General features: G+C 40.5%; 2 protein-coding genes across 12 annotated transcripts; both read right to left on the minus strand.

Annotated features, from left to right (window-relative positions):
- Window positions 1–11,152: 11,152 nt before the first annotated feature.
- LOC142141590 (interleukin-1 receptor type 2-like) lies at window positions 11,153–45,125 on the minus strand. 2 transcript variants are annotated; one of them, XM_075200214.1, is made up of 10 exons: window positions 44,800–45,125; window positions 43,583–43,677; window positions 37,784–38,045; window positions 33,281–33,461; window positions 30,318–30,489; window positions 30,012–30,077; window positions 29,331–29,457; window positions 19,549–19,694; window positions 18,748–18,878; window positions 11,153–11,461 (listed from the first exon to the last, which is right to left on the minus strand). In XM_075200214.1, exons 2-9 carry the CDS (start codon window positions 43,659–43,661, stop codon window positions 18,751–18,753), a joined length of 1,161 nt encoding a protein of 386 aa, XP_075056315.1. In that variant the 5' UTR covers window positions 43,662–43,677; window positions 44,800–45,125; the 3' UTR covers window positions 11,153–11,461; window positions 18,748–18,750. The 2 variants fall into 2 exon arrangements, with proteins under 2 accessions (XP_075056315.1, XP_075056316.1); XM_075200215.1 differs by lacking the exon at window positions 18,748–18,878 and having other exon boundaries at window positions 44,800–45,123.
- A 27,645-nt stretch (window positions 45,126–72,770) lies between these two features.
- MAP4K4 (mitogen-activated protein kinase kinase kinase kinase 4) lies at window positions 72,771–193,924 on the minus strand. 10 transcript variants are annotated; one of them, XM_075200216.1, is made up of 32 exons: window positions 193,447–193,924; window positions 192,849–192,914; window positions 143,662–143,718; window positions 126,256–126,381; window positions 125,745–125,855; window positions 124,174–124,264; window positions 119,587–119,717; window positions 118,642–118,696; window positions 118,393–118,471; window positions 114,162–114,337; window positions 112,451–112,523; window positions 111,698–111,908; window positions 110,113–110,274; window positions 108,252–108,338; window positions 106,323–106,550; window positions 105,266–105,427; window positions 99,766–99,996; window positions 98,491–98,597; window positions 95,587–95,738; window positions 94,552–94,655; window positions 91,822–92,000; window positions 91,595–91,715; window positions 90,605–90,787; window positions 87,866–87,983; window positions 86,480–86,704; window positions 80,649–80,792; window positions 80,247–80,381; window positions 79,335–79,435; window positions 79,019–79,168; window positions 77,765–77,924; window positions 77,450–77,589; window positions 72,771–75,830 (listed from the first exon to the last, which is right to left on the minus strand). In XM_075200216.1, exons 1-32 carry the CDS (start codon window positions 193,501–193,503, stop codon window positions 75,747–75,749), a joined length of 4,206 nt encoding a protein of 1,401 aa, XP_075056317.1. In that variant the 5' UTR covers window positions 193,504–193,924; the 3' UTR covers window positions 72,771–75,746. The 10 variants fall into 10 exon arrangements, with proteins under 10 accessions (XP_075056317.1, XP_075056319.1, XP_075056325.1 ...); XM_075200218.1 differs by having other exon boundaries at window positions 86,480–86,650; window positions 193,447–193,923; XM_075200224.1 differs by lacking the exon at window positions 108,252–108,338 and having other exon boundaries at window positions 86,480–86,650.
- Between the last annotated feature and the right edge of the window lie 94,434 nt (window positions 193,925–288,358).

Raw genomic sequence — 288,358 nt, forward strand, 5'->3', positions numbered from 1 at the left:
CAAAAGAAATCCATGTGTTAGGACCCATACTGGGAACTAGGACTAGAGCATATCAGATATAAGAACATTTGCGTTCCATTGCCTCCTTCTGCCCACTGAACTGTTTTCTTCAGGCTGTGTTAGTTTATTGTACTTTTTGTTCACATGCGTGTGCTAAAATGTGTGAATATATTTCCTGCGTATTATAGGTATTGATTGTGTCACCAGTTAGTCGAAGGGAGAAGACTCTGGGTTAGCTGGTCATATTATCACCAATCGCCAGAGAGTTACCACCCTAATACACTCGCCACTAGCTTCATGACTGTGGGAATAATCTGTGTTATAGAAACTGTGGTCTGACAGTATCTTGTGTTGTGACTAGGAACTGCGCTTCCATCTCGTGCCTATGCTGTGCTTTTAAGGAATTACTCTGCCTGTTTTGTCATCTGATTAATAAACCACTGTATGATTGCAGCAATTCGCTTAGCTGATTTTTGAACGAACCCACCTGGATGTTCAATGACAATAAGGTTTGGTATTTCGGCGTAAATACGTTTTTTTTATGATTGGAGCAAGTTTTGCATATATGCTACAGATTCAATGCTACACCCAATTTGCATCCAGCTCTGAATCAGGCCCATAATGTAATTCACAAGGTTACTGTAGTGAAGTGGGCAAACAAAATAGCCTGCCAGCAGGTCAGCTACATATTACACCACCTATTAACCGCATGCCAACAAAAACCCTCCCCCTCCTACGAAAAGGTGGTCCATTGTTATAAGCCAGACATCTTCTAACTGCCCTACTAGCAGGGGGAATGGGGCAGAGCTATATGCAAATTATAGGTTATTTTCACATTATTCTTCTCACTTTTTTCAATTATTGAGCTGTTATTATTATCTATATCATCACCCCCTACAGAAGAACATTTCACATTCAGATAGCTAGTTGTGAGAATGCCATTAGTGTAATTAAGACTTAGGGGCTGATTCATTAAGAAAAGTAAGGCAAAAAAATTAGTAATTGTTCCACTGAACAAAACAATGTTACAATGCAATGGGTGCAAATTAGTTTTTTATTTTGCACATAAGATGTATACTGGCTGTTATTTCATGTAGCACACAAACACTTGAAAGCTTATTTGTGCACGGCAATTTAAAGTTGATGTAGGACATTGCTCTACCCCAATTATAAATCTGTCCTCACATTTTAAATTTACCCCCCCCCCCCCCCCCAAACAACATAGTTTTGCCAAGGTTCAAAGTTACTCAAAGTTACTCAATAGTTTGGCTTTCCTGTCCTCAATGAAACAGGCCCTTATACTGCTGATGTAGTTTTTCAGGGAATTGTCTAAAATCCTAAACACAGGGTGAACTAAAAACAGGAAACCAATAAAAGCTTAATATTTTATAGGTTAATATATTCCAGTAAAGGTTAATATTTTTACATACACAACCAGTTTATAACTAATTAGCAGTTGTGGGGGGGAAAGGGGGGTTGTTTTATTTTTAGGTATGCAACTGGTGCACTTTCAGTTACTGGATTTCTTTTTTTCTATCCATCTAATATTATTGAGACTATTGAAAAGAATATAGCAATCAAGTACTCAGGAACAAAAACCAGTCATCCACTGCATCATTGTAAACGATGGATGTCACCAATCTTGATAATCTGCCTACTGCTTACCTATATTGGATTCATGGTTAATGTACTGTATATACAGGAAAAAAAAAAGCAAATAGCACTTGTACGGTGTTCTAATGATTGAGACAGACAGACATGACAACAATATTAGAATGTCTCACTTGCTCAGTCACATGACTTCCGTAGTTAATGACCACAACATCTTGTGTAACTTATGCCACAACTATGCTTCTCACATGCTGTCTGTTCTAGAAGTGTGAAGAGGAAGTGTTGCTTGTTATCTGATACTGAAGTGGTCTAATTCTAAACAGCACCTAATCTCCACCTACAGACACAAAATGACAATGAAAAATTAGATGAATTTGCTGGCTAACTGGATTTCATGGGAAATGTTAGGATGTCCTGGTCTATATCATAATTGATATGAGCTGGACTGGCTCTAAATAGCAGACTTGGCATATAAAGCACACCAACCCACATTTGTATAGGTATCTAAAGTAGAAATACATGACAAAATGACATAACATACATGTAAGGTCTCCATTATTCCATGGGTTAATCATTACTCTCTACTGGCATAGCCGATAACCCACTACAGTAGAAGTGCCCAAGTACAGAGGCTAGTGTAGAGACTTGAAGCCATGTCTATTATGTTAAAGGTAGTAGTGGGAGGCTGACTGAAGTGGACAAGTCCATTTTAACAGTACTTTGTAGCTCTTTACCGCACAGTACCTATATTGGTGCACACTACCGTTCCTCATTTTTTATGGCTGTTTGACTTGCTTTAGAGGGAAGGTTAGATATAATGACAGTGTTCAGAGCCTCTTAGCTTGAAAATTTAGTTAAGACAAATGTAATCATAGGCAGGTCTTTAAAGTATGTATAATTTTACTTTTGCAGACATGAAAAAAATCCAATCTCAAGCTAAACAGTTGCAAAATGTTTCTTAATGCAACAAATGAACTATGAAAATATAGAATTGAAGTGTACTCTCATGTATGAGCTTGATGGAAAAATCTAAATTCTGAATAATTAAAAGTGTTGGGTGTCAGAAATGGTCGCTCATCCATGAAAGAATCTCAAGGTCATCTATTAACATAGCTATCCGCGAAAACTCCTACAAGGTCTACACTAGATGGTACATGGTCCCTGAGAAACTTCATTCTATCTATCCCCAAACCTCAGATCTATGTTGGCGTGAATGTGGAGCGGTGGGCTCTTTCCTTCATATTTGGTGGGATTGCCCTTTGGTAGATAAATTCTGGGACGAAGTTATATCATTGGTTCGACAGGTTACTTCAATTACTGTGCCCAAGAATCCACTCTCGGTGCTTCTATACCAACCTATCAAGGGCATTACTAAAACATCAGACAAGCTGATCCGACACATCTATAATGCAGCTAAGTTACAAATAGCTAGTGAATGGAAGAAGGCCTCACAACCTTCTAGAGAGGGTGTTATGAAAAGAACTTGGCACACGGCATCCATGGAGTATGTGACTAGTCTCCTCCATGATAAAGTTTCCACGTTTCACAAAGTATGGGATCCTTGGTATAGCTTCAGCAACAGTTCTATGCCGGGCCTCTCATAAGCCTTAGTTACTCTTTCCTCCTTCTCTTTTCTCAATTTCTTTAACTTTCTACCTCCTATTCTCTCTGTGTCCCCCCCCCCCCTTCCCTCCCCCAAAAAATAAAAAATTATCGCAGTTTTGTTATATTCACTAGATAGGTACAAGGGTACAAGGTGCACAATTGGAATTGGGGGGAAAGAAAAAAAAAAAAATTTCTATCTCAATAATACTCTGCAGATCTTTAACTCCCTCTTAAGATGTACTTGGATATGAAAAATATGTTTATGCCTTTTATGTGGATTTTCTAAGTTTTTTATTTTTCGCACCAGTAATTTTTACATTTTGCAATCCTGGTACTTGGATACTATGCGTGACCTGTACTGTTGTGCTGTATATACATCTGCTGTTATAAATAAAAAGTTTTAATAAAAAAAAAAAAGTCTACAAAAGTGTTGGGTGTCTGTATTTTCCTACATTATAAGTGATCTCCCGCTAGGTATATACAGAGCTGCTTATAGATCAGCAGGCAATTGGAGCTCACTTAATTCCAGTAAACTTTGATTTGAAATTCAATGAAAAAACAAAACAATGGTTCTGAACTTGTTAGCTTTTCAGAGTGGCACAGGGTGAGAGAAGGAAAAGCTGCTGGGAGTTGAAGCTGCAGTAAATAATAGCTTTTTCAGATTGAATTGTACAAAGCAATGGAGCTGTGTATTAGATAATGTTAATCAGAAACCTCAGACAGTGGCCAGTGTGTAATAATCTTATAACAATTTTTGTTATAAATGCATAGCTCCCATCAGTCCAGATTTTGGTGGGACAGTCGCAATTTGAGGGGACTGTGCCCCCTTTTTGCATGCACACTGCCAGTTTGCCAATGGGCGGTGGTAGTCAATATCGATGATCAAAATGCCGACAACATTTAAGCTTGATGTCCAACTGATGTCCAACAATTGTAACCAATCAACATCCCGGCACCAGTAAATGATGTCACTGTGAAACGCAACACTATTATTCCTGCTGTAAAGGGGGTAATGGAAGGAGGCGGTGGTTGTACAATGTAGAAGCCTTTATTAAAAACATTGTACAGCCGCCGCCTCCTTCCATTCCAGACATCTGTCCTCTCCGGACTGCTCACTGTCTGTGTTGCCCCATGTTACTGAGTGTCTTTCTGTCTTTTCATCTTGGATGTCCACTCATCACCTTAAACTCAATCTTTCAAAAACCAGGCCAATAATATTCCCACCAACCATCAGAATTTGCCTACAGGACATCTCTATTTCTCTTAATGCAATAATAATCCCTTGATTTTTCTGTATGCTGTAAAAGATATGTTTTTGAAAAGAGAAGCAGAAATAGAACATAACTGATAAAAGATAGTTCAGGAATTTGTATACAGGTACATGTAACCACAAGGGAAACCCTCAGATCAAGGTACACATTTTACAGGTAAAGCACTTAAAATAATGTGTGATTTGACAGGTATAAAGTAACAGTTACACAGCATGAGGATCGCACCTAGAGGACCATTGCATTTTTCACCTTATGAAACTCTTTGTGGTAAATGCCCTAATGTTGCAATGGGCATTTTACCAGACTGACCTACAGGACATGATTTGAATGTTAAATACTTGGCTCAAGTGAGCAGACAAATAAGGCAGATCCATGATGCACTGCTTTCTACTCATCCGCCTGATTTTCATAAATGTCACAAACTGAATCCAGATGATCCTGTGATGATAAAGGTGTTCGTAACAAAAGGAGGACTGTCTGATCGGTGGGATGGTTCTTTCAAAGTTCTCCTGACATCTTCAACTTTAGTCATGGTGGGAAAGAAGTCAACGTGGATACACACCTCACACTGCAAGAAGGTAACTGCTGCCCTTATACTACTGGAAAAAGAAGACATCCTTGCAGACACTTCCCTCAATCTTTTTGTGACAACACCTCCCGGTAAACCAGTTTAGATCGGCATAATAAACTCCAGCCTTGAGCTGCATCAGTAAGCACCAGGTAGCTTTAGGGGAACCATTAAAGGCCACTCTGTGAAGAAAAAGAGCGATAAGGAACCTGTCAATGAATTTGCTAGGACACAATTCAGATAAATAACTTTGGGCATTCACAGTAGCCACAACAGTCTTTGCTGGAGGAATCATCTTTATGCCGAATGCATATTGTCTGTTTCCTGACTCTTGCAAAACAAGCAATTTGACTGACCTACATTTATTTTCCACCCGCAGTAGGAAAGACACCTTTTATATGCAGTACCAGTGTCTTTGAGAAGTAACAGAGCAGTGGGACACTAGAAACAAAACCTGCCATTTCAGAGCCCAGTGGGTAAGAAAATTTATTGCACGGACTCAGAGAAAAGGGTCATTTAATTTCAGGTTAAAAAAATAAGGATGTAGAGGAGGAGTTTCTGATCGCAGCTATGCTAATGTATCAGTGATTTTATCAAAACAAAGTGACACAATGAAAGACATGTAAAAATGCAGATATGGCATGTTCCGAACCCCAGTGTAATACCTCTTACAAAATTGATTATTTTAATTGATACAAAGCGGACCAGGCCATAAGTTATGAGGTCTCCTTTATGTTGCCTAGGGGGCTGTATTTTGTGTGTTGGCAAAAGGGCTTACTCGTGGTTACTGGCTGGGGCTAATGGAACTTGTTTCCTTGGCCCAGTTATCCCTGCAATAGTGATAAGATATAGTTTACCAGAAGTACCTAAGATACAGAAGTGAGGGGTAGAATACAAAAACAAACGGTTCCGATATTCACTCTTCCCTCAAGTAGGGTTTGGGATATTGTCAGATAAACTGCAACAATATTTAGAAGTTTTAGATAAGGTGATAAATGAAGCTAAAGTATCTCTTTCCATCATAAATGAAGAATTGGCTCAAATAAGAAAAGTGTCCTTACAAAACAGAGAAGCACTTGATATGTTGTTAGCAGAGAGAGGAGTATGCAAATTAATAGGCCAAGAGTGTTGTACTTTTATTTCAGAACAGCATGATGTTGTTGAAGGGCATATAACAAAATTAGCAAATTACAGAAAGAGTCAAGGAAAAACAGCAGACAGACATTGGATCCTTTCTTGTGGCTAGGTGCAGGTTTATCCCAATGGATGTCAGGTATCTATAATATAAAAGCCTAGTGACGTGTCTTAGTCTGTGTGTGGGGAAAAAAACAACAAGCTGCAGCGCCACCTGCTGGGCGGAGTTATACACTGACCTACTAAATTCTTAGCATTATCTAATATATAAAAGTAAAAGCCTAGCAGTGTGTGTGGAAAAAAACTATTTTCTCAGAAAGGGCTCATCCAATTGACCTGAAATTTGGTATACTGACATTATTTGACAAAAAATCTAGAATAGTGAAGTCAGTTAACTTCCATCATCCCCCCTGCCCCCCGTGGGAGGGGTAGTAAAGGCTAAATTTACGAGTTGAGGGGTCAAACTCATTTTCGTGAGGTAATTTTACCTCATGAACACACATTAAAAAGGGCGCTTGCGTCAGGAAGTAACACTCTTCCCCTGAGGAGGCCTGGGCTAGGCCCAAATGCATAACAAGAACCTTTTTAAGACCTTAAGTAGCTTCATTTGACTAGAATGCATGAGTATCATGCACGGATTAACTTGTAATACTATATGTTGTAATAGGTCTTATGTTCTTATTGATCACTTATATAATTATGAGTTGCTTTACTATACTCCATACTGCCTTATGCAAGCAAGGTAGGAGAATAGTAAAATCCAAGTAAGAAAAAATAGCCTTGAATATCAAGCATTTAATAAGAATTTTGGAAGAGGTGTGTGACGAAACTAATTTGTTAACACTGTAACCAGCCTGTTTCTCATTTCTCACAAAATGTGGATTATAGTATGCACTTTTTATAGCCCTTGCTTTTGTTCCCCAGCTCAACAAAATACCACTGCAGTGTCTAATTACATGTGGATAAGGGGACATTGTAGCTCATTGTAAATATGTATTTTGTGTATTTGTATATTGATGATGTGGCAGTGAGGTTGTTATTCATTGTCCTTAAAGTGAAGCCGGGTGGGTTATGGGTAAAGATCAGGTGGTGTCCACGATACAGGTAAGGGGGCTGGAGTTGCATTCATTCCCGCCCCCTCCTTCCTCTACAGGAAGCATGGAACAGCTGGGGACCCTGTAACTGTAGTGTAAGGGGTTAATTTTAGGAGGGGCTGACTGCTACCTTATCTTTGGAGGTGGGGGAAGCCAATTAGTATTCATTGTTCTCCATAGGACTAGTGGAGACGTTTTGCCTGCGTCCCAGCAGAGAGCTTCTGAGGAGGCACAGCTCATCTTCACTCCCCCCCTACAACCTCCTGATCCAGGACCTACCAATGTTTAAAGAGAGAGACCCAGGGGTTTGCCGAGGAAGGGGAAAGCACTGTGGAAATTTGACCCTAGATATAAGGAGCCACGCCAGGGGGTAAGGTGGTGTTCATTTTGGAATTTCATTCATGTAAGATGGAAGATCTGGTTTTGAGTTGTCGTTCTCTACCAGAGTCTACATATGCAGCTGAGAGAGATCCATGGGTCATCAAGTCTGGACAGCTAATTGACTAACTCCTTAAGCTAGTGGGGTAAGGGACAGATGATGTGGTAAACCTACCTGGCATTAATTTACTGTGTGTACATAATAATCTAGTGATTGTTTTTATTACAATAAATGTATTGCTTTACTTTCTAACTGCTTTTACCTGAGTGATTATACGAATCTTAGAAGGTATGGGTAGACTTCCCTGGCATAGGAAGGCATCCGTGGGTGGCCAGCCAGATTGAAGTGGATAGAATTGGGCCAGAAAACCTGGTATCTTCACAAGGTGACAGAGTAGGGCAAATAAATTAGATGATACCAGAGCTAACAGAGGGCGGATTGATGTAGAATACCACAACTTCATAAACTTGACTATTAAAAAAATATTAGATCCTCTGACTGCTTCATTTTAACAGCTACCACACTTGTGTTTGCACTCAGGCCAAAAGTTGCCACTAACCACAGCACCTCAAAGTGGAGAGACAGTAAGGCACTATGACAGGAGTGAATGGTGAATGTATAACACATAAAGGAATAAGACAAAGTAAGACAGTCCAAAGTCAGGGCAGGCATCATAGGATCAGAACTGGTTAGCATACCAGGGTGGTTACAGACAGAAAACCTGAGAATCTGAAACCCCTAGAAGACATAAACACACCAAATGATAGGGTGCTGAGTACCAAGATAACTATGGCAGCTGTTACAGGTGTCTGTAGTTCCTGAAATAAAAATACAAGAAAATAACAGCGCTAAATAGTTACCTGTAAATAGATCATTAATAACGTTTCATAAAACACTAAGGGCTAGATTTACTAAACGGTGGGTTTGAAGAAGCGGAGATGTTGCCTATAGCAACCAATCAGATTCTAGCTTTCATTTTGTAGAATGCACTAAATAAATGATAGCTAGAATATGATTGGTTGCTATAGGCAACATCTCCACTTTTTCAAACCCGCCGTTTAGTAAATATACATTTGCACTAAAAGGTACATAACACTAAATGAAAATAAGCAACAAAACTTGGTGAACAAACATCATCAGCTGGCTTTCAATCTTAAGATATACCGTATTGCTTTGATTCTAAACCGCACCTTTATTCCCCATATAAACATCTCTAAAACCAGGGTGCTTGTTAGAATCGTGGGTGTTACTTAGAATAGCAAGCGGAAGTTTGACCATTGATGCTTTACCCCGCCCTACACATACAGTACCGCTCTTTGCAAGTGTGGATCCATTATTTCATTATAGTAGAGCTGCATTTCATTCATTTTGATCTTTTAATGCACTACGAAGCCACATTGAAACAAAAAGTTATTGTGCATGCAGAAGAACACGGAAATAGAGCTGAAAGTCGACGTTTTGATTTTAGTGAAGCAAATGTTCGACGTTGGAGAAACGATCGCAATTCCATATAATCAAAGCTTTTTTTCTGTTGGTAGTACTGAAATTAGTGTGTGCCTTACAATCAACGCCATCTTAGAATCAACGAAATACGGTATATCGCTTGGAGAAATTGCTACCAAATGATGGTGAAAGCCAATTTATGTAGCCATCATATGTTCCACAGTCTTATTATAATTTTAAAGCTGACTGCATACCTTGATTAGAGGGTTAAAACATCTATGTTTGAACAGATATTTACCAAGTCATAAGAATTTATGTTTAGCAAACTTTATACTTTCACAATCCTGTGGCTTCAGAGACTTTCTTCCTTCAGCTATTATAGATGCTTGATTAAGTAAGATCTTTTCCACTGAAACATCAGCAATGTCCTCTCATTAGACTTATCCATTTTTCTTTCAATGAGCACAATCTTGTCAGCATGATGATCTATCACCATTAAAATGCTTGAGCCGTCTTGCAAATATAGCAAAGCTGTCAGCAATAGATGAATGGCTCTTCGTAAAATATATCTCAATAATAATCCTTCTTTGCCCACGGTGATTTCATTAGAGGAATCTACTGATATTTGTTGCAAACCAAGAGTTGACTACGCTAAAATCAGACATGGATGAAGTTAAAGACAAGCTAGAAGACCTCAACAGGGCGAGGTGCAACAATATTGAAATAAGCTGATCCTAGAGTCTGTTGAGACAGCAGTACTTCCTACATAACTCACTCTTTGTTCCAGCAACTTCTTCCATGTGCCAAGCCTGGAAATTTGTTGTTAAAATGAGCACATAGGGCACTCCATCCTAAGGGTGATCCAAGTCAGCCACCAAGTGATTTCATTCTCAGACTACATTAATGCACAGTAAAGGAATGTATCATTGTGACTGTCTGCAACTGCCACTCAAACCCATTGAATTGTGAGAACCCACAGCTTTTCACCAACTCGGCTGCAAAGAATGTGAAGAAGTGGCATGTCATGGCTAATGTAACAAAAACATTAAGAAATAACACAATTAAATACAAATGGGGTTTTCCATATCATTCTCATGTATCCAGTCTTGTGCGTATATTGATTATGCCACACCTGTGCCACCATTCATTTCAGCTCTATGCCCCCAATGACTGTGCAGCACTGTGCCCATAATGATTATATCAGTCCTATGCACCTAGGGAGCCCTAAGCTGAATGAGGCCATACAGCGAACACACTTAAAAGCATCTGTTTGTGCCAAGTGATTTTACTTACCTCTTAGGGGTTAAGTTCACTGCATACTCCAGCCAACAGTGTGCAAGTAGGAGTGGCCTATGATTGTCCTATATATTCTTCCCCCAGTGGCTGCTAGGCCTCTTTCGCTGAACAATTTCCCTCACACCCTCCCATATGCTGCTGCAAAATTTCTGTGATCTTTCAATTTAGGTTATTGCTGGTTCAGGTATTATTTGGCAGCTGACCTGCAGAAGCTTTTGCCGCCAACATAATTTATGTCAATCAATAAACTGTGACCTTTTTGCCAAAACCCAATTTGTGGCGGTGGCTTTATTTATTGTTGTGAGTATTAAGGTTATCAGGTAGAATAGTTTGTGCAATGATGAGAGGCATCAACAGTATGCAGTTTATGTCACTGTCTGTGCAGTGCGGCCTGGTACTATGACTGATATGCAATCTAATTCATGCCCTCCCTCTTTGCAAACTTTGAAAACATTGAATAGTTTATCACCACATTAACAAGGCTCCTCAGACATGTTGTAAACAATTATGTCTTAGAGGGGCATTACTTTATGTGGGTCTATGACATTACAGTGTAATTGTAGTTCATACAGTAGTAAACAGTTAAATGCATTGTAAATTAATGGTGACCTTAAGACAGTTTCATAAACAGACACCAGACTTTCTACCTGCATTGTCAATATAATTATTATATACTATTAGAGTAATATCACACATCATCCAAAACTATGGACATAAAAAGATAAAATAATTCCCAGTGATTTAACAATGATTATTTATTATGTTACATTACAGAGTAAAGTCAATACTAGATGGAGAAACAAAGAATTGTCATTAACACGTTTTACATATACTGTATACTTCTGACAAAAATGATAATAGCTTTAACTGTTCCTTAATAAACCAGTTTATACTGACTACATAGAAATAGAAATTCACAACAGGTATACAATTGCACATTTTATTTGCTAACCTAAAATGTAATTGCAGACAAGTTAATACATCCATTGGTTAAAGATGCAATCCACTATGTATTAGGATCTTCTAATAGATTTCTTTATCAATGTCCAGAACATAATACCTAGAAAGAGGAAGTTAGAATAAGAGATTAGATCATGTAAACTGACATTTTCTACAGTATACCTTAAATTACAAAAAATGTATTTACATGTACTACACTCTGAAAAAGAAAACTTTCCATTTCAAAATAGTTTTTTATTTAAGTTTCACTTAAGGTCGGTCCATTTGCTGTTTTTTGACCTTCATATTTGCACATAGTATTTGTAACTAAGACCGTAATGAGTATGTGATGCAGAGAGCCCAGACATTACCATAGTATTCAATAACAGTGTTGGTGATAGACACATCTTCTCTTTTGTACATACAACAGCTAGACATCTGGGACATGATTTACAGTTTGACACATTTTGCACCCCAAATATATATTTGTAAAGATAATGTTGTAAAAATTGCAACTTACATGTGTAAGATGACTCTCATACCCAACCCAAAACACGGCAGTTTATCTATATCAGGCATACAAATGTAGACATTCTAGTCTCCTCAATGTATCCACAAGCACCCTTGGCTTCCTACCCTCTCATCTCCTCCATGCCATGTCTTTGAGGCCTGCCAATGTGCCCATCTCCTCAAACTATCCCTCTTCTCCAGTAACTTCCCCTCTTCCTTCAAACATGCTCTTGTCTCCTCCATACTCCAAAAAATGTTTCCTGACCCTGCCTCTCTCCCGTTACCACACTATCTCCCTCCTTCCTTTTGTGCCAAACTTGTTATCTATTTTTCTCTCCTCTCACTCCTTCCTTGACCCAATTCATTCTGGATTTTGCTCCCTCCACTTCGACGAAACCACCTTCACTATAGTCACTAACGACCTTCTCTCCGCTAAATCTAAGAGACACTTCTCCCTTCTCATCCTTCTTGACATGTCTGCTTACTTCAGTACTGTTGACCATCCCCCTTTTGGTAGCTTCCATGGAAGCTATTAAAATTCTCTTAATCTCTCACCTTGATAACTGTAACCTCCTCGCTGGCCTAGCCAAATCCTGTGCCCTATCAGATTAGCCTTTTCACTCGAATATTTCAAGCATTACCTTAAAGCTGTTTTCTTTATTCAAGCCTATCTGCCCTCTTCCTAATTTATTTGCGATCATCTTCACTACCACACGGTGCCACCCTCAATGGGTCATGGGTCTGATTAAGGCTGCACTAGGCTAATATGCTCGTAGCACCCCCTCGCCTTTCACACCAGGCTAATAGGCGGTAGGCAAAAGACTAAATGTTTAACTGTATTTTGTCTGAGGCTTGTTACAGTAAAGAATGCGTTTGGACAAATTAATCATGCAGTGTTAAAAGGTTCACAGTAATAAGGTATTGCAAATCATCACTATATGTTATTTTACTAATAGCTCCGTTTGATTAGCCTGCGGAGATTATAGTTTATTTATTATCAATGATCATGTGAAAATGTATATATGGACAATTTGCTCACCTCTAAATGAATCGTTAGTTAGCTCAGGGGGCAGGCTTGAGTACTCGATAATGCAGAAATATGGTTGTTGTTACTATAATTCAAAATTATAGCCTATGACTGTCACTATATTATTGTCACCTCAATGAGATATTTGGCAATGATACAAACATAGTATAGTCATATGGTTAATTAATATAAGTCTATTCTGTCTAGATTTCCATGAATCTTCATAGTTCTAACTAGGTTGGTTTGCTACATTATTCGATTTGTTAAATAGCAGTCTATGGTAAGACAACTAGAATTAATGTCAGCACCAATAGATTTAAATGATTCAGCACTATATAAGAATGCCGGCTGCATTTTCAGTGACAGAAATTTACTATCAATATTGGCCAAAATATAATGATGATATATCCCAGCTTGGGTAATCTAGAGGTAATTATGACTCTAATCCCAATCTGTCATCATTCAAATCGAATTCCTGCTGTTTCTTATATATGTGTTATCGGCCAGTACGGAAAGCATAATCGGCATAGAAGTATTGCATTGGAAATATAGTTAAGATTGTAAGTCTCTGATGCTACATTATATTAATTGCAGTTTTAAAACGGATTAAAATCTTTTAGGGATTTTGTTGTAATGATTGTGTCCTAATATTTTAATTTGATAGGTTATCAAACACTAATTTAATCCATGCTCTATTAGCTCTAGAGTTCATAGCCACATTTTGATAAACCGCACTGCCGTCTTGCTAAATTAATAGTCTATAGTACCACTACTATATTTGTAGAATAACAATATATGTTAAAATTACATAAGGATAACGCATATTGTGAAATGCAAATGCTGGTTTTGCTGTCAAAGCTCTCTCAAGGCAAGCCATTTCAGTGGGTGAGTGGAGCTTTCAAACCTTCTGTAGCCAATCATTTTGTATTTTGGCAATTACATATAAGTATAGGACTCATTGTCAAATGGATATGTGGTTGATCTAAGCAATGACAGCTATGGATGTCTATTTTATTGTGATCGATATATCTTGTGATGTGTAGAATAATTACATATGATTTGATCTAAGTTAGTGATATTTAATAAAAATGTCAAATAATTGTGATCTTATTCGTTCCTCTACACGAGTCTTTCCTTATTGGTACTATTTTAAATAATTATTATTGGATCATTTGTGTTTTTTCCATTGTATGATAATATTAGATTTTATAATTTTAGATTAATCGTAACCCACATAACCTTATCTCTAATAACTTTAATTTTATTATTTTTGTTATATCTGTCACTTGCGAACAAAATTCTTACTTTATATTTCATTTTTTAAATCATAGTTTTCGTTGGAACTAAGTCACAGATAACATTAAATAATACAAATAATTTGTATAACTATCTCAGAATTTATATTAGTTCCATTATTTTATGCTTAGAATTTTTTTTATATTTTATCTTGTCTTATATCTGTGACTTTCTTTTTCATTGTGTTATGTTCTAGATCATACAGGAACAAGGCATGTAGATCGAAATCATGGCCATATTCGTTTTTCCACTCTTAAGGCAATTGTACATTTGTAAGTCATTGTGTTTTTCTTCAAAACCATCACATGTTTATTATGTTCTTTATAAAATAATCTTTGTAAGAATATCCAATATCCTTCTGGTATTTTTTAATATTTTGTTTTATGCCTTATGTCTGTGACTTTCTTTTTTATGAACAAAGCGCGTGGATCAAAATCATGAACACATTGCCTTTTTCTCTTTCAAGGCAAGTGGAGAATTAATCATTGTATTTCTCTTCAAAGCTGTCACATATTCATTTTAATCTTTATTATCTCTGTAAGAATATCTAGTATTTTTCTAATGTTTTCTAATGAGAGTAGGAAAAATGAATGTCTAAAAAAAATATGATAATATCTTTATTGTTGGTAATACTTTCAGTATTTCTAGTGATTCCTTCCAGGGGATATATTTAGATTTGAAATGGCTGAAATAGCATGGAAATTACTTAATAGGCTCTGAAAAAATATACCCCCAGGAATCATATCAAAGTTTATATCAAAACGGGTTATTTTTTATTCTGAAACTAAAATTCCTCCATATCCAAAATGTGCAGTATTATTGTATCAAGGTTTAAATAATATCTTCTCTACTTGTCCCTACTAAAAAAGGTAAACGAAAAATATAAACTTCAAAACCATCAGAACTGTTATCTAGAATATTTGTCTTGACTTTATCACCCGATAACATGTCCTTAATGTAGTTGGGACACACTATATTTAGTTCAGAACTTAAGACTGAAAATTGAGACTGAAGGTAATAATATTGTGTTATTGATTAGGAATCAAAGTAATTTTCCTAATGTTTGGTCAATATCAGAAAAAAATAAACGTGATGAGGAGATCAGGAGAGGACCTTATACATAATTATCTCTATAATACATTAAAATTTGTAACTAAAATATTATCACTTTTTTAGTGTGTTACTTATCAGGGAAAACATTACACAGATCTCTTCAGCTTAAAAAATATTTCCTGCACTTTTCAGCCACCTAAATTCAGCTGCCTAATGTAACTCCTTTCATCTCCCTGGCCAGAATGGACTAAAGAATTAAAATAAGTAAAATTTCTGCTTTGCTTGATATTTATCAGATTATTTTCAATGCCTTATGTTTTTTACTCTTCAATCCTACATGGCAGCCATAATTTTGGGTAGCCTTCCTTTCTCCTTTAGGTAGACACGGGTTAGAAAACACACCACAGATGGTATATTAAGTAGCTCATTCTCTTCCACTATTTCTTTTTCTATCTCTAAAATTGGTAGGGCAGGTAGTGGTGGTTGTTTTGTTAGTGTAGGGGCAGGCCTGGTCAACCTGTGGCTCTCCAGATGTTGTGAATCTACAAGTTCCAGCATACATTGCCAGGTGTATTCTACCTATCTGCTGGCAAAGGGACTTGTAGATTTCGAACACCTGGAGAGCTACAGGTTGGCCAGGCCTGGTGTAGGGGCAGGGCCTGATTAAGGGTTTAGACCACCCTAAGCGAATATACTCATAGCGCCCCTCACCTTCTACACCAGGCTATTACGCAGTAGGTAAAAACAAGGTCTTCCTTAATTTAAAATCCAGCTTCCACAATGTTACTATGTTTTCAAAATTCAGCTCCACTTGGCTTTTTAAAAGAGTTGCAGCAATCTTTGTCACTCATTTTGTTTTCATTAAATTCAGGACCTATAGCAGAATGGAGGCATGAACGAGCGCTACTGAAGGTGAAGATATTAAGGGGGCTGTCAATTTTGCACCTCCAAAGCTATGGCTGCCATGGAATCTTTCGTGGAAAATGAATTATCCGTAAGTATTACCCGCTGTTTTAATGCTGTTTTTTCAAAGAAACAGTGTGTTTTGTGACTCAACCCAAGAAAATAGGCTGTCTAGGTGCAAGATTTTATAATTTTCATTTTCTATAATGTAGAGCCTATTTAGTAATTTCCATGCTATTTCAGCCATTTCAAATCTAATACAGTTTTGACTCCTTTCTTATTAGGACAGTACAAAATGCCAAAGACCAAGATACAAGTGTTTGAATTTGCACAAAGTCCACATGGGCCTGGGCATAGGGCAGCGGTTTAGATGGGTAATAGTTGGTCTACTTTGTACATTGATATTTATATATATCTTTTTTAGACATGGTTTATATTAATACATTCATCCTCCCTTCGTGCACTGCCTGCATTTAAATTACTATACACCCCCTTTCCACCAATGAGAAGGAAGGGTGTGTATCATTCTGATATGCTGCAGACGCTCAGTGAGGAGATGAAAGCATTGAGAGACTATCATATCTGCTGTGAGTTTGTGTTAACTCTTGCAGAGAATATCTATATTATCTTCATTGTCAGCAGTAACAACTTGTTGAAAAGTGACAACTACAGTATATTAAAGTCATTTTTCCTATTGCAATAATTCTGACAATAGTTATACCGAACTGAAAGAAAGATAAATTTTGTCGCACAGATTGGGGAATAACCCTCTATTTCCTTATATCTAAAATAGTTATCTAACATAGGGTGCTAACGATAACTTGGGTTCAATATAATTCAAAAGAAAAGGACTAGAAGTTATTTCAACGGTGCACTTGTTGAAATAACTTCTAGTCCTTTTCTTTTGAATTATAATAGTTATACCGAGCAAAAAATGCCACGACCCGCCGCCTGTATAATGTAATATAACGGTTAGGTTTAGGGTTAAGATTAGGGGTTCCAAATAAGACAGGTGGTGGGTCCAGCCATTGCCGCCTTAAAACCGTCAATATCATTTTAAGTGATAAGAATCCCACTGGCAGCGTTTTGAGAGTCGCAATTTATATCAGACGTGTATCAGGCGTGTTGGACATGGTGTCTGTCTGTTTCATGGTAAGTCTGTATTTCCTCCATGTCGCCCTTATAGTAGTCAGCATTTTTAGGTCGTGATAACTATTGCCAGAATTATTGCAATCAGGAAAAAATGTACCCTGCCCTAATAAACTATATATCGAAATATTAAAAAAAAGCTGCATTACAAGAAGGCATCTAATGAGACCCTGTATGCATTTTCTAGGGACATAAATTGTACAACTAAATTATATTTAATATTAAACAACATCTTAAAATACTATTTATAGTTTGCCCAGTTAGGCGTTCGTAAACCACAGTTTGTTGTCTAGGGAAATGAAATAATGTGAGAAAGGAAATGCATAATATCAGCAGCCGATATATCAAGATGAACTTCAGCAGTTCAAGTTTAAAGAAAGCTTATAATAGCAATATAATTCAAACAAATGTTACAAACATTTATCACAATGTAAAGCAGAGTGCAATTTCCCTTATGTCCCAATCAATGCAAATGTTCTCATAGCACATGGTGACATAGTGGCAACTTTTACAGACACAGAAAATAAATTGTGTAATTTATTATCTATTCATGAAATTATACATAGTAACACAGACAGCCTAAAAGCTGAATGTTATTTTATTACGTACCCACTTATAAGTATACATTCGCATTGTCAACCTAACAATACTGTCGACCATGTGAATTGTTGACCTAACAATACTGTGAATATCATTATAGTCAGCTTTTCAACCCTATCTACATTATGGTGTTGACCATATAAATTTCGCTCGTGTAACTGTCGTACATATATATTACACCCAGCATTTGAAAATGGTTTGTACAGCTCATGGGACCATGAAACAAACTACTTACACCATACCGCCCAACATTTATTAGGGACTTCTAAGGTATTAAACAATGTCCATGTTCACAGAAAATCAATTCATAGTTTTTATTTGCATTGTTTTTCATGGCACATCTTTAGAATGGCTTGAACATATGCAGTTTAGATAAAGTACTGGCTAGCACTGTTGTAAGAAATGTGATAGATATCATTGCTGCATGCCACACTAATTTTCATTTGATAAATTGTGGGGAGGGGCAGGGGCGACCGCAGGGGGGGTTTCTGGGTTTCCAGAAACCCCTCCTCTCCGCTAACGAAGTGTCCCACATAGCGGCACTGTACTATATAGCACCCACTGCGCTGTCAAAGAAGCGTCCGCGGCAGTCCTGTATTGTATACAGCACCGCCGCGGATGCTTCTTTGACAGTGCCGTGGCTGCTGTACAATAACAGTGCTGCCGAAACTGAGCTGCGGCGCATGAGCATGCGCCGCAGCTCTCTCGCATATTTTTTTTTTATTTTTTTTTTGGGTGGTGGGAAACCCCTAAAAATCCTGCATGCGCCCCTTGGGGGGGGGAAGGGTACCCCCGATGTACAAGTAGTTGTATATACTGCACAGAAGTGAATAATCTGCTTTAATAGGCTAAGAACAAGAAACTTTTACCATTTATAACTTGACCAGAGAATAATCTTTCTTATTTCCAGATTTCCTGTGTTTGTTTATGAAAATAATCGCTATAATCAGGAAAACCACAAGGGCAGGAACTGCTGCAATGTACCAGGCAAAAGAGGAGGCTGTAGAAATGTAGAAAATAACAAATATGCTTACTAATATGTGCAGCAACATAAATTAAACAACAATGTACAGTGACAGGCCAAATAAAGAGTGACTAAAATAGAGTTTAAGTAAAATATAGGGGCATATTCCATTGTGGGCTAAAATGCCAAGAATCTTGCGGCGCGCGCACTATTACCGTCATTACGGTAATAGAGCGTAATAACGGTAATAGTTTTAATGCCGCGGGGATTCAATACAATTGAATATGCCCCCATAGAATCTAATTAATAATAAGTATATTTTGTATGTCATAAGAACAAAGTTTAGCATTGCAGCTGTTCCTGAAACGCATCTCCCATGAAGCTCAATAATTGGCTTTCCCTACCAATGCATTGTTGGTGGTAAAACATGGCAAAATGCAAACCATTGCTTAAAGATCAGGGGCTCACAAATTTCCCTGCAGGCTAAAATACATTTTCATATTCACCAAACTTAAGAATTCTGAAACGTCGTCTTCTGATTTTATGTGCGAATGGCTTGCATTTTGCAATGTTTTGCCCACCACTATCAATTTAAAATGTTCTAAGGATTAAAAACAATAATTAAACTAAATGTGTATGCATTGTACCCATTCCTCTTCATATAAAAATAGCATATACATTTTGTAAGTCACAGTATTTATATTACCTGCTGGCTTTATCTGTGTTGGCAGAACTTGTTGACCGTAGTCATTTTTGGCTACACACGTAAAATCAGTGCTAAAATCTTCTTCTTTAATCCTTTCAAAAATCAGTGGTACTTCAAAGTAATGACCATCAGTCTCCGTGGTTGTTCTGATTAAAAAAATAAGATTTTATTTTTTTATAACATTTATGTGCATGAAACAAATAGTCTTGGTTACATTTTAAGGAATTATTATTCTTTGTGTCTTCTTCAGTGTATATGTGGCCACAGTTGCTCATTACCAATCTTGGCATCTTCTATCTTACTATAACCTGGGTGCAATTCTTGATTGTTCTTCCCTTATACCAACTTTTGTTTGTTTCTGACCCTATTTGTTTGTTGTCTGTCATCAATGTTTGCCTTAAATCTAACAAGCAAACAACTTCTTCAGGATTGTGATTTGGAACTTAGAAGGTCAAAATCAGTTGGGTAGCTAACACTATATTGTGATGATAAACATTGTGTCTCAGCCCCTTGTGGACTCCTGCATTCTGGCTTTTGTTGCCATGTCCTTCCTTACTGCTATAGCTAACAAGCACTTCTCCTTACTATTTCTATTTGGTCTGTATTCTGTCTTCAAGACTGTTAACCATGCCATAACTTTACCATCTCTCAAGTTTTGTGTTCTGCATAATAAAGAACTCAAATTGTTTTGCTCTAACTTTTTATTTGGTGGATAAAGTCACCTTTCCTGGCAGCCACAGTCTAGTATTGGGATATCCAGTCCCTAAAAGCTAGCTTCAGTATTGTGCGAGCCAAGGATGAAATGATGCCAAAATGAAACGGATGCCCAATAATAATTAAATATCATCACCAAACATGTTATAAATGTGATTGGAAAATAAGTGCTATAAGCCTGTATGTGCGGTCACGTTCCGGTTCTGGGGGGAATGATCCTCCGGTACCATGTGGCCAGCTTTACAGACACATAAAAGGAATAATATTATCCTGTTCTAATGAAAGTAGTAGCAGTGGGAGACTACCACTTTTGTACTGAGTGGTATCCTAATGAAGGCAATGTTGGTCATTTGAGCCACCCAAGTGGTGGAGTAGCGTAGTGTCTATAAGTAGTTCAATAAGCCCTAGGATTCACATGCAGAGATTGTATCCTTCAGTTTGGCAGGACTCTGAAATAGAGGCTCCTCTCAAAACTAGATCTTTGTGTCATTTGCTTTGACAGGAACCCAGACACTTCTATTCATCACTTTCACAAATTCACTGGTATGTTTAGGGTGCTGCATGAGCTTGGCATTCATCCAAGTAAAAGAAACATTAATGTCCAATGGATGTTAATAAAGTTATTAAAAGGAAGAAGCAGAACCACTTATAACCACTAGATTGTAATTCAGATCCGTACAATACAAAACAACTTACTGTAGACCAGCGGTTCCCAAAGTGTGCACAAGGGTGCCGCCGAGGCCAGGAAATAAAAAAAAAAAATACTTAATCCGGCGGCGCCGGGACCCAGCATCCTCCTCCCTCCTCGCTGAATGTGGAGCATGACATCATCACGCTCGACATATTCAGTGAGAAGCGACAGGACACAGGTGGATGCTGGGTCCTGGGCGCCGCCAGATTGGTAATAAAAGATAGAAGACAGAAAGCCAAGTATGGTAAGTAAAGAAAGGGGAGGGGAAATGGTGATCGGAAACAGCAACGGAGGAGCAAAAGGATAAAGAGGGGCAGGCAGTGTGTGGATGGAGGGGGGCAAAACAGTGTGTGGATAAAGGAGGGCACAGTGTGATCGTGAATGGCCACAGTGTGATGATTTTTGTACATGTTTTTTGTTTATTGTGTTTGATCTTATTCATCTTAATATTAGCTGTAAATTATTCTTTGACAGAAATATAATTGAAAAAAATATATAAAAATATTCTTTTGCCTTGGATTTATGTGTTATTTTTGCAAACAGCTTACTAAGTATTTCTGTCCTGACCTAAATACTTATTACGTTATTTTGACCCAACTACTTATAAAACAGGACAATTATTTTGGAGGGGTGCCTTGAAAAAGTTATGGAGACTCTAAGGGTGCCACGAACAGAAAAAGTTTGAGAACCACTGCTGTAGACTATTCTGGGGCAGGAACCATTTATTTAATATCTATGGGAAAATTTTATTATATTTACAAATATAAAATATAACATGGCATTTCACATAAAAAGTGGGATACTGCCCAAGAAAATCCTGTGTCTTAGGACAAGCACAGAAAAGTTTGGCTATGATTTTTGTCAATAATTTAAGGGCCCTCAAACATTAAGGTTTCCAGTGCTTGAAAGAAAAATCTTTACATTATATTTATGAAAGTAACTCTTACCATACAACCTTTTTGACTAGCTGCCTTATAAAATTGTGTGGTAAACTATTCTGGCCTTTCATTTATTCAGTACGTAGATTGGCAAAAAAAAATGGCATGCGGATGAAAGTTAGAGTAAGTATTTGGATATTTCTGAATACTGTTGGCAAACATTACAGCAGCGCTGAATATCAACTTCATACCAAAAACACAGCTGTTTTAGGTTCTACAAAACTACCATCTCTGTTCAGCTGTGGGACCCACGGAGCACAACTATCATTGCTGTTTCAACATCTGTTCAGCTGCCCACAGAGCTCAATTGTGATTGTTGTTGCCATCTCTGTTTGGCTGCTGGACCCTCTGCACCCAACTGTCATCATCCTGGATCTCGTCATTTCAGAGCTGCAGAAAATGCCTACTCCATTAACCCCAGCCAGGGGGCGGTAAAGTATCTTTCACCTCTTCCATTGCTCTGTACAATTTGGATCAATTGTTCCTTTCGACTCTCTCATTACCTACCCTAGCTAATACACATTCATTCACATCTCTCCATCATGCACCTACTCAATTTACACTCTTTCACCGTCACCACACTTCTCTCCAAACTTCTTTGCTTTCTCCATCATCCTATATCTCCCTCCCCTGCTATTACTTCCCCATCACTACTTCCCTCCTCGCTAGTCTGTACACATGAACTGTTTTGTCTCCTGCACCCACCACACTCACCAACCCACAAAAAGAGCAATAAACCTCACACTCACAAATCCTCCTCGCATTTCCTCTTTCTCACCCTCTGCTTCTCATAACTGCTGGCATTTTCTCATCTAATCCTGTGACCTGCACAATCACTATCTGCTCACACTCCTCGTACCACCCCAGATCTTTCCATCCACCCCGTGCTTGCAATCCTGCAAACCTTATCCAAATATCTTCATTACTCTCTCTTCTCCAGTGCACTATGGAATGCCAGATCTGTTTAGAACAAACTTGCATCCATTCATGATCTATTTCTAAATCCTTCAAATTCCTTGCCATTAATGAAACTTAACTTACCGTTCGTACAGTTTCCCAATTCCTTGACAACTTTGCAGCCTGGCTCACTTAATTCCTATCCTTTGAACTACCTACTCTCATACTAGGTGATTTCAACATTTCCATTGATAATCCCACTGTCTCTTTTGCCACTAAATGTCTTTCACTAACTTCCTCCTTTGATCTCTCCCAGTGAGCTTCATCTTCCACCTATTGTGATGGACACTCTCTTGACCTTGTCTTCTCCCATTACTGTTCCATCTCTAGTTTCTCCAACTTAGTCTTCCCACTCTCTGACCACAACCTCCTTTCCTTCAGCCTCACCTTACATCATGCCCTTCCACCTGCACCCAAATCAACACGTGCACAACGACACCTAAGTACTGTTAAACCAGTCCACTTCTTATTTTCACTAAAACAACTATTCTCTCCTAAGACAGCATTGTCCTGCCCTAATCAGGCTGCCTCTTCCTACAACAAAAACATTCACTTCAGCCCTAGACAGCGCAGCTCCTGCTACCCCATAAAATCTCTGATGATTCAAACAACAACCATGGCACACCAAACAGACCTGCCAACTGCAAAAGTGCTTCTGCACTATAGAGTGCCACTGTAGGAAATCTCGTTCATAATCTGTTTTGCTCCACTATAAATCCATCCTTTCTAGAGATGCTCAGGCTCGGTTCCCCGAGAACCGAACACACTCGAAATTAGCAGATCCGAGTACCAACCCGACGTGCCCTCGTAATTGAAAACGAGGGAAAATGTCATTGTTACATCGTCGGATCTCGCGAGTTTTGGATTCTATAAGTACCGCCCTCTACGGTGATCCAGCGCCATTTCACAGAGGGACACAGAATGGGTAGCACGTTTCTTGGCAGTCTCTAGGGCAGTTGGGCAGCGTCATAGCTAGAAAAGAAAGAGGAAGGGTAGCAGTGTTCTTCAAAGTCCCCAGTGACATTCAGGAGAGCTCCATTACCAGTTGTCATTGCTAAAATAGAAATAATAGGGCTTGCAGTCTTGGTCTAAATCTGCAGTCACATTGTACGGTGTTATATAGCTCACACACCAACAGGACAGCTCCATTTCTAATTGTCATTGCTGAAATAGAAATAATAGGGTTGGCAGTCTTCTTCAAAATCTGCAGTTACATTGTACTGTGCTATAGCTCACCCAGAGATAGGAGAGGAGGCAGAGTTTAGTGCTGAAACAGAAATTCAAATACTAGGGCTGGCAGTGTTATTACAAGTCTCCAGTAGCTCATACAGAAACAGGAGGGGTGGCAGTGTCCTTGTCACTCTCCAGTCTTCAGTCACATTGTTCTTGTTACTCTCCAGTCTCATTCATGATGATACTAATCCCTCTACCTCATGTGCTAAAGCCTATGTTCAAGTGCATAGTGGTTTTAAGTCAGGGAAACAAAAATGTACATAAAAAGCTTGTACCTTTTTAAAGAAACAAAACACCTCTCTAATAAAGGTGAAAGTTTACTGTAGAAATTGCCAACATGCCATTCTACCCAAAATATTTCCGAGCATACCAGCATCAGCTAGCTCCCGTCTCTCAGCTAGATCTCAGCACCTGTCATCATATTCAACCTCATCAGTGTGTACATCATCCATAAACAATACTAATTCACCCCCACTGGAATCCACCAGTACAGAAGTCTGTGTACTTTGATGTAATTGCCTTCCTCATGGAATTTGTAGTTTATTTTACGGAAGAGCTAACACGATTTTTGGGCAATTCTTTTAGACCAGACCAAATGTCAAAATGTTGTGCAGACTCATCTGCATCACCACTGGGTGTCTTGGGAAAGCTAAGTGTTTTCCTAACAGGAATTTACAGAGAAACTGAAGGAGACGTCATTGTCTCATGTACCACTTGAACGGTCAGTTTGCTGACCAGGAGCTCATTGCATCTCTTGAGATCTGGGTCAGTTGGAAAGAAAGAGAAGACATAGCTCTTAAACCTAGGATCAAGCATAGTTGCCAAAACGTATTGATCCGGTTTTAAGATGTTGATAACTCTAGGATCCTGGCGAAGCGAATAAAGTACTTAACCTACAAGTCCAACATAATTAGCGGAATTGCTTTGTTTCATTTCTTCCTTCAATTTCTCTTGCTGCTTTTCAAAAAGTCTAATTAGGGGAATCACTTGACTCAAGTTAACAGTGTTTGCACTCTCTTCACAGGTGACTACTTCGAGTGGTTTCAGCACCTTGCACAACACGGAAATAATTCTCCACTGTGCTGGACTAAAGTACATTCCCCCTAAATTATATTCTTCTTGCAGCTGCTGCATTCTCCTACATGATGTTGCAAAATCCCGAAAATGACCCTAAATATTTCGGGACACAGACAGCATCTCCTGCATGTCATTGTCAATATTTAAAAAGTTCTGTACCACCAAGTTGATTGTGTAAGCAAAACAGGGAATGTGATGGAATTCCCCCTGCTGTAATGCTCTAACAATATAGGTGGCGTTATCAGAAATCACATATCCTCAGGAGAGTCCAAGCAGGATAAGCCATGTTGCAATGATATCCCTTAGTTTTTCAAAAAGGTTGTCAGCGGTATTACCTCTGACCTGCGCCTTGTCTCCTCTCTGATAGCCACCTCTCACTCCCACCTTCAAGACTTCTCCCGTGCTGCTCCCCACTTATGGACGTCCTACCATGCTCAATCAGACTTTTTCCCAGCCTTCAAATCTTTAGATGATCTTTGAAAACCCATCTCTTTTTTAGAGGTGACCTTATCCTCGATAACACTATTCACACTAATGCACCCTCACAGCTATCCCAATCTCCACTCTGAGCCACACTCGCTCCTCGTATCAGCTGTGCCCTCTTCCCTTTAGAATGTAAGCTCTGTAATGAGCAGGGTCCTCCATACCCTTTGTTTTCATGTCTCCATTCATTTTGTCTGCCTTGTCTGTTCTTGTTTTATGTATGTCCTTGTCTTCCCTACTGTACGGCGCACTGTGGTGCCTTACAAATCTACAATAATAATAATAATAATATGCCTCTTAGTGAAGCAGATGTACACAGAGTAGCCTGCCTCAGAAAAATGTGATGTTCTTGGGTACATGCTGCTGCTGCCCCTGCTGGTGAAGGCGAATCACCAACCCAGTGGGCTGTCACAATCATATAATCTTTAGTTTGCCCAGTTCCGCTTGTCCACATATCTGTGGTTAAGTGTACAGTGGGTAGAATGGCATTTTGTAGCACAATAATTACATTTTTACGAACCTTCTGGTAGAGATGAGGAATAGCTTTTCTAGTAAAATGGTTTCGTGATTGAATTTGGTAACGGGGACAGAAGTAACTGTCTAAAACAGTGGATTCCAAACTTTCTCAGTTCGAGGTACCCTTAGGGTCTCCATAATTTTTTCAAGGCTCCCCTAAGCCACAATAATTACTAAGTAGTCCCCCGCCTTTCTTACCACCAGCCCTGTCCGTGGCACCCCTGTGAGATCGCTGAGGCACCCCAGGGAGCCACGGCACACAGTTTGGGAACCACTGGTCTAAAACCAGCTGCATTAATAGTGGATATTGGACACAGAGCTAATACTAGCATAGTCGTCGGGGCGTCTGTAATCCTCTTTGCGACTGGGTTACAGCTTTCATAATTGCTTCCTCTTGCAAAGGATTGTTTAACAGTCAATGGTTGTAAACTACTAGTAGTCTTCTTCTTGGTCTGCTTCTGGGTTGAAGATCCACTCCCAGCAGCAGGAGCAGCAGCAGTGGGCTTTGAAGGGGGTATTACCCCCTTCACAGCACCGATGACTGTGTCGCGGTTATCAGTGACGTCATCAGCTGTCGCCGGCTTCTTCAGGGATTGCCATGACTTCCAGTCAGTTTACACAGAAGCCGCCCTGCACGCTGGTCGGGGAAGGAGCCCTTCGGTCTCTCCACGTCGGGGTAAATTGTGTCGGGGTAGTCAGCATCGATATGCTAACTACCACCGAAAAAATAGGGATTTTAGAAAAAAAATAGGGATTCAAAACCAAAAACAAAACACGCAAGGGCGGTTTTGCCAAAACCAAAACATGAAGTTATTTCAGATCCAAAGCCAAAACCAAAACCAGGACACGGGGGTCAGTGAACATCTCTAATCATTTCATCTTATAGAACCGTTCTTTCAACTGCCAAACATTCTATAAATCTCTATCATTCACCCAGTCTTCTAACCCACATTGCCTCTTTGCCACCTTTAACTCACTTCTCTGCCCACTTGCATCTCTGTGATGAAATGAGTTTGACATCACCTTAACTAGTCTGTCCTTTGTTTCTCACAAAATGTGACGAACATGTGCTTTTTACAGCCCTGTTAATGTTCCCAAGCAAATGCAGTGTCCAATTACATGTGGATAAATGGACAGTGTAGCTATGCCTATATAGAATACTTTTTCATTCTATTTTACCCATTGTAAAAATGTGTTTGTTATTGCGGTCATGCTGTTATGCATTATTCTTAAACTGAAACCAGGTGGGTTATGAGTAAGGATCGGGTGGAGTACAGTTACAAGATACAGGTGTGGCGGCTGTAGCTGCACTCATCATCCCCCTTCTTTTCTCTACAGGAAGTCCAGATCAGCTGGAAGCTAGTTCTGCCTGAAAAAGTTTGTAAGGAGTTAACACTTGAAGTGTCATTTAATCATATTGGCATTGCCCCTTAAATAACCTGAGTATGTACCCATTGTCTCAGGTTGTATTCCACCAGACTCCTTGGAGTCATCCCAATAGGGGACCAAGGGATGTATTAAAATGAGAAGGGACAGCCCAGTAACAGTCCCTTTGGACAGACATCTACTATCAGAGGATCCCCCTGGAGTGTGGGAAATCTTCAGGGTATAGACCAGAGGCGTCCAAACTCAGTCCTTAAGGGCTGCCAACAGTTCATATTTTCTGGATTTCTGTCTGTAGAAACAGGTGGGATAATTACTGTTCTGGCCAAAAATATTAACTCTCCTGTGCATGATTAAAGAAATCCTGAAAAGATGAACTGTTGGCAGCCCTTTGAGACTGAGTCTTGACACCTCTGATATAGAGAAAAGAGTGAGACCAAAGGCTGCTCGTTGTTTTCTTTTTGATTTGATCCTGGAAAGAAATCCAGCATTGAAGTCTAGGCTTCTGTTGGACTGAGCATCCTGCTGGTACATATGAAGCTAAAAAGAACTCCATGGAACTTGTTACTTGGTAGGCCTGATCGAACAGGGAATCCACGGGCTTGACTCCTACCACACTGGTAGAGGAGAGATTGTCAGGCCAAGCGTTTGGGATACAGCAAGTCAGGACATCCAGGTGGCTGAAGCTCCTTAAGCTAGTGGCTAGTGGGTAAGGGATATATAATGTGGTAAATCTGCCTGGCATTTATTAACTGTTTGTATATAGTATTCTAGTGATTGTTTTTATTACAATAAATGTAATGTTGTACTTTTCTAACTGCATTTGCCTGAGTGACTATAAGAACCCTAGAAGGTACTGAGTAGGCTTCCCTGCATAGTAAGGCACCAATGGGTGGCCATCCAGTATGAACTGGTTATAATTCAGCCATATGAATCTGCTATCTTCACAAACCTCCTCCACCTGCCTCCTTTACAGCCCATAATTTTGACACCTACTTAAAAGACAAAATCAACACCATTCGACAAGATATTTTCTCATGCCAAAATCCACAAACTCCAATCATCACCATCACCCTCAACTACACCACCCCTTCATACATCTCAAATCAAAATACTCTCCCTCCCTGTCCCCTTAGATGTACCTTTGATCTGCACCTTGTCTCATTTCTGGTAACCACCTCTCACTCCCTCCTACAAGACTTCTCCTGTGTTGCCCCCCACTTATGGAATTCCCTACCATGCTCAATCAGACTTTCTCACAGCCTTCAAATCTTTAGACACTCTCTGAAACCCAATCTCTTATTTAGAGCTTCCTTATCCCCGATAATACTATTCACACTAATGCACCCTCACAACTGTCCCAATCTCCACTCTGAGACACATTTGTTCCTCTTGTTTCAACTGTGCCCTCTTCCACTTAGAATCTAAGCTCTCTCATGAGCAGGATCCTCCATACACTTTGTTCTCATGTCTGCATTTATTTTGCTTATCTTGCATGTCCCTGTTTTATGTATGTCTTGTTTCTCCTACTGTACGGTGCTGCAGAGCTCTGTGGCGCCTTACAAATCTACGATAATAATAATATATTCATGTTTAGTCACCATTATTCTTTGATTAATTTCCCTTTGTTTTCTTTCCACTAAAAAACACTTGCATTTTGCAATTGTAAGCTGCAAAGTGAAATTGTAAGTTACATTGCTTATTAAATACCAATACACACTACAAAGTATTTCTCACTAATACAGTGCATTGGGCTCTTTTTCAATTTTCATATGAAATAAAACACTTACTGTAACATCCCTTCTGTTACACGACCATCTTCAAAGAGATCTTCAACAAAAGAGTTATTTGCCAACCACCACACATTACTTTCACCATGGCCTGTGAAGACCTTGCATGGAATCACTAACTTGGAACCTTTTGGAGAAACAAGCATATTTAGGCAACGATAAGAAATCTGATTCAATAGAATGTGGCATAATGAATTATTCTATTTTAGTGGACCAAAATTTTGGAGTACCGAGTGGGACTAGATCAGTAGAATACATGACAGATGTCCATGGGCCTGCATGTGGCCCCCCTAGCATCCTTCCTGATCGTAAGTGGATTTTTGCCCAATGACCAGTAGTGCCATTAACCTGTTGCTTAGTTTGTGTAAAAACATGTGCACTGATGCTGTGATGCCAAAATGAATTTACGTACATACTAATTGTAGGTGAATTGGTACCTTCAAAATCCAAACGCTTGCTTGCAGATGTAATTTTGTGTGAGGTCCTTATAAACTATATAACTATCTCTGCAATAAACAGTAGCTTATTGAACTTGGCAGTAAATATATCTACAGCAAAAGCTGTTTATAAAAAAAGAAAAAGGTCAGGAGAATGACATTAAGTACTGAAAAGTGGGGCGCTGTGCACCACCCAAAAGCTGGCATTGAGTGCATCATTAAATCAACCTCCCCTTTATCATACCTATGGCAGCTACAATTGTCTTTCGACTTGAATTCACAATGACAGGATGCTGTTTCTTCTCTTGACCTATATATGGGAAAGTAATAAAAAGCTGTTATATAACAAACTAATGAGTATCTAAAAAAATGGAGCACAACATTTTTACAACCATGTGAAAAAGAATGTCATACTTAGAGGTTCCAGTTTCCTATTTTTTCATTTTCATGGACAGTTTACAAATAATATTTCCTGTGTATTATGACCAACATTTAGTGAGAGGAAGTCACACTATGATATTGTAGTTTGTGTCCTTAGACTAGAAATTACCTATAGTCCGTAGATGGATAATCCTTGAAATGGTGAAATCTATGTTTTCATGGGTAAATGCTAACTGACATTTGTAAAACCCTTCATCATTATCGCGCACATCATTTATGAAAGCATGTGTGTTGCCGTCCAAGTATTTAAATTTGGAGTTATTTAGCAAAGGTTCTCCATCCTAATGAAAGAAGAAAAAATGTTCATATATCAGCATTATCATCACATAGTGCAACATACATGCATGTTATCCTGACGCCTATACAGGGTGATTCAAAAGTCGCAGTACACCCTTTTATTTCAAAAACTCTACAGGAATTGGGCCGATTGGCCGATTTCAAGATGGCGCCCATGTTTGGTACATACCGTAAAAGATAGACCACGTCACCCATACCTTACTGGAGTATTCAGGTTTCCCAATTTCCTGTAGAGTTTTTGAAATAAAAGGGTGTACTGCGACCTTTGAATCACCCTGTACAATATTTTTTTCTATGCACAAACAATACACTAAGAGATGAGCTAACTCGGCTCATACTGCAGCGATAAATAAGAAAACCGTCCATTAAGGGGCTCATTTAGAGTAGAATCTACATCTGGTTTTTTGTGTACGATAGGCATTCTGTAATGTGGATGCAGACCAAAAATACACAACCATACATCCATAAGCAAACTTTTGCATATTATTAACTTGTGACTCCTTACGCCTGGAGAGTCAGAACTGGACAGTAAGGACATGGTCAAGTAATTGCCACACAATTAGGTATATACACTTCCGCAGATGTATATCTTGCGGATGCTGGACGGCTGGTGCGATATGATACACAATGACGTTGATCATGATTTCTGATGGCTGAATGTGCATTGACCTCTCCTGTACATAATTCATTAGTGTAGCGGCTAAATTATATGAAGTTTCAGCTGTTGATTCGTATTCCATAACAGACAATACAGGAGAGACGATTCCCATTTTACGGTGTAAAGAGGAATTCAACAGAGGTTCTCATTTAATTTGTATTTGTTTTTAATTACACTTTATATAGAATATGCGACTGTTAATATTCTCTAATGTGTATATAACACTTCATTATATGCCTTGAAAAAGACCCACGACGGACAGGGTTGAAACGCGTTGGCGGCTTTTCCCAGAGACCGAGTGACCAGTGTGACACGTGCTTGTGTTTTGGATCCCAAGCTGCAGCGATACCATCTATAAGTGGATCCCTTCACAGGCTGTATACACATTGCCATCCGGTACGGGACTTTTATATCATTATGTGGATACGTTTGCACAAGTGTGCTTTTTAGTTTTATCATTGTTTTTATTGTTCCATTGATATTAAATGTGTATTTTGGGGTAATGCACGAAGTTGTCTTCGTATGCTTTTTTTATATATTCCATGCCCCATCGCTCTTCTGGAGACATTATCCATATTTGTTTGTATGAGGAAGAGGATTTTGGATTTGAAAAGCGCAAATTATTCTATGGAGATGTAAGCATATACCCGAGAGGGGCTTTGAGGAGAAGATATCACGAGTGTGGTGTTGTGAGGAAAAACGACATATCTTAGGACTCTGACACATACTATCATTTTGGTGGTGGACTTGAAAGGATTAGATCATATGTTTACATAATACGCTATGTGGTCTTGTATGTTTTTTTTGTGTTTTTCCATACATGTACACATTTCATATGATGACATCTTTGAGTCCTAAGCGAGGAATACCATCCAATGATGAATAGCACATTTGGTTTATGAACATCTATGGGCATGAACGGAAGCGCAAGTGTATGTACTCAATTGTTGTATATAACTTCATTATATTAGTATACTGGGCAATAAGACCTTAGTGTTTGGCAGTGTTGATTGTAAATGCTGTCTCCATGCTTTCTCTAAACCATCTCTACACTCTTGTGGGGTGTAAGTATGCATATTTCTTACGCCTTGTGTACCCCTTACGCAAATGCTACCGTTTTTGAGGTGGATGACTCTTCAGATAAGGCCGATTCAACATATGTGTGTAAATATACTGTTTTTTTCTTCGTGTGAAGGGGGGGGGGTACATGCATTTTTTTTTCCTATATACACCCTTTTAGCAGAATTTTTTTTAATAATGGCCAGTCACCTCTGTGACAACAGCAAGAATGGACAAAGTTTGTGTCACACCGACTTCAGTCATTATTTCTAGCACAATAAACCTTAAAAGGTGCTAACTTATTTTGTACCTGAATTTTTTTCCCTTTAAAATGTACCTAATAGGCTGGTGAGCTGAATCTTGCCTCCCAGGCTAAAATTGCCAGCCAGCCCCTGATATTTGCAGACCTGACACCTGTGGCTGACATCCGGCTTCTCAAATATATTGGTCTCTAGCACCCTTAACCGTGGCTTGAATTTTGGATATTCTGTCTTCTGAATTCCTTACCCCTGCTTTGTCGCTGGTTATCTTGGCTGCTTGGCCCCCTGGCTCTTCACATGTACTACAGCTACCACAGCACCCTGCTGCATCTCCATCTTCCCCTGCATTCTCAGGCTGTACTAAAGCGTCCGCAGAAACCAGCTGCTCGTCGTGCCTGTGACCAGCCTCCATTGTACCCTGTACCTATTCTGCCTAGCTACCAGTCAGCTAAATGTACTTGGTCAGTGGTGGACCTAATGTATATAGGCACAATCATCAATTTTCCAAAAATCTCTTATCCCTCTGTGATATCACTAGACTAAGCAAAATGTTTTAGCTTTGGTGAATACACATCTGTAGGGTAGCAAGCTTTATATAGTAGGACTGTTTTCTAGTGACAATCTGGCACTACATCCAACCATTGTCCAGCCAACTAAATATGTGCCCAAAGTCAGCATTGCCACACACAATGTTTGCACCGTGTAAAGTTACTCCTTGCACTATATTTAGATATTGAGCAGTAATCACACTGCTGACACTTTTCTAAATAATTGGTTACATACATTAAAAATTCATACCTTATACCATTTTAGCTGCACATTCATTGAATCTTTCGTAAAGTCCTTTATATGTGGGCAATTCATGCGAAAGTCTGAGTGTTCAAAAGCAATTTGTTGGTATTCAATATCTGGCAATGATGTTTCTATATCCCTCACAACATTCAAAGACATTGATATTTCAATGCAGTAGGAAGAATTTCTGAAAATAAATATATTATAAGCAACAACTGTCAATTCACTTCAAGAAACTGAAGAAGTTATTGTTTGCTAAAAATCCCTTTATCTGTCATTTATTTACTGCATTATAGTAATGAGTGTGAGAGTTAGGCTTACTTATTTTTGAAAACAATGGTGTGCAGTTTGAATCTTCTGACATTGATTATTTAAGTAAAAAAGAGATGCAGAGAGCCCTCTTTTTAAATGTGAGACCACATTCAAGATAGATTACTTGTGTTGAGTGTTGTTTTAGATGGAGCACAGGTCAAACTACAGATGTAGCAAGCGTTAAATTGACACCTGGTTTGTCAAGCTGCCATTCGTTTTAGATGCCATGGCACTTAAGGAAACATCAAATTGTATGAAGTTTATATTCCAATGTCTTAAATGTCAAGTTCTTTTGTTTTTTAAATGGAGTACCCCTTTTTTACCACCAGATGTCATAAAACATTGAAAAAACAATTCTAATGAATGGGAAAACTTGGTAATAGAAAAACCCATAACTAGCTCCAGCACTAGACAGCCTGGGCTGGTTTCCTCTAAAACAGCAGGACAAAGAGTATGAGACCCCCCTGCTGCAGTGATTGGAGCCTCCATGGATGTGGCTAAAAATTAAGCAGCACTTCAAAGACTACTAACCATGCTCAACAGTGCTGGGGCTCCAGTCAACACCACTGGGCTGCGAGTGCTGGGATAATGTCAAAATAAATTGGGACTCTGGAATGGCAACTTTGCCACCCAGTATAATGGAAAAAATGTCACTAAGGTGCTTGCCCCATTAAAGTAATGTATAATAAATGAGCAAATGAAACACATAAAAAAGGGCTAAAATTTTATTTTTTAAATTAAAATAAATACTCCCCTAAACCTCTCCTACCCCTTTAGTAAAAAGAAAACACTTATTTGACAACATAAATAAGTGAGAATATTCTTACTCACCAATCCAGATGAATTGCTAAATGCCAGTGAAGTGAATTAACCTGGATAAGCTTTTATTCTTCAGCCAATCAAAAGCTGTTTTTGCATATGTCAACCAATCACAAGCCGCAAAATGGGAAAACTGATTGAGATGGCTGACCGGAAAAACCTGTCCAGGATAATTCAGTTTATAATCATTGGGTGCCAGGTGCTCGTAGCAAGCAGTTTGCATAGGTTAATTTTTTCTTTTCTTTTATTCCGTCTGGATTACCAAGCAAGAAGATACCAATTGGACTACATAGCTGAAGATTTTTTATTTTTTTTTAAGTGGCAAAAGAGTTTTCAGGGAGACTTTATTTAAATAAGAAAAAAATAAATAAATAATATATAATATAATATAATATAAATATATATATATATATATACACACAATATAATTAATATAATTAATATATATATATATATATATATATATATATATATATATATATATATATATATATATATATATATATATATATATATATATATATATATATATATATATATATATATATATATATATATATATAAATTGGGAGCGGTCCCATTATACTAGGTGCACTGAGGGGTGCCAGAAAGAGAAGAGGACTGTAAGTCTTTGAGAGTAGGGACACCACATGCTTTGTGACCCACCATAGAGGCTTCAGTCCTACTCTGACCAGAGTGAGTCTAGTTTACATTATGGTGTGACCAGCCCTTCCTGCCTCTGACTTTAGAAGGACTCCATGCTCTTCGTCCCCCTGCTTTATTTGAAACCCGCCTAGGCTTTATAGTGCTGGTTATTCATTTTAGGATGTTGCATTTTGTTGATCAGATTATTTATCTCTAAACATTCAAAGATACACATACACAAGTCATCATGATCAACTTCTTCTCCAAGCCATTGAAAAAACTCGCCCCGGAGAAGTTTTTCACTGAGAGAGCTAAATTTGCTTACATCATTTCCCTTCTTATCGGACAGGAACTAGCCTGGGCTTTCCCTTTATGGGAACTCTTAAATTTTTATTGAGAACTACTGCCAAGTATTTGACGAGCCTGGTCGGGTGTCTTCAGCTGCCTCAAGTCTTCTTGCCCTCCGGCAGGGGTCACTCTCAGCGGGACAATATACTGTTAAATTTCAAACATTAGCTTCCAAATTAAAATGGAACGAGGCTTTGGTTGACACCTTCTGGCAAGGACTTTCAGACCAGATTAAGGATGGCTCTTTGAGACCCTGTATTGAATACAGTCGCCTGAATGCCATATCATGAATTGCTACCAGCTCCCTCTCGTTCCAGAGCTATTTGACCACATTCACGGAGCTCAGGTCTTCACCAAACTAGACCTTAGAGGAGCTTACAAACTGGTATGCATTCGTAGAGGAGACAAGTGGAAGACGGCTTTTAATACTTGTGACGGGCACTACGAATACCTGGTAATGCCCTTCGGCCTTTGCAATGCCACTGCTGTGTTTTAAGAATTCATCAACAAGAGATTCAGAGACCTCCTATATCAGTCAGTGATTGTCTATCTCGATGACATCCTTGTATTTTCTCCAGATTTGCTCTCTCATCGCAGTCATGTCAAAGTGGTTCTCTCCCGGCCCATTCCCTGAATTGCAAACTTGACAAATGTCTTTTCAAAAGTTCTCAAGTTCCCTTCCTTGGCTACCTCATCTCGGGGACAGGTCTCCAAATTGACCCTTAGAAGGCAGACTCCATCCTCATTTGGCCACAACCCTGTGGTCTTAGAGTCACAAAGCGGTTTACCGGATATGTAAACTACCATCAATTAATCAGAGGGTTCTCTTCTCATATTGCTCCTATCACAGCCTTGACACTTAAAGGAGCCTGTTGCAAAGTCTGGCCGCAGGATGCCGTCTCTTAAGGAGGCCTTTATTTCTGCCCCAGTACTCAAGCAACCTGACCAAGAGAGACCCTTTTTTATGGAGGTAGATGCCTTGTCTGTCGAAATAGGGGCTGTCTTATCTCAAAAGTCCTCTTCTGAATCTTTGAACCCTGTGGATTCCTCTCTAAAAAATTATCTGCCTGTGAGAGAAATTATGGTATAGGCAATAAAGAGCTCCTAGCCATTAAGATCACTCTGGAGGAGTGGAGTTACCTTTTTGGAGGGGGCTCAACATCCTGTGATGGTGATGACTGACCACAAGAGTTTAACTTATGTACATGAAGCACAATGTCTCAATTTCCGCCAGGCTCGCTGGTCACTTTTTTTTCCAGACTTCAGTTCATTCTCACTTACCGTCCTGGTTCCAAAAATTTCAGAGAGGATGCCTTAACAAGATTCTTTGATAATTCCCATTCCCTAGTGCATCTGAATTGTAAGCCCATCCTCAGTCCCGTTCAAGTTGTAGTTCTAACCAACTCTTCTGTGAAGTCTCCTCCTCCTGGACGTTCTTTTGTGAGACCTCATCTCCACTCCAAGTTATGTTGGGCCCACGATTGCAAATTCGCTGGTCACCCAGGCTACAAGAAGACGGTGTCTTTCCTCTCCAAATGCTATTGGTGGTCTTCTATGGGTTCAGATGTCCGCAAGTATGTACAGGCCAGCAGTGCCCCTGGCCATCTTGCACCGTCACGCACATGCGCATTGACGCTTCACTGTGCGGCGGTCAACTTAGTTGACCACCCCTCTCCTCCGTCTATCCCAGAGTGGCAGCCTCTATTTAGACCTGCCTCTTGCACCATTAGTGTGCCAGAGTATCAGGTCTTCTGTTCTACAACTATTTGTGTTCCTGCTCCTGTGTATTGGTTCTGACCCGGCTTCTCTGACTTCTCTTCTGGATTGAGATTACGTTTCTGTTGTGACCCCGGCTAGTTTTGACTATTCTTCTGAATTCCGCTACTTATTCTTCCGGTGTGACCCTGGCTTGTCTGGCTTCTCTGTGGATCTCCCGTTGGTACCGCATGTCTCCGCTTGACTTCTGACCCGGATCGTTCTGACCATTCTCTATCACTACACTGGTAACTGTCCAGGAGGACTGCGACCTGTGTACCCTTTGCAGTGAAGCCCAAAACTCCTTGAGGGGTACGTTAGACTCTGCACCTCCTGGTTCAGCTACGCTAACAGCAGTTAATGGTTTCTCTACAATCTAGTCTACGCTCCTCGAAGCCTGACATATACATTGCAACTCAGAATTGTAGAAATAAAAGTGTGTTGCACAATGACTAAATAAAAAAGTACTCTGCAAAAAGTACAGCCTTACAGTCACCCTTTCACCTGGTATTCATTGAATAGATGTGCCTCATTAGATGTAAGTAAATGGTTCAGTGCAGAGAAAGGTGAAATGTACCAAAATGAAAATTATATGGTAACTTAGCATATTAAAATGATAGTGGAACAAACCTCAGAACACAAGTATAGGACCCACTGTCTTCTGTTAAAGCTGGCAGGAACCACAAGGCTTCTTCATTTGTCTGTATTCTAGAGTCATCACCAACATTGAAATGTTCAGAACCATTTTGGGTCCATTCCAAATGAAATGGTTGGCCATGAGCATTAGAAAGGTCCAGCTGAAAATAATGGAATACTGGGCACTTGATGATTGCTGGTTCTTCATTTAGCACAAAATAGCTCACATCATGTGTGATCTGCACTTGACAGTTTTCTATATAAAGAACAAAAATAAATCAATGATGTGCTAGTTTTTTTTTTTAAATCCTTATCAACTATATTTATATCTGCAAAGTCTTCTAAAAATGAGGTATTAAATAAATCACTCCAGTTATTTGTAAGTAGATGAATGCAGTTCCCTTACAGTTTTGATTCAAGTTCCTACTTATGATTTATTGTTTCCTAAGTAGGGATGTGCACCGGCCACTTTTGGTGTCTCCTGTTTTGTGTTTTGGATTCGGATTTGCTTGAGGTTTTGGGTTTGGATTTGTTTTGCAAAACACCTGACGAAAGGTTTTGGATTCGGATTTATTTTGAAAAAAACATAAAAAGTGCTAAAATCAAGTTTTTTGGTTTATTTTCACTCCTACGCTATTATTAACCTCAATAACATTCAATAACATTCATTTCCACTAATTCCCAGTCTATTCTGCAGAATCAGTGAACTTTGTAATATTGCAGTACCAATGGACTTATACGGCAGGATTGTTTTTGGATATTTTTTTTTATATTCTTTTTTTTATAATTATTTTATTTTTTTTATAACTTTTTTTAAAAATTTTCATGCTGTGCTGTGTCCTTCTAAGGGCATTGTTATTTCCCCAGCACAGCACGAGATATAGCAGGACAGAGGACCACCTAACACAACCTCCCTCTACCCTGATCAATGCCCGAGTGAAGATGGCGGCGGCTAGCGGGGAATTTATAGGATCCGAGTATCGCGAGATCCGACAGTGGGATTATGACTCAGAGCCTCGGTTTCAGTTTTGCATTTGGCGGGAATACCCGGATCTGTCTCGGATCAGCAACGTTCGGGTGGGCTCGGATTTCAGATATCCGAGCCCGCTCATCTCTATTCCTAAGTATCAAACAATTACTATAGCAACCACTGTCACATGACATATAAAGTAGTCAGTAGAGGCAATTGAAGGTTCATAGCATAAAACCCTGCCATCATGTGGCCACCAAGTACATTCCTGACTGACTGACTCAGGAAACATGCATTTTATTTTTGTCTTTATTGTTTGCAGTGGAAGCCATAACTCCCCCAACAGTGTTGCATTTGCAAGATCACAAAGGGAGCACTGCATTTTAGGAGAACATCATAGAAAAACAAAGCTTCTGCTTCATGTTGAAGAAGTATAAACCTTGCTAATTAAGAGAAAAGTCTACGTGTGATTGCACCTTTATTAATATATCATTCTAATCACTCACAACAATATTATGTAAAAGTGTGTACATTTCTGCAATACTATGTATTGCTCCAACATTTAAATACAATGCCTAGATAAACTGTTAGTGTACAACAATAGTACATAACCCATCATCATCTAACTACTGAACAGGATTATAAAAAAATTGTATTTTAAATGCTCACTTTAATAAACATCAAGTAATAAAGCATAAAGAAAACAGACGATGTATAATCTATACATCAGTATAGAAAGAGAAAATTGTAGAAGAATGTCTATTTCTTAAAGGTTATTTATGCTGTGTACACTGTATCAATGAGAAACAGTGTACACAGCATCATACTTGGCACATTTCAAACTCTGATGAATCCTTAGATTTTAGGACTGTTTCTTTGGGCCAACGGACAACCATTTTTTTTCCAAGCAGTAGTGGATACAAGGGGACCCTCATGTACAAGTAACCCCACTATAGAGCATTTACATAGATCTGTGGGGCCTATTTATTAAGGTCCGTTTAGCCTTAAATCCCCTGAAAAATGTATTTTTATATATGCTAGTTATTTATAACTATAGGACCGATATCTACTGCGGTCCCACTGTCTTTGTACGCAAAAGCAGTCCCCATAGATTTCTATGGGGCTATTTAGCGTGAGTTAACAAGTTCCCAAAAAAAATTCAGAACTTCTCCACAATAGCTAACACCATCTGAAGATGCCATTAGCTATTGAATGGAGAGAGAATTGCGGTAGATGGATCTTCGGATCCCTCACTACAGCTTACCTGGTCTCCCCTTCGGTCACAGTTGTAAATCAATCTCTGCGCAGGCGCAAAGCAATTTTGCCATAGTGACTGGAGAGAAGAGACAGACAGCAGGACTTTTAAGGTAAGTTAAATAATTGCCGGGACAGTCTCCTATCGGATGCTCTGTCATGGGATGATTTTATAATAAATGCTTACTAAAAATGAATCTGTCATCACCCTGTTTTATGTTTCCCCCGATTTCCCCCATGGCAAATGCACTTAGCACCTAACAAATATTAAAAAAATTGGATTAATAACAACAACTCATAATATAATCTCTTATTGTCATCTCACCCACTGTGACCCCTCTATGAGTCCCAGGTAACTATGTCAACCCATTGGGTTTAACATAACATGTATGTGATTTCATTGGACCGGGTGATCGTTCGGACTAGGATTCCTGAGTTCTCCCCTCTGTGACTCGCATAAGTATTTCATAGTGTGCACCCACACTCTCAGATTCTAGCTCCCATTTAATTAAGGTCTAGCTGCTCTCTAAATTATCTCTCACAAAGTCGGCAAATGCTCCTTGAAAACACTTCTCTCCTACATCTCTCTGTCCAGTCTCTCTCGAAACCCTCTACATAAGGTTATTCTCTCAATCTCAGCTCCCTCAGAAAGGTATATTAATAATATATATATGTTCCTAATAGGAAACAAAACAAGCACTGTAAAGAGCTCCACTAACTGAGATACAAAACTATGTGCAAAGCAGCACAAGAAGTCTGTAAGGGCAAGTGTGACATGACAAGATTTGGGGGTCATGCACCAATTGTTTTTATTAAGAAGCAAGTCTACACACATTTCAGAAAACAATCAAATATAGTCAATATATTAACAGATAGAAGAATGCAACTGGTGTCATTAAATACAGACTGGGACACAATAAATCCTGATACTTCCAGTTACAGGTGACACTAGTACACAAATATACAACCCTGCAGCAACAAGTGAACTCCAACCCTCCCAGAAATCTAAATCTGCTACATTCTTTACTTAATGTATGTATTGTTGGTGTTTATGCCTACTGCACTGTTTGCTCTCTCCTCTCATGTATTCTATTAACTGGGTTGAATCCTGGAAAAATTTGTGGATCTTTAGGAGTAGCAGCACAAATGTATGTTTGTCCGATTATTTGTGCATCTCTGAATTGTAACTGTTGTAAATGGAGGGACATTTAATATTACATATAGTCAACACTGGAAATAAAGTCATGACTGTAAACACAAGCGCCTCACTTTCATTAAAACAAAGCGCTATTGAGAAAGAAATAAGAGTACAGAGAGGAGATATATGGAGTAGGAAAGGGAAGGGCAAAGAGGGGTGATGGGATGCCCTAGTTGTCAGTTCCTTTTCCACTTGTCAAATCAATAAGTTATTGACATTTTGTATTACGCAATGTTTTGAAATTCAAGGCGAACCCCGTATGCGGTCTGCCTTGGCCGTGTGTCTCAAATCATGCATCTGCTTTGTCTTATTCATGTTTTAGATCAAAGAACCCACCTTTGAAAAGACTTTATTTAAAAAAAAAAATGTTTTTTATAGCAAAGGGAATTCCATGTATTAAGCAAGTGTTGTAGTAGGGATATTACAACAACACTCATTTTTTAGTATTTTTACCAGTACAAAGCCAGAGTCATGGAAGGACCTGATAACCTGTGATGTCTGAAAAGGGAGATCAGTTTCCAGTATGCTGTGTGTCTATATTAATGGAAAAGCACATGGATTTGCACTAAAAAAGGACTGTTTGGACTGTGTTTATGTGAAGGCTTTCCAGGGTTGTGGAGGCTTTCAGGTACTTTAAGATTTTAGGCTTTTATACAAATGTACAACTTACACTGTCAAGGGAGGACATAATTACTTTTCCATTCAATTCACCTTAGTACCTTGCTCAATAAAGGCTCAAATATGTCACAAATATGGTACAATGTGCATAAATAAATACAATTCCAGATTGGCTGAAAAAAAAAAAAAAAAGATAAAAATAGAATAAAAAAGGAAAACTAACATTACCCCCAGCTGTCGCCATCTTGAGATGGGGAAGCTATCAGAGTACAACCTGTTAAGTATCATCTGTCACTGCAACAATGACAGATGACTTTTCGGGACAATTTATTATATAGAAGTAATTTCGAGACAGCACATCCGATAGGAAGCTGTCCAAGCGATGACTTTTTTTCAAATAAAGACTGCGGGTTCTGAACCGCAGCCATTCTTGCACTTGCACAACCTAGAATCTCCCATGTAAAGATGCTTTTTGCCTTAAACAGAACAGGGGAGAGCAGCAAGGCCGCCGCAGAGGTGATCCGATGATCTCCTTTGTAGCAACTGCAGCATTTCCCGATGGTCTAGTGAAGAGGAAATGCGGCAGGACTCTAAAGTCCTTTTAGCGCTACTGCGCATGCGCCAAAGTGCCGTGAACCAGAAGTGCAGCTTAATGCCGAGACTTCCATCTAGACACTGCACTGAACGGACGCAGTCTATACTAACTGCATACCTGTATCTGAAAAAGCTCTCAATGTGTTTCTAACAGTAACTAGAGGCTCCTAATATATATTAGGAGAGTCTGCCTACAAGCACAATATAACCTGCATGGACGTGCAGTGTATCAGAGAGTGCATTACAACAACATGTGCATAATACTGTTACTGCGCTCTTACCTCTCTGTCTGTATGTATTACCCAGTATTGTCTTATGAATGTTTGTTCCCAATTGTAAAATGCTACGGAATTTGCTGGCGCTATATAAATAAATGATGATGATGATACTGCCTGATAGCCTGCTGTACTACCAAGTCTACAACTACTGTGACTACCTGCATATATCAATCTGTTGTTGCAATGCTCTCCCCATAAGACTGAATGACTAACGCCATCTTCAGATGACGTAAGTCATCGGGGTCAAGCTTGAAAATCTACCCTTTTCGAAGCTTGATAAAATTGCCCATACCGCAGCCCCCATCGAGTATTACTTTTTTATTTATTTTCTTATTTTGAAATGACAACAAGTACAAACAAAAAAGAAATGTCCAGCAACACAGTATTAGAGAAAAAGAACACAACGAAGAACAATAAATCGGCAATGTCTTTTTACGAAATTTTGATTTTAAAAATGTAAGATGTAAAAATAGGGAGGAAGGGAGAGGGAGGGATGGGGGGGGGGGGGGAGACAGTAAGAGAGCAGAGTGCCTGGTAGGGGGAATCAAAGCAACCGCTTACTTTTGATTACAACAAAAATAGACACAGTAAATATATGTTGGTTAGAGACCCTACATTTAATTTGCATTAATAAAGTAATGTTTGCTTTCAGAACTACTTGTGAAGAAAAGGAAAGGTCAAGGAACAAGTTAATCTAACCTAATTCAATTAGACACAATACATCAAGATGTACAATTGGCAAATAAAAGATAAATAAAGAAATATTAACAACAACAAGGATACAGCATTAATACACAATTCCATCACACTGCTGATTTACAAATGAGTGTCTCAAGTGAAATACAACTACATAAACATACACCATATAATATTTGCTTTACCTTCATTGTTCATATGGTAAATGCTTAACCCAGATGTCTCCAACAACCCGGTCCCGAACACAATCAATGGAAACCACATATTTTTTTGAAACAATCTGTTGGATAAAATGTTGACATGTTTTAAAGACACCAGTGGGCAATTCATGCTAATGAGTATAATTGACCGACAGAATAAGTACCTTACTAAGATGATCCTATTTGTGCAATTTGCTCATTTCAAACAGAACACAATGCATGTAAAACATAGTGAAAATACTACAGGCACAAGGATCATTGATCTCAGTGCCTGCACTTTCCTGCTGTTCACACAAACACTAGTGGAATACGCTAGTCAGAGAAAAACAATGAAAACTCACCAATTATGCTGCCTACGTGAACAACAGAGGTGTATGTAGGCACCGCAATTAATTATTTTGATGCCATATTTATAAAGTTGTATCCTCCTGTTGTGTTGCATGTGCAATGCTGCCGTGTGAGCAAGTTCACACACAAGCCCTTAGCTAAAACAAGTGGTGAAAAAAAACTGTATAATTGTTTATTTTAAACTATAACTGAATGCTTCTGCTTCACTAGAAGCACATCTAGGGGAGATACAGCAAATGTATCAAGCTGCGGGTTTGAAAAAGTGAAGATGTTTCCTATAGTGACGAATCAGATTATAGTTGTCATTTTGTAGAATGTACTAAATAAAAAAAACAGAATCTGATTGGTTGCTATAGGCAACATCTCCACTTTTTCAAACCCGCAACTTGATAAATTTACCTCCTATAATTATCATTCAACCACATCTCAATTGTGGTACAAAATGCAGCAATTTACAGACATTTCCAACATAGAGAATAAAACTTATCTGAAGCCGTAGTTATAATAGCAAACAGACAATTTAAGGATAGTGCTATACACATTTGACAGTTCTCTTTGTAGAAATGGGCAACTTTGATCCCCTTTCATTATATATGTACACTGAGGCTGCTGTATGTGTAGGATAAAATGGGAATAAGGAATTAGACACTACATTATTGAGTGTTCTGTGCAATTATGTGTAAACATGTAAATTCTAGAAATTAAATAAATCTTCAATTTGATATTCATAGAAATCACAATTCAAATAAAATAAAGATTTTCAGTGAAATGATAAAATATCACTATTAATAACAATATATTTGTTATACAAATACTGATGCAAATAATAAAGGCAAAAATGAAATGGGTCTTACCTCTCTTGAGTGGTCTCCGGTTACTAAGCTATCCGTTATATATATAATTTCTGTTTAGCCAGTAAATGCCTTGAACTTTGTGAACTATTTTGTATATAAATAACAGTGTTTGCAGTAATGGTCAACTGCATTTATCTGTGTAGTGCAAAAATGTGTGACCATTGGACACAAGTATAGTGTGTATGTTTATATACCTCCTGCGTGTGTATGGTGGAACTTCCTCAGTCATTTCTCAATCAAAATGATGTCTAAAATAGTTCAGACATTTTCCAGGTCCCCCTCAATATCCTGATTGTGCAAGTGAGGAAATGTGAAGGGAAAGCACAGAACAGGTTCCTTATTTCTTATATAAAATAATACTTAAGTATTAAGGGTGAACTCTCTGCTCACCAATGAGAGTACTTTATTTAACTCACTGATGTTGGTCAGTAAAGGTTAAATACAGGTAAAACTTAGTGGCCAGCTGATTGGGTTGTGAAGGTTGAACTAAAACAAATGGAATTGGGAATGTAAGCTCTCACCTACAGTGCCCTCTATCACTAGTGCTTTCCATAAGTAATTACGTAATTTGGAAGGTTTTAATGTCATTTTGTTGTTTGTGTTTAATTAATTTAGTCACTTTTGTACTTTTTGTCATTTTCCTGTACGCGCCAGACCTCTATGGGTAGTGCTGTGGAACCTTTATTTTTTTACTATACATTCTATAAAAATGGCAAGTGGGGGCTTCTTTATTACTCTTAGACTGCATCCCTAATACCCAAATCCCAATAAGAATAAGAATCCATAATTGCACCTTCTTGCTGGATTTGCTAGAACTATTGGCCCAATACCAAGAACCTCCCCAGAAACAGAACCACAGAAGCCATCATCTCTACTCAGAGTAAAATAGGTAAATAGTTAATCAAGAAGATCTACAACTACCGTAATTGTTAAATATAAATTTGTGTTTTAATACTCTAAAAAGGACCCATCACCAAGTATATTTTAATGAATACCAGCGCTACTTTACAATTTTTGTTTCCTGTGCTTTTATCGGAGCTACAGCCTTTAGCCTCCATATATAACACTCCTGCTATATATATATATATTTCATTGAGGTCACCAATAAATGCATTAAATTGAACTAAACTATTCGTTCAAAACTGAACAGCTGTTTTCTAATATCCCATAGACAGGCAGATTTGAAAATGCTGAATCAAGCGGTGCAGCTGAGCTACAGTGGAGCTTTTACAATTAACAAGTGCCTTTCTTTTATATAGATAAACTTATTTAAATAGTACTGTTTTAAATGAAATGCTGTCTTAGAATAAAGCTTTAAAATAATGCTTCTATTGTGGAGTCATGTGAAAATGGTGTTCCAAAGAAAAGGAAGTACTGCCTCAATGCTTGGTAAATAGACTCCCCCCCCCCCAACAGAGGTTACCACCAGCGGTAATCCTAATAATATATAGGATGAGATAAAAACATCATCAGTTTTCTCCAGCAAAAAGGCTTTTCTCCCTTCGACAAATCAGCACCTGACTTTTAAACCTAAAGGCACCTTTTAATGATGGGCTGCTGCTCATTGGCCACTGCTGTGTACTTGCCACCATGCTAAAATTTGCTAGTGGACACTGAGCTGTCTCGGGTGGCAGAAATTCATTTAAGGGTTCATAGACTTTTTTCTCTGGCCATTAAGCATATGTAATGGGACTAATGTATCATCCACTGTAAAATCTAAGGACATTAGAAGCCACCGAGCTCTGTTTCCATATAAAGGCACTGAGTTTTTAAACAGATCATGAAATGATGAGGTGACTTGTAGAAGCTTTAGATTTCACAGTAAGGGGTACTTTATTCCTTATAATACACACAATTCAATTTGAAATAAAGCAAGTTTCCTGTATGAGTTGATTTTTATACCCATGCGAATTTTGAAGTCATTAACAAAGCGCAAATCTCCCACTGTGCAGGGCAATCAGCAGTTTTGGACCTGCCATGTATCTTACTTTGCGCAACTGTGCCTTGATTTCGATCAAGGTATATGGGTTTAAAGATCAAGCTCATACCTCCCAACATTTACCATATAAGAATCGGGACAGAGTGCGGGAGTGGCCTTGTGACAATGGGGATGTGCAGTAACTCCATAGATGTGTCCAGCACATAGGCCGCCACTTCGCCCCCTCCTTAAAATCATCCCCTTCAATGTCTCGTGCAGCTGGGACTGGTACTGGAGGCATTGAAGGGGCATCTCTTAGTAGGACATATCTCTCAACCGCTCCCGAATGGGATAAAAGTCCAAATATGTGGGACAGCAGTAGATTGGCCTCCAATCAGGACAACTGGTATGTATAGCAACATAGTTGAGAAGTTAGATAGAGCAAGGGCATTCCTAGCAAAGTATGGATGAGCAGTGCAAAATGAGATTATTAGGTTAAAGAGGTGGAGAAGACTCCTAGCCAAGCAATGAGGGCCCACAGTCATTTCCACACAACAACATGACTTCAGTTTTGGTTTCATCCTGTATTTTTAATAGATCCATTTTGTACTTCCATGCTGCGCTTCACTGGCAAAGTACATTCCAGACAAACTTCAAGCAATGTAATAAACCAAACAACATAAACAAAATAACACATATAACAAAAGATTGTCCTAAAGTCCCCTCACTCATAATTAATTTAAGCTATAACTGAGCAGTACTTAAACAAAAAAAACAAAAAGTTATTTTACTGAAAGAGTTAATACTAAAGTGCTAGGAAGTTGGGCTTTTATGCTTTTGCACAGTGCAACTCGAGATTTTTCTACTTCTCTGCAAGTTGTACTGATAGGATGTGGAGGCATCTTTGAGAGTGGAGGTTAGGCGTGCATCTTAGGCGAAAAGAATCTTAACAATATGCAAAACAGAGTCCAACATTGGATTGCCACAAAAATGGAGAGAAACTGTTATTTTTGCGCAATTCAGAGAATTGAAGTTATTTATAGTCAGCCCCATTTGGAGAATATAAATAGTGGTGATGGGGGAAGAGCAGGGGTGGACTACTAGTTGGCAAACCCAAGATAATGTGCTTGATAAAAAAATAAATTGCATGGTTTTAAAGATGGGGTGAAGTAAGAGGTGATTTCCAGGATTGTAGCCTTTGACGGTTCTTTTTCTGGCAACAAATCCCTCTATTTTCCAACCAATTTGTAACAATGGATTGTGGCCTAGAAAACCATGCCCATCCTCAAATTACAGAACTCTGGTCATGCATGTAGCCATTGGCAATGAAGTAATATATGACATAACTGGGACAGATTCCAATGGTTCAGCTGCAGTAATAAATGCTGCAACTGGGCAGTTGTGAGCATGCTGGGCAACATTACATTCTTATGCACGATAAAGTTTTGCTCTGGTGCCTAGGCCAGTCATCCCCTGCTTAATCAATAAGGCAGAAATGAATTCATTCAGATCTTAAAAACTCCTCTTTCCGCCGGTATCATTCCCATTCTAGTGTATAGTAAAGACAGATAAGCAGCGTGCTATTTGTGCAGGATAGGCATCAAAAGACTCCCAAAAAATCAAATACTAGGAAAACTAGGGTGCAGGGACAAGTACAGAGATAAAGACCAACCTATTCACCTGCAGACACCCCTAGTGAGATCCTCACTTTACTAGTCCCCATCAGTCACCTTCATCAGTTATTTTTTTTTTCATCCTTTTTCCCATAGGCTTGCAAATCCATTTTTCCCCACAAGAAGGGATTGGATTGCTCATACTGAAATCTTAAATGATCCAATATGCCTGTGCTTTCAGAACTAGATTGCAGAATGAGAGCCTACCTACATAAATGGGATATCTATATCTTCTGATCAGGGAACAGAACCATACTAGTTACCAATCTGAAAGGTACTTGATAATAATTACTGTGCTTTATAGCAGTTCAAAAGTGATTTCATCAAGATATTCTTTAGCAAATATACAAAAGGATAGAATGTGTGAAAGGATATGGTTTTATTACATAGAATGGTGATGACAATTTAGTTATAATAAGTCTTATAATCCACAGTGAAAGGGAAGTTGAATCTTGAAACCACAGAGTTCCATTAAACTTTTACTGACTAGTTTTACTTTTCTTTCAAAAAAGCTGTAGCATCACCATCAATTATATTTATAGACTAGTAAAGCAGAAGACAAAGTATTGTTACACATTAACACATGTTCATCTCACTGATATTTTCAGCATATGCCTCAGCACTTCCTGCTCTGTAATCCCTAAATTTAATATATATTTCCATGTACATTTTAGATCACCAGTCTTGATTCAAATATAGCCTAAATCCTAGTGATTATAACATCACCGTATGTGAACCTCAAAGCATATACACTATATGGACAAAAGTATTTGGCCACAACTGTTAATTATTGAATTGAGGCGTTTCAATCAGACCCATTGCCAGATGTGTATAAAATCAAGCACCTAGCCATGCAGTCTCCATTTGCAAACATTTGTGATACATAATGGGTCATTCAGAAGAGCTCAGTGACCAAGCATGGTATTGTGATAGGATGTCACCATTGCAATAAGAGGGTTTGTGAAATTCCATCTCTGCTGGATTATCCACGGTCAACTGTAAGTGATATTATTAGAAAGTGGAAGCGTTTAGGAACAACAGACTACGTAAAATCAACAAATGCTAAGGCGCATGGTGCGTAAAAGTCGCCAAAGCTCTGCTGATTCCATAGCTGAAGAGTTCCGAACTTCCACTGGCATTAATGTAAGCACAAAGACTGTGCGGTGGGAGCTTAATGGAATGGGTTTCCATGGCTGAGCAGCTGCATGCAAGCCTCACATCACCAAAACCAACAGAAAAAACAACAGCGCAAATGGAATCTGATCAACAATTAAAACTGTTGGGACAACCCTTTGATTTCATTCATATATTTGCAGTTTTAATTGGTTTGTGAGACCTGTCTAGTGATATATGGTTCATTATTGAGAATATATTTTTTGTACAATTGTCTGATTTTCTGTTATAGCTGTTGTTTTTATGCATTATTAAAACTTGTATATGTTATTGATTCCTTGGATATATATGGTATTTTATTGAAGATATTTTATGACCTTTTGATCAGATTCCGTTTGCGCAGCTCTATGATTTTTCTTATGGTTATACTTAAAGAGGAGGATTGACACTCTCTCCCATGAGCAGCTGCATTTGGTATATTTTTTTTATTGAATTACTGTCTTTTTTCAACACATTCAGTGCCCCAGACCTTTTCTTTTCCATTTTAAGATCACTTAGACCAATGCCAAGCGTCGGATGGAGTGGTTTAAGTCACACCTACACTGGGCTGTGGTGCAGTAGAAACATGTTCTATGAAGTGACAAATCACACTTCTCTGTTTGGTAGTCAGATAGGCGCGTCTGAGTTTGGTGGATGCCAGGAGAACGTTACCTGCCTGACTGCATTATGTCAACTGTGAGGTTTGGTTAAGGAGGGATAATGGTATGGGGCTGTTTTTCAGGGTTTGGGCTATCTTAATGCTTCAGCATACCAAGTCATTTTGGACAATGCTATGCTTCCAACTTTGTGGCAACAGTTTGGGGAAGGCCCTTTTCTATTCCAACATGACTGTGCCCCAGTGTACAGAGCAAGGACTACAAAGGCATGGTTTGAAAAGTTCGATGTAGAAGAACTCGACTGGCCCGCACTCAGCCCGGACCTCAACCCCATCGAACACTTTTGGGATGTACTGGAACGGATATTGCGAGCCAGGACTTCTCGTCCAACATCAGTGCCTGACCTCATAAATGCTCTACAGAATGAATGGGCACAAACTCCCACAGAAACACTTCACATCTTGTGGAAAGCCTTCCAAGAAGAGTGGAAGCTGTTATCGCTGCAAAAGGGGGACCAACTTCATATTAAAGTATATGTATTTAAATACAAAGTCATTACAGTCCCTGTTGGTGTAATGGTCAAGCGTCCAAATACTTTTGTCCATACAGTGTAAATTGCTCAGATTCAAAATACCTAATTGTTTCAAAGAAAATAGCTCATATCCATTTTGACAGTTGGGTTGCATGTTATAGGATGTCATAATTTGAGACCATGTTTTAAAATGTTATTATAAAATGTTGCACATAAATCATGCAGCAATGGCAGTTCACTGTAATTCATTGTAATTACATTTATAGCCAAACTTTCAAGGAAGATCGTATAATAAGAATGGAATAAATCAAGAGTACTGCCCTATTAGAGAGGAATGCCCAAAACACAGATATTTAAAAATGCCAGATCTGATGACCACTTGTGTCCCAAGTGTACTTTCATGGAAGAAAACATACGATGTCCACTGATAACTCTTGGGTTGATCTTCAAGTCCCAATGAATTTGCTGGTAGGGAATCTTGACCATTGTCATAAGATTTTATCACACATTTCTCTTTGATTAGGGAACTCATGTTGGGGGCTCATTTCGATAAAAGGAAGGAGATTTCTGCTTTGATTTCCTTGCATAGGACAGGAGAGAAAACAACACTTCCCCTGACCCTGAAATAGGCCTCAAAATGGAAAATTGATTCAGAATGGGTTTAGCTACATCCGCAATCCAGATAAGATAATTCCCATTCACAAAATATGCAAATAATAAATCCTATTTTGACTAGACAAAACAATAGGGCTGGAAATTACGCTGCCATCAAGAATCACCAGCAAAAAAAAATATATGGTAATCTGACTCCAATAGATAACAGATATTTTGACAAGAATTTATTTAGAGTTCATTGCAGTAAAAATAACTTCTTTATGAAAGACAGATCACATCAAAATTTGTAGTGGATAAAAGTATTTACCAAATACAAATTCAATCCGTTGAAGAAGGGATTCTGAGGCGCCGATATAGGTGCAGAAGAAAATGGACATAGAGGATACTGCCTGTGCCTTCTTTGACCAACGTGAGTCATGGGGCTTTCCAATAAAATCCTTTAAATCTCTTAGCAGGTGCAGAGAGTGAATAATCTCTTCTTGAGGAGTTTCAAAGAAAGTAGGAAGGACCAGCTCCTGACTGAAGAGAAATGAAGTATCCACTTTAGGAATCAAGTCCTCAAATGGGTTTAACACCATTGTCATGACAAAAAAAAGGAAACAACTAATTTACAGTAAAATCAGTGGTCAAAGTGGGTTGGTATACAATGGTATGCTATACCGCCACTTCTCCTACTGCATTTATTATAAAGCTATCTATTCCATTGACTTAGAATTTTCATATATCCACTTCTAAATTTCTATTTCGGCCACTGGGTAAAATCATAGAGAGACCTCAAAATATGGTTTAAAAGGAAATACTGTTAGGACTTCCAAGACAATACGTAAATCCATTTAGAGAAATGAGGTATAATAGGCAGTCTTAATTAGATTCTCATTAGAAATCTGAGGGAGATTTGAAATTTAACTGAACTGAAGCTGAGACCCTTTTCCACTCCAGTCTGGAGAAATCTCAGTACATGCTCTATCTGATTATTTAATGTACCCGAGAGGGTTGGGAATAATAGGCAACAATGAAAATGTCGATGTTCAGAATGGCAACACTTTACTACAGACAATCAGATTATCGATACAGTTAAAATGCCGACATTCAGAAGGGCAACATGTGCCACAGTTGCGCACAGCCTAGGCATATATTCCTTAATCACCAATGGCTGCATGCATGTCTGTGATAAAAGCGGACCCCCCCAAGGGGTACCCAGCCCCGTGCTGAAAGCACTAGGACTCTTGCTAAACCCCTGGGCAGAGGATATGGGGTAATAAAAAAGATTTTGCAATATAAACACCATTTTGCCCCTGGTTCACTAGAGGCTGCCATGAACCCAGGCTGCCATGAACTGTGTGAGCATGCCCATGCTTGTAGTAAAACAAGCACCAGCAAGCCCTTGGCTGCCAGGGCAAGCTGGCACTTAGGGAACAATAATGTCTACCTCTTAACTAGGGGTGAGCGGGTTCGGATTTTTGAAATCCGAACACCCCCGAACAGTGCCGATCCGAGCACGGATCCGAGCACGGATCCGAGCACGGATCCGAGCACGGATCCGAGCACGGATCAGAGCACGGATCAGAGCACGGATCAGAGCACGGATCAGAGCACGGATCAGAGCACTGTTCGGGGATTCGCCCGACGCAAAACGAGGCAAAACGTCGTCCCGCCGTCGGATCTTGCGAGATCCGGATTCATATTATTCCCCGCTTCCCGCCGCCATCTTCACTCGGGCATTGGAGAGGGAAGAGGGAGGGTGTGTGGTGGTGTCCTCTGTCCTGCTCAGTCCAGTGGTGCTGTCCTGTGCTCTGTCCTGCTCAGTCCAGTGGTGGTGCTGCCATAATTCCAGTGGTGCTGTCCTGTGCTGCTTAAGTCCAGTCCAGTGGCACTGCCATATAAGTCCAGTCCAGTGGTGCTGTCCTGTGCTGCTTAAGTCCAGTCCAGTGGTACTGCCATATAAGTCCAGTAGTACTGCTGTATAAGTCCACTGATCCTGCCGTATAAGTCCAGTGGTACAGCCGTATAAGTCCAGTCCAGTGGTACTCTCATGTGCCGCATATAATTTTTAAAGGCTTTGCCGAGTGTGTGTGGTTTAGGGGTATGCTCTCTTGTGCTGCATATAATGGAGAACAAAAATGTGGAAGATAAAGTAGGGAAAGATCAAGAACCACTTCCTCCTTATGCTGAAGCTGCTGCCAGTGGTCATGACATAGACGATGAAATGCCATCAACGTCGTCTGCCAAGGCCGATGCCCAATGTCATAGTAGTGGGCATGTAAAATCCAAAAAGCCAAAGTTCACTAAAATGATCAAAAAAAAGAAATTAAAATCATCTGAGGAGAAACGTAAACTTGCCAATATGCCATTTACGACACGGAGTGGCAAGGAACGGCTTAGGCCCTGGCCCGCGTTCATGACTAGTGGTTCAGCTTCACACAACGATCTAAGCCCTCCTCCTCCCCCCCTCTAGAAAATTTAAGAGAGTTAAGCTGTCATCAAAAACACAGCAGACAACTCTGCCTTCTAAAGACATGGCAACACAAATCCCCAAGAAGAGTCCAAGGGTGTTGGTGGTTGCGATGCCTGACCTTCCCATCACTGTACGGGAAGAGGTGGCTCCTTCCACCATTTGCAGCACGCCCTCTGCATATGCTGAAGGATCACCCATAGTGCAGTTCCAGATTTTGATAATGAAGGTGTCAATGTTGTACACCAGGAGGAGGATATTGATGTAGCTGGCGCTGAGGAGGAAGTTGACGAGGAGGATGCTGATGTGGTTTGCTTAAATGAGGCACCGGGGGGGAAAACAGTTGTTGTCCATGGGATGAAAAAGCCCATCGTCATGCCTGGGCAGAAGACCAATAAATCCACCTCTTCGGTCTGGAATTATTTCTATCCCAATCCGGACAACAAATGTATGGCCATATGTAGCTTATGTGAAGCTGCAATAAGCAAGGGTAAGGATCTTGGCCACCTAGGGACATCCTCCCTTATACGTCACCTGAAGAACCTTCATAATTCTGTGTTTAGTTCAGGAACTGTGGCTAGGACCATCAGCAGTCCAGGGACACCTAAATCCCTTGGTCCTGTTGTATCCACACCAGCAACACCCTCCTCGTCAATTTCCTCCTTGATCCAGATCGGAGGTAGTCCTGCAGGCCATGTCACCGGCATGACTGAGTTCTCTTCAATCCGGGATTCTTCCAGAGGATCCTGCAGCGCTATGCCTACTACTGCTGGGAGTCGGTCATCTTCCCAGAGGGGAAGTCGTAAGACCGCTACGTCTTTCACTAAGCAATTGACCGTACAACAGTCGTTTGCCATGAGGACAAAGTACGACAGCAGTCATCCTATGGCAAAGCGGATAACTGCGGCCTTGACAGCTATGTTGGTGTTAGACGTGTGTCCGGTGTCCGCCATCAGTGGAGTGGGATTTAGACGGTTGATGGAGGTATTGTGTCCCTGGTACCAAAACCCATCTAGATTCCACTTCACTAGGCAGGCGATACCCGGGATGTGTGAGGATGAGGAAGTACACAATGAAGGGGGCGAGGAATCAGAGGATGAGGATGACATCTTGCCTCAGTAGAGCCAGTTTACTTTGTACAGGGAGAGATGAATTGCTTTTTTTGTGTGGGGGGCCAAACAAACTAATCATTTCAGCCACAGTAGTTTGGTAGGCCCTGTCGCTGAAATGATTGGTTTGTTAAAGTGTGCATGTCCTTTTTCCGCAACATAATCCCAAGGACAATTACATCTTGCACCTCTTTTTTGGCATTATGTGCTCTTTGGGGCCTAGTTTTTCAAACTGCCATCCTGTCTGCCACTGCAGTGCCACGTGTTTGTGCCGCCCACTGTTGTCGCTTAGCTTAGTCATCCAGCTACCTCGGTGCAACCTTTTGGCCTAAAAACAATATTGTGAGGTGTGAGGTGTTCAGAATAGACTGGAAATGAATGTTATTGAGGTTAATAATAGCGTAGGAGTGAAAAAAAAAATATCTGGATTTTAGCAGTTTTTATGCTTTTTTTTAAAAAAAAAAATCAGAACCCAAAACCTTGAGGGGGTGTTTTGGCAAAACCCATTAGAACCCAAAACCTGAAGGTAATCAGAACCCAAAACGCGAAAAGTGGCCGGTGCACATCCCTAATCAGAACCCAAAATGCGAAAAGTGGCCAGTGCACATCCCTAATCAGAACCCAAAATGCGAAAAGTGGCCAGTGCACATCCCTAATCAGAACCCAAAATGCGAAAAGTGGCCAGTGCACATCCCTAATCAGAACCCAAAATGCGAAAAGTGGCCAGTGCACATCCCTAATCAGAACCCAAAATGCGAAAAGTGGCCAGTGCACATCCCTACTCTTAACTGTGGCGAGGTAATGAACATGTCGCCTTTCTGAATAACGACATTTTTCATTGTCACTATTTCAAATACATCCCATCTGAGAATGCAATGGGTAAACACCTAGTTTGTGTGTGTAAAGAGACCCATGACCCCAAAAAATATAGAACTAGACAGCTTTTTTGGCTATCAGCAAGTGTTAATTATTTCTTATGTCAAAGCTAAAGCTTCCTGTTTTTGCCTCTCAACTTCCAAGTCATTAGTTTGAAACTTTTAAGTTCAGGTAATAAACTGCTTATTACTTCAACATACACCGGCACTGGTGTTGGCATACACACCACTTCCCTCCCCAGCACCGCTTCTCCATGCGCAAAGAGGTGCAAGCCAGGTATACACAATACATTTTAAAACAGAAGCAGAGATACATATTTTTGCTGTATGAAAAAGCGTATATTAGGCTAAAAATGGGACTTGCTTCCAACTCTAAATGAGACCCATTATGTGAACACAGTTGCCCCAACTGCTATAATGGCTCCACTGGATAAAGCCACATGCAGCTGCATTTCAGGGACTGTTTTAGAATCATGGACAAGGAGGCTGAACCTTCTTTGGAATTTTACAGCCAGGTAAGAGTAGAATAAAACCTCTCCTGAATGAATGGGAACATGCTGATCGTAGAACAGAAAGACCACCACCTTAGAACATTTTTTTTATAGTCTAAGAGAAGAAACTGTCATATAGAGGGTGGAACCTAACCCATTAGTATGCTATTAAGCCACATTTACAGTTGTGTTGTCCTAAAGATGCTTTAATCAGTAAATTGATCTTGCCTCTTATTATATAAGTATCTGCTACATTCACAGTCTGTCCCTTCAGTATATCTGTCTGTCTTGCAACATCACAGATAATTTGGTACTACTGAAATCAGAAAAAGGATATATTTAGTTTATGACAGGAAGTGTTCTTATCTCCACATCAGTGAATTTGTGGTATAGCGAAGATTTTTTTTTTGAGGCAAATCACAACTGAACAGAGTTGACAATTGCAGTGAAACTCATCAGACACTGTTGCATACCTTGCAATGTAAGACACATTTTGCTACATGCATCAAATATATAATATGTAGAGCAATGGTTTGTGAATATATCACTAAAGTATATAATTTTACCTTAAAGTGGTCTAAAACACAAGCAGCCAACACATTTGTAAATGTGTGTAACTGCATACCTGTAACGGTTCTAATTTTCCAGAAAGTCCCGCTTTGAGGGCTCTGTACTACGTTCCTGATTGGGACAGCTTTGTCCTGCGGATAAGTAAGTTGGATGAGGTCTCCTGTTCACCACTGCTGTGCAGAGCAGGCCATGAATGAGTGTTAGCTGTGAAGAGGAAGGGGTTAAGGAGCAGTCTAGTGGTTCAAAAGTGCTAGGCACTCCCTGGGATATGGACACAACTCCTCACGACATGGCTACACCCTCATTACAATGTGACAATTCCCCGTCTCGATTCCTGGCGATCCAACGTTGAAAGGGACTTAATTGCGTCAGTAAGCATTTCTACAGGAAGTTAGCAGCCAGGGATTAGGTATTACATTGTTTGAGTACTAAGAAATAGCTAGATTAGCTGGTCAATATATAGATTATAGTGCACTAAAGTTAGTATAAAGTGTCCTGTGTTCTGCCATCAGTTGTGGTACTACATATCTACGAGCCTGATAATTGCATATTCTGCCTAAATTTCTTCCATGTGTACTGCTTCACTTGTAATCATTCTCTCAGAAGTGACTCAACCAGCACCAATCAGAAGCAGAGTAGCGTACTACCCTGCAAATCACAGATATAACACTGCATGAAATCATTCATTCCAAAAACTACCCTGACTGCCTCTGGGAGGTTCAATGGAAATCGTGGCAACCATTTTGTGGTGGACAAACTGCAAACTACAGTCACAGGCTGCACTAGAGGCATGCAGAGACAGTTAGACACTGCAATAGGTTACTAAAAGCCCACCAAAAACATGCGTTTCGGCACCAGAATGTACTATAAGGCTTCAGGAAATTCTTGGGGGGAAAGGGGGAAGAGTCAAAATGGGCTGCTAAATGCCAGTGGATGTTTTGCTGTGAAGTGTGCTGTGACGTAGGCAGACTAGGGTCAATTTGTTAGCAATCAATTAACCTACCAGTATGTTTTTGGAGTGTGAGAGGAAACTGGAGCACCCGGAGGAAACACACGCAAACACGGAGAGAACATACAAACTCCTCATAGATAAGGCCATGGTCGGGAAATTAACTCACAACCCCAGTTCTGTAAGGGCAGTGTTGGTGGTAGATGCTAAACTACAAGAAGCTTTTAGACTTAACCAATTTGTTGGTTTTATTTCAGAATTTGTTGTAACAGATGATATGTACATATATAATCAGTTGCTTACAGTTGATACTCACTGCAACAGGCAGTATGACAAGCTTATGCAGTTAATGTATTTAACACTATTATAGTACATTAATATATGCAAGTGGTATTAAGCTTATATTGTGGTCAATGTCAAAGAACAGTTTGCTCATATATAAAGTCACTGGAGACACAAAAATTTATATATATATAGATGAGAACACAAAAAGGATGAAACTCCAGTTATCACCTCTTTACAGTTCAACTTCACTGGAAAAACCAGCTGAGAGCCTAGCTACCTGTTTGTGCATGTTTAGTAGAGCAATGCAGATGGCTGAAGGGTACCCCACTTCACTAGATCACAGGGAACACCACTACTAAGATGGGAGACAGAGCACAGTGCTCCATATTAACAATATTTGCAGCCAAAATTTCCATATATAAAAGCCAGCCCATAAGGAAGCATCTTTGCAGAAACAGGAAAAGACCCAGCTTGCCACTGCCTATCAGATGTCAGCAGGACTCATAATACAGATAAGTTCATGGTTTATTTTGCTTTACTATATTCAAGTTATTAAAAAAGGAGACATCAAGCTGGGTTATTAAAACCTCTGAACGGGACTGTAATATTGCTATTGTGAGGTGTTCTAGTGCGGTCTGAAGGAAGACTTTATTCCAGCAATATACTGTACTTAAAGTTTATCTGCAAGCTGACACTGTGCGCAAGGGACATAGAGCAAAATCATTTGTCACAAGAGTGTCTATATTGCATCAGAAATTGGATTCTATTGTGAAACTGCCAAAAATGGTTGCCGAGGAGAGAATTGCAAGTTATTTAACCCTACAGTTGCTGGGAGAAATCTGCTTAGTCTTTTAGACAGATACTGTTGTTTACACTAAGTTAAGGAATCACACATGCGTCAAGTTAATTACTGATTTAATCTTGTCAGCTGAAACTTCACTTAAACCGGTGGAATACGATTTTACCCTCTTGGGTTCTGTCTTTCGTAAATGTCTAAGTGACCCTAGTCTATAGTCATCTCTTTTAAAGCATCTAACCTGAACAAGCTGGATTAATCCTTGTTGCGTCTCCATTGATTTTGCGTGATAAGTGTTGTATAATTGCACTAAGTGTCTATCGTGATTGATTTGTCTAGATAATCTGCTGCAGCAGCATTTAGTGTGATTATCTAGTTAACCTGCTAGCAACCTGTTTTCTCGCAAAAGTATTTTTCTAGTGGTTAAAGCCTACACCACAAGCAAAGATCTTAAAATCCACAAGTTTATGCAGTTATAGCCCTGTTTTCCTTGTTTCATTCCAACACTACTGGGGGGACCAATGCCTCTTTATCATAGCACGGGCCTGTTGAATCATTCCTTACACTCCTTCTGGGGTGCCAATAATTTGCATTACAGTAGAGTGTGCATCACAAAGCCTGTGTCAAGAAGCTGCACTGCGCGAGAGTCTATAGTGAGCTGAATAACTCTGGTATGTTCTGTGCTTTTGCTAGGTATAACCCAATGCCACATTGGACAGGTGTCCTTAGTGGGTTGAACCTGTATTTTTATTCATGTAATGGGTGCATTGTTATGTTTTACTGTGGATCTTATTCTTAGAGCTATGATTTAACTACATATACTGTATATGCTTGAGTGGTAATTTGATTGCATGTATTACTGACTCATTAAGGAAGGGTATATTGCATCCCTGTATTGCGTGGATAAACTTAATCTGACCCAATCACCTTCACTTTGAAACTACCGAAAGAGCCAAGAGAAACAAAGGGTAAGTCACACGTAGAAAAAGGGAAATTCTATATCTAGAAGTGCTATTGCATTGTCACAGGAAATCGCTGTGAAGTTACCATGTAATGTAACTAAAGTTTTTCCTCCAGGTTGATAGGCCTGTGTACTTGGTAGGGATAGCTGAACCAACTATCTCATGCAATGCATTACTATTTGAGTCACACTAAAACATATATAACAACTACTACTTTTATAATTGGAAAGGAGAAAAGTAGAGGAAGCACAGTGTACTCTCAGATCCAATATAATATTATTTTAAAAATATATAACTTGCGTTTCCAAGAAACTGTTTAGAAAACAGACTTCTTGTTAATTTACTTCACATATATAATACTAAATTAGTTTAAAACTGGTTTAAAAACAAAAAAATCAGCATAAAATTACCTTTATAGTCTAAGGACTGCATGTATCTAAACAAAGCTTATAAAACACACACAATCAGGAATCTTATCAGAAAAAAAGGTCCCATTGCATTCAGGGGCAGGCTGAGCTGGGGGGCATCTGCCCCCCGTGCCGGTTGCATAGTAGGCTAGGTTACTGGGCTACCTGCACCTTTTTCCCTTTAAAATGTTCCCAATAGGCTGCTGAGTCAAGTCGTGCCCCATTGGCTAAAATTTGCCAGCCCTCCCCTGATTGCACTGCTGTTTGAGATGGAACATCGGAGAAGCAAAATGTTCTATGCCGAACATTCTCATAGAAGGGACCAGTGGAAATGCACTGTGCGCTAAACCTCAGGTGGTAAGCAGTATCCCACAAGGAACTAATCTTCATATAGAGTATATACACACTTCTCAATCTCAAAATATTAACATCAGTCTAGGAAAAAATCAGAACCTTACACTTGTAAGATCTAAGACGGATAAGATCTGGATATATAACGGATGGACTATTGCCATCAGTGACAGATTAAGGCAGTGATGGCTAACCTGTGACACGCCAGGTGTTGTGAAACTACAAGTTCCAGCATGCTCTGCCAGCTATCAGTTAGTTATCTACTGGCAAAGCATGCTGGGGCTTGTAGTTTCACAACACCTGGAGTGTCACAGGTTAGCCATCACTGGGTTAATGGGTAATTTACTAAACTGCAGGTTTGAAAAAGTGGAGATATTGCCTATGGCAACCAGATTCTAGCTCTCATTTTGTAGAATGTATTAAGTAAATAACTAGAGTCTGATTGGTTGTTATAGGCAATATCTCCACTTTTTAAAACCCGCAGTTTAATAAATATACCCCTAAATCTTTCTTTGGAAAGCCACCATTACTTTTAGCCACTGACCACCACCCCATCCGGCAGAGTGGTGCTGCTTACAATAGGTTTATGTGAATGTTAATCTATGGATGCTCTGACAAAGCTGGACAGTATAAACTGCAGGTAGGCAGAGCACATTATGGCCACCCTGTGCAGGTTGAATGGGGTCAAAAATGCCTCGATCAAGTGGTGCTATATTTGATTTAGAGCGCAACCTTTGTAATGAATGAATGCATCGCAATGATATTCAACTGCAGACGTGAATGGTCCCTTTTCAAGATAATAAAGAACAGACTAAGAACAACATGGAATCAAAGTCATACTTCACGGCTCATATTAATGAGTACTGAACATAATATATGATAAATGCAGAATTTCAAAGAGGTCATTGAAATATAGGCCTCTCAGAGTTCAGAAATACACTTTGTTTTAGTATTAAAACAAGCTATGTAAAATTACTTATTTTGGTACATGCTGTGATATGTTAACTTAAATGTATCTGTTGGATTGTTTTTTTGTACTATAAAAACGTACTTATGTTTCAACTTGGTAAGCCATTGTTATTGTTTTACATTGCAAATATGTTGTCTGTTTGTAGGGATTGGGAAAACAATCACAATGCTGATTGACAATTCTGTAAAAACACCAGCATATCACTTTGACAAAGAAGCTTTAGTGGGAGGGGCCCCAACAAATCATAATCTGGCCCTGCAAACCCAAGTATTACTCCAGCCCAATATTAGGAGACAAGAGGCATCGCTAAATCTTCAAACATGCAGATCCAGCCAGCTCATCAAATCAGAAAGCACAAGATTAGTAACCCCTGAAGGCACTATCCAATAGTGCAAAAATAGGTTACGGAAATCATAAAGAGCTATATGGGCCCGATTCATTAAGGAACAAAAATTCCGATACGTGCCATATTTCGCGTTAACTCGCTCTGTGAATGCCCAAAACTGGACCATGTACCATTGAACACTAACTTCCAATTCATCTTTGAGCGCGCAAGGGACCCTTACAACAGTCTACAATTTAAGAGCAAGGAAATGGGCGTATCCATGTAGTCAATGTACAGTAAGGCTGTGCATGTTCGAGCACATGCAGCAATGTCCGATTTAAGCATTGGGCATCTCAAAAGGTATATTTTTTCTGTTGTATCACTTGCACCACCTACAGGTCAGGTGTAAGTGTCGAGTGATAGTCAAGACAGCTGCGCATACATGTTGAAACATGTGTTGGCAATCAGAAGAAACTGTAAAAATGCATTTTATGTACAGTAGACATTAATAACATCCTAATATATAAGGGTCAGGAAAAAGTTTTTTTTATGTTTTGTCCTTAATGACCTATTAACAAGTGACATTAATTAAATCCAAGAAAATAATCACAGTGCGCAATAGATATTTGTCAAATGCCTCTCGAACACCAATCAGTTAACCATTGGACTAACCATAAAACACATCCTAATGTTTTTCAATTACAGATGAATGCACCATAAACTAAATACTACATTTGTCCCATCCAATTTACTCCTCTATATAGGAATAACCCCAAGTAGTTAGTAAATACCTACTATCTAGTGTTTAAGTGTTAAACACTCTAGACATAATTCACATTATATAAATTCAACATATAATCAGACTGCACAGAAATGTAAACAATGACATCCCACCATTTAATTTTTGGTACGCGTTGAATCTTTGAATTCTTGTTTTAATGATATTACACTATGGGAGTGCCCACTTATTGTTGATTATTTTGACACATTAATTGAATACTATTGTTTTCCTGTGCGTTTAGCTTGGACTTTATATTCCACATATGTATTGGACATATCTGCAGTGAATTGTATGTCAGAGCAGAGTATATCATCATCAGCTATTTATATAGCGCCACTAATTCCGCAGCACTGTACAGAGAACTCACTCACATCAGTTCCTGCTCCAATCTAAATTCTATAACATACACACAGACAGACTGACTAGGGTCAATTTAATAATAGCAGTCAATTAACCTACTGGTATGTTTTTGAAGTGTGGAAGCAAACCGGAGTGCCCGGAGAAAACCCACCCAAGCACAGGGAGAACATACAAACTTCGCACAGATAAGGCCATGGTCGGGGATTGAACCCATGACCCCAGTGCTGTGAGGCAGAAATGCTTGCCGCTAGGAGATAGTGCTGCATATCTAGACCTGTATTCAACAAGAGATGTTTCTTTTGATCTGCTCCTTTTTGAATATGTAAATGTGCATGCCCAAATTATGTGCATTTAAAAAAGCAAAACAAAAAAACCCCCATAATTTACCATAAATGAATCAGGCCCGCACAACTGTATAACTTGGTAGGATACAAAGAATACCATTGTGAAATGCACAAATGTAAGCCTGCAAGAGTCCACAAAAGAGCAATTGGTCTTGGATGTATTACAGCAGTGAAATGTAATTTAAATAAAAACACATAGTGAAATTAAAACTAAATGGGTATTATGCAGCTTAAAAGTGTTGCCCAAAATAAGCAGGGGTGCCGCAAAATTAGAAACAAATAGAGTTTTGCGACAGAACAGGCCGTTTTGCTTCCGCTTCATCATCCAGCGCTGTATTTGTAAAAGTGCATCTTGCGGAAATGATAGTCTATGAATAGCGCTGGGGCAACTACAGTCCGTTAACTCTGCGTGGTGTGTTTGGGGTAGAACTGGGAACAGTTAAGGCCAACTTCAATAAATGAAACATGCAAATTTCATGGTCAAATGCAGAATGAGATGAATATTTCACAGAACAATTTTGAATTTTTTTCTCTGGACATTTGCAGTGATACACAAAGGAACCACTAAAGTGTAGGTGTCAGGATTGGGGAGATATGGCACTTTTATATTTTTTTTTCTGTAATGCAGTGGCCTAGCTCCACCCCTTCAGTGATGCAATTGTGCACTGGCGCAATGATGCCACAAAGATAACAAGACTATTTTAAAGGTGTTTTATACATTTTTTGATATCTGCAAAGTGCTTGTAAAATGGTCTGGACACTAGAAACCATTGCTGCAAGTACTAACATAGCAATTGGTATGTTTACTTGCTTCCACTTGGTCATGAGACTTTGCTGTACTCCATAACTTATGTGTCAGTGGTGACGTCTGTGAATAAACAGTAAGGAAGTGGTTGTGTAACAGTAGCTGCGGTTATAAATTACACATAAGAGAAGTAAATGTATGACTAAATGCAAGTGTATAGGTGTTTTAAGTAAACTGTTCATTTTCCAACATTTGTTTTATTTACTCTTACTTTATTTAGTTAACCCATCACATAATGGTGGGGAACAAAGCCAAAATCATAACTGCAGTGTAAATATGGTATTTAAAATGAATCCACTGATAAATTGAACACTAAAATGTAAAACGTGAAGTCAGGGAGTCTGTGTTGTGTGTGTGTGTGTGTGTGTGGTGGCTCTGCACATCCCAGTGTTAGAAGATAGCAGTGTCACCTGTGGCAGCTTCAAAGGCCCCTGCGGTGAGCTATATCCTGGCCTAGGATGGAGTTCTGACACCCGAATAGACTTTTAGGAACCATACAACATGGTGTCTGGCTCAAGGAGACTATGTGCTGACTTGGCAATATTTTATATAGACAAACAAAATTCAATATGCCACTTAAAATCAATAAAGATAGACTTCAAACACATATTCCTCAATAGCAATAGCATTCATAGGAATTCTGCCACACCAAGAAGTTGAGGAAATGAGTATAAGCTCAACTGATACCTTGTACCTAGGCCTGTTTGGTATCAATAGATGGGTAAATTCATAGGGGATCTATTAGGTCTGCGTGACACTTCCCAGAAAAGTTAGGTCACATAGTAGAATTGGGTAGTAAATCAGGCAACATGCAAATACTGATTGGACCACAATCCCCCCTGGAGGTGGGAAAAGGTGTCTTTTAAAAGCTAAGAGCAGCGACAACAAATTGTCAGTCTTTTGGGAAATCAATTATTATTGATAAGCTGTCCATCTTCAAGCCAATTTCCCTTGGCCAGAATATACCACTTATCTGTAAGTTATACTCTGATTTGAATTACTTTATTTTAAACTGTTTTGCTCGCTATGTATGTCATGTCATCTTAATAATCTGTAAGCATTGTACTTTTTGTATATTAAATCTAAAATGTAATAGTTCATGTCCTTATTGCTCTAAATAAATTCATTGCCTGTGTAGGAGATAAGATTGCTTGACCATGCTAAAACCTTTCATTGCTGAGGTGTGAATTGTGAATACATTTGTATACCAAGCCTAGTGTGTGTCTTCCTGCACATTTGTGTCAGAGCCTTGAAGGGTTAAGGGTTAACCCTTTGATTGCCGGTGTCTGCCTTGCTAGCTGTGTGTAACAAGGAGTACTCATTGCGTGCCAGTGTGGGACAGGATAGTGGGGTCCTATTGCCCTATTCAATGAGTGGTGGCAAGACTGAAGTGGGTGCAGTTGTGTGAGCGCTGTTTGCGAATCTGTAACCTGTGCGATAGGCGAGAAGATTGAGTGCTGGGATTGTGTTTAACACCATACCATAAACACTTCCAAGTCACACGTGCGCAAAGTGCAGTTTGTGACTAGTAAAGGTAGTTAAGATAGGTTTTCCTTATGGTTTGATACACAATGTTATGTCCGTCCCCCATTCCCCCCCCTTATTTTTTTTTCTGTACCCCTCCACCCCTTACATTTAAAACTTCAATAAATATTAACGTTAAATAAAAAAAAAAACCATAGAGGCAATATATTTTCTGACTGTGTGAATATAGGATAAGATATTAATTCAGGGAGTAGACAGAGGGGCTTATCCCTGACATCCATGTTAACATTGTCATTCAAATTTATCCCAGGATTGGATGCAATCATCACGTGTCTGACAATCTACACTGGGAATCGGACAGCCCTACTCCTTCCGTGTCGCTTAGCCATTTGCAATAAAAATTGAGATGTGGCAGATTCTGATATAACATCATCTGCTGGTAAATAAAATACGATGTTCTAAAACAGTGTTTTTTAAACCTGGTTCTCAGGACCCCTAACAGTGTATGTTTTCCATATCTCCTTGCTTTAGCATAGGTGTATTCATTACAGACATATTGTAACAGATCCACAGGTGGTATAATTATTTCCCTTGTCATCTGGAAAATATGCACGGTTAGGTTTGAGACATTGTTCTAAAACAGCATTTCCCAAATCCAGACCTCACAGAGCCCCAACAGTGCATGGTTTCCATGTCACACCTGAGTCCGTAATGAAACAAGGAGCTATAGATGAGTTTACAGTTATCTCTGCATTTCAAATGTTTACTCCCCCCATGCAATCTATCTTAAACATATATGGTTGAACAGAGTTAACATTTTTATTATCTGCATGCTGGCATTATGAAGTAGGAATAGAAGCGAATATTGATTGCAGAGCCAAGGTGCAAATGAATAACATCCAGAGGAAAGAATTGAAGCCTAGCCAGTGGTAGAGCATTACCAACTAACTGCGAGGCAGTACCATTGCTTTATTCAATGAGAAAACACACAACATATGCACTGTTTTATTTAAATTAAAATTCTGAGATCTTAATTTAACCACTTTGAGACCAGAGCGATTTCCAGTTTGATATATATCTTCGCTGCACAAAAGACCACAGTGCAAAGATTATAGGAGATACAACAGGGTCACTGTAATGACTAGGTCTTGTTAAAACACAGTGGATCCTAACTTGATATTTATTTATTTTTTTTGCATTCGTGCAATGCCTAAGTAGCAGTTGGTAATGTGACTTACAAGCACTAAATATAGATAACACTTGTTTTATTAAAGTGCATATTAAATATAAATCTAAGGGGCATATTCAACTTTTGGCGTTCTAGCCAAAATTCTCGCGGTGCACGCACTTCCAGTCAATACGGTAATAGTGCGCATAAATAGCGTTATTACGGTACTTTTCTCGCTGGATTTTAGCTCGCGGCTCAGGGAGCCGCGAGCTGAAATCCAGCTTATTATTACCATAATACTGGTAATATTTTTTCCGCGGCAGAAACCGCGGACAATTGAATATGCCCCTAAGACTAAAAATAAAATTGCATACGGCTCCTCTATGTATAGGTGCAGCTTGATTTATAGAAAATACTATTATATATTTAGCAGAACAGTGTACATATGTACCCTAGTACTTTTGTCCTAAGTGTTGTCTTGGATAAATCCACCTTTCAAAAAAAAAATAAAAATAAAAATATATAGTATCTGTAATGATACTAATACTTGCCCAATAAATGTGTTATGGTTTTATTATTGTGACCCCAAAATATATTATCCTGTGAATACCATTAACAGTTTTCTGGCTTTGCAGCTTTTCAAAATGTAGTACATGTGGAGGGAGGGCAGAGAATTCAGAGCACTGAATGTGAGCATGCGGTTAGGGAAACACATAGGCACGCATTTGTGCAAAAATGAAAAGCTAGGCTTTCCCCTGCATGTTGTGCGGGGTCAGAAGTTACCTCTAATAAACATTGCTAATATGCATTCTGGAAACAAAACACATGCTCTCAATAAACCAAAGGGTGATGTTGTATTTAAACTATATCAGTTTAGGGTTCACATATCTAGGAACTTCATGGAAAGGAGACATTTGTCACTGAATTATTAAAGCAAAAAAGTACTGAATTGTGAGCTTCAAGAAACAAAAGCAGTATGATTTTAGTGCTGTGTGAGTTTATGGGAGCAGTAAATTTCTTCCAACATCATATTACTCTGATGAGGTACAATTATCAGGTTATATAATCTAAAAGGTAATTTGCCAATGGTGGTGGAGGGAAATCGTTGGTTGGCAGCGACAGCAGTATTTGATTTAAAAAAAAAAAAAAAAAAAAAAAATACATTCCCCCATTGTTACACTTCGCAAATAGCAGTAAACGTTTTATTAAAGTACAGGAGATTAAATCTAATGTGCCTCATTTAGAGTTAGGAGTAATGGAGAATTTAAAAAAAATGTGTGAACAGATTTACAATTAGGAGAGGTGCATCCTAGGTAAACAAAAACAGTGGTGTTTAGAACATTTAATAAATGTGAATTGGCACCAAACACATAGGGAGGTATTCAATTTCTGAGCGTGTTAAGTAATTTTAACGTTTTTTTTATCATTTTCGAGCAGGTTAACTTTACCCGCAATTCAATTCCATTTGTAACGCTACTTTTTTTTTTTTCATGAAACTGTCCTCTCGCGCTCCAGTAGAAGGTCTATTGAAAGTATAGGGTGTGCGAGAGGCAGCCGCGTTAAAAGCCATTTAATTGTTTTTTAACACGGCGGGTAAAACAGGCAAATACGCCATTTTATCTCGCACCTCCTTGGGGTGTGTTAATAAAAAAAAAACTATGAAAAAGTATTTGAAATCATGTAAAAATGTGACTTATGTTCATCACTAATGCCTAACTTGTGTAAGTTGATTTTCTTGTGAAAAAATATTGAAACAAAAAAAATATAAAATAAAATCACTAATTAGATTTATAAATGTTTTTGGAACAGATATGAATGTAGTAATGTGTTTTGACATGGTATAGTTGAATGTATGGTAAAAAATAGTTCAATAAAAAAATATGCTAAAAGAAAGTACTGTAATGTAGATATTATCAATGTGTAATGCAATCTAATGTATGGAAATGTATGCAAAACCTTTTTTTTGTGTTATACATGACCGCGTTAAAACTCCCCTTCACTCCCATAAAATCTTGCAAACACAAATTTTAATGCGCGGGGCAATTGAACTCCACGAGTTGTCCCGCTGTGCTAACTCAAAATGGTCGCTATTGCTGGCAAAAACCTGCGGAAAATTTTTATTTATTTTTTTCCTTACCACGGCGGGGGAAAAAAATAAAAAAATCTTCGCTAACAATTGAATACCCCCTTAAGAGCAAATAAAAATCATCAAATGGCATTAAAATCAGATCATGTGCATTACTCAGAAAAAGAACATATCAGAAACTACTAAAAACATTTATATACATTTATTCAGCATGCTATGCGCTCTAACCCTTTGTGGGAAAGAAAACATTTTTCATTATCTATTTTAAAACATCGTGCTTCTGTATATTTCATTACTTTAAAATGAAGGTGATGTGGGACAGCAAGGCAGTCTCAGCAATTGTATTGAAGTTCCTCCAAAGCAAATGCTCTGTACATATTATGGATGTACAGTGTTTAATGTCAGCCAGCAAAACTGTCCTCATGCTATGCTATATAGTCTGATCTTTTAGTCCTATATAAACACCATAGTCATGTATCTCTCTCTCTCTCTGTGTCTTAGAGTTGTTTTGTCCTATAACAACCTCCCATATCTCTTAAAGATCATGACATGACAGAGGCAAAAGAGAAACACTACATACTATATTGTGGTGAAATGAGGAGTTAACCGTGACCTACCCTTAATGTACTTTATCCACAGCTGATAAGATGTAAGGTTAAGTCCACCAAGGACCAGCTTTCTCAACGGTAGCTAAAGACATGGCATATATAAATGTAAATGTGCTATTGTCACAACGTATATGTGCACTAAAGTGCAGCAGCCACCCTAGGTGAACTTAATACTACATGGATTGGCTCAAGCGTATCCCTTTCCACGGATGCTCTAAATATTGACTTTTTCACGGAACAATTATTATTATTATTATCTTTAATTTATAAGGCGCCACAAAGGGTCCGCAGGGCCATACATGACATACAGAAAACAGTGAGCCATGACACAACATGATATAGAAAGAACAAAAAAATGAACAAAAATATATACAGACACAGGTAACATGGTAGTGCAAGTAAAATTATTACTGGGACAATGAGTGAATGTGATGGTAGAAATCAGCGCAAAAGTAGGACAAAGCTTAAAAAATAGGGCTAGGGAAGCAGGCCAAGAGGTACAGAGGGTGATGGAAAAATAGAAGGAGCACACAAGGAAAGAGGGTTCTGCTCCTGAGAGCTTACATCCTAAATGAAAGGGGGACACACATAAAGGGTGGTACTAACTGGGGGAGAGAGCCGGGACAAGGGAGTTAGGAGGAGGACTGATCGACTTAAAGGCTTCAAGCGTGCCCTTAGACTCATTTCTTTATTTGAGAGTAGATGCTAACCTGATGAAACGTGGAAGATCATTCCACAGCTGGGAAGAAGCCCGGACAAAGTGCTGGAGACGGGAGTGAGAAGAGGTGATCAGTGAAGCGGCGGTCACAGGCAGAGCGGAAATAGAGAGGGGAGGGGTGGGAGAGTTCTGGAAGGGGGAGGGAAGATAAGTTCAGTCTTGCAAATATTGAGTTTAAGGAAGCGTTGGGACATCCAAGATGAGACAGCAGGACACATGAGACAGAAGGGAAGGGGAGTGGTCAGGAGATGAAAGATAGATTTGTGTATCATCAGCATAGAGGAGGTAGTGGATGCCAATGGAGCAGATTAGGACACCTAGGGAGGAGGTGTAGAGGGAGAAAAGAAGGGGGCCAAGAACGGAACCTTGGGGAACGCCAACAGGTAATGGAAGAGGGGGGGGGGGGGGGGGGGGGAGATGCGGAGTCATGTGTAGAGACTGAGAAGGCGCGGTTGGTGAGGTAAGAGGAAAATCAGGAGAGGAGAGTGTTAATGAGGCCTATAGAATTGAGAGTTTCCAAAAGGAGTGCATGGTCAACGGTATCGAAGGCAGCAGAGAGGTCAAGGATAAGATGGGAGTAGTGTCTTTTGGATTTAGCGACCTTAGTGAGGGCAGTTTCAGTGGAGTGCAGGGGGCGAAAACCGGATTGGAGCGGGTCAAGGAGTGAGTGAGAAGAGAGAGGAGGTGAGACGGTTGTAGACAACCCGTTCAAGGAGTTTGGAGGCAAGAGAAAGAAGCGAAATAGGGTGGTAATTAGAGAGAGGCGGGATCAAGGGACGGTTTCTTGAGTATGGGGGAGACAAGAGCATGTTTAAAAGAGGTGGAGGAGCCCCTTCAGCAATACATGCTGATGGCTGGCAAACACTGACCAGACTCTGGGTCTTTAAAAAATTTCTACACAAATTTTATTAATGATTTTTGGATATTTTTGAAGTATGGTATTCGTAGTGGAAAGGTCTGGAATAAGTAAGTCTGGAATAGGTAAAGTCATTATGGAATAATGTTAATTTTTACTACTACTTTACTTCCCTTACCCAGGTCAGCCTGTAGTTTTAAAAAAAAAGTGGGGGGAAGTTCCATGAAATTCTATTGAGAGCTTTTTGGAGTCTACGATAGGAACACAACAGGAAATTTATTCAAGTTTATATTATGGAGCAAATCTATAGCGTGCTATCCCTGGCCTGTTGCCCTGGGATGAACCCCTCCTGGTCATAGTGAATTAAAGATAAGATGGTAAAAGTTAATATTTAAAAGCATATATTTTAACATCATTGTTGAGAAGGTGATGCATCTTTAACGATCACAATTATTTATGTCTTTTCCCACTTTAGGAAGAATATGGGCCTCCAGCATCTTCTAGGGGAAAGAAACTGTAGATTGTTATTAACATTACAAACTTAATGTATCACCACATGTGTGGCTCAAGATTTGTGGATTACATTGCTCTACTTGCACATAAAGTGGGCTTAGAAACACTAATAAATTGTGTGTCCTGTTTGTCTTTGCCTTTAAATGTATCTTCTAAAATCAGAGAAAATGCTCAAATGCATTAGATATACTACTGATAAAAAAAAAAAAAGTGTACCAACTGGGCTTACATGTGTGACATTACAAATATTACATGGACAGCACACTGACAAAGGGTCTGGGTTTATGACCCCAGTGCTGTGACGCAGAAGTTTGATTCCAGACCATGGCCTTATCTGTGTGGAGTTTGTATGTTCTCCCCATGTTTGCGTTTGGTTTCCACCGGGTGCTCCGGGTTACTCCCACACTCCAAAAGTATACTGGTAGGTTAATTGGCCGCTATTAAATTGCCCTTAGTCTGTCTCGGTCTGTGTGTGTGTGTATATGTTAGGTGATATCGATTGTAAGCTCTAATGGGGCAGTGACTGGTGTGAATGAGTTCTCTGTACAGCGCTGCGGAATTAGTGGCGCTTTATAAAAAGATGATAATAATGACGACTTAGTCATGAACAGTTGTTTATTTAAGATGCATTAAGACATGACTAAGTCTTCACAATAATCAAAAAGGAACCATTTTAGCCAAATTATTTAGTTTGCACTCCCATTCTAAAATGCAAAATTATTACTATGGACTTGATGAAAAAAACTTAACTGACCAACAAAATTTCTGCTGGAAAATTAAAATATTTACAGTTTTAAGTGTTGATAATGCTGACTATATACACCCCCACATGGGGAGGACTAAATAATGTAACATAATTCAGGAACCAGTAGGGGTGTTTTTTTAAAGCCAGGGAAGATGAAAAAGCTCAAGGTCATTCAAGGTCATTAATAGAAATGACTCCCAAAATTTAGGCACAAACAGCAATTTCTTTTTAGGCACATTGGCTACTTGGCTTGTGGAATTTGTCAAGACCTAATATAAGTATTGTTTAAACATACATTTTGAATGAGACTTGTCTGAACAACATATACTTAACACTCCTATCAAGAAATATGCCACCCTTCTTCATTTATCGTACTATAATTCTCATACCTGGGCAAGGACACTATTTTGTCACCACTGTTGCGATCAGACAAATGAATGCAGTCCACAGAACTGTAGGTGTAATTTTTACTTTATTTAAGGAAAAAAATGGGGAAAATAGGAATATCCATGTAACACAGTAGACATAAGTTAGATAGCACTGCAAAATGTCTGTGAATGTTTACTTGACACAAGTCTGCTTTGCAGTTCAACAATTAGTAATTTTATGCAGTTTGTCACTGTTATCTTTTCGCACTGTTATTAATCAGAAAAGTTTGAGGTTATAGGTCACAAAATGTGTATTACTAAAATTATGCAAAAAATTCACTTAAACTAATGTGCATCACATATTTATGTTTTTTTAACAAAAAAACGTAAACATTTTCTCCAACGTAACATGTGCATAAAACGAAAAACGGAAGCAACACTGCAGTCAGTTTCAGTAATTCAAACATACAAGAATATTATTTCTTACGCATTAACTAAATCAAGGAGCAACTGTATTCTGTTTTCTTGTATAGGATATTAAAGGTATCGTCCATGTCCATATTTATCATGTAGTGGTTTTTGCTAATACTGGTTTAAATTGAAAAATTACACTAGGATAGTTTGGAATTACTCTTTGATAGGAAGCAGATCCCACATAATCAAACAGTAAAATTATCTTTCTAACTTTTGAACCATATGTTAAAAATATTACAGATACAGTAGTTTTAACCATGGACATTTGCCAAGCGTAATCTTCTCCAGGTAATCTATTCTTGCTCAGTTTGTTTAGATATATTAAGCAAGGGACAAAATAAAGCCAGCAATAAAAATGTCAAGAATGTATTACATATGACAATTCCTGATATATTGGGCTCCCTGGAGAGAAAGAAAACTCCACACAAGACCTGGTGAGAGCAGAATTAGAGATTAGGACTTGCTGTATTCGGCTACTTTCAGAAAGTATAGGACTCTGGTTCTTTATTATGTCTACTGCCCTTTACAACATAAATGGAACAAAAACGTACACATCAGTGTTGCTTTTCAGTGCTATTGGAAAGAATATCCAACAAAAATCCAAACTTCTGTTTCTGCCATTAATAAGGCTTTCATACAATTGAATGAATGCATGTGTAAGGGTGGCTGCGGAGAAGACTAGTTGACAATAAAGGGCCTCTTCCCAGCTTTAACATTAAACCTATCAACTTTTGCCGATTGTTTATCTAGAAGAAAACTAAAATCAGCAGTAACATAACCCAGTCCACTCACTCACTGTGTATTACATGGCAATAAAAGAAACAAAACGCTTTAATACAATGGCAGAAACAACGGAAGAGTAGTCTATTTCTATATTAAAAAGAGAAACTGTTCACAAATGAACAGCTTAAGGCAGCTGTCAACAATGTACCCCACACCAGAAAGGAAAGAGTCCTCTAAAAAAGGATTGACGAATAATGACACTGTGCATTGCTACATCAACCACAATTGTACACTCCAGAAACCTCAAGTAAAGAATGGGTAGCCATTAAACAGGTTATCCCTGTTCAGACATTTATTACAAATGTCAAAACTTTCAGAAAATAAAGCAGACTATTTCATATTTTCATTAAAAAAGTCAGAACTGGGAATATTACATCTAAACACAGGTACAGTATGTCAGTTATGAATAAGCAATATTAACTACATTCTTAGAATTGTTTTAGTGCATTGCATTTTTAGAAAAGGAATACATCACCCACCCCCCCGTGAACAAGCCTGACCCTCCCATATCCCTCTTAAGACTCCTACATTATACAATTTAGTGAACTAGCCTAAAACATTGATCTCCCCTGATGCTACATCTGCATTTCACAAGTGAAATCCCTACTGATTCAGTTTAGAAATATACATGTGAAACAGATTAACTTAAAATTATAAAACACAAAGGACCTAGGAAAGCCAATGAACCTAATCAGTGTTTTTCACCACCATGTAGCTATTTTGTGCCGTAAATTAATGCCAACTTCTGCCAGCTTGGACAAACTCAGCCAAAGAGATCAATCGGACATAAATTTGGTATTAAAATTACACATTCATGTTGTAATCAATTAACATAAAATAGGAAGAGAAAAAAAAAAAGACAACCTCTATGTTAAGCCCTTGAGTGTCCAGGATGTCTGCAAATGAGCTGCAGGTCTCTTGGCACCAAAGGGGTTTTGTGCATCGCCCAGAATGAGGTAGGAGAAAAAGATAAGTTGATTGGAAACTGCCTGTAATGTCCAACTCCGCAACCCTGTTTTGTTCCCTTTCTACAGTACAGATTTAGGTCAATTCACTGCGTGCACACTTATTGTGGATTTCTAGGAGACCCCCACCCCAAGAAAAAATAACAAACAAAAAAGATGGATGAGGCAGCGCTAATACTGTGACACATTCTGTAGGGATGCAGAAATAAAGAAAGTAGAAGAAAATATTTTGCATGTACTTAGGCAAAGTTCTGCAATGCACAACATTGGACCAAACCTTTGTGTAGACAAAAAAAACAAAAAAAAACAAAAAACACATTAGCTGCTGCCTTTCACATTTTATAAATACAGTTTATTATATGAACGTTTCCTATCAGATTCAACATAAAAAAAACAGAACCCACTAAGTTAAATAACTGAAATATTAGTAAGCCTGGCCGTGCATCGTCAAGGCTTAATAAGTTCTCCTGGTCTGCCCTCTTGTGTTAAGTTCCATTTTTTCATGGAGAAGGGATGCTTTTAGTGTTATTTCTGCACTTCTCGCTCATCACTTATTTTAAGCAACAGGAAGTGTCTAAGTTAGTATGGCCCTGCTGCTTATTCCAAATCTCAGATGTTTATAGCACCCAACAAAGGCATTAAAGCCTCAGCTGCCTTGCAAGCTACATAAATTTTATGTACTCTTCTCTCCTAAGTTAAAAACACAAAATCCACTAAATGAATGCAAACTCCATCTTGAACAAACAGAACATCAGTGCGCAGGTTGTACTCCAGTTGTAAATGGTTTCAAGTTACGGAGATTATGGAGACCGTAGGGGAGATATCAGCAGTTCCACTTTTTACCAGCTCAAAAGAGAACTTCTGCCAAGGGTCATGAAATACACTTGACTGCTTCCACCAGATCGTACAGACGCAAAGAAAACCTGAGCAGAGATAAAATGGTTAGGGTCACTTCAATACAAGTGCATATCCCCCCCACACACAAATAAAGATGAATCTCTTTCTGGACTTTTTAAAGAATGAGAACATATTTTTGAATCCCTCCAGAGAGAAAAATAGTAAACAATGGAAGATGAACAAAAACTATTAAAATAACAATCTGAATAAATATTTATCCAAGAGCAGCTATCAAAGCTGAAGTCGTGTATTAAAAAAATTGCTCAAGCTGGGTCAGGTTAGCTGCAGAGCAGTAATGGACATCAAGTTTGAGGTCTTGTTACAGATTTTCAATGGGATGTAGGTTCAGGTCTCTAACTGTAACGAGCACCGGTCATATTTCCATTCATCTTGACAAGATTGTCAATGACTACCACTAAAAGATCATCTCTAACATGTGTCATAGTTCCCAGCGGAAGCATTTGTAGAAAAGAACACCTTGCTAACAGTTAAGTATATGGGTGCATATACTTTGTTTTTTCGGTTGTGTGGCAGTCGTTAGCACAATATTGTCAAGGTGGACGGAAGAATGACTTGGACTAAACATTAACATTCTAGAAGCTGATATCAGAGCCAATGAAACAGAAAATTTAGGCTGAATATTTCAGCAAGACATTGAAACAAAACATACAGAATCTTGCAATTCTCTTTTTACTGAACAAAACAGACACTCAAATTTTGTTCTATGTGATATCTTTATTTCAAAGCACCGAAACTCAAAATAGATTTCTATTAATGTGACACTGTTTATGGGACATATAGGGGAGGAGAGTGGAGATCAAAGAAGTTGATAAGTGCCTAGACTCCTACAGCCACTACTATACCCCAATGTATCGCAGTGCCCCCCCCCCCCCCCCCCCCCCATGGCAGGAAAGACACAATAAATAAAAAGAGAACAAAAATAAACAAAAAGACACCACAAAACCCTGAAATATTCTGTATACATATGTATCGAATCCTCACACTAATATTTTGTCGTAAAAAGAGTTTCAAGTCTTTAGGGGTAAGCATGTAACAGTTTTGCACACTGTTCAGGAGTAATTTGGGATGAGAGTTTGCACAACACAGAGATTCAACACTTATGCATATAGTACATTTCAATTCTTTTTTCCTTAAGATGATTTTTGTAACATGAAACAATGTCACGTTAAAAAAAAAACTCTTGAGTTTCAGTGCACTGAAATAAAAATATTACCGAACAAAATTACAGTGTAGGATTTGTCAATGGACTGAATAAACCACGGTGTACTTGGAAGTTGCGATTTCTGTCAAAGTACTGGTGGAGAGGGTGTCCAAACTGCTGCACATGTCAAATGGACTATTCTTTAATTGTTTAATTTAGCACAATAAATAGTAACTGTGCCTTAAAGTGTGAAGAAATAGACCATGCTTAACTCTGTACCCTGCACACTTTGTTTCAACTTATTTTCATTTGGAGATTTGGTGAAATATGCAATTTAAACCAGTTTTATACATAAATGCACATACAAGATGGCATTTTCCCTTTTTACAAGAGAATAAACAGTAGATGCTTAAGAAAAAAAATATATAAAAGATATATATATTATATAACACCATTATGCTAATTGTCCCCATCAAGCTTTACCTTATCATTTCGTTCACACAAGAACTTTAGTCTTTGTGCCCTTTTGTGCATAAATACCCCATCAAGGTGACCAGTTTCTACAGATCGAATTTCGATGGCTTTTTCACCCCATCCCATTATCTGGTTAGATCGGATATACGCTACAAAATAATTCAAGAAATAGTAATTCACATGGAAGCAATAAAGATAATACATTTTGCAAATATCACAGTAAGTACATAAACACATTATAAAAACACTTAAAACACTGAATATTTAATAAAACAAAAAAACAAAGCTTCCTGGCATTATACTTTACTACCATCTGAAACGTACCGACTGATGTCGGCATTTCTCCCCATTGTAGAACCACATCTTTGGTGATCCTGCCGTAAGTATTAACATAAACTCCTTCATCTTCATAACAAACCAGCAACTCCATGCCGTCAGTGTTTGGGAGAATAATAATTGCATGTGGCTGGATACTGCTCTGGATCTGTAAGAAGAGACATTAGTCATACATTGCACTTTATATGCGGCTATATGCCTTCTTTATTTAAATAAGCATTTTATTGGTTTCAAATGGTTATCAAACATTGTATATTGTGGGTTGTGTACTCTATATGTCACTCCCCTGGGCCATTAACCAATTGCTTCATGTCGTCAACAAAAATCACTGCAAAGTTCATTTTGAAAAAGTCTCTCAGACTTGCACGTATGTACAAATTACATGCCCTATATAGGAGACACTAAACGTGTAAAATATTTTCCAACAATGAAAGTTAAAGGTGCAGAAGAAGAGCAATACCAAAACATTTTGGAAATGTACCAGCAATTTGTATTTTGGTGTATCATCATCATCTATTTATATAGCGCCACTAATTCCGCAGCGCTGTACAGAGAACTCACTCACATCAGTCCCTGCCCCATTGGAGCTTACAATCTAAATTCCCTAATATAGACACACACTCACAGACAGACAAGGAGACAGACAAGGAGACAGACAGACAGAGACTAGGGTCAATTTTTTGATAGCAGCCAATTAACCTAGTATCCTCTATTTGGGAAAACAGGATATGGTCAAACTAGACTTTTTTTCTATGCAGGACACAAAGGTATTCTGCAATGGTATACTGTAATTATTTCAGAGGCAGACTGTATGCAAACATGTAACAGGTCCTTATATTAACAACAATAAAGTCCCTATATCTGACAAGTCTAATATAGTGGGAGAAGACTGTGCCATTTAATAAATAAACCAATGCTACAAATTTAGTTTCAAGTATTGGACAGTATTACTGTATATATTCCTGACAGGAGACACTGACAAAAATTAAAAGGGGGATGGAGAGGCACATAAACAAATCAAGTCCATTGCATGCAGACCCAATATACATGTCTACACATATAAGGAACAGTTCATTTCAAATGGTTTAACTTATTGAGATGGTCACAATTGAGTAGGTCTATATTATTCAACGATATAAAAATCATGTCTTAAAAGGGCAAATAAGCAATATAAGATATTAATCAGAAAATGTACTTTAACAAATGGATTTAATTTCTTATCAAAGTATTAAGAATCCTTACATGTGTTGGTAGATAAATGTCATAGACAGCTCCAGAGTCCACATCAACAGCATGGAATCCAGCACAGGAGCCGTAGATCACTTTTAGCCTCTGTCCTTCTTCTACAGTAAGGTCTACTAACAGTGGCCTGTGTACCAAGTCCCCAAACGACTGTAAAAAAAAAAAATATCAACCAACATAAGTCAATTTGGAATGCGGCGGCAGTGGTGGGGGGGGACAAAAACCCACAAATTCTCTATATTTTTATAGAAGAAAGTTTTAAATAAAGCTTGATACACAGTAGGCAAGCAAATGAAAACCATTTGAGTCAACCTACCTTAAAGGCCATGAACTTGTGATATGGCTTTGGCGCCCACGCGTACACTTCCACTGAGCTCTTTAAAGCAATTACCAAAAACTTGATGCGCTCATATTTTACTAAGAACAAAAAAAAAACATTAAATATTATTAGCAATTCTTAGCATTATTTGACAGTAGTTTAGATAGACATATTTCATGAACAGTATAAGGGACTCTAAACTCATTTTTTTTTTCTCTTTCTGTTCTATGCAGAAAAACCAAATGTGAAAAATACTGTCGGTATTTGTGTAAAAACATTTGCTCGGAAAAAGTGAGCTTGTTTACACAAAAGGCAGCCATGAGTGGTCCTTGGGACTTCTTCTGCTCTTCCACTCCTTTCCTCAATGTCTGATAAAGTAACGTACTTCTATCTGCAGTATGGAAGTGGAGAGGTGCAGATTGAGGAAGGGGCACAAATGTATAGCACACACATATAGCAGAAGTTCCAAGTAGACACCAAGAACTGGCTGTGCTTCAAATAGGCTGTTTTAACTGCTGTTTGTAGTAAGCACAGAATACACCTTTCTGTATAAAGTTTTATAGAAATAAGATTTCTCTATAACTCTTTAGAAAATGGGATCAATGTCGGGTAAAATAAATTATGCAAAAAATACTACATTTTATTAGGACATAGGACTTGCAAATGAGATCAAAGTTTTTTTACTTTTTTATTTACTGACGGAGAAGACATTAATCCCATTTCACCAATTATATTTATATAAATGCAAGAAATTATTTATGCTCTAGTGTTTTATTTTATAGAATGCAAGTTCTCAGATCCTACTGTAATGTGTGTTTAGCTGGGAGTTGCCAAAGCTTCTGAATGCAATAACTCACACTAGTATATTTAGTCAAAATAAAGAGCATAGTTGGAGAGCTAAACACATACCAACTTTATAGTGCACGCAGCCTTCCAAATCCCCCACAGTTGTCCAACCCTGCTTCTTCTCAACCTCTGGGTCATTGTGGAGAATTTTATTTCTCAACCAGGACAAGTAGTACACTCGCAGCTTGTTCTTTTTTCCTGAAAGAAAGAAAAAAAATATCACATTACTTTTTTTTTTCTATTTCATGCCACCCATGGCTATTACATTACTCTCACATATACATTCTTATAGCTCATTCCATGTCAAAAGAACAACTGCAAGCACCACTCAACCAATAAAATAATGTAAAATTGGCAAACTTCACAGAGCCAATCCCATCTAAGCACCCACTTTTAGCCTCCAGTATTCCCAAATATAAAGTCAGATATTCAGAAATCTAGTATAGATAACTGCATCATATATACCTGATATAGTAACCAATACATTTAGTCCTTCAAGGACATCCATCTGCTGAAATCTCCTTCTGTTGATGAGGGAGTACACTTTTCCCTGACCACTTCTGTCTAGCAGCATTAATCCACTTTCTGTGCCCACCAACAAATTAACACCTATATGAAAAAATGGAGAATAAATTGTTATTAGTACTAATAATTATGGCTAGTCACTAGGATAAAAATAAAGAAATCTGCTTTCTGTAACATCCGAGCACTGCAAAGCAACAAATATTTAAAATCAATAGAATAATTAAAAAAATGAACGAAGATGCTATATGTACTGTTATGGGCTCTCTTATCCGGAAACTCAGAAAGAAGAAACAGGACGTTTTTGCTACTGTTCCGGGATTGTGTCCAACACAAATATTACCACCTCGTTTCTCAGTCACTTTTAACAGTATTGCTATTGTGCTCCACATTAAAGCAGAACCACTTGTCCAGAAGTCTTTAAATCCCAAGCATTCCATATAATCAATCCCCTACCTCAACTTATACACATAGGTTAATATTAGAGATGCTCAGGCTCGGTTCCTCGAGAACCGAACACACCCAAACTTAGGGGATCCGAGTACTGAGCCTGGCTCGGTACTGTCGCATGCCCTCGGAATTGAAAATAAGGCAAAACGACATTGTTACATCGCCGGATCTCGTAAGTTTTGAATTCATTTTTAAGATCCAACATAACGAGGAGTGGGAGGGGGGGCGGACCCCCCATTTTTCTTTTCTGCCACTGCTGTGTGTCAATGTTTCCTAGATGTGCTAGGAACTGCCGTGTGTTTGTGCCATTGCTCTATCACTTAGCAACCAGCCAGGTCGCTGCAGTCTTTGTTTGAAAGTGTATGAAAATAATATTGTGACCTGTGAGGTGATCTAAATTGACTGCAATTACTTGAAATTAGTGTAATTGAGGTTAATAATGTAGGGACAAAAAAAATAAAAAAATAAATAATTATGTGATTTTAGCATGTTTTAGGATTTTTCTAAAAAAGTAAAAACAAAACACACACGAGGGCGGTTTTGTCCTTTACCACATTCTGTATTATGTAATCCTTGCAGTCTGTTCTACTCTCCACTGTACAGCGGAACTATGTGGCGCCTTATAAACGATAACAAAAAACAACAACAATGTGAAGCAAGTATATTGGGTACTGAGCAGAACCGTGGGAAGCAATTATTTGGTCCAACCAGTCAGATCAGAGAATGAGCTTTAAAAAAAATAAAAATAATAATTTTCCTCTTTGAAACACAAATCAATGATCTGATATGGGTTGTATAATTCAAATTGTATTTTCTATTAAAATTGTATAATTTAACTTTGGCATTTAATTATAAAATTCGTAAGTGTATTATATGTATTGTTTTGCTCTTCTACACTAAGACCTATATTGGAGGCACACCAGAATCTACAAGATAGAGGAAGAACTACACCCACTGTAGATATTACACCCGTTTATAAAAAGGTATATTGACAGACTGCTAGATCTTTCTGAAGACATAATGGCGGCTTAAGGAAAGCATTGACTAAAACAAAAGTACTCCCACACCAATGTCAATTAGAGGAAATTAAACAGATACATCCGAAAGTGCATATAACATTCCAAATCACAATATAAAATATATGGAGAAAATGCAGCGTCTAATCTAAATATGTATTCCTTTTATAATCTGCTAGAAGAAAGGTAACTGCCGTTACAATGAATTACTCTATTCCTAAGAAGTTTACTTGTTGTTATCTGCACAGAGTGAAGGCAAATATTTTTTGGATGAATCTGTATGTCAGGGCATCATCATTTCTTTAGGAACTAATGTCAGCACTTAGAGACAAAATGTAATTAGCTTCTAGTTAATTCAAAGGGTACATTCTCAAAAGTTGGTTCATGTCACATAAAGGCTGCTTAGCCCCCAGAAAAGGAGTCTAGTTGTCCAGGTAGAAGGAATCAAAAACAAGTGGAGATCAGGGCAAGCCAAAATCAGAATGCATGGGTAAATAAGCAGATATGTAGTTAAGCACAAGTTTGTTCGATTCACAGGTAAAAAATATTAGAAGCAGTAAGGCAAGATCACAGGTACAAAAAACAATAACCAGGCAATGGAAACTGGTGGGTTTAAATAGGCAAGTATATCTTCTGATTAGGAACCGATAAAGCTCATTGTGCAATTAGAAATCACTAGGAGTATATCCAGGGAGAGTACAGTTCCGGATATATCCCTCTTCTTGAAGGTACAACCTTTTTCCAAGTTAGTTTGGGTAATGTTGATGGAATGGAGTTGCTCTACAAGACTTCTTCCATGCTGCTCCCCACTTCCCTACCATGCCCAAGCAGACTTTCCCACAGCCTTCAAATCTTTAGACGTTCTTTAAAAACCCATCTCTCTTTTTAAAGCTTACCTTATCCCTGATGGTATTATTCACACTAACACACCCTCACAACGTTTCCAATCTCCACTCTAAGCCACACTTAATTTCAGCTGTCCCCTCTTCCTTAGAATGTGAGCTCTCTAATGAGCAGGGTTCTCTACCCTTTGTTTTCATGTCTGTATTTAGGTTGTCTGCCTTGTATGTCCTTGTTTTATGCATGTCCTGTCTTCCCTACTTTACAGGGCAACAGAACACTGTGGCTCCTTCCAAATGTACGATAATTCTTGGTGCAGACATTTTCTTCAGGCTCCAAAGATCTCTCTTCTGATCTATAATCCACCAATTGCACAAGGTACTATAATATCTTGAAACATTCTTGAATGAATAATTCTTTCTGCCACATACCCATCTTCCTCATCGACCCAAAATGGAGCAGATGCAGGATTTGAGCACAGTGAAAATGGATTCTCCCATCACAGTTTCAATAGAGCCAAGATTTAAATAAAATTTCACCTGGGTTATTTGCACAGAGATCTTGAAGACCCGAAAATCATTTATCCAATTCTGGAGAGGCAATCTAAATTTCATATTCACTGTGAACAGCCAAAGCTCATCTCCCACACGGTAATCAGATTCTGCAAGTCCATCAGCCACCATTTTTTAGCATGCCTGAACGTTTTGGAATTATGTAAGAAGGAGCTCCTAGTTTTCTTGTAAGGTTCTAAGTTTGTCACCAACAGCTGGAATAGAAGTGGCAATAAAGTGACAAGGAATCAAAGCTGGGTGCTATAATTTGTTAGTAAAGAGAGCTTTTTTTAAGTAGAACTATGTCTAGTATTCTTAAAAGCAAGCTCTGCTGTAGGCAAGATGTTCAAGTCATTCTGTAGATAGCTAATAATACATCAGCAGTATTGTTCAAAGGTTTGATTGGTGAATCCAGTTTTCTTACTAACTTTATTTGAGTTTATTCCCAGTGTTGAGTATAAACTCCTCCAGAACTTTGAAGTAGATCGAATGCCTTGTTCAGCTAACACGTTATCTAGGATGCCATGAAGACAAAAAAAATAAAAAAATCTACCTAAATCAGTTGGTTGGGAGACTGCATAGTGGTAAACAAATGAGAAAATTTAGAACAATGCACAACCACTAGCCTTGCTTGCCTGCTGGGTATCTAATGGCTGATTTGATTAACTCCAAAAATCTGTAAAGAAAGTACTAGTTCTAGAGAAGTTTTTAATAAATAAATAATCTATAGGCAATAACTACACTTATCTATAATTCTCTCTTCTTTTTTGGGATGAGCAATCCCAGTAAATATTGAATTTGCTTGTTTCTATACTTAGACCTTCTTTGGAATTGATGTATCTGGGAAATTGGATGCGTCTTCTTAAATGCACACTTGTCAAATGTAATAAATAATTGACGGAGGAGAGAGTCTAAAATAAGTTTGCTTGCTTCTGGTATACTTTAAAGATTGTCAGAAAACATCAGGTTGTCATCAATTTAGGTCACCATAAATGGACCAAAACATAGTATTACAACGATAATAAAGTGCTGGAATGAAGAGCATCACTAGATATTCTTAGTGCCCATAACGAGTCAAGAAAAAGGTCTTCCATTCATACCCTGATCTAAAGAACCATCAGAGGTTGTCTCAGGATGACCAATAAGTTGGCAGCAACATTCAGAAGAAAAAGTCAAAGCCCTTGATTTTCAGTGGAGGGATTGAGAGTCAAAAAATGACAGGTGTACCAGGAAATTGAAAAAATATCTGTTTTCAGCTGATCTCTTTTCCCAAGTGTGCTCTATTAACAACTTCAGCTTTTTTTGTTATTTCAGATCTGCATTTCTGAAGTAAACCATCAACAGTTTCCATTATTATAGCGAATGATTTAAACCTGGACATGATGAGGTTCTCTTGAAAACTTTATAAAATATATATAAAATATATATACACACAACTTTATAAAATAGCCTCCAGCAAATCAATGATGTAGTAGAAATTGCATGTCTACTGTCCTTAATCAGAAAGCAGAGGTTGTATGATAGGAAAATTCGCAATGTAATTCACTCTTGGAAGGGCATAATCGTCGGTGATCTGTAAACATTGTCCTCTTGACACTGTTTAGACTATTAACTACATAAATACAGAGAACTACAGAGATGTTTGAAGTATCATTGATGTCTCTTCAACAGTGGAGTAGTTTTCACAAGAGACTCTTAGAGTAGTGTTCAGTGGTAAAATATGCATAACTTTTATAAACATGTGGTGTAGATGCCTTTTGTCTCTCCATTCTTCGCTCAGAAAGTTTTAGAGCAACACAAAAAGTTACCTTAATATATGCATCAACTGTATTTGGGGTTACAAACACTTTAGCAAGCCCATCTATTATTACTAATGACCCATCTGCGGAATTCTGCAACTGTACATCTTACTTTTGCACAGTCATTAAGATGTGGCAGAATTTGAAAACTAAATTTGTTCCATCAATGAAATCCTCCAGTTTCCCCTAATGTAGTGCCGTCTTGATTATGTAAGGTGGATGTCAAAGCTACAGCTTCATCTGTGTACAACAAAATTACCCAATCCACTATCGCTTTTGGAGCAGAATCAGAAAGTTTGTAGTTGGATATGTAGCCTTCACTGGTTCAGGAATCCCCAGTAATGGAATTGGTCTCCACTTGGCTTTAGAGATATATGCACTATATGGACAAAAGAATTTGGCCACACCTGTTACTTATTGAATTGAGGTGTTTCAATTGGACCTAGCCATGCAGTCTCCATTTGCAAACATTTGTGATACAAAAAGGGTTGTTCTGAAGAGCTCAGTGACTTCAAACATGGTACTGTGATAGGATGCCACCTTTGTACTAAGACAGTTCATGAAATTTCATCCCTGCTGGATGAAATGGATGGATATGATTCCCGACCATGGTCTTATCTGTGTGGAGTTTGTATGTTCTCTCCGAGTTTGCGTGGGTTTCCTCCCACATTCCAAAAACATACTAGTGGGTTAATTGGCTGCTATCGAATTGACCCTAGTCTCTGTCTGGATGCGTGTATGTTAGAGAATTTAGACTGTAAGCTCCAATGGGGCAGAGACTGATGTGAGTAAGTTCTCTGTACAGCCCTGTGGAATTAGTAGCGCTATATAAATAGCTGATGAAGATATACACACACACACTAGTAGAGCTTTAGATGAACTACCACACACATACCTATTTCTTAATTCACCTCAACTTTTGCATTTGTATTTAAATTAAATCATAATATATGTTTTGTAGAGCTCTTCTGATACAGGGTACTAGAAATCCACGCACGTATTTTCCAATTGTAAGGCATCTGCCACTTATTTTATGAAATGCAAAATGTTGATTATGCTGAATAACCATTGCAAATATGTTTTTTTCTACACATTTACAGGGTGGTAGAACAACTCACCCCACAGTGCTGCACATAATATCTCAGAATTAAATCTCTTCTTGTATTTGCGAATCTCAGGTGTATCACTCTGTGGTCTTGTGTTTGTGGGATTAACATTAACAACTGATCCTTTCCTTGTAGGATCCTGCCTCATAGCATCTGGCCTCAGTGCTTCACTGGAAAATCCCACTAAAATAAAATTAGTATTTTTAAGGTTAGCTTCCAGTGTGCGCATGTAAGTACCTGAAAGATATAAGCAATCACATGTTTAATGACACATCATAATTTCAGTTTCATTTATTTTGTTACACTGCACGCAGCAAGCAGGATGGGGAAGCAGACAACACTACTGGGTTTGGGTAACACCGTAACATCATTAAACACAACAACTTAATCTTTAACATTAAGGAATACTGAAATCTGGACAATGGGGGTGGGAAATGGGTATATATTTTATTTATTGGCTATGGCCATAAAGCAGTCCAAAGATATGTGACCCACACGGTTAGCATGCTGGATATCCTATCTGTGTGCCTGGGTCACGTGGGCTAAGCTCTGCATGCAGTGAGGAATCAAACCTTTACTGAATAAAGTGGCCAGCAATGCACAAAATGTAGAAACGAAGGTTAAATTCATGTTTAACATTTCATTTTCAACAGAACCACAATTGCAATACATGTCTAATCATATAACATTGACCACTTGCAACTCAATATGACTAGTTAAAGGCTGTAGCAAATGTTGTACACAATGATCATTCACTGATGGGTCCTGCCAATGGACAGCAGTAATGAGACTATGGTTCTTTCACAGTACTGCTAGTTTACACAGATGTTGAAGCAGTTCTTCCATCAGTTAGTAATACTAATGGTTTGCTCCTGCCTAAGTTTGATAAATTAAACAATGCAAAAGCGAGTTAGAAGCAGGGTAGCAGTTAGCCTGGAGCACAAGAAACACATACTATGTTCACACTAAAACAATGCCCATAGATTGTAAGCTTGCGAGCAGGGCCTTCTCACCTCTTTGTAAGTTTTACCCAGTTTGTTTATTGGTTTATTATGTTTGTCCCCATTTGTAAAGCGCTACGGAATATGTTGGCGCTATATAAATAAATGATGATGAATGCCCAAACACCTATTATATATCCATTTATTTAACTTTTTTTTTATTTATTTATTTGTTTTTGAGAAAACATACATATTAAAACACAACTACACCATTTCCTTTTATGATGCAAAACAGGGTAGTTTATATTTTGAGACAATATGAATAATTTGACTAAATTCAAACTGGGGAAAGGAAGATCTAAACGACTTAACTCTTCAAAAATTGCTAGTTAATGCACAGCAAGCCATTTCAAGGCTGACAGATTTGGATCTTCACTATTTATATGACAATACCTACCCACTGATGTTACAGTTGTCCCACTGGATGGAGAAATCTGCAGTAAACGAGGATCAATGAAAGGTGTAAATGAAGAGGAAGATTTGTGTTTCTGGAGAGTGTTACTTGCCGACTGGGTCTACAAGGAAACATAAAAGGAATCACAAAAACAAAATTCAACAGCAGAATATCGCTTGACATACATCAAATATAGTGGAACAAAGATGAAGGCATTTTGGTTATATTTCTGTGTTAAAACAGCAGCAGGGTGAAAAACAAAAACTAATGTTACTGGCATATTGCGATGGTAAGGGGGTGGATATACGGTAATTTTTATTTTAGTCAGATGCCGAAAGGACTAAGAACATTGTTACCTCGCCTCCCCCTACCCAAGTTTCTAATGTTTGGTTTTTAACACAATACCTGTTATATTTTGGTCTGTGGCATTGACACATGCTAACACACTGTTACAATTGGATGGTGTCCAATGGGAGCACTCTCTAATTATAATTAGCCCATTATGCTGCAGGGGGGCTTTGTCCTCGCTTTTATCATGAACATTCAGTGTTTTCTCAAACTACAAGATTTTGCCTACAGCCAACAAGTGTTTTTCAATGTCTGTGTACAAGCCCTAAAAGTGGTAATTTGAAACCACTACCATGTTTGCTAACTTACATGTGATATGAGTTTGTGATAGTAATGACGACAATATAAAAATCTTATTGAGAAAGCAGTATGAATTTTAACAAAGATTAAAATACAGTACGTGGAATTCACCTTTAAAGCTTTAATAAGTCTGTAAATTGTTCTGCTCTGTAAATTTTAGGCATGGTAACATTATGCACGCAAATTCATATAAACAGATTATAAATTGTTCTTAATTTTTTTTGGGGGTTTTAAGTTTGCAAATGGTGTGTGGTTTATACAAAGTGCAACATATATATTTTATGGGCCATGTCAATTATGGGTGCCTACAGTGACACCGTGAATATGTTGTGCGAAGACTTTGAAATGACAATATGTTGGAACACTGTTTTGTTTGTGTCAATCAGAAGACAACACCATGGCACCATACAGCCAACATAAGCAGTTAGAAGTATGCTTACAGCATTAAACTGGGTACACACATATGCAATTTCTGTAACTATTTCACAAACTATTGAAAGACCCGATGAGCATGTCAATTCACCCAAACAATTTACCTTCCAATCAATGAACTTCATCTCATAACCATCTGCTGAAAAGATTGTGACTCTGTACACATTTCTAGAGATATTGTCTATGCCGCTGGCCGTGAGTGCATAATCAGTTCCATATTTGACAGATATTGCTCCATTGTTGACCATGAATTTTAGGAAGTTTAGAAAACCAATTCAACAGATACGATGTGTTTTGGTACAATAAAACATGATGGTGGGAGCATACACACTCTTGCAATACCTGAACAAACGGTTGTGAATTGTGTGATCTGCAGGATAATTTCATAGGTGTGTACCCAGCTTTAGTTACACAAGACACAGTGGGTGAAGCTCACTCATTGCTATGTCTAATCTGTTCCTGCAGGTGAAGCTTACATCACAAACAAAAGGAAAAGAAAGTGTGCATAATGCAAACCAAATGTTAAAATGAAACATTGAAGCAAAATGGTAAAGAAGTTAGATGCTTAACAGAACCTGAAGCAGTATGAATGGTACACTTACACAAAGATAGCAGCTCCATACAAAATATGTACACATACAGGACACAGGAGTATCTAATCAACATATATTTAGATGAATGTGTAGAGGACAGTTTTCTGTCTGTTCAGCCTTGAAGAATGCAATGGCTGAAGAAAAAGTATATTTGCATTTGAGAAAAGAACAGGTAATGTAAATAGGTCCAAACCAAGCTAAAGGCTATTAAGAGCTGCTACTTGCTTTGCTTCGGCTTTTTTAAACAATCTATATAATCTATATATTCTGCATTCTAGTGCAGTACAATATTGACCTATGATCAACAATGTTGCAAATGACAATGCCCCTTAAGGATTAAATAAATCAGTACATTGTTACTACAGAAAGTGGATATCTCCTGACAATGGCTGCAACTGTTAACACTACTAAAGGTAAGCAAACTCACTATGTTCTGAATACAGCAGGGTAACAACTTAGATGAATAGCTTGCAAGAAGCATTGACCACGGTCCTTTGCCTTAGAGATCCGCATAGCTTGCAGCATTAACGGGACTAGCGTATCCACAGCACTTATTAGAATTTAAATAGGGATTAAATGATTGGGCAGATTTAGCAGGTATTCTAGCAGCTTAAAATATGGCCCCTAATACTCTCAATTTACAGATGAAAGTCATGGTAATTATATAGGCTGCATTTGGTTGTTTCACCAACTCAGCAAATGCTTCATTGATATTTTGAAGATACCAATGTGAACAACATACAAATCAATGTGCAAGCCGAGAGCAAAAGGAAACCCTGAGAATAGGCATTAAACAATAGAGTATGAATAACACTTTCACCATTGTTTAATTTCTTATGAACCTTTAATGTACCAATGTATACTTAATGGACAACAGAATCAATTTAAAAAAATAAAAAAATATACATGCAGATGACGGTGCAACACAAATAGAGTGGTGATGTTTAGTTCTGTATGGGCTAACAATCAAGAGTAGTGTTATTCGGGAAGCATGTGACCAGATTTTGTGTTACCATTCCCTATGGGAATTATGTTTCCTGATTAATAAGCCAGCTTGTGTCAGACATACCTCATTAGCAGTTAACTTGTCCTGGGGTGTCTGTGGGGACATGGTGGGTGTCGGTTGACTTGAGGATGGGGAAGAAGTGGTGGAGGAGGAATGGCTTTGCTGTAAGAGATCTGGCAAGAGGTGAATACGCCCGGCAAAGCCATTGCTCTCAAGTTGGATGGCACGCTTTTTGTCAACTGTACTCTGTAGAAAAAACAGGCACACTTGTCTCGTTCAAGTGCTGCTTTAGTACATACTATCCCTGGCAAATTCTAAACGTTGGACTACAATTCAATTACTGATAGGGGGAGGGCAGTCATAGCTGCCAAGTAACTTCATGTCTTGAGGAGGCAGTATAAAGGTGAAGGGTTTTGGAAGCCAAAGTCTTTTCTGTCTTTCAAATTTTGGCTCAAAAATGTCAGGGTATAAAATAAATACATTTAATCTTTCATTGGCAATGGCAACAGCCATTTAAAACCTATTACATTGTGATGTCTGACATTCAAACGCATTGGGCGACTACCCTTGACCAAGACTCTGAACCACCAAGCATGAAGTTATGAATTTAGTTTACAAACTTTGCATTTTCTGAAGCAAAAGCTAAAAATTGTGTCACACAGTTTAGGCACCAATTAAAATGTTAGTGTCATAAAGAAACACTTTAGAAAACTGGATTAAGATTGTTTGCTTTGAATTAGTTAAAAAGGGACAAATCACTAAGGTCTTATCTATTCCTAATGTCATCTTAATTGATTGAGCACTGCACAATCTTCTGGTTCAGAAAACCATTGGTTTATTAGAAGGTTAGTAGAAAGTGTCTGCGCAAAACATGCAGGAAGCAGGAAATGAATGGACTCCATCTATATATTGCACATGCAGAGAAACAAAAAGCACTTGCCATAAGGAATGGATGCTAACTGCTACAACATAACAAACGTGATGTGATGTAGGAGAATGAAAAGCATGAATGGATGAGTTGGTTAGGTAGTATTTACTCAATGAAAGCCATACCTGTCGGACGATTAAAGTGCCTTCTTTGGAAGGAGTCATGGCAGGTTCACTTTCAACGTCATCATGGACAATCATTGTTTTTACAGACTCCGTTTCTCCATTACTCAAATTAAGAGAGGACCTAAACATTAAGCAAGGGCACAAAGAACACAGCAATCTTTTAAACACACAGTTTTAAGGAGAATGACCTGAAACCACTGTTACGCAGAGGATTACAACAATCATACATAGCTCTAGCATCCTCAGGGCCCGAGGTGGATTCATCTCCTCCTTCTTGTTCAATATCATCATCCTCCTCATCCGTAGTCCCAGACTCGTCACTAGATGAAGAGTAGTCTGTTACTTTATGCAGAGGTCGCACATCTTCCACAGCACGAAGTTCCTTTGCCAAAGCAGTAAGGTCCTTGTAAGAAAATAGAGCCAAAATTAATGTAAAAAAAACCAGAAACACTGAAAATATGTGAATTACGTACATCTAGGTTTTGAAATTACATATTTATAAGCACTAAAAAGGTCAATTCCACCAAACACGAAAAGTTTCGTTTTGGGCTGAAATCAGTGATCTGCAATTTGATAAAATAAAATAAGTTTTACTTGCTAATGCTCAGCGAATCTAGCATTTTGATAGGTCACATGACGTATCTTAGCTGGTTGAGCAGGAGATCCTCTTTCTGCTCGGGTGGGCTTTGTTCAAGGCTGATAAAGCCCATTCCCTTGTGAACTTCACATTGGTGGATATATGAAGTCCACAGAGGGTAAAGGCTGTGACAATACAAGAAAGGCCAGCTGGAACACTAGAGAAGACCTCCTGTTCAGACAGACATTTATGTGCATGAGGAGAATTGTTAAATTGCTGGATCCACCAGGCACAAGTAAAAAATGTATTATTTCAGGTCCTGCAGTTCTCCCAACAGTCTCCATCATCACCTCCAAAAAAAACATTTCTTTAATGCTGGGCAGAATTAGTCTTTAAGCTTCCACAGGAAAAATAATTTTTTATTTAGTTTTGCCAATTTCACAGCAGATTGAATTGCATGCTACTTACCACTTCTCCCTGGATAAGTTCCATTTGAGAGCAATGTGCAGCCATATCCATGGAAGGTGAAGTCAAAAAGCAAAAAGGGGAAAACAAGTTATTGAGAAAACAGAAAAAAAAATCGTTAACCCTACTCATGTAAACAGCAAAAAAGCACAATACAATGCCATCTACAATGTTTAAATTCAAATCTAGACCGAGATTGTCTATGTTAAAATCTTTTTCTTAAAAGGTTTCAAAAGGGGAAAAAAAAAGGAATGAAAACTTTAGTTATGGAGGGATTAGGATGGCTACAAAAATAATAGGTCATTATGAAGGTGTGGATGCATAATTAAGAGACAGAAGAAATAATCTTTATCTTATAAAGAGCAGTGACTCAATAAGCTATGTCATTTGAAGAATTCATGCAGGTTGTCAACTCAAATGTATTGTCCTTTTGATAGAAACCTCATGGTAAAAAATAAAAAAAAAATAAAAAATATATAGAAAACCTTCCTTTGTTTTGTTTTAGACACATTCTTGCCTCCTAAAAACATTTAAAGGTCTGTAAAGAACTGCATTAACTCATCAGCCAGCTTGGGAGACAATGAAAAAGTATGGTGGAAAACAGGGCAGCCATCAGGGTGGTACAGGGGGTACTCTTTTACCGGGCCCGGGCTCACCAGGGGGTCCAGCGGCACACACTTACCAGGGGGCCCGCTGTCCTCTAGTCTCGGCGTCTCCGCTGCTGTCTTCAGCCTGGCTGTCACGGTGACAGCCAGGCTGAAGACAGCAGCGGAGACACCGAGACTAGAGGACAGCGGGCCCCCTGGTAAGAAAGAATGCAATCGCAGGGGCAGAGCAATCATTCCCCCTTTTTTTTTTTCATTGCCTTGGGCCCCCTTTCATCCTGGGCCCCCGGGCACCTGCCCATCATGCCCAGTCGGAAAGACGGTCCTGGTTCATGGAGGGGTTGGGGTCATCAGGGGGCCCTGCCTGTTTCATTTGTACTCTCTTTACAGCAATTTAATTTTAAAAAAAGTCTGTCGAAAAAAACTTCTATCAAGAAGGCATTTACATACTCTGATCAAGAACAATATCACCATCCCCACACAGAACCAGCAGAAACGGATTTAAAAATCTGCAGCTAAAAAAAATTAAATTGTGAGAAACATGCAAATACACATTTTCGCATAAATAAATTCAGAGACGTAAAGATTTTTAAAGTCTCTATTCACAGCTAGTAAAAGGTCTTAATACTGCATCTGCATACAGTGCTGCCTTGCACTAGACAAGAGCATGTGAATGCCCTGTTGACTTAAGACACCTGATGTATTGGGTAAAAGTGGAAGCGGATTAATCCATTTCCATAACATCAGATTGTAACCTGCTAGTGAGTGCATGTACGAGACTACACTCATACTACTAACAGTGAGTCTGTGTGGGAGACAGATTGGTCAGAGAAGAAGCTCAAGTAATTTGCCTATTTGACACAAATATTACAGTTTAAATATTAACAGGCAAAGCTAAATAGGATGGACATTGCCCAAGACATGTGGTGTGAATAAAACTAGACTTCAGGCTGACTGCATTAAAGAACATTTCAAGTTTAGTATTGTGGGCAATATGCTAAGTGACTAGTGTGGAAAATTTCCCTTCATGTTAAATAGTGGGAACATGTGGAACACAGGACACTAACTTGTCACAAATGTGCAAAGAGAAACATAAAATAAAGATAATTGAAACCTAGATGCATGTAGAAAAATGCACAAGCATTATTAATAATATATTTCATATATTGTAAGTCAGTGACCGGCCAAATACAATACACACTGGATGCAAAAAAGAGTAGAGGCCGAGTAAAATCTGTATTATATAAAACAAAGGCCAAGTGGCCACCCCAGGTAAAAGTATAATCTGGGCAAGGAAAATGTAAGAGTAGGCTTACAGAAGGCTTGCTAGGTCTTCCAGTCTCTTTCTTCTCCTCAGGTTTTTTCGCTGTATTGTCAGGACGTTGAGATGGCGATCCTTCTGATTTTGAGGATGCTAATATGTAAGAAAATCTAAATAAGTTATACGGACACAAATACACAAAATGGGAAGTTAAAAGAGGAGAGGTATTGACAACCTCTTAAGCATGTTTTAAAACAGTTGAGCAGTAGGAGAATATAGTAGAGCACCTTGTACCCGATAAAGACATTGGAGACTCCAGTGGATCCAGCGAATACGCAAATCGGGTAAAATAAATCTATTTTACCTTGGTACTGTTTTTTTATTTATTTTTTTTAAACAAAGAGAACACAATCCGGTACAAGATTTTAAGCTTTGGGGGTGCGTAATATATCAAATACGAGATCATCGGTCTAGTTCAAAATAAAAAATATATATTTCACTTATTCACCTATAACTGCTTCCATCCTATATTTGGTATGTTAAAATCTTCCCTCAGGAAATGTATGCAGGCAATCACCCCAGTCAGCTATCTACTGAATAATATAACTCAATGAGAAAGAGAGAGAGAGAGAAAAAGAATCAGGATTCAGCATGCCAGCCTGCAATAGACTGGAATATTGAAGTACTTTTGCACTGCATTTACACAAGAGAAGCCTTGATTCTAACCTTGGAGTGACTGTTCTTTTGAGAGTAGAAACTCTAATATATAAATGTACCACACTGCTTGTCATTTGTGTATAAAGGTTGACATAAAATATACACAGAACATATTAGTTGTAGCAATTGAAAGTCCTGCTATGGTGTAGGTTTACACAGGCAAATATGTAAGAAAGCTACAAAATACACATAAATAAATGGACAATTATTGTTGTTTATTGTATAAGTAGGTAATCATTGTTCTCAACAAAGGAAAAAATAAAATAAAACCGCTTGCTCCATGATCCATTATGACAAATCGTTTAGCAAAAATCACTTGTTACCCATATCTAGCAATTCAAAACACAAACATGGAGACTATACTTACATCTCATGCGGAAGCGTTCTCCAGATCCACTCTGAGATCCTGGATGAGATCCTGCCTGGGAACCGGAGTTACTTGATCCTGAAGAGCTGCCACTGCCTGGCCTGGGTACAAGCTTCTCTACCCTCTCCCAAAGCAGTCGGGGCTCAATATTGCTAATGAGAAACAAAGAGAATGCAATACATTATACAGGCTGAATATGACAGATCAGGTGATTCAATTCAGCACAAGCGCCCAATGTGCGGTTGCGTCTATATCAAGGTATTACAGTACCTAAAACATTGCCGATTTTATTTCTCTCTCTCTGAGATGCGAGCAATAATCAGCAATATTTTAGGTAACAAACATTCAGCCGAATCTCATCATGTACAGCTCTGAATGGACTTTGCTTGGAATTGAATTCCCATCTTGAATAGTTGTTGCAAGTGAACCACTTTGACATGATTAAAAAACAAACAAAAAAAACCAAAAACAACCTGTTAAAACTTGTACTGAAAAGAGAAAGCTGAACCATCAGACCAACTTCAGTTTCTCATTAAACAATTAATTCTTGCATCCAATTTTTTATTTACAGTTACATTTAGAGTGGCTACAAAAATAACTAGGATCCTTTAAAACTTCATTTTCTTAAAAAAAACCCTACTAAGGCTTCTTCTTAAGTACAAACAACCAAACATGACAAGATTTGATTGTGTAAGTATTGACCTTTACTGCCAAGATACAAAATGAAAAAATGTTTTGCAATCAGTTGTCTCTAGGGATGACAACTGATTGGAGTGTACAATTAAGGTGTATCAAAAGGTTTACATATAGCAAATATCCCCAAGTATCTATGAGAAATCCCAGAGTTGGTTTGTGCATTTTCAAACAAGCTTCATCGTGAAGATAATAGAACATTAAAGCAAATCCAAGAAAAGGGTATTGAAAAGTACCAATAAGAAGGACAGAAAAAAATTTCAAAGACTCAACATTCCATATTAAGTATATCAAAGAATTGGAGATCTGTCAAACCAACTGTTCTCAAAACCGAGCAGCCATGCAAGAAACGACCTATCACAAATCTGAAAGAGGCAAAATCTTCAATAGTAGATTGAGGAAAATGCCCAGAGGTCAACAATAGAGCAGATATTGTCATTATTTAAATTCCAGCTATTTTTGAAGGAAACTCCATGAAATCTCACCTAGAGTTTTCCCAGACAGAATGAGGGAGACCCACATACCACATGGAGAAAGAGAATATGGTTCCACGAAACAAAGGTTTACATTTTTTAGACTAAAAGCTAGGCACCATAATTTGTGCAAGGGTAACACTGTGCATCACCTTAAAAAAAAAAAAAAATCGAAATAAAAAAAAGTCATGCGGGGTAAATACATTAAACTGCAGATTTTGCAAAGTCGTTAATATTCTGCGACTTTGCTCGGGTAATTTAAAACGGCAATGTCTTAAAGGCAAAACTTGGCTATAATGATATTGACATTAAATGATGTAAGAAAATAGAATGTGAAATATGAAAGAAGGTGAATACTTTTTTTTTATATTGGGCGTTTTTCCCCAACAATAAGGGAATGCAACCTGCTGATCAGATATATTACTTGTAATCCAGTTCCTGTACAAGTCAATATTTAGTTCACTGGTGGGTTAATTCATGAACATAACAAGGCTCATTTAGAGTATGGAAGCAATCCAGCTATAAGGTGTAATTTTGCAACTTGGCAAAAACCATGTGGAATTGCAGGGAGACAAAATTAAACAGTCTGGACAAATTTAGATTTGGGAGGGGAGAGCGTCCAAAATAAGTCAGTGTTATGTTGTCCAGTCATTGTATGCTGTATTCAAAAGGCAGGAATTTGCAAAATTTACCCTAACCGCAAATTAGACCCATTATCTGCCTGTAGCACCCAATACTGGCAATATCATCTTTGGGATAATCTATTAAAGCCATGATACTTGACATAAGTAATGCTCATTTTCCCACTGCAGGAAAACTAAGTTCAACTGTGTGTATGTTTCATATTCCAGAACAACTAGATCACTTATTATTAGAGATGTTCACGGACATCCGTGTTTTAGTTTTGCATCTGGATTAACTTCATGTTTTGGTAAAACCACCCTCGCTTTTTTGGTTTTGGATCCCGATTTGTTTCTAAAATCCCTATTTGTTTTGCTAAAATCACATCATTTGGCTCTTTTTTTATCCCTACATTATTAGTAACCTCAATAACATTAATTTCCAATCATTTCCAGTCTGTTTCTGTATGAGCAATGGCACTGAGCAATAGCACTGGAGACTGGAGAGTGACAAGAACACTGTTGACCCTGTTTTTGTGTGAGCAATGACGCTGGATCTCCTGGGGAGGAAGGTACTTATGGAATCCAAAACCTGCGAGATCCGACAATGCACCAATGAGGTTTTGCCTCGATTCAGATCGAAGGACACGTGAAAGTAACCAGCCGACTCACGAGCCTACTCGGATCCCGTACGGTCGGGTGGGCTCGGTTTTCAGAAAACCGAGCTTGAGCATCTCTACTTATTATAGGTAGTTGAAATGTACAGCCTCATCTAACACAAGCTGTCAGACAATATGCTTAAAACCTTTTTCTCCTATAAACTTTATGTCACGATGCAAAAAGCATGCCCACTTTTTAACTACAGCAGAATAGATCTTGTTTACAGCCCCCAATTTAGGAGCGCTTTTCCAAATGTATGAAGAACTTTGCCTAGAGGGACATACTGACAGAGGGCAACTCTTTGAGACAAGTGGTATCTGGTGTAAATGTTTACAGGTCTATTCAATCTTCTTTTAGGTAACAAGCATCAGAGTGCGCTACTTGTCAAAAGACAAAAACAAACAAACCCTGCACTATCTTTAAAGCATAATATACCAGCTTGTTAGTATATGGCACACCTTGTGGAGTTCCTCTGTCCAGACTGGTTATTCTGTTGCACACTGCCCTGCAGTGGGGAATCTCTTCGTGACAACACAGGGGATCTTGATGTTGTCCTTACAGGCACCTTTGTATGAAAAGTAAAACATAAATTAAGTTCTCTTAATAAGGTATCCTGATGGATAAACGCATCCCTTGTATACTACACATAAAAATATAGATAGCCACTTACAACTAAATTAGCAGTAATTAACACTTAAAAGTTCCAGATTATGCTAATTTGGGGTAGCAGTAAAAACAATAACAATTGATTCAGATTGTGTTATATTGTTGACATTTACATGAACATTTAGTTTGACACAGTGCTGCTCCAGCCTCTCAGAATAGCACTGATGACGTCTGTTAGAGTGACCAATAAACCAACATAATGTAGTTACATGGATAAAAGCGGCAAAGCTAAAATAGGATGCGGAGACACATACATTTAACTGAATACAAGGTGTACAAAATGGCACAGAGCTGACAAAACGGGGAAGAAAAATAATTTCTACGTAATATACCCTTTGTGATACTTAAATGGCCACAAAATAGACTTCTCCAATTTTTTTTAATGTACATAAAACTGTTGGGGGATGGATATGGTTCTGTTAGAGACCTATTCTAAACTGTACATATTTTATCAATTCACAAGGATAAACAGGTATGTACAGGTAGGTACTTCTTCCATCAACTACTGTATTGTTATCAGAGTGGTAAACTTCACTTACATTTTAAAGAATTGTGTACCTCCCACAATAAAAAATAAAATGTCCCATGCAGCAGGTCAGACGTAGGAAACGTGTACAATTCATTGAACTACTAGAGCCAGCACATCCGAGCAGGTCAACAAGACATGCTGGGACTTGTAGTTCCCCAATACAAGAATCCTCAAGTTGCCTCAACCTGCTGCAGCTATGAGAACCTACATTGCTGTTTGATGCCCCGTAATGAAGCACTTAAATCTGATGCCTCACTTTTCTATAGAAGGTAAAGTATTATTCCAATTTATTTTTGGCTGGAAACCTTTCTAGTAGTACTTAAATTCCAGTTTTTGTTGTTTTTTTTTAAAGCAAAAGTTGTTTGCAACCACTAAATGCAAAATTCCCATCAGTGCTAGAAGTTGCACAAGAATAATATCCATTATGCAACTGTAACAACTACTATATTGTGCAAACATATTTTTTCGAGTGCCGGTTGCGGACACACTATAATCTAGCGCTGCACACACAAGAATTGCTCGTCTTACTACTTCTTACCCTTGGAGGCACCTCTTCACTGTCTGATCGAGCCCAAGCCCTTTGGTTGGGCTCAGCTGTCTCAGACTTGGGGTCAGAACTTTGACTTAGAACTTCACTGCGTGGGGGTGGGTGAGAGTCCTGAGAACGTAGATGGTGAGGAGCGAATTTGGGAGAAGGGTCACTGAAGGAATGGGATCGCGAGACAGGGGAAACATTGTTCTTGAGGGATGCCAGATGAGACCATTGTACCTTACAAGAAAACAAGACATAAAACATTTACATGGTGCACTGGCAACACTGACTTTTTTGCATTCTTATGGAAAAGAATCTAAAAAGTCAGACGAGCACTAAAACAAAAAACGAAAGGCAAGAACACCGCAGACAACTGTGGGGATGAAAGGTGACATGGTAACAAAACGGTAAGGGAATGGATTGTACTGCTGTTAGTGAGACATGTAGCACAAGGTTTAAGCAGTCTGCTTAATGGTGCAGCATGCACAAATGGGGTGGACAATAAAAATGATTTACCTTGAAATAAATTTGTATATGTATATATACATATATACACATATACATATATATAACACACACACACACACACACACACACACACACACACACACGCCCAACTGTTGATTTCTTATTGAAAAGTGACAAATTTACGTCAACCTAAAGTAGAGTTGTTATTTTACTTAAACACACAAGAAAATCCACACCGGCACGATCTGGGATCTCCACTTCAGGTAATAGAGGCCAGGAATGGATTTGCCAATTGCTTTACAGAGGCGTCATGTTTTTTGTTTTTTTTTTGTTTTTTTTAAAGGGCTCTTCAGGAAAAACATGACACATAAAAAAATATAGATGTTTCCAGTCTGTTCAAAATGTGCATGTCTCTATTAGCCTGGAGACTGAAGTATCTTTCTCAACAAGAGAAATAATGGGCCCTGGCAATGGACAAATCTCACAGGTTATATAGTCAAGTCCATAAATATTGGGACATCGAAACAATTCTCATATTTTGGGCTCTATACACCACCACAATGGATTTGAAATGAAACTAACAAGATGTGCTTTAACTGCAGACTTTCAGCTTTCATTTGAGGGTATTTACATCCAAATCAGGTGAACAGTGTAGGAAGTACAACGGTTTCTATATGTGCCTCCCACTTTTTAAGGGACCAAAAGTAATGGGACAATCAACTCAAAACCTATTTCATGGACATGTGTGAGCTATTCCCTTGTTATTTCATCATCAATTAAGCAAGTAAAAGGTCTGGAGTTTATTCTAGGTGTGACATTTGCATTTGGAATCTGTTGCTGTCGACTCTCAATATGAGATCCAAAGAGCTGTCACCATCAGTGAAGCAAACCATCATTAGGCTGAAAAATCAAAACAAACCCATCAGAAAGATAGCAAAAACATTAGGTGTGGCCAAATCAACTGTTTGGAACATTCTTAAAAAGAAAGAACGCACCAGAGAGCTCAACAACACCAAAAGACACGGAAAACCACAGAAAACAACTGTGGTGGATGACAGAAGAATTATTTCCCTGGTGAAGAAAAACCCCTTCACAAGAGTTGGCCAAATCAAGAACACTCTCCAGTAGGTAGTTGTATATTTGTCAAAGTCAACAATCAAGAGAAGACTTCACAAGAGTGAATATAGAGAGTTCACCACAAGATGTAAACCATTTGTGAGCCACAAAAACAGGAAGACCAGAGTAGAGTTTGGCAAATAACATCTAAAAAAGCCATTACAGTTCTGGAACAACATCCTATGGACAGATGAGACAAAGATCAACTTGTACCAGAGTGAAGAGAAGAGTATGGAGAAGGAAAGAAACTGCTCATGATCCAAAACATACCACCTCATCAGTGAAGCATGGTGGTGGTAGTGTCATGGTGTGGGCATGTATGGCTGCCAATGGAACTAGTTCCCTTGTATTTATTGACGTGACTGCTGACAAAAGCAGCAGGATGAATTCTGAAGTGTTTCGGGCAATATTATCTGCTCATATTCAGTCAAATGCTTCAGAACTCATTAGACGGTGCTTCACAGTGCAGATGGACAATGACCTGAAGCATACTGCAAAAGCAACCAAAGAGTTTTTTAAGGCTAACAAGTGGATGTTATGCAATGGCCAAGTCAATCACCTGACCTGAATCCGATTGAGCATGCATTTCACTTGATGAAGACAAAACTGAAGGGAAAATGCCCCAAGAACAAGCAGGAACTGAAGACATTTGCAGTAGAGGACTGGCAGAGCATCACCAGGGATGAAATCCAGCATCTGGTAATGTCTATGGCTTCCAGACTTCAGGCTGTAATTGACTGCAAAGGATTTGCAACAAAGTATTAAAAAGTGAAAGTTTGATGTAGGATTGTTTAGTTTGTCCCATTAATTTTGGTCCCCTAAAAAGTGGGAGGCACATATAGAAACCGTTGTAATTTCTACACTGTTCACCTGATTTGGATGTAAATTGCCTCAAATGAAAGCTGAAAGTCTGCAGTTAAAGCACATCTTGTTAGTTTCATTTCAAATCCATTGTGGTGGTGTATAGAGCCCAAGATATGAGAATTGTGTTGATATCCCAATATTTATGGACTTGACTGTATGTCAATTATAAGAGGTGTACTGTATAGTACTTTAAGGTATAGCTGCAACTTAATGGCAAATATATAGCAGCCTTGAAAACCCCAAACCTTGACATGCCCATAAGATAACATGCCATCCACTGAAGACATTCTCATTACTTATAAAACTAAGAACATTACTTTCTAGAACTACCAGTGGAATACAGAAGGCAATGGACTATTAAGAACAGCAAATTACAGAAACACTGCTGAGATCATATGTAGCATGAAGAAGTTCTACTACTAAAAGTCTAGAAGCAGATTTATAAGAGATGCTTCATGCCAGCAGACCATTCAGGACACAGCTGTCATTTTCGTGTGAATATCCTGCACTCTGCTAGTGAGAGAAAAGGATACTTCTATGGTGCAGGAGCCCTATAACGTAGCCAAACAACTATGAGTTTATGTTATAAAGTTATATCGCACATTACATTGCTAATGATCTTTACAGCAAACTTTTTTCTGATAAAGGAACCCACTTCTCAAAGATTTGCATCACACTACACAGCTCTAAAGAAGCATGTTATCAAACATGGCTGGTTACAGTATGTCAGGAGGAGCAGGTGTATACTGGCAGTCAATATACATTACTTTCATGCATCTATATTTTATTTATATATTATAATATGTATAAACATGCCGCACCAATACAAAAATATCTTTCTTCGGGGGTGGGGGGGTTTGGGGCGTTATATAGCTTTATAAAACAAATATAAACCACAGAAGTCTGACATGTATTCAAATTTTATAGTAGTGTTATCAGAAAGACTAAACACTTTTCTGAATTTTAGTGGGTATTTTCTGATTTCCCAACAAGATTCATTTTACAGCACATTGGGAAAGGACACAGCTTACACCTCCAAGAAGTGTGCATGATGGAATGCTGGCTGCCTGAGCTCACAGCTACAGCTGTCCCACTGCATTGTTCCATGTTCTATTGTCACTGCAACTAAGGACTGCACTTGCTATTGGCCTATGTGTAAGACAAACTGTTTCTTCTTCCCTATAAATGAGAGCATGGCATTGGCTGAAACTACCAATGATTTCATAGGACTGAAACACCAAATGCAAGTCCATGGACACAATTGAGTCTACAGTTGGACTAGCTAGTATAGTAGACTCTCCTGAAAAGATCTTAGCGATTGGAGAGGTGTCTCATTTAGCTCTGTAGAGTGAACATTCTTCAAGGGAAAAAAAAGAAGCACAATATATTCAATAGGGATATGTGGAGTATATTGAAAATAACAATTAGCAATGTACCATGTATTCTATTTTTACATGAAACAAAACTACATAAAAGTATTTTTACACACATACTTTACAAAATGAGTCAAGGGTGCCGACAGTTGTGTCACATCATTAAAAGCAAGGGGAAACACTGTATGAGACATTGGGCTGAATAAACAACAAATAGGGCTAAGGAAATGGTCAGTGTCATTGGATTTTTATAAAGAATTTACTTTATTGTAACTCCATATGAGCCATACCATGCATATTTACTTTTTTTTTTTTTATAAAAAACAGTGGTAGTCTCTGCATTTGTATGTAGGCAATAAAAAAAAAAAAATGTTTTACCCTCCACATTAAAAGCTAGACAGCAATGTCTCATACCTGTAAACTTACTATTTGAATGTATAATAGAACCTGAATATCTATGGATTTTGGAGCAAAAAAGTTAACTTTATATGCACAAAACGAAAAAAATAAATAAAAACAAATCCTGCAGCATTAGCAAAAAAGGTATAAAAGAAACAATCAGGGACTGTGGGAATGTTCCAATAAGACAGCAGCAGCTAGTGCTGGTCTCACACTGGTCCCTGCTGGGTATAAAAGGTTTGTAATTTCTAGGAATAATTAAATCTTGAATACATCAAAAGGTATTGGTTACTGGTGGTTAGGAAATGCCAGCAATTGCTAGGTGCAGAGTGTTATAGTAACTGGACTGTGAAAAACAATGCACAGTGGTGATGAGATGGCCTTATTGGTCATGCAGGGGGACATGGGAAGAACTCTAATGAAAAAACATAAATCTCGCTCAATACTGCAGTCAGACAGACTTCATTATCTCTGGATACACCAGTGGAGGACAAAACACCCAGCTCTGTGACAGTCCATGGAAATGAAGGAGTGGTCTGTTGTACTCATCATCTCTGTTCTGTTTGATTTTTAACATAAAAAACGGAATGTGTTAGCTTTCATAAGTGTGGAGGTGTTTTTCATATGGTGTTAACAAGATTTCTGAAGGCAACTTGAGACTGGGTGCATAATGTGGAAATTGACAATGTGCAGAAATGCTTACATGTATATTAATGTGTTCGTGTGTGTGTGTGTGTGTGTGTGTGTGTGTGTGTGTGTGTGTGTGTGTGTGTGTGTGTGTGATAATGTTTGACTATGTGTATGACAACATATACAATGTTTGTTATGTCTCCTGTTCCACAAAATAAGTTACAATCAATTAAGACTCTCTAAAATGTCTTCTGACATTGTGACTTAAAAGCATTCAGATTTAACTGCACATTTGTCTAGCACTGAGCCTACAGAACAATGAACATTTGTAGTGAACTGGAAAGATTTGCTACAGTGAATAATAAATTTATGGACACGGATTATACTAGTTTTTAAATTCCAGTCAAGAGAAAACCACAAACTCTAGTTCACAGTCATGACATCTTTTTGTGTCTATGTTCGTAAATCAAGTGAATATTTAAGAGATCTGGGGTAATCTATTTAAATGTACAGCTGAAAAACAAAGAACTTTTATTTTTATACAATGCTGCATGACAAGCATATATAAAATACTTAAAATGTAAAAATTTATACAAAAACTATATTTAAACAAGAGAGCCAGCAGTGGTATTATGCAATACTAAGTACCATCATACCTGAGGTTCCACTGGCCTATGCATGGCAGGCTGAGCAGGCTCAGAATGCCCATTGGAAAAAGACTCCGATCTTGAAGGCACTAACGGTTCCAACACTCTCCCTGTTTGCTTTGACTGTGCTTCAGGAGAGCCTTGATTAGTTTTCCTAAGGCGTTCTTCTGCCTGTATCATAATAAAAACACACACATAAGCCATATCCTCACTGAATGAGCCCATAATTTTGGTTAAAAAAAAAACCCCAAAAAAACGTAAACTTGCTGGTATTCTCCTACTTGTAGAGTTCTGTTTAAGACAAAAGGTCTATTATACAGATATATCGGTTTGTGTATATGCAGTACACATGACGTGTCCACCTGAAACTACTCAGTTTTAAAAATGTCCTACTATATATTTTGCACGTTTGTCTAGCTTAGTAACAAGCACTGTCTGAAGTGGAAATTTAGAAGTGGTAGTATGGAATATGATGGTATACTCCTACTGCTTTCATTGTAAACTGCCATATACACCACCACTTCCACCACTGGTAATAAAACAATGGGAACAGTCAAAAAGAAACAATAATTTCAGATTGATGAAGAAAACTACTTTAAATTCCAGGCAACAGAAAACCATAAGCACTTATCTATAGTCACGATGTCATTTCGCATGTCTAAGATCCGTAGAAAATATATTTAGATTTACAACTACCAGTCCAAAAGACCTTTTAGTTTGATATGAGCAAAATCATAGTAGTGCAATGAGCACTACTATCCCAGAGTTTATTATATAGGACATACAACAGTTGCAAAACACAACTAGAGCATGAAAATATATTTTCTGTCATATGTAAATTCACTTTTAAAGCCTTTTCTCAAAACATATTGTGATCACATATTACATTTACTGATAACACTCAAATCCCACCCGACACCCATAACAGATACAGATAGTATGAACCCAGAATCAAATCAACAGCAAGTATTAAAATTTTCTGAGAGCTCATAATTTGTTCCACCTTCAATTTACACCTTTATTTACTTTAGAACTAATATTTAGAACTGCAAGGAGATAAGCTTACCTCTCGCACACGTTCAGCCTGCTCATAGTGGGGTTTAGGTTCTGGGGTATGGAAACTTTGCTTGTTCCTTTCTTGCAGTGGCATTGGGGGCTGCTGAGGCTGTGGTTGCTGGGGCGGCTGCTGTCGGTGATCATGTTGTAAGGACATAAGATATGCCTGTTCTTGTTGCAATTGACGTTGAAGTCTTTCTGCTTGTCTGTGTTCCTCCATCTCTCGCCACCTGTATTCCTGAAATGTAACAACTCAGTTTATGGAAAGGTGTATTGTATACAATTGCCAAAACTTACATGCATGCCACAGCTCACATTTACTCATCCGACTGTTAAGATAGGACAAGACATATAAAAGAAAGTATTTTGAATAAATCATTTGTGTTCTTCAATCAAGTAAACTGCAAGTGTAGCAAGATTGCATTACATGCACAGAACACAAAGTTATTACAGAGTAAAATAGAAGCCTATTTTGTTATTGTGATAGTAATTATACAGGTAAAATCAGATGCAAACAAGAAAAGCAGTCATTTAGTGGACTGCACCAATATTAGGCCTGCAACCTATCATTCCTTGTGAAATAATGTCACTGAGGTATGCATAGAAGACGAACACACTAAGGGACGATTCACTTAGCCGCAAAATTCCGTGGTAACCTTACAGCTACGTTTCTGCATGCATTACCAGTACCTACAGTAACAAAAACTTTGCTCTTTTATTGCTTGCTCTTCTATGAGGGGTGAACAAAAAAGAACAAAAGGTTATTACCTAAAATTGTGTGTGGTAACATACTACAGAAACATTCGGCTAAATGAATCTCCCCTTAAGTCTGTTAGGCCAATCGAGTTATGCAAATGTAAAAAAATATGGCATGGAACCTAAAGACGACTGTAGCTTAACCGGAATCCTAGCACACAAAAAAAACTAGCTAAAACATTTGGGACAACCATCTTCTTTAGTATGAAATGCCACTGGAAAAGATGCTGAAGATTATTTTTCAGGTCATGGAATGCAGAGAAGAAATGAATGCGCATTACAATGCATAGTTTGATGGCAGGTACATGCCACACATACAACATCTCAGAACAACACCTTGCAATCCAAATGAAGCCAAATATGCCAGAAAACATGAGACATGGCTTGGTGCTGAAAACTTGTTCAACGCAACAAAAAATTCATTTTGGTAGGAGAAATGAATTGAAAGAAATATTTAATTAACACTAGCTTGCTATAATACATAGCATCTCCATACTGTCACAGAACTTGATATTTCCTATTGTATTAACATTTAATGTTCTTCTATGTGACCAGCCATTACATGTTGGCTGTAGCTTTCTTCAATGGGATTACTGACAGGATCTCAGCTCAGCAGAACTATGTAGTCTACCTTTGTCTTACCGAAACTACACAAATCTAATTCCAATGTTTCCCAAAGTGCATCAGGTCATGATGCGAACTTGGCTGCGTCACAGGAATTTCTAACTAACAGGGACTATGAAATCAGCTTTTATGTGAAGTATTTTGAATAGTATTATTAAAAGAAATTAACAGCAATTCACTGCAGCTTTCACATCTAAGCATGCTGTTGGTTTTACTTATTACACTTTATTAATATTGGTGCATGTTGAACAAATGACTAGAGCAGCGTCGGTTTCGGTGGGTGCATTACTAATCCAAAAAAGAAAAGGTTGGTTGGGAACCACTGACGTCATGTTTTATAGACATCCCCGGCTTCACCTAGCCTGCATAAAAGTTATTTCACGTGATCCTAAGTACAACACATACAAGCAATGTCTACATTTAGCTGTGCCTGTCACTCTCGTCCTCAGACAAAGCACCTCCTAAAGCAGCTAATTGTTTGTACAGCTTGAGCAGCTGTGCCTAAACAAAGCTGACCTGAAAACTTGTTAGCTAGAGCATCAGATCACTAAACTCTCACCAGTAACATGGCCTGCTCCTGAAGCAGCTGCTGTTGAAGGATTTCCAAGTGCCTCTGCTCCTCCTCCAGCTGTCGTCTGATGTACTCCTGTCACACAAATACCATGAGCACTTTGTAAAAATGCACATGCACCTATGGGTTGTCCAGATGTCAAGAGCCACAATTTAAAAGTACACAAACTTGTAGTTGAATACAATAAAGCTGTTAATAACTTTATATGGTTGATTAAAAATATAGTAAAAACTTAGTTGCTAGCAGGATCCGCTATACCATGGTTTCCCGCAATGCTACACGAGAGAAAGGGTTCTGCAGCTATCGTGCACATGATTTTCTTATAAAAACGAGGCACATGTAAAAACATACTAGACTGAAAAACAATGTATGCTATTGGCTTTCTTCAAGTTACTCTACGATACCCAAACACTGGAGATGCTTAAGTTACTGTCATGCAATTATTCATAAAATGGGCATTAAGTCACATTTCTCACTTTGTATCTATGGCAAGCAATTCATTGTTACCTCTGCAGAGTAAACACAGCAGCTCATATTAATAAAAATTGCAGCTCATAGTAATTATGCAGAGAAGATTGTGAATGTAGAGTACATCTAACAATATATAGGAAAAAGGCCAATATAAAAGATTTATTTTCCCTTAAATTGAAAACTAAAAATTCTAATTATTTACCTAGTTGGGTAAGCAGATTTAGAGGTGTATTTTAGGTTACATTATCCTAATTTAGACAGACAAATCATGCAGATATCGTAACAGTGTCACAAAATATCCTTTGCTCCAAGCTTTACAATAATCACTGTACCCACCCATACTGATCTGCTAGATTCAAATGGAATTATTCCAGGCATTTCGTAGTAATGAATATCAAAATTCCTCCAATAGCTGCCTGCACTGCAGGGTATCAAATAGCATCTTTCACACGTCTCTTGAATGAGCCAGCCCATGTGATAGAAGGCATTTCATTGCCAAAGTGACCGTGTGAATTGGTTATAAATACTCATGGGCATAAGGATTAAATACACAATCCAGGATATATGGTTTAATGTGAAATTTAGAATTGCAACAGCAGATAAGACCACATGTCCCATACAGTCTGCCAACAATCTGTCTGATCCACAATGTACACTCAGTGGGTAAACGGTTTTAAATTACTTACATTTGCATTTATGATACCAACCTAAATTACACGATCTGCACTAGTTTAAGATATCCGTAACCAATTCTTGATTCACAGACAAGACATCATTTTAGTCACTTAACCTCCTTTATTTTAGTTTGGAAGTAGCAATATTGCAAATATTTAATTAGTGAACGCCTCTGCAAAGGATTACAAAATATTTATTTACACTGTCCTTCAAGAGATTCTGACATCAAATATATTTTAAATTCCTACACCCCCCCCCCCCCCTCCCCTTCTCAACCCCCCAAACCTTTGGTTGAGGTCCCCTCTCCTGTAAAACTCACCAAATGGGCAAATTATCAGAGCATCTAGTCACTTGCTAAATCTCTGGCTCGTGAAAGATTAGTCTGAAGGGGGCAGCAGAGGTCACCATTAAGAAGTAATGGAACTCTGCTGAATTGGAAAAATAGAGGGAGAGTCCAGGAGGGAACCTCCAAAAGTACAAGTAGGAAAAAATGGGAGGTTTAAAAATAGCCTCATTTAATTTTGATAAACCCTTTAAGTAATTAAGTAATCTGTCAGCCTGAATGAGTAAGTCATGCTCAAATACTCCCAACCTTTCAAAAAGTGCATGTTCAAAAAAAACAAAAACCACCACATCTTATCTCTTAGCTACAAAGAAAAAAATAAAAAAGTATAACAATGCACAAACTACTACTAATACTGACCTGTTCTCTTTCCACTCGTCTTTTCTCTTCCTCGGCTCTTCTACGCTCTTCTTCTTCTTTACGTCTTCGTTCCATTTCCTCCATTCTTTTTTTCTCTTCCTGCTCTCTTCTCCTCTGCTCTCGCTCTTGCTGCCGTCGAGCTTCACGCTCTCTTCTTTGTTGCTGTTTGGAGAACGGAATACTTTTAACAGCAGTAGAGAAAATACCAGGTTACACGTTCTATACCAACGCTATACTAATTATATGTACATACATACATATATATATACATAAATACACACACAAACAATGGCAGAAAACAGCCATCTATAGAGCACAACAAATAAAGCCATATGTGACTTTAGCATTTCTACATAATGGGCCCGATTCATTAAGGAAAGTAAGGCAAAATAATCGGCACGCTTTCTCCTGGACAAAACCATGTCACAATGCAAGGGGTGCAAATGGGTTTATTATTGTGCACATAAGTTAAATACTGGCTGTTTTTTCATGTAGCACACAAATACTTTATAGCTTTATTTTTGCACTGACATTAAAAGTTGATCTAGAACATGCCTTACCCCAACTATACATCTGCCATCAAATTTTACATTTTCCTTCAACTCCAATGCAACATGGTTTTGCCAAGGTGCAACTTACTCTTTTTTGTTTTACTTTCCTTAATGAATCAGGCCCAGTAACTCAAATAAAGTTCCACTTGGAGCACAACAGTCCGCTTTTCTTAAAAACGTACATTATTTTAAATCTACTATTGTCTGCATTCCAAATACAACAAATGAGAGGCAGTTTCTAAAGTATTAAATCACTAATTCTACTGTTTCAACATTCTAATGGGATTGTTTGCCAAATGAACTCCTAAAATGTGTCCAGTACGTATATTTCTTTTTAATCTGTATTATCCAGGCAAGACTGATTTACACAATGTTGCAATCCGGGCTACTCAGGGGCACACTGAAAGGTACAGTACAACAATGTTAAAAGACAGGCTTCTCATCCTATGTATATGGTTGTCTGATGTGACTAAATTGCACAGTAGTAGTATCGCTTTATCAACTTCTGCGTGTAGAGTAAAAACAAAATTATACTCCCACACCACAAATTCCTAGTAACAGAGTAACCCTACAAAACTTCTATCAGACTCCGCAGTGTGCTAGGAAATTTCAAAGCTATTAAGCAAGTTGCTTAACTAAGGTAATCCTAAAAGCTCAATGGTTATAAAAAAAACATGTAAAAGTCGTGTTTTGAAAAAGTGCATCGCGGTCCACGAATGTGATCTTGAGCCTGTTTTTGACTCACTAACTCAATTATCAAAACACCCTCATAGCAAGTCTTATTTATCTTTCAAGTCATTTTTTTTTATCTTGCAACAAATTTCTCTCTCAAATAAAAGGTATCAATACTAAATTTTAGTGTCCCCATATACAAAGATGTATTTTCTTTCCACAACATAGGCGATTCCCAAGTAAAAATTGTGCTAATGATAAATTTGTGCATAAAAATAATGTAATGCATTCCCCAGGCAATGAAGCAAGGCCACAATTCTGGTTGACAGTGTTGTTGACTTCAACCTGGACTGATTTTGTACCTCTTCAAGTCGCCTCCTTTGCTCTTTCTGCTGCTCTATGCGCTTCTGTCTCTCTGCCAGTAGCTGTCTCTTGTACTCCTCCTGCTCTCTGAGCTGTTGCTCCTGCAGAAGCTGTTGCCTTCGCAAGGCCTCAGAGCGCTCCTTGTTTTCCTGCTGCAGTCGCAGAAAATCACGTCGAAGGGTGGATTCCCCAGGCACGTTAACAATGGAGCTAAAAGAGCAATACGGATATATTTAGAGAAGGTAAATGGACAGTAGCTGCACAATGCAATTGGGAAACTCTTTGCTATGCATACTAAATAATGACAGGTCATTAGATTGTGTCGAACACAAGTGCAAGATCTGATGGGGGCACAAAGGCGACAAAAAGCTACAATGCCAGCGTTTCCAGCCATCACACACTTTAACCAGCTACACTAGAGCAACTAGAGGAAGTCCAGTGGAAACCTTTAAGTGCCATTATAGCATACTTGGCACCAGCTCTGATTTTCAATGGTCAAAATTAGCATGACTTTAAAAGGAATTGATGGATCAAGTGTGTAGCCTATTTGTCCCATTTGTTTACAATGGTAATGTTGGGAGATAGGATAAATGTGGCAGAGATGATACAATGACTTAAAAATATAACATTCTATACAGTGTTTCACCATAACCTCACATTTGTCACATAGCATGTTATGGAGGGTGAGTGCAACAGGTCAGGTATTATGATACAATTCCTAGGACAGTACAATGTATGAGGATGTGAGCTACCTTGGCTCTCCTTCCTGCTCAGGCACTTCCTCTTCTTCCTCTTCACTTCCACTGTATTCATACTCTGTTTCATCTAAATAAAAACAGACAGGTGAGTGGCTAACCACCCCAGAGTACAATTCACTGGGTTCAAATTACAGATTTAGAGAAGCTGCATTTCAGATTAATCGTATCATCCTACAGTATTGTTCATCAGCATTAAATAAATTAAAACGACAATGACAAATTGTTGACTAAATCTATAAAAGTCTCATAGGTGTCAGAATGGATATCAAATAATATATATAATTATACCAATTACTTATTACTGCATTCAGTAAAGTAGTTGCCAAAAAGAATATTCGAATATACAGATTATTATTATTATTTTTTTTTACACAAATATATTTGCGAATTACATTACAAAACAGGATGCCCCTATGGTTGGAAATCGTGCCTGAAACAAATATATGGCATTAGCTGTATTACTTCATTATTGCCACTGATTAACCGATAAGAGTTTTTCATAGCCTTGGTAGCCTGAGTCAAGTTCATGTAAGCGAATGGAGCAAGAGTTGATGTACAAAGCTGATAAAACAAAGACGACAAACACACCAACTTATGTATTATTTTTGCTAATAATGCACACATTTTTTAATTACACATTTTCTCAGGGTTCCTTAAAGGACGAGAGATATTGTGACACCAGGCACTTTTAAAAGATGTATCATTCAATTAACTTTCTACTCCTCCAAAGCCAAGTTCCAATAATATCAAGAGCTGCATAATAGGGTCAATTTTTGAGTGCTTTCCCAAGTTCAATTTCAGCCCCAATGAGGCCTCACTAAAACCTATGGGTTTGTAGATGATTAATTTCAGTAATATAAATAATAATAATACACAAAGGCTGTGGTGTATATAGTTAGACTGGGCCAAGGATTAAAAAGTACATTAAACCGTGAGAAACGGGTGATGAATAAAAAGTTCAGTCCAGTAGCACCCCGTTTCTTGACAACTGATAACAGAAGACCTTACTGATTGCCTTAACGCAAAAAACCTTATATACACCTTACAATAAGACTCCCTTCTATACAAACTTCTGTGGACAAACTGTGGTTTAGAGCCTTATATTTTATCATAGATTTTTTTTAGCACTCTGTCCCTGCAAGGGGCCAATCATCATCTATGCATAAAATGTGTTGGAGTATCTCAAGCAAAGATGCCCCTCCCCCCCCCATAACAATGTCTAAGGGGACAATTTATTCAAATGTGTTTACTTAACTTTTTTTGCTTTGTTTAGATGATTCACTAAGCTGAAACTTGTAATGAACTAATGCAGGTACTTGATTGGAAATATCATTGCATATATTTGCTAGCACGCAGCAAAAGTATCTAAATATGTTTGTTCTATGGAGAGAAACAATTTCTGGAGCTATTGTCACCTCCTGTGTTTGTCTGTTACGTCAAACTAAGCAAACACCTACTTTACCCCAATGTTTTGCAGTGTCCTCCAATAGGGCGAAAGAGAACTATAATAATTAAAGACGAGAAAGTGGTGCATTGAAAGCACTTTCAGCTAAGCAAATCCCCAAACATTGGAAGGCCACAGCTACAATGTTATGCAGCAAGAATGGAATGGTGCCGCTCATACACAAGATGTGCATGCTTGTTAACGTGTGAGAAGCCAAACGCCTACAAACTATGACAATGATACAAAGCCTGAAGCACCTACCTTTCTCTCCTCTTTTCTTCCTGGTCCTATCTATGTGGTCCTTCAGCTGGATCCTGACTTGCCGCTCATTGGGCTGGTCTCTTATGAATGGGTGCTTTAAAAGCTGTTCTGTTGGAGGGCGTTGCATGTAATTTTTTACAAGGCAGCCTTCTATAAAACTAAAAAACTTTTTTGACCTGTGGAAAATGTTACAATGGATTAACAAAATATATGTAAATGTAAAAGTCAATTATAATGAATACATCTATTGCATGCAAAACAATTCATGCAGGAAAAAGTGAGGTATTTAGAATTAAAATACACTGATTAAAAAGAAACTTAAAGATAACTAGGACTGTAGAATTTATTTGTGAATACATGACAAATCATCCTTTATACAGTGCAAGCTTATTATACAGTGCTTTACAGAGAATGTCCAAAGCTTATTATACAGTGCTTTACAGAGAATGTCCAATCATTCACATCTGTCTTTGACCCAGTGGAGCTTACAATCTAAATTTTGTAACAAAAAAAACACACAAGTCATCCACATTTACAAATAATTAAAATACAGTTTAATGCAGCTAAAAGCAAAGCATAGATAGGCAGCTTGGTGGTCGGTCTGTTCATCTGGATCACTGTGTTGCTTATAGCAGCATTAAAATTCAATTATTCATAAATATGCACAATTTAAAAGTGCTCTTTTTCTTTTCAGATGATGATGGCATACAAGGCGATTCATGTGTACACCTCATACACGTTTTACAAGATCTGTACTCTTCATAAGAGAGTCAGACTGCATTTACTGTCTGTCTCAAATCACTTGTGATGGATCCCGATCAGCTTGGGCCTATATATCCACTCATAAGTTATTAATATTATCCAAGTTATATAACACAAGGAACCAAAAAATTAGCCAAAATCATGTGGACCATTTGGATGGCTGTTGCCAGGTGCTCATTGTTTATACAAATGATATTACTATTGATAAATTTATAAAACAAGTCGTTATTTAAAAGGCAATTCTAATGTGAACCAAATGCAAAATGAGAAACAGTAAAGTCATTCATATACAATACATTCCATGTATGCAAATATTCATGGTATTATTTGAAAGTACAAACTGCACAATGTGCATAAAATAGTGATGTTAGGATGCTTAAATGAAAATACATTTATATAAGAACGCAAACACGCCTGACAGGTCATACACTAGCATACATACAAAGCAACTAAGATTATGATACTTAAGCTTGGTACACACTACAGCGTTTTCAGGATTACAGGATTTGTGTGTGCCAATCACACTATAAACAACTGTTAGGTCCTATATTGCACTAGTGTGTATGATCCCACGATCATGTTTTATGTTACCAAAGCACATTGCATCATTTGATTTTGATAACGGGACTCAAAAATCACTATAAAAACGATTTAACGATGTTGGGTAAACTCTGAAGTGTGCACGCACTCACGACCAGCAGCGCAGACAGATCTCCATAGAGTTTACAGAGTCACCATCGTTTCAGCCGATGGTTATAACTTATGAAGAGCACAGATCTTGTAAAACGTGTACGAGGTGTACACATGAATCACCTTCCTGATCGGGAGTGTCAGTCATTGGTAAAATCAATAAAGATATTGCATCGGGAGAAATTTTCTGTAGTGTGTACATAGCTTTAGCATTGTGACTGCTGTGAGGTATACCTGCCAGGATTTTATTGTTAATAAATCACTTTAATTAACAAAAACATAAACCATCATAATATAACCTTTTATTACTATGCTTTTTATAACTTCAGGGCATTCTGCTGGAAATAATGAAAACGTTTTGTCAACTTATGTAGCAATTAGAACATGTACACCGCTATTGTTTTAACTCAAATTTACTACCTCATTTATAAGAATTTTCTAAATTAGCATGAAAGTATTATTAACTCATGACTTTCTATTTATTTCTGATTATTAAACATTGTTTCAAGCTCTTTAGTGCCCCGATAGGCCAACACTATGGACAACGTTTTACACTGAATGCAAGCTCCCACTAGGACACAGTCGTCTTCCTGCAGTTTGATAGGATCTCAATATAATTGCTCTACACTGCTATGGATCCTGTCCCTTCCACTAAGTCTGTGTTTTCTGGCTTGCCCCCATCTTCCCACCTCACACTGGAACACTGGCCATGTTGTATTCGGATCGGTTCTTACATAATGAAACAGGTAGACCGGTCACTGTCTCACAAGATCAGCACACTCCTCTCCTGAAACAGTCTGTGCTGTTGTGAGGAGTCTGATCATCTAATTGGTTACAGGTTGTTCTACTCTCACATATTTCAAGACTAGAGATATAAAATGATGCATGAAATGATGACAGAATACAAGACCCTAGTCAAGTACACATCTAACAGATCCCCAACCAACCATTTATAGCGTAACAATCTGTTCTTACAGAAAATAGATAAAACAGTTTAGTAAATTAGAATTAAACTATAATAAAATTATAAATTGTAGAGGAAGATGATTTATACTTGTGTCTCTGAATAATAAAAAATAAATAAATAATCGATCACCAGAAGCGGCAAAATTTACATGCCTGTTCCACATTCTCTCTACCGTGAATAGAAAGGGTATTAGAAATCACCAAAGAAAGGGTCAGTCCCGATCTGAAGACAGTAAAGATTGAAGGTTCGTTCTGTTTACTGCTGCTTTGCATAGCTGAGCAATAGTGAATTGGTGCCTTGTGTGCAGAAGTTAATAGGTGTTTGGAGGTAAGAAGTGAGGGGCAGCCTAGTGCTGAAGAGCTAGATATGTCCCACACTCCCACCATGGCATGACCACACTTCACTTCAAAGGAGCTTAAAAGTTGGAAGGTATGAAAGCATAACCTAATGAGCCACGTCATGATGGCAGCTCACTGTCCAATTACTATGCAGTGCAACGTCCTATGCCCAGAATAAATGGAAAATCTTACAGCTAAGGACAAGGAATATTAACGACTTGAGATATATGAGAAAGTATGAACACCATAAAATACTCTGGGAATTCTGGGAGCTATATTGTAGGAGGATGTATAGAAGTAAGAATCGGTCACATCTATTGCACTGTGATACCTGCCGATTTGTTTTCTCTTTGTTTGGTTCATTCATCTTTTACCTTAACTTTAAGACGTTATGTGATGATTACATGATATTTTATATGACTGTGGTCACAGAGGTCATAAAACCACAAGGCCAAAGCCCAAGAGGTTTTATATATAGAGACTTTTATTATCCTTCTATTCCACAGTAGAGGATGCATTGTCCCATATATTGTATATGAAAGTTGTATATCTATTTTTATGGCGATCACACTTGTTAACAAAGCTTCTGAGTAAATTGTGGGAGATGTATGTTGCTAATAAAGGAGGGGGAATGAAGCAGAAAATTTGTAAATTTTCTTCCAAAAGCAGTGATAAAACATAACTAGTCAGCAAATAAAATAATAAATCTCACAATTTTTTATACAAGTATGTACACTATTCAAGTATTGTGGTTACCTCTAGCAATCAGTTATAAGCAAAGGTTTTTTTTTTTTCATGTGTGTATTTTATTTTCATTTTAACTAAATCATTGACAACACCACATGCTCAAACTTCACAGACAAATCCTTTCTTGAGTAGAAGCTGCATTACTCCTTATAGTAAACAAGTTTTATCTCGGGACAAAACTTTTTGCTTGTGTCATACGCACATTGTTTTGCCTTTAGTGACAGTTCGTAATTGCCGCAATAAAGTTTTATGAACATGGGGTATTTAAAGTATTCAAAAAACGTAGTGATTTAGAGATATTTATAAACCATGATTTTCATTCAACACTAGAGGAGTTTGGAGCACTTAGTTGGGAGAGCTAGGTGTGCTCCTACCGTAAGGAAAGGCTAGTAACCTCGCATCGGGCAGCAGAAACTTTGGGGATGCACTGAATACACCAATTGTTATTTTCAGAATTAAGTTAAATAACAAGAACTACAACAACAATTTGTCACATCCATGGAACACATCTTTTAACTAGTCTCCAGCATTCCTTCCCACAGTCAACAACACCATTCCTGCCGGCCAATAACCAACTCCCCTCAGGCAATGACAGGAGGAAGAGGATGGTGGTTAGACAGTGAATGACCAGATTGCCAATCATTTTTATCTGGTTAGGGTTATTATAGTGTAGTTACTGTTTTACTGTACCGAAAAACGTTGCTTTGTAGGTAGTTAATAAACTTACCATTTCTTAGATTTTAGCCGGGGAGGAGGATTTCTGGGAATAAGGAACAAAGCTCTCATAGGATGCATATCACATAGTGCTAAAAGAAATAAAAATAAATTCCTATTAAGTAAGCATTGGGTTTGGTGTTTCTAAAAAAAAAAAAAAGAAATTACTTTTGCTCATAGATCTATGCCTGGGTTCAAAACATTACAGTTAAATTTGAAAACTTAAGCAAAATATTTCTAATATAATACATAAAACACTTACGGGGAGCACCCTCTGCCATCTCAATAGCGGTAATACCACAGGACCAAAGATCACTCTGAAAAAAAAAAAAAAAAAATACATACAGCAAATTCAGAAGTCACTATAGTAAGCGGTGTAATATTTGCACTATAAGTAGACTGATCTATTAACAGATCTTCTAAAATATCAGGTGTTAAAATGTTACAGCCTTTGTTGTGGAAAGTAAATAGGAACAGGGCTCAGTCAGTCACTGGATGGCATACAAGTACGATTTTTACAATAATATTTGTTTGCCCTTTGAATGCACCAACATACATTAAAAAAAATATCAGTCAAAAGAAGCCACTCCTAGTGCTGTACATGTGACATGTTAGCCTAGAAATAGACTTTGTAGGGTGATGGAAAAGTTAGTCACAATTTGTTAATTGAAACCAAAAACTTGTTATTTACAATATGTTTGTACAGTAAGTATGTTTAATAATGTCTGATGCCATTAAGCTGACTTACCCACTGGTGTTAAAACGCATATTAGCATTTTTAGTGCCAATGCAAATAGGTATAAACATAGAACCTATTGGTTCCACAGACACCATGTTCACCTTCGCTGGTGCCTGTGGTTGGAAGCAGCGGTGGCACATAATGTTCTATTTACGCATATTCACGGAAGTGAACACAAGCGGGTTTAATGGAGTGTTTGGGTTTTGTGTTATGTTGTTAACACATTTTTTTTCATGGGTAACTGACTTGCAAAGGGATCTACCTTATACTGGGGGGAGGGGGGGGGGGGGGGTAATGTGCAGCAATTGTCTGATTGTGACATTTATAACCACTTCTTGTGGAAAATAATAATGGTCAGTTAATCCAGTCATAAAAATGCATGCAGCTGACCAAAAAGGAGTGCATGTCATACCTGCATTGTAAAGTCAGTTTACCATTGTTTTGTCATGCTAAAAACAATCCACTCACTCTGTAATCATAGGTAGCATCTGGGTTCTCATCACAGGCTATAACTTCTGGAGCCATCCAGTATGGTGTACCAATAAATGTATTTCTCCGGCCCACGGTCCTGTCCAACTGAGCACTAACGCCAAAATCCACTGCAAGGAAAACATAAGCACAATAAACAGACAACTTCAAAAATACATTTAATTAAAAGGCTGCATAGCCAGCTGATCGTTGAACTGTAAAGTCTTCAGATAGCTCCCATCAGGGATTCATAGGATGACATTAAATCAATATAATTTTGCACCAGTCCACTTGTCATTCTGTATATAAATTTTCCAGAATCTTTTCGATTACCTAAGGGCTTGTAACAGTGCTGCTGAAAAGTAATGCTAGTTAAAAGCATAGACAAAATCTTGCACTTTCCCCATGCCCTACAGAGTGCCAGAAGCCTGTTCATTATTCGGGCTTAAAGCTTCCTTGTAGCATTGTGTACTAGAATGAGTGTTCCGTTAGAACTCCATTGTTTTTCACAAAGATAACTTCTGAAATAACAGATTCAAACAAAGCAAACGCTTGTCGGAAGTGTGGGTTCACAGGTCTATTTGCTTACATTAATTTTAGGACCATCAGTGTCAAAAACATATTCAATAGCCTTTAAACTACACAGTTAAATTAACAGGCTTAAAAGAAAGAAAAACAACATACAAAATGGAAACTAATGGGTGATGCACCCAAATCACAGCGATTGTTTTTCAAAACAGGCCTGGGCTTTTAAATACTAATTCAATTCACATTAACAATTTTTTTTATTTGGTCTTTGTATGTGAGAACTAAGAGACAAATATATTGCAGGACTTTTTTTTTATAAAGGTGTTAATAAATCTACCTATAAGCTTTTCTTATTGCCTGAATGCCATTATTCTCAGTTCTTTTCCAAACATTTAAAAAAAAAAAAAAAAAAAAGCTTCTCCCTAAAAAAGCAAAAGAAAGTTATACCCTTCAACCAACAAATGTCAGGCTAACTCTACTTGGCCTTATTTAAGTTCTCTAATCACCTTTGTGTACATGACCTATTATTATTATCATTTATTTGTTAGGCGCCACAAGGTTTCCGCAGCGCCGCACATAGTACAAACAGTAGACTATACAGGGTATAACAGTACAGAACAATAAAAAAAAAAAAAAAAGAGACCTATTTGCGTTAAACAATTTAAATTGCGGATACTGCTAACACCTCTTCTCCATACAATGCTCTCCCACCATAGCACTCAAGCAAGAGGAATTTTACCCAATTGAGGAAATGTTAAAACACTCCTCTCGAGAGAGAGACTGTATCTAACCAGCTACTGTAAAAATGTAAGAAGTTTGAGTGAAAAAAAAAATTAAAACTATTTCACCACGATTCTATGTGTACAAATGTGCGGTAACTCAGAGCAACCAATCACATTCTACCAACCTTCTAGTGGTGCCTAGATGAAACCAAACATGCCCTTGGTTGCTATGCATTACTTTGCACATTGCACCAAATGAATCCAGAAAATGTTAAATTGTCTGCATAATATATCTGAAATAAAAAAGGTCTATTTTTGTTTTTAATTTCATCTAGATTATGTGAAGAAACACGATAACACACAGAAATATTTGGCTAAATCCTATGGTGACCGATTACTGTGGTCAGACAATGACAGCATACACTATCAGGATTTTGGGTATTTTTATTGCCACCGAATGGATCCAGATTAGATGTTAGACAGGTTGGAACTTTCTTTTTATCCCACACATACAGAACATTGCGGCTAATTTAAACGGATTGCTGGAATCGCATACTGGACGGCATGCTTTAGTCATGAATGAATGTAGACAGCTGTTTATCAGCAAGAACAAGTAATGCGCCAGTATATTGTCTCTTTAATATACTATTTTTGCAGCATATCAGGACTTATTGCAGACACGATATAGGTGTCTTTCCCCGCTGCATAAAGTTTAGCAGCTGCTAGATATACAAAGTAATGTAGGCTGTAGTCCCAAAAATCCAAACCGTTGGTACAAGAGAATTACAGTAATTGTTAAATGTGCTACTTGCTTGTATGTACTGGCAGCAACAAGCAACATTAGGCCACAGAGCCAATATTTGCACATGTAAGCTTGTAACGAGTGACACCCAGGTGATGAAATGAAATTCAAACTGTTCTACGAGATTATCACGTAGTAACTCCGGATTTTCAGGGTCGCTTGGATTCTATTTTGACTTCAAACCTTCTGAATATATTACATTACAAGACATGGTGGGGCCTGTGTCTGTCTGCCTGCAGGATAAGACTATTTATAATCAAGACATATGAATGTCTGTGGTATGCTGCATAAATTCATGTTACTATCTTGTGGTCTAACTGTACTATAAAAACAAAAATAAACAAAATCGAACTGCACATTCTTCCTGGCCGGGTTTGAAAGTGTGTACAAGTAGTAACAATATGGTAAGCCAGATCTAACCTAAATGGAACTCAAGCCACACATGCACTATATATAAAAAAAAAAAAAAAAAAAGTGTATAGCCAGCTTTAGCCCTAAAAACGTGACCTATTCGCAGGGTCACCGAGAGGGGGGAGGGGGCTGGGCCCCTCACTGACGATGTTTTTTTTATTGTTTTATTTTATTTTTTTCAACCTGATGTTTTTTTATTTGTTCCTTTCTTTTTTTTGTGCAGAGAGGGGGGGGGGGGGGGGGGGGGGGGAGGGGGGCCGCCGAGTTCATGTGATTATACAAATACTCAGATGATCACGTCACACCAGACATTCAGTGTGGAGTGGCGCAGAGGTGTCCTCAAAAAGACGACAATACAAAGGTAAGTAAAAGACGGAGGAATGCAAAGCAGAAAGGCACAGGGAGATGAGGGTGAGGGGAGAGAGGCAAAGGGTGATGAAGATGAGGGTGAGGGGAGAGAGGCACAGGGTGATGATGAAGAGGGGGAGGGGGGAGAGAGGCACAGGGTGATGAAGGAGAAGAGGCAGCGGCATGGCTCAGTGCGATGAAGGGGGGCCAGGTAAAGGGGGAAAGCAGCATGGAGGGCGCAGTGCGATCATAAAAGGGCATAGTGGTTGTGATGAAGGGGCACAGTATGATCATAAGGAGGGACAGTGTGGTGATGAAGGGGTACAGTAATGTGTGTGTGATGGCACAGGGGTCTTTTGGCAATATAGTGAGTGTGAGGTAGGTGGAGGCTAATTAATGGGTGCTATTTTGTTTGTGGGGCGATGGAGGGGCAATGTAATAGTGGGGACTTATTTACGATGGGGTGGTTTGGGGGCTATTGAATGTGGGGTTGAGTTTGGGGAGAATGAGATCTCTTTATTAAATGGGACTATGAATTATTTAATTGCAGTGATGGTTGCAGGAAATAGGTATAAAATGTAAATATTATTAATTTATTGCTGGGGCTGTTTGGAGGGAGGGAAATAGGTTTATTTATTAAATGTGAATACTATTATTTTAATGTTGGGCTGGAGGAAGGCCTAATTATTAATCATGGTTGCTATTGATTTAACGACGGAGCTGGTTGGAATTTACTAAATGTAGCCATTTTTTTTTTCCAAATAGGGCCCCCATTCCAGGACCCAGACAAGCCGCAACTAAAAAAAAAAAAAAAAAAAAAAACAGCTGCCACAGGTGGTGAAAGTGACAACAGGTAGGAAAGAGCAGGAGAGCCTATGAAATATTGTGATTCTAGCGGGACAATCCCAATTTTTGGTGACTGTTTTGCCCAATGTAAGGTGGAGGCCAAGACCGTGAACTCTTTGGGGGGTATTCAATTGTTAGCGAGACGGGTGAAAATCCTGCACTAGAAAAATATTACTGTTAATACAGTAATATCTCGCTGAAATCCAGCGAGTAAATTACCGTATTAACGGTATTTACGTGCAAATTACCGTATTAACGGTAATATTTTTTCGAGCGCGGGATTTTCACCCGTCTCGCTAACAATTGAATACCCCCCTTTATGTACACACTGCATTCTTTATATACTACACTGTGGTGCTAGATGTCCTGAAAGTCAGGAGTGCTGGGACATATGCCACGCTCCGGCGAGCGAGCTCTGCACCCTTGTGGCAATGGTGTACACAACAATGCAGATTTTTGTTTCTGTAGGAGAGTGGCCTAGTGCTTTTCACGTGATAAGCACGCTCCAATGATGCATAGCCACATCCCCAACTGAAAAAACCCACAATGCAAAATTGTTTACCTCTCTCAACTATAAGGGGGACCCCATGAAGTTGTTGTACCGGGGCCCTGAATTCCTCTCGGCAGTCCTGTCTATTTATGCCAACCAGGGGAATGAATCAATCAATGTACCCCGGAGGTTCCATGTGACCCAGTTTTTCTAGGGCATTAGCCTTTCCTATTTGTAATATAACGCAGAGGGGTTTGGTAGCACATCTATGAGTATCCAATTCGCTTACTACACCAGTTACCCATTTCATGTGTTTGATCCAAATATTATATATAACAGAACTAGAGTGGTCCTCATACACTGTGGTATGAGGAGCATCTTCTACAATCCCCCTCTTCAGTCAGTTCATGTTCAGTAAACACCTGTATTATGTCACCTACCCAGCTTCACCTCTGCATTTTCCGTTAGCAGCACGTTCTGTCCTTTGATATCCCTGTGAATCACGTGGTGAGCATGGAGATGAGCCAAGCCCTAAAGAAAACAAGTGTGATACAACCAAGAGTGAGTTTACAGCTTGCTAGATGAGAAGATACATTGACTTGCTGAGACACTGTAATAAAACGGTCTGCTAAAATAACGAAAGAAACGATGACTCATATGCCTTTGTCTTAAGCAAATGGAACCTGATCCCAGCTTATTCATAACGGGATACATTTGGCAGTCCATGAGAAGAACAAGGAGACTAAAACCACATTGGTTACGCAGGTTTAGACAAAGAAAGGTCAGAATTACCTTTGATTTTTTAAACAAATAACGGAGGAGTGTTAATTGTAGATCACAATTTCCCAACCTGTGATAAAATGTAACCACAGTGGTAGAACTAATGTTTTCTAGGAGTACTTCTGTCTATTAAACTTGACACAAAACATATCCTATATAATGTTTACACACACACACACTATTACCCCTAATGTTTTATAGTCATCTCATTTTTATGTGTAACCTGATGCAAGTATAAAGGGCACAAAGAAAGCAATATTCTTTTAAACATATGGCACAACCTGGCAATTGTCAGGCCACAATTTTGTGTACATGAACGGCCAGCACTAAAGCAGTGTGATCCAATGCATTCACATGAGCCTATCCATGTCATGTGTCTAAAAGAATATATAGGTTATAAGATAAAGGTTGTGAATCTCTGTTGTAAAGCTGTAGGCACATGTGACTTGTCCGCAGAGGTAGTGGGGAGGGGTTTGTTACCAAAGTAAGAGGGATTATCTAAAACAAAGTCTTATCTAAAACAAATCTTAGTCCACTGCAGGGTTCAATACAGACAGCACATCAGTCAGGGCCACTTTGGGACCCAATGCCTATATTCTGCAGAATTGCTGTCACCCCTCCAGCACGTCACTGCTCCCGGCTCTCTAGTAAAGAGCATAGAGTGTTATGGCATGCATGAGTGGTGGTGCTGGTCAGCACACTTCAAAGCAAAATTAGAAAACAAGATATATTCTGGTTAGAGCAGAGGCTCCGAGGCAACCCCTCTTCTCCCACATCTCAGGATTTCTGTTGCTGGCTCCCCTTAAAGTACACGGGCACTTTAGCAACAGACTGAGGATGCTCCCGTTTGGGACCATTTTTTGTAAAATCAATAATATAGCCAATTGTATAATAAAGAACAAATTTAAAAAATAAAAGTATAAAATAAAATAAAAATAAAAAGTCAATCCAGCTAAAAGCTCCTCTTTAAAATGTTCAAATTGTTGTTTGACAATCTGTATAAGTCAATCAGGAATGGTGCCACGTGCTTGTGCAGTTTAGCCTGGCATCTGTGCTTTCAAGAGTGAAATTGTACTTTAATGGAATTAGTACCCCAGTATGTAGTTAACTGAAAACCCAATGACGTCAAAGCTCTGTAGAGAAAGGATTCCCTCGCAGAAGTAGCGGATTAATATTTCATGACATAACTCTTCAACAGCACTACTCTGAGATAAGAGCACTTCATCCTCACCCTTAGGATTTCACGAGAGATATAAGCAATCCAGTCTTCTTTCAAAGTATTCCCTTTAGTATTCTTCACCAGGTCAGTGATTGAGCCAGCACCGCAAAACTCCATTACAAGCTGTGGAACAAAAGAACTATTAGCACTGAGTAGCATAAATGATAAAAACAATATTTTAATAACACTAACTGAACGTCCATTGCGCTGTCCAGTTCATAGAAATGCAGACATGCATAGATTTATAGAAAAAGCTGTGTATTCTGGAGCCAAATATGAAATTAAAGAACAGATTAGATTTTTTTTAAATGAGTCTATCATGCAATCTTTCACTTCTATGCCACAATGCTGCCATGTTAGGGGGGAGGCGGTTATACAACAGTGACAATAAGTACTTTACAGCACAGCATCGCATACTAGACTAACAGACTTCATATGGGTATTAAAATATTCTCTCCTTTTTGGTGTAAACTTGCTGGTACAAAATAAAAAAAGTCCTTGACATTTTTGACATGCAGCTTACCCAGAGCTGGTCATCGTGCCCAGGAGGGCTCTTTTTGATGAAAGCACCATAATAAGTGGCAATATTTCTGTGGTGGGAATATTTCTTCAGCATATTGATTTCCAGTTTGATTTCCTCTTCTTCATCCTTTATTGAGATAAATAATTACATCAATAAAATCATGTATAACTATACAATAAAATTACATTTTTCACAGGCAGTACACAGTAAATACAGATGCCTCATCATTTTATTTAAATATAAAAGGGGGGGGGGGTTCCCCATTTTAGTCAAATGTGCCACGTAAGAATATAAACCACTTCTTAGTGTTCAATGGTATGACCATCACACTCCAGCAGTCTCCTGGAAAACGCAGGAATGGTTTAGAACAGGGTAGACAAACGCATTAGGGAGATTTTAGTTGGTAAACGTGGCACATAATGCCAGTGCCAGTCTATAAAGCTGGCAGAAATCAGTCACATTAAATAGAAAAGCTAGACAAGGCCCTTCTTGTCACAACACTGCAAGAAGCAAAAACAAATTATCTGTTTTCTTAATTTAGTTTACTAAGCATTACATAAAATAGGAAGGTGGTTTTAAGTTCCATATAAACTCCTTCCTCTCCTTAGCGTTTCCCAAAGGACCACAATCATTACATTTTTATTAACCTTGGACACAATATTCTAAGTTTTTGCCTGGAATTTCTTTGTGAACAGTGCTGTGTCAGGGTGTTGAAGACTGTTGATTATATACACAGCTTCTGTGGCTTAAGCAACCAGTAACATTTGAAAACCTGACAGTAGAAACGCAGCCAAAAAAAAACACAAAAAAAAACCAATGGAAAAATGATTAACTTATTGTGCAGCCAGCGCCGATGCTAGAGTCCTTGGCGCCCTAGGCACAGTGTGAAAATCGGCGCCCCCCCCCCCCCCACGCCGTGGGTACCCTGTCAAAATTGGCGCTGCGCTTCCCTCCCCATGTCTTTCTTTATCTTACCTGCATGAAGCTGCTCCTCTCTGCTCTGTCTTCTCCCCTCCCAGACACTGTCGGGCCGTGACAATGTCATCATCACGGCCTGTCATTGTCAGTGAGTGGAGGGGAGGAGACAGAGCAGAGAGGAGCAGCTTCATGCAGGTAAGATTCATAGCCCCTTCCCCCCTCTCCTCCCCGTGGATTTCAGCACAGTTTTAAATGACCATAGTCATTTTTTTTTTTATTTTGAGACGCCCTGCAGAGCCCGGCGCCCTAGGCAATTGCTTAACCTTGCCTAATGGGAGCGCCGGGCCTGTGTGCAGGCTGGAGGGACTGCCTACCATTATGATAGTTATACAGTCTAGGGGTACATTAATTCCTCCCCTAAAGAAGTACCACTTTAACTGTGATATTAATGGTTAACATGTATTAAATACTGATAAAACATTTAATATGACCATTTTCCTGCACAAAGATCCTCATGCTTCAGCATAATCCTATTTTAAGTTGCAATGAGCGGCAATATAGTTTTCTCAAAGTAGGAATAACTGGTAGCCCATAGCCACATGGCAGTATTTCATGTGGAGCCCTAGAGGGATTGAGCACAGCTCTGGTAGAGCCAAAGATATAAGGAGTCACAGCTATGATGTGAGACAGAAAACACCAGCACCTTCCAATGGGATCGCTCAGACCGTATTTATAGGTTCTTCAGGGTCAGAATAGCAGATTATTAAAACTACAATGTAAATTGCATTAAATGTTATTAATAGTGTTTATTTAAGTACAATTCAAGAAAACAAAAGTTGATCATTTCAACAATAAACATTATTGATTGTAATTGTTATTATGAAATGCTCCATGAGACTGCCCTATGGTTGCTCTGGTTTCAGGACAATTGACCCATGATAAAACGCATTGTGGACGTATGTGAATTTTGCACCCTAAATTGTGCTTCACTTTGGAGGGGTCAGTGGCAGCGTAATAACTCCTCAAAATGTATTAAACACACCACTGCTCTACATATGAAATACTAGGTCTCTCCCCACAAGTCATGTGTAAAGCATGTGTAAATAGCAAACCGATTACAAACAGTTTTGATTTATATAGAAGAGTCCTTCGGTTATTACCAATTACACAAGATCTCACAGACTAAGACATCTAACATGAGCATTAAAGTAAAAATAAATAAAGTAAACTGGAAGACAACAGTACAGAAGCACAATAAAGCTCAGTAACTCTTGTGAACGGATTCCACCTGATTGTAAAAGGAGAGCTGGTGTCAGAGGAAAGGATTATAAACACCATATGCTCATATTTTTCAATGTCTAAATGTTCCCTGAAATATGATACTCTTGTCAAATCCTCTCTTCATTGTTGCCTCCTGTCTCTACTTGGCACATGTTCAAAAGGTAATCTGGTGCTGCAGCTAAATTCTGTATTCCCAAGTTTAATGAAAGACAAAACCACGGGAGTGACTTGAAGGTTTACTGTGCCGATATATTCTGCCAATGGTTAATAAGCTGTCCTTACAAGCACTCACTAAGTTTCTGCAAAAAAATAAATAAAAAACAAAACAAATATTCATAATAGTACAGTGCCAGTATTGTTGTGTGTAAAGACGATACAGCCTAAAAGGTTTCTTTTTTTTTTCTTTCCATAATTTTAAAGAGATATGGGAAAAACTCCTCTCTAAACTGAAAAGATAATCACAGAATGAATGCAATACAGGACTGTTTGCCCCCCAGCACATTACAATTACTCAAAAATGCTGACCATGGAATGCTGAATGATATATATGTCATTCCTATCATGACCAATATTAAGAGTGTGTAGCTCATGAAGTAGTGAATGATTCTGTGATATTACATGCAGAAATAGCTTGCACATATGGTTATCTAGCAGCCAGAAGTTTAATTTTACAAAAGGAAAAAAAAATATTTGCATAAATTTAGCAGACAAACAAAAAGTGTATAAATACAAGTTTTCAAAATGAGAAAAGATAAGTTTCCATTATTTTGTGAGCATTGACGTTCAATAGAGAAAATCCTAAAGTTAATACAATCAGGTGCTAAACTGGTTACACAATTGATAACAATACCGTTTGTGACCTCATCAGCATGTTGACACTCCACAGAACCACCTAATAAGCTGTAGTACCACCTAGTAAAAGGTGGCAGTATAAGAAAAACTGGTCCACCTCCCCCACCACTACCTGGGGTCCATCAGGCTACAACATAGAGTTGTTTTCTTGGAGCTCTTCTGGTACCGTAATACAGAACTGACCATTTAATTTTGTAAACCACCTTTAAATGGTGCTGCAGGTTGGGAGTGTGAGCGCAATAACCAAGGAAGGATAGAGAATGTATGTTATTGGTGGAGATATATCCTTTTTAATGTAATGGAGTGGGAGATATTACGTGACCGGAGCAAGACTGACAGTTTTGCAATGGATCCGATCAATAGGCATTTCTATGGAGCGTCAGCATGCTAGTGAGGTTGCAGACAGGAAGATTATGAAAGATCAAGTGAGCACACATATTCCTGAAGAGGGGAGGTGGAACAGTATTTTTTTTTTTACATTTCCAAAGTGTTGGAAAAGCATATAACTCCCAAAAAACATGCTGTATGGAGATCGCTTAAGGAACATGCTGTATTAAGATATTGCTTACGCAAAATGTTTCAGCGTATTTGTAAACAACTGACAAAATACAGGGCAACTAAACAAAATGTTAAAATATAGGTATTTTTCGAAGGAACAACAGAAAAATATTATATATATATATATATATATATATATATATATATATATATATATATATATATATATATATATATATACACACACATATATATACATACATATATATATATATACACACACACACACATATTCACACACAATTTAATGACAAAATGGAAGACTTTTTGCTTTTGTTTTAGAGAATGCATATTAATGGAGTACAGCTTTCGGCTTTAAGACACAGAACATTTACAGTCAGTGTAAGGAATAGACACAATGCACAATGTCAATTGCACAGAGACAAACATTTTTTCTCAATATTTGTAAGGCACCCAACAGGACCTCTAACATACAGAGCATTCTGCCATATGGCAGAGAAAAGCTGCTGTCACCTGGGAGGTGGCCTCTGTGTAAATCCTCCAACACAAAGCACTACCGGAGATGGACAGTACTGATGCCTACTCAACATAGCTTGCAGGCTACACCGCCATCCCAGGTGTGAGCAGATTACTGTGAGGATTGACCTACTGACTAAATCAACGCTGCACATTTAGATTACAGCAGCTCGGCTGAGGTCATGCTGGGATAAAAGGAAGCAGACATACAACAGAGCTACAGTTAACTTTTTTTTTTTTTCTCTTTTGCTAAAAGAGCCAGACAAAAATTATTTGCTGCTTCTCTGGGAGTTGGCAGGCTTCAGCCAACTACTGTTAATCTTTCTTTTTTTTGTGCAACAGTTCACAACCTCAGCTAATCTGAGATACCAGAAAATATTGATATGCTTAAGTGGCAGAATGTCTTCCATAGATTAATAGGGCTACTGGACCTCCCACATCTGCAGCATTAGTCTCCACTGCCAGAAAATGAATTCAGTGGTCACATACTCTGGCACCTTTACAAATGTAATTTCCAGAGACAAGCAGTGCATGTGTACGCGGACACACAGGTCGGAGATCTCCAGAACGTTAGTCTAAATTACCGTTCTCTTTTCATTTATTTACAGGTCGTGCTGCACCGGTGAATAGATATAGCCCTATGTGATAACTTTATCTGGCATAAACATGGTTTTCCTGGTGGCACACCCCAGCCTACTTCAACAGAAGAAAAGTAGTATAAAATTAAATTACAGGGTCATAATCCAATTTTGAAAACACTGTCACTCGGCCATTGGATCTGCAATTCTGTACTCCGTGTGCTAGTAATAGAATCCCAGGATAGAGGTTACATATTGGCTTTATCACTAAGGTACTAGCACCATTGTTCTGTAATGTACCATTCAAAAGTTGTGACAATATCATATATGCTGCTTCAAGTGCTGTAAAATATCATTAGTATCAACAGGTCATCATAAAATATTAGAAATATAGCAACAGATCATATGCAGTGCTTTACAAAGGAAGGGTAATCATTCACATCAGGCACCAGTGGTCGCTTATAATCAACACTCTCTGACATACAAACACACACTTCGTCAAGCCAATTAAATTCACAATTATTTTTTTTTTAGACTGCTCACAATTGTTTTACCAAGATTTTCTCCCACAAAGGGAGAACATAAAAATTCCAAACAAATAGGGCCCTGGTCAGAATTCAATCCATTGCACCAGTGCTGTGTGTGAGGCAGTGATGCTCATCAATGTGTCATCTCTACTGCTGTAAATGGAGAATATATATATATATATATATATATATATATATATATATATATATATATATATATATATATATATATATATATATATATATATATATATATATATATATATATATATATTTATTACAGGCTATTACAAAAACTAAATACTGGTTACTGTCATTATCGCATAATATTCTTTTTACTGACCATGTTTTGAAAAGTCAGACTTGCTCAGGCATCCAAAGCAAACTGGATGGTTCTCACAGTCTGTGGAATATATGATGCAACTGCACAAAGAGCTCATGTCTCAAAATTTACTATACACATCATAAAACTTAAGGGGGGCAAGCAATGGTCTTTCTTATTCACAGGATTTTTTACATATCTGCCCATTAGCAGGGAATATAGTTTAAAGCATTCCTCAACCTGATCACCTTAGTGGTCCTTTAATCTCTCTAGGAAATATGCAAATACGCCTTGAGCAATCTCAAGGGTATAAAAAAGGCAAAGGTTAATAAGAAAGCACATTTTAACAAGCGCATTGTGCAGAAAAGGTATTTTAACCATTACATATGGTAGCTGCATAAGTCTTCGATACATTTTATAAACCTATTTTCATATGTGCAATGACACCTGGGTACATTTTTGTAATTAAAATATCATAAGAAATATCAGTATTTGTACGGGTCTGTATTCTACTCTGCAAGTCGGGCCTTCTATGTGGGAAGACCAAAATTGTATGGATCTGAATGTGTGTACACCACCACTACCAGCCGACACAAGGCAGGATGGATCCATGGATTCTGACCCTGCAACTACAAGCTGCAGCAGAAATCAAGATTTGTCAGACCAGCCAATATTTTCCCAATCTTTAACTGTCCAGTTTTGGCGAGTGTATGTCCACTGTAGCCTCCTGTATTTTCCTGTTCTTATCGGACTAGAGTGAAACTCTGTGTGGTCTACAGCATAACACTATAGTAACACATGGCTATTTGAGTTACGGTTGCCTTCCTGTCAGCTTAACCAGTCTGGCCATTACCCTCTGACCTCTCTCAACAACTTGTTTTCGCACACAGAACTGGCGCTCACTGGATGTTTCCAATTTACAGATAATGGTGTTAACGTGGAGCGCTACACTCCATCTCCTACATTAGTAATGTTATCCCTGGTGGTCTAGTGAGGACAGGAAGTGGGGCAGCCTCTGTACGCCTGCATCGCGTTACTGCGCATGCCTGGACTAGAAGTTCTGGCACTGATGTTGGGTGATATTGTTTGGCTGCCAGTCATCCTTCCAATACTTACCAAAAGTGTTCAGTGGGGTTGAGGTCAAGGCTCTTTGCAGACCACTCATGTTCTTCCACAACAACCTCAGGAAAAAAAATTGTGATGAATCCACACTTAGGGGAAGGCCCTTTCCTGTTTCAGCATGACAATGCCACCATACACAAACAGTTGCCACAACGTTGGAAGCACACAATTCTCAAGAATGATACTGCACCCCCAGGCCAAACTATGAGAGATAATCCCAGATCATTACGTCTCCTACACCAAACTTTACAGCTGGCATCAGGGTAGGAAGGGTTCTCCTGGCTTTCACCAAACTTAGATTTCTACATCAAACTGCGAAATGGTGGTGCTCCATTCTTTGCCAATGTTTGCTATTGCACATGACCATCTGAAACACAGTGTGCAGCTTCTCAGTCTAGAGCTTCATGGATTGAGTTTCCATGGCCAACCGTTCTTGTGCAGATGTTGATTCCAAAAGCAGTTTGGAACTCTGTAGTGAGGATTATGCAATGCGCTTCAGCACTCCTGTTCTGTGAGCTTGTGTGGCCTACCACTTCGCAGCTGAGCTCTTGTTGCTCAGACATTTCCACTTCAGAATAACAGCACTTACTGTTGACCTGGCACCTTTATTAGGGCAGAAATATTACAAACAGACTTGTTGGAAAGGCGGCATCCTATGACAGTGCCACATGAAAGTCCCTGAGCTCTTCCGTACAATCCATGGTACTGATAATGTTTGATTATGGATATTGCATGTCTGCAGGCTTGATTTTATGCCTGTCAGCAACTGGTATTGCTGCCCCTGACCAAACACACTAATTAGAACGATCATCAACATAGTTTTGCCCATTCAGTGTATATACACCGAGCAGAAAATGGATTGATAAATTATGGTAGTTGAATCTGTCAACAAAAATAGTAATGCAAATATTTTCAATCGAAAGCAATGGTTAATCATGAACAGCTGTATCTCTTATATTTTAAACAATGCAGTAGAATTGAAAAGATTCAAACTATAGGATCAAATGTATGATGTAGGGGTGGGAAAAAACAAAATGTGTGAGTGGATGCATGGCAAGGTTTGCAAAACAATATCTACATATTTCTTCACAACACCTTTAGAGAAGTCCCATGGGAAAGCTTACAAAATAGTGTTACAGTGCCTCAGATTTGCGTTTTCAAAGCATTAGGTGTCAAGAAAAAAAATGTTTACATATTACCTATGTTTATGATGGTCACAAACTTTACAATCGGATTGTGTCTTATCAAAGTTATAAAGGAACATTACATTCAAAATAGAGGGACTATCTAATCAAATATCTAGTTTTTTGGGTGGAGGATTTTCAGACAAAACAATTACGTTGAAGACAAGAGGTGTACGTTACTATAAAATTAAAGACTAATTATCCTACAACATTTTGTAGGCACTGACATTGTTCCGCTTTGTATGCCCTTTAACTGTATATATAGATGTACGACAGAAACGCAATCATTCATTCGACAACCGAGAAAAACAAATTGCACGTGTGGCCGGCTTTCTTCGAACACTGTTAAATGGCTCCTAAAATTCCCACTACTACATAATTATGAATTAAAGTATGAAAGGTGCACTCATTTCTAATGTATGGATAACAGCATTAAATGCCATTTAACAAGTGGTCAACAGACAAGATTAACCAACTCTGAAATTCAATGCTGCAGAAACTCTCAAAAGAGACAGGAAAACTGGGTACACACTACAGAATTTTCCAACAACATTTTATGCCGAGCGATTTTACATGCGATCGATGGTCCGATCGCTTGGTCCATGGACTGCATACACACTAGCCTTGTTTAGGATGATAAAGGGAAGAGCGGACGTCCCTTTAGCGACTTTTTACAGCCATGTTGTCGTGAACAATGATTTTAATTTCGTACACACTGCAGCGACATTTGTGGGAAATGTAACGAGATACCAAAGAAATTAGCATAAAGGGGCAGAGCTTTCGCTACAGTTAACACCCAAAGCTGCATAAAAAGAGAAGAGTACACTGTTGCGGGTGAGGAGAAGGTGTCAGTGGGGGTTGCAGCTATGGAGACAGAGACGGAGATAAGAGTCAGAGATGTTGCTGGAAGGGCCAAAAGATGTTGGAAAAGTTAAGGTGGGGGATGGAGATACTCAAGAAGAGCCAAGAGCAAATCCAATGAGCCCAAGAGAGGTGGAGATGATGGTCAAAGTACTGGACCAGGACAACAAAGACATTAAAAAAGGTCAGTACTAATTTGTAACCTAGGCCTGTTTAGATACCACTGATACCACTAATGTTACACCTGTTAGCAAACAAGAAAAAATTGAAAAAGAATATACTAAAGAAGTTCTACACGAAGGTATTTCAGTTAACATGTGTAAACAACTAAATGCTTTGGGCACATACCTATACCGTTATAACCAAAATGGCGCCTGTTTTCTAGAATGCTCGGAGGTTAAGCCCGCTATTATTGCGATTTCACCACAGGGACCAAAATATAAACTGATCTCGAGCAGTGCGAAAGGTGAGAAAATGAGAGTATTTATGCCGTTGTACAGAAATAGAAGTTAAATTGTAAACATTTTTTTTATTTCCTTGTATCGTAGATAAGGAAATCAAAAGGGAATAGAAACCCAAGCCACATCAAGACCTGTTCTGCCACAAACCAGTAGCACCTTTAAAAATACTAAATACTAAAAATACTCTGCAGTACTCAGCTCTGATTGGTATGGGCGCGCTCACGTCTCATGCGGATCTTTGAGTGTGTTAACATTTTTGAACCTCTTTCCTGCAATAAAAACACTTGAACACTGTGTGGTTTATTCTGGGTTCTTCACAATTATAAGTTAATCAAGGTTAATATAAAACTTTAATAGGTTATAAAGAGTAAATATGAATAACACACGTGCTTTACACAAGTGTAATGGTCTGCAGCCAGACAGGTTCAATATACATCGATACAAAACACTGGTCAGTGATGTGCGGATTCTGCACCACGTGGGACTGGGACAGACATCCATTAACTAACATACACGCCCCCCCAGGTCGAGGAAGTATCGGAGGATTGTCGTGGATCGGTCGGAAGTTTATACACACTACACAGCGGAAACAAGATTGGAACGAAAATATTAAACGGTACGACCAACCAAATGAGGCGACAATCGTCCATTTGGGAAGACTTTCGACCATCGTATCACTACACACACTGACCCGACTTTTGAACGAGCGGTCGTATGTCGGCTGTTTGAGCCGATTATTGGACGAAAACAGTGTAGTGTGTACCCAGCTTTAGTCCTCCCCTCTTGTGCAAATTGGCAGGAATGTTCCGGTTGTCAGCTGTTTCAGAGTTGTGGTGTTCAAGAAACAAACACCACAAACTTTACAGTAACTCATTTTGTACAATCTGTTGACATAGCTGATGTGAGAACAGATAAGGAGAAAGCCCATGAAATAAACTAATTTGCGATAGAGATAGTGAGATAAAGTGATAATTAGTATCCTTACTTATAAAACCAATATGGTTTTGCAGTGCAGTTAAGGACAAAGTGAAACAGACAAGAATTGTAATTAAGCCTAATTTAAGAAGCAGTTTGCATTTCAAAATACCCCAATTAAAGAAAACAAAACAAAAAAAAAAAACGCCTCCATAAATACATTTATTTTCCTCGAGTAGTGTCCAAAGGCAGCAACTTTTGAATAAATGGTAGTACAAGTGAAGGACGAATTAATGTCATCACTAGTAGGGACAGACCGCCATATCACTGACACAAAGGGACCACTACATCTGGATAGGACATGGCCAAAACCCAGCACTTTTAGATTACTGGTTTAATTTATAAATGAAAAATAAATTCAAATTTTTTGTTTTTTAGAGCAACCAAACTCCTGCCCAAGTGAACATCCATAAACATTGCTAAATAGTTTTAGATGGTTTAGTAGGCATAGCACGTAATTCAAAGTCCCATGGGATTTGACTAGAGATGCTCACTGACCCCCGTGAAGTGGTTTTGTTTTTTTTTGATCCTACATTATGATTAACCTCAATAACACTAATTTCAAGTCATTTGCAGGCAATTTTGACCACCTCACAGGTCACAATATTATTTTCATACACTTTTGGACAAATATTGCAGCGATCTGGCTGGATGGAAAGCGACAGAGCAATGATACAAACACATGGCAGTTCCTACCACATCTAGGACACATTGGCACACAGCAATGGCAGAAAAGAAAAGTGGGGCAAGATGGAATTGTCTTTGGATCCTGAAACCAGTTATGGTTCATTTGATCGCTCCACCTGTTGTTTGGATCAGTGAGGTAATTCTACAGCTAATACATGGCAACGAGCACTGACACAAATATCCCCCGCATCCTGTAGCAATTCCAAAGTGTCATCCTCAATTGGTGTATCACCGGCTACACTCGGACTGTTGAGGCACACATTAGCAGAAATGCTGAAAAGGGCCTTCTTTATGGGTACACTATCAGAATGGTCACGATTACACGTAGCACTCGTGGATGGACTCTCCTCAGGAATCGGAGTATACATTTTCCTCTAATGCCTTACTGTTTTGTTCCAGCTTGGCTTTTACACGCAAAACTATTTGGGCACCACTTTTGGAGTCCGAATTACTTGGTCTTGCTTGGTCACGAGTGACCTTACAAGAATATGCCTCAGTAACAGTACTAGAAATCGCACTCAGAGAAAGGAAAAGGCCTCATTCTTTCTTTGCCACTGCGTGTGTAGAATGGCATGTTGGCAATTTTATTTTTTTCTACAGATAACTGCCTGAATTACAGCTCTTTTTTTTTCTTGACCAAAGTAAAAGGATTTTTTTTCCATTTTTGTTTCCCCGACTTAAAAACACTATATACTTTTACATATGCTTTATCAGATGACGTACAGGGATTACCATCATCAGGACTGGTGGCAGCAGCTGCTTGCTGCTCCTGCTCCTCTGTGTACTGCTTTGAATCCATTTGGATAACACCCTACACTTTTTGGTGCAAATTCAGAAAAAAAGCCTGCAAGGACTAGTGTATTTGTATTTCAGCAACGACAATTCGCAATGGAGCTTTCTTTAACACTGCTATTACCCTCTTTCAAAACTCACCAGATCCGACGACGTCACAATGACGTTTTGCCTCGTTTTGGAATCCGAAAAAGCGCGAAAGTACTGAGCCGACTTGACTCGGATCCCCCAAGTTCAGGTGTGTTCGGTTTCCGAGGAACCGAGCCTGAGTATCTCTAGATTTGACTTGTTGTGACTTTGACAACTAGTGCCCCATCATTTTCCCACCACATGATTCAAACAGAATGAAGAATGAGATGAAGATGTCAATTACCTGGGAGAACTACAATAAATAATTTAGCTGAACCACCAACCAATCAGCTGTTCAATGGGGCCCATCCTTGTAAGGAAGCTACATCAGGATAAGTTTATTATATCAGACATACTATATAGCTTAGAGGAGAAAGTAACTTCCGGTAAGTAAGACCGCAGATGTAGCACCATAAGTCTAATACAGAAGTGGCTTCCTATTACATACTACAGTACTAAAAAGGGCAAATCTACTCTGTCTCTCATGTTCAGTAAAACATACACACATCAATGTGCACATATACCCATATTCCTATTTGAATCTATGACTAAATTACTATTAAATATTAGCAATGAAAAATGTAAGAGTGACAACAATGATCAAATTACCCTGGATAATTGTAGATTAATTTCCTGGCTTTCCATAAAAAAAAAGACATTTGATTCTTCAGCTTGAAACCCTTGATTATTTGAGCCTTTGTTTAGTAAGAACTACTCTATAAAAGTATAGTATGTTACGACTGACAAAGTAATGCTGTAACATAATGGCCTTTTAATTCTTTTAAGAACATTCATGATAAAAACAACCACCACTGCAGAGCTGTGTAGACCTAGTAATTGCATTGTAGATCCATTCCTTCAGAGAAACACTGTCAGAAAGCACAAATATTAACTGGAAGAAGACACTTAGCTCAGTGTAAGGTCAGGTGTTATTTATATCTTGGAGTACAGCCAGAGATGACGCATATTATGGTGCATCCTGGGAATTCTACCGCATAGACCCGTATAACCTTCATCTATAACACCACAAATTACTGCACATCGTCTTCTTATGGCATCAACTGCATGGAATAGATTGATTTTAACAGGTCTACTTCTAGCAAGAATGTGCAGGAATAACAGCACAAGTGATAAATGCATAATTAGTCTGCCTGGCAACCCTAGAATCAAGATAGGCACCCAGAGACTGATTTGGCAGCTTTAACATTTACAGAACCTGCAAAAATTCTTTTAGGCACAAGATTCCAAGGCTCCATCTCCCTCCTAACAGTGATGATTTCAGAGGACATTCTCAGAAAGAATATGAGTGACTGAAAATCCAGACTTCGAAAAGCGTTCAAATGGCCAAAACATAACACCACATATAGGAATATATAGAGTAGCGTAAAAGTTTGTGCACACAAATATCTCCTACTCACATCCATTTACATGCTCCATTTTTTATATGTTAAGCGTTTTAGAGAAATCTTCTGCGAGTGGAGATATAGATATATATTCATATACACACACACACACACTGCAAGGGTCAATAATGCCTATGCTTCCTAACATAGTTGCCATGCAGTCAAAGCAAGTATGTAGAAGACTTAAAAAATAAATACAAAATAAACCAAAGCATATGAACAAACTCTAAGAGCTATTGGGGGTCCTCGAACGAATATGAGTGTCAAGTGAATACTACGCATCAGCTACCAATTTTAAAATGTGCCCCTTTTTAGTTACACAGTTTAACCACAATACGCCATAGAAAATAATGACAATATCACAACATACAGAAATTTGTACAGTTCTTGGCACTTGTATTTGAACTTTAATGGCTACCTTTTGCCCTTCATATCTAATACAAGGTTGATTAAAAATGATAAGGTTGAACAAATGGTAGCTTACTTTTGCTATTCATAAATCAAGTTTTTACTATTGCTTAAAAAAAAAAAAAAAAAGAAGCAGAAACTGCTAATGAAATCTTGTTATCCATTCACACTTGCAGCACAGAGCTAAGAATTGTACACACTTTAAAGCACAGCTTTTTGTTTTAAGTTATTCCTTCCTGACAAACCGTTTATTTGAGGAAGATGATGTCATAAGGAGCCAGTGCTTTGTTTGGCTGATGAGAGCATGTTGTCAAGCAGAAAACCATTCTGAGGCCATGTGACTTTATCACGGCTTTGTTCATTAATCTTGTAGTAGAAGACAGACATGGGACTTGTACATATGCTTTCAACTGCTCAATTCCCCAGTGCCACACTGCTTACTTCTTACCCATAATACTCCAGGAAACACAAACATATATCCAGAACAATAATTTGCTAAAGAAATATAATGCTTTTAAGCAATAAAACAAATAGGACTCAAAAAAGCTAAAGAAAAGAAAAAATAAATTCTTAGAACAGCAAATATAGAACTTGTTAACAGAGGTGATTTAAGGGCACAGAAGGAGGAGTTGTGATTTTGGTATTTGACTGGATGACTGAAAAGCTCAGTTTAGAAAGCAGATGAAATCAGCCAGTTAAAGGGGCACAATAATTAGAAAAAGCAGCACACAAAGTCTTCACAGTCAACTATAGCAATACTTAGAGAAAATGTTTTATATATATTCTTAGCAAAAAATGATACAGCATTAACCCCTTCCAACAGATGGGCCCTTTATAAAAATGGGCATTCTACAGATCACCATATTTCCAAATGGCATTTTAAAGACAATTACAGATGGTGGCAATGCTCTGTTGAACCTCGCTGTCAATGACAACCAGGGGGTACTGTCTTTGGGCCAGAAACAGTGTCATCCAGCTTCTTTCTTGCCTTACAACTAAATTCAGGCAAAATCGTTACTTTTAGATCCTGTATAAATTCGTTTTATAAGTGCTGGCTATAAGTGAGGTTTACTTTGTGGCTTGTTATTTATTGTATTTTCACTTAAACAGGGTTGTTTAATTACATAAAAAAAAAAAAAAAATTAAAACTTGAACCAGGGAACGAACTTTGTGAAATATGTATGTAAGTTCCACTAGGACAGGGAAGGAGTGTGGAGCATACTGGTGCTATATAAATAAATGCTAATAAATAATAATCTTTATCTAGCACCAGCATATTATGCAGTGATTTAAAGTTAAAAGGATATTATTTTTATACAAACAATTCTAGCAGAGTTGCTACCAGCCATGAGAATTCTGATAAATGGCCACATAAAATCCAAGACATAAGTGTGACAAGTCTAACACAGAGGTACATGGTCTGTGAAGTTTCAAGGTTTTATTCAAATTCTTAAACTGGGTACACACCACAGAAATTTTCTCCTGGAGAGACCGTTAACGATTTTACTAACGAAGGAAAGTCCCGATCAGCATGCCGATTCATGCGTACACACTTATATGATTTCCCTTTAGATCTGTGCTCTTCATCTGGCATAATCATCTGCTGAAAAATCTGTGACTCTAAACTCTATGGAGATCTGCCTACACTGCTGGTCAGGAGTGCATACAAACTGCAGAATTTGCTTGACATAAGTCCAGTATTGCATTAGTCTGATATTGCTCCAACCATCATGTTTTATCGTACCAAAGCACATTGTATCGTTTCATTTGACTTTATAACCGGACTAAAAATCAGCTGCAAGCTGAAATCCGGCTTACTATTACCGTAATACCGGCAATAATTTTTCCGCAGTGGAAACCGCAGAGAATTGAATATGCCCCTTAGGGGGCATATTCAATTTTTGGCGTTCTAGCCAAAATTAACGCGCCGCGCGCACTATTACTGTCATTATAGTAATAGTGTGCATAAATACGGTACTTTTCTTGCTGGATTTCAGAATTGAATATGCCCCTTAGACTGCAAAAAAAAAAACAACACAAAACATGCCAAACACTAACCCAATAATATGCAAGCCAGGAAAAAAAAAAAAAGTGCAAACTGCAACTAAAAAGACTTTGATCATTTGATCAATAGACGACTTCATCCTTATTGGAGCATTCAGGACACAGAAACTAACTATAAACGCCAACAATCATTTCAGGGACTTCTAAACATATGTAAAACACCTGACAACAAAGACCACACTCTACCTCCTTTCCTGTGAGTAACCACTGATGAATGAGACAGTCAGGAAAATCATGTCAAGGAAATACACCAGCTTGGGAGGGGGTGGGGGGGGGGGGGGGGACGACAACAACAAAACAAGCAACACAATTTTCCCTTTGCCATTAAAGGAAACGTATGTCAGCATCAATAGTGCTGACTGAACAGCTAGGTGACAGACTATCAGGTTTATAGTTTGTAAAAGCACTGTCCCTACAAGCACAAATCAGGGCCTAGTGCTGCCGTTAACATCCAAGCAGGTAACTGTGCATCTAGGCTGATCCCACTGCTTGGCCAGCTTTAGTAAGACTTCTATACAAGGGATTACTCTTAATACAACCAAATCAGTTGTAGGTTTTGTTTTGGTTTTTTTTATGTAAAAGCACTAGGGGGGCGGGTTGGGGCAGTTGTCACCATCCCCAGCAGAATGTTAAGAGTTAACACATCCATAAAGCATACATTCTTTATTCTACCATAAAGTCTTACTTCAATAGAATGTCCATTGCAGCTAAACATCATAGTGAACAAATTACTATTGTTTTCCCCACATAACATAGTATTAATAGATGCTATATTTTGTACAAGACATGAACATGAATCTGCCACTTAATGGTTAAGCAGGAAGGGGAAGGGATTGAAATTTGACATGTCTGAAACAGGAGCAAAAAAAAGGAACTTTTACTAGTGTTCTTTTACCATATGAACTAGCCAGATGGTACTAGAAGCTGTACCCTGTACACTCTGAACATGCACTATTCCCATAATACATACAGCTCTACACACAAAAATAGACCGGTTCTCTAAAGGCACAATATGAAAAACCAAGAGTTCCTCTACCATTGTAAACATACTTTTACCATCGTAAATACACGCTTAAAGCAACTTGAGAAAACCACCTTAGAAATAGAGATCCATGCGGACAGCTAAAGGGGTGCTGCATATATCAGTAGCTCTTGATGCTCCAAATTTCTTTGGTGAATTTCAAGTATTAAAGACCTCTTGTGTCGTTGAACCCCTTAGAGCACATTTCTGCACTTTTGCCTAAACTGGGACAGGACGTTTCTTAAACTTAAAAATAAATCTGGAGATTATATATTTCATATTGGGTACACAGACCACTTACACATTGTGTTCCGTGGCAGTACACACTGCTTTCTTCTAAAGTCCACTGAACGCAAAGGGAGGGCGGTTTAGAGATATATTTGGCAAGTGTCTCATTAAAGGGTTTTCTGCTTGGGTTTTACACAAATCATGCAGAATCAAAATAAATAATTACAAAAGCAGATCATCATGGCAGACTCCGGTTAGTAAAACAGTTGCAAAATTCTATTGTGTTCATGTTCATCAAAAGTCTGAATTCTAGATAAGTATGGGCATTCTTAGTAAGGCTATGACAAATCATTTACAGCTAGTTAAATATTATGTAACATATGGCATTTGCTACATTGGCAATTTAGATCACACTTGATTTTGAGACAAAAAAAAAGTTAATTTAAAATCTATGGAAAGGGAGTTTTCTACATAACACAAGTGTCAGGTTCACTTGAAGAATTTGACAAAATGGGCTATGCTTGGATAACTTGGCAGACCATAGAAGGCATCACTTACCTCTGTAACATCCATGACTTTGATCGCTGCAAGTTGGCCTGTTTTGACATGTCGACCCTGGAGAAAAACAAGGAGAAATGGTTATTCAGTTTATCATTTGCAAATGTGAAGCAAACCATCAAGTTTTTATACACCTAAATGTTTGGGACAATACACATCAACTGTAAATCATGAGGATCAGAGAAGTCACAAAGTTCGATGACCATATAAAAAGGTATATGGTCACTGGCCTACTGCTTTGACACAGATCAAGAAGATTTAAGATTACCATTAACCAGAAAACAAGACAGTAGGGGTGCATTATACTTTAGAATACATAAGTTTTCCCTTATAAAAGAAAAAAAGTGATGCCATAAGTACTCTAATTATAAATAGTGAGTTATGAGGTCATGGTTTATACAGATATTTACAGTAAATTTTACATTAGCATTTAGTGTATTTAAAAACAAATCTGAATAAATCATGCAGGACACTGCACTGCAGCACACTCAAAAACGTGTAACAATCATTTGACATTAGTCATGCTTTATTTGTTTCAAAGATTCAGTTTCGCTACATCTGACCAGCCACAGACTGAGGTTCTATGAACCTGAAAGATGGTAATTTCACCATATGGCACAGCTTCCCAGCACAATGCAAAGTAACACTACAGAAAGGGTGGTTATCAAATAAGAGTGCTAAATATTGTAAATCTAATAAAAATTAAATTATCGAAACATGTCGGCTATTCTGAGAAAACCCATTTGATTTCATGCAAGATACAATTGTGCATTACTGGGGAAAAAACAAAATAAAAAACTTTCAATCGTTTGTAACAAAATAAAAAGCAAAGTCTTCTGTATTTTCTACAGATCAAGTTTTTTTTTTTATTGATTTTGTTGATAAAAAAAAACACTGATAACAAGACAAGTCTCAAGTATGTGTTGTATTATTTATGAAGCACACCAGCAGTCATGCAGTACACATGCTTTAACACACATAATATAGAGACAGAAGAGAACAGAATCGGATCAAACAGCCGTCAAGGGCACAAATGTATCTGGGAACCCTCTATGAAGGTAACATTTTATGTGAAGTAATAAGGAGTTAGCAATTTCCTTCCATTTCCAATTTATGCCTACAAGTCTTCCCAGTACAGAATAATAGGCAGGACAGCATTGTACACTCAGAAACTGGGCATTTTATCTTGTGTTCTATCCAAGAGAGAACAATTGGATTCATGGGTATTGTTTTATCTAGTACAATCTATTTTTCCCATAATCTAGTACCAAATTTATTAATATGTCCCATATCTGATTTATAAAAAAAAAAAAAATTCATCCACATGACATCTACCATAGTAGGCAAATTTACTGTACCTGGGTAAAAGCAAGTGGATCCCAATGTCAAAAAGTGAGCCAGTTTGTACACCTTACTAGCCCTTTTCAAAAGTGTTAATGTGCAGTTGTTGGCTTTGCAATCAGAGAAGGTTATCAGCAAACTACCACGCGAGCCTACTACTTGTACATCTGGTGTGGCCGCTGGATTCGCTAAAGAGATGCAAAGCAATGGAAGTATGCATTTAACAGTGTTGTTAAGAAATATAGAAAAAGGTCTGGTAGTGCCAACTACAGATCAGGTATATTATGTTTACTTTTTTGTTGTTGAGAGCGGCAGCTGTTATTTTAGCATTTCTCCCGTAGTCACTTATCACTATGTTGCATAACAATAGGCAGCTGTATTATAACAAATAGCAGAGGATAACTGATTGAGCCCAGGTACCCTGCTAGGCTGCCTGAGTGACCAACATAAAATTACCTAACTGTTGAAAATACATATAAAAAAAAAAAAAGTGAGTCAGTTTATAAAATATAAACTCACTTTTCAATATTTATTACAAAAAAAAACCCTAATATATACACACACACACAATTTCCAAATACTTATTTTAAAAAAGAATAAAAATAAATAAATATGCCTGTTCTAGTGAGGTATAACCTTCATGCAAAACCTCTAATGTGTGGCTATTTTAGAAGTTGGTTTTTTTTAACTTTTGGAACAAAGCAGCAAATTACAGATTTCAGAACACATTCTCTGCTACAATCTGGTACAGAGAACATGTACACCCATCGTAAAAAAAAAAAATATATACCTTACACTGAGCCAAGGTGCAATAAATATATAAAAACATAACAATGTAGCTCTGGCATGGATTAGGATACCCAAATAAAGCATTACCTGTGTATATGCGAGATTTTCTATTTGAAACCACTGCACTGTTCTATGTAGTCTGGAACACAGTGCAATTTCACTCTTAGACATCTTTTGTAAAAATCAAGTCAGGTATAGCTGGGAGAAGGATATAGGAAGGATGTATCAAGAGCAACATCTGACTTCCACTAATACTGCAAGAACAGTGCTATTCCAGGTATAAGTGAAAAAGAGTTTTATTGTAGTATAGGACAGCGATGGGCAATATGTGACTCCTTTAAGCCTTGAACAGTGGCTCCCAGCCAACTCCTTCTTTACGGTCAAATTTGTTTGTTAGGGGGTATTCAATCGTCGGCAGGTTCCGCCGCAGACAATTACCGTAATAACGGTAATCGTGCGCGGACCGCCGACAATTGAATATGCCCCTTAAAGTTTGTAATACTTGCATAAAATGCTTGATACATTGTTACAGATGTGTATCTTTCTTTAAATAACTATCTTTTTTTTTTTTTTTTTTTACTTATTACCGAGATTAATGGTAACGTGTGCAGGTTTTGAAGGTTAGAGGCCCTGAAGTTTATCAGGTTGCCCATCACTGGTATATATAGTATGTTTTGATTTTTCTCTGCAAAGATATTTCATAATGTAATGGGAGAATCTGTATGAAATCCTGGGACGTATTATAAAGACATCAAAATTGTAGTTTGCTGCACAAGCACAATTGTGATTTTAAGAGCGGGCTTCTATACCATCAAGCAGGATTTACAAAGTCTTCTCCCTCAAATGAGACCCTAATATATTCTGAGAAGAGATAAAAAAATAAATGTAGTCAATTCAAGGAGGAGTTAACTGCACTTAGTGCAGTGAAGATGTTGCCTATAGCAACCAGATTATAGCTGTCATTTTGTAGAGTACTAAATGAAAGCTAGAATCTGGTTGCTATAGGCAACATCCCCACTTTTTCAAACCCGCAGTTTAGTAAATATACCCCTTAATCTCTTAAGCACTGCTTACTTCTCAAAATAAACATATTCGGTTTAAAATATATATTTAAATATATAGAATATTTGAATATATAGAACACTTGGCAAAGAATCTTTTTGTCTGCTTTTCAACAGCACAAAAGTATAGAGGCTGTAATAAAGTAAATTAATATTTCCCCAATACATTACAGAGAGCTGCAACTCTACCCACATCTTTTAAGAAAGTGTCCCGAGGAGACAATACTGGTTACAAAGCAGAACTTAATTTGCCATCACCTCACTAGCACTTGCCCCACATATGAGACTACCAATTCTCGCTGCTCATTTCCACTAAGCAATCATAATGTGTCTCAACTGACAGGAGACAGTGAATACTAACAAGACAACCTGCTGAGGAGGAGTGAAAGACCATGGGGGACATCTTTAGTTAAGTAGAAACATTTTAGTTCAGTGGATCTCAAAATTTCTCAGTTTGAGGCACCCTTAGGGTCTCCACAATTTTTTCAAGACACCCCTAAGCCAAAATATTTATCAAGTAGTACCCCGCCTTGCGTACCACCAGCCCTGGCCCCGGCAACCCAGGGAGCAGAGGTGCAGTTTGGGAACCACTGTTCTAGTTGCTTAATTTATATTATTCAGCTTTGTAATACACAGCCAGTGACATAAATTAATCTTAACTAGTCACTTTACTTGCTCTTCAAAATAAATAATGAGACTACGGTCATATCGGTAGAAGAGGGAAAAGAAAATGTGGATAATAAAAATATGCTAAACACGACTGGAAATGTACTGCTTTACAAATCCAAGGCCAGGAATGATAGCCTGTACATTTTCCTCTTCATAATTAATGACAATCTGATGCTTTGTGCGTCCACTGCTCCGAATTAATACATTTCCCTATGGAGAACTGATTCAGGCTTTTTAAACCATCCATGCGTGTTCTCCAGAGCTGAAGCCTGTGCCACGTGGGAAACCTTTCTTGGAGTATTTATCCCCAGCTCAGTGCAAGCCAAGTATAATCCAGAGGGGACACAGTTTCTAGGAGAGGGAAGAGCAGGGGCAGACTACAGCTGTGCTATTCTCGGCACACATGCTCACTATAGTGGGATGATCTCATCTGCACATCCTCACCATTGTCAGCATCAGATAACATCGCTCACCTCACAAAAACCCCCAGCATGCAAAGCAGAAACCACCTCCGTGCTTGTCCTAAAATCATTTCTTTCATAGGACACCTTTAGATTATTTACTTTTCACAAATGGAGTGTGTGGATTAAAAACCAGAAAGCAGATGAAGCACGCTCACTTTAGAATGCCAATGTTTTACTTCTCAGAATGTTTTTATGGACCTCTATTTCAGACGAATTGAAAATTATATAGACCCGAGCTATACTGATACACAGTGCAAGTACTGTGGATAGTGTCCATTGATTACCTCAGCTTTGATCGCTGTTCCCAAATATATAAAAGCCACAAAGCGTGTGGCACTTTATCCATGTATCTCTTTTATACGAAGCAACACTGGGTACCACAGCATAGATGTAAAATACTTGACATTCTCTAATTCCTTACAAAGTACAGATTCCTGCAGTGATGGACCTTAGTGATCATAACATTTTTTGCGGCTTTGACACTGTAATTGGGTTAAAATCTCCTGAAGTGGGACAATAACGTTCTAATGACATCATGCAAATTCCTAAGCACAGCAGTTTAATGCACAGGAGCTTTGCATTTCAAGACCCACCACCATATAAGGCAAACACTTACATGGGTTAGCATTTGCTGCTGCAACATATGGGAAAACAAAATGGAAACCAGTTACCTCAACATTTAACTGTATTTGATCATGGCAAAATGTGCAGTGTACCAATAAACTATGAGGTCATGCAACTACATCCTAACACCAGCAATTATTGTATATCTCACAGTATGCATCAATGGAGATGACCCTTAGCCCAGTGCTGGGAAACAAGGGGCCCTTCAAGCATTCACCTGGGGCCCTCAGCTCCCTCCTGCTTTATTGTTGGATTTGTTTGTTCTAGCTTGTAAAATTGTTTAAAATATATGTTGATAGGTTATTACAGATAGAGGTCTCTTTCTTTGATTAAATGTATTGTTTTAACTTATTACTGAGAATAAGGGTAACATGTGGCCCTTTTGAAATTCAGAAGGCCACCCATGCAGCCCCTAAAGCATATTGGCTTGCCCATCACTGGTCCTGCCAAAGCTTCCAGTGTGAGGTTAAGGCACCCACTGGTGTTTGTGCGGGGGTTCTTTTGTACCAGCATCGGAATTTAATTGTAGTCCTCCACAATACATTTACCTGCAGTTACTGTATGTAGATATATCATTAGGGAGGGCAGTCAATTAATTGCAGACAATGTGGCTGGTAGACATTGCCGCACACTACCACACATTATGGTACAAATCTCTGCTCATTTTGAGAAATGAGCTGAGATTTCTGTCAAAATCACGGACGATCCGGAGACACTTTGCGGCTAATTGAATTCCCCCCTAGGAGTTTGAAATCATACAACACTACTGCAACAATAGCAATAGTGGTAGTGGGTATGGTGACATTGTAAACAATGGTTTCTAGTGTTACACCTACTTCATACTTGCCAACTTTACCGGAATATCCGGGAGACTCCCGAAATCTGGGTCAGTCGGGAGAGAGGGCAATTCTCTCGATTCCCGGCCAGCTGTGGAAAGTAAATGGAGGGGGCGGGGCTTATTGGCATCATGGACGCGTCTTTGTGACCCCGCCCCCTAGTTTTATTGGTCGAAAAAGGTGGTGAAAGATTTGGGGGCAATGCTAATGTAGCGATTCTTCTAGCCCCGCCCCCACACACCCACCTGCTCCCCGACCTCCCAGGACACAAGCTGCCAACTATGACCTACTTACATGTGTTAAAAGACTAGTAAAAGGATATAACCAACTCCAGCGGGTATGTGGCATGATGCCGTTCCAACAGCTGAAACGGTTAAGCAACAAATGCTCATGATAGAGTCAAGTACCAGAGTATAAAACCAGAGCCTTTCTCACAGTGTTGTTTTGAAGAGGGTTACATCCTCCTGGGAAACATCTGTGCCAAATTTTCAAGGCAACAGGGAAACAGATCCTGTTCTTAAACAGCACATCCACCATTCAGGAGGAATTTCTGAGTCATGTAGAGACTGTACTATGTGACAGAACAGCAGATATGATTCCTTTGTTTATAGCTATTCACATTGTATTTGTTTACCTAGTAGCCAGATAACCCATGTTATACATAATTGTATCAACTAACCCATTATTTATAGATTATATAACTACAAACACATTTGGAACTAGTACTCGGAACAAAACATTTTATATTCAAGGAATAAAACCATCTGTTTTCCTAAATGAAAAGCTTATTCTAAAATGTATTCACATCCCAGTACATGTATGGCACAAAAGTGGCCCGTGGAACAAAAGCAAACCAAAAATTCCAGAATTAAAAGTTTCTATTGCCAGTCTCTATTAACACTCAACTCCCTCTCACACAGTTTGTGCAATAATAAAAAATAAAATAAAAAAATGTTACAGGTGTTTTGTACTAAATGTCTGCACACTATAAGTTTTCTGATTACTCTTACTATGTCAGGAAGTACACTTATTAGGTAATATAAATTGAATGTGATTCACACAATCTTTTCTTAAATTTCAGACCAATTGTACTTTAAAACGCAATATAATTGTATTTTCAGTGACCATGTTCTAATAGGGACATGGAAATATGTTAATAGCCCCCATGAGACTCGCAACTATCCTTTGTTCACCACATTAACTCTATATTACCTCATGTTACATACATTAAAAAAAAATAAAAAAAAATATCCATGCATATCTCATACAAAACACTGCAAAAACTTAATTCATGCACTCATCATCTCCCGCAATGACTATTGTAATTTTCTCCTTACTGGTCTTCCCGAAATCAGACTCGAGCCCCTACAATCTATTTTGTACGCAGCGGCTAGATTGATTTTTCTTGCCAGCCTTTTTTCATCTGCTGAGTCACTCCGTCAGTCTCTACATTGGTTGCCTGTTTTCCAACTAATCAAATATAAAAAAGTTATTCTACTAACATACAAGGCCATCAACAAAATTGCACTGACATATCTTCTCACTTGTCTCAAAATATATTTCAACTCGACACCTCCGTTCTGCACAAGATCTGCGTCTCTCTTCCACTCATCACTTCCTCTCATACCCAGTTACAGGATTTTTTTGGCCTGCAATCACTTTATGGAATTCCCTCCCACATACCACAATACTTTATTTTTCAAACCTTCAAGCATTCTCTAAAAACCCACCTCTTCAGATAAGCTTATAATATTCCTCTACCACCCTCTTAATCTCTCATGGTTACCCTATACACCCTCTACACAGCTAACCCAAGACAACAACCCTCTGACCAACATAGTTGTGCGACTGCGCATACAGCCCACTCTACACTTTGTAACCTTTGCATTCTAGCAGGACCAATATGCAATATGATGTAGCACTTACCCTTGTGTATCAAACCACAATGTCCCATAGATTGTAAGCTTGTGAGCAGGGCCTTCTTATTTCTACGTATGTATTGTTTTAATATTGTTTGTTCCCAATTGTAAAGCGCTATGGAATCTGCTAGTGCTATATAAATAAGTGATGAGAAGATAAGTACAGCAATTATAGGCCACAATACAAAAACATTTGATAATAGTCTTCCCATAAATTAAAATAGATTATCGATTAGCTGATCTATATTGAAAATGTCATCTGCAACTAGAGGCCGTATGTGACATTTATGACAACTGAAGAAAGCAAGCATATATTCTGTGTTAAGGACATTTTAACAGTGGAGCAACAAAAATTTATTTGTTGGATAAATCAAGTAACCCATTTATGTTTAAATGTGTAGCAAACACAGGACAAATCTTGCCCACAGTTTTAGTGCCTGACAAAACTCTAGTACAAATGCTTTATAGATGTGCCTAATTGAGAGCATTCCTCAGACTTTCCTTCCTCCCTCTTCAATCAACATACACCAACGTTCCAGCAAAGCACTGATGTGGGTGATTAGCGCTAAACTAGAAGAGTAAGCAAAATATTAGGTAGGCAGCTTTAGGAGTTCAGCTGACTATTTATTGTAAGCCAAGAGTATTCTTATGAATCTGGAAAACTCATTTTCCTAATTCAAAGTGTCCTGCAATAGATTTTAGAACAATTAAACAAAGCATTTAAAGCGGAATAAAAGAAAAATGTATCTTAATATACTGCAGAAGCAGATGGTCTATACTGAACTATACTGCGTTGTGTGTTTACTGAGTTATTACTTACTCATTCAGAAGCTGCTCACTTCCACAATTTATATTTGTTACTTGGATAATTAAACTGCCTAGTTAGTAGGTCAGAGCTTTCTACTTTTACATTACAACACACACTTACATTATGGTATAATTAACATAACGTTTATCTCAATAGATACAGCATTGTCTTCCCCTTTATTAGGCACATCACTCCCATTCAGAAGAAAATAAAGTTATAGAACATGTAAATATTGTTAATGACCCCATGAGTGGCTAAACACCCAGATTGCTGTCCACAATCCAAAAAAAGGTCAATAATTGTTTCAATAAATTTAAAAAAAAACATTAAAAGCTACAATTTGGAAAACCCCGCAATCTTCCACTCTCCCCAATGGATACATTTCTAATCAGCATGAAACTTCTCCATAGTAACTGCACCTAAATGTAGATTGTGAAACTACATAGAAAATAAACTCTACTTACAAGGAAACCTATTTAATGGATACCGCTAAAAAGAGCTTGCATTCCTTTACAATTACACCCGATATAAAAGGCAATTTCATACTATTCATGGGCCATGTCTTCCTGAATTTATGTTTCAGCCCTCTCAAAACGGACATAAGTGTATTTAGGTTCAAATGACATGTGGGTGTTGTAAATAAACTCTATTGATGCATGTGTGTTTTCAGTCAGCTATCACTTATACACAGACAATAAAAAGGTATGCTAAAAACAACTGACCAAAATACATTATATAGAAAATACTACATCAATAACAACTACCAAAACACAGAAAAGGCCAAAAACCAGCATCGGTAAGGTAGCTCATAAAAAAGGACAAAACTACAAAAATGTAAAGATTTTAATAAAGCAATTAAAAACTGCTTAAAAAAAAAAAAAAAAAAAAAAAAACACCCTGTAAAGTGCCTTGTATTAACCCTATATAAATTTACATTGCAAAGTAGTTTATAAATAATAGTACCCTAATTATGATGAAAACAATGCATCTCCAAATAGAACCCCATCACATAGAATGTTACCACAGTAAAAGTCACAGTTCATGTTATACTTCTCACATAAGGAAAATACATCAGTGTGTGATTTGTCTGTACCTCACAGAACCCTTTTTATAACAAAATACAGTAATAAAAATTAAAAGCGTAACAAGTATTTACTAGAGTTTAAATTGGAGGCATCCTCTTCCTTTGGCTGTATTGTTACACACAACTTTGCATGCGATGAGAAAAATACCAGCTTGCCATCTGACTCAGTCCAATATTACGGATCTCTTTATTTCCCCTTAAGGGCAAGGAGACTCAAAATAACACATACCCCCCGGTAGCGCTTTGTCAGTAAGCCACTCAATGTTAAAATAAAGAATGTTTAATGCTGAAGGTTTACGAGCACTAGCTAAAAAGCTGTCTCCATAAAGTATGTAGCTATATGATGACCCTGAGGTTATGATAAATCAACTTCAAAGAGGTGTTTAATCCAACTATAAAACAAAAAAGGACAATAGAGAATAAAGTGGTGACTTTATATCTATACATCATTGGAGTTCATGTAACCAGTCTGAAGAAAAAAAAATGCTTTGAAAATTGCATTAAGAGCTTGATTTCGGATCACCAACCGTCACATATTTGGGACCCAACCTCCCCATTCATCCAAATGACTGTTTAATTTCCAAGCCCCACCTTCTCTACCAGAGATCATTTTGCTTTTACAATTATAGAATCAAGAAACTTCTGTCTCTATTATGTGTCTACAGACCAGACCCACGGAAAGGTCTGTTAGATTTTCATTTACCATGCGGCTAACATATGCTATTTCCAAACTGCTGCTATAGGCCTCATTTACCGATTTACTAATTTATACAAAGTGTTTACCATTTAGTCTACACCTATAAAACTTATACCTTTGTCCAAAAACTCCATTGGTGTAGTAGCTCTTTGCACATTTTGGTACACACAATAGTAACTCTTCATTCCAGGATGTTTAACTCCTTAAAAAAAAAAAATCTCATATATATATATATATATATATATATATCTATATCAAAATCTGTGGCACTAAAGCTGGGTACACACTACAGAATTTTCCAACAACTTTTTATGCCGAGCGATTTTACATGCGATCAATGGTCCGATCGCTCGGTCCATGGACTGCATACACACTAGCCTTGTTTTGGACAATAAAGGGAATGGACTTTTTACTGCCATGTTATCGTGAACAATGATTTTAATTTCATACACACTGAAGCAACATTTGCGGGGATGTAACGATATACCAAAGACATTAGCATAAAGGGGCAGAGCTTTCACTATAGTTAACACCCAAAGAACCCTAAAAAGAGAAGACATACTGAGAAGACAAAACTGTCTCTCTTATAGGTAAAAATCTCCATACACAAAGTTATTATATACAAATAGACATCACCTACAATGCTCCATTCTCTGCGGTCATCATCACTGACTGGTCCACAGCAGAAACGAACGCCCATGTCTGAGTGTATAAAATTACAGAGGAGCCTGTCTGGCGCAGAGGAACATGAGAAGATGGCGGGTGAGGAGAAGGTGTCAGTGGGGGTTGCAGCTATGGAGATGGAGACAGAGTCAGAGATGGTGCTAGAAGACCCCAAATATTATGAAAAAGTGAAGGTGGGGGGTGGAGATGCTCTAGAAGACTAATTTTCTTTTTTTTACTGCAGTTAAAAGAGCAAAGCCAATGAGCCCAAGAGAGGTAGAGATGATGGTAAAAGTATTGGACCAATACGACTACGACTGTCAAAAGCAAAAGTACAGAAAAGTTATTAATATAAAGGAACTAATAATGCAAAAACTACTGCAATTATTGAAGGAAAAACTTGGAAAGAAAAGAACTAAATTCCAAGTTCAGAAGAGGTGGTCGGAACTTAAAAATAAAGAGGAAAGAAGACTGGAGCGAATTCGTAGAAACATTTAAAAAAGTTAATAGCATGTGTAGTGTACCTGTTTGAAGGACTTTATGTATTTCATTCTATTTTCACACGAAGTAATGCAAACGACTGATTTGCAACAGATTTTTGTCAGAAAGAAGAATTAACGGTGAGAAGGCCTGTTTAGATACCACTGATACCACTAAAGTAACACCTGCTATCAAGCAAGAAAAAATTGATGCTGAATACAAAGATATAGAAAAAAAAAAAAAGTTATACACAAAAGGTATCTCAATGAACATGTGTAGACAACTAAATGCTTTGGGCACATACCTGTACCGTTTTAATAACCAAAATGGTGCCTGGTTTCTAGAATATATGGAGCTTAAACCCGCTATTGTTGCCATTGTGCCAGAGGGACCACAACATACACTGATCTCGAGCAGTGTGCAAGGTGAGCAAATGAGACTATTTCTGGTGTTGGATTAAGACTTTTGTTAACTTTATTACAGATATAGAAGTTTAATGCTAAACATTTTTACTTTCCTTTTTTCATAGATACCATCGTCATATCCAATGAAAGTTCTGAGTGAGAAAAAAAAAAACGTTCTAAAGCTCCAGGATTGTTTTAAAGAAATCAAAGGGAACATAAGCGACATCAAGAAAAAAAAATTAAAAACCTTGAGAATAATTTTGTTGAAATGTGTATGCTGTTTGGAATTGTTCTGCCATAAAACATTAGCACCTTTAAAAAAGTGTAATATTTTTTTCACTTGTCATATTCTACAATATAAAAAAATTTGTACTTTTTCCTGCAATAAAACGGTTGCATTAACACTGTGGTCTCTTTAGGGTATTTTACAATTGTTAGTTAAAGTTTAATATGACTTTAAAAGTTAAATAGTTTATAAAGGTATAAGTTTATAAAAGGGTAAACATGATTTGGATTCCCAATATAGATGCAAAGGCTACAAGCTTTACACAAGTGTAATGGTCTGCAACCAGACAGGCGCAATACACATCTATACAAAACACAAGTCAGTGATGTGCAGATACCGCACCACGTGGGACAGGTACAGGCATCAAATTTATATACACACCCCCCCAGCAGAGCCCCAGGTCGAGGAAGTATCGGAAGATTGTCGTGGATCAGGCAGAAATTTATAGACACAACGGAAAGGAGATTGGAACGAAAATATTGAACGGTACGACCAACCAAATGAGGCAACAATCGTCCATTTGGGCAGACTTTTGACCATCGTGTCGCTACACACACTGACCCGACTTTCGAACGAGTGGTTGTATGTCGGCTGGTTGAGCCGATTATTGGACGAAAACCCTGTAGTGTGTACTCAGCTTAAGAGTCCTTTCACAAGCATAAACCTGTGTATTTTTTTTAAGCATGCGCACTGTTAATCATGTATGTTTGCTAAAGCAGGAAAATATTTCCAACCTTATGGTAAATGTGCATCTGACAATACAATGTAAGACACAGGTTTCTGAAATCATAGAATTGGAAAAAGTAGGATTTCAGAACTTGCCACCCAGGCATAAAACTTTAAAATATGTCCATTAAAACATTCCCATTTATAAAAACACTAATATAGGATTAAAGATGCATTTTTGATGAATGTGAGGAAGGCCTCTAAAAACAAAAATAATTTGAGTAATTACGCAAGAAAAATAAAATGTATCAACCTAGCAAAAAGCTTACTTAATTATAGATATTCCACGGTGGATGGGAAAGCAGGATTAAAAGAGTATAGACACACTAGACTGTAAAGATGCCCTTTAATCTTTGTGTTGACTGATTGGGTCACAGTTTAACCCTAGCTTCCAGATGGACTGAAACATAATACAAGGAGTAACACAATTAAGTGCACATACCTACCATCTATCTGATCATAAAATCTAACAAAAAACTAGTTCAAATGTGCTAAAAAAAACTATTAGGTGTTTTTTCCTATAAAAATAAAATTGTGGCTAAACCGCCAAACACACAAAAACATATTGACCGTGTGCAAATGCCATGGTACCATTTAGTAAATAAAAGTATCTGTGTACAGTTTGTATGTGAAAACTGGCCCCGGTGTGTGTACAGAAAGGAAATGATATTGTAAGACTCCATTGGAGCAAGGAAATAGTATACCCAACATACTATTTTCTCATAGTACAGATCTGTTGAATATATTGGTGGTATATCAATAATAGTAGCTAATAATAAGACCAAAAACTGTTGAAGTGTCAAGTTATCAAAAAGTAATGGTCACAAAGCCATTTCTAAAGAACATAGACTTACAGGGATTAATTCAACTAAAAGTATAATAAAAATAGAAGGGAAACCATTGACCAAGGGTCTTTTACTCCGTTTGGTGCGTCTTCACACATACATGCTACATTCAGTTTTCTAAAGGGGTAATAAGCCCCATTTTCAAAGCCTTTTATTTTCTTCCCTCTACAAACAGGCTAGTAAAATATATTGACACAAGTTATAGTAACCACCACCTTATTTTTAGGCCTAATAAACTTTTAGTACGAATGCCGATAGATTGCTTGCATCATAGCGATGTGGCCATGGGTTTGACGATTCCAAAGCCGTGAGGTTTGCATGTTCCAAAAGCTTACTGTTGGGTGAATTAACCGTAGTGTGTGTGTGTGTGTGTGTGTGTGTGTGTGTGTCTGAATATAGTTTGTAAGCTCTATCTGGGCAGAGACGGATGTGAATAATTAAATATTATCTGAATCGCTGCATAATATCTATGAGCCATATAAATAGCTGTTAATAAGTAAATAAAACTGTGCTATACAACAGCCAAAACTTTCAGACTTACTGAATGGTGCGATTGCCTTTAGGATTGAATACTAAAAATAGGAATATACCAGCAATAATTAATGAGGTTACATGAAGTCATCATACTCATAAGTAACGTCCTGCCGCTTAGTAATTATTTTGACACATGCTTTCAAAATTATCCACAACTTTAGGTGATAACGTCTCAGAGATAAGACACAGGACAGGGTTGTCCAACATTCTCTCAAACAGAATTCTTTCAGAGTTTTAAAGCTGCCCACACATGGACCTAAGCTGTCAAGATTTGGATCACTTGCAGCCGTGATTAGATTCTCAATCCCTGCTTCTTAGTGTAGTAGGAGGATGCAGATACATAAAGGCCAATAGCGAGCATCTAAAGTTATCTTCTGAACACATTTGCTAAATATGCAATAATTGTCTGCTCTATTTCAATCCGATTATTATCGGCTATCAGGGTTGTTTTCCAACCAGAAGCGCTGCAATATTGTGCCAAACACCCGATATTGGCCACAATATTGTAGGCTGTGGGACCAGCTTTTAGAGATTTGTCATCACTACCATTACATTCTAGGTCACATGTAGGCCACTTGTGAATCTACAGCTATTAAGTAGCTCTAATTCCCAACCATCCAAAGGCTAACAGGGCATGGCGATGCTAGAGTTTCATAGCAGCAGATGTTATGCATACATACTTTGTTCTTGCAGACTTTTATTATTTATTCTCACATCTGACTGCAAATATAAAATGTTTTTCTTTACTAACTGCTCATAAATTCACAACCATAAGCATATATATTCCCAAAGCTTACAGATAAGTGTATTTATGACTGTGCATCATTTCATATTTCTGGTAGGTATGGGGTTAATCCTAGATAATGTATAGCAAAAAAAAAAAAAATCTGAGACAGTTACTGAAAGCAAGGAGTCACAGTGTCAAAAAGCTCAAGACAAAATAAAAACAATGACAATGTAGGCAAAACCAGGGAAAGGATCCAATTAAAATAAAAACTATAAAAGTTAGAAGTATGTTTTACATGAGGTGGAAACACATTATGTAACATTTGGTGGGCTGGTCATTCCCCAACAATCAAATAGACAATAAAACAAAAAATATTCTTTGAGGCCTGCCCTCAAATATCAGAGGCCTACACTCCAAGGTGCTGGGTTATAAGCATACTTGTCAACTCTCCCTGAATGTCAGGGAGACTCCCTGAAATAGGGGTGATCTCAATCACTCCCTGAAGATTCTGGCATTCTCCCGATGCTGAGCCAGTATAAGACGTGGTTGGCTTCGTCATCTGTGGCACGATGACAAAGTTCAGAAATTGTGTCCTTTGTCTATGTATTGATGCCTATGGAGGTGGCCATTTTCATGGAGACCAAGATTTAATCAAAAGACTAACAGGTAAGGCAACATGACTTCAGTAATGGAGACAGAAATGTAAAAGACACTTCAGTCTGTAGAGATTCATTAGTTGCTTTCCTGTAACGCATAGTTGCCTACTCAACCGGAATGTCCGGGTGACTCCCGCATTTCTGGGAGACCTCCCGGGAGAGCAGGGAAACCTCCCGGTTCTCACCCCGCAATAGATAAGTGGTGGGGGCGGGGCTTAATGACGCAAATAGTGCGTAATCTTAGCCACACACCCTGCTGTAATTGGCCCAAATTGTGACAACCGTTTGAGAGGCGGAGCCAAAATGATGATTCATCAAGCCCCGCCCCCACCTCTACCAGGATTTCCCTGAAGCCAACGAGGAAAAGTTGGCAGGTATGGTTATAAGAGGTAAATTAATTTCCATCAGTTTATAATGTGCCTCTCTTAAGAAACAAAGTTAAAATTAAAGAACTGAACTATCTTGTTTATTGTATTGAAAGAGGTTCACGTGAGACAATTGGGAACATGTATGAAAATGAGTGCATATGAAAGTGGTTACTATGTGTTGCAGCACCCATCAGATTCTGTCATTTCTCTAGTACAGGTTAGTAAATGAAGGATGAATACCAGCAAGTCACCATTTACTGTACACAGGAAACACATAAGTTACATTTTATGATGTTTCGCTGGAGAATCACTCTGGGGAAGTATCTACATGCAGAAATACAGAGTTAAACTCAAGTATTTAATTTAAAAGATTAAAAATAACTGATCCTTTAAACTCAATATTAAATCCATTATAGGGAGGGTCAATGTTTAACATACTTGCACTAAACCATACCCTTCAAGGGTATTTGTTTACTGGGGTTGTCCTTTGCTACAACATAACAAGCATTGGATGTCTCCTCCACAAAAGTGCAAATATAACAGTGCACATGTCCTAGAGTGGCGCTAGAATAGTCAGGCTCACTTGACTCACGCATGCATGGAACTCTAGTTCTCAGTCTTCGTGTAGAGGGGCATGTAGTGCTTTTACTGCTGTCCTACCACTAGGAAGGAGACTTTAAACCAGGCCTGTCCAACCTGCGGCCCTCCAGGTGTTGTGAAACTACAAGCCCCAGCATGCTTTGCCGGTAGACAACCAGTTGAAAGCTGAAAGGGCATGCTGGGACTTGTAGTTTCACAACATCTGGAGGGCCGCAGGTTGGACAGGCCTGCTTTAAAATATACAAAAATGGTCCTGAGCCAAAGTGTTGAAAAAGAGTCTGCACCGTTACCTCATCTATACAATACCCCTGGTTGTTTGTTTTTTTTTAAACCTCCTTTAAACGGAAATCAGCTAAGTGATTATTATGCTGGTCAAACACTGGACAATTGGCCTGACAGCGCAGTATGTTTGGTCCTAAACCACCACAATGATTGATTGCGTAACTCAGTGGTTCTCAATCTGTGTGCATGGGGTGCCGCGAGGATCTCACAGGAGTGCCGCGGGCAGGGCCGGTGGTATGCAAGGCGGGGAGTACTTGGTAATTATTTTGGCTTAAGGGTGCCTTGAACTGAAAAAAGATTAAAATCCACAGGCATAACTGAAAACAAACAGATTGGGCATGCTGATAAATTTGGGGAGTACCACCCATGTACACAGAATTATTATTGAACTATTTAAATATTATATTGTATGAAAATCAGAATTGGGTGGAGTGCAGATTTTCATTTTTGCGAAACGATGATCAATCCAAAATCAGAGTCTTCTCACTGCACTAAACAGACCCAGTTACAGCAGAAGTAATTCGGCCACTTGTCCTGACCAACTCCAATACTTATGTGGGTGCTCACACTGAATAGCGAGGCTGCAGCTCAGTACTCACTAGACAGAATGAAATATCAGCCCATGTGTGCCGGGCTTTAGAAAAGGTTCAAACAAACATATTAACGTGAAAAAAACGAGACTGCAGGTTATACTTCCTTCCATTGAGTGATTTATTTGTTTTTTCAATTTATAGCACTGAAACATACAGGGATGACCACACCACATTATACAGTGACAGGATAAACCATAAAGAATTCACACAGGTACAGATAGGTTTTATGCATCCCCAGTGAAGAATTTTTTGGAAATTTTTTGGGCATAGAAGAATTTGCCTTACCCTTTGCAAAAAAATCCAGTATGCCAATAGCCAGCTGGTCTTCACTCTACTCTGTCCACCCAGCATCTAGGCGCTTCCCCACACGTTAGAACTTCTAAATTCAATGTAGACTATTTTTGGCTTAGAGTGCCAATGACATCAAGAAAGGCTAGCCCAGGACCTAGGAGAGCACATCTCAGATTGCCATCATGTTAAGCATTAGCTTATTGGCCTCGCTACTTTCGGAACCCTGCTCTCACAGTGCCCATGAATGGGTGGACAAGAACGTTTTTTTGTTTTATTAAAAGTGCAGATACTTTCATAATAAAAGGTGCACTTTAAAAGGATAAATAAAAAAACTACCCCCTCAACACAACTAATGTGCAAAATAGTTCAAGTTATAAAAAAATAAAAATAAAAAAAAAACACTATATATAAATATTCTGTTAGATGGGCTTGACCCACAACTGTTTTCAGTCTCTTTAAATTACTTCCAAGTAATCAATGGTCATCAAACCATAAAATGAGGTGGAAAAACACAGCCTCAGCCTTTCTGAATTCTTAAATAAACACAGCTGCAAGAGATAATGGTCAGAGGTGCAGCTGCTTGCCATATCTCAGTAATAAAATGACAGCTGTGTGTCCAGGTTTACATATCCACATTACAACACAGGGAACACAAAAAGGGGCATTTGTAAACAAAACCTTTAGCAATAGAGACATGTTGTAATCTGCCATACCAATTAAGCATGGTGCACAGTAAATTAAATTCTACATACCCGGCTACTTGGTGCAAAAGGAGGTCAGACCTGGCATGGAACAAGCCCAAGGTGATAATTAGGTGACCAATATAGTTACACACACACGTGGCCAAATTGGATGAGAATCCCCAAAAAGCAGCTAGATCTCCTCCAAAGTCACTAGGGTCTTTCAGTATAGTGGGAATATAACAGCACATATAGTCACCTCCAGGGAGCTTCTCACAACATTTACCATCATGTGTGATTGGCTCAGATTTTGATCAGATTTTTATCGGTCACTGGTGTTAGAACTCTGTGGGATGCCATACGCTGCATCAACAAACACAGTTTACTGTATAATAGGGATGGAGATGTGCTAGTCTATTATCATAAAAAAACAGAGTAAACCTTGTCAATTTAGGATTAAACAAATGAGAAAAACTAGCTAGAGATAATATGCATAATCCCTATATATACTGTATATATGACTAAAATCTAAAGACTTCACCAAGCAATTTCTAATTTAAGAATCTATCAAACATCAAAATATTGGTTTGTACTCTGCATGTAGAAAACAGTAATATTTTAACAAAATTCATTATTTTTTTGTTAAAAAAAGGTTTAAAATCATTATTGACCTCCTCCCAGTCTCCCCCCCTCCTTCCCATCTCCCTCCTTATCATTCTCCTCTCCCACCCCTCTCCGTCTCTGCCTCCGTTCTCCCCCTTTCCTTCTCCTATCATTGCGTCTCTGTCCGTCATACCTTCCCCTTAGATTGTACACTCCTTCGAGCAGGGCCTCCTCTCCTCCACCACCTTAACTCTGCTCTCCAGCTCCCTGTCTCTTCCGTGAGGTCCTCCTGCCCTTCTACCCCTCTCTCTACCCCACTGGGGGCTCTCGCCTCTCATCTAGCTGTACGTTGAGCTTCAGAGTTACTGTGCTTTTTGTTAACTGTACCGTGCTGTCTCACCCTGTATCGTGTTTGTCTGTCACTGTACGGCGATACGGATACCTAGTGGCGCCCTATAAATAAAAAATTAATAATAATAATAATAATAATAATAATAATAATAATAATCATCCCTTTTGGCAAAATGGTTTGGCAGTCAAGTTAAAAACAAACTAATCATGCCAATAACACAAAAAAAAATGTACAGGGAAAGTCAAATGTATAGGTACACATAATTACATTATTACCATCAATTTCATTAATGTATTTTGTTTCACTGAATGAAGAGATTGATAAGGCAGTCACATGTGTTTCCTAGATAGATCACTGCAGAACAATGAGGTTCCCTGTCAGTGATATATTCCAGCAAACGCTCCCTCATCACAGACAAGCTAAGCTTTATAATACAGATCACATGCTCCTTTTTGAATGGTGAAGTAGAATGACATCATCCAGACTCTGCAATGGTTAGCTCAATTTCAATCAGTCAAAGCCATTATCTCATATAAACTGCAGCATCTCCGACACTTGAAGAAACTGAAGCATGAAGGGCCTGTCTACACAATATTTGTTCCCCACAACCTTTACTCCCTTGCACTGCGCAATGTGGCGGATATAAAATGCAGAAAGCATTTAATCCATATGCCAATATAACATCAGCTTTCAACATGGTCACGTCCGAAAGTGGAACATGGACTAGAATGGTCCAAAATATAATCATTGCCAGTAATTCAACTGGGAACTACTGCTTACACCTGCAAAGTAAACATTACTGCAGAGAGTCCAGTCATCAATCAACGATTTCTAAGTCTATAGATCAAAAGTGAATTAAAACATAATTTTAGAAATGCATTTCATTACAATTTTTTTCACCTATTTCTGGCATTCTTTTTACTAAAAGCCACTCCTGTATCATCAAGTAACAGTGCAGGCTAAAAAGTCCAAATACATAGGAGACCCAAATTAGTATTACTTTGCATGGAATGTCTACTAGACCCGTGCAAAATGGATAGAATAGCAATTAATGTACTATCTACTATTAGAGCCAGTTTGCATTGGATCTATTAGTGCTGAAATAGGGAAATCTCGTTGCAAGTCCAGTGCAACTCCTCAAAGCTCTTGAGACTTATAAGAATGTGTTCGCTGGTAAAACATAAAAAAAAATTTATTATATATATATATATATATATATATATATATATATATATACATATATATATATATATATATATACATACACACACACATACATATATATATACATACATACATACATACATACATACATACACACACACACATATACACACACACACATACATATACACACACAAGTTAACCCATGCATGATACTCATGCATTCTAGTCAAATCAAGCTCCTTAAGGTGTTAAAAAGGTTCTTGTCATGCATTTAGGGCTAGCCCAGGCCTCCTGAGGGGAAGAGCGTTACTTCCCGACGCAAGCGCCCTTTTTTAACGTGGTTTTGTCCACATGTCACCACCTCATCATTTTTCTCGTTCACTTCATCGCCACATCTATCCAGAGGTCTATCCAGACACAGGGATCTCGCTCAGCGGCTCTGAGTATCACTCGCCTCTCGCTCTGTCACCCCCGGCAACCACCAGCCACTCCCCACTGTCACCCCCGGCAACCACCAACCACTCCCAACTGTCACTTCTCCTTCATGAAATATATATATTTATTTTTTTTAAATCTTTAAACACTTTTAACAATTAAACAAATTAAAAACATCTTAGTATACCAAATTTCAGCCCTTTCTGAGGTTTTTTTTCCACACACACTAAGAATTTAGTAGGTCAGTGTATAACTCCACCCAGCAGGTGGCACTGCAGCTTGGGTTTTTTTTTTTTTCACACACACACACACACACACACACACACACACACACACACAGACTAACACACGCCACTAGGCTTATAAATTATAGATATTTTCAGGGGAACACATTTTTGGGGTAATAGGGGTTTCAGAAACTTGAGTTCTGGAGATTTTGACTGCTTCATCACTATGGAAAATATATATGGGCAGCACGGTGGCTCAGTGGTTAGCACTTCTGCCTCACAGCACTGGGGGGTCATGAGTTCAATTCCCGACCATGGCCTTATCTGTGTGGAGTTTGTATGTTCTCCCTGTGTTTGCATGGGTTTCCTCCGGGTGCTCCGGTTTCCTCCCACACTCCAAAAACATACTGGTAGGTTAATTGGCTGCTATCAAAAATTGACCCTAGTCTCTGTCTCTCTATCTCTGTCTGTCTGTGTGTGTTAGGGAATTTATACTGTAAGCTCCAATGGGGCATGGACTGATGTGAATGAGTTCTCTGTACAGCGCTGCGGAATTAGTGGCGCTATATAAAATAAATTATGATGATGATGGATATCCATGGGAAATTTTGAAGCTTTGTTATGGACATGAGAATCCGCTCGCTCTTGCACGGCATTACTATTTTAGAGCAAGTTGGAATTGGTCCGTTATAGTAATAACTATAGGAGACACCCATTGGAGTTTGAATTCCAAACACCTATCTAGGAAATTACCTCGATTAAAAAGAGAAATACATCGCAAGATAATTTTATGGAATGGTTAATGTGAAAGTTTAAATATTAGGACAAGTTTATTTTTGTCAAATAAACCTATGTATGTTAACCAATACTCTTATTTCAGCAGAAAACAAATTTGATTCAATATAATAAAAATGTAAGAAATACAAAAATGGACACAGACACAGCAAAACCATGACAATTTGTCTGGTTATAGAAAATTTAAACCACATTAATTAAAATTTAGCAGACACACCTATTAAATTATTTCTACAAGAGTAACATCATAGCCATACAGTGCTAACAGATTGGTTCCTCTAGAACAGTGTTGGCTAACCTGTGATACTCTAGGTGTTGTGAAACTACAAGTCCCAGCATGATTTGCCAATATATGGCAGCTTATTGATGGAAGGGTATGCTGGGACTTGTAGTTTCACAACACCTGGAGTGCCACAGACCAACACTGCCCTAGAATCTGCATTGAAGCCCTTAAGGCAAGGACACATTGCTAATGTTTAACTGGTGTTTATCTTGCTTTGTTTGTTTTCAATGCCTATGTGTACCCTTAGGAAGGAGAGAGAATGTATGTATTGGTGGATGTATCCCCTTTGATGCAGTAGAGCAGAGCATGATTGATATTTCAGCAATGGACCTGATCAGACAGTTCTATGGGGTGTTCATTAGTTAAGCTGGGTACACACTACACAGTTTTCATCCAATAATCGGCTCAAACAGCCGACATACGACCGCTCGTTCAAAAGTCGGGTCAGTGTGTGCAGTGACACGATGGTCGAAAGTCTGCCCAAATGGACGATTGTCGCCTCATTTGGTTGGTCGTACCGTTTAATATTTTCGTTCCAATCTCGTTTCCGCCGTGTAGTGTGTATAAACTTCCGACCGATCCACAACAGTAAGTACGAAAATACAGTCATTGCTCACGACAACATGGCTGTAAAAAGTCGCTAAAGGGACGTCCGCTCTTCCCTTTATTGTCCTAAACAAGGCTAGTGTGTATGCAGTCCATGGACCGAGCGATCGCACCATTGATCGCATGTAAAATCGCTCGGCATAAAAAGTTGGTCGAAATTTCTGTAGTGTGTACCCAGCTTTACACAGACAGAGTTGTCAGTATAGCGTCATATTTTCCTATATATTTAGAATTTATAATAAACATTTCTGTGCCTTGAACCAACGATACTCTATTACATGGAATGGCCCACTTGAACAATATTACAGAATGTGCTGCGCTCAGGGCATTTTTTGTAGGAGCACTTGTGTGGCACATTTTGACCATTAGTGGGTAAAGTTCTGGGTACTTCCCATGCCAGTCTGTAGTTATCACTGGTGCTGGCTTAGTTTTGAATCATGTATTGTGTCCTAACGCACTAGATGAGGCTAACAAGTAGACCATAATACATTGCGTTCTACAGCATTAAATATTTTTTGCATTTCTATATTCAGTTCTGGCTCTGTGTGGGGTACCTGATGCAGAACAGCACAAATATCAATGACCCCTATGCCTCTTCCATTTTTCATTTGGTCTGTGCATTTCTGCAAAGCAAGACTGCCAGGCTGCCAGTCACTGTCTGCTCATTTAGTTAATGAGTGTTCTCCCTTATAGCATGTCAACATGCAGCACAACAGTGAAAGAGCATGATAGACATATTTAGCTCAGTCTTCCACAGCCTTTGTTGTAGATTACTGTCAAGTATTGGCTTTACTTGCACTTTACAGGCAAATTAAAATGCAAAAACATATAAAGTTGTTAAAGGTTCCATGAAACAGAATCTGAGATTAGCCTCCCAAGGAGGGAGAGAATGTCCTTGCTTAAAGCAAACAGGGAATTTCTCCATTTCTTATGGTGCAAAGAGAGCATACCAGAAACTATCCTTCTCCTAATTGTATTCACAATGTTAATATAAACACTTCAAAACAAAAGTGAGATAAAAGGCAACAACTGCTGTCACACAAGGTCACATTAAGGCTGTACATGGACTCCCCTCTGAAGCTACTATTTCACCACTGTTGTGCAAATGAACACTTTGCAGTTCCGTGCAAGGGACAGTATCATCATTTATTTATATAGCGCCACTGATTCCGCAGCGCTGTACAGAGAACTCATTCACATCTATCCCTGCCCCATTGGAGCTCACAGTCTAAATTCCCTAATATAGACACACACACAGACAAAGAGGGAGACAGACAGACAGGTAGAGACTAGGGTCAATTTTGATAGTAGCCAATTAACCTACTAGTATGTTTTTTGGAGTGTGGGAGGAAACCGGAGCACCCGGAGGAAACCCACGCAAACACAGGGAGAACATACAAACTCCACACAGTTAAGGCCATGGTCGGGAATTGAACTCATGCCCCCAGTGCTGTGAGGCAGAAGTGCTAGGTCACTTGACAAATGCAAGTGACCAATGTGATTACAGATCCTTTGACCACTTCAGGGTTAACCACTTGCATTTGTACACGTTTTCCAAATGCATCATGTTCCATTTGGGAAGACTATAAAGACCTCTCAAAGATAATAAAAAGGCTTCGCTGGTGTGAAAAAAAGTGCAATAACTATATTGATTTGTACATTTTTGATCCACAAGTAATGTGGGAGTGACAAGTGAAAACTGCTTTATGAACGTTACAGATCTCATGTTATATAGTGAGGAGAGAGCAAGCTTATCTGCTCTCCAAGACAAAATAACCACTGTACAATGCACTGTTAAAAGTCAAGATTATTTAATCTGTAGTTTAAGAGCGAGGACACAACTTCATACACATTCTTTAAAGCCTTTGATTATTATGTTTTGTTTGCTTTTTTCCCCGCTATCCATGTTTTCTTAAAAGAATAAATAAATATAAAAACTCCTTTCAGACAGTGGAGAGAGTCTGATGTGGACATTAAAACAACAAAATTCTCTCACATGCTAACTGGGTCTGAACGTTTTATCTTTATTCGTGGAGGACAAGTTAAATCATAGAAACAATAATAGGCACAAATTACAGTTTAAACTATTTTTATAAGACATTTTTCTGACCATAACTACCATACTACAAGTCTAAATATAAGATATGAGATCTTACACAGAACAGAAAGGTTTAAGAGATGCAGTGCAAGACAGCAAAAGACAAACAGCGTAAAAAGGATTCATGGAACATGACGGTTCTGCCTTGCTGACAATACACAGTTCACCTAGAAAGACATTTTGATACCAAAGTGTGATGACAACCCCGAATGAAACATAGCAATGACTAATCAAAACAAAAAAATGAAATATAACTGACCATTAAAAATTGATTAAGGTACAGGAAACTGCAAATAAACCTGACTCAGATGTGCAAGTTTTATATGAGTCAGGCACCTCCAGCACAAAGAGCTCATAGCTATGACGTTAACAGGAAAAGGGAGTGGCCTAGACAATCAATCATTTCTCTCATCACAGTGCAAGTCATATTTCTATAAGTGTACCTGGAGTGGATAGCAGCTATGTTGGATTCAGGCTATGACACAGACAATCCTTTAAGCATGAGGAGAGTGGGTTCTGCTAATAAGCTGTAAAACAGGTATGGCTTTCCAGCTGTGGAGAAACTACAAGTCTCAGCATGTCCTCTGGTATGGAATGCTACAAAAGCTGGGGAGCCTAATAGTGCCTAGGCTAAAAGTATGCCAAAATGTAGTGTTAAAGAGCAAGTAAATAATGTAACAAAGCCTGCGTATTACGGTACCAACATATCCAATACAGAGGTTTTTCACAAAGATTGTCCAGATTGCCAAGCACTTTATCCTTTACAGGTAGTAGATATCGCTTTCAATGGTGCAGTTTCGCCATCATGCAGCACTTATGTAATGTTTTGTGGTCTCCTAGGTAATATAAATGCCATGTACAGACTACAGATTGTTGAATTCCTTCACTGAGATATAATAATCTAATTATTATAGACCTGTGAGTTCTTGTTAAGTGGCTTTGTTTGTCATACACCAGCAACACTTTGGACAGTAAAGCTGAAGAGCATCTATTCAGTGCAGAAAAAGAGTATGTCACATTGCTGTCCTTTCTTCCTTAAGGTCGAAAAACATGCACAGTGATTAGCATAGCTGCCTCACAGCACTGGGGTCATGTGTTTGATCCCAACCAAGGCCCGATCTGTGTGGCGTTTGTATATTGTATATCTTATGAATTTAGCCCTAGAGCGTGTGTCAGGATGAAAGGGAATATAGACTAAGCTCCACCGAACATTGTAGATCTGTTCTACGTCTTCGCTGAAATGAGTGACTGCTGTGAATCATTAAATATTTTCTGTAAAGTATAGTGCAATATGTAGACGTCATGTAAAAAATCTGTTACGAATAAACAGAACCCGAATGACCAAATAGCTTTGTTAAATGAAAACAGTTTAAAAAAAAAAAAAAAAAAATTTTTTTATCAACTGCCACTGTGTCATAATTAAAGTGATAATTAAGAGTCAAGCTAATTGAACACAGCCAGTCCTGATCAATATAAACTTTATTTATTTTGATCCTTACCATCAGACAAATTATTTTCACTAAAGATTCAGCAAGCACATTATGCCACAATAAAAAGGATATATTTGATCAGAGTTTTTCACAACTGCCTAGAAAAGACTACAAGGCCATATTAAGGCCGAGAGACTCCACTGAACCACTGAGACACCCACAATCTCCAAATGGAAAACACTTATTACAGTAGTGAATCTTCCCCAATGAATGTACGGCTTGCCAAAAGGTCTCCAAGGTTGACACGAAAAATCATTTAGGAAGTTTCAAAGGGATCCTAGAAAAATTCCAAAGAACTGTAGCCTTCTCTTGCATTGCCAGTCTGTGTTAATGATTCCAAAAGCAGAAAAGACAAGGTAAATACAGTCTCCCCGGGAGAGTAGCAAGTCGGAAACCACTGCTAAACAAGAACAACCTTAATGCTGTCATTTGGCAAGAAGCAACTCTATGATCTGCAATCCTTTTGGAGAAATGTTCTATGAACAGGTAAGTCAAACTGAAACTTTTGGACATCCTGGACCCCCATTATGTCTGGCGTAAAGCAAACAGCATCAAACAGTAAAATCTAAGAGGACTAAATACTCAATGCATCCAATAAGTAGTTGTAGATTTGTTTAAAAAGAAATACACTGCTTGATCACATTTGAAAGATGGAGCCTTCAGCAAAATTACAATTTTTCCATAAGCAAAACTTGTGCACACTTTATTAAGGTGTTTTTAAGGTTACATTTTTTAAACAGGACAGACAAATGTGGCAAGTGAAGAGAGTAAAATCCCCAAATGTATAAAGAGAGATGATTCTGGCCACCTATTCCTAAAGTCTGTCTCCATAGAAACTTGACAGACAACATTTAATTTTCGCAACTTAAGCACTTTTTAATATATTCTTAAATGCAGCTTGAACCAGAACGTACAAAGCGGCACAGAATCGTTCCCCCTCCTTGTCCAACTCCACACACTTATTTTAATCACCCAGAAAAGTCTACCTGGTCACCCATTATGGTACAAACCTCACCCTGTATAACGCAGACATTTTTTTTATCGTACATAAGCAGATTGGTTTACGTGAGAGCTTTACATTTAAATACACACTAAAAAGTCTGAATGGAAACCAGTTTTGCAGTTTGAGAAAATTTGAATATCCTCTTCCTGAAATCTTTCATTCCTTCACAAAAAAAAAAAAAAAAAAAAAGAAAAGAAAGAAAAAAAAAGGTGCTGGATGGGGCCCACCATAATCACAGGTACAAAAAGTTACATAGGGGCGTGGGAGGGGTTTTATATAAATGGAGAAAAATAAAATATTTATGGAGATGTGAAGGGCAAAGCACAGTGCACAGTACAGTGTCACTAGAACAGTCTATGGATGGAAACACACCATGAAACATCAAGCCAGTGGCGCACGCAGGGGGGGGGGGGTTTCTGAGTCTCCAGAAACCCCCCCCTGCGCTAACTAAGTGGCCGCTATAGCTGCACTGTCCTATACAGCAGCCGCGGCGCTGTCAAAGAAGCGTCCGCAGCGGTGCTGTAGTGTATACAGCACCGCCGCGGAAGCTTCTTAGACAGTGCCGCGGCTGCTGTATAGGACAGCGCTGAAAAAACGGAGCTGCTGTGCATGCGCAGCAGCTCTCGCGGGGGGTGGTTCCTCCGTTCGCCCCTGAAGGCACTGGTATAAGAAAAAAAAAAAAAGTTTATTCCACATCATTGCCACAATCAAATTATTGTTTTATTATAAATACTCATTGTTTGCTATTCTATTTCATAGACAATTATAGTCTTTGTGTAATTTCATTTAATTTCTGTCTCCCATCCCGCTATTGTATATATGATGGACACCCTCAAGGTTTGTGAAGTATGGTACCAAGTGTTGCATTTATATGGAAACCACACAGTACCGTTTCTTCAGCATGCTGAAACGAAGGGCTTGTAATATATACTTATGGAGCGGTTCCATAGAGCTCGTTTATATTAGACCAGGATATGGTTCTCCATTTTTGTCACAGTACATGGGTTCAAGAGTAGTATAGTCCCCTATAAAAAAAAGAATTTGAGCAACAATGTTCTAACTTGACTGTAGGGCAGACAGGGCTGTAGGGGTAGTACTCTTTAAATATTATGTTAATATGCAAAATAAACATGGGTTGGAATAGAAATTCATTACTACTGATAGTCTATTTTATATAAATTGGATGCAGTGGGGGATGAGGATACTGGACATGTATCAAACTTTCCAATTCAGATTCATTTTTATTTTTTTTAAGTGAAACAAAAATCAGCTCTAAATCACCAAAAGCCCACTTGATCACTTCTTTTTACTGGACAGATCCAGAGCTTAAACCCATATGGTTCAGAGGATAATGCTCCTTGTGCCAAAAAAAAAAAAAAAGGTATGCAAACGGGCCTGTCCACACATATTCTGACATTTATTCATTGTATGCCCATTTTAACTGCCGCATTCACCAGCATTATCTCTCTGTACCTGGTACACTATGCGGCAAGACAGCTTAGAGAATATACTAAAAGCAAAAGACAAAGTATAGGGATTTTTCTTCATTTAACAATTGTGGGTGTAATTTTGTCAGGAACTGATATTGGGGACTCAAAGTGTCATGACTTACATTTTTCGTGGGTGAGGATTCATCAGTGTGGATTAGGGCTAGTGAATTGGAGGAGTGGTCTGCAGATCTGGGCTCATATTGCCCTGGTATTCCCTGGAGTTATGCAGTGGTCCTTCCCCAGCATGTTTCAGGGGATGTGCAACAGAAAAGTACTTTATGCCACATCTGGTGGGTTTGCCTGCATAATACCACAGGTATCCTAATCCTACACATATCTGCTGAGCACAATACATAGATTGCTATAATCCTCACAATCTAGAAGACTCCCCCATACATACACGGACGACAGCAAAAAAAACCTTCTAGCTGCATCCTGGATAGTCTGTCTTTTCAGATACTGCTGCACTCATTTGCAAATTAATCTAGACGAAAAAAAATTGAGAACATCCATTGAAAAAAGGATTGACAAAACCTATAGCTTGGAATAAACTTGGCTGTCTTTGTTGTATTTTGTACCAGCCCAAAGTACGAGCAGCTGCCATAGTCTGCTCATCCCTGTATTCCTTTCTTTCTTATAGGTCAGTATACCGGCTTTCTATTAGAACACGGTCATAGGACTATATAAAAAAATGCTATATTTCACCTCGTTATTCTCAAATACCAAGATTTTTGTTTTGCCATTATTCCTCCCCTAGTTAGGCTTGCAATGACATCACTGGAAAGGTCTGTCTGTCCCATCAACCTTCAATCTGTCCAAAGCACTTTGAATCAACAAAACTAGTAAGTATATCACAAAAGATGTTCATTTCCACTGCCCCACAGTGATACAGAACAGACTGAAGAACCCTTTAAATGCAAGGTCCCTTGTAGCACATGTACAAAAGGTTGAGAAACTAGGCAAGTTTTAAAAAAAAAAAAAAAACACAAATTATTGTGAACTTGCACAACAGCATGCTTAACGTCTCGTTATTGGTCATCATACGGATAATTCTCTTTACAGCATTTCCACACAGATGGGTAAAATTAATTCCTTGCATCAGGAATGGACAAGTGCCATTTCTGTCGCCATTGCCAATAAAGCTTAAAATGTGTTAACGAAATTATACATTGAGAAACGTGTAAACAATCTAATGATTTTATATAGGCTCAAAATCTTACAATTAATCTATGAGGTGTTTAACCTAGATAAAGAAATTTAAATTTAGCAAATAGGCTGCAGCGGGTGCTAATCACAAGGGATCAAACGTCTTTCTTTCTTGTAATTAATAAAAAAAAAAACATTTTTACACAGTTTGTATGTGTGCACTACAAATAAAAATGGAAAGCAGCTCCCAAACAAATGATTTGCATGGCAGGAAGAATGTACTTTATGTCTACCCATGTATTGTGTATACTTAAATAAAGTCTGCACAATTGATTACATTACTTTAGAGCTCAAAGTAAAAATCAAAACAAAAATGGATATTACGTTAATATGGGGAATCATCATCACCATTTATTTATATAGCGCCACTAGTTCCACAGCGCTGTACAAAAAACTCATTGACATCAGTCCCTGCCCCATTGGAGCTTACAGTCTAAATTCCCTAATATACACACACACAGACTAAGGTCAATTTATTACCAGCCAATTAACCTACTAGTAAGTTTTTGGAGTGTGGGAGGAAACCGGAGCACCCGGAGGAAACCCACGTAAACACGGGGAGAACATACAAACTCCACACAGATAAGGCCATGGTCAGGAATTGAACTCATGACCCCCAGTGTTGTATGGGCAGCACAGTGGCTTAGTGGTTAGCACTTCTGCCTTACATCTTTCCTTATATTACGGTGTCCAGGAACCTCCATATTCTGTCTAATTTGTATTTGTTCCCCTTCATGGCTACCAACCACCTAAAACACAGAGTAATTTGGCCAATCACTTGTGGATGCTGCTTGCGGTGTCCATTATCTAGTTGCCAATTGTTTTCATATGCATGACAGTTTTTGCTCTAGTTGTCACTGCAAGCAATAGGTCAGTCCACCTGGTGAATGGAAAGCAGGGCAACACACCACAGAGAGATGTACTACAGCTCACTGTGTATCTGCCATCACCACCTCCTTCTCTTACAGTGAAGTACATGTTTATTTCATGGTGGCCTAAAAAAGTAAAACCCACACAGACTCGAGAGCTTGCCCTCTCGTTACCAGGCCGTCTGTGGCACAACCAGCCACCTTGTACCTGGATGTCTATATTCTTTCTTGCTCAATCTATGTAGAATACAGCAAGTGGGAGCTACAAAGAGGTCATTTCTGAAACGCACCCATTTTTACTAGTTGTTTTAGGAATATTGTAAGTTGGAGGTCTCCTTTTGCCAGTTTACTTTCAAAATGTATGATTTACTTATGTAAAAATGCAAAGCGAACATAGTTTCTGAAGGTGGTTATTCTACACAAATGGCTTAAAGAAAACATGGAGTAGGACGGTTGCCCACTGGTGTTAAAAACTGCTTACCTTTTGTGAGACAACCGTCTTTGGTACGAAATAAGCATGAAATGGGCAGTACGGTGGCTTACTGGTTAGCACTTCTGCCCCACAGCGCTGGGGTCATGAGTTCAATTCCCAACCATGGCCTTATCTGCGTGGAGTTTGCATGTTCTCCCCGGCTGCTCTGGTTTCCTCTCACACTCCAAAAACATACTGGTAGGTTAATTGGCTGCTATCAAAATTGACACTAGTCTATGTGTGTATGTTAGGGAATTTAGACTGTAAGCTCCAATGGGGCATGGACTGATGTGAATGAGTTCTCTGTACAGCGCTGCGGAATCAGTGACGCTATATAAATAAATGATGATGATGATATATATTATATATAGATATATATATATATATATATATATATATATAGCAACATAATAAAATTCAGGATGCAGATAAAGTCATTTGGCTATTCTAGAGAGTACCGACGAGATCAGATCAGCCTTGGAAATTGAGGACATCCAATTACGCTGGTTCTTGTGCAATCCATTTAAAAAACAGACTTCACTTTGTTCATTTATAGTTTTAAATGTGGGGACGGTCACCTCTGGTGCAACAAACAAATAGAAAATGTAGATGAATATACCATTGTATTGTACATTGTAGATTTGAGTTACTAGCTTACAGTCATCAAAGGGTTATACAGATCTGTGTATTCACACATAGGGGTGTGAGCACTGAAATAACTAGGGAATAAGGTTAAGTACACATGGGTTCTCTCTCTCCTCCTGAGCTCAAATCTGTGAATTCAGCAGTGCATATAGTACACACACAGCTAAACAGGACTTTACAATGCAGAGCATAGACGCATTTTCTTACAATGAATAAACATTGCTTTCAAAACAGAATTCATTCTTATAATATTTTCAAATCGCACATATCAAAATGTTATTTCACTGTGATCTGCTTTTCTGTAAACATTTACATTTATAGGGCAGCAATATTGATAAACGATCCAGACTTTTTTTTTTTTTTTTTAAATAAGCCACCTTCAAAAGACAAAAAAAAAACAAAAAAGCATTGCTTTCGGTGAGGAACCCTCACACTGTTCAATGATTCAGGGAGTCAAGACTTTGTAAAATGTTACTGAAAACAAAAAACATCGTCACTGATATGAACTCAGACATGGTGATAAGTAGTCAACGTGTCAGTCCTTCAAAAGAAGGAGAGCTCGCACAGGTGTCTAGCCTGGGGGACAGAGCCAAACAATGCATATGTGTGTTCCCTCTGCCAAGGTGAACAGTAGCTTCCTACCAACCAATTTTAGCAGCCTAAAACCTGTTGGGTTTTTTCCTTACCATTACTTTATTCTTATTATCTTCAATATATTCCAAATATCTATAACAGTTCTTTATGACAAAGTAATGTGTTAAATATTAGCTGAAATTGGAGTATTTACCCTTCCTAACCACATGGGTTTCTTTCAGATAATAATGCGACATTGCAAATAGAAGAAGTGGTTTTCTGATTGAGCATCCACATTCCTCTAAATAATATAAGACTTTATTGTTAAACACCCACCATCTGTCAAATTAAATGTTAAGATACCAAAAACAAGGATTTCCAACACTAGTTATTTCATGTCCTAGATTTATTAACATAACAATGATGGAAGACGTTATACAGTAATTGTATTAATAGAGGTCTATATGATCCAAACACAGTGCTAATGAACGTAACAGGGAAAGATGACCGATTAAGCACCAAGTGGGCAGAACCCAGCTACTACACCTTGCATTTAATAATATAAAGTAGGAAATATTTCAAATGAAGGAACCTTAAACCATAAAAGGGCCATTAAACCTAAAATACATGTCGCTCTCATGGGAAGTGTTAAAAGGCAACATTTTCAGACACAAAGCAGACTTAATGTTAGTAAGTTCATTAGAGGCCACTGCATTCAGCCCACATTAGCCACCTTTAGCAGAAAACTGCTGATAACAGAACAGCTTGCACTCAGGCAGCAAATGTGAATGGAATGTCCAACATGTCAAGTTCTGTCAAGGTGTAGAAATAAATAAATTATATGCACACACGTTTTACACAAGGCAAATTGCTTTTTAGTTGTAGCTGTCATTTAAAGACTGTGGTGGAACTAAATACTATAATACAAAATGGTAAATACCTTAAACATGACATTTGTTTAATTTATAGTCCAATTAAAATATTTAGAAACAGATTTTTCTACAGGCTTGTAGAAAAAACTCAAATATATCTACTTCACTGTAAACCATGGGTCAGCTGGATTCCTGAATACAACAAATTAAACAAGTTGGATGAATTTTGTTTCATATATATTTGCTTTTGACACTATGCTCTTCCTGCAGTTTTACAGATGCCTCCCATCCCCCTCCTTATATTAGAGCTGCATTTGACAAGAGCAATGTTCTTCCTCCCAGCGTCATCTCCTGATATACTATGTGTTGCGTTCTCATGAACCAATTGGTTAATAAACCAAGCACATTTCAGATAAACAGCAGATGCAATAAGGAGCTCTGACTATATAGTGAATAGTATAAACCAAGGGTAGTATACACTATGCAGCTCCCCACTACAAATAATAGTACAAGGCTGCAAATGAGCTCAGGTGCTGTTGTGCATCAAGAGCAGTTTTTCCATAATGTGAATGCATTCAGCTGGAAGGGAGCCCTATATAGTATGTACCATGGCAATAGTTATCGTTGTTTGTCAAAAGGGCAAACTCTACCATTAGATTAACCTACATGGTCGCCTAGGGCATAAATGAATGGCAATGTTCCTCATCCAGTATTCTTAATGCCCCTTCTATGCCCCCACATGGAACGCCAGCGGCTGACATGGAAGAGAAGCAGCTGACAGCTTCTAACCTGAGAAGAGGTCAGTTACTGCTCCTCAATGTCAGTGATGGGCTGAAGGAAGCAGGAGATGTGGTTCCTCCCCGTTCCAGTCTACTAAGGTACAAAACAGCAGATGGTGCAATGTCTCAAAGAGGGTCCACACCTCTGAGGGAGGGAGGGCGTGGCCTAGGGTGTTCACAGAGCTACCGCTGGCCCTGTACGGTTCTGATGTAGCAATAAGGGAGAGTGGGGAGGGTTGTGTGAGCCCGGATGTAAATATATTAATTTTTTCACCACAAGGCGACAAAAGTTAATAAGCATACATTACAGATCATTTATCAATTAAGGAAATAATATATTATATAAAAAAGTAGTACCAATTGTGTCAAGTTTTCTTTTAAATTGCAAATGTCTTTAGTCTTTATGCAAAACAGTGACAGTACACAGACTGAAAATGTCCTTCAATAGTTTAGTAGTTGCATGTACTTCAAACACAATTTCTCCCAAAGGCTTTTAAGTGATCAGGTATCTTGCAAGAATAGCCATAGGGGTCAAGGAGGTCACAGATCTAAAGATTGTGGTATGGAACAAGAACAATGGACCTGCCATGTAAAACCTTAAATAGGTATTTTATGAAAATTAGAACCTATAATCAGGATCAGCAAATCTGTGAGAGATTAAAAAAAAAAAAAAAAAAAATTATGCAAACCAAAAGAAAAATGCCTTCCAAACAGATGATAGACAAACTAGTTTGCCTTTAAGCACTTATACCCCATTCATACTGCACCAAAAACCCGGGTTTTTGCAGAGGCACGCTGAAAAACCCGGGTCTTGGTGCAGTATGAATAGTCCAACCACAAAATCCCGGGTCTAAAATCCCGGGACTTAGACCCGGGATTTTGCGAGGGGTAATTCCCGGGTTGGACCCCGCTCGCCTGCAGTATGAATGGTGCAACCCGGGTAATTCCCGGGTCTCACCATTCATACTGTAAAAAAAAAAAAAAAATGATTTTAATTAATAAAAAATACATATCAAATGTTTACTTAACTTATTTTCAGCCAGCGGTGTCTCCGGTGCGTTGCCGGCTGTCAGGGGGACCTCTGGGTACTAAAATGAAGTGATTTCTAATGGACTGGAAATTACGTCATTTTAGTACCCAGAGTTCCCCCTGACAGCCGGAAACGCACCGGAGACACCGCTGGCTGAAAATAAGTTAAGTAAACATTTGTTATGTATTTATTTATTTATTTTTTAATTAAAACATTTTTTTACACTTTTTTTTTTCTAAAACCCGGGTCGGGCAGGTGCAGTATGAACCCGCCCGACCCGGGAATCTTCTTATCTATACTGCAATGTGCCCCGGCAATATCCCGGGTTAACAACCCGGGATATTGCCGGGGCGGCAGTATGAAAGTGGTATTAGTAAGGAAGAGACACACATCAGCAAAATACAGGTTACAAAAACCATTCCCAATATTCCTGCAAAAAGTTGTTATTCAAGTTTTAAAGAGCAGTGCAGTCCCAATTGGCAAAGAGTCACATACATGTACATTATTTTACAGCATTCATGCTCTCAAAGCCTATTGGATACATTTTGGTAGTCCAAAACATAATCCAAGCAACTGGACATTTACAAACACATGAATATTCTGTGAAACACAGCATAGTTATGTGGGAGAGTTAGTTGGGTACACAATGCAGCTCTGATCTGTTAAAAAGGGAGGTTTTATCCATTCTTTAAATAGTTTTATTTTCAACACTTATGTATACAAGCAAGTAAACTTAAAGCTAAAATACAAGTCGACTTCTATAAAAGAATTACTAATAATGTTCACAAACACGTCTCAGCAACTGCTCCTAGATTCAACGTGAAGCGCTAGAAGCTAGTTTCAGAGAAACCAGTCCAGCCAGAGCTCCACAGACCAGGATATCATATTCAGGTTGTAGCGCATAAACCGGTCAAATATTTTCTTAACAGATGAGAGAGTGCCTGTATTCAATGATGACAATGCCCCTATCCAAAGCACAATGGTTTTACAAGCATGATACTGATCTTCTCTGTATGTTATGACCATCATTTTTAATATGCCACATGATAGGGAAGGTTTAGTCCTATTCTCCGTTTTATGACTCACTTAGCTTCACCCTTATGGAGTAAAAACTGGGGCATTGGGTGACGTTCAGTGGGGCATAAAGCGGATAAAGAAACAAAAAGTATAAAGCAAGAAGGAGCTGGGGGCTCACAGATGAAGGCCTGGGGACCCTCCTGTTACCCATAGCTGGTCTAAGTACCAGTGTCATGTAATTGTGATATAAGAGCTAGGCCACTAGACATTAATACACAACATTTTCTTTCCTTGAATAGCGCAGATATCCCGTAAGAAAGTTTTGGGCCAAATACAAGGCCATTAATAAAGACAGTGCCATACACGTGTATATTTAAATCTTATCTTTATGCACAAAAGCTCCAGCTAAAAAGAGACAACATTACACATGTGCTAGCACTGTCAGTGCCATCATGCAATAGATGCAGGAGAAAGACAAAATTATAAGCATAACGCTGTGTGGCTGCAACAGGGGCAAGGACGCAACAGGAAACGCATCAAAAATGTGTTATGGCTGGGAGCAAAAAAGCTGAAGACACCCAACTCTTGGCTTTTGGTCCCCACTAGAAAAAATCTAATAAATAATTTACCCCAAGGACAATAACGTTGTTAAAAGACTAGTTGGGAATCCAGGCCTCTGATGGTTGAGATGACCGAGAACTTCATCCAAAGTGGCTATCCGAGAGACATTGTAGGCAAGCATGAAAGGTCCAAAACTAGGGTGGAATTATTAAACAATCTAATATTATTAAGACATAAAAGTAATCACGTTTTGTCTCATGGTATACCATGTCCTCTTTTGGCAACAAAATAATCTATTGCTTTACCATCTACTTTTGATTGAAAATCTCATAATTGTAGGTGCCTCACTGCATAATCAGTTGTATAAACATCATACTGCATTATATTAACTGGTATGGAAACCCTGTAATGGTACGATAATAAATTATAATACAGATATATTTATTTTTTATAAAGTAACTGTGGCGACCTTTTAGGTACAAAACATGAATGTTACTGCGATATCCAAATGATTAAACTTTGCAACAGAGCTTTGACAAAGAGAAGAGGTCAAGCAAGATACATAAACTGTTGTCTGGTATACATTTTTTACCAGCAAGCATATGGAAAGAAATCTATAAAGTGAGCTAATATTTGGTGTGTTTTATTTTGTTTTATATAACATATGTACTCCATATTCTAAGGCTTTTACACACACATCAGTGAAGCACTTTAGCTACTCCTACTGAGCAACGTGCAGAGATTCAAGGACATTATTTATTCTTTTACTGAAAAGTCCAAATAACCATAAAAAAAAACAAATTAAGGAATATCCACTCTCATGCAGCTCCCTTATATTCCCCAACCCCAGCAGTTGCTGCAGGCAAACATCCCACATATACCTGATTCACAGGGGTTCGAGCTCTGCATTGTCAACAAAAGTCTTTCCCCTAAAGCAAGAATCATGGGAACAGCCATTGCCATCTTCGATAACATTTATTAAACCTGGTGCACAAGTAAATGTGCAGAAAGTGCTGAATGGGATTCTACCAACCAACAATCAAGCAGGAACTATTGTAAACTGCCTGGATTTATTTTTTTTTACACCGCAAACACCAAAAGGGATAGCCATCTTCTGTATTTACAACATCTACTATTTGGTGGAGGAAGGACTAATTAAGAATGATATGTTGCCTTTGTTATGGCTCTGCATCTGGCTGGTTTCTGCAGTAATAAAAGATAGTAAGCACTCTTGAAGTAATGTGAATTGTAAAGAATAAGAGTGTCAATAATATAAATCATTTAACTTCCATGTCTTATTCCCAAATATAATCCTTACATCTGCCACTTTCACTAATTTCATTTGCATTAAAATCCATTAGCAAGTCAGGAAAAAAAAAAACCCCTTTCTAAGAAAATATTTCTATATTTTTTGAAATGTTAGTCTACTGGAGCTTTGAACCACTGAGATGAGATCATTTGCTTAAAGGCACAGCATGACTTTTCTTTTAACTAAATTCCAGTGTGCAATAAATATGGCTTGTAAACAAGGTCTGGAAGTTTGCAAAGTGGCAGTCACCAATATCCAATATGCTTGGTTTTAAGAGCGTGGACAATTAAGTGAATCGACGGTTGACGTTTAGAACAAAATTACACACCAAGCACCTTGCACTTCAGATGCATACTTGCCAACTCTCCCGGAATGTCCGGGAGACTCTCGGCATTCGGGTCAGTCTCACGGACTCCCGTGAGAGCTGGCAAATCTCCCGCATCCCGCTACTGGCACCCCAAAGTGACCGCGTCATTTTGGCCCCTCCACCCGTGACAAAACGACATTTCCGTCTCAGGGGCGGGGCCAAAATGCTGCAATTGGCCGCGCCCTCCAGACACGCCCCTCTCACGGAAGTAAGGAGAAAGTAGGCAAGTATGCATATGTACAAATGAAAATAGCACTCAGAAACCTGAAGATTAAGTGGAATTTGGTTGAATTCAATATAAAGTTTGTCTAGGGACAATTCCTTTTAATTTTGTTTAAAGACTGTTCACTGCGCAGGAATGCACAAGTTATAAAAGATATCCATGCAAAAGGAGTCTCACTCAGTCCATAAATACCACTCCTTTGTGTGCCAAGAATTTATACATCAGTCCCAAGAGTGTAATCTAGAAGCACTAGGACTTTGGCATTTCCAGCTATAAGCAGCAGGACTGTCCTGGGAAAACTGAAACACATGAGGAGCCATACGGTTCACTCCCCCTTTCTGGTGCTTTATATAGAACAACTGATAGCATTCATAAAATATTTCAAAAGTTGAGGACCATATCGAACCAGTAAATCAGAGATAAGGCTTTGACTATGGTGGAAGCATTTTTCATATGCACAGCAAGCTCCTTTGTTAGAGAATTCTAGAAAGACACTGCAGAGACCATGTCAGAAGTGGCTGATAAAACACTTTGCCAAGTTCAATGTAACAAGGTTACATATAACCATCAACTAATGCTATGGCATGGGAACCTTTAGATACAGATTTATGAATGTCAAAAGATGCCTTTCCTATTGGATCAACTTCTATATTTAGAGTAGCATGGTCACAATGTGCTTATATTCCACCACAGCAGTTTCCCACTGGATATCAATGGCCATTATTTACCCAATCTATGAAAAACACCTGACAAATGACTTGAGACCGCACTGTTCTGAACTGAAATCCATTTCTTATCATATAGATTTACAGATATGATCAAAAGTTGACCGTCATCTTAACTTGCAACCTACCTGGTCTTTTCCAGCAGTACTCGGCCAAAATCTAAGGACACCTATACCCTTGGCTTTCTATGTAATACCTTAACCAAAAGCTCATGCAATCATGCAACAACCCACCTTATTATTATTATCATTTATTTGTTAGGCGCCACAAGGTATCCGCAGCGCCGCACACAGTACTAACAGTAGACTATACAGGGTGAAACCATACAGAACAATGAACAAAAAAGTACCAATACTTCAGAAACTCCGGCTAGTCATATGCAGTAAAAACGGAGCGGAAGAAGAGGTATGGAGACAGGAGGGGAGGGGGCCCTGCTCATACGAGCTTACATCCTAAGGGAGGGTAAACAGACCAGGCACAAGAGGAGCCAGTTAAGGCAAGAGGAGAGAAGGGAGGACGAGCAAAGGGAGGAGATGGGGGTTAAGTAGATGGTTGATAGGCTTTGAGTGCACTTTTGAAGGAGCACAGAGTAGCCAATGCGGGTAACTACAAGTAATTTAACAGCACAGAGTAGGAGAGAGACGGATGGAACGAGGGAGGTCGTTCCAGAGAAGGGGGGCTGCACGGGAAAAGTCTTGGATTCTGGAGTGGGAAGAGGTGATAAGGGTGGAGGAGAGGCGGCGGTCATTGGCCGAGCGCAGGGAGCGGGCAGGAGTGTGAATGGAGAGGAGGTTAGAGATATAAGGGGCAGTAGAGTTGGAGAGAGCCTTGTAAGTGGTGGTGTGGAGTTTGAAAAGGATTCTGTAGGGGAAGGGGAGCCAGTGTAAGGCGAGACAGAGGAGGAGCAGCGCGAGAGGAAGATGAGTCTTGCGGCCGCATTGAGTATAGAGTGGAGGGGGGAGAGACGGGAGTGGGGGAGGCCAGTGAGGAGGAGGTTACAATAATCAAGGCGGGGGATGATAAGTGCGTGGATGATAGTTTTGGTGGCATCCTGAGAGAGAAAAGGACGGATGCGGGCGATGTTGCGTAGTTGGAAGCGACAGGGCAAGGAAATGAATGTGGGGCGCAAAAGAGAAAGAGGAGTCGAGGGTGACACCCAGGCAGCGAAGTTGGGTGACAGAGAAGATGGTGGTGTTGTTGACGACAATAGAGAGGTCATCGTGGGATGGGTGTCTGGGCGGAGGAAAGACAATGAGTTCAGTTTTAGAGATGTTGATTTTGAGAAAGCGCTCAGACATCCAGGAGGAGATGGCGTAGAGGCAGTCGGATACCCGAGCGAGGAGGGTGTAGGAAAGATCAGGAGAGGAGATATGGAGTTGAATGTCGTCAGCATAAAGGTGATACTGAAGACCGAAGGAGGAGATGAGAGTACCAAGGGAGGAAGTGTAGAGTGAAAAAGAGTAGAGGGCCAAGAACAAAGCCCTGCGGGACTCCTACGGGGAGAGGGTAGGGGGAGGAGGAAGAACCAGACGTGGATACAGAGAAGGAGCGATTAGCGAGGTATGAGGCGAACCAGGCATGGACAGAACCAGAGAGGCCGAGAGAGAGAGAAGAGTTTGCAGCAGGAGGGGGTGGTCCACGGTGTCAAAGGCTGCAGAGAGGTCAAGAAGGATGAGTACGGAGAAGTGACCCATTTTCTTGTTAGATGGATATTATGTAGTTTGTTCACTCTGGGGCACTGAAATGTTATTACTCCATAGGGTGCTCGCTTACTTGCAAAATAATTATCTACATTTCAAATAATAATGACAATCACAGACCCAAATAACTTGTGTTTTTGTCATGAGAACATGGATGAAGTAATTGGATGAAGACCACTATTGTCTTCAGTTCCTGAAAACAATAGTGGTCATGTGCAATAATCTATGTGCTTTGAATTCAAGATAAAACGGTTTCAGCATAAAATTACACTATATGCTAAAACAGTTAAACTGATAAGCAGCAAGCCAGAAGTGCAGCTGTTCCCATAATAAACAGTTAGTTGGATAGGTTCAGAGTCCTGATAGAGATCTAAAGAAAGGATCAGTAATTGGGTAGTGAAGCTTTCACCAGCATGGAGAGCATCAGGTCACAGAATTAAAGTAAAAAAAAAAAAAAAAAAACCTATGGAGATGCATGCATCTACAAAACAGTTAAAGAAAATCAATTCACTGTAATAATGACAGAGCTCAAAGAGATTGCTCCAATTGACAGGTTATTACCATACTTGCCAACTCTCCCGGAATTTCCGGGAGACTCCCAAAATTCGGGTCAGTCTCGCGGACTCCCGTGACAGCTGGTAAATCTCCCGCTTCTGCCACCACTAAATGACACGATTTGCGGTGAATCGCGTCATTTTGGCTCCGCCCCCGCGACAAAGCTTTTTTTTTTGTCACGCGGGGCCAAAATGATGCAGTTTTCCGCGCTCCGCCTCTTCCCGGAAACAGATTAGAGAAAGTAGGTAAGTATGGTTATTACATTTAAATTCCATGCACCAAAAGTAGTATTAAACAATGATTGTTTGTAGTAAAGTGATCACTACCAGCGCTCAGAATAATAATGGCATGGAAACCTTGTAAAAAGTCAAAGGGATTTTAAATAGAACTAAAATGTTTAAATAGAATCTTGTCATATTCATATATATTATGAAACTATAACTTATTCCCCTTTTGCCATCAACTGTACCAGTTTGTGCACCGAGCAACCTTAAATGTACACTCCCGTTTAGCAGTGGGAGTCATCATTTACTATTACAAATTACCTTTATTTTAATCAAAACAACAGAAGTAGCTTCGCACATGTAAAAGTGCATCACAAAAGTTAAGCCATTTGTGTTGTTAATAATTAACTGTCCCAATTTATATTAGATCATAGATTACTATTCCTGAGTAATTCTGCTATAATAAAAGTACATAATATAGCCTATTACACAGCAGGATAGAGTAAAGGCATGCAGGGCAATCTGGCTGCAGACCTAGCCACACATACAGCTGTTAAACCATAAAACATATCTGTATATAAACAATTAATTCTGCAATGTTATATGGGAAGATGCACTAAATTTTATATTTGGCAAGAACTGGTTCACTACTAGCTACTGTCATTACAGTACATGTGTCTTTTGGCCTACTTTACATTGATTTAGTGAGCCAAGGCAGCCCAAAAAGCCAGCAGTATGGATACCACCATTGCAATCCTATAACAGTGCTGGCTAATCTGAGACACTCCAGGTGTTGTGAAACTACAAGTCCCAGCATACCCTTCCAACAATAAGCTGCTATATATTGACAAAGCATGCTGGGACTTGTAGTTTCACAACACCTGGAGTGTCACATGTTAGCCAACACTATCCTATATGCTACTGCATATCTATTTTCAAATGCCAAGATAAAGCAAAGCATACATACTTCTAAGACTACCTGTTTTGTGGGCCGACATAACACCCATGAGAATGCAGCTTCCTAAGAACCAGCGACATCACTGAGGCATGAAGTCAGTAGGTGATAGGTATACATATCTGTTCCTTGTTTTGGCTTCATTCACTTTATTTTAATGCAAAGGGAATCTGCTGTTTTCTGAACAAGTCCAGGCATGCCAGGCGATTCTTAAAAGTTATGACATAATATTAATATCATAATTGCTGCAATGAACAGCACACAATTAACACCTGTAATCACAGGGACAGCCAGTAAAACATTGCCATACAGTTTCCAAATTGACAAAACACAAAAAATATGAGGTTTTTATTTCCTCTATAATATTTTTTTACTACACAAATCTGTAATTGTCCATAAAGTCAAACAACATACCCATACTTACCTACTTTCTTCAGCTCCCTTCCGGGAGCCAGCCAGTGGAGGGGGGCGTGAAGGGGCGGGGTGGCCGAAATCGCGTCATTTCGGCCCCGCCCCCTGTGACGTCATGACGCAAATTGCGTCATTTGACAGCGGGGGCGGGGCCAAACGCCGCGATTCACCGGGAATCGCGGCGTTTGGGATCTAATTCTGCCCACTTCACTAGGAAGTGGGGCACTTCCTAGTGAAGTGGGCAGAATTCGGGAGATTGCCACACTCGCCCGGGAGTCCGGGAGACTCTCACAAAATGCGGGAGTCTCCCGGACATTCCGGGAGAGTTGGCAAGTATGCATACCCCCAGGAGGAACTTATTTGCAGATGACAACTTTCCATGCTAATGAGCACAGACACATGAGCTTGCAGAAATTGGGGTGTTGGGATGGGCACTTCTACTTGACACCCAAAAACAGTATATGTCAAATTTAAATTAAAAAATATATATAAAAAAAATAAAAATAAAAAAATAATCCACCCTGCAAATTACATTTGAGGTACCAGAAACAGAGATGCGGTGTACACTGCGGTTTAAATTAGATAAAAAGTAGATTTGTTGGCTGCTAGAAGGAGCAGGAACTTTGTTGTTTCTATGGAAACCAGTAAAGGGGAGAAGAAGAAAAAAAAAAAAAATCTGTCTGCACAGCATTGCACTTTGACAAAAAAAAAAAAAAAAAGTGTCTTTAGTGGTTTAAGTAGTAAAATTTTATTTCTGATTTATGTAAAATTATGAAGCAGTTTCAATATTTTCTATTTACTAGTACAGTGTAGTTGTCCATACAGAGAAGAGGTGGACGTTTTTTTAGCTGAAGCAATGTTTAACCAATGAAATCACAAAGAAGTTGTGACATGACTGAGGCAAGTGGCACAAAGTGCCTTATGCCTCAGTGATTTCATAGGTTGCAATCTCATGAATATTGACTCAGCCCACAAAACTGTACCTCCAATGTGAGTGATTGAAAGGTAAAACTTTAGATATTAAACAGTCATCTTTCTATTCAATTATGCAATTAGAACATGTTACTAAATTGTAGGTGTTCGATAAAGCAGAAACTATACAGTTCAATTTTATTTTTCATGAACAGGGTCTCCAGGCTGAACTATTAATACTATTTATACTATAATCATAGCTTAATTACCATAATCAGAATAATATACACTTATGTCAGGAGTAAGATTGTATACGGTGTCAAAGGTAGGAAAAGAGAAACAGACAATCAAAACAAAAACTCATTTATTTTTTGGGTGGTTTGGCCACTTTCCTGCAGTATCCTGGGCATATATATGCCTTTGAGTTTCCCCACTATTAAAAGCATAATAACACAAGCATCTTTCAGATACATTTACACAATGTCAGTGCCCAAGCTGACACTAGTGCATGAACTTATTAATAATAAAAAGAGATGGAACAAAAATAAGAGAAAACAAATGTGATTTTAGAAATAGGTTATTTATAGTATATTGCCACTTCTTGCATAGGCAGCACAGTGGCTTAGTGGTTAGCACTGTAGCCTCACAGCGCTGGGGTCAGGAGTTCAATTCCTGACCATGGCCTTATCTGTGTGGAGTTTGTATGTTCTCCCCGTGTTTGCGTGGGTTTCCTCCGGGTGCTCCGGTTTCCTCCCACACTCCAAAAACATACTAGTAGGTTAATTGGCTGCTATCAAAATTGACCCTAGTCTCTCACTCTGTGTATGTGTGTCTGTGTGTTAGGGATTTAGACTGTAAGCTCCAATGGGGCAGGGACTGATGTGAGCGAGTTCTCTGTACAGTGCTGCGGAATCATTGGCGCTAAATAAATAAATGATGATGATGATTGACTTAGAGAGCCATTCAAAAGTTAGGCTGGGTACACACTACAGCCACTTATTGGGCCAATCACCTGATAAACGACCATTCAGACCAATATCGCATTAATGTGTACACTTAGACAATGAACGTTACTCGTTCCAAAGCACAGACCATCATTTGATTGTTCAGCAGACCTATAAATCTTGTTCAGCTATGGCACAACATCCTTACAATCCTGCCATACGCACTCATGATCAGGATCTCCATAGAGTTTACAGAGTCATGATCTTTTCAGCTGATGGTTATGACAGTTGAAGAGCACAGATCTGAGGGTAAATCTTTTAAAACCTGTATATTGTGTACGCATGAATCGGCATGCTGATCGGGACTTCTTTATCCAATTGTGAGTAAAATCATTGGACTGGACATATGCCTGTATTGAATATATAGTAATGACGTGTCAAGCTCGAGCTCAGGCAGTAGTGCCCAATTCAAGCTTTGGACATCTCTCAGTTTTATGTTTTTCTGTTGTCTCACTTGCACCAGCTACAGGTCTGTTGCAAGTGCCAAAGGATAGTGATAACGGCTATTTATACATGCTAGAACATGTTTGCATGCAGAAGCAATTGTAACAGACAGTTACAATATCCATAAAAAAATATCCATAAAATACATTAATTATGAAGTTATGTCTACTGTACAGTAGACATAACTTCATAATTAATGTATTTTATGGATATTTTTTTTATTGTCATTAATGACTATATTAACAGGAGACATTAATTGAATAGTTTTTTCCTGTGCATTATTTTGTGAATTGATATTCCACATATGTATTGGACGTATCCTGCAGTGTACTGTCTGTTAGAGCAGAGTGGACCTAGACCCGTGTTCATCAACAGATGCATCTTTACATCCGTTCCTTGTTAAATATGGACGTGCGTATGCCCGATGTACATGTGGTTTTTTTTTTAAATACACATTATGTTTGTTTTGCGTCCATTGATGAATGCATCCCTATGATTCCAGAGTGCATTAAAAAAAATAAACAAAAAACAAAAAAACAACACACACTTTACACTGTTCCCTCTTTATACCTCATGCTTAGAACACTGCCCATAACGGTCATTATTGCAGAAGAAGTTTTAGAAATAGGACAACATTTGTGATTAGAGAATATACTGGTTGGTAATTAAATTGCCTCCCAAAAAAATTACTTTTAGAAGTAACGAATTTATGGGTCATATTCAATTGTTGGCGGAAACGCCCAAAATCTCACGCTCCGCGCACTATTACCGTTATTACGGTAGTTTTCTCGCTAGATTTCAGCTCGCAGCTCCCTGAGCCTCAAGCTGAAATCCAGCTTACTATTACCGTAATAACGGTAATAGTTTGAAAGCCGCGGGGATTCGGAACAATTGAATATGCCCCTATGAATTTTCATTTAAAGATCTTTTTGTTGAACGATTTAAACACAAACATTTGATAGGCTTAATAAAGTAAGCAAGCACAGACAAGAGATCACTTAATTATGATCCTTTAAACTGCCCACACTCCTAGGAATACAATTGTTTTCAAGTACTGGGTAATCATAGAAATGTTTGTGGGGGCAACTTTAATATTATCATAACTGGTTTCTTTTTAGAGGTGAACAATAATTCAGTTAAAACAAAACGACAGCAGTGATAGACAAAGAAGAATCTCAGCAATAGTGCATCCACCTCAGGCCAGAGGCCTCCATGATGTTGTCCAGATTATTGGAAGAGATGCAAAAAAATCCACTTATTTGTTCAACTCCTCGTTTGTTTAGAGGTCAGCAAAATACTCAAAAGAAAATATACTGCAGAATTAAAAACGAGCAACGTAGTTTTTTTAAAAATAAATAAAAACCAATGTGTCCCTGGAAGGTCTGCGTCACACCTTGCGACAGCAATTTCACAGAAATTTCCCCTCATTTTACCTCGCACCCCATAGAGGTGATGTCCACATGCCACACTGACAGCAATTGTATCTCCCCCATAGGCTTGCCAAACTTTTTCCCAATAATTAGCACCAGGATTAGTGAGCAGAGGGTGCAATTAAGAAAGTGTGTGCATGGGAAAATGTGGTGATGTTGCCACTAGATTCTGATATTTTTATGATACATGTTAGAAAATAAAATCAAGCATCTGGATGGTTGATATCAGTTATACAATTTAACTTTGCCATAAATTCTCATAAGAGTCCCAAAATATGTCTTGATTTTGTGGATTCTATGCAACATACCATTTAAGGGTGCTAACCATTCTTTATATTTCAGTCAGCTTATTCCAGAAATTTTGGCTGAATTACTATGATTTTTGATTCATTTTCCAAATTCTAGTAAAACCGTGGACTAGCTTGTATAAAGAGTTGCAGTAGACTCATCAAAATTCTGAAGATTGACTTGAGAATTCGTAGTTCCCCTTAAACCCTTGTAATGAGGTCACAGGGGATAGCTTTCCGACCTGAGTGGACCACTTTCATATGACAAATTGTACCAGAAAATTACAATTTAAAGGGACAGAATGGCAAACTAAGACAGAATGATAATAACAAGGTTAAAACTATAAACAAAATCCTGCACAACTATGAGGTGGGAGTTCTGTACAGCTGTCATGTGTGTCAAACATGTCCCCAAGGGGAAAATAATAACAAACAACTACATTAGAGCTCAAACCTGCTTTATTTATTTTTAATGTGTTTAAACACATCGTTGTTTTCAGTATAACCATTCCAATTAGCACTTCATTTGCTGTGTATCACCCTTTTCAGAATCTGCTTGCTCATTGTTTGTTTACACCAAATATAAAAGGTTTTAAATATGAATGAACATAAAATTATAGCTAGCTACAGTAAATGAAGAAATGAGATAACCGTTATAAGAGGTCATAATGTTTACATAGCCACAAAGTGTACCCTGTAGTCTAAATATAAAAGCAAATAAAAAAAAAAAAAAAAAAAAAAAAAAAGTATAAAAAATTTCTTGCTGCCTCAGGACATTGTCGCAGATTTACTACATTGTGCATGTTTCATTCAGATGTCTCCAATATATCCCATTCCAAGTGTATGCCATGATCACTTCTTATCATTATACTCTGATCAGCAGCTATTAGTCACATCTGTAAAACAACTCACTGCACAGTCATGCAACCCCAAGAGATGCTCCCTTCATTTACTGTAGTTAAGCAGTTCTCTTCTCCCTCCCCCCCCAAGGAGGAAACAATGCACATGAGGCAAGGAAGGAGGCAGACCAGCTTACTATCAAACACAGTTCTTTAAAGGTCACATTAGAAAGAGCTTATGCAGTATCCAGGGACAACGCCACTTTACAAATATCTATCCTGAACCATAGAACACATGGACATGCCAAACACATGACAGTCACCTCAATAAATCAAGCACAAGACACAGATTCAACACCCTGTAGCCAATGTCATCTATGTGGCCTTACTTTTTATTTTTTTCCCCTGATCATGTGCCTCCTATGTCAATAGCTCTCATCCAGTTTGTCCACTGGTCTGGTCATTTAAAAATATAGGCAATGTTAAGTAAATACATGAATGGAAAACGTACAATATCATCAAGCATGCAGTTCTACAGCATGGAAAAAACTGGTTTGATTATTTAGGTGTCTTTTATACTAGATATGAAAGACAAAAGGTTTTAAAAATATGTGCAAGATTGTTTATTAGATTTACCCTCAAACAGTTTTACTTTGCATATAAATACATTATTAAAAGGTAACAATAACAAGCTGTTTCTAAAAGCTTTAATGTGCAAGACCATTATTCAGACATGTGCACATACATATTCTGCCTAAATGGATTAGTAGTTATTATGCACAATACATTTTTTTGTACACACCTTGTATACTTGTCCATAGGTGCCATTGCCTACCACTTCCACCAGTTCAAAGATCCCAGCTGGATCCTGAAAAGAAAAGATAGCATGAGCATTATTTGCAGAAAATCTCTTAGAATGGTGGGAATATTTGGGATGAGGGATGGATGCAGCTGTTGCGCCCTAATTTTTTTCTCCACTTGAGGCACATGCCAATACATGCAAACAAAGGAAGCCAGTGTGACTCTTACATGAACTCTATCCCGGCACACACAATCCCTGTGCTCATACAAATATTAAGAAAATAAAACAGACAAACTGAAGCCTTGGGAGGGGGGAGATGAAACAAACAAGGGACAGAAGAGAGACAAGAAAGCTGCCCCCCTTCGGCCTCTTGCAACACACAAGCTGGACTAGAGGGGCCCAGCCCTGCTTCCATCATATGGGTTGGGGGCGGGGGGCTGCTGATGCAGCTGCTGGGGGCTTTGATTTCTGTCAAATTGCACAAATCCAAATGAAATATCCGAATATCACAGCCCAGTCCACACCTTGTCGAGGTTTCTTTTGTGTAAAATGCACATTCACATAAGGCTGACTGTGCTGATAATCCTGCCATACTAACCCTCAAGGAGGAGAGGTCTATGTCCACCAGACTTTTGGCAGGCGAGTCGTTAGCCATGGTCGTCCCCTCTTTTCTTTAGTATCCCCGGCAGAGTCTGACCCCCTCCTCTCTGCCCAGGACCCAGACACGGCAGGGCGAGATCCTCTCCTCCCTCACGTTCTCCTTGCAGGGCTCCAACTCCTCATTGGGGTGCAGCAGACCCTCCTCTCTGGTCCCCCACTCCACAGTCTATCGCTGTCCCCGCCGTTGCTCTTCTGGGCTAGCTGCAGGATGGTGATTTACACCATGTTGAGGTGGCAGCTCCCTGCACAGTGATCCAGGCTCGGTCTTCTCTCTCTCTTCTCTCCCCTCCCTCTTTTCTTTCTTCCTCCCCTCGGACACACAGACATGCAAAGAGGAGACAGAGGGGGTGGGGAAGAAAAAATCCTCAGCCAGCACAGCTACTGGAGCCAGGTGCACCAATCCAGGCACCCAGAAATCTCTTCTTCTCCTCCTCTTCCTCCTGTACCCACCCACTTATATCCTCACACGGGCTATAGGCTGTGCACTACTGCTAGTACTGTACCCACTACACTGTTTTGGGCAGTTGCCATGTGTCAGTATCCTCTGATTCATGTTTAATCCTTGAATCCTGTTTAAAATATTTGCACAATGATGTTTCTGTTCATCACTATATTTTTAAATATTGATTAGATAAAGAGCTACTCTAGAATAGCATTTAAATAAACCTATTTCCTCCCAAACAGTAAATAATTAGCATTCACTTTTAAGAAATAGCTCTCCTCCCCAAACTCAGCCACACATTCAATTAATAGCATCCAAATCATCCCACCCTTAATAGATTTTCCATAACCCCACTATTAAATATCCCCAACCTTCACCCTACCAATAAATTAAAAGCTCCCACTCTCAACCTACTATGAAATTAATAGTTCACACCCCATCCACATCACATAAAATCCCCCCTCCCCCAAACTTATATTAAAAGCCCCTCCAAGCTTATGTTTACAAAGGAACTATTGTACTTGTATATTGAGAACCCCATTCACATTCATGCACACTCACATTCACACACTTCATCTAGTGCTGTATCTTGTGTCCTCCTGCTGCACACACAAGACATGCAGGCAGTGGGGAGAGAAAGGGGCGGAGGCACACAGCAGGGAAGAGATGGCTGTGAACAGTGCAGACAGAAACGATCTGCACACAAACTGCAAAGTGGCTGGTCCCGTGGGCATGGTCCAGCTACCTGAAGCATAAAGTGCCTGCGGCTGGGAGGGGGGTGAGTTCCAGGCACCAGGAAACCCTATGCTATACACACACATAATATATTTCTGGGATTAGGTAAAAGCCGGAAAGCCGGAATCAGTTAGCTTACTACAGCGCCCCCTGCTGATTGGTGTCTTGAGTGAAGCTTGCTGTGTTCTCTCTCCCTATACAGTGCATTCTGATCTTCTACACAGATATGTTCTCTGTAATATGTGGAACAACTGTTCCACATATTTTATATATATATATATATATATATATATATATATATATATATATATATATATATATATTTATGTATATCATAGCTATATATTCTAGTTATCCGTTCAACCTGCCTGAATGTGTCGGAATGAAGCGCTGAGTTCATTAGCCATCCATTCCGGCTGCCAGAATGGAGCCTCGAGGACCTTAACCATCCATTCCGGTTGCCGGAATGAAACTCCAAGGACCTTAACCATCCATTTCGGCTAAGGTCCTCAGAACTCTATTCCGGCAGCCAGGATGGATGACTAAAGTTCTCGGAGCTCCATTCCAGCAGCCAAAATGGATGGCTAAGGTCCCCAGAGCTCCATTCCAGCAGCCGGAATGGATGGCTAAGGTCCCCAGAGCTCCATTCCAGCAGGCGGAATGGATAGCTATGGTACTGACAGACCCATTCTGGCACCCAGAATGGATGGCTAAGGTCCCCAGAGCTCCATTCCCGCAGCCAGAATGGATGGTTAAGGTCCTCGGAGCTCCATTCCGGCAGCCGGAATGGATGGTTTAGGTCCTCAGAGCCCCATTCTAGCAGCCGGAATAATTGATTAATGTACTCAGACTTCCATTCCGGCAATCGGGTTCTGAACACCTTAGCCATCTATTCCGGCTGCCAAAATGGGTCTGCCAGCACCTTAGCCAGGTGCCGGAATGGAGGTCTGAGTACATTAATCATTCATTCTGGCTGCTGGAATGGGGCTCCGAAGACTTTAGCCATCCATCCTGGCTGTCGGAATAGAGTTCTGAGGACCTTAGCCATCCATCCCGGGTGCCATAATGGGTCTGCCAGTACCATAGCTATCCATTTCGGCTGCCGGAATGGAGCTCTGAGGACCTTAGCCATCCATTCTGGCTGCCGGAATGGAGCTCCAAGGACTTTAGCCATCCATTCCGGGTGCTGGAATGGATGTCTTCATATCATAGTCATCCCCCGAATGGATGTCTGAGTACCCTAACCATTTATTCCAGGTGCCGGAATGGATGCCTGAATACCTTAATCATGCATCCCAGTTACCAGAATTGGGCTCTAAGTATCTTAGACAACTATTCCAAGTGCCAGAATGGGGCTTAGAGTGCCTTAACCATCCATTCTGGGTGCCAGAATGGATGTCTGAGTACCTTAGCCATCCATTCCAGCTCCCGGAATAGATGTCTGAGTATTTTAGCGTTCCTTTCTGGGTGTCGTAATAAGGTTTTGTTTATATTAATCATCCATTCCGGGTGCCAGAATGGAAGATAAATGTACCCAGAGATCCATTCCTGTCGGAATGGATGGGTAATGTACTCAGACCTCCATTCCGACATCCAGACTGGATAGCTAAGGTACTGGCAGACCCATTCTGGCAGCCGGAATGGATGGCAAAGGTGTTCTGAACCCCATTCGGGCAGCCGGAATGGATGGTTAAGGTCCTCAGAGCTCCTTTCCGGCAGCCGGAATGGATGGGTAATGTACTGACAGACCCATTCTGGCACCTGGAATGGATGGGTAAAGTACTCAAAACCCCATTCTGGGACTCAAAATGATTAGCTATGGTACTCATAGACCCATTCCGACACCTGGACAGAATAGCAATGGAACATTGAGACCCATTTCAGCACCCGGATTGGATAGCTATGGTACTGGCAGACCCATTCTAGCATCAGTAATGGATGGCTAAGGTCCTCAGAACTCCATTCCATACCCGTATATGTCTGGTGTTTATATGCAAATATAGTTATGCCACAAGCCTGATTTTACAGAGCCACATTTATGGCATACATGTCTAAAAATACGAAAACAGTTCACCTCTATGATGTTGTTTAGACTACCACATAAATCATTGTGGATGTAGACAATAATTTAGCTTCATTAACAAACAGACTCCTGATATTTGGCTTGATTAAGAAAAAAATTGAATGTAATCTTTTTTTTTTTTTAAAAACTTTTTATTTATAAATTTTGTCACACAATAAACAGATATACAGCAGTATCCCAAGAGGGCAGAACCAAGTTACATTGTCAATTGGAATCTAATGTATAAAAGAACAAGCCCACTTGGGGCGGTTATAAAACATAAACAGGTAGAAGAATTTAGTAACAATAAATCAATAAAGAACCTTAAATAGATGCTGAGGAGTGTGATGTTGTATACAGTAGTGAAGACAGGGGTAAGATGGGAAAGTAGAGAGGTGGATGGTGGGAGGGGGGTGGTATGGAGGAGCGGGGAGTTTGAGACCAGGTCGGATGTCCCCGATGGCCAGAGGGCAGACCAAATACAGCATTATGCAGCAGCAATCAGTCTAGACCAGTGGTTCCCAAACTTTTGCAGTTCGCGGCACCCTTAGAGTCTCCAAATTTTTTCAAGGCACCCCTCCAAAATAATTACTGAGCAGTCCTGTTTTAGAAGAAGTTGGGTCAAAAAATTGTAATAAGTATTTAGGTCACGACAGAAATAGTTATTTAGTTGTATGCAAAAATGCCCCTCTGCATCCAGACACTCTGCCCCCTCTGCATCCAGACACACTGCCCCCTCTGCAACCAGGCACACTGCCCTCTCTCATGTTGCCCCCTCTGCCCTCTGTCCCCTCCTCTGCCCTCTGTCACGCTGTCCCCCTCCTCTGCCCTCTGTCCCCCTCCTCTGCCCTCTCTCACGCTGTCACTCTCCTCTGCCCTCTCTCACGCTGTCACCCTCCTCTGCCCTCTCTCACGCTGTCACCCTCCTCTGCCATCTGCCCTCCTCCTCTGCCCTCCTCCTCTGCTCTCTGTCCCCCTCCTCTGCCATCTGTCCCCCTCCTCTGCTCTCTGTCCCCCTCCTCTGCTCTCGTCCTCCTCCTCTGCCCTTTGTCCCCCTCCTCTGCTCTCTGTCCCCCTCCTCTGCTCTCTGTCCCCCTCCTCTGCTCTCTGTCCCCCTCCTCTGCCATTTGTCCCCCTCTGCTCTCTGTCCCCCTCCTCTGCCATCTGCCCTCCTCCTCTGCCATCTGCCCTCCTCCTCTGCTCTCTGTCCCCCTCCTCTGCCATCTGCCCTCCTCCTCTGCTCTCTGTCCCCCTCCTCTGCCATCTGACCCCCTCCTCTGCCATCTGACCCCCTCCCCTGCCATCTGTCCCCCTCCTCTGCCATCTGTCCCACTCCTCTGCTCTCTGTCCCCCTCCTCTGCCATCTGCCCCCCTCCTCTGCTCTCTGTCCCCCTCCTCTGCTCTCTGTCCCCCTCCTCTGCTCTGTGTCCCCCTCCTCTGCTCTCTGTCCCCCTGCTCTGCTCTCTGTCCCTCTCCTCTGCCATCTGTCCCCCGCCTCTGCTCTCTGTCCCCCTCCTCTGCCATCTGCCCTCCTCCTCTGCCATCTGCCCTCCTCCTCTGCTCTCTGTCCCCCTCCTCTGCCATCTGCCCTCCTCCTCTGCTCTCTGTCCCCCTCCTCTGCCATCTGACCCCCTCCTCTGCCATCTGACCCCCTCCTCTGCCATCTGTCCCCCTCCTCTGCCATCTGTCCCCCTCCTCTGCTCTCTGTCCCCCTCCTCTGCCATCTGCCCCCTTCCTCTGCTCTCTGTCCCCCTCCTCTGCTCTCTGTCCCCCTCCTCTGCTCTGTGTCCCCCTCCTCTGCCATCTGTCCCCCTCCTCTGCCATCTGTCCCCCTCCTCTGCCATCTGTCCCCCTCCTCTGCTCTTTGTCCCCCTCCTCTGCTCTCTGTCCTCCTCCTCTACCCTCTGTCCCCCTCCTCTGCTCTCTGTCCTCCTCCTCTGCCCTTTGTCCCCCTCCTCTGCTCTCTGTCCCCCTCCTCTGCTCTCTGTCCCCCTCCTCTGCCATTTGTCCCCCTCCTCTGCTCTCTGTCCCCCTCCTCTGCCATCTGCCCTCCTCCTCTGCCATCTGCCCTCCTCCTCTGCTCTCTGTCCCCCTCCTCTGCCATCTGCCCTCCTCCTCTGCTCTCTGACCCCCTCCTCTGCCATCTGTCCCCCTCCTCTGCCATCTGTCCCCCTCCTTTGCTCTCTGTCCCCCTCCTCTGCCATCTGCCCCCCTCCTCTGCTCTCTGTCCTCCTCCTCTGCTCTCTGTCCCCCTCCTCTGCTCTGTGTCCCCCTCCTCTGCTCTCTGTCCCCCTGCTCTGCTCTATGTCCCCCTCCTCTGCCATCTGTCCCCCGCCTCTGCTCTCTGTCCCCCTCCTCTGCCATCTGACCTCCTCCTCTGCCATCTGCCCTCCTCCTCTGCTCTCTGTCCCCCTCCTCTGCCATCTGCCCTCCTCCTCTGCTCTCTGTCCCCCTCCTCTGCCATCTGACCCCCTCCTCTGCCATCTGACCCCCTCCTCTGCCATCTGTCCCCCTCCTCTGCCATCTGTCCCCCTCCTCTGCTCTCTGTCCCCCTCCTCTGCCATCTGCCCCCTTCCTCTGCTCTCTGTCCCCCTCCTCTGCTCTCTGTCCCCCTCCTCTGCTCTGTGTCCCCCTCCTCTGCCATCTGCCCTCCTCCTCTGCCATCTGTCCCCCTCCTCTGCTCTCTGTCCCCCTCCTCTGCTCTCTGTCCTCCTCCTCTACCCTCTGTCCCCTTCCTTTGCCCTTTGTCCCCCTCCTCTGCACTCTGTCCCCCTCCTCTGCCATCTGTCCCCCGCCTCTGCTCTCTGTCCCCCTCCTCTGCCATCTGCCCTCCTCCTCTGCCATCTGCCCTCCTCCTCTGCTCTCTGTCCCCCTCCTCTGCCATCTGCCCTCCTCCTTTGCTCTCTGTCCCCCTCCTCTGCCATCTGACCCCCTCCTCTGCCATCTGACCCCCTCCTCTGCCATCTGTCCCCCTCCTCTGCTCTCTGTCCCCCTCCTCTGCCATCTGCCCCCTTCCTCTGCTCTCTGTCCCCCTCCTCTGCTCTCTGTCCCCCTCCTCTGCTCTGTGTCCCCCTCCTCTGCCATCTGCCCTCCTCCTCTGCCATCTGTCCCCCTCCTCTGCTCTCTGTCCCCCTCCTCTGCTCTCTGTCCTCCTCCTCTACCCTCTGTCCCCTTCCTTTGCCCTTTGTCCCCCTCCTCTGCACTCTGTCCCCCTCCTCTGCCCTCTGTCCCCCACCTCTGCTCTCTGTCCCCCTCCTCTGCTCTCTGTCCCACTCCTCCGCCATCTGTCCCCCTCCTCTGCTCTCTGTCCTCCTCCTCTGCCATCTGCCCTCCTCCTCTGCCATCTGCCCTCCTCCTCTGCTCTCTGTCCCCCTCCTCTGCCATCTGCCCTCCTCCTCTGCTCTCTGTCCCCCTCCTCTGCCATCTGACCCCCTCCTCTGCCATCTGTCCCCCTCCTCTGCTCTCTGTCCCCCTCCTCTGCCATCTGCCCTCCTCCTCTGCTCTCTGTCCCCCTCCTCTGCCATCTGACCCCCTTCTCTGCCATCTGTCCCCCTCCTCTGCTCTCTGTCCACCTCCTCTGCCATCTGCCCCCCTCCTCTGCTCTCTGTCCCCTTCCTCTGCCATCTGCCCTCCTCCTCTGCTCTCTGTCCCCCTCCTCTGCCATCTGACCCCCTCCTCTGCCATCTGACCCCCTCCTCTGCCATCTGTCCCCCTCCTCTGCCATCTGCCCTCCTCCTCTGCCATCTGCCCTCCTCCTCTGCTCTCTGTCCCCCTCCTCTGCCATCTGCCCTCCTCCTCTGCTCTCTGTCCCCCTCCTCTGCCATCTGACCCCCTCCTCTGCCATCTGACCCCCTCCTCTGCCATCTGACCCCCTCCTCTGCCATCTGTCCCCCTCCTCTGCCATCTGTCCCCCTCCTCTACTCTCTGTCCCCCTCCTCTGCCATCTGCCCCCTTCCTCTGCTCTCTGTCCCCCTCCTCTGCTCTCTGTCCCCCTCCTCTGCTCTGTGTCCCCCTCCTCTGCCATCTGCCCTCCTCCTCTGCCAACTGTCCCCCTCCTCTGCTCTCTGTACCCCTCCTCTGCTCTCTGTCCTCCTCCTCTACCCTCTGTCCCCTTCCTTTGCCCTTTGTCCCCCTCCTCTGCACTCTGTCCCCCTCCTCTGCCCTCTGTCCCCCTCCTCTGCTCTCTGTCCCCCTCCTCTGCTCTCTGTCCCACTCCTCCGCCATCTGTCCCCCTCCTCTGCTCTCTGTCCCCCTCCTCTGCCATCTGCCCTCCTCCTCTGCCATCTGCCCTCCTCCTCTGCTCTCTGTCCCCCTCCTCTGCCATCTGCCCTCCTCCTCTGCTCTCTGTCCCCCTCCTCTGCCATCTGACCCCCTCCTCTGCCATCTGTCCCCCTCCTCTGCTCTCTGTCCCCCTCCTCTGCCATCTGCCCTCCTCCTCTGCTCTCTGTCCCCCTCCTCTGCCATCTGACCCCCTCCTCTGCCATCTGTCCCCCTCCTCTGCTCTCTGTCCCCCTCCTCTGCCATCTGCCCCCCTCCTCTGCTCTCTGTCCCCCTCCTCTGCCATCTGCCCTCCTCCTCTGCCATCTGCCCTCCTCCTCTGCTCTCTGTCCCCCTCCTCTGCCATCTGCCCTCCTCCTCTGCTCTCTGTCCCCCTCCTCTGCCATCTGACCCCCTCCTCTGCCATCTGTCCCCCTCCTCTGCTCTCTGTCCCCCTCCTCTGCCATCTGCCCTCCTCCTCTGCTCTCTGTCCCCCTCCTCTGCCATCTGACCCCCTCCTCTGCCATCTGTCCCTTTCCTCTGCTCTCTGTCCCCCTCCTCTGCCATCTGCCCCCCTCCTCTGCTCTCTGTCCCCTTCCTCTGCCATCTGTCCCCCTCCTCTGTTCTCTGTCCCCCTCCTCTGCCATTTGCCCTCCTCCTCTGCTCTCTGTCCCCCCTCCTCTGCCATCTGCCCTCCTCCTCTGCTCTCTGTCCCTCTCCTCTGCCATCTGCCCTCCTCCTCTGCTCTCTGTCCCCCTCCTCTGCCATCTGCCCTCCTCCTCTGCTCTCTGTCCCCCTCCTCTGCCATCTGACCCCCTCCTCTGCCATCTGACCCCCTCCTCTGCCATCTGTCCCCCTCCTCTGCTCTCTGTCCCCCTCCTCTGCCATCTGCCCCCTTCCTCTGCTCTCTGTCACCCTCCTCTGCTCTCTGTCCCCCTCCTCTGCTCTTTGTCCCCCTCCTCTGCCATCTGCCCTCCTCCTCTGCCATCTGTCCCCCTCCTCTGCTCTCTGTCCTCCTCCTCTACCCTCTGTCCCCTTCCTTTGCCCTTTGTCCCCCTCCTCTGCACTCTGTCCCCCTCCTCTGCCCTCTGTCCCCCTCCTCTGCTCTCTGTCCCCCTCCTCTGCTCTCTGTCCCACTCCTCCACCATCTGTCCCCCTCCTCTGCTCTCTGTCCCCCTCCTCTGCCATCTGCCCTCCTCCTCTGCCATCTGCCCTCCTCCTCTGCTCTCTGTCCCCCTCCTCTGCCATCTGCCCTCCTCCTCTGCTCTCTGTCCCCCTCCTCTGCCATCTGACCCCCTCCTCTGCCATCTGACCCCCTCCTCTGCTCTCTGTCCCCCTCCTCTGCCATCTGCCCTCCTCCTCTGCTCTCTGTCCCCCTCCTCTGCCATCTGACCCCCTCCTCTGCCATCTGTGCCCCTCCTCTGCTCTCTGTCCCCCTCCTCTGCCATCTGCCCCCCTCCTCTGCTCTCTGTCCCCTTCCTCTGCCATCTGTCCCCCTCCTCTGCTCTCTGTCCCCCTCCTCTGCCATCTGCCCTCCTCCTCTGCTCTCTGTCCCCCTCCTCTGTCATCTGCCCTCCTCCTCTGCTCTCTGTCCCCCTCCTCTGCTCTCTGTCCCCCTCCTCTGCCCCGCGCCAGGCGCCAGCTATAGAAAAAAAGAAAGCAAACAGAAACTTACCAATCCGCGCGGTGCTAGGACCATGCAGCCTCCTCTCTCGCGCAGCTGTCACTGACGTCGATATTCAGTGACACCCTCCAACATAAGTCGGAAGTAGACCCATAGATTTTCTTCAGCTGGGTAGGAACCAGCTACCAGCGGTAATAGATTTTGTTGGCATTTTCCTTAACAAGGGATGAGATGGAAGTCTTAGAGACCCTCTCTCTAATTGTCTCTCATGCGTCCTCATCTGGCGGTCTACCCAGATCAGTCTCCCAACTAAGTTCGTGGATAGGGGTGCATGGTTGTTTGGAGGAGGTGAGAAGATTATATAAGGTAAAAATCATTCCCCTTTACAAAGGTGATTGGACACATAAAGACTCAAGGGGAGTGAGGGGTTGTGCTATAGCAGACCTAGGGAGGGAGTCGACACTTGAAGGTAAGCAAGCAGGCTAATAGTAGAGAAGTTACATTTCTCTTCTAGCAACAGTAATGAGATACATTGGTCTGCAGTTAAAACATCTCTTACCATCCTGATACCCTTCTCCTGCCATATTTTAAATTGAGAATATAATTTCTCTGTGGTAAATGTGCCATTGTCCCAGAGAGGCGTTATAGGGGAGTGGATTGAGGTGGTTTCAAAATGAAGCTTGCATTAGTCCCATACCTGACAGGTGAAGAAGGCAAATGGATGAGATCGCAATGAGAGAGGTCTATCGTCCATTGTAACTGACAATGCTGAGTCAAGGGATAGCATACGGCAGCAGGACGACTCCAAATAAATCCACCTAGGGCCTTGGCATTTTGTAAACCATGCAACTGCTTGACTCAGGTGAGTAGCAATGTTGTGAAAGCGGATGTCTGGAAAGCCCCTGCCACCGTTAATCGTCTCCCTTCACAGAGTAGAAAAACTAGTGCACAGAGGTTTGTGCTGCCAAACAAACTGAGAAAACCAACAATATAGTTAAATGAGAGTGGACCTGGGCACCTGCACTGGGAGAGTCTGGAAGAGATAAAGCAAGCGGGGCAGAATATTCATTTTAGGGGGACTATCCTACCCAGCAGAAGATGATAATTTTTGGCCAACTGAGCAGATCTATCTTAATTGCTTTGATTATAGCGGGGAAATTTTCTGCATACAAATAGTCATAATGGGAGGTAATAAAGACACCTAGGTATTTTAGTTTAGACTGTAGCCAGGAGAAACTGAAGTTACTTTTAAGGAGACCCAGGGTGGAGGGAGGCATGTGGAGAGCGAGGGTTCAATTTTGGAAAGGTTTATCTTATAACCTGAGATGGAACCATAAGCAGAGATGGTGGCAAACAGATTCAGCAATGAGGTATGGGGGGAGGTTAACCTGAGGAGGATGTCATCTGCGAATAGTCTAAGTTTATACTCATCGGAGCCAACAGTAACACCTTTGATATTCGTGGAGGAGCGAATTTTGCCTGCCAGGGGCTTGATCACAAGGGCAAAAATCAGGGGGGAAAGAGGACACCCCTGACGAGTGCCGTTAGTGATCGAGATTGGGGAAGATAGCACCCCATATACTGAAACCCTAGCAGAGGAGTTAGAATATAAGGCCTGGATACCTTGAAAAAAGGTGCCATCAAACCCAAATTTTCAAAGAGTTTCCAGCATAAAGGACCAGCTAATTCTGTCTAAGGCCTTCTCTACATCCAGGAAGAGCACTATGGTCGGGGTTTTAGTAGAGTTGATACAGTGAATGATGCTAACTGTTCTTCTTGTGTATCTTGCATCTGACGGCTCAAAATAAAACCCATTTGATCCGTGTGGACCAGGTGTAGCAGCACGGTATTAAGGCGATCAGTAAGAGCCTTCGCATGGATCTTGACTTCTGTGTTCAAAAGTGAAATGGGCCTATAATGGGCACAGTCTGATGGGTCTTTGTCCTCCTTTGGGATAATAATAATACAGGCCTCAAGGGCTTCTTTTGAAATGGAACCTCCCTTTAACATGCTATGGAACATTATAATTTACTTTTTAATCTTATTATTACATAAAAATAAATTAATTATATAAATATAGAATTTTCATTGGAACTAGAACACATTTGCAGTGATGCATTGGCACGGTACAGTTTAAAGCCCAAATACTGTCACTGGTTGTAGTTGTTGTTGTTTTATTTTATGCAAGCATCTACCAGTAAAAAGCACATGAGCAGTAAAAAAGCACCTTTTTAAGAAGAGAAAATCAGAAGTTGTATTTGGAGGCAACTGGTTATGGTTAAGGGAGCAATCACTGAAGAATAGTTTTGAATTAACTATAATAATTGGCAAAGCCAAGACATCTTTGGGTTGCTTTTAAAGGTTGGTGCCAATGCACAATAGCTGAAAGTGTTTTAGGATTCATCTGAAATCCATAAGTGAAGATAATATAGTTATATAATCTATATATATATATAAAAGAAAAAGTGTGTATGTTGGCCAATATCTTGCACAGGTAAAGCTGCCAAATCTTACATAGTTATATAGTATCGAAATAAGTAACCTATTAGACCACATAGCGACAGAGCAACAAATATTGAAAACATCTTTTTTTGTTGCAAACAATTGTTTGACTGCTGGAAGGAAACCTCACGACATAACGACAACGTGACAAAGACACAAATCTTATTTTCTAAATAGCATTGTTGGTCTATTTACCAAATAATTGGCTAATACATAAAAACTGCTACACATTACAAATCGGACCCGTGCAACGCCGGGGGACCCTGTTTGGCTTATATATAAAATTAATTGGTCTGTTTGTCTGTATAGCTATGCATTAGGACACCCCTGCACAGATTGAGATGAAACCAATGCGAGGTGGTCCAGTTGGATCCTGACCAGGTTTTAGGGGGGTTATGGTCCCGGTCGCACCTCCAGTTGCTGTACGTTGGGCAGAACTTTGACTCGGGCAGTTCCAAGTCTTCCACTGGATGGATTTGGATGAAAACTTCACAGGAGCGGCAATTGATCTTGGATGCCTAAGGGAGTGTTTGGAGTCCCGGTCAGACCTCCCATTGCTGTACGTTGGGCAGAACTTTAACCCAGGGAGCCTGTTCTGAGCCTTTCACTGGATGGATTTGGATATAAACTTCACAGAGTGGTAACATTGGATCCCAGAAGACATACTAGGTGGTTGAGGTTCTGGTCGGACCTCCCGTTGGTGTACACTGGGCAGAACTTTGACCCAGGAAGCCTGCTCTGGGCTTTCCACTGGACGGATTTGGCATTTTAGGTGCTAATTATTTTTAAAATGTTGACAGTTACATCCATCTCATTGATAACTTAATAACTTGAAGATTTAAACGGGTACCCCAGCTAGTAATATATAAAAATGGTACCATTGTTTGTTCAAGAAATGTAGTTTTCCAATAAAGACCATAGTTTTGAATGTGATGCAGTACCTCTTGACATGTTGCCAATAAAAAGAAAAATCTGAAAAAAAATATCTTCCAAATAGACAAGGACATAATTATTTGGTTAAGGAATTTTGCAACACTGCAGGTACATTACAGAAGCCAAAGGGCAGCACAGAGTATTCGTAGTATCTGTATTGGAAGCAATTTTCCACTCATTTCCTCCTTTTATTGGAATTAGATTATAACATCAACTTAAATTGAGTTTTGAAAACACTGATGTTCCATGGATGCATTTAAGATAATTTATTCAAGTTGGTCAATAGAGGCATTCATAATTACTGAAAATTTTATGATTTTTATTCTTTGGACTGGAATAAACCATTCTGTCTCCAGCTAGGTGTTCGAGCCTCCCAGCTTCAGAGCATCCTTGTGCAAAGTGATCTTTAGTTCCACAATATAAACGTAGATCCAATGTTCTTTTCTGGGTATGCTCCTTCTCAAAGAGATTGAAATGACCCATCTGTATAGGCTCTTCAGTGGAGGAAAGTAAAGTTTGTTAGAAGCTAAGAGCCAAACAAAGTTGTGCAGACAGTGTCGGACTGGGACATGAAGGGCCCACTGGAGGACTGCAACGCTAGGGGTCCACCAGAGGGGGTGTAGCCAGCCATTATAGAGGCGAAACCAGACACTAGAGGGGGAGTGGTCAGCCCACGAAGGACAGCTAGCACCATAGTGCAGTATATAAAGAATGCAGTGTGTATATAAAAAGTACACAGTCTTGACCTGCCCCTTAGATTAGGCAGAACAGTCACCACAAATTGGGATTGTCCCACTAGAATCAGAACATTTGTCACCACCTGTGGCTGCTGGTTTCTTTAGTTGCGGCTTGTCTAGATCCTGGAACGTTGGAGGCTCTATTTGCAAACAGCCCCAGAAATAAATTAATAGCATTTACGTATAATAAATATACTTATTTCCCGCAACCGTACTGCCATTAAATAATTCATATTCACATTTAATAAATAAACCTCATGCTCCTCAAACTCAGCCCACATTCAATTAATAGCCCCCAAGCCACCCCATCTTAAATTAATAGACCCCACTATAAAACTAAATTGTCCCACCATCACCCCACAAACAAAATAGCACCCATTAGTTAGCCACCACCTACCACACACATATTACATTGCCACAAGCCCGCTGTGCCATCACACACACATTACTGTGCCCCTTCACCCCACAAACAAAATAGCACCCATTAGTTAGCCACCACCTACCACACACATATTACATTGCCACAAGCCCGCTGTGCCATCACACACACATTACTGTGCCCCTTCATCACCATTTTGTGCCCCCTTATGATCACACTGTACCCTCCATTCAGTGCGAACAGAGGAAAGAGGAGGGGCGCAGGGTATTTACATTACCCGCTCCCCCCACCAAAGAAGAGGGGACCGATTAGGGTCGGGCCTAGCAGGGGATACCCCGTCCCCCTGGCTGGCCAGTCCTACCCTGTTTGCAGGTTCTTCTCTAGATTGCGTTCTCTTAACACTTTATTGTACAAGATGATCAAATCATTCTTAATGCTTCCAGTCAGGGTTGGCGGCACATGGTAAGTGCCCATCAACCCTGCTTGCGAAGTTAAAATATTTTTTTTCTTTTACAGGTTGTTTGGTAGGTGATGAATTTTGTTTTATTTTGTTTACTGATTAATATATACTTGATTTGGAATTATTGTGAGTTGTGGATGTATGTTTTCACCATGCATCCACAGTAGCTCTATATGCAGTAAATATAAGACAGTACTAAAAAAGTCAAAGGTCTGTGCTATGATAGTCTTTGAGTCACATGTCCTAGCATAACAGCCACTGACATGGTATGCTGGTACATGTAGTTCCACTGCAGCTGGTTTATATGTAATAGATGAATAATTACTACATAATGGAATCAGGACTCTATTATTTTATGGTTTCTCCATTAACCTGGTAAATGAAATGTTATTGCATGCTGCTACCACCATCTATTGTTCTATACTGAGATTATTGCTGTCATCTACCTTGTGTCCATACTTTGTTGGAAAGGGTTTTCTCATGTGAATTAAGTACTTGGGAATTAAAGCAGCTAGCGATAGTTTCAGTAACTGTGCAGCAACCACAGGCCACTATTGCTAGATGCTGCGATCATGTGTGTATAGAAATACTCGCATGATTGCTGCGCCGGCGTCCCTCTTCTCCTCTTTGTTTGCAATGAATGTCGGGCGTGACGTCATTACATCACGCCCGACATTCAGTGAAGAGCCGAGTACAGAAGAAGACAGAAGAGAGAAGAAAAGAAAATAAAGATGAAAGATGAAAGAAAGCAATACAGAGGTAAGTGAAAGAGGAGAAACGCAGAGAGGCACAGGGGGATAAAGAAAGGAGGGACAAAAGCAGCATGGCACAGGGGGATAAAGAAAGGAGGGACAAAAGCAGCATGGCACAGGGGGATAAAGAAAGGAGGGACAAAAGCAGCATGGCACAGGAGGATAAAGAAAAGAGGGACAAAGGCAGCATGGCACAGGAGGATAAAGAAAAGAAGGACAAAAGCAGCATGGCATAGGGGGATAAAGAAAAGAGGGACTAAGGCAGCATGGCATAGGGGGATGATGAAAGGAGGGGCCAAAAGCAGCATGGCACAGGGGGATAAAGAAAAGAGGGACAAAGGCAGCATGGCACAGGGGGATGCTGAAAGGAGGGGCAAAGGCAGCATGGCACAGGGGGATAAAGAAAAGAGGGACAAAGGCAGCATGGCACAGGGGGATAAAGAAAAGAAGGACAAAAGCAGAATGGCACAGGGGGATAAAGAAAAGAGGGACAAAGGCAGAATGGCACAGGGGGATAATGAAAGGAGGGGGCAAAGGCAGCATGGCACAGGGGGATAAAGAAAAGAGGGACAAAGGCAGTGTGGCACAGGGGGATAAAGAAAAGAAGGACAAAAGCAGCATGGCACAGGGGGATAAAGAAAAGAGGGACAAAGGCAGCATGGCACAGGGGGATGATGAAAGGAGGGGCCAAAGGCAGCATGATACAGGGGGATAAAGAAAAGAAGGACAAAGACAGCATGATACAGGGGGATAAAGAAAAGAGGGACAAGGGCAGCATGGCACAGGGGGATAAAGAAAAGAGAGACAAAGGCAGCATGGCACAGGGGGATAAAGAAAAGAGGGACAAAGGCAGCATGGCCCAGGGGGATGATGAAAGGAGGGGCCAAAGGCAGCATGATACAGGGGGATAAAGAAAAGAAGGACAAAGGCAGCATGGCACAGGGGGATGATGAAAGGAGGGGGCAAAGGCAGCATGGCACAGGGGGATGAAGAAAGGGGCAAAAGCAGCATGGAGGACGCAGTGCGATCATAAGGGGGCATAGCGTGGTGATGATGAAGGGGCACAGTTATGTGTGTGTGATGGCACAGGGAGCTTTTGGCAATGTAGTGTGTGTGAGGTAGATGGTGGCTAATTAATGATTGCTATTTTGTTTGTGTGGTAATGAGAATACTATTTTAATGTTGGGGCTGGGAGAAGGCCAATTATTAATCATGGGTGCTATTGATTTAACGGTGGGGCTGGTTGTAATTTTCTAAATGTAGCCATTTTTTTCCAAATAGGGTTCCCCAACATTCCAGGACCCAGACAAGCCGCAACTAAGGAAACCTGCGGCCACATGGGGTGAAAGTGAGAAGAACAGGTAGGAGAGAGCAGGAGAGTGTGTGAAATGTTGTGATTCTAGTGGGACAATGTCAATTTTTGGTGAGTGTTCTGCCCAATGTAAGGTACAGGCCAAGACTGTGAACTCTCTGTGTACACACTGCATTCTTTGTGTACTACACTGTGGTGCTAGATGTCTTGAAAGTCAGAAGTGCTAGGACATATGTCACGCTCTGGCGAATTCAGGGCCTAGCGCTTTTCTCCCACCAGCCATGCCCAATGATGCATAGACACGCCCCCAATTGTAAGACCACACCTCCCCATAACTTTGGGGAGGTGTAGTTTTTCAACATGCGCACCTATAAGGGGGCCCCATGAAGTTGTTGTACCGGGGCCCTGAATTCCTCTTGGCAGCCCTGTGGTAATGTACCCTGCAGCTAAGTAAGTTCTGATAAATAGATATTAAAGTGAGTCCATATTAGTACACTGCAGTTATGTCAGTTTGGTCCACAATTAGAAGAAGCATCACATTTATGTACTCAATAAAACAGTAATGAAAATAAAATATAACAATTATTTGCTTTGTAAGATGATTTACTAAATACTTGCCACTTGCTGCAGCAGCAATATTACGTATTATTTCACCAAATAGGAAAGTGCTGCCCAAATCCACAAGTTACAAAATGCGCATACCTATATATATAAGTGAATGTATCCCCTTGACACGTTTCAGGGACAAGATTAGGCAAAAAGTATAAGCTTGAGACCATTGCAATTCTACTAATCAAGGCAAATTTACCTAAAATAAAAAAAGCTATACTTCCTCTAGTCATACCGGCCAACTTTGCAGTTCTTTGAATTGGGATAGATAACAAAAAAGGTCATAGTGATGTCATGATAGGGACATGACCATGTCACGATTGGGGTGTGGCCGCAGGGGCATGTCTAATGCTACTGAAACACTAAGCTGCCCCTTACACTCTTCCCTTTAAAACACCAATTCATTGCTGCATGCTCAGTGGCAGTGACTTTGCAGAGCAGCAATAAACATGACCTCCCAACTTTCTGACCCACATGACAAAGGTGTCCGTGGTCAGGAGGTATGACAAGTTACTAATTAATTCAGGGTTAGTTTTGACAATATCTTTTATCTATACATTAATTCTGAAAGCAGTTTTTGATTTGCAGATGGATATGAATTTTTGCACTTGAGCCCTTTTTTATGTGTAGCACAAGTACTTTTTTTTTATAAAACTTTCAAGTATGCCAGATATGCGTTCTTATTATGGATATGTGACACCTTATAAACTATAATATTTAAAATATATTTCTTATTTAAGTTCTTAATTGTTATATATTAAGTATATCTAATTAAGAATACCATAGCAATGCCCAGTTTTTATTTTGCTTATAGTGTGATTCTATGCTAGGCATGGAACTGTACATTTTGGAGATTGTGCCTTGTGCTAGGCATGTGGCTGTATGAGATATGTAATACAATGGACATAGAGCTATATAATACAATGGACATAGAGCTATATAATATGATGGACATAGAGCTATGTATTATGCTGGACAGTTGGATCTACAGTGCCATCTGCATATCCTTGTTTTGCCATATCACATTTGCAAAGATCTTATTTTTTCACCATGATTCATGATGTATTAAATTAAAAAAATAATACTAATTTTCTAAATGCAAAGGCTTACTGCTTTCGGTATATCTAGGGTACCATAGAACATTGAACATGAAAATAATCACCCGGCTATGCTGTGGCAGAATTTTAATGAAGTTGTTTCCTACACACTTGACAGACTGGTTTAATTCCTGAAACTCTCCACACATCGCAGCCCTCCAGCTCTAAGAGGGAGTAACACAATGACGGGGAGGAGGGGGATACGAAGGATGTGTCATTTCCAAAGCATAAGTGTGTGAAACAAGCACAGTTCTCCTTCCCTTCCCTGCTGATTAAGGGAAACTTAAACCCCTTTGTATGTAATCCACACTATAGTTTATTCCGTGCAATGACTGGTCAAAATGATGACAAATGGATGTGTTCATAATCATTATCACCACGGGTGGGGCACAAGACAATAGATTAATTCTTGCCTTGTGCAAAATGCCTAAGGATTTATAATGCATTCTCTTTCCAATGAATTGCATGTGCAGTGTTGCTCAGGAATATATAGGATTTGCCATAAAATTCAGTTCTAGGAGCTAATTGTGGAGTCAAAAATGCATATTTTGTGTTCTAAATACAGCAAATTATAATATAGACATCTGAAGAATGTGTTCAGTAATGTTTTCAGACTGAAATAAAATTATTTTTATTATTTTTAAAATAATTTTCTTGTGTTCAGTGAACTTTGAATGTCACTCATCCAGTGTTTTAATACCCTGTGGAGCCCTCACATGGAGCAATGGCTGCTGATATGAAGGAGAAGCAGCCAGCAACTTCTTACATGTGAAGCTGCTGGCTGCAGCTCCTCCATGGCAGCAATATGGCACTTCTGCCTCACAGCACTGGGGTCATGGGTTCAATTCCAGACCATGGGCTTATCTGTGAGGAGTTTGTATGTTCTCCCCATGTTTGCGTGGGTTTCCTCTGGGTGCTCCGGTTTCCTCCCACACTCCAAAAACATACTGATAGGTTAATTAGCAGCTAACAAATTGACCCTATTCTGTGTGTGTGCGTGTGTGTGTTAGGGAACGTAGACTGTTAGCTCCAATGGGGCAGGGACTGCGGTGAATGAGTTCTGCGGAATTAGTGGCGCTATATAAATAAATGGTGATGAGAGTGTGGTGCTTGGCTATGATGTAGCCATGCTCCACACTCCTAATCTGAGGAGCCAAGGATGTTACTCACAATTTCTGTCCGCCAGGGCCATCTTTTCCATTGGGCACGATGGGCAGCTGCCCGGGGGCCCGACGGGCAAGGGGGCCCCATAGGCACAGCTCTTAATGAGAATAAATAATCCTGCAAAAGAAAAAAACCTGCAAAAAAAAACTACAAGGTTCACTGAGCAAGTACATCTATCTATCTCTATCTCTATATATCTATATCTGTATCTGTATACATCTATATATCTATATCTATAGCTAGGGGCCCCGGTTCACTGCTTTGCCCAGGGGCCCATAATGTTGTTAAGATGGCCCTGCTGTCCGCCCCTTAAGAGTAGGGAGGGTACCCAGTATAACTTTTGATTTGTATATTTAATAGGATTGGAGGTTTCCTATATCTTTCTCATGATTGGCAGCTATTACTCCTTCCATACTAAGGGAGCGCAGATTAGGACTCATTTTCTTCTATTCAGTATTGGGCCAGAGGAATATAATGTTTTGTTTAAAAAAACAACATATTATTTTCCCCTGTTCTTGCTTGTGTGAACCTCGTCTTTTTATCTATTACTAAAAAGCAATGATTTGCCATGTGGTTTAAAACCATGTGCTTTGATCTGCAATTTGCCCTTTATTAAATACCCCTTTTTTAGTAATCCGATTTATTAAACTGAGATAAAAAAATGCAAGTTAGTAAATCTACCACAGTAAACGTGCTGTAAAGGAGAACGGAGCCGCACATAATACTCTCCACACATATTTTTTCAGGTAGAGTAGCTGTGTAAATTAATATGTGTCACTCTTCAATGTAAATCACAGTTATGGAGCCCAGGTTGTGATAAAAGCTTAAAGGTGCTTATTGATCAGAAAATACAGGACAATAGTATGAACCAAATATTGCTGATACTGCACAGGGAGTTCTTAGAAGGCTTAATACTGGTTGCAAGGAGTACTGCGCATGTAGGTTAAATGATAAGTGGAGAGAAATCCAGAGTAGTGATATCAGCAGCAGTATGTGAAAGTACGAGAGCATAGGAGAAGCAGGTGAACTAAACCATAAGGGAAGGCAACAAAACAACAATAACCAGCACAGGAAAGACAGAGAGGCATGTATAAATAGGAAACCACCAGGTGTAAGAGATAATTGGTGAAACAGGTTAACCCCTAGTGATAAAAAGGAAAAGCACAATAGCAGCATCTATGGTGAATAAAGGTACTGCAGATAATACATTTAATGTAACAAGTCCAAAAGTCCAGGAGGCAGAAGTTGCCAATACAAAGCAGCATATAAATGGAGAAGCTGCAGGCAGATCCTGACAAGATGTGTAGTATGTGGTTGAAAATGTTTTGTTGCAAGATAAAAAAGTAGTCATAGGACTGATAGATGCACTGAACAGCATAGTATCATAACATATGCTATGCAATGAGACCTATGGGGAAGGAGGAGGGGCCTGCAATGAGACCTGAGGGTGGGGGGGGGGGACTGCAGGGATGAGAATTTGCACAAGCTATAGGGACAGGACAGCAATGAGAGAGGCATGGAGACAGCTGCAATGGGAGCAACACAGAGGGGGGAGTGAGAGAGAGATGTAGGTAACAATAACTTAGTTTTTCTCTCTTGTGATTGATGACACTATGGGCCTGATTCATAAAGGATCTTAACTTGAGAAACTTCTTATTTCAGTCCCCTGGACAAAACCATGTTACAATGCAAGGGGTGCACATTACTATTCTGTTTTGCACATAAGTTAAATACTGTTTTTTCATGTAGCACACAAATATCAACTAAATTCAGTGTACAAATAAGCTATCAAGTATCCTGAGGAGAGTCTAAGGTTGTCCATGAGTGCTATATCGTTTCAGATTCTGACACTATAATTATAGAGCAGCTTCCCACATTTCTCAACCATTTGGAAATGTAAGGATGAGTAGTAATGATGATTTAGACATAGAAAGTGAGAATGATACTGTAGAACTTGCAAATGTGCAAAAGGATGAGGGGAATAATTATGTATCTGAAAATGAATGTGCTGTACTTGAACAAGATAATGAGGAAAATGATGATGATTTTGTTGAACTAAAGAAGCCACCTCTTGCCCATGATAACCAAATTGTAATGCCAGGGAAAAAAAAAAACCACATCTAAAGTTTTGAAATATTTTCATCCAAACCCAGACAACATTTGTCAATACATATGTAGCCTTTGTGACGACAAAGTAAGTAGAGGTAGGGACGCAAATCATCAAGGCACTTCCTCCCTGTCATGTCATTTGCAGCGAGTTCATTTAAGTCATGTTTTCAAACAAGGCAAATTGTGTATAGTAGCAAGCAGCCTAGCATCATGAAGCAGCCGAATGGATAGACACCTCATGCAATCTTCACCATCAACACCTTCATCATCAATCTCTTCATTATTAGAATGTAGTACAGCATCCAATTCCAACGGACTTCCCTAATGCAATCCCTGATGTCCAAGAGACATTCTTCTGTGCTACAGCTGCTGCTGCTGAGGTGATACATCTATACAGAAGGGGACCAAGAGGAATAAGCAATATAATTTTACACATTTGTCTGTGAAGCAAGATCTTGCAAGAGGAACCAAGTATGACAGTCAGCATCCTGTTGCACAGCAGATCACTAAATCCATGACAGCTATGTTAGCATTGGATGTGTGTCCAATTTCCACCATCAATGTCTCAGGTTTTAGGATTAGTTGAGATCATGTGTCCATGCTACCAAATTCCATCTCGATTCCATTTCTTTCGAACAGCAATTCCTCAGCAGTACCAGGAGGTTAAGCAAATAGTGATTCAGTTCCTTGAAAATGCAATTGTACCGACTATCCACTTAACTATGGATATGTGACAAATGGTACTGATCAAATAAATGACTACATGACCGTGACAGTCCACTGGGTAGGTATATCTCCATCAGTGTGTGTGATCTTTCACCATTTTTCTTCTGTCTAATGACCTCTTATTCTTGTTTTTTAAATTCAGTGTGTTTTTATTGGCTTTTAAAATAAAACTACACATAAAAATGCACGTATACAAGCAGTCATAACAGCAACTGGCAACAAACAAACAAGCATCACATTATATATGAAAGACATAACTGTAGCACCATGCTGCGTAACAAGGACAGTGCATCTGAAACTGGGATGGCCAGGATATAGACGACAACCAGGCTGAAGTAAAGATGCTGTGAGGTGCATTTACAGATCACAATAAAATGTAAATATGCATGAAAATTCCAGAAATTTGTCTAATGTCTGTTAGGCTGACGATCTATTCACAAACTTACAGAACTAGTAGGCGGAGGTCTTCACCTTTAGCAGCCGCCTTTCGGTACTCAGATGCCCCCAGGACTTTACTCCAGATGTAGTGCAAGTTTGTAATACAGAACCGTAGCGGCAGGCCAGGAGACAGAGTAGGTGGCAGCGGATGGTCAGACGTAAGCCGAGGTCTGAGGTTACTAGCAAGCAGGATGGTCAGATAACACGCCAAAGGTCAGGGTCACAGGCAATACAGCGGGGTCCAAGGTACAGGCCAAAGGGTCAGGTTCACAGGCAAGCAGGCAGAGTCCAGGGTACAGGCAGGGGTCATACACAGAAGTCAATCCTAGAAGGCTATCACCCAACACAGCACAGGAGCAGGTTAGCTTAACAGGAAAACTGGGCGCTATAACCGTCAGGGAGGCTAAGCCCTCCCTGCCTTAAATGCCAATACTGGTCAATCAGGGCTAGCCCTGTAACACTTCCCAGGAGCAGATCAATTAAATAACAGACTCATTAATCAGCCCGCAGGCTGTATACACTCTAGCGCATGCGCCCGGCTGCCCTGTGTTGCCGGGGCGTGCTAATAGAACACTCGGCATCTGGCCGTTGGCCTGGCAACGGTCAAGGCCGAGAAACAGGAAGTGATGTCCTGGCCGTCATGGAGACGGCCGGGACGTCGGGGAGAAGCAGAGATTCGCGGCGGTGCCCCCTGCCGCCGCGGCTCCTAACAATGTCCTCTTATTCAATTTCTCATTGCCTCTTCAATTTCCATGAGTTATGCTGTTTAACATTTAAAAATATAGTGTGCGTGGTCTTTCTTAATTTTTCTTCTGGGTGCAGCCCACCTTCGTCTATCTACTATCGAAATGTATGATGATGCCACTGTCCGTCTAATGTCCTCTGATTCTTACTGCCTCTTCACTTTCCATGAGGCATGCTGTCTAAATATATGGTATGCATGATCTTTCACCATTTTTTATTTTGGGTGCAGCCCATCTTTGTCTATTTACTTGTCCATCCTATTAGCCAGTGCTCTGCCACTGTGTTTCAAAGGGATTGTAGCATATTTTATACACACAACTGGGTTATTCATCATTCTTCTCCTCATCCTTTCAGCATAGTAGTGCTAGCACACAATGTCATGTTATTCACAGGTAAGCTACTCTTTGTATTGCTGCTTTCACTAAGAAACATACAGGTGTCAATCTGTTGGAAAAACTCATGAATGTCATTTTCCAGCATTCGATGACCACATGCAAACACTTTATGCACATTGTGTGCCACTATGTTTCATAAGGATTGTTTCATTATTAAACTGCCATGTATTTGTGCCGCTGCTCTGTTACTAATTTTAGTCCACCACCTCACTGCAGCCTTAGGCCAAAATTTTGTGAGAATTTGGACAGTTTGTGAAGAGATCATTAGAAAATTGACTGTAACTAAATATTAATTCTATAAATAATAATTGTAGGAACAAAAACAACTCAATCACATGATTTTACCTGTTTTTCATTTTTTTTTTATGAAAACCAGATAGAAAAATCAAACACAGGGGAATTTTTGGGCACAACCAGAACGAAAACTAAAACACAAAGATGGTTTTAGAACCCAATCCAAAAGGAAAACACGGCGATCTGTGACTAAGGGCAATTTAATAGCAGCCAATTAACTTACTAGTATGTTTTTAGAGTGTGGGAGTAAACCAGACCACCCAGAGGAAACCCACCCAAACACGGGGAGAACATACAAACTCCACACAGATAAGGCCATGGTGGGGAATTGAACTCATGACCCCAGTGCTGTGAGGCAGAAGGGCTAACCACTAAGCCACCGTGCTGCCCATCTAGTATACAATGAAGTGAAGACCTATTGGGCTATACAGCTACAGAATTAGTAGCGCTATACAAAAAATGGTGATGATGATGACACCCTGGGCTTATAGATCTCAAAAAGCAGTCCCAGTTCAACTTGAGCAAATTGCAACTTAACTTGATGCGTTTTTTCAGCTACAAATGCTGTTTCATCAGAGGCATAGAAAATGAGCTCGTGCAGAGCACTGTTTATAGAGCAGACAGATGGTCACATGGCATCCTTCCTCCAATCAGCAACAGTACTGTTGATACGATCGTCAGTACATAGCCAATCACGCATCGCGCCAGTTTGGTTCCGTGTGATTCAATGTGTTCATTGGTTTCCCTTGGTTACCGCTATCTGCTGTTCAGCCTGGCATTCCTCTCTCATTAGACGACATATTGCCTAGTGGTCCGCACATACGCTACCTCGGGAACCTTCAAATCGCTGCTCAGCAGTGATTGGATCATCTGCAGCCAGTTCCCTTTATAAGAGCCCTCCTCCGTTTAATGGTGTCAGATCATCAGGTCTCTCTACCTGATAGGAAGCATCTCCTCTGACTCCTGTTCAGCTACTCACGTTGTTCCTGACATTGTGGATAGTGTAGCTCACCGCTTCTCAGCAAACACCTGTGCAGCTCAACGCTTCTGTCACGAGCCGCAGCGGTACGCCGAATCCTGAAGTGAACTAGCAGCCGGGCGCGTGCTTTAGTTTCTATGCTCTGTTATTATCATTGTGGCATAGATGTAGGATAAATAAAAAATCACTAATACAGCGCTCTATGATCCTAGATGCAGCCAAAATCCTGAAGTAGGGGTATACTCCTTAAAATCTAAGATAACAAAATAATATCAGGACATTTGGCGCTAACTAGTTCTCACGGAAAACAAGTCCAAATCACATTCATAAAGAATAATATGCACTTGATATTGAAATGCACTTGATAATAAAATCATAAAAATACACTTAATATGAAATCAGTTCATTTAACACTCTTCATCCTGTAATTGTTCCATAGTGTAGATGGTTTACTTCAACATTTGGTGCACCTCCCCATCACCTTTTTGATATTAATATAAGATGGACTCCTACCAGATCGCTGGATAATTTGTAGAATATTTCAAGAATCTCCTCCAACCAGCCTCGGACTGGCCCAGCGGGCTACCGGTCAAACCACCGGTAGGTCTGGCTACCGTATGGCCACACCCCCTTTCACAAGTGGGCGGAGCTTACCTGGAGGCCCTTCACGTCGTCCCCGCTGCTCAATTGCGATCGCAGCTGCGATCACAATTGAAAGATGACTGGCTGTCACTGACAGCCAGTCATCTTTCACATGCGATCGCAGCTGCGATCATGTGACCCGCCCCCTCCCCCAGTCAGCTGATGTTCCCGCGCTGCTGAAGGGAGAAGAGCAGAGAGGCTGCAGAGATCAACTTTTGGGTAAGTAAGTATATTTTAACCAGTTGTTTATATTGTTGCATATTTGTTGGCAGGCTGAACTTTCCAAACATCTTGACTAAGATAGAAGTATAGTATAATATTAGCTTCGCTAGTTGTAAAGGTCCTCGGTGTGTGTGTAACCAGGAAGGGCTTCTCTTACAGCCTAGGGCTAACTTACGATCCTTAGAAGTAATGTGAAAAATTATAATATATATTGCCTGTAGGAGTTGTGTTTGAAGAATATTTAGAAGAAAGTTGATCATTCTACGTTGTGTTAGATGTTTACATCGCCAGATCACTTGGCTGAATGCATTATGGGAGCCCCAGAATCATATTGTCTGTACTTGGATTATATGAGAGGTCTATTCTGTTTACCCTGTAGCATCCCGATTGTTTAATATAGTTTCTGTCCTGTTAGAGTTTTAAACATTGGTGTTCAGAAATGCCTGGAATTCAGTTATTACACCGTTATTGGCAGGACCCGTAGTGGATGTTGAATGGGTATGTCATTTTTTGCTAATAGAACTTGAGGTGTCTTTGATTTTCATTGCAGAGTAGATTGTTATACACCAATTGTCTCAAACTAGCTATGTGACTTTTTTTTTTTTAAAAGTTTTATTTTTGAGAAGGTCAATAATGAGCATCAGTCCAAGACAAAATCTGTTACAATCAGGTTATACACATTCAGGGACTAATACAAACATTGTATATCATAATGAGAATATTGAGATTGACCAAATTTTAGCTATAGGGATAGAAGAAGAAAGAAACAGAAAGGAGGCCAGTCAGAGAAAAGTGGGCAAAATAGATTAGGAGGCGGTGTGGCAGACCGCCAATAGAAGGGAAGAGAAAGAAAGCAGAGCAAGAAATAGAGAAGTGGGGGGAGGGGGGGGGGAAAGGTAGCGGGTTGAGGAGGGATATCAAGTGGAGTGTTTTAGAGGAGTCATAGGGCAAAAGGAATTTGGATTTGAAAAAATGACATCCAAGGTTCCCAGACTTTATTAAATGATTTAGAGGTGTTGCGCAATATGCATGTCATAAACTCCATTTTGTGTGAGTGCCAAACTCTATTAATAATTGTCTGTATAGTAGGCGCGGTGGGTTGTTTCCAATTAGTGGCAATTTGACATAGTGCTGCAGAAACTATGTTGCGGAACATTTTTGTTTGGTGTTTAGTTGCGGATGGAATTCCAAGTGGGAGAAGGAAAAATCTGGGAGAGACCGGGATGTCAATCTGCAGAATCTGAGATGCGAAGTTCCCTAGTTCCGACCAGAATGGGGCAATCTTGGGGCACTGCCAACTATGTGACTTTTATAGGGGTGGCATAACTAATGAAATGCAAGAAATAAACTGTGACATTGTTGTGGCAAAATCATAATACTGTTAAGTCCGTGATTGATTGTGAAATGTCACTGTGTAGGTATTCTAAAACATACGGGCAAATCTAACTGTGATTCTGCGAGGATAAGCGTTTCTGTCGTGGTGACTAGTTACTTTGAAATCACAAGGAGTCTTTTGTTTATATACTGCACTAAGGTGCTATCTGTCCTTCGTGGACTGACCACTCCCCCTCTAGTGTCTGGTCCCGCCTCTATGATGGCTGACCCACACCCCCTTTGGTGGGCCCCTAGTGTTGCATTTCCCGGTGGGCCCTTCATGCCCCAGTCCGACACTGCCTCCAACTGTTAGACTTTCAAAGTGAAAGATGCACTCTTTTCTTCCTCTCCGGCGTCAATATCATATATATTCGTATTTAAATAGAAAATAAACAGGATCTAGCATGATATAGTTTCAAACTCCAAGCATTTATTAAAAATTACACATAAAATCATCAGTAGTGTGTAAATACTCCTACCAGAATTCAAGTTTTCAGCGCATATAGTGTAAGGGTCAGATGTAAAAGTCCCGGGATGACTCTTTCCACTCTTATGTCCCGAACTGATATCTAGTAAGGCTCTCCACACACTCTCAAGGATCAGTCTTATCGCTCCAACGCGTTTCAAACGTCTAGCGGTCTTTATCAAGGAGATAAGACTGATCATGAAGACCGTGGCTATTTAAACCGGATATAGACAATCCAAAACTATCATCAGTAAAATACATAATATCATATGCACATAGATCGCAAAACATATACATAAAAACAAAAGCACATATAATACTTGCAAGAGAATGAAATAAGTAAGTATTCACTAATTCTCTCTGTGTCACGTAGCATACAGCTTGGAAACCATAGTAACCAGAACGGATGTGTCGTATCTGTCACGGGCACTAGGAGTCTTTACCCAGTATCACCCGCTGATGGTCTTATCAGAGCAGTTGAGTTGGTATATGATACTCTGATGGCAGGGTGATAATGGAACTGGAAACAGCAGATGGTTAGAGAATGCTCAGAAAGTCTATGACTAGCAGCACTGGTAAACAATAGGTAACTGAACACGAGGATCTGGATGGACAAGGACACGTGAGGGTAGTCAGTGGTCTGCGCACGGCAAGTTGTACCACTGCTATAGTGAGAAGAATGTCCAGGAGTAATAAGGAGGTGGAAGTCAGCGGTCTGCGTATAGCAAGTTGTACCGCTGTCTGTAGTGAAGGAATGGAATCCAGGTGAAGGTAACGGGGAAGTCAGTGGTTTGCGTGTAGCAAGTTGTACCACTGCTTATGTGAGAGGATATATGCAACTGGTGACACAGGGAAACAGGAATCAGTGGTTTGCCTCTAGCAAGTTGTACCACTGAATATATATGTGAGGAAGGACACGAGGAGATAAATGCAATGCAGAGTCTACACGGGTACACTGAACTTGATCCCACGTTGAACTGCACACAATAATAATAATGAATGAACAGCACTGCACAGATAAACAAAGTCACTAGAATAGTCCAGCAAAAGGAAACACAGTCAATAATAGCAATAGTCTCAGAGGATGGAAACTCCGGAGGAGAACAACTCAGTCCAGATGGATATGCAATACACCAGCACAGTCAATGAGAAGTATGCATACCGTGGTTCAGATGAGCAGGCTGTTAAAGATAGCTGCAGGGATACCTGCAGGGATACCTGAGCGGCAGGGAACAGACGAGATGAGAAGTCCTTGCAGAATGGAAGCGGCAGGTAGGTGCAGCGCACTGTAGGTAGGCCAGCAAGGACGACAAATACTCAGGAAGCAGTAGTATATCGAATTGAACAGCAGGAGACCACGGGAGAGTTGAAGCGATGTAGCAGAGCTGGAAGCCGAGGAGCGTAGACTCGATGCTAACAGGCAAGTTCACACAAATGGACACACTGTAGAAGCAGTAGGCAGCGGGTCAGCTGACGGCAGGTAGAATGCAGACTGGAGCGCTGAGACGAGCAGGACTCTGTAGACACGCTGAAGTAGCTAACAGGAATCAGCTGGAACAGTAGCGATGTAACACAGGAGAGTTTGAAGTAATCTGTAACTGTAGATATACGGAGACAGCGGATAGGAATCAGCTGCTGGAGTCACGATGAAACACAGGAGAGTTTGCAGTAATCTGTAACTGTAGATACACGGAGGCAGCGGATAGGAATCAGCTGCTGGAGTCACGATGAAACACAGGAGAGTTTGCAGTAATCTGTAACTGTAGATATACGGAGGCAGCGGATAGGAATCAGCTGCTGAAGACACTAGGAACACGAGGAATAGAAGTGGTCTGGAAACCACAAACGGCAAACAGGAATCAGCATCAACTGAACACACGAGCACGCACTGGAACACCTTCAGAGACTCATGAGGAATGAGACTCCAAGATCAGGCAACGTGGTATTGACCACAGGTGCTTAATATAGGGAGTGTTGCCTGATCAGCCAATTAAGTTAAAGGAACAGAACTGAAGGTTAAAAGGGACTGCACATGCGCAGTACCTCATTATAATGGACGGACACGGTTCCTAGCTACCTTAGAAGTAGCACTCACAGTCCGGTGAGTGACAGTACCCCCCCTTTTAAAGGTGGGCACAGAACACCTGGAACCGGGTTTGTCCGGAAATTTGGTATAGAACTTTTTCAAGAGGGCTGGAGCGTTGAGATCTTCAGCTTTGATCCATGAACGCTCCTCAGGACCAAAGCCTTTCCAATGCACGAGGAAAAGAAGAACTCCTCGCGAAATTTTAGCATCCAAAACCTGAGTAATCTCAAAGTCTTCCTCCTGATGAACTTGAAGTGGCCGAGGTGCTGAAGGAGGGACCGAGAAACGGTTGATGATGAGAGGTTTGAGCAAGGAAACATGGAAGGCGTTGGAAATACGAAGACTCTTGGGAAGTAAAAGTTTGAAGCAAACTGGATTTATAACTTGAATGATCCTATATGGACCAATAAAACGGGGAGCAAATTTCATGGATGGAACCTTCAAACGAATATTCTTAGTAGATAGCCACACCCGGTCTCCGACTTTCAATGGTGGAATAGCCCATCTCTTTTTGTCCGCAAAAGACTTATATCTGGCAGATGTCTTCTTTAAACAGGTTTTTACCTGAGCCCAAATATTTTTGAAGGTTTGACACAAAGTCTCAACAGCAGGAACTTGGGTGGGCGGGAGGGCAGGAAATTCCGGGAAAGACGGATGGTGACCGTAAACCACAAATAATGGAGTTTTAGATGATGACTCATGGTACATGTTGTTATGAGCGAATTCAGCCCAAGGAAGTAATTCTACCCAGTTGTCTTGATTGGCTGACGAGAACATCCTTAAGAAAGTCTCAAGATCTTGGTTGACTCTTTCAGTTTGTCCGTTCGATTGGGGGTTGGTAGGAAGATTAGAGTGCTAATCGTATGCCCAAGGTCTTGCAAAGGGCTCGCCAGAATCTGGAAACGAATTGTACTCCTCTATCTGACACGATCTCGGACGGACATCCATGGATACGGAAAATTTCTCTAATGAAATGTTCAGCCAGGGTAGAGGAAGAAGGTAAACCAGACAAGGGAACGAAATGCGCCATCTTCGAAAATCTATCCACCACTACCCAAATGGTGTTGCAATTCTTACTAGGAGGAAGCTCAGTAACAAAGTCCATACTAATATGGGTCCAAGGCTTAGATGGAATGGGTAGTGGCTGAAGCAACCTGTTAGGAACTTACCTTGTTCCCGTTCCGCTGTGCTGTCAGCGTGATCTGACAGCGGTGTCCGATCTGTGCAGCGCTTCTTCTGTTGGCGCTGCCGCACTTCCGGGTTCTCCCTGCTGCCGATCATGTGACTCCTGGGCGGGGAATTCAAACTCCTATATCTCCCCTGCTCTGACACGCTGCCTGTGTCAGAGCAATGTGTTTCCTGTTCCTGGCTACAGTTCCTGTGTCCTGACTCCTGTGAACCTGCTCCCTGTGTATCCCTCTATTCTTCCTACTCCTGTGTACCTACCTGGCTGTGACCTGACTATTCTTTGGCTTATCCCTGGCACTACGAACTGGACTATCTCCTGTGTACCGACTCGGCTGTGTTACCGACTATTCTCTGGATCTCCCTCAGGCACCGTATACCTGATACCTTCTGTGTACCGACTCGGCTGTGTTACCAACTATTCTCTGGATCTCCCTCTGGCACCGTATACCTGATACCTTCTGTGTACCGACTCGGCTGTGTTACCAACTATTCTCTGGATTTCCCTCTGGTACCGTATATCTGATATCACCAGTGTACTGACCCGGTCGTCCCTCTGGACCCAAATCCTGCCACGCACACATTGGCTCCGTGCATCTACCGGTTACTGTTCCAGACCTACAACGCCTGGAATTAACGGTTAGTGCCTGTACTTGCACCGCATTGTCTATTTTCTTGTCTGCCTGCCGTCACTTAGAACCTTCTCCCTTACGTCAGTAGGCTAATCTGGGGGCCGCGACCTGCGGTTCTTCAGCAGCAAAGTCCACACTACCTTGCGGTGGTTCTTGGTGAAGACTGGAAGGCCGTTAGACTCCGCGCCCTAGGTAAGCCTGTGCTAATACTGACTAAGGCATCATAATCCTAACAGTTTGCTCCGACCCACTTATCTAACTGATGGAAGCGACAGGGAATCCCACTGCGAGAGTACTACTGGATAACTTAGCGGCTCAGGTTGAAGAACAGGGGAAAAATCAAGAACAGTTATTACAGATTCTGCAGACTCTGTCTAACAGGTTGGATACGCTCCAAGCAGCTCAGGTGGCAGCTCCTAATCCTCCACCTGCTCCGGCCCCACAACCTGCCCCCGCTCCAAGCAGTTCGGCTGTATCTGCTATCACAACCTCTCAACTCCGCATTCCTAACCCACCCAAGTTCAATGGGGATCCCAAGGAATGCCGAGGCTTCTTGAACCAGTGTGCTATTCAATTTCAACTTTTGCCTGGAAACTTTCCTACACAGAAAACTAAAGTCGCTTATATTATTTCCTTATTGTCTGGTCAAGCGCTTGCCTGGGCTTCTCCTCTCTGGGAACATGATGACCCCATCCTCCATAATTGTGCCACTTTCCTGGAAACCTTCAGACGCATCTTTGATGAACCCGGGCGAGTCTCCAGTGCAGCTTCTGGACTCCTCCGTCTGCGCCAGGGTACCCTTACTCTGGGCCAGTACGCCCTTCAATTTCGCACTATGGCGGCCGAACTTCGTTGGAACAATGAAGCTTTAGTGGCCACATTTTGGCAAGGCTTGTCCGATCGTATTAAGGACGAGCTAGCGGCCCGAGAGTTACCCACTACCCTGGATGCTTTGATCTCTCTCTGTAACCAGATTGATATATGTTTCCGTGAACGCACTCAGGAGAGAGAGAGTTCCCGTCGATCTACTTTCCGTTTGGCTCCTCGCTTCCAAAGTCCTATTACACCGGAGGAAGAGCCTATGCAGTTGGGAAGAGCACGGTTATCCCAGGAGGAAAGAGAGAGGCGCTTCAAGAATCGTTTATGCTTTTATTGCGGGGAACCCGGTCATGTCCTGAGTCAATGTGGGAAGCGGCCGGGAAACGATCGGACCTAACTGATGACGGAGAGACTAAGTTAGGTATGAACATTCTCTCTCCTATGGATTCTAGTTTTACTATCCAAGTTCTTCTGCAATACACTGATAAACAATTGTCTCTTCCAGCGCTTATTGACTCCGGTGCAGCGGGGAACTTTTTACGAGCTGACATTGTAGAGCGGTTGTCATTGCCTAGGCAACCCTTAGATCACCCTATTGCCATTACAGCTATAGATGGCAGTCGTATCATTGGAGGATCCATTAAGAACAGAACTGTCAACATTTCTCTACGCATTGGAGCCTTACACACTGAGGAAATCTCCTTCCTAGTCATTCCAGAGGCTATCAACCCGTTGATCTTAGGCTTACCTTGGCTCAGACTTCACTCCCCCACTTTAGATTGGCAGAAACCGGAAGTCCTTGCATGGGGTTCAGAGTGTCATTCCCGATGTCTTCCCAGGATTCATAGACCCGCTATGGGCTGTCTTCCAACATCCTCCGGTATTCCTCCTTAATATCATTCGTTTTCTGACGTCTTTTGTGAAAAGGAGGCTTCCAAGTTACCCCCTCATAGACCTTGGGTTTGCTCCATTGAATTGTTGCTGGATAAGATACCACCCAGAGGACGGGTATTTCCATTATCTCTACCCGAATCAGATGCTATGTCCCTATATATTAAGGAGAATTTAAACAGGGGTTTTATCCGGAAATCCTTGTCACCAGCAGGAGCAGGTTTCTGTTTCGTAAAAAAGAAGGACGGCGGATTGCGTCCTTGTATAGACTACCGTGGCCTCAACGCCATAACGAAAAAGAATAGGTACCCCTTACCATTGATCTCTGAACTCTTTGATAGGATCAAGGGAGCTTCAATTTTTTCTAAACTTGATTTGAAAGGGGCCTACAACCTTATCCGTATTAAACAAGGGGACGAATGGAAGACGGCGTTCAATACGCACGATGGGCATTTTGAGTATCTTGTCATGCCATTTGGACTTTGTAACGCTCCTGCGGTTTTTCAAAATTTCATTAACGAAGTTTTTCAGGATTTCCTGTATCAATTTGTTGTCATCTACCTAGACGATATTCAAATTTTTTCACCTGATATTATTACTCATCGCCATCATGTCTCCTTGATTCTTCAACGCCTTCGGTCACATCATCTGTACTGTAATGTGGACAAGTGTGTCTTTGAAAAAACTCATCTTCCTTTTCTTGGTCACGTGGTTTCTGGCTCCGGATTACGTATGGACCCTGAGAAATTAAAGGCGATTTCTGATTGGCCCCAACCGGTTGGACTTAAGGCCATCCAGCGTTTTATTGGGTTTTCTAATTATTACCGCCACTTTATCAAAGGGTTTTCGTCTGTTATTGCACCCATCACTTCCTTGACCAAGAAATCTGCCAACGCTAAAACCTGGCCACCAGAGGCGGTAGAGGCCTTCAAGTATCTTAAAGAAGCCTTCATATCGGCACCTATTCTTCAACAGCCAGATTCTTCCTTCCCCTTTTTTCTCGAAGTTGACGCATCCTCCGCTGGAGTGGGAGCTATTTTGTCTCAGAAGAATTCTACTGGAAAATTTTCTCCCTGTGGCTTCTTTTCTCGTAAATTCTCACCCACCGAAAAAAACTACGGCATTGGAGACAGAGAACTACTTGCTATCAAATTGGCCTTGGAAGCTTGGAGACATCATTTGGAGGGAGCCAGATTTCCTGTTACTATTTTTACGGATCACAAGAACCTGCTTTATTTACAAACTGCATCTCGGCTGAATCCCCGTCAGGCCAGATGGTCTTTATTTTTTTCACGATTCAATATGATCATTACCTTCAGACCAGGGTCCAAGAACAAGAAGGCTGATGCTCTCTCTCGTTCCTTTGATTCTATGGATACCGAAGAAGAGAGTGCGAGGTCTATTCTAGATCCAGAATGTATTTTGGCTACTACTCCTACTCGTTTGATTATTCCTCACGGGAAGACTTTGGTTCCTCCACATCTCAAACTAAACTCCTTAAATGGGCTCATGCCTTCCGTTTTTCTGGTCATGCCGGTATAAAGAAGACCTTGGAATTTATCTCCCGTAGTTATTGGTGGCCGGCTATCCGTTCGGACGTTCGACAGTTTGTGACGGCGTGCTCCACTTGTGCTCAAAATAAAGTTTCTCGTCAAGCTCCATACGGTCTGCTGCAGCCTCTGCCTATTCCGGATCGACCTTGGAGTCATCTTTCCATGGATTTTATCACAGATTTACCCTCCTCCAGAGGGTTCTCAGTAGTGTGGGTGGTCACTGATCGCCTTTCCCGAGCCGCTCACTTTGTGCAATTAAAAGGTCTCCCTTCTGCTCCTATTCTGGCTCAACTCTTCATTAAAGAAATTTTCCGCCTACATGGCTGTCCAGATATTATCGTTTCTGATCGAGGAACTCAGTTTGTGGCAAGATTTTGGAGGGCCTTTTCTCGTCTTTGTGGAATTAAGTTAAATTTCTCTTCTGCATATCATCCTCAAAGTAATGGTCTCACTGAAAGGACGAATCAAGAATTGGAGAAATTCCTCAGATGTTTCATTTCAGCTAAACATGATGATTGGGTTGATTTATTACCTTGGGCAGAATTCGCCCACAATAATAATTCACACGACTCTACCTCCACTTCTCCCTTTTTTGCTCTTCAGGGATTTCATCCTAAAGTTCCACCCTTCAAAGAGTTAACCGCTTCTGGGGTTCCTGCAGTTGATTCCCTTCTATCGGACTTCTCGTCTAGGTTGGATCTTATCAAACGCAAATTACTTCACACCTCTGCCATCAGTAAAAGAGCATTTGACAAAAGAAGAAGACCGTCTCCACTACTTACTCCTGGTGACAAAGTATGGTTGTCTACGAAGAATCTTTGCTTGTTGGTCCCTTCTAGGAAATTCGCTCCCCGATTTATTGGTCCCTTCAAGATCATTGAGGTCATTAATCCGGTGGCCTTTAGATTAAAATTACCCCCTACCTTGAGGATTCCCAATGTCTTCCACATTTCCCTTCTCAAACCACTTGTTGTTAACAAATTCTTCTCTTCAAGAAGACCTCCTGCTGCTATTTCTGCGCTAGATCAGGAATTTGAGGTGAAGGAGATTCTAGATTCTCGGATTTCCAGAGGTTCCTTGCAGTTCCTGGTTGACTGGAAAGGTTACGGTCCTGAAGAGCGTTCTTGGATTCCTGCACGAGACCTTCATGCTCCGAGTTTGTTGAAGAAATTCCATACCAAGTTCCCTCAAAAGCCTTATAGGTTGTCCGGAGGCCACCCCTGAAGGGGGGGGTACTGTTAGGAACTTACCTTGTTCCAGTTCCGCTGCGCTGTCAGCGTGATCTGACAGCGGTGTCCGATCTGTGCAGCGCTTCTTCTGTTGGCGCTGCCGCACTTCCGGGTTCTCCTTGCTGCCGATCATGTGACTCCTGGGCGGGGAATTCAAACTCCTATATCTCCCCTGCTCTGACACGCTGCCTGTGTCAGAGCAATGTGTTTCCTGTTCCTGGCTACAGTTCCTGTGTCCTGACTCCTGTGAACCTGCTCCCTGTGTATCCCTCTATTCCTCCTACTCCTGTGTACCTACCTGGCTGTGACCTGACTATTCTTTGGCTTATCCCTGGCACTACGAACTGGACTATCTACTGTGTACCGACTTGGCTGTGTTACCGACTATTCTCTGGATCTCCCTCTGGCACCGTATACCTGATACCTTCTGTGTACCGACTCGGCTGTGTTACCAACTATTCTCTGGATCTCCCTCTGGCACCGTATACCTGATACCTTCTGTGTACCGACTCGGCTGTGTTACCAACTATTTTTGGATTTTCCTCTGGTACCGTATATCTGATATCACCAGTGTACTGACCCGGTCGTCCCTCTGGACCCAAATCCTGCCACGCACCCATTGGCTCCGTGCATCTACCGGTTACTGTTCCAGACCTACAACGCCTGGAATTAACGGTTAGTGCCTGTACTTGCACCGCATTGTCTATTTTCTTGTCTGCCTCCCGTCACTTAGAACCTTCTCCCTTACATCAGTAGGCTAATCTGGGGGCCGCGACCTGAGGTTCTTCAGCAGCAAAGTCCACACTACCTTGCGGTGGTTCTTGGTGAAGACCGGAAGGCCGTTAGACTCCGCGCCCTAGGTAAGCCTGTGCTAATACTGACTAAGGCATCATAAACGTAACACAACCCCGCTGGAGTTCTGCGGGGGGTCTTGAACTGGGAGCATAAATCGCATGCCGCGATAAACTCTTTGACATCTCTCCTCATAGAAGGCCACCAATAACTTCGAGAGAGGATTTCAAAGGTCTTGCGTTCACCAGCGTGTCCAGAGAAACGAGAAGAGTGAAACCATGAAAGGATTTTTTTTCTAAGAGCTGGAGGCACGAGGGTCTTCCCAAATGGTAGCACTTTAGTGGAAGAAGCAGCCAGAGAAACACATTTGGGGTCTAATATAAAGTGGTTAGGACTCTCTTCAACGTCTTAGGATGCCACAAAGGCTCGAGATAGAGCGTCTGCTTTTTTATTCTTTGCAGCTGGTTTGAAGGTTATGATAAGATCAAAACGGGAAAAGAAAAGAGACCATCTTGCCTGACGAGGATTTAAACATTGAGCAGACTGTAGGTATGACAAATTTTTATGATCCGTAAAAATTGTCACCGGATGACGAGCTCCCTCTAACAAATATCTCCACTCCTGCAATGCTACTTTAATAGCCAGCAACTCCTTGTCCCCGATGGTGTAATTCTTCTCCGCAGGCAAAAGACCCCGAGAGTAAAAGGCACAAGGATGGAATTTTTGTTGCTCCGATTTCTGGGAGAGAATGGCTCCTAAACCAACATTAGAGGCGTCTACTTCTAGGAAGAAGGGAAGCGTCACATCAGGCTGTCGAAGGATGGGAGCAGAGGAGAAGGACTCTTTAAGAAATTGAAAGGCTTGGAGAGCCTCAGATGACCATTGCTTAGTATTGGCCCCTTTGCGAGTTAGAGCCACAATGGGAGATGCAATTGAAGAGAAGTCTTGAATGAAGCGTCTATAGTAGTTGGCGAAGCCTAAAAAACGCTGAATGGCACGAAGAGTAGTTGGCTGAGGCCAAAGTAACACAGCATTCACCTTTTCTGGATCCATTTGTAGACCAACTCCGGAAACAATATAACCCAAAAATGGAATCTGGGGCAACTCAAATGAACATTTTTCTAATTTACAGAATAATGAATTTTTCCGGAGTCTGGAAAGAACTTCGGCCACTTGTTGGTGATGTGAAGGCAGGTCTTGGGAAAAGATGAGTATGTCGTCCAGATATACTACGACACATACATATAACAAGTCCCGAAAGATCTCATTAATGAAGCCCTGGAAAACAGCAGGGGCATTACATAACCCGAAGGGCATTACTAAGTATTCATAATGCCCATCTCTGGTGTTAAAAGCTGTTTTCCATTCGTCACCGGACCTGATTCTAATCAAGTTGTAGGCACCACGAAGATCCAACTTAGTAAAAATCCGGGCTCCCTTGATCCGATCAAACAACTCAGTAATCAGAGGAATGGGATACCGATTTTTGATAGTGATAGCATTAAGTCCACGAAAATCTATGCAGGGGCGTAATGATCCATCTTTCTTCTTCACGAAAAAGAACCCAGCTCCAGCGGGAGAAGTAGAAGGTCGAATAAATCCTCGCTGGAGATTCTCTTGGATGTATTCAGCAGTAGCCTGAGTCTCAGGTAATGAAAGTGGATAAACACGACCCCTAGGTGGAGTCTTGCCAGGTAACAGGTCAATCGGACAATCCCATGAACGATGAGGTGGAAGACGTTCAGACCGAGCTTTATCAAAGACGTCGGCAAATGAAGCATACTGAGGAGGAAGTCCCGGTGAGGAAGGTGAAATGGAGGTTTGCTGTATTTTACGAGGAACAACACGAGAAAGACAATGTTGGTGACATTCAGGTCCCCAAGACGTAACTTGAGGAGTGCGCCAGTCAATCTGGGGAGAATGACATTGAAGCCATGGAAGGCCTAAAACAATCGGACTTGTAGTAACAGGAAGGATTAAAAACGAAATTTCTTCTCGGTGTAGGACACCAATCTGAAGGGTCACTGAAGACGTACTTTGGGTGATGAGACCGTTGATAATACGTGATCCATCGATAGCAGTCACCGTAATAGGAGTCTTCTGGGTAATCACTGGTAGGGACCATTGATTTACAAGGGATTCAGAAATGAAATTTCCCGCAGCTCCTGAATCAATCAGAGCTTGGGACTCAAAAGACTTAGTAGCAAATGAAATGGTAACGTCAAATGCACAGATTTTTGATTTCGTAGAAGATGGAGAGGACTCCAGGGACCCTAACTTCACCTCTCCAGAACTAGTTAGGGCCTGGCATTTCCCGATTTTTTGGGGCATGACTGGAGCATATGTGTGGCATCAGCACAATAGATACAAAGTCTATTCTTATTTCTTCGATTCCTCTCTGCAGAGGTTAGTTTGGAACGTCCAATCTCCATCGGTATTACCGGAGGTGAAGCAGGACGGATTTGAGAAGTGGGACGAAGAGATGTTTTAGCTGAAGTAGTTTTCTCAGAGTCCCTCTCACGAAATCTGAGATCCACACAATGACAAAGAGAAATCAAATCTTCTAAAGACGTAGGGAGTTCTTGAGTAGTCAGTGCATCTTTAATTTTGTCCGAGAGCCCCTGCCAGAAGGCGGCAATTAACGCTTCAGTGTTCCACTGAAGCTCAGAGGCTAAGATCCTAAATTGAATGACGTACTGTCCTACTGTACGAGAACCCTGTCGTAAACGAAGAATGCTGGAGGCAGCGGAAATAACATGACCTGGTTCATCGAATACATTACGAAACATGGAAATAAATTTGGCACTATCCTGTAACAACGGATCATTTCTTTCCCACAGAGGGGAAGCCCATGCAAGAGCTTGTCCGGAGAATAATGAGATGAGATAGGCTACTCTGGAACAATGAGTCGAAAAGTTTTGAGGTTGGAGCTCAAAATGTACTGAGCATTGGTTGAGGAAACCTCTACATGTTTTGGGATCTCCATCATACTTTGACGGAGTTGGCAGGTGAAGCGTGGAAGCCGTAGACACCTGGGATGGCACTGGGGAAACGGAGGAAAGCACAAGAGCATCAACAGAAGCTGTAATATTCTGCCCAGACGTTCTTTGGGAGACTAACGTCTGGTAACATTGTAGTAATAGTTGTTGACGAACATCCTGTTGTTCCACACGGGTGACCAGATGCTGCAGCATCTCTTTAGCTGTGGGTTCCGAATCTGGGTCTGTCATGGCCTGATCTTACTGTCACGGGCACTAGGAGTCTTTACCCAGTATCACCCGCTGATGGTCTTATCAGAGCAGTTGAGTTGGTATATGATACTCTGATGGCAGGGTGATAATGGAACTGGAAACAGCAGATGGTTAGAGAATGCTCAGAAAGTCTATGACTAGCAGCACTGGTAAACAATAGGTAACTGAACACGAGGATCTGGATGGACAAGGACACGTGAGGGTAGTCAGTGGTCTGCGCACGGCAAGTTGTACCACTGCTATAGTGAGAAGAATGTCCAGGAATAATAAGGAGGTGGAAGTCAGCGGTCTGCGTATAGCAAGTTGTACCGCTGTCTGTAGTGAAGGAATGGAATCCAGGTGAAGGTAACGGGGAAGTCAGTGGTTTGCGTGTAGCAAGTTGTACCACTGCTTATGTGAGAGAATATATGCAACTGGTAACACAGGGAAACAGGAATTAGTGGTTTGCCTCTAGCAAGTTGTACCACTGAATATATATGTGAGGAAGGACACGAGGAGATAAATGCAATGCAGAGTCTACACGGGTACACTGAACTTGATCCCACGTTGAACTGCACACAATAATAATAATGAATGAACAGCACTGCACAGATAAACAAAGTCACTAGCATAGTCCAGCAAAAGGAAACACAGTCAATAATAGCAATAGTCTCAGAGGATGGAAACTCCGGAGGAGAACAACTCAGTCCAGATGGATATGCAATACACCAGCACAGTCAATGAGAAGTATGCATACCGTGGTTCAGATGAGCAGGCTGTTAGAGATAGCTGCAGGGATACCTGAGCGGCAGGGAACAGACGAGATGAGAAGTCCTTGCAGAATGGAAGCGGCAGGTAGGTGCAGCGCACTGTAGGTAGGCCAGCAAGGACGACAAATACTCAGGAAGCAGTAGTATATCGAATTGAACAGCAGGAGACCACGGGAGAGTTGAAGCTGTCACTCACCGGACCGTGAGTGCCTCTTCCCGGACATTTAGGAACCGTGGCCGTCCACCATCCTGAGGGTCTGCGCATGCGCAGCCCTTTTCTATACTTCAGTGTATACCCCTTTAACTTAATTGGCAGATCAGGCAACCTCCCTATATTAAGCACCTGTGGTCACTACCACGTTGCCTGATCTTGGAGTCTCATTCCTCATGAGTCTCTGAAGGTGTTCCTGTATTACTTGTGTATTCAGTACTGCTGATTCCTGTGGTTTCCAAACCACTTCTACTACTGTGGTTCCATACCACTTCTACCATCAACTGTATCATCATGACTGTTTGCTGATTCCTATCCGCTGCCTCCGTGCACTACAGTCTTCTACACCACTTCAACGTTATTTTATATCAATGTGACTGTTTGCTCATTGCTATCCGCTGCCTCCGTGCACTCCAGCTTTTACCTCACTCACCTGCTTCTCATCAAGTCTGTTTGCTGATTTCTATCCGCTGCCTCTGTGCACTACAGTCTCCTGCTTGCAACTCGCCTGTGTTCAACATCGTGACTGCCAGCTGACTTCTATCCGCTGCCTCCGTGCACTACACTCTCATCTCATCTTTGCTGTGACTTCCTCGAGACTGCCGCTTTTCATTACCATCTGCTACACTTCGTGATCTACAGCTCCTGCCCTGCGCTGCACTCCTGTTTCCCATCGCTGTTGGTTCCTGTGGTTGCTACTGGTTACCTCCGTGTGCCGCTGAGTCCTGCCGCTGTGGTCAGCGCTATCGTCCATCTCCTGCTGATCCACTCTCCACGCCTTCACGTGTTCCACTGGCCTCTACCCTCCTGTCAGCATTGGATTTGTATCTCTTCTACTACCCTCTGCTGGATCATCTCCATTCTCCTGGGTTTCCTATGAGTCCAGTTCCACGTGTTGCTGACTCCTGTGGATTCGTGTCCCTGTCGGTCTACTCACCTGTGCGCTGCACCTGCTAGACCGCTGCTTCTCCTATCCAGGGACTTCCTATCCAGTCGGCCTCTAGCTGCTCAGGTACCGCTGCTATCCCATCTGACTGCTACTGCTGAACCACGGTATGCATACTTCTCATTGACTGTGCTGTGTATTGCATATCTTGCTGGACTGTGTTTGGTTCTCTCTGGAGTCTGCTATCCGCTGAGTCTATTGCCATCATTGACTGTGTTATCATTGTGCTGGACTACTTCAAGAGACTTTCTAGATTGCAGACCTGATCAGTCATTTACATATATATATACCTATATTGTGCATATTACTGTGGATCGTGTATAAGGTGCCTGTGTATATCCTGTGTTGCAGTCTTCCCCCGTGCACCTCCTCACATATATATGCAGTGGTACAACTTGCTGATGTCAGACCACTGATCCCTGTTTCCGGTATCACCTGTTCCATTATCCTCTCACATAGCAGTGGTACAACTTGCTACCGCAGACCACTGACTACCTGGATACCTCCACTTGGATTCCATTCCTTCACTCAGACAGCGGTACAACTTGCTACCCGCAGACCGCTGACTCTCATCACCTCCTTGTTTCTGTTGGACATTCCTCCTCACTATAGCAGTGGTACAACTTGCTATCGCAGACCACTGACTACCTTCACGTGTCCTTGTCCATACAGTTCCTTGTGTATCATTACCTCATTATTACCAGTGTTGCTAGTCATAGACTTTCCTGAGCATCTCATCGGCCATCATTTCATGTTCCGTGATCACCCAGCTACCAGAGTACCCTATTACCATCTACATTGCTCTGGTAAGCCTACCATCTGGTGATTCCTGGGTAAAGACTCCTAGTGCCCGTGACAGTAAGATCAGGCCATGACAGACCCAGATGTGGAACCTACCGCCAAAGAGATGCTGCAACATCTGGTTAGCCGTGTGGAGCAACAGGATGCCCGCCAACAGCTGTTACTTCAGTGTTATCAGTCATTAACCTCCCAAGGAACATCTGGACAGACTGTGACAGCTACTACTGAAGCTCCTGTGCTTTCCTCCGTTTCCCCATTGCCATCCCAGGTGTCTATAGCTTCCACGCTTCACCTGCCTACTCCGTCAAAGTACGATGGAGACCCCAAAACTTGTAGGGGTTTCCTTAACCAATGTTCAGTCCATTTTGAGCTCCAACCTCAAAATTTTTCTACCCATCGTTCCAGAGTGGCCTATCTTATCTCTTTGTTTTCAGGACAAGCCCTGGCTTGGGCCTCCCCTCTGTGGGAGAGGAACGATCCAATATTACAAGATAGTGCCAAATTCATTTCTACATTCCGAAGTGTGTTCGATGAACCAGGTCGTGTGACCTCCGCTGCTTCCAGCATCCTCCGTCTGCGACAAGGATCTCATACTGTAGGCCAGTACGTCATTCAATTTAGGATCTTAGCCTCTGAACTTCAGTGGAACACTGAAGCCCTAGTTGCCGCCTTCTGGCAGGGGCTTTCCGATAGAATTAAAGATGCACTGACTACCCAAGAGCTTCCTTCGTCACTTGAAGATTTGATCTCTCTATGCCATTGTGTTGATATGAGATTTCGTGAAAGAGAGGCTGAGAAAACGACTTCTGCTAAAGCACCTTTTCGCTCTAACCCTCAATTTCGTCCAGTGTCACCCGCTGTGATTCCCATGGAGATTGGACGTTCCAAGTTATCTTCTGAGGAGAGGAAACGAAGAGTCAAGAATAGACTCTGTATCTATTGTGCTGATTCCACTCATGTCCTCAGCTCCTGCCCTAAGAGATCGGGAAATGCCAGGCCCTAACTAGTTCTGGAGAGGTGAAGTTAGGGTCCCTGGAGTCCTCTCCATCGTCTATGAAATCTAAAGTCTGCGCTTTTGATGTGACTATTTCCTTTGCTACCAAGACCTTTGAGTCACAGGCATTGATTGATTCCGGAGCAGCAGGAAATTTTATTTCCAAATCGTTAGTTAATCAATGGTCTCTACCAATGATTACCTTAAAAACTCCCATTACTGTGACGGCTATCGATGGATCACGTCTCATCAACGGTCTCATCACCCAGAGTACGTCTCCAGTAACCCTTCAGATTGGTGCTCTGCATCATGAAGAGATATCGTTTTTAATTCTTCCTGTTACGACAAGTCCGATTGTCCTAGGCCTTCCATGGCTTCAGTGTCACTCTCCCCAGATTGACTGGCGCACCCCTCAAGTCACGTCTTGGGGGCCTGAATGTCACCATCATTGCCTTTCCCAAGTCATTCCTCTCAAGGTACAGCAAGCTTCCATTTCAGCTATTTCACCGGGACTCCCTCCTCAATATGCTTCATTTACCGATGTTTTTGATAAAGCTCAGTCTGAACGTCTTCCTCCTCATCGTTCTTGGGATTGTCCGATTGATCTTCTTCCTGGCAAGACTCCTCCCAGAGGCCGGGTCTATCCACTCTCGTTACCTGAAACTCAAGCTACATCTGAATATATACGGGAGAACCTCCAGCGTGGGTTCATTCGACCTTCCACCTCGCCCGCTGGAGCTGGGTTCTTCTTTGTCAAAAAGAAGGATGGATCATTACGCCCTTGTATAGATTTTCGTGGACTCAATGCCATTACTATCAAGAACCGGTATCCCATTCCGTTGATCACTGAGCTATTTGACCGCATTAAGGGAGCCCGTATTTTTACTAAGTTGGATCTTCGTGGTGCTTACAATTTAATCAGAATCCGTTCCGGTGACGAATGGAAGACGGCGTTTAACACCAGAGACGGGCATTACGAATATCTGGTAATGCCTTTCGGGCTATGTAATGCCCCCGCTGTTTTTCAGGGCTTCATCAATGAGATTTTTCGGGACTTATTATATGTATGTGTCGTCGTCTACCTGGACGACATATTGATTTTTTCACAGGACCTGCCTTCTCACCACCAACATGTGGCAGAAGTCCTCTCCAGGCTACGGAAAAATTCATTGTTCTGTAAATTAGAAAAATGTTCATTCGAATCACCCCAGATTCCATTCTTGGGGTATATTGTTTCCGGAGTTGGTCTGAAGATGGATCCTGACAAAGTAAATGCTGTACTACATTGGCCCCAGCCAACTACTCTTCGTGCCATCCAGCGTTTTTTAGGTTTTGCCAATTACTATAGACGCTTCATTCAAGACTTTTCTTCCATTGCATCTCCTATTGTGGCCCTGACTCGTAAAGGGGCTAATCCTAAGCAATGGTCTACTGAGGCTATTCAAGCCTTTCAAACATTAAAAGAGTCCTTCTCTTCGGCTCCAATCCTTCGTCAGCCTGATGTGACACTCCCTTTTTTCCTAGAAGTAGATGCCTCTAATGTGGGCTTAGGAGCTATTCTCTCCCAACGCTCGGAACAGCAAAAATTCCACCCTTGTGCCTTCTATTCTCGGGGTCTCCTACCCGCAGAGAAGAATTATACCATCGGAGACAAGGAATTACTGGCTATCAAAGCCGCATTAGAGGAATGGAGATACTTGTTGGAGGGAGCTCGCCATCCGGTGACGATCTTCACGGATCATAAGAACTTGTCATATCTCCAGTCTGCCCAATGCTTGAACCCTCGTCAGGCAAGATGGTCTCTTTTCTTTTCCCGTTTTGAATTAATAATTACCTTCAAACCAGCTGCCAAGAACAAAAAAGCTGATGCCTTATCTAGAGCCTTTGCTACGTCCTCTGATATAGAAGAGGTTTCCAACCATACCATTCTAGACCCCAAATGTATCTCACTGGCTGCTTCATCCACCAGAACGCTACCATTTGGGAAGACCCTCGTGCCTCCTACTCTAAGGAGGAAAATCCTTTCGTGGTTCCATGCCTCTCGTTTTTCTGGACACGCCGGTGAACACAAGACTTTTGAGATCCTCTCTCGAAGTTACTGGTGGCCTTCAATGAGGAGAGACGTCAAAGAGTTCATTGCTTCCTGTGAATTATGTTCGCAATTCAAATCCTCCCGCAGAACCCCAGCAGGGTTGCTGCGACCACTACCCATTCCGTCCAAACCATGGACCCATATTAGTATGGATTTCGTTACTGACTTACCACCTAGTAAGAACCATAACACTATTTGGGTCGTAGTGGACAGATTTTCGAAGATGGTTCATTTCATCCCTCTGTCTGGTTTGCCTTCCTCCTCTATCCTGGCTGAACATTTCATTAAAGAGATCTTCCGTATCCATGGATGTCCATCTGAGATTGTGTCTGATAGAGGAGTACAATTCGTGTCCAGATTCTGGCGAGCCCTTTGTAAAACCTTGGGCATACGATTAGCACTCTCATCTTCTTACCATCCACAATCCAATGGACAAACCGAACGTGTCAATCAAGATCTTGAGACTTTTATAAGGATATTTTCATCAGCCAATCAAGACAACTGGGTAGAGTTACTCCCTTGGGCTGAGTTCGCCCATAACAACATGTACCATGAGTCATCATCCAAAACTCCATTCTTTGTGGTCTACGGTCACCATCCGTCTTTTCCGGAATTTCCTGCCCTCCCGCCCACCCAAGTTCCTGCGGTGGAGACTGTTTGTCAGACCTTTAAAAATATCTGGTCTCAGGTTAGAACCTGTTTGAAGAAGACATCTGTCAAATATAAATCTTTCGCTGATAAGAAGAGGCGGGCTATTCCACCACTAAAAATTGGAGATCGTGTCTGGTTATCCACAAAAAATATTCGTTTGAAGGTTCCATCCATGAAATTCGCCCCTCGTTTTATTGGTCCATATAGGATCATTCAAGTTATCAATCCAGTATGTGTGAAACTCCTTCTTCCTAAGAGTCTTCGGATTTCTAATGCCTTCCATGTATCTTTGCTCAAACCTCTTATTATCAACCGTTTTTCAACTCCTCCCTCAGCTCCGCAGCCAGTTCAAGTCCATCAGGAGGAGGATTTTGAGATTACCGAGGTACTAGATGCAAAAATTTCGCGAGGAGTCCTCCACTTCCTCGTTCATTGGAGGGGCTTTGGTCCTGAGGAGCGCTCTTGGATCAAAGCTGAAGATCTTAATGCTCCTGCCCTTTTGAAGAAGTTTTACTCCAAAAATCCGGACAAGCCCGGTTCCAGGCGTTCTGTGCCCACCTTTAAAAGGGGGGGTACTGTCACTCACCGGACCGTGAGTGCCTCTTCCCGGACATTTAGGAACCGTGGCCGTCCACCATCCTGAGGGTCTGCGCATGCGCAGCCCTTTTCTATACTTCAGTGTATACCCCTTTAACTTAATTGGCAGATCAGGCAACCTCCCTATATTAAGCACCTGTGGTCACTACCACGTTGCCTGATCTTGGAGTCTCATTCCTCATGAGTCTCTGAAGGTGTTCCTGTATTACTTGTGTATTCAGTACTGCTGATTCCTGTGGTTTCCAAACCACTTCTACTACTGTGGTTCCATACCACTTCTACCATCAACTGTATCATCATGACTGTTTGCTGATTCCTATCCGCTGCCTCCGTGCACTACAGTCTTCTACACCACTTCAACGTTATTTTATATCAATGTGACTGTTTGCTCATTGCTATCCGCTGCCTCCGTGCACTCCAGCTTTTACCTCACTCACCTGCTTCTCATCAAGTCTGTTTGCTGATTTCTATCCGCTGCCTCTGTGCACTACAGTCTCCTGCTTGCAACTCGCCTGTGTTCAACATCGTGACTGCCAGCTGACTTCTATCCGCTGCCTCCGTGCACTACACTCTCATCTCATCTTTGCTGTGACTTCCTCGAGACTGCCGCTTTTCATTACCATCTGCTACACTTCGTGATCTACAGCTCCTGCCCTGCGCTGCACTCCTGTTTCCCATCGCTGTTGGTTCCTGTGGTTGCTACTGGTTACCTCCGTGTGCCGCTGAGTCCTGCCGCTGTGGTCAGCGCTATCGTCCATCTCCTGCTGATCCACTCTCCACGCCTTCACGTGTTCCACTGGCCTCTACCCTCCTGTCAGCATTGGATTTGTATCTCTTCTACTACCCTCTGCTGGATCATCTCCATTCTCCTGGGTTTCCTATGAGTCCAGTTCCACGTGTTGCTGACTCCTGTGGATTCGTGTCCCTGTCGGTCTACTCACCTGTGCGCTGCACCTGCTAGACCGCTGCTTCTCCTATCCAGGGACTTCCTATCCAGTCGGCCTCTAGCTGCTCAGGTACCGCTGCTATCCCATCTGACTGCTACTGCTGAACCACGGTATGCATACTTCTCATTGACTGTGCTGTGTATTGCATATCTTGCTGGACTGTGTTTGGTTCTCTCTGGAGTCTGCTATCCGCTGAGTCTATTGCCATCATTGACTGTGTTATCATTGTGCTGGACTACTTCAAGAGACTTTCTAGATTGCAGACCTGATCAGTCATTTACATATATATATACCTATATTGTGCATATTACTGTGGATCGTGTATAAGGTGCCTGTGTATATCCTGTGTTGCAGTCTTCCCCCGTGCACCTCCTCACATATATATGCAGTGGTACAACTTGCTGATGTCAGACCACTGATCCCTGTTTCCGGTATCACCTGTTCCATTATCCTCTCACATAGCAGTGGTACAACTTGCTACCGCAGACCACTGACTACCTGGATACCTCCACTTGGATTCCATTCCTTCACTCAGACAGCGGTACAACTTGCTACCCGCAGAACGCTGACTCTCATCACCTCCTTGTTTCTGTTGGACATTCCTCCTCACTATAGCAGTGGTACAACTTGCTATCGCAGACCACTGACTACCTTCACGTGTCCTTGTCCATACAGTTCCTTGTGTATCATTACCTCATTATTACCAGTGTTGCTAGTCATAGACTTTCCTGAGCATCTCATCGGCCATCATTTCATGTTCCGTGATCACCCAGCTACCAGAGTACCCTATTACCATCTACATTGCTCTGGTAAGCCTACCATCTGGTGATTCCTGGGTAAAGACTCCTAGTGCCCGTGACAGAAGCGATGTAGCAGAGCTGGAAGCCGAGGAACGTAGACTCGATGCTAACAGGCAAGTTCACACAAATGGACACACTGTAGAAGCAGTAGGCAGCGGGTCAGCTGACGGCAGGTAGAATGCAGACTGGAGCGCTGAGAGGAGCAGGACTCTGTAGACACGCTGAAGTAGCTAACAGGAATCAGCTGGAACAGTAGCGATGTAACACAGGAGAGTTTGAAGTAATCTGTAACTGTAGATATACGGAGACAGCGGATAGGAATCAGCTGCTGGAGTCACGATGAAACACAGGAGAGTTTGCAGTAATCTGTAACTGTAGATACACGGAGGCAGCGGATAGGAATCAGCTGCTGGAGTCACGATGAAACACAGGAGAGTTTGCAGTAATCTGTAACTGTAGATATACGGAGGCAGCGGATAGGAATCAGCTGCTGAAGACACTAGGAACACGAGGAATAGAAGTGGTCTGGAAACCACAAACGGCAAACAGGAATCAGCATCAACTGAACACACGAGCAGGCACTGGAACACCTTCAGAGACTCATGAGGAATGAGACTCCAAGATCAGGCAACGTGGTATTGACCACAGGTGCTTAATATAGGGAGTGTTGCCTGATCAGCCAATTAAGTTAAAGGAACAGAACTGAAGGTTAAAAGGGACTGCACATGCGCAGTACCTCATTATAATGGACGGACACGGTTCCTAGCTACCTTAGAAGTAGCACTCACAGTCCGGTGAGTGACAGTATCGGACTAAAGGAAATAGCATAGTAGATGCGTTTCAGATGTTTACAATGGGCCATGTACTCGTGAACACGCCGGAAATGACATATCGGCAAGAGCACTGATACATTAAATGTGTGAAATCACACATTGTCACAAAACATATACTTAAAAGTAGGAAACTGCCAAATTGCTTACAGAAAAATAGAATAAAAATAGGTGAGTATTGGCTAGTTGCCATTATTTCATGTAACATACGGCATCACGACTAAATTAATCACACCGGATATACCGCATCATCATGCAGAAAGTAACATGGTGAATGCTTTTCAGATGTCACTCACATTGGAACGCAAAATCATGGACAAACCAGAAGTGAGGTATCGGCAAGAGCGTTCATATATAAGACATATACAATGTATTGAAACATATAAATCATATCTACTTGGTCATGAGGTACTAAGCATAATTGTAATACAAATTGCTAGTATACAATATGTCAATATAGAATCTTAAAGAAAACATTTTATTTAGAAATCCTTATTCAGTCCCTGTGGAATCAAACTATTTAACTTAAAAATCCACTTCATCTCCATCTGGGACAATTTTGTGTCTATAGACCTATACCTCCAGGTAGGTCTGATTGTGTCAATGCCTAAAAAATAAATAATATATTTTTCACTGCAAGAATGGTATGTTTTGAAACGGGCAGATAATGAATGGGTTTCCAAACCTTTTTTGATATTATAGAGATGTTAATTCATCCTTACTTTTAACATTCTGGAAGTCTTACCTACATAGGTTAAGCCACATTTACATGTAATCAAATATATGACATTAATTGAATGACATGTAATAAATTCCCGTATGGCAAAAGTCTAAACGTTAACTGTAAATTCCGTGGTTTTACTTTTGGGATTATTACCAGATGTAGAGCTACACATCTGGCAGCTCCCACATCAATAAAATCCTTTGTTTTTAATGGTACCCACTTGTGATGTTTCATTAGGAAGAACACCTCTAACTAAATGGTCCTTCAGATTGGAGGATTTTTTATAAACAAATTTGGGCTTAGTTGGAAGAATGTCTGTCAGAATATTATCTTTTAACAAGACATTCCAATGTTTACAAAATACATGTTCTATTTGTTTGTAATCCTTATTGAATTTAGTAATAAACAGAACCTCCTTATTATCTTTCAACTGTTGGTTTTTTTCAGAATATATCAAATCCTTCCTATTCATCTCTAGAACCCTGGATTGGGCAGCCTCTAGTGATTTATTCTCATATCCCTTCTGTAGAAAGTTGGACTTCATTTCTTCTAACTGATGGAGGAAAACCTCCTGTTCCGTACAATTCCTTTTTAGTCTTAGAAACTGGCTGTATGGAATACCATCCAACCAGTTTCTATGATGTTGGCTATCTTTATAGATATAGGAATTAACATTTGTGGGCTTTCTATAACATCTGGTATGGACATCTCCATGTTTGATGTATATCTCCAGATCCAGAAAGCACACAGAACTTGTACTACTATTAAAGGTGAATGTAATATTCCAGTCATTTACATTAAGATTATCACAGAAAAAATTCAAGGTGTCTACACTACCTCTCCACATAAACAAGATGTCATCAATATATCTTTGCCAGGATACCAGGTCCGCCCCAAGTGTGATGTTTTGCTGTTCCCAATATGCCATAAATAAATTGGTATAGCTTGGGGCGAACCTGGTACCCATAGCTGTCCCTTTCTTCTGGAGATAGAAATCACCTTGAAAATAAAAGTAGTTGTTCTGTAAAATGAACTGGATACCCTTTATAATAAAGGACTTTAAATTAGATGTAGGAGGGTGTAGGGACATCCTCCAACACCAGGGGGAGCTCTCATATGATTTCAACTGGTTCATTTATATTTTTATACATGCTTCCTGGTTATGTTATTATCTATGCTAGTACTAGCTAGTAATTTATTATCTGCCTCCTGAGGCTGATTGTCAGCCCTATCCTCCTCTGTCCTGATTGGCTCTTAGTTAACCTGAGATTGATTACCGTGTATGACCCTTGCCTGTTCCTGGACTCTGAATCTGTGCTTCTGACCCTGATCTATTGCTTGAACCCGGATTCTGAACTTCTGCTAGTGACCCTGATCTTACACCTGTCCCTGGATCCTGAACCTGTGCCTGTGACCTTGACCTTTCTGCCTATACCTGACATTTCCTCTGGTGCCCTGCCCAGTCCGCTGACATCTGGCCTGTCTCTACTCCGTGTGCAACCTTCTATACCCGTGCGCTACCGTGTAAGCATAAATTCATACTACTCTGAGTATAAGACCTGGGGGCATCTGAGTACCTGTGAGCACAACCAGTCTCTATGGAAAAAGCCGGCTGCTAAGGGTGAAGACCTCTGCTACCTGTTCTATGAGTTTATGCCGCACTGGTGGCCATAACAGCTGCTCAGCGTTACCAGTGCAGCTCATCCCTTTCCAGCAAAACGTGTGCAGTTCACCGCTTCTCAGCAAACACCTGTGCAGCTCCCGCCTCTCAGTGTTACCGGTGCAGCTCATCGCTTCTCAGCTAATACCTGTATAGCTCATCGCTACTCAGCATTACCTGTGCAGCTCACCACTTCTCAGCGTTACTGGGGCAGCTCATCATTTCCCAGCAAAACCTGTGCAACTCAACGCTTCTCAGCATTATTGGTGCAGATCATCGCTTCCCAGCAATACCTGTGCAGTTCTCCGCCTCTCAGTGTTACTGGTGCAGCTCACCGCTTCTCAGCTAATACCTGTACAGCTCATCGCTACTCAGCATTACCTGCAGGGCTGGATTAAGAGAATGGAGGCCCCCGGGCTAAGGATACTGTGAGCCCCCCCCCTCCATGAGGCTTCCGCCCCCCCCTCCCCTGATCGCTTAGCTCCTTCCGTTCTTCTTCCACTCCCTGTAGTGCTTCCGCGGCATGCCATAATCTCCTTACTGAGGAGATCTTGTGAGAGTGAGACTATGGCTCATACTCTTACTCTCACAAGATCTCCTCAGTAAGGAGATTACTGCGAGCCGCGGAAGCACAATAGTGACAGCAGGCAGCTAACAGCATAACGTTTGCTGTTAGCTGCCTGCCATTTTCCATGACATTACAGTCGGAGCCAGGTGCGGGGACGCCCCTGACCCGATGAATGCCGATGGGCCCCCCATCTGCCCAAGGCCCCTGGGCTCTAGCCCAGTTAGACCTCAAATTAATCTGGCCCTGATTACCTGTGCAGCTCATTGCTTCTCAGCAGTACCTGTGCAGCGCAGTGCTTCTCAGCATTACCTGTGCAGCTCATCGCTTCCCAGCATTACCTGTGCAGCTCATCGCTTCTCAGCATTATCACTGCAGAGTATCGCTCATCATCGATCCAGTTCCTGAGTTATAACACCTGTGTGTATCTCAGTGCTGTTGCTCTCTGCAGCTCATTGCTTCACTGCCTTGCTGGTTCAGCTTATCTCACAGTCAAGACCTGTGGCTTCACTGCAGAGCATGGCTCATAATCAGTCCAGTTCCAGAGTTATACACATGTGTGGATCTCAGTGCTCCAGCTCTCTGCAGTTCATCTCTTCATTACTACTTCCCTTCTGCCGTAAAGTGGCTTGCTGGTTCCGCTCGTTATCTGCTCTGCGCCCCCTAGAGGACTACGACCTGCGGTTGAGAGCAGCTAAGACCATATTCCCTTGCTAGTATCCCTGGTGAATACCTCTCCTCCGCTAGACTGCGCACCTCGCTGAGGGTAAACTGTCACTTGAGCAGAAGTCAAGACCATTCACATTATCTGACTTTCGTGACATAGCCATAACGAACACCTGAGTATGACCGAATCCCGATCACATGACTTGTAATATCCAATAATAAATAATGATTTACTACATAGCAATGTATCCAATAAACATTACACTCACAAATAAAAAACTGTTTAAAATCAATAAAATCCAGAACCATAAGAAATAAATACCTCTACCAGAGAGTTCATTATCATTTATTTATTTATATAGTGCCACTAATTCCGCAGCGCTGTACAAAGAACTCACTCACTTCAGTCCCTGCCCCAATGTAACTTACAGTCTAAATTCCCTAACACACAGACTAGGGTCAGTTCGATAGCAGCCAATTAACCTTGGAGTGTGGGAACAAACAGGAGCGCCCAGAGGAAACCTAAGCAAACATGAGGAGAACATAGTTTGTGTGTAAAAGAAGACACAGCAGATGATATGTCTGGGATCTGGCTTTCTTCTGTGTTACAACTCTGACACCTCCACAGGGTAGAAATGACAGGTAGATATGCTGCCGACGCATTTCAACTCCACAGGGAGTCTTTATCAAGGCTGAAAACATCTACTCTGTCTGCAAGTTTTTATATTCTAAGCTTCATATTTCTGTCTTAATGCTGCATCCAAAAAAAACCATGCTCAGGTATATTAGGTTATGAAATCTCTATAGACAGGAAGCAGACGCAAAGCGAGGCTTGGATGGAAACAATTTATAAGTAGATTTGGATAGCCAATACATAAAATACAATGTATATGAAAGCATAGTCCATTTAAGTCCATTTTTGATAGCAAACATAAAATTATTGCAACATCAATAAATTACAGAATATTAGATATGATAAAAAAAACATGTTTCTTTATAGTTCTGCCTCCATTAGGATTTATAGCAGCTTGTAAGATAGTCCAAATCCATAATGCGGTGGCCTCAGAAAAAAGGAAAAAATATATATAAAACACATCATTATACATATGTAGATAATGAAATATGTAACCACAACGTGTAACACAATAAAGAACATATACAAATAGGACATATGAAACCTTCCCAAGGCAAGTCAAATTAAATAGTTTAAAATGTGTTGTCATCAGTATGTTGCATGTTATGATGCCCTTACTATTCTGTGCAGACACCATATATGTTCCTCCCAATTTCCTTCCCCTTTTCTTCTGTATCCTCCTTATTTGAGTTCAATAAAAATGAATCTAGAAAAAATATACAGTATATACCATTCCTGTGGCTAATATACAAGGAATGGAATATCCTCTTTCTGGTGGCTTGTATACGGTGCAAACCCCTTCTTTGTGCACAGTGTATAACATAGATCATATTCTTGCTATTAGACAGAGGCCCACTTTTATGGGTAGTGTGCAGTGAAAGTCCCTCTCTGGTGGCTAGTTTACATACAAAGACTGCCTAATCTACAGTGAAGAGTCACTCTCTGCTGACTGCTGTTAAAAAAAAATCTATATGATGGGTAATATGTAAAATATGGCTCTTTTTAAAAGGTCTAAATATACCACATGCCATCCTGGCTTCTGCTGTAAAGATATTGCACCTGCTCGGACCGATGCCTCTCTTAGCCTGAATTATCATTGCCTGATTGACAGTCTATTTCATGTCTTACAGTGAACTATAAGCCATTCTAAGTTCAGGAAATGGAGATCCCTAAGCCAATGATAATTCAGCTTCAGAGAATATCCGGTCCTGACGGCACAATGTAATTTATTTGGTAGTATTTAACATATAATTTGTCCCTCAAATCAGACCATATTGGATTTATTGTTCTTGAAGGAAAACAGCCAAATACAGCTCTCAGAACAGAGAGCAGAGCCACCAGAGAATGTAAAAATAGATTTTTGTAAGCTACAAATAATTAGTAAACTATTGAATCAAGAATGATGTCATTTGCTTTAATTACATTCATTATGTTCCCCCATTACCAGTGTACATAGGAAAGACTCATGTTGGGCTAGTTCACAAACCTTTATATGTAACTGAGTTCAGAGTTTACATACAGCTCTGCAGGAATCAGATGCTATTATTGGACTTGCATGGAAAATATATAGTTAGCAGTAAGGAAAAGAGCTGCTAATACCAGTTTGGTAAAGTAGCATTCTAGCATTAGAAGAGATAGGAAAATTATATATTCCACAAGCAATGACTGTACTGCACATCTTCAGATATCAGTAATGTTTCCAATACGATATACAGTAGTTTCCATTGTCATATCCATATGGTTCCATACTTAACATGTCTTAAATAGCATGGTAGTTGATACTCTGGGGTACTTAATTTTTCCAAAAGATGAGGGAACTTGGTTCTGGTGAATAGAGAAAGGATGAATGATTGTGAGACATGATGATAGTAGGGGGTTGGAGGCAGGGGAAGGATCCAAGAGAGTAGGGAAGGATCCAAGAGGACATAGGGAGAGAATTGTGGGTAACCTATCTATGGCAAAAGTCCTTAGTTACTCCAGTGAAAGGTAAATGAACGTTAAAGTGATTCTCCCATGTTTTACAAAATGCTTTAGATGTAATATGGATCATAAAGTCTATTTGATACACATACCAAATTTTATTGAGGATTGCTTGCCTGGGTGGGGTTGTTGAGCATTTCCAGTCTGATGCTATTTGGCAGGTGACGGCAGACACAATGGGCCTGATTCATTAAGGAAGGGAAAGGAAAGCAAAAAGCAAAACTCCCCAAAGGCATTAACATAAATATGCCACACCAAATTCATAGGTCCCCAATCCGATAATCATATTGGCATTGATACCCCATTATCATAACAAAATAAAATATAGATTCCAGCTTGTCACGCAGCGGCCACCCCACACCCGTCAATCACGTCCAGCTCACTAGTGCTACAAGGTCCAAAAAAACACTTCACGTAACGCCACCTAAAAGCCCCCAGCCTAACATCATTAACCCCGTATTTTGGCTCCACTTTTAACATTTTACCCGTTAAACAAATAGCGCCCTTCCCCCGCCCGCCCTCCAGCTTCTTTTCCAGAAAACCTTTCAGTATAAAAATACAAGCATACAATGAACACACATCCCTGACGAAGTCTAAGGACGAAACGCGTTGGACCCCTACACACCACAAGAAGCGACTACCTGAATACTCACCTCTACCCTGGAACCACACCTCACAAAAATCTCCAGGAACGAAGGGGTAAGAAGGCTAACTAGGAAGAAACCAGAGCCCGCAGTGAAACGCAGTCTGCGCTCCACCAAAACCGGAAGTCCAGTACAAGCGCCTGCCAGAAGAAAAAGCATCCCCGCTTAATCCACAGCCACAACACCGCTCGGGACACGCTACAGAAACCCACTGACTGCAGCGCCCACACCACAGGACAGCAAGACCGCCTGACAGCTATCGAATGCTCTTATAAGAGCTTTCTAAGCAAAAGCCAAACACCGCACTTTACACATAATCATCCCCACCCACCACCACACATAGTCCATTTAACGCCATTTATTAAAACCCACATCGCATCACAGTACATAACTAGAGGCCATCACACAACATACTGCCTCTTATTTCAGCTCTAGCCATATAAGAGCTCTTTAAAAAACCCCATTCACATATAGCCACACCCCTCACAGGAGGTACCTAACCCCCACAATATACAGTGCCAATAGGGCTGACAACAGGGCTTATAGACATACACCGGCAAAAGAGCTATAAACCACTAGAAGCCCTATAAGTATATTGAAAGGTACCAGCCCAATCTGTGTTCTCTACACACACATTCTCCAACCCCCCCTACATCCTCCCCCACCTCTCTCTCCCCCCCCCCTCTCTCTCTTCTTCTCTCTCCCCTTCCCTCTTCTCTATCCACAGGTTGCGCCACGGCAAAATAAAAAATAGAAAAAAAGGAGTAACTTTGCACTTTGGCAAAATCATGTTGCATTGGAGGGGGAAGTAAATTTAAAATGTGTGGATATATTTATAATTAAGGTAGGAGGATGTCCTAGAACAACTTTAAACTTCAATGTACAAATAAGGCTATTAAGTATGTGTGTGCTACATGAAAAATCAGCCAGTACTTAACTTATGTGTAAAATAATAAACTAATTTGCACCCTTTGGTTTTCAACATGGTTTGTCCAGGAGAAAATTTACTCCTTTTATGCCTTACTTTCTATAATGATTGAGACCCAATGTGTCTGATCAATCTGTTTTGGTGGCAGGCAGCTGATGAGACATCCAATGGGAGAAGAAAATATTTTGGTGATAATGGAATGTGTAGATCCAGAACCTCATTCATTAAAAGGTAAATGTATATCCAAACAGTGATCAATTTAGAGCACTGTCACCAAATGTGGAGAAAAGACCTGGAGGTAATTGTATCATAGTGCCGGTTGTACACGTCGCCGGAAATCGGCGAGATGACAGCTTAAATTTAAAGCGGCGCTGCCTTGCAAAGGGACGTTTCCCTTTACAAGGTAGCGCCCCTTTAAATTTAAGCTGTCATCTCGCCGATTTTCGGCGACTTGTACAACCCACACTATGATACATTTACCCCCTGATATCAGAGCACCTTTTCCAACAAGCATCTGAAACATCAAAATTCATTTTATGCAGCCTCACTGGGATGTAGTACCAATGGAATAAAAGTTTGGCGCCACTTTGATTTTGATGTACAGTGAACTATAATGTTATCAATTTCAAACTGATCTTCATTATCTAAACCTTCCCCTAGGCTGGCCTTCCAAACTCGTTCGTGTGGGTCCCAGACTTGTTCATGTGATCTGAGGATCCTGGCTTAACAAGTTTATTATATGATGTCAATTAAAATTTCATGGAAGTCTGTTTCAAACATAGTCTTCATTTTCCTAAAAGAGTGACTGTTTAGACCAGTGTTTCCCTAATCCAGTCCTCAGGGACCCCTAAAAGTGCATGTTGTCCATATCTCTCTTCTGGAGCACAGGTGTATTTATTATAGAGATGCTCAAGCTCGGTTCCCCGAGAACCAAACTAGGGATGTGCACCGGCCACTTTTAGTGTCTCGTGTTTTGTGTTTTGGATTCGGATTTGCTTGAGGTTTTGTGTTCGGATTTGTTTCGCAAAACACCTGACGAAAGGTTTTGGTTCGGATTTAAGGTTTTGTATTCGGATTTATTTTGAAAAAAACATAAAAAGTGTTAAAATCAAGTTTTTTGGGTTTATTTTCACTCCTACGCTACTATTAACCTCAATAACATTCATTAACAATCATTTCCACTAATTCCCAGTCTATTCTGAACACCTCACAATATTGTTTTTAGTCCAAAACGTTTCACCGAGGTAGCTTTCTGGACTGCATAGTGCAGTGGTCCCGGTACACAATTTGGTACCCGGGCCACAATATATCACCCTCAACTGGTCTCAATTCCACCAAAAAAGTATCTGGACTGCGTAGTGGAGTGGCTCCAGTACCCAATTTGATACCGGGGCCACAATATAATAAAAAAACCCTCAACTGGTCTGAATTCCACCAAAAAAGTATCTGGACTGCGTAGTGGAGTGGTCCCCACAATATAATAAAAAAAACCTCAACTGGTCTGAATTCCACCAAAAAAGTATCTGGACTGCGTAGTGGAGTGGTCCCCACAATATAATAAAAAAAAACCTCAACTGGTCTGAATTCCACCAAACAAGTATCTGGACTGCGTAGTGGAGTGGCCCCGGTACCCAATTTGATACCGGGCCACAATATAATAAAATAAAACCCTCAACTGGTCTGAATTCCACCAAAAAAGTATCTGGACTGCGTAGTGGAGTGGTCCCCACAATATAATAAAAAAACCTCAACTGGTCTGAATTCCACCAAAAAAGTATCTGGACTGCGTAGTGGAGTGGTCCCCACAATATAATAAAAAAACCCTCAACTGGTCTGAATTCCACCAAACAAGTATCTGGACTGCGTAGTGGAGTGGCCCCGGTACCCAATTTGATACCGGGGCCACAATATAATAAAATAAAACCTCAACTGGTCTGAATTCCACCAAAAAAGTAGCTGGACTGCGTAGTGGAGTGGTCCCCACAATATAATAAAAAAAAACCTCAACTGGTCTGAATTCCACCAAAAAAGTATCTGGACTGCGTAGTGGAGTGGCCCCGGTACCCAATTTTATACCGGGGCCACAATATAATAAAAAAAAACCTCAACTGGTCTGAATTCCACCAAAAAAGTATCTGGACTGCGTAGTGGAGTGGCCCCGGTACCCAATTTGATACCAGGGCCACAATATAATAAAAAAAAAACCTCAACTGGTCTGAATTCCACCAAAAAAGTATCTGGACTGCGTAGTGGAGTGGTCCCCACAATATAATAAAAAAAACCTTAACTGGTCTGAATTCCACCAAACAAGTATCTGGACTGCGTAGTGGAGTGGCCCCGGTACCCAATTTGATACCGGGGCCACAATATAATAAAAAAAACCTCAACTGGTCTGAATTCCACCAAAAAAGTATCTGGACTGCGTAGTGGAGTGGTCCCCACAATATAATAAAAAAAACCTCAACTGGTCTGAATTCCACCAAACAAGTATCTGGACTGCGTAGTGGAGTGGCCCCGGTACCCAATTTGATACCGGGGCCACAATATAATAAAATAAAACCTCAACTGGTCTGAATTCCACCAAAAAAGTATCTGGACTGCGTAGTGGAGTGGTCCCCACAATATAATAAAAAAAAACCTCAACTGGTCTGAATTCCACCAAAAAAGTATCTGGACTGCGTAGTGGAGTTGTCCCCACAATATAATAAAAAAACCCTCAACTGGTCTGAATTTCACCAAAAAAGTATCTGGACTGCGTAGTGGAGTGGCCCCGGTACCCAATTTGATACCAGGGCCACAATATAATAAAAAAAAAAACCTCAACTGGTCTGAATTCCACCAAAAAAGTATCTGGACTGTGTAGTGGAGTGGTCCCCACAATATAATAAAAAAAACCTTAACTGGTCTGAATTCCACCAAACAAGTATCTGGACTGCGTAGTGGAGTGGTCCCCACAATATAATAAAAAAACCCTCAACTGGTCTGAATTCCACCAAAAAAGTATCTGGACTGCGTAGTGGAGTGGTCCCCACAATATAATAAAAAAAACCTCAACTGGTCTGAATTCCACCAAAAAAGTATCTGGACTGCGTAGTGGAGTGGCCCCGGTACCCAATTTGATACCAGGGCCACAATATAATAAAAAAAAAACCTCAACTGGTCTGAATTCCACCAAAAAAGTATCTGGACTGCGTAGTGGAGTGGTCCCCACAATATAATAAAAAAAACCTTAACTGGTCTGAATTCCACCAAACAAGTATCTGGACTGCGTAGTGGAGTGGCCCCGGTACCCAATTTGATACCGGGGCCACAATATAATAAAAAAACCCTCAACTGGTCTGAATTCCACCAAACAAGTATCTGGACTGCGTAGGGGAGTGGTCCCCACAATATAATAAAAAAACCCTCAACTGGTCTGAATTCCACCAAACAAGTATCTGGACTGCGTAGTGGAGTGGCCCCGGTACCCAATTTGATACCGGGGCCACAATATAATAAAATAAAACCTCAACTGGTCTGAATTCCACCAAAAAAGTAGCTGGACTGCGTAGTGGAGTGGTCCCCACAATATAATAAAAAAAAAACCTCAACTGGTCTGAATTCCACCAAAAAAGTATCTGGACTGTGTAGTGGAGTTGTCCCCACAATATAATAAAAAAACCCTCAACTGGTCTGAATTTCACCAAAACAGTATCTGGACTGCGTAGTGGAGTGGCCCCGGTACCCAATTTGATACCAGGGCCACAATATAAAAAAAAAAAAAACCTCAACTGGTCTGAATTCCACCAAAAAAGTATCTGGACTGTGTAGTGGAGTGGTCCCCACAATATAATAAAAAAAAACCTTAACTGGTCTGAATTCCACCAAACAAGTATCTGGACTGCGTAGTGGAGTGGTCCCCACAATATAATAAAAAAAACCTCAACTGGTCTGAATTCCACCAAAAAAGTATCTGGACTGCGTAGTGGAGTGGTCCCCACAATATAATAAAAAAAACCTCAACTGGTCTGAATTCCACCAAAAAAGTATCTGGACTGCGTAGTGGAGTGGTCCCCACAATATAATAAAAAAACCCTCAACTGGTCTGAATTCCACCAAACAAGTATCTGGACTGCGTAGTGGAGTGGCCCTGGTACCCAATTTGATACCGGGGCCACAATATAATAAAAAAAAAACCTCAACTGGTCTGAATTCCACCAAAAAAGTATCTGGACTGCGTAGTGGAGTGGTCCCCACAATATAATAAAAAAAAACCTCAACTGGTCTGAATTCCACCAAAAAAGTATCTGGACTGCGTAGTGGAGTGGCTCCGGTACCCAATTTGATACCGGGGCCACAATATAATAAAAAAAACCTCAACTGGTCTGAATTCCACCAAACAAGTATCTGGACTGCGTAGTGGAGTGACCCCGGTACCCAATTTGATACCGGGGCCACAATATAATAATAAAACCCTCAACTGGTCTGAATTCCAGGGAACAGATGGCGGACACCGGATGGACGTCTAAAACCAACATAGCAGTTAAGGGCACAGTTCCTCTTTTTTGTGACTGCACAAACAATTAACGTAGTGTTGAAGTCGTATAATTGGATGAACGAAAGTATATTGGTTTAATATTGGTTTGCCGTGCGTATTGCGAAGCGTACGCCATGTGTTACGTGGCGTGGTGCGCTCGCACGGTAAAATACGCACGCACACACTCGCATTACAACAGTTAGTTATTTATATAATTTCATATTGGTTCTGTTACACTGTAATTCAGGAGCAGATAGTATTCGGTTTATTATTAGTCTATATATATATATATATATATATATATATGTATATATATATATATATATATATATATGTATATATATATATATATATATATATATATATATATATATATAGTGATTATATGTACATTGTAGTGTTATTAAAGGTTTAGGTAATAGGAAAGGTGTCATGCCTGATATCATATTGAAGCCCTAATCATCAGCAGCTGTCCGGTGCAGTCGGCGAAGAGATCGCACATTGCATACTTTAGTTATTGATATTAGAGAGTAAACCTTTGTATGATACTGGCTATGAAAAGGAGCAGACCCCCTGGACAGAAGACCCCCACCTTTGGATTCCTTAGATTGAATCAACCTATTACCTGTCTGGCCTGGACCCACCCAACGTCTGGACCTATAGAAACAATCTACGTCATCTCTATTGTTCACAATGAAACATTGACTGTATATATTAGCTGCATCCCCCACCAGGGTCTCAGTCTACTCTGACCAGTTATCTAACAGATACACTGTTCCATTGGGACCCATGGAAGCGCAGCGATTGCAGCGGTATGTATGTATGTAACTTTTGGTATTGGCTGTGCTGTACTGTACTGTATCATAATATAATAATGTATTGAATTGTTGACTATTTACATCTGCTAAAATAAACCACCATGTGCTTTGGACACACATACAATTGATTGGGCAATGCTTATTTTAAAACGATAGAATTACTTTAATAGTAGTAATAGAAATGACAGGTTTTTTTTGTTTTATATATAGAAAGAAAGAAGGTAGTAATAGAAATGGCAGTTATTCAAATCCCCAGGAGAGTCTAAGTGGGGTGAGCCACAGAGAGATTATTTCCCTCAGTTTCTCTAACAGGTTGTCAGTGTTGTGCCTCTTCTTAAAACCTGTGATACATAACTACACACACTCGGCAAAGCTTTTACAAATTATCTGCGGCACAGGAGAGTACCACTGGACTGTACTTTAATAGCAGTACCTATTATTTTTGGGTACATCAGCAGTGAATGATCGTAGTTAGACTTTTAAATAGCAGTACAAGCTAGATTTTTTAAAATTTTGTAATATTTTTTTCCATTTTTTTTTTTTTTTATTAATTTTTTTTATAAAAATAAATTTGTTTTTTTTGAACTTTTGGATAACTTGGAAATAACAATGCCCTTAGCAGAACAGACCACAGGACACAGGAAATACAGAAAGAAAGAAGGTAGCAATAGAAATGGCAGTTCCTCTTTTTTGGAACTGCACAAACAGTGCTGTACTGTACTGTATTATAATATAATAATGTATTGAATTGTTGACTATTTACATCTGCTAAAATAAACCACCATGTGCTTTGGACACACATACAATTGATTGGGCAATGCTTATTTTAAAACGATAGAATTACTTTAATAATTTGGGGGCTCTTGAGTTAGGAGTTACGTTACCGGCAGGTATGCAACGCTTACGATATTCGGTTCCTCAACAAAGGGTGGATGGACGGACGCGTCGTATAAAGCAGGAAAGAACGTAATGCGTCTAATACCTGTGGTTCACTGTGTGTTGCGAAACCGAATGTCCGTTGTTGCATAGACTGAAGGAACGCTAATTAGAATCTAGGGACAAGGAAGAAAAATGTTTCTTTTTATTGTCGTTTTATGTTTTAAAAGTGTATTGCATTGCTGTGCGTATGTGTAGTTCCTGCTGTGCGTACGCGAACTTCCGGTAGATTTGCCACGTGGTTGAACAATAGTTTTGATAGTTGTTATATGCATACTGTAAGCACTTGGTAAAGTCTCTGAAAAGATCGTGCCATTGTTTGGGAAAGTTATTTTCTGTACAGAAAACAAAGGTTATGTGTGTGTATGTGAATGAATATATAAAGGCAAAAATATACTGGTAACTATAGGCAACTATAGGTTTTTACACGTGTGCCTAATACTAATCACGATGTTCACAGATAACTAGTATCTCTGAGCAGTGCGGTTGGACCGCATGGCAGGGCCTTGATTAAGTATTGGGAGGGCAGTGTGGAACTGTTGAAAATTGATAGCGCTTTAGTTCAGGTGTGTCTGACGGGGCATGTTAAAAAAAGGTGACCTGACAACAAAGGTTCTGTTCTAGGGCTGAGCAGGATATAAAGAAACCTTTGTGTGAGTGGTGTTCTGTTCTAACAAAGAGCAGGTGATAAAGAGACACCACAGAGTATACTTGGCAGGTATACTCAAAGCGAAAATAACAGGTTTTCGCGGCATTCCCAAATATTAATCGCAAAGCTTACCGATAGTTAGTATCCGTAGGCGGTGCGATTGGACCGCATGGTTGATTTAGTGCAGCCGTGATTGCGACTTGGGAGATGTGGGAGGAAATACGCTGCAACCACTGATATTCTTGATTGATATCGGGTGCTGACAGTGGTAAAGTACTCAAACTAGGAAGGGCATTGATATCTTTAAGGGGACGTGCCTGTTGAAAACGTCCAGGAATAAAAAAAATCTCTAGTAAGTTCTGTTTGAAAGGAGAACAGGTAAAAGTCTTTTTGTGTAGCGTTGAGAAATAGGTTGTTTTCACAATGGATATGAAGCAAACGCTAGAGCTAGTTCATGTTGTGCTACCTAATGAATGGCCGGTTGGTTCGGCAAAATATGTTATGTATAATAAATATGGCGCGTATGCTACGGCATACTGCGACAAATGGGTCAAGATGACCCGGGAGTGTGTGAAACCTTTCCCAAACATAGGTACTCTTGACTCAGAGGTGTTAAATAATGTTAGAGATAAAGTGCGGTTGATTAAATCAACAAAAGCGAGAATTGAACATGATGACTGTTTAAAATTGTGGCAAATGGAAGGTAACACGTAGCAGAGCAGCGAACGCACAGCGGAAGTGAGTGTAAGGAAAAACACGTGTTCAGCGGAAGTAAGCGTACCGGAAACAAGCATTCCGGAAGTGTGCGTTGCAAAGCGTGGCGAACTGAGCGCAAACACGCCCCCGATAAATTCGGTTGGGGCGGGAAGTACAGCCAATACTAAAACTGTAAAAATGGTAACTAGTAACTTGTATGGTGTTTTAAGTAATGTTAAAAGTAATGTTTCAGGACAAAGAAGAGGAACGGTCCCACCAGCAGGGGCAGCTGCTGAAAGTGGTGAGAATAATGAAAAGGTTAACACAGGGGGAGACATTCATTGTACTGCAACAGCAATTCCAGCAACTAGGTCAGAACATAGTGATTTAGTAGGCTTACATCCTGTCTGCACAACAGCAGTTCCCAATGGGAAAGCAGACAGGAATAGTGATGTTCCCTTAAAACATGTAGCAAAGCATGATCCATGCACTAGGTCTGAAACATTTTCAATTTTGTCTGATTTCCCTGATCCTAAGAAGGATTTGACCAAATGTCAGAAGTTTATTAGATATTATGGTAATATGTATGAGCCAACTAATAACGATTGGCGAGTATTATTGAAGACCTGTCTTCCTCTCAATACTGATATACAAAAGTTCATTAAGGATTGTATGTTGGAGGAGGATGAATCCTTAACCGAGGATGATAATCAGGACAATATTAGACATATAATCACACAGTTGGCCATATATTTTCCAGTGATAGTGGACTGGAGTAAAATTTTTACTATCCAGCAAAAAGATAGTGAAAAGGCAACAGACTGTTTTTGCAGAGCTTTGATAGCAATGGGCAAATATACTGGGGTACCAGACATAAAAGATAATGTATATTACAGGGAGGTTGCTGTTAAAGTTCTAATGGATGGCCTCAGGGAAAACTTGAAAAGAAGGGTGCAAACTTCATTACCAAACTGGAAAGGAATCACTGTAAGTGTTCTCAGGGAGTCAGCTATAGGACATGATAAAAATATATGTAAAGAGGAAAAAGCACTAAGTGATAGGGTAATGATGGTAAGTATCCCAGCACTAGAGGGACTGCACACACGACCACCAGCATACAACCCACATAACAGGAAACCCAGAATAGTGAGATGTTACAATTGCAGAGAACAAGGACACATTAGGAGAGATTGTAAAAAGGAAGAGAAACAACAGGAGTTGAGGAAGTGTTTTCAATGCAATAAAATGGGACACGAAGAAAAGAGACTTAGCCCACCTAAGGGGGAATCACATAGACACCCACAGAGATGGCGCACACAAGTCTCGGAGACTTCTCAACAGTTTCCTGTGCACCTCATAGCAGCCAATGCCTTGGGGGAGAACCATAGTCAACCCTGGAGGTTAGGTCAGACCTGTAGTCCTACAAACAGGTGGGGTTTAAACTGTGGTAAGTAGTAGTGTACAAGAAACTGATTTCTAAAAGGTAACCTTTGTTGATTTTGTTTGTTCATTTATGTTGGGAAATGTTTGTTTTCCTAAATTGCTAGCCGACGGCAAAGAATAGAAATGTTTGTTGTGTTTGCTGTTTTAAGATAACTATCTTGTTTTTCTTCTCACAGGTAAAGGGGACACAAAAGGAGTATAGACTTAGGGATCAAAAGGGGAGATAGAGAAATAGAAGAATCACTCTTGAAAGACAAATTAACAATAGACAATTGGAACACTCTTTTGTTTTAGGCTGCAGTGTCTCATGATAATTTGTTTGGCTGAGAATCATTATCCAACAATGAAGTATGTACATACTTTGCTCCAAAATATCGTTTTATGTATTTCAGAGAAAATATGAGTCACTAAGAGTACATTTTTTCATTTCTCTATCATAAATTAGAAAAGTCCATTGAAAAGGTATGTAGTCAATGAGATACCGAGTTCTTAATGAACAAATGACGGACGACACTGGATTGCACTGTTAAGACCCCCTAGTCAAGTATGGGGAGGGGTCATAGTTAGAAAATAGCTAAGGGGAACAGTGGAATGAATACAGCCATTTCCCCATAGAGTCAGAGTCCAATCCAGCTGTCAGTTTGTTGTAAAAATCTCCCTTTCTACATGTATGTTTGTATTCAAACCTTTGTATTCCCATCATTCATTGCTTTCCTATTTCCCATTCTTTACACAAATGCTAGTCTCTCTCTCTCTCTATCTCTCTCTCTACCCTCTCTCTCTACCCTCTCTCTCTCTCTCTCTCTCTCTCTCTGCTCTGGTAGAGATAAAATCAGACAGTCTCAACAATGGGGCTAAAACATATTTTATGTTTTTACATAAGACAAATTCAGAGATACACACACTAGATTGACATGAGTTACAGAAACAGTCAGGGGTTTTGTTTTCATGTGTATAGAAACTGCAGATTTTAAGCAGAAGGTTCTGTTGTGGAAATACGATTCATGTGTTATAGATTGCATATCTGTTTTGTTTTTTTTTTGTTTTGGCTCGTGCCTCCTGTACAAAAATGTGCCTTTATATGGATGCACAAAGGGTGGGTAGGACAGGAGGACAGAAGAATGCTAGAGGTGAGGCATACAGATATGCATCTCTGTATAGAACATTGGAGTAGGATTTTTACCACAAGATACGACATAATGTGAAACCCTAGAAAATGTAGAATTTTCATGTTTTATAATTTTCACTGTTAGACAGGCATGTACTGGATACTGTTATATTTGAAGAAAGTGTTATAGAAAGAGACCCCTTTGCCTTTTCCCACTTAGTCAAGTAGCTGAATATGAGGTACTGAGAATGACATGTGAGTTGGCAGAGGGAAAATCGATTGATATACATTGGTCTTTAGCATTTTTCTAGTCTAGAGGGCGATGTTGAGGTGACTGAGAAACCGTTTTATAGCAATACCAGCACATGATTAGGACACTACATAGAGGACTTTATACAGGGACACAGTTACCAACGGAAGTAGCTGCTAGTAAGGTCCACACTTACACGCACAACCATACATGGCTGTCACACCAGGGAGAACATAGCTGTCAAATAGACAGCAGGGTTTTATGTGACAGCTAACAAATCTATGTTTTTGTTTTGTTTTTCGTTGTATTGTTTTAGTTTTAAAAAGGTGAACACACACACACATGCACGCATACACATATTGGTTAATATAGGAAGATTTGTGTTACCTGAGGGATAAACTGTCTGGAAGGTGAGGAGTCTGGTGGACTCTGGAGAGATGGACAAGGTAGACCAATAGAGCCATCCCATATCCCTCCTGCTGATGGGTTTTCCTCCAGGTAAAACAAATACACGTCATCCAATTACCACCATGCAGGATCCTCAAGTATACACAGGTGTACCAATGAAATATGTCTGGGTAGAGGTGTATTGAAATGTGTCTAATGTATTACTGTATCATACTCAAAGCTTTTGTTATTTAATGTGATAGTCCTAGAGTTATAATAGATTATAGGGGTATTCATGTTGTTGATAATAGATGTATAATGTATGAGTAGTGGTAACAAATCACATACTTTCAGTTAGCCATAAACCAGTGTGAACATAAAGTAGTGGTACTCGGTAGAATGAATTGAATAGAATAAGAGTTGGAACTTGATTGAAGTGCCACTAGTCCTTTCCCGCTACCAAGAGATCACCCCTGGGCAGACTCCTAACCTGTCAGTTTTTGAAATGTTCTTGACCCCTCGTGAGATGAGATTGTAACTGGGAGGCTAGGTTAGACCTTGAGAGAAGGTAAATAGTGAGACAGCAACCGAGAACGTCCAAAACACTGTTTCCTGAAAGGTCACACTAACTGTCAGGATGTTGGATCAGGAGAGTAAGTTGTGGAGCAGAAATTTCTTAAGCTTAGGTTATTTGCCAGACAGGTACCTGGTGTAGGCTACTAGCCTCACGGCTTCAAGGGTAGCAGAGACACACTGGTGCCCATACCACCCACTGCAGAGGGGCCAACACTCAGAGAAGGGTCCAAGGGCACTCATGAGTCTGTACTGGAAGGCCTCGAATGCAGTTAGTAGCACCTGAGCCAAAGGCTAAGACTGTTGTCCAGCATGAAGTTGTAGTTTTTCCTGTTTTGTGTTCTCTCATTACATTTTCTTCTCAGGGCGGTTAATTCTTTCGATTATTAGCAGGTGACAGAGACTGGTTCAGGTAATGATAAGGAGGTATTGGGGAGAAAGAAGTTAGTAGCATAATCAGTCCAGTCAATTACTCTATTCAATTCAGGGGTAAAGGAAAATTTAGAAACCTTGGAGCTTGGAGAAAGTGCGAGGGGCTATTGTCTGAGTAGCATTACGCCCGTAAGTACGGCGACCCCATAGTTAAAAAAGAGACACACCCAGCGATGCCAGTCCAGTAATATTCGGACTTGAGCAGGCATCCTTGAGAATGATTATCATTCTTGGGAGGGTAAGGTTTTAGACCAAACAAAGTGCTGGGCGTGCTCACACGTGCCTCAGTGATTATATCAAGTAGGATTAGTTCTCTTTCCACTAAATATTCTTGAGGTACCCGAACTATAGGCGGGAGGTCACTAAGGGAAAAAGTAGGACACCTAGGTCCCTTAGTCTGAAGTCTCCCAATGCTTTGCAAGCCAATCACTGTTAAATCTGAGTATTGAGAGACTGGGAAGAACGAACAGACAATAGCCCGCCCACAAGTGTTGATGAAAAGAACTGGTGACTTTATTAGATGTGTGTATATTAACGCAAGCTGAAGGAGATTGCATATGACATTATTGATAGACATAGGATGATGCTATTGATGAACATGAAGTGTTTAAATGTATTCTGAGCTTGAAGACATGCGTTGGACAGAAGAACCTGTTAAACTTGAAGAACTGTAGTAGAGAATTCTGTATAGCTGATACACGTTCTACTGTACCATGTACCTTTCCAAATAATGTATTAAGTGTTTTATTGCACCCTTGAAGGGCATACAAAAGGTTATCTCCAAGCTCCAGAAGTGTACGGTTTATAGTAAAAGAAGAAGTCGTTTAGAGGATTAAGACTCTCTCTTATGATAACTTGTTTAGATCTACAAACAGTGTGGACATACACCAAAGGGGATTTGTATTACATAACAATGAAACGTGGTACTGAGATCCTGCTTATAACATCTTTAAGGTGATAGTTTATTGTACTATCAAAGGGTGGATTGTTGAAGTCGTATAATTGGATGAACGAAAGTATATTGGTTTAATATTGGTTTGCCGTGCGTATTGCGAAGCGTGCGCCATGTGTTACGTGGCGTGGTGCGCTCGCACGGTAAAATACGCACGCACACACTCGCATTACAACAGTTAGTTATTTATATAATTTCATATTGGTTCTGTTACACTGTAATTCAGGAGCAGATAGTATTCGGTTTATTATTAGTCTATATATATATATATATATGTATATATATATATATATATATATATATATATGTATATATATATATATATATATATATATATATATATATATATATAGTGATTATATGTACATTGTAGTGTTATTAAAGGTTTAGGTAATAGGAAAGGTGTCATGCCTGATATCATATTGAAGCCCTAATCATCATCAGCTGTCCGGTGCAGTCGGCGAAGAGATCGCACATTGCATACTTTAGTTATTGATATTAGAGAGTAAACCTTTGTATGATACTGGCTATGAAAAGGAGCAGACCCCCTGGACAGAAGACCCCCACCTTTGGATTCCTTAGATTGAATCAACCTATTACCTGTCTGGCCTGGACCCACCCAACGTCTGGACCTATAGAAACAATCTACGTCATCTCTATTGTTCACAATGAAACATTGACTGTATATATTAGCTGCATCCCCCACCAGGGTCTCAGTCTACTCTGACCAGTTATCTAACAGATACACTGTTCCATTGGGACCCATGGAAGCGCAGCGATTGCAGCGGTATGTATGTATGTAACTTTTGGTATTGGCTGTGCTGTACTGTACTGTATCATAATATAATAATGTATTGAATTGTTGACTATTTACATCTGCTAAAATAAACCACCATGTGCTTTGGACACACATACAATTGATTGGGCAATGCTTATTTTAAAACGATAGAATTACTTTAATAGTAGTAATAGAAATGACAGGTTTTTTTTGTTTTATATATAGAAAGAAAGAAGGTAGTAATAGAAATGGCAGTTATTCAAATCCCCAGGAGAGTCTAAGTGGGGTGAGCCACAGAGAGATTATTTCCCTCAGTTTCTCTAACAGGTTGTCAGTGTTGTGCCTCTTCTTAAAACCTGTGATACATAACTACACACACTCGGCAAAGCTTTTACAAATTATCTGCGGCACAGGAGAGTACCACTGGACTGTACTTTAATAGCAGTACCTATTATTTTTGGGTACATCAGCAGTGAATGATCGTAGTTAGACTTTTAAATAGCAGTACAAGCTAGATTTTTTAAAATTTTGTAATATTTTTTTCCATTTTTTTTTTTTATTATTAATTTTTTTTATAAAAATAAATTTGTTTTTTTTGAACTTTTGCATAACTTGGAAATAACAATGCCCTTAGCAGAACAGACCACAGGACACAGGAAATACAGAAAGAAAGAAGGTAGCAATAGAAATGGCAGTTCCTCTTTTTTGGAACTGCACAAACAGTGATGAAATTGAAGGTGGAGCTGGTGGCATGTCACGGTCCTCTTCAGAGGACAATCTCCTGACCAGCAGGTCTTTGCACCGCTGTAGACTTGTGTCCGCCGGAAACAGAGACACAACATACGCTTTAAACCGAGGATCGAGAACGGTGGGCAGAATGTATTCCTCTGACTTTAAAAGACTGACCACCCTCGGATCCTGGCAAAGTGTATAAAGGGCTTCATCCACAAGAGCTACATGCTTGGTGGAATCGCAATGGTGTACCAGCTCCTCCCTCACTTTCTCCAGCTGCTTCTGCAAAAGCCTGATCAGGGGAATCACCTGACTCAAGCTGGCAGTGTCGGAACTGACTTCTCGTGTGGCAAGTTCAAATGGCTGCAGAACCTTGCACAACACGGAAATCATTCTCCAGTGCACTTGACTCAGGCGCATCCCCACTCCTTTTCCTATGTCGTAGGTGGCTGTGTAGGCTTGAATGGCCTTTTGCTGCTCCTCCATCCTCTGCAGCATATAGAGGGTAGAGTTCTAGCACGTCACTACCTCTTGTTAATTTAGATTGCAAGGCTTGTAAATACTATGAAGATAAAAAAAAGCAGGCTGCACAGACTGTGGAGCTAGAAAGTGAAATTAAATGGACCATGTTACTTTGGTGGCTATCTATGCCCCCCCCCCCCGGCCCTACACTTGTAGTTGAATATAAAAAAAGCAGCCTGCATAGACTGTAGAACTAGAAATTCAAATATACAAAGAAATGGACAAAGGCAGTTTGGTATCTGTCTGCATCAGATCCCCTCTCCACTATGAGTAAAATAGAAAACTATTCAGCCGTTATATAATTTAGAATATAAACAGAAATTGAGAAAGGCAATTTGGTATCTGTCTGCATCATAATCATCAACATCCTCCTCAGCGCCAGCTACATCAATATCCTCCTCCCGGTGTACAACATTCACACCTTTATTAGCCAAATCTGTAACTGGACTGCGGGTGATCCTTCCAGCATATGCAGAGGGCATGCTGCAAATGGTGGAAGGAGCCACCTCTTCCCGTACAGTGATGGGAAGGTCAGGCTTCGCAACCACCAACACCCTTGGACTCGCCTTGGGGATTTGTGATAATTTCTCTTTAGAAGGCAGAGTTGTTTTCTGTGTTGTTGCTGACAGCATAACACTCTTAAATTTTTTGTAGGGGGGGGGGAGGAGGGCTTAGTTCCTTGGGTGAAGCTGAACCACTAGTCATGAACACGGGCCAGGGCCTAATCCGTTCCTTGCCACTGCGTGTCGTAAATGACATATTGGCAACTTTACGTTTCTCCTCAGATGATTTTAAGTTTCTCTTTTTGCTACTTTTACTGAACTTGGGCTTTTTGGATTTTACATGCCCTGTACTAGGAGATTGGGCATCGGGCTTGCCAGATGACGTTGATGGCATTTCATCGTCTATGTCATGACTAGTGGCAGCAGCTTCAGCATTAGGAGGAAGTGGGTCTTGATCTTTCCCTACTTTATCCTCCAAATTTTTGTTCTGCATTATATGTAACACAAGAGAGTGTACCCCGAAGCCACACACACTCGGCAAAGCCTTTAAAAATTATATGCGGCACAGGAGAGTACCACTGGACTTATATTGCTGAATCAGTGAACTTTGTAATATAGCAGTACCACTGGACTTATACTGCTGAATCAGTGAACTTTGTAATATAGCAGTACCACTGGACTTATACTGCTGAATCAGTGAACTTTGTAATATAGCAGTACCACTGGACCTATACTGCTGAATCAGTGAACTTTGTAATATAGCAGTACCACTGGACTTATACTGCTGAATCAGTGAACTTTGTAATATAGCAGTACCACTGGACTTATACTGCTGAATCAGTGAACTTTGTAATATAGCAGTACCACTGGACTTATACTGCTGAATCAGTGAACTTTGTAATATAGCATTACCACTGGACTTATACTGCTGAATCAGTGAACTTTGTAATATAGCAGTACCACTGGACTTATACTGCTGAATCAGTGAACTTTGTAATATAGCAGTACCACTGGACTTATACTGCTGAATCAGTGAACTTTGTAATATATCAGTACCACTGGAATTATACTGCTGAATCAGTGAACTTTGTAATATTGCAGTACCACTGGACTTATACTGCTGAATCTGTGAACTTTGTAATATAGCAGTACCACTGGAATTATACTGCAGAATCAGTGAACTTTGTAATATTGCAGTACCAATGGACTTATATTGCAGGATTGTTTTTGGCTATTTTTTTTTTATTTATTTTTTTTATATTACTTTTTTTTTCTTTTTTTTATCACTTTTTTGAAAAATTTTTTTAACTTGGGAATAATGGGGAAATTACAATGCCCTTAGAAGGACAGAGCACAGGACACAGCACCACTGGACTGAACAGGACACAGCACAGGACCCAGCAGCACCACTGAACTCAGAAGGACAGAGCACAGGACACAGCACCACTGGACTGAGCAGAACACAGCACAGCACAGAACTGAACAGCACAGCACAGCACAGCACAGAACTGAACAGCACAGCACAGCACAGCACGAGATATAGCAGGACAGAGGACCACCTAACACAACCTCCCTCTACCCTGATCAATGCCCGAGTGAAGATGGCGGCGACTAGCGGGGAATTGATAGGATCCGAGTATCGCGAGATCCGACAGCGGGATTATGACTCAGAGCCTCGGTTTCAGTTTTGCAATTGGCGGGAATACCCGGATCTGTCTCGGATCCGGCTCGGATCGGCAACGTTCGGGTGGGCTCGGATTTCAGAATTTCGAGCCCGCTCATCTCTAAACCAAACACACCCGAACTTAGTAGATCCGAGTACCGAGCTTTGGTGCGCCCTCGGAATTGAAAACGAGGCATAACGTCATTGTTACGTTGTTGGATCTTGTGAGTTTTGGATTCTATAAGTTCCACCCTCTATGGTGATCCAGCGCAACTTCACAGAGGGACACAGAAGGGGTATCACGGTTCTTGGCAGTCTCTAGTGCAGTTGGGCAGTGTCATAAGTAGAAAAAGAAAGAGGAGGGGTAGCAGTGTTCTTCGAAGTCTCCAGTGACTTTCAGGAGAGCTCCATTGCTAATTGTCATTGCTGAAATAGAAATAATAGGGCTGGCAGTCTTGGTCTAAATCTGCAGTCAAATTGTAAGGTGTTATATAGGTAACACACAAAGAGGAGAGCTCCATTGCTCCATTGCTAATTGTCATTGCTGAATTAGAAATAATAGGGCTGGCAGTCTTGGTCTTCTAAATCTGCCGTCACATTGTACTGTGTTATGTATAGGTAACATACAAACAAGAGAGCTCCATTGCTAATTGTCATTGCTTAAATATAAATAATTGGGCTGGCAATCTTGCTCTAAATCTGCAGTCAAATTGTACTGTGTTATATAGGTAACACACAAAGAGGAGAACTCCATAGCTCCATTGCTAATTGTCATTGCTGAAATAGAAATAATAGGGCTGGCAGTGTTCTTCAACATCTGCAGTCAAATTGAACAGTGTTATATAGGTAACACACAAAGAGGAGAACTGCATAGCTCCATTGCTAATTGTCATTGCTGAAATAGAAATAATATGGCTGGCAGTGTAATTCAAAATCTACAGTTACATTTTACTGTGCCATAGCTCACTCAGAAACAGGAGAGGTGGCAGGGTTCAGTGCTGAAACAGAAATTGTAATATTAGGACTGTCAGTGATCTTAAAAGTCCAGTGCCATTCTACTGTGCCATAGCTCAGACAGAAACAGGAGGGGTGGCATTGTTCTTGTCCATATCCAGTCTCAGTCATGATGATAATAATCCCTCTACTTCATGGGCTAAAGCCTATGTTCAAGTGCATAATGGTTCTAAGTCAGGAAAACAAAAATGTAAATAAAAAGCTTGTACCTTTTTAAAGAATAAAACACTTCTCCCATAAAGGTGAACGTTTACTGTAGAAAAACATAAAATTGCCAACATGCCATTCTACCCAAAGTATTACCAAGCATACCAGCATCAGCTACCTCCCTTCTCTCAGCACCTGCAATCTGCACCATCATCATATTCACCCTCATCAGTGTGTACATCATCCTCAAAGAATACTAATTCATCCCCGCTGGAATCCACCATCACTGAAGTCTGTGTACTTTGATGTAATTGCTGGTAATGGCCTTCCTCATGGAATTTGTAGTTCATTTTACGGAAGAGCTGTCATGATTTTTGGGCAATTCTTTTAGACTAGACCAAATGTCAAAATGTTGTGCAGACTCATCTGCATCGCCACTTGGTGTCTTGCGAAAGCTAAGTTTTTTCCTAGCAGCAATTTCCAGAGAAACTAAAGGAGGAGACGTCATTATGTCATATACCATTTGAGCTGTCAGCTTGCTGACCAGAAGCTCATTGCATCTCTAGAGATCTGGGTCAGTTGGAAAGAAAGAGAAGACATACCTCTTACACCTAAGATCAAGCACAGTTGCCAAAATGTAATGATCTGATTTCAAGATATTGATAACTCTTGGATCCTGATGAAGCAAATAAAGTACTTAATCTACAAGTCTAACATAATAAGCAGAATTGCTTTTTTCATTTCCTCCTTAAATTTCTCTTGCTGCTTTTTAAAAAGTCTAAGTAGGGGAATCACTTGACTCAAGCTACTCTGCACTCTCTTCACAGGTGACTACTTCAAGTGGTTTCAGCACCTTGCACAACATAAAAAGTATTCTCCACTGCGCTGGACTAAAGTACATTCCCCCTAAATTCTATTCTTCTTGCCAGCTGCTGCATTCTCCTACATGCTGTTGCAGAATCCTGAAAATTACCCTAAATATTTCGGGACACAGACAGCATCTCCTGCATGTCACTGTAATTTTTTAAAAAGTTCTCTACCACCAAGTTGATTGTGTGAGCAAAACAGAGAATGTGATGGAATTCCCTCCACTGTACTGCTCTAACAATATTGGAGGCGTTATCAGAAATCACATATCCTCAGGAGCGTCCAGGCAGGATAAGTCATGTTGCAATGATATCCCTTAGTTTTCCAAACAGGTTGTCAGCGGTATTACCTCTGACCTGCGCCTTGTCCCGTTTCTGATAACCACCTCTCACTCCCGCCTTCAAGACTTCTCCCGTGTTGCTCCCCACTTATGGCATTCCCTACCACGCTCAATCAGACTTTCCAACAGCCTTCAAATCTTTAGATGCTCTTTGAAAACTCATCTCCTTTTTAGAGGTGACCTTATCCTCGAAAACCCTATTTACACTAATGCACCCTCACAACTATGCCAATCTCCACTCTGAGCCAAAACTCGCTTTTCTTGTTTCAGCTGTGCCCTCTTCGCTTTAGAATGTAAGCTCTCTAATGAGCAGGGTCCTCCATACCCTTTGTTTTCATGTCTCTATTCATTTTGTCTGCCTTGTCTGTTTTTTTTTACGTATGTCCTGTTTTATATATGCCCTTGTCTTCCCTACTGTATGGCTCTGTGGAGTACTCTGGTGCCTTACAAATCTACGATAGTAATAATAATATTATGCCTCTTAGTGAAGCAGATGATACACAGAATAGCCTGCCTCTGAAAAATGTGACGTTCTTGGGTACATGCTGCTGCTGTCCCTACTGGTGAAGGTGAATCACCAACCCAGTGGACTGTCACAATCATATAATCTTTAATTTGCCCAGTTCTGCTTGTCCACATATTTGTGGTTAAGTTTATAGTGGGTAGAATGGCATTGTGTAGCCCAATAATTATATTTTTATGAACCTTCTGGTAGAGGTGAGGAATAGCTTTTCTGTTAAAATGGTGTCGTGATGGAATTTGGTAACAGAGACAGAAAACCTCAAGTAACTGTCTAAAACCAGCTGTATTAATAGTGGATATTGGACGCAGACCTAATAAAAGCGTGCGTCTGTGATCTTCTTTGTGACTGGGTGAAAGCTTTCATACTTGCATCCTCTTGCAAAGGATTGTTTAACAGTCAATTGTTGTAAACTACTAGTAGTCTTCTTCTTGGTCTGCTTCTGAGTTGATGATCCACCCCCAGGAGCAGAAGCAGCAGCAGCAGTGGGCCTAAAGCTCAAGTATTCTTCTGAGGAGTCCTGGAGAGGGGAGGAGTCATCTTGCCTTAGATACTTGGATGCAGGACTAAATCCGATCACTTGTGAGGATATTGACGATGAAGGTGTTGGGGGTGTAGATTACAGGTGCTGGGTCTAGCTGAAAGAAGGGAGGTAGCTGATGCTGGACTACTTGTTGTTATTTTTTAGTATAAGTTTCTGATTTTCACAAAAGCTTTCCATGAACTTGCGTCAAATGGGGCTCCTAGATGGCTAAGGTCCCTACCTCTACTGACTGTGGCTTTACAATGCTACAAATGGCTTGACAACTGTTGTCAGGATTTGTGTAAAAATAATTCCACACGAGGTGGATTTTTTGGTTTTATGCCCAGGCATGACAATGGCCTTCTTCTTATCACTGGCAAGAACTGCTTCCACTGGTTCGTGACTTGCCACAGTAGAGTTCATTAACAGGACTGGGTGCTTTAAGCCCATTGTTAGCTTGTTTTTCGGGGGCCCAAATAAACCAAGCACTTCAGCCACAAAAGTGGCACTGATTGTTGCTGGAGTGCTTGCTTTGTTAAACTGTACATGTCCTTTTCAATATCGTACATAAGGGTGGGTGAGAGGGCCCAAGGACAATTCCATCTTGCACCACTTTTCTTTTCTGCCACTGCTGTGTGGCAATGTTTCCAAGATGTGCTATGAACTGCCGTGTGTTTGTGTCATTGCTGTGTCACTTAGAACCCAGCCAGGTCGCTGCAGTCTTTGTTTGAAACTGTATGAAAATAATATTGTGACCTGTGAGGTGGTCAAAATTGACAGCAAATGACTTGATATTAGTGTTATTGAGGTTAATAATTATGTAGGGATACAATTATGTAATCCAATTGTATTAATGTGAATGATATTATGGAGCAGTGTCTGCATTACAAGGTAACAGTCCTTCCTTTCCTTATCTTTTTGGGGATTCACATGGTGTGGTGACAGCTACAACTAGCTACAACTTGAAGTAGCTTTTCTCCTGATGTCAATCATGGATCAGTCTCTAGATCAGGAGTATCCCAGTCAGAGCCGTAACTAGGGTGGTGCGGGCGGTGCCGTCGCCCCGAGCGCAAGCCCGAGGGGGCGCAGCAGCCGCCCGCTACCTTCCCCTCTGTGGCTCAAAGTAAAAAAAAAATATCTAAAAAAAATAAAATAAAATAAAAAAATATTGCCCCCCCCCCCGCGACTCATGCAGGGGGGGTGCCGCGAGTCGGGGGAGGGGGGGTCGGTTACCGCGAGTCGGGGGAGGGGGGGTCGGGTGCCGCGAGTCGGGGGAGGGGCTAGTGTGGTGGCTGGTCAAAGAATGATCACACTGTCTGTCAGACAGTGTGTATAAAGTTATTTGTCAGGACCCGCCCCCTCCCCTTCCAGGATGCTGTGCTCCGCTCCACCCTCCCCTCTGAAAAGAAAGTGAGGAGCGGCCATTGCTGAGCAGAGAGAGTGAGTCCCCTGCATCTACTGCTGACTGCTATGCTGACCATCCAGGAGGGAAGAAAAATAGGTAAGTAAATGTTATATTGTAATTAAAATATATATTTAAAAAAAAAAAATAGGAAATAGGGTGCTCCATCCAGGAGCAAAAACTGAGGGAGTGTAGTGGGGAAGCAAAATCTATGGGGGCAGGGGACATGAAAATGTATAATGATTATTTTTTGGTATTGTATTTTTTGGTATTTTGCATTTATGTATTCTCCCCTGTCCCTCTCATCTATCCCATCTGTGCCACCTTCTCCCCAGTCCCTCTCATCTACCCCCTTGTGCCACCTTCTCCCCAGTCCCTCTCATCTACCCCCCTGTCCCACCTTCTCCACAGTCCCTCTCATCTACCCCCCCTGTGCCACCTTCTCCCCAGTCCTTCTCATCTACCCCCCTGTCCCACCTTCTCAGTTCCTCTCATCTACCCCCCTGTGCCACCTTCTCCACAGTCCCTCTCATCTACCCCCCTGTGCCACCTTCTCCCCAGTTCCTCTCATCTACTCCCCCCCCATGTGCCACCTTGTCCCCAGGCCCTCTCATCTACTACCCCCTCTGTGCCACCTTGTCCCCAGGCTCTCTCATCTACTACCCCCTCTGTGCCACCTTGTCCCCAGGCTCTCTCATCTACTACCCCCTCTGTGCCACCTTGTCCCCAGGCTCTCTCATCTACTACCCCCTCTGTGCCACCTTGTCCCCAGGCTCTCTCATCTACTACCCCCTCTGTGCCACCTTGTCCCCTGTCCCTCTCATCTACCCCCTTGCACCATCTTCTCCCCTATTCCTCTTACTTGTCATCCTGCAGCCCACTTCCAGCACTGGGTTTATATGTATTTAAAAATCCAAATTTATATAGTGTATGTCGTGTAAAGTACAGGAAATAGAAAATTTGTCATTTTCATATTCATAATCTATGATTTCTATTTTCCTCCACATAGTGTCTATTGCAAAAAATACAGGTGTAGCCAAGGGCTCTTATATTTCTTCCCTATAGTGAGAGAAATTTGTATAGGTTACACCTGTATTTTTGAGGCTACCAACTACACAGCAATACAAAAGAATTCATTCAGTAAAGTGCTAGCCACACCCCCACATTAGGTTGGCCACACCCACTTGGCAAATGTGACTCCCACTTAGATGGGGGGCGCCGGTGCCCTGTCTCGCCCAGGGCACTAAAATGTCTAGTTACGGCACTGATCCCAGTACTAGTACTGTCATTAGTAATACTTCTACAACCTCTACTAGTAAAAAAGGTCATATGGGAAGAAAGTCTAAGAAAGGTCTCTCCAAATCCAAGAAACGTTGTCAACATCAAAGAAAATATCAGCTCTTGATGTAAGTGTTAAGGGAAAAGGCTCAGATCATGCCCACTTTTTGTTAGTAGGGATCCTGCTACTATTTGCACATGTTCTAGAATGCCCATTGCAAAACAGTATGCCCAATATGGTCATGCATCTTCTTTAACTTCCCATGCAACACCTTCTCGTTCTGAGTGTGTCACGAGCTGCGGCGGTACTCACAGCCACCGTGGCTCGCTTCTGGTTCCTCCCGGAGTCCTGGCCATCACCTTGATGACCGGGACGTCATTTCCTTTTCCTGCCCGGCCATCGCCAATACAACGGCCGAACGCCTGTTCAGTAGCGCTGCGTCCCGGCAGTGCTAGAAGCCGGGCTCATGCGCGCAATAGACAGCCTGTGGGCTGATTGAATGAAGGGGGCTGAATTACAGGACATTAGCCTGCAACTGTGTGTTTCAGGGACAAGCCCTGATTGGTCCTGCTCTGTACCAGCAACTACTCTGCAGATGTGTATACAAGTCCTGATTGGTCTATGTCTGTATTTAAGGCAATGAGGTCTGCTGCCTCATTGCCGGTTATAGCTTCTGTTGCCAGTCTGCTGACCTGCTCTGTGCCTTGTTCCTGTCCGTTGAATATTCTGCTGATTACCCGTGTATGACCCTTTGCCTGGATTTGGACCCTGCCTGTGTTTCTCGTGACATTGACCTCTGGCTTGTTTACCAACCTTCCTGTCTGCTCATGACCCTTGACCTCATCTTGTTTATTGGAATTGCTATCTGCTGCCGGCCCTTGACCTCTGCTTGGACTTCACTCCGCTTACCTGGGTTCTCCCCAGCCGGTACACACTTCACGACCCTCTGTCAGTCTGCAGCCCAGTCTGTCCCCACCACTAGGGGCTCCAGTGAACACCTGACTGGCAGAGTAGATTCCGGGTTGTGTTGTACCGACTGGAGGGGTTCCTAACAGAGTGTAGGTCTGTTACCTCCAAAACAGCCACATCAGTGCATGACAAGAACACTAATTGGGCATTCACAGAATTATGAGCAGAGTCTAAGGATGTCAATGAGTGCTATGTGTAAGTCTGACATTTCAGATTCTGGCACTGTAATTATAGGGCAGCCTCCTTACAATATTTCACAAGAATTTGGAAATGTGAGCAGTAATGATGATGATTTAGACATAGAAATTTAGGATGCTACTTTGGAACTTGCTAATGTGGAAAAGGATGAGGGGATAATTGTGGATTTGAAAATGTTTGAATATGTTGTACTTAAGCAAGATAATGAGGAGGCTGCTGCTGGGGTTCAATTCTATACAGAAGGGGACCAAGAAGAGTAAGTATAACAACTGACTGTGAAACAAGCTTTTGCAAGAGGAACCAAGCATGACAGCCAGCATCCTGTTGCACAGCGAATCACTAAAGCCAAGAGAGCTATGTTAGCATTGGATGTGCATCAAACTTCCATCATCAATGCATCAGGTTTTAGCAGATAACTTGAGATCATGTGCCCATACTACCAAATTTAATTTCTCTCAAGCAGCAATTTCTCAATTGTACCGGAAGGTTCTACAAAAAGTAAGTCAGTCCCTAGAAAATACCATTGCACCGACTGTCCACTTAAATATGGATATATTGACAAGCGGTATTGGTCAAACAAAAGACTGCATGACTGGGTAGGTGTATCTCCAACAGCACCTACAACGCCAGTAGCATCATCATCCTCCTTTCTACAATAGTAGTGCATAGCAACCTGTATTTTGGCCTCTTACTAGATTTGATACAGCTCCTCACTGCTAAACTCTTATATATATATTTTTATTTTATGTTTTTATTTTTAGGGAGGGGGGGGTGCTGCTCAGTCAAAGGCCACCCTGTTTTTTTGGCCACTTAGTGGCAATGATATTGCCCCTAGATTCACCCCGAGGTCACCGCCCCAAATTTAGCATCCCTCTCCTAGTTTCCCATATAGAGGTAGGCAAAACTCGGAACGAGCCTAGTGCCCATCGCCATGCCAAGAACCTTTAAATAATATGTGTCATAACAAAAAAATGTGCTTCAAAGTAAAAGAAATGGAAACCAAAATAAATTGTCTCTTCCCTTCTGAAACATCCATATTTTTGCCAAGAAAGAAATCTATACTATTTAAATCTATACAGTCTCTTTATAATGCTATAAAGGTAAGCAAGGGGTAAGATTGTTTCCATTCAATATTGCCAATGAGACCTAAAATATGTGTGGTATCCTTGATGTAAGATCTTAAGGAAAAGACATAAGACTGGAAAAAAGAAATCAACATAACAGGACAAATTAGATGTTAAGGAACACACACCTGAAATTATAGGTCAACCAGGGGATGATGTAAGTGAATTGTGCTATTTTAGGAAGTGCTAATAAGTGGGTATGATGGGGTAAGTAGTAAAAAGAAAGAGATATTCATTTTTATATATTCCTTCCTCCACTGAAGTAATGCTCTTAGTCCTAATCAAAATAGTCTGGTAGGGTGTATGTCTAACTTACGGAAAAAAAAATTGTATCCTCCAACTGACAATATGCTTCCTGCATATAATGTATAGTATCCTGTATCACAAACCCACCACCACTGTCTGCAGGTTTTATAATAATCGACCTATCAGTGGTGAGTTCCCTGATGACTCTGTTCCCCTGGGGGAGGGGAGAGGGGGGAAGATTGTAAGAGCAAGGATTTTTCGTCATATTTTCCCTCTGACATATATTCTTAAAATCATCAAGAGTCGAGTTATAAGAAGAAGATCAATTGATTTGTGTTCCAGGGAGAAAAAATTGGACTTCAAGTTAAACCTAAATTCATTCTCTAAGCTATTTTGCTGTGCAAGTAATTTAGTATCAAATCCACATTTGGGGATAAATGTATCAAGGTCCGATTTTTTCAGGGTGTTAAAATAGTGGCAACTCACAGGTGATAACCCGCGATTTTAGTCCAAGATTTCTCAAATGTATCAAGCTGCGATTTTTACCCTGATCTTCAAAATCGCTGGTCATCTCTGGCGCTTTGCTGCAATGTAAAACACTCCCGTGTTAGCTAACTCTCCTGTGTTGTAGCAGCGTGTTCTATAAACCCATCACTTTTACACTGCCTGTCATACAGCCGGGAAGTCCCGGCAGCTGTCTAAACTGTACAAAATAGATAAAAGGTTTTTTTTTAAAAAGCGTGGGGTCCCCCCTCTATTCACTATTAACCCTAGTGCTGCCAGACTACTGCTGGTTCTGTGAAAATCGGGGAAAAATTTTGCGTGGGGTCCCCCCTATTTTCATGGAACCAGCACTAGGCAAACCAGTGGGGGTTGGGGGCACTATAGCAGGGGGACACGTGGCAGGGGTCCCCCTGCCATAATGACAACCAACCCCAGGCTGTTCAGTGCTGGGCTGGATTCTACAGCTCTTCCTACACCGCCCAGGGGTGTAGGAAGAGCCCTAGTGCTTTCAGCACTGGGCTGGGTGTCCCTAGAGGGGGGGCCCGTTAGTTTTTTTCGATGGACCCCACTCCCTAGGGAATCCAGCTCAGCACTGAACAGCCTGGGGTTAGTTTGCCATTATGGCAGGGGGACCTCTGTCGTGTGTCCCCTTGCTATAGTGCCACCAACCCCCGCTGGTTTGCCTAGTGCTGGTTCCGTGAAAATCAGGGGCACTCCACGCAAAATTTTTCCCTGATTTTCACGGAACCAGCAGTAGTCTGGCAGCAATAGGGTTAATAGTTCATAGAGGGCAGACCCCATGCTTTTTTTAAAAAAAACAACTTTTATCTATTTTTTTACAGTTTAGACAGCTGCCGGTGGTCCAGCTGTATGACAGGACAGTGTAACAGTGATGTGTTTATGAAACACTGGCGTGTTTGAAAGCAAACTCTCCTGAGTTTGCTTAATCGCAGTTTCATACATTTGAGACTTGTATAGCTGGAGTTGCAAACAGTCGGGACTTGGATCTCTATCGATTTTGGAAATAGCTATTTTGACAGAAGCACAACTCGATTTTACATTAAATCTCAGTTTCAACTCTCCCGAGAAAATCGCTGGATTTGCAAAATTGGAGCTTGATACATTCACCCCTTGGAATATTAACTAAAGGTCCAGTTCTTCTGTTTTCCTCCAATAAACCTTACAAAATCAGGAGTTACAATTTGTCATCTTTGTCTAATATGATGGCTACCAATGAAGAACTTTCATAACTTTTCGTATTTTTTTTAAGCAGACCAACATTTTGTACAAAGGGTTCCTATATACCTATTTAAATTGACAAAGAGTTGAAATAAATTGGGAGTAGCAGACGGCGCAAATTTTATTCCCTTAGAGAGTAATGATATTTGTGTGGTAGATAACTCTTTAGAAGATAGATTAAATATACTCATTAACGTCCTCTCCTGTGTCTCTCCCTTTGTTACTGCTCTATCGCCTCTATTTCCTCTATGTCTGGGTTCCTTAGCCTTTTGGGAGTCCCCAGCTACAGATCGTACTGACTCTGATGAAAAACAGGGTAGTTCTTTGAAGTAAAAAATGTAAAAAATGAACCTATATCTAGGTGCATTATCTTAAGACAATTTATTAAATAAATACAATAAAAACAAATGTTGCAGGTGCTCCTACCAGATGGGGCTTGAATAACAGCATGTAGAAAGACATAAATGTCCCACAGTCCAGCATGTACAGAACCCACAATAATCCAGAGGTAAGTACACCGCTAAATACCAACGCGTTTCAATCCCTTAACTTGGATCTTACTCAAGGTGTCCTTGAGAAATTAAATACATTTCTATTTAATAAATTGTCCTAAGATAATGCACCTAGATATAGGTTCATTTTTTATTTGAGTGAGATCCAGTGTCGGCTATAAGGACCTTCAGAGACCCCTGGTGAAACCCATCTTAAAGTGATGTTATAAGGCTCATTGCACTCATCATTGATGTAAGCTTAATACCATTGGGGGCCAATTTCACTTGTAGTGGTTGTGGCTCACCAATTGGAGCCAAGTTTTTGGGTGTTAATCTCCCTACATGGTGAGGTATTCACTTAGGGGTAATATAAAAAACCTCATATTATTATATTGTTATAGCTGAAATGATAAATGATTATGGTTCCAAAGCCCGTTGTATCATTTCATTTGATTTTTAAACCGGAAAATAAAAATCTTGTTCATTGAAGGAACAATGTTGTTCCAAATGTGCAGGGTGTATGCACTCACAACCAATAGTGTCATAGATCTCTATTGAGTGTGCAGAGTCACAATCTTTTCACCTGATGGTTATGACAGAGGAAGAGCACAGATCTGAAGGTAAATTGTGTGAAATGTGTTTAGTGTGTACACATGAATCGGCATGCTGATCAGGACTTTTTCTTCCAGTCGTTGGTAAAATTGTTAGATGCCACATCGGGAGAAATTTTCTATTGTGTGTACTCAGCCTTAGTTTAAGACCTGACCTGTCCATTTTGATAATCCTTTTCATCTCTACAAAACTTGTTATCTTTATCTTCTATTAAATCTCTTTCATAGAACTCAATCTTTGTATCTATGGCTTTATCACGCTCTTCATAGTAGAGGTAATCATTAAATGGTTCAGTCAGAGTCTTAATTTTATTGATCTCCTTTACTAAGAAAGAGAACTTTTTTTTCCCCATTAATTCATCAAAAGTTTCATTAAATTCTTGGAACATTTGTCATGGGTATTATCCCATTCTAATTTTAGATGTGATTCACACAATTGCTTTCAGATTGAAACATTTGGGATTTTAAAAGCGAGAAAAATATATATTAATGTTTTTGGGGTATTTGATTTTAAAAGCAAGAAACAATATTTTTTGTCCACTCCTAATCAGTCTACTAATATACTTGATGTGACCTTTTGAGATTTTATTATTTACAACTTTTTATATTTTGTATTTTAAATTTATTTATATACTAATAAATACGTTTATTAATGAATTACCCGCAGTACACATATTCATCATTTGTGTGATTCAAGGTTCATTGCTGGTTTTTACTAGACTTTGTCAGCCTGGGCTGGTGGCACTATAACAGGGAAAAGCGCAGCTTGGGGTCCTTCTACCCAGGGCCGGGCACGCCGGGCAAGTGTATTACTCATATATTACTATTTATAGCATTAACATTAATTCCCATTTGTTTCCAGTCTATCTTCTATCCCTTTACAACGGTCCCAATATTCACCAATTTTGGCCAAAGTCTGCAGCGAGCTGTCTTAATGAAGGATTTGGTAATTTTGCCATCATTGCATTTACTTTCTCTGATTGTATTAAAAAAATAGTAAAACTGAATAGTGTTAATATCTCAATTTCATTGCACCCAAACTTCCTTTGCATTTTCAGTTTTACTACTACTGAAATTGAATAAATAACCACACGAACACCAACGTAAATTTGGCAAAAGGTCACAGTTTTTATTTAAAGAAAAATGGTGGCAGAGAGAGCAGTGCGCATCAGCTAACAACTTATAGCAAAACCAAACAGTGGAAGGTCAGATTGCTATTCAGTGTTGGGCGCATGAAGGACCCACCAGGAAAACCAATGACTGGGGCCCAGCTAATACCATGTAGCGCTGCAAAGGGGGTGTTGGGAGGTCTGGTGCACTTAAAACAGGGGGATATCATTTTAGACAAATCTTAGACAAGTACACAGGCAAAACTGTGTGCACTACTGTTAGATGCACGCAGTTCTGCCTTCACGAGCAGTACAGTGTGAAGCGGGACATACCTCAAAACTGTCCTTGTAGTTGGACCAAATCCTGACTAAGCAAAACAGTCACCCAAATTTGGGATTGCCCGACCAGATTCAGAACAGTTAACAGACTGTCCTGTTCTCTCCTACCTGACTTATCACTTTCACCACTTGTGGCTGCTGGTTTCTTTAGATCATTTGCTGCTTGTCTGGATCATTGGAGGCCCTATTGGAAAAAAATGGGTACATAAAAATAAGATAACTCCAACCATCCCCGGCATTAAATCAACGGCAATTACATTTAATAATTAGGCTTTTGTCCAGCCCCATCATTAAAATAATAGTACTCACATTTGATAAATAAATCTATTTCCCTCCAACCAACCCCAACATTAAATTAATAGTATTCCCATTTAATAAATAAACCTAATACACTCTGTCTAAACAGCCCCAGCAATTAATTAATAGCATTTACGTTTAATATAACTATTTCCCACGACCACCCTCACCATTACATTAATAGCCTACCTTCCACCCATGTACTATTAAGACAGTCACCCCCATTTCCTCAAACATTATAGACCCCTTCCTTATAGTTTTTTCTGTGCAGCACCACACACTATAGTTTAGTATAGGCAGACTCCCCCTCCCTCCCTCCCTCCCTATAGATTAATATAGGACGCCCCACATCCCTCCCTACAGTTTAGTATAGACAAGCCCCTCCCCTTCTCTCCCTATAGTTTAGTATAGGCAGGCCCACCCTCGCTCCATCCCTAAAGTTTAGAATAGACATACCCCTCACCCGCTCACTTACCTTTACCTGCTCTGGCCAGCGTCGCTCCACAGATCAGGCAGAGAGGAAGTGAAGTGAGACTCCCTGTCTGCCGCACAGAACTGTGGGACCCCATACAGAAACAGATTGACTACCTGTTGCTGTTCACTGACCACCAATGCCTTTAATCACCTCCTCCCTCACCACCTCCCCCCGCCCGCACCCTCCCCCGCAACCGCCCCCCCCCCCTCCGCGTCCCCATGCCCCCACGTAAAAAAAAAAACAAGCTGCTCACCAATTATCAAGCATCGGGGTCCACCAGAGAATACCCCGGAACCCCGGCGGGCCAGTCCAACACTGTTGCTATTACACCACTGGTATCTGAATATATTCCTTTACGATGTTGCGGCTTCCTAGTAACTGTCATAAGCTTTTAGAACCAGCAGGAGAGGTCTTCACCTATAGCAGCCGACTTTCTCGTAGTTTGGATGCACTCACAGGTACTCGGATGCCCCCAGGACTTATTTCAACGTAGTAAAATCTTATGAGTAGAAACCAGTAGCACAGAGTTGGGAGAAATGTGGCCAAGAGCACGCCCCACACGTCCACTCAGAAGGCAGCAGTAATTGAATTAAAGCTGTATGCACCGGCTGCCTGTTATTAGCCGGGGTGCAGAAGCAGTGTGAAGTGTTCTGGTTGCCTGTCACGGGCACTAGGAGTCTTTACCCAGTATCACCCGCTGATGGTCTTATCAGAGCAGTTGAGTTGGTATATGATACTCTGATGGCAGGGTGATAATGGAACTGGAAACAGCAGATGGTTAGAGAATGCTCAGAAAGTCTATGACTAGCAGCACTGGTAAACAATAGGAAACTGAACACGAGGATCTGGATGGACAAGGACACGTGAGGGTAGTCAGTGGTCTGCGCACGGCAAGTTGTACCACTGCTATAGTGAGAAGAATGTCCAGGAGTAATAAGGAGGTGGAAGTCAGCGGTCTGCGTATAGCAAGTTGTACCGCTGTCTGTAGTGAAGGAATGGAATCCAGGTGAAGGTAACGGGGAAGTCAGTGGTTTGCGTGTAGCAAGTTGTACCACTGCTTATGTGAGAGGATATATGCAACTGGTGACACAGGGAAACAGGAATCAGTGGTTTGCCTCTAGCAAGTTGTACCACTGAATATATATGTGAGGAAGGACACGAGGAGATAAATGCAATGCAGAGTCTACACGGGTACGCTGAACTTGATCCCACGTTGAACTGCACAATAATAATAATGAATGAACAGCACTGCACAGATAAACAAAGTCACTAGAATAGTCCAGCAAAAGGAAACACAGTCAATAATAGCAATAGTCTCAGAGGATGGAAACTCCGGAGGAGAACAACTCAGTCCAGATGGATATGCAATACACCAGCACAGTCAATGAGAAGTATGCATACCGTGGTTCAGATGAGCAGGCTGTTAGAGATAGCTGCAGGGATACCTGAGCGGCAGGGAACAGACGAGATGAGAAGTCCTTGCAGAATGGAAGCGGCAGGTAGGTGCAGCGCACTGTAGGTAGGCCAGCAAGGACGACAAATACTCAGGAAGCAGTAGTATATCGAATTGAACAGCAGGAGACCACGGGAGAGTTGAAGCGATGTAGCAGAGCTGGAAGCCGAGAAGCGTAGACTCGATGCTAACAGGCAAGTTGACACAAATGGACACACTGTAGAAGCAGTAGGCAGTGGGTCAGCTGACGGCAGGTAGAATGCAGACTGGAGCGCTGAGACGAGCAGGACTCTGTAGACACGCTGAAGTAGCTAACAGGAATCAGCTGGAACAGTAGCGATGTAACACAGGAGAGTTTGAAGTAATCTGTAACTGTAGATATACGGAGAAAGCGGATAGGAATCAGCTGCTGGAGTCACGATGAAACACAGGAGAGTTTGCAGTAATCTATAACTGTAGATACACGGAGGCAGCGGATAGGAATTAGCTGCTGGAGTCACGATGAAACACAGGAGAGTTTGCAGTAATCTGTAACTGTAGATATACGGAGGCAGCGGATAGGAATCAGCTGCTGAAGACACTAGGAACACGAGGAATAGAAGTGGTCTGGAAACCACAAACGGCAAACAGGAATCAGCATCAACTGAACACACGAACAGGCACTGGAACACCTTCAGAGACTCATGAGTAATGAGACTGCAAGATCAGGCAACGTGGTATTGACCACAGGTGCCTAATATAGGGAGTGTTGCCTGATCAGCCAATTAAGTTAAAGGAACAGAATTGAAGGTTAAAAGGGACTGCACATGCGCAGTACCTCATTATAATGGACGGACACGTTTCCTAGCTACCTTAGAAGTAGCACTCACAGTCCGGTGAGTGACAGTACCCCCCCTTTTAAAGGTGGGCACAGAACACCTGGAACCGGGTTTGTCCGGAAATTTGGTATAGAACTTTTTCAAGAGGGCTGGAGCGTTGAGATCTTCAGCTTTGATCCATGAACGCTCCTCAGGACCAAAGCCTTTCCAATGCACGAGGAAACGAAAAACTCCTCGCGAAATTTTAGCATCCAAAACCTGAGTAATCTCAAAGTCTTCCTCCTGATGAACTTGAAGTGGCCGAGGTGCTGAAGGAGGGACCGAGAAACGGTTGATGATGAGAGGTTTGAGCAAGGAAACATGGAAGGCGTTGGAAATACGAAGACTCTTGGGAAGTAAAAGTTTAAAGCAAACTGGATTTATAACTTGAATGATCCTATATGGACCAATAAAACGGGGAGCAAATTTCATGGATGGAACCTTCAATTGAATATTTTTAGTAGATAGCCACACCCGGTCTCCGACTTTCAATGGTGGAATAGCCCGTCTCTTTTTGTCCGCAAAAGACTTATATCTGGCAGATGTCTTCTTTAAATAGGTTTTTACCTGAGCCCAAATATTTTTGAAGGTTTGACACAAAGTCTCAACAGCAGGAACTTGGGTGGGCGGGAGGGCAGGAAATTCCGGGAAAGACGGATGGTGACCGTAAACCACAAAGAATGGAGTTTTAGATGATGACTCATGGTACATGTTGTTATGAGCGAATTCAGCCCAAGGAAGTAATTCTACCCAGTTGTCTTGATTGGCTGACGAGAACATCCTTAAGAAAGTCTCAAGATCTTGGTTGACTCTTTCAGTTTGTCCGTTCGATTGGGGATGGTAGGAAGATGAGAGTGCTAATCGTATGCCCAAGGTCTTGCAAAGGGCCCGCCAGAATCTGGAAATGAATTGTAATCCTCTATCTGACACGATCTTGGACGACATCCATGGATACGGAAAATTTCTCTAATGAAATGTTCAGCCAGGGTAGAAGAAGAAGGTAAACCAGACAAGGGAACGAAATGCGCCATCTTCGAAAATCTATCCACCACTACCCAAATGGTGTTGCAATTCTTACTAGGAGGAAGCTCAGTAACAAAGTCCATACTAATATGGGTCCAAGGCTTAGATGGAATGGGTAGTGGCTGAAGCAACCCCGCTGGAGTTCTGCGGGGGGTCTTGAACTGGGAGCATAAATCGCATGCCGCGATAAACTCTTTGACATTTCTCCTCATAGAAGGCCACCAATAACTTCGAGAGAGGATTTCAAAGGTCTTGCGTTCACCAGCGTGTCCAGAGAAACGAGAAGAGTGAAACCATGAAAGGATTTTTTTTCTAAGAGCAGGAGGCACGAGGGTCTTCCCAAATGGTAGCACTTTAGTGGAAGAAGCAGCCAGAGAAACACATTTGGGGTCTAATATAAAGTGGTTAGGACTCTCTTCAACGTCTTAGGACGCCACAAAGGCTCGAGATAGAGCGTCTGCTTTTTTATTCTTTGCAGCTGGTCTGAAGGTTATGATTAGATCAAAACGGGAAAAGAAAAGAGACCATCTTGCCTGACGAGGATTTAAACATTGAGCAGACTGTAGGTATGACAAATTTTTATGATCCGTAAAAATTGTCACCGGATGACGAGCTCCCTCTAACAAATATCTCCACTCCTCCAATGCTACTTTAATAGCCAGCAACTCCTTGTCCCCAATGGTGTAATTCTTTTCCGCAGGCAGAAGACCCCGAGAGTAAAAGGCACAAGGATGGAATTTTTGTTGCTCCGATTTCTGGGAGAGAATGGCTCCTAAACCAACATTAGAGGCGTCTACTTCTAGGAAGAAGGGAAGCGTCACATCAGGCTGTCGAAGGATGGGAGCAGAGGAGAAGGACTCTTTAAGAAATTTAAAGGCTTGGAGAGCCTCAGATGACCATTGCTTAGTATTGGCCCCTTTGCGAGTTAGAGCCACAATGGGAGATGCAATTGAAGAGAAGTCTTGAATGAAGCATCTATAGTAGTTGGCGAAGCCTAAAAAACGCTGAATGGCACGAAGAGTAGTTGGCTGAGGCCAAAGTAACACAGCATTCACCTTTTCTGGATCCATTTGTAGACCAACTCCGGAAACAATATAACCCAAAAATGGAATCTGGGGCAACTCAAATGAACATTTTTCTAATTTACAGAATAATTAATTTTTCCGGAGTCTGGAAAGAACTTCGGCCACTTGTTGGTGATGTGAAGGCAGGTCTTGGGAAAAGATGAGTATGTCGTCCAGATATACTACGACACATACATATAACAAGTCCCGAAAGATCTCATTAATGAAGCCCTGGAAAACAGCAGGGGCATTACATAACCCGAAGGGCATTACTAAGTATTCATAATGCCCATCTCTGGTGTTAAAAGCTGTTTTCCATTCGTCAACGGACCTGATTCTAATCAAGTTGTAGGCACCACGAAGATCCAACTTAGTAAAAATCCGGGCTCCCTTGATCCGATCAAACAACTCAGTAATCAGAGGAATGGGATACCGATTTTTGATAGTGATAGCATTAAGTCCACGAAAATCTATGCAGGGGCGTAATGATCCATCTTTCTTCTTCACGAAAAAGAACCCAGCTCCAGCGGGAGAAGTAGAAGGTCGAATAAATCCTCGCTGGAGATTCTCTTGAGTGTATTCAGCAGTAGCCTGAGTCTCAGGTAATGAAAGTGGATAAACACGACCCCTAGGTGGAGTCTTGCCAGGTAACAGGTCAATCGGACAATCCCATGAACGATGAGAGGGAAGACGTTCAGACTGAGCTTTATCAAAGACGTCGGCAAATGAAGCATACTGAGGAGGAAGTCCCGGTGAGGAAGGTGAAATGGAGGTTTGCTGTATTCTACGAGGAACAGTACGAGAAAGACAATGTTGGTGACATTCAAGTCAGCGGTCTGCGTATAGCAAGTTGTACCGCTGTCTGTAGTGAAGGAATGGAATCCAGGTGAAGGTAACAGGGAAGTCAGTGGTTTGCGTGTAGCAAGTTGTACCACTGCTTATGTGAGAGGATATATGCAACTGGTGACACAGGGAAACAGGAATCAGTGGTTTGCCTCTAGCAAGTTATACCACTGAATATATATGTGAGGAAGGACACGAGGAGATAAATGCAATGCAGAGTCTACACGGGTACACTGAACTTGATCCCACGTTGAACTGCACACAATAATAATAATGAATGAACAGCACTGCACAGATAAACAAAGTCACTAGCATAGTCCAGCAAAAGGAAACACAGTCAATAATAGCAATAGTCTCAGAGGATGGAAACTCCGGAGGAGAACAACTCAGTCCAGATGGATATGCAATACACCAGCACAGTCAATGAGAAGTATGCATACCGTGGTTCAGATGAGCAGGCTGTTAGAGATAGCTGCAGGGATACCTGAGCGGCAGGGAACAGACGAGATGAGAAGTCCTTGCAGAATGGAAGCGGCAGGTAGGTGCAGCGCACTGTAGGTAGGCCAGCAAGGACGACAAATACTCAGGAAGCAGTAGTATATCGAATTGAACAGCAGGAGACCACGGGAGAGTTTAAGCGATGTAGCAGAGCTGGAAGCCGAGGAGCGTAGACTCGATGCTAACAGGCAAGTTGACACAAATGGACACACTGTAGAAGCAGTAGGCAGCGGGTCAGCTGACGGCAGGTAGAATGCAGACTGGAGCGCTGAGACGAGCAGGACTCTGTAGACACGCTGAAGTAGCTAACAGGAATCAGCTGGAACAGTAGCGATGTAACACAGGAGAGTTTGAAGTAATCTGTAACTGTAGATATACGGAGACAGCGGATAGGAATCAGCTGCTGGAGTCACGATGAAACACAGGAGAGTTTGCAGTAATCTGTAACTGTAGATACACGGAGGCAGCGGATAGGAATTAGCTGCTGGAGTCACGATGAAACACAGGAGAGTTTGCAGTAATCTGTAACTGTAGATATACGGAGGCAGCGGATAGGAATCAGCTGCTGAAGACACTAGGAACACGAGGAATAGAAGTGGTCTGGGTACCACAAACGGCAAACAGGAATCAGCTTCAGCTAAACACACGAGCAGGCACTGGAACACCTTCAGAGACTCATGAGGAATGAGACTCCAAGATCAGGCAACGTGGTATTGACCACAGGTGCCTAATATAGGGAGTGTTGCCTAATCAGCCAATTAAGTTAAAGGAACAGAACTGAAGGTTAAAAGGGACTGCACATGCGCAGTACCTCATTATAATGGACGGACACGGTTCCTAGCTACCTTAGAAGTAGCACTCACAGTCCGGTGAGTGACATTGCCCTTGCGCCAGAGTGAGTACACCCGTTCTTGGGGACTGCCTCTGTTGCAAGTCTCGGGCAGTCCCCGTTACCCCGGGGTTCAACGAAAATTACCCCAGGGCAACGATTTTTCCGCCCTCCGTCGCACATTAATATTTATAAGTCTCTTGGTTTGATTCAGAAGGGCAATGCTGCTCTGTGCTATAATGCTACAGCACAGAGCATATAAGTAAAATAAGGAAGCAAAGTTCTCCTCTTGGCTACTGATGAATGCTCTGACAAAGTAT

This window comes from Mixophyes fleayi, chromosome 2, assembly GCF_038048845.1.
Source record: "Mixophyes fleayi isolate aMixFle1 chromosome 2, aMixFle1.hap1, whole genome shotgun sequence".
NCBI classification, from domain to species: Eukaryota; Metazoa; Chordata; class Amphibia; order Anura; family Limnodynastidae; genus Mixophyes; species Mixophyes fleayi.

Excerpts from the sequence above, each read along its gene's own strand:
- LOC142141590 (XM_075200214.1), bottom strand. The coding sequence starts at position 43,661 with ATGTGGTTTCCATTGATTGTGTTCGGGACCGGGTTGTTGGAGACATCT. Across the intron at positions 33,462-37,783 it reads TCCTATACTTGTGTTCTGAG|AAATTCTTCCTACTGCATTG; the intron begins GTTTGTTCCACT and ends ATTTATTTTCAG. Across the intron at positions 19,695-29,330 it reads GTAACAGAAGGGATGTTACA|AACAACCACGGAGACTGATG; the intron begins GTAAGTGTTTTA and ends TTTTTTAATCAG.
- MAP4K4 (XM_075200216.1), bottom strand. The coding sequence starts at position 193,503 with ATGGCTAACGACTCGCCTGCCAAAAGTCTGGTGGACATAGACCTCTCC. Across the intron at positions 105,428-106,322 it reads AGGCTGAACGTGTGCGAGAG|GCAGAAGAACGCCTTAGGAA; the intron begins GTAAGCTTATCT and ends ATTATGATACAG. Across the intron at positions 87,984-90,604 it reads ACAAGTTAACTGCTAATGAG|ACCCAGTCGGCAAGTAACAC; the intron begins GTATGTCTGACA and ends GTTTCCTTGTAG.